The sequence below is a fragment of the Cervus elaphus genome, chromosome 23, assembly GCF_910594005.1.
Source record: "Cervus elaphus chromosome 23, mCerEla1.1, whole genome shotgun sequence".
Lineage (NCBI taxonomy): Eukaryota > Metazoa > Chordata > Mammalia > Artiodactyla > Cervidae > Cervus > Cervus elaphus.
This window is the reverse complement of record NC_057837.1, coordinates 80,402,465-80,690,008: the sequence shown is the minus strand read 5'-3', so window position 1 is coordinate 80,690,008 and position 287,544 is coordinate 80,402,465. Positions and strand designations below refer to the sequence as shown.

At 47.4% G+C, this 287,544-nt stretch overlaps 3 protein-coding genes, 6 long non-coding RNA genes and 1 other non-coding gene across 17 annotated transcripts in view; 5 read left to right on the top strand and 5 right to left on the bottom strand.

The window, feature by feature from the left end:
- Positions 1–8,509, bottom strand: part of PFDN4 (prefoldin subunit 4) — a 12,320-nt gene extending 3,811 nt beyond the window's left edge. The window contains exon 1 of the mRNA XM_043884242.1: positions 8,222–8,509. Coding sequence (XP_043740177.1) covers positions 8,222–8,245 — 24 coding nt within the window. The 5' untranslated portion in view covers positions 8,246–8,509. The remainder of the gene's footprint in view (positions 1–8,221) is intronic.
- A 22,954-nt stretch (positions 8,510–31,463) lies between these two features.
- Positions 31,464–31,627, top strand: LOC122682345. The gene has a single exon (XR_006337358.1). It is a non-coding gene; the product is annotated as a U1 spliceosomal RNA (small nuclear RNA).
- An 850-nt stretch (positions 31,628–32,477) lies between these two features.
- Positions 32,478–52,225, top strand: LOC122681540 (1,25-dihydroxyvitamin D(3) 24-hydroxylase, mitochondrial). Of its 2 annotated transcripts, none has more exons than XM_043883742.1 (12): positions 32,478–33,121; positions 33,329–33,519; positions 34,309–34,402; positions 37,523–37,619; positions 39,975–40,066; positions 41,047–41,158; positions 43,055–43,200; positions 47,255–47,421; positions 48,188–48,266; positions 48,746–48,943; positions 49,042–49,162; positions 50,974–52,225. In XM_043883742.1, the coding sequence occupies exons 1-11, from the start codon at positions 32,864–32,866 to the stop codon at positions 49,150–49,152; spliced, it is 1,545 nt and encodes a 514-aa protein (XP_043739677.1). In that variant the 5' UTR covers positions 32,478–32,863; the 3' UTR covers positions 49,153–49,162; positions 50,974–52,225. The 2 variants fall into 2 exon arrangements, with proteins under 2 accessions (XP_043739677.1, XP_043739676.1); XM_043883741.1 differs by having other exon boundaries at positions 50,801–52,225.
- Positions 52,226–69,927: 17,702 nt separating this feature from the next.
- LOC122682191 lies at positions 69,928–82,053 on the bottom strand. The gene is made up of 3 exons (XR_006337255.1): positions 81,646–82,053; positions 70,197–70,286; positions 69,928–70,067 (listed from the first exon to the last, which is right to left on the bottom strand). It is a non-coding gene; the product is annotated as an uncharacterized LOC122682191 (long non-coding RNA).
- Positions 73,400–77,293, top strand: LOC122682192. The gene is made up of 3 exons (XR_006337256.1): positions 73,400–74,663; positions 76,294–76,416; positions 76,795–77,293. It is a non-coding gene; the product is annotated as an uncharacterized LOC122682192 (long non-coding RNA).
- A 35,444-nt stretch (positions 82,054–117,497) lies between the features above and the next one.
- BCAS1 (brain enriched myelin associated protein 1) lies at positions 117,498–216,097 on the top strand. Of its 7 annotated transcripts, XM_043883407.1 has the most exons (13): positions 117,498–117,649; positions 130,722–130,798; positions 132,049–132,127; positions 149,262–149,833; positions 170,709–170,849; positions 172,098–172,142; positions 174,463–174,597; positions 181,675–181,851; positions 193,146–193,187; positions 200,095–200,268; positions 206,860–206,925; positions 213,242–213,505; positions 214,932–216,097. In XM_043883407.1, exons 2-13 carry the CDS (start codon positions 130,727–130,729, stop codon positions 215,004–215,006), a joined length of 1,842 nt encoding a protein of 613 aa, XP_043739342.1. In that variant the 5' UTR covers positions 117,498–117,649; positions 130,722–130,726; the 3' UTR covers positions 215,007–216,097. The 7 variants fall into 7 exon arrangements, with proteins under 7 accessions (XP_043739342.1, XP_043739344.1, XP_043739343.1 ...); XM_043883409.1 differs by lacking the exon at positions 174,463–174,597; XM_043883408.1 differs by lacking the exon at positions 206,860–206,925.
- On the bottom strand, positions 167,955–170,721 carry LOC122681390. Its single transcript, XR_006336956.1, has 3 exons — positions 170,654–170,721; positions 170,452–170,520; positions 167,955–167,999 (listed from the first exon to the last, which is right to left on the bottom strand). It is a non-coding gene; the product is annotated as an uncharacterized LOC122681390 (long non-coding RNA).
- Positions 216,098–217,167: 1,070 nt separating the features above from the next.
- On the bottom strand, positions 217,168–239,438 carry LOC122681388. The gene is made up of 3 exons (XR_006336954.1): positions 238,932–239,438; positions 223,719–224,079; positions 217,168–219,066 (listed from the first exon to the last, which is right to left on the bottom strand). It is a non-coding gene; the product is annotated as an uncharacterized LOC122681388 (long non-coding RNA).
- Positions 239,439–272,282: 32,844 nt separating this feature from the next.
- On the top strand, positions 272,283–276,673 carry LOC122681385. The gene is made up of 4 exons (XR_006336952.1): positions 272,283–272,949; positions 275,053–275,240; positions 276,079–276,172; positions 276,539–276,673. It is a non-coding gene; the product is annotated as an uncharacterized LOC122681385 (long non-coding RNA).
- On the bottom strand, positions 274,478–286,645 carry LOC122681384. Its single transcript, XR_006336951.1, has 3 exons — positions 286,428–286,645; positions 283,152–283,308; positions 274,478–275,121 (listed from the first exon to the last, which is right to left on the bottom strand). It is a non-coding gene; the product is annotated as an uncharacterized LOC122681384 (long non-coding RNA).
- Between the last annotated feature and the right edge of the window lie 899 nt (positions 286,646–287,544).

Sequence of the window (287,544 nt, the reverse complement as noted above, 5' to 3'; positions counted from 1 at the left end):
CTGAATCAGCCCCAAGCACAGACGTCCCCTCCCCGTGAGCCTCCCCCCCGCCTCCCCACCCCACCCACCCTCCAGGCTGGCCAGGAGCACCAGGGTGAGCGCCCTCATTTCTGTAATTTTTAATCTGACTGATACACTGGCATGAGGTCACTATACATTTCAGTGACTTATATTCCACACACACAGTAAAAGTTTACGTTTGCTCTAATGTAGAACTTACGTGTCTTTACTATGAATAAGGTGTAATTCACTGTAAAATGAAAAATATTGAATGCAGAGTTCCCAAGAAGCAAGGCGAGATAAGAAAGCCTTCCTCAGTGATCAATGCAAAGAAACAGAGGAAAACAATAGAATGAGAAAGACTAGAGATCTCCTAAAGAAAACCAGAGATACCAAGGGAACATTTCATGCAAAGATAGGTTCGATAAAGGACAGAAATGGTAGGGACCTAACAGAAGCAGAAGATATTCAGAAGAGGTGGCAATACACAAAAGAACTGCACAAAAAAGATCCTCACGACCCAGATAACCACGATGGTGTGATCACTCATCTAGAGCCAGACATCCTGGAATGCGAAGTCAAGTGGGCCTCAGGAAGCATCACTAAGAACAAAGCTAGTGGAGGTGATGGAATTCCAGCTGAGCTATTTCAAATCCTGAAAGATGATGCTGTGAAATGCTGCACTCAACATGACAGCAACTTTGGAAAACTCAGCAGTGGCCACAGGACTGGAAAAGGTCAGTTTTCATTCCAATCCCAAAGAAAGGCAATGCCAAAGAATATTCAAACTACTGCACAATTGCACTCATCTCACATGCTAGCAAAGTAATGCTCAAAATTCTCCAAGCCAGGCTTCAGCAATATGTGAACCGTAAACTACAGATGTTCACGCTGGATTTAGAAAAGGCAGAGGAACCAGATCAATCTGCTAACATCCACTGAATCATCGAAAAAGTGAGAGAATTCCAGAAAAACATCTACTTCTGCATTCTTGACTATGCCAAAGCCTTTGACTGTGTGGATCACAATAAACTGTGGAAAATTCTTCAAGAGATGGGAATACCAGACCACCTGACCTGCCTCTTGAGAAATCTGTATGCAGGTCAGGAAGCAACAGTTAGAACTGAACATGGAACAACAGACTGGTTCCAAATCAGGAAAGGAGTATGTCAAGGCTGTATACTGTCACCCTGCTTATTTAACTTATATGCAGAGTACATCATGAGAAACACTGGGCTGGATGAAGCACAAGCCGGAATCAAGATTGCCACAGAAATATCAATAACCTCAGATATGCAGATGACACCACACTTATGGCAGAAAAGCAAAGAAGAACTAAAGAGCCTCTTGAAAGTGAAAGAGGAGAGTGAAAAAGTTGGCTTAAAGCTCAACATTCAGAAAACAAAGATCATGGCATCTGGTCCCATCACTTCATGGCAAATAGATGGGGAAACAGTGGAAACAGTGACTGACTTTATTTTGGGGGGCTCCAAAATCACTGCAGATGACTGCAGCCACAAAATTAAGACACTTGCTCCTTGGAAGAAAAGTTATGACCCACCCAAACAGCATATTAAAAAGCAGAGATATTGCTTTGCCAACAAGGTCCGTCTAGTCAAGGCTATGGTTTTTCCAGTAGTCACGTATGGATGAGTTGAACTATAAAGAAAACTGAGCATTGAAGAATTGATGCTTTTGAACTGTGGTGTTGGAGAAGACTCTTGAGAGTCCCTTGGACTGCAAGGAGACCCAACCAGTCCATCCTATAGGAAATCAGTCCTGAATATTCACTGGAAGGACTGATGTTGAAGCTGAAACTCCAATACTTGTGGCCACCTGACGCAAAGAGCTGACTCGTTTGAAAAGACCCTGATGCTGGGAAAGATTGAAGGCGGGAGAAGGGGACGACAGAGGATGAGATGGTTGGGTGGCATCACCGACTCAATGGACCCGAGTATGGGTAAACTCCAGGAGTTGGTGATGAACAGGGAGGCCTGGCGTGCTGCAGTCCATGGGGTCGCAAAGAGTCACAACTGAGCGACTGAACTGAACTGATGTGATTAATGTGGTTAAATCAGTAAATAAAATTAGACAGCTTACATGACAAAGTATGGAGTCATATCAGTAATAGCTAACGTTTACTGGAAAAAGGAATGGCAACCCACTCCATTATTCTTGCCTGGGAAATCCCACGGACAGAGGAGCCTGGGGAGTCCATGGGGAGGCAGAGGGTCAGACCTGACTGAGTGACCAAACGGCAGCATTCACTGAGCACTTACTGCGTGCCCAGGGCTTTCTAAGTACTTATTACTGCTGCTGATCCCCCACGGAGCAGGCACCCAGTGCTCTCGCCTGGAAAATCCCATGGACAGAGGAGCCTGGTGGGCTGCAGTCCATGGGGTCGCTAAGAGTCAGACACAACGGAGCGACTTCACTTTCACTTTTCACTTTCCTGCATTGGAGAAGGAAATGGCAGCCCACTGCAGTGTTCTTGCCTGGAGAATCCCAGGGACGGGGAGCCTAGTGGGCTGCCGTCTACAGGGTCGCGCAGGGTCGGACAGGACTGATGACTGACGCGACTTAGCAGCAGCAGCTAATCCCCCAATCAGCCTTAGTAAGCAGGATCATTAGCACCGCTATTCTACAGAAAGCCTGGCAGAGAGAGGTTGAGGAATTTGCCCAAAGCCACACAGACAGCCAGGGGCAGAGCCTGGGGTCCGGCTCCAGAGCCAGAGAGACCCACGAGCATGCGGAAATTAAAGGCAAAGTGTGTGTGTCTGCAAGTGCGTGTTTTACACATGCAGTCACACGTGTCTAGAAGGAGCAGGAAGTCCTTGGCTTCAGATTTTCAAAGGGGAACCATCTTTTTTGTTGTTGTTTCCTTCCCCTTTTCACTTTCCTGTTTCTAATTTTAATTTTATTAAATAAAAAATTGTTTTAATTTTCTTTTATATTGGAGGATAGTCAAGTGATTAATGAGGGACCACATATTTTTACAAAATCTTTTAAATAACAGACTTCCTTAGTTTCCCCTCACTTAAAAGACAGGAACAAGGGCACATGGTTACAATTTAAAGGAGGAAAGAGACAGCTTCAACAAGGACCACTGTAGGCTCCATTACCAATAACAGTAATGGTTCAGAATAACCACCCCACACCCTATCTTTTCACCTGCTCTCTCATGACCAGTGACTTTTATTGCTTTCATTTGACAGGCAACCTGTTGTCTCAAGCAGTAGGGAGCTTAGTGGTCAGAACATACATGCAGACACCTAGAACTCAGCCCTCCCTGACCCAGGCTCCCATCACCCAATAAACATGCATCAGCCTCATCAGAGACCCAGTAGCTATCTTGGGAAAAAAGCCCTTTACAATGGGATATACATATAGCTTTGAATGTTCAACCTGGTGTGTAACTTCTATGAGCATGAAGTTGGGACGCACCGTGCTATACGATGCAGACGCTAAAGCGAAGGCCACACACAGACGCGTCCGCATTCGCGTCATCTCCCCACACAGGAGTCTCAGCTCCCTGCCGTATGTACCGTTAGATAACCAGAGGGAATTTCTGTATGACGCAGGGAGCTCACACCCGGGGCTCTGTGACAACCTAGAGGGACGGGACGGGATGGGATGGGAGCGGGGAGGGAGGTTTCAAGCAGGAGGGGACATGTGTACACCTGTGGCTGATCTATGTTGATGTATGGCAGAAACCATCACAATATTGTAAAGCAATTATCTTCCAATTAAAAATAAATAAATTTACATTAAAAAGAAGTTTCAACTCTCTAAGCCAACAGGGAACAGAGAATTCTAGGCTCCCCACTCCTGCTGAATTGAAATACTGAGTCTTTAGAAGCCTGCACGCATTCACAGATCACCTGTCACGGGAAGGCTTCGGAGGCTGATCCCCGGGAAGCCCAGCACAGGGCTCACCGGGAACACAGCTGGGGCTCCGTGCAGTTTCTGAGCCTGCATCTGAAGCGTGTTCAGTCAGACTCACCGACGAGGGCTTTCTGAAAAGCTGCGGAGTCTGGCCACCTGCCTTCTATCTTTCCAAAGCAGGTGGTTCCCGCTGCAGCCTCGCCGAGCAGCAGCCCCCAGCACACGGGACCCTGTGGTTCATTTCTGTGACTGTGGTTCTCTCCCTGGGGTTAAGGGCTGAAGCCGGGGTGTGAGGCCAACACCCACTGCCTAACCCGCGGTGGAAAGAGACAAGTAAGTCAGCACCGTCCCTGACTGCGGCTTCCGTTTTCATCTCGCTGACCTAGAACACTCCTCCGCTGCTGGAGGCTCCATTTTGGCAGGGAGGGCGTAATTCTAAACTGGGAGTGCAGACTGTGAGAGGTCCACCTACTCCCTGACACCGTGTGCGGCGTGCTGCGTTATGTGTGCATCCTTCTAGAAGGCTCTTCATGGCTTTCACCCGTTCTTAAAGGGACCCATGTCCCGAAAGGTCAGGAGAAAAGGCAGATGTAGTTACTTCTGTTCACGAAGCCAAAATAACCCAAGGAAGAAGGAGACTTTCATAGTACTGGAGGCGTCACAGAGTGGAGGAAACAGCAAGAGTGGCTTCAAATCCAAGCAAACAGGAACCACGGGCAACTCATCCAGTTCTCTGGAGACACCTCGGCTTTGTCATCTGTAAGGCGGGGAAGCTATTCCTACCTTCCAGAAGAGATAAAAATGAGCACCCAGCAACGGGCCTGGGGATGGAGTCACCTTTCAGTAAACGACAGCTAAGTGCTTTATTTTCTGAATAAAGTTTGCCAAAAATCATTACAAAGAACAGACCCAGGTCTGGAAGAAAATTCTGCTAGGCTTAAGAGAAATGTGACTGCTCAAGATTTCAGGTGAAAATTAAAATCCCCTGCACTACAACTGCACCCTTCCCGGGAGCATCAGCCTCTCCTGGGACCCTGGGAGGAAGGGACTCACCCTCAGTCATGCTCACACTGAGTCTGGGACCACATCACCAGTAGGCTGGACCCACAGCTGGGCCCCTAGGATTCTAAACATCCTATAGCAAACTCTGGCTAATTTTAATCTGCTTTAATTTTTGTTTATTAAAGGTTGTCTACCCAGTTTTTACAATACAAGTTTTTTTTTTCATCTTTCATATGAACAGTCATTCATTAATTTAGCATTTCCTAAGCACAGGAGGGCTTTCCTGGAGCCTCAGTGGTAAAGAATCCACCTGCCAATGCAGGAGACCTGGGTTCCATTCCTGGGTCAGGAAGGTTCCCTGGAGTAGGAAATGGTAGCCCACTCCGGTATTCTTGCCTGGGAAATCCCATGGACAGAGGAGCCTGGCGGGCTACAGCCCATGGGGTCTCCAAGAGACGGACATGACTTAGCAACAGGGCAATGTGCGTTCCCCCTCATGAGTCCTGGCACGCTTACATTCTAGTGTAAGAGCTAGGTAAAAAGTAAGAGTTTTTGCTAGTTAGTGATACATGTGACAGTGAAAGCAAAATAGTTTAATAAGACATGGAAGTGTTGGAGGGCTTCTTTGAAATGTCAAAGGTGGCTTCTCTGAGGAAGAGACATTTGCCCTCAGGATGTATAAACAAAAATCAGACTGTAGTCCCCACCCAGGCCAAGAACCAGGTCTGAGAAAGGAGAACTTTGGAGATGTTAAGACTGAATCGTCATCTCATCTTAACTTCTCACCATAAAAAGTCATGACCCAGTGGATGTTACAAATACCCAGTGTAAAGCACTCCAGATTGCAAAGAGCTCTTCTTAAACTCCCAGGGCTGTCCTATGATATTTTGTTCTCACCCTTTTGGTATGCCTCTGTCTTCTCTGAGAGTCAGCAGAGAGGAAGACGCACATGTCGCTAACCTATTAGAAACTGTCCCCAGTGCCAGAAACACCTACAGGAAGATGTTGTGCCTATGAGAGCCTTCCTAAGATAAAGAAGAGAGCCTTGTGTTTGGGCCGTCACCTTCCCCTCCAAAAGTCCTTTGCCTTATGGTTCAGCCTGCTCCCGCCCCAATCCCTTCCTCCTGGCCAGCTTTTCACTGAATGCGCCCAGGCCTCTGCAGGAGGCAGTCCCAACCTTCTCTTGCCCTCCTTGTGGAATCCAGTAAACCACATCTTCTCAGCAAAGCTTTCTCTGACCTCAAGAAAGACCTATTCCAGCCCTCATTTCACAAGCCCCTTTCTTTCATAGTTCTTCTCAGAGTTGCAAGTTTAACACCTTTCTGTGTGACAGCTGATTAACACCTGCCTTTCCCCAAGGGTGTCAGTTCTACAAAGCTACGAGGAAAAGGAGATAAAAAGTTCATTACTAGGCCTTCCCAGGCGGCTCATTGGTAAAGAATCCACCTGCCAATGCAGGAGACACAGGCTCGACCCCTGGTCCAGGAAGATCCCACGTGCCTCGAAGCAACTCAGCCCTTTTGCCACAACTACTGAGCCTGTGCTCTGGAGCCCAGGAGCCACAGCTTCTGAGCCCGCGTGTCGAAACTACTGAAGCCCCAACATTCTAGAGCGGATGTCCCACAGCACGAAAAAAGCCACGGCAATGAGAAACCCAGGCGCTGCCAGAGAGAGTAGCCCCTGTCTCTGCAGCTAGAGAAAAGCCCACTCAGTGAGGAAGATCCCGCACAGCCAATGGGAAAAAGAAACTTCATTACTGCCCATCAGCCTCATCTCCGTCACCTGAAACAGAAAACATGCCACTGACCACGCTCAGAGAGTCTGTTAAATGAATGAAAGGAAAATGCTGTTCATCAGAACTTCTGAGATCAAGCCCAGGGTTCAAATCATTCTTCGACCATTTCCTCGATGTTTATTTTTTTTTTGTACCTCAGTTTCTACATCTGTCAAAAGAGGGTGAACAACTACTATCTTCCATGGAGTTAAAGGTCATACGTGACAGCGGGCTCAATATAAACAGAAAACAGAGGCCAAATGAATCTCGCTCATTTCTCAATCACCAAGGCCCTAAACTCAACTCTGGAACCCCACAAGAATTTGTGGATGACAGACCAGTAGAAGGAGTGACTCGCCTTGGTTTGCCTGGAGCTGTCCCAGTTTCAGCAACCCCTCCGGCTCCGGCAAACCTGAATGGTCATCCCACAGCAAGAGCAGGTGGCTAAAGGCTGTGAGGTAGTGTGGAGCCGAACGCAATGGAAGCACATTACCACGCGGTCTCGGAAGAGGACTGAAGGAAAAAGACAAAACCTACGGAGCCAATGCCTTCAGCCAGCGGACTCTCATCAGACACCATGGAAGTTACACACAGGCTCTGGAGGCAGAGCTTCCATCTTTATTTATTTCAACCCTAACTCTGCCTCTGTGGTTCAGGTTCTTCATTTGTAAAATAAAAATAAACGCAGCATGACCCTAAAAGGAGTCGAGGATTAAAATACCGTACGGAATGCGCTTGGATCGGCGCCTAGTACAGCCTCATAAGCATCAGACGCTCTGATCGCCTTGCCCCTCTGCACGTTAATTTCTTTCTATGCAGGTATCAAGCACCGGTAGCCTCACCAAGCGATAAGCCCTGAAGAGGCGCTTTACTTGCTCAGTAGGATAAAATGTGGGCTTTGGGGAAAGACAAAATTAAACCTGGGTGTGCACTCGGGTTCTGCTTATTAGCTGAGTCACCGGGAAACCGCTCACAGCTCTGCTTCTCCGTCCGTCCCCGGCTAGACTGGAGGTAGCAGAGGGAACAAGCAGGCGGCTCCGGGCACCGCGCGCCCTCGGTGCGGGCGGCCGGGCCTGCAGGGCGCGGGCGGGCGCGGGGCGCGGGTTGCGAGCTCCGGCCCTGGGCCTCGGCTCCCGGGCGACGGCGGGTGCCGGCGGCCCCCGTGAAGCTGCGAGGGTTGGCCGCATGCCGGCAGCAGTCGGCCCCTCCGGCCACAGCCCGAGGCGGGGCCCCGGCCTCTCCAGGGCCCTCGGCGCCGCCGGGCGGACCCTGCTCCTCCAGGGCGGCTGGGTGGGCCTGGGGACCCCGCGGCACCGGGAGCCGCCCCGGTCGCCGAGCCCCCATCCCGGCCGCCCGCCCCGGCCCGCCGACCCCGGCCCGCCCAGCTCCCCGGCCCGCCGCCCCGCGGTCCCCCGGCCCCGGCCGCCCGCCCGCCCCCCGGCCCGCCCAGACCCCCGGCCCGCCGCCCCCCTGTCCCCCGACCCCCGGCCGCCCGCCCGCCCAGCTCCCAGTCCCGCCGCCCCCCGGTCCCCGGGCCGCCCGCCCGCCGAGCCCCCTCACCGCCTTCTTCATGGTGGCCGCCATCTTGGGACTGCGCTACGGCGCGAGGCGGGGAGGGCGGCCGAGCGGCCCCGCGCCCGCCCTCGCTCGCCCTCGGCCCGGACTCGCTCGCCCTCGGCCCGGACCCGCGGCGGACGCAGCGCCGGCTCCACATCCCCCCGACCGGGCCTCCGGCCGGCGGCTCCTCGCGCCCGGGCTCGGGGGGACCTGCAACCGGGAAGGACTTGGTATGCGCCAATTAAAGGGGCAGGCACGCCTGTGGGCCGACAGAAACCGCGGGCGGCGCGGCTGCGGCGCGGGCGGCGGGCGGCAGGGGGCGCCGAGCGCTGGTGCCGGGCCCCCGCCTCCCTGACGAGCGCGCGGCGACGCGGGGAGGGGCCTGCCCTGCCGGGCTTCATTCATTCTGCGCTTACTGTATACGCGCACGCGCGTGCCTCCCGAGTCTCCATTGTCCTTTTTTTGTCTTTACACTCTTAAAAGTCACTGAGGACCCCAGAGAACTTCTGTTCTATATTCATCGATGTTTACCACACCAGAAATGAAAACAATTTTTGAATGTACTTATTAATTTAAAATAGTAAAACATCCCTTCCCTATGTATTATAAGCAACACTTTAAAATAACTCTATTTTCCAAGACCAAAAAAAAAAAAAAAAAGAAAAGAAATATTGAGAATAATGGCATAGTTACACATTCTTGCAAATCTCTTTAACGGCCGGCAATGGAAGTTTAGGTTCCCACACCTGCCTCTTTATTCACTTCCTGGCAATATGTTGTTCAATTGACACAGATGAAGATCTCACATAGGTATGAAGTTAAAAAAAGGAGGCCCTCCGGAGATCCCCTGAAAAAATCTCAGGGACAAGTTTGAGAATTGCTCTGGACAAGTGTCATTTCTCGAAGCCCCAGTTTCCTCTTTGGGAAATGGGGATTTGGGCTAAGTCGCTTCAGTCGTGTCCGACTCTTCGGGACGCCATGGACTGTGGCCGCCAGGCGCCCCTGTCCGCGGGATTCTCCAGGAAGGACGCCGGAGCGGGCTGCCCTGCCCTCCTCCGGGGGAGAAGGGGACAAGGATGCCCTGTGGCACAGCCCGCTTCCCCACCACGGCACTCGGCCCCGCGTGGCGCCGCCCCTCCGCCGCGGTCCGGCCCCAGATCCAAGCCCTTTGCACTGGGTGTTCCGTGTGCATAGCTCATGTGCGCTCAATATATATTTGCTGAATGAAGTTTTTGTTTTTTCAGGGTTAAATCGCTTCACAGGATCTGTCCTGTATTGGACTCTCCATCAATGACACGCATTCATTTAAAAGTTCGTTAACTAGCAACATTTAAAGGTGTTGCAGAAACAGACAGTGGAGGGGGAGATAAAACATATAAGTGTAATATCAGGACTTCTCTGGTGGCCCAATGGCTAAGACTTTGCCTTCCAATGCGGAGAGGTTCAGGGTTTGATCCCTGTGGGGCAGCTAAAATCCCACATGCCTCAAACCAAAACATAAAACAGAAGCGATATTGTAACAAATTCAATAAAGACTTTAAAAATGGTTCACATCAAAATAGAAAGCAAAGTCATTACAAATGGTGCCAAGTGCACAAGGGAGAAACGAGTGAAGGGCTGAGACAGAGAAGAACAGAAGCAAATGATCAGAAAGGGCTCTCTGGAGGTAGCCATTGAGAATGAGGAAAAGATGGAAACTGACTTTATTTTCTTGGGCTCCAAAATCATTGCGGACAGTGACTGCAGCCAGGAAATTAAAAGACACCTGCTCCTTGGAAGAAAAGTTATGACAAACCTAAAGAGCATATTAAAAAGCAGAGACATCACTTTGCCAACAAAGGTCCATATAGTCAAAGCTATAGTTTTTCCAGTGGTCATATATGGATATGAGAGTTGGACCATAAATAAGGCTGAGCGCCAAGGAATTGATGCTTTTGAACTGTGATGTTAGAGAAGACTCTTGAGAGTTCCGTTGGACAGCAAGGAGACCAAACCAGTCAATCTTAAAAGAAATCAACTCTGAATATTCATTGGAAGGACTGATGCTGAAGCTCCAATACTTTGGCCACCTGATGCTAAGAACTGACTCGTTGGAAGAGACTGTGATGGTGAGACAGATTGAAGGTGGAAGGAGAAGGGGAGGACAGAGGATGAGATGGTTGGATGGCATCACCGACTCAATGGGCATGAGTTTGAGCAAGCTCCAGGAGATAATGAAGGACAGGGAAGCCTGGCGTGCTGCAGTCCATGGGGTTGCAAGGAGTCAGACGTGACTGAGTGATTTTCACTACACCCACTTCAATCACTGGCCAAAAGCAACAGGATTAATGATTACCTTAAACAATGATGACTAATTCCTCGAGGCTGGAAATGTGGCTTCCTGAAAATAAAACTAGCCCGGGCTTCTGACCACTACGAAGAGAAAGAAGGGAGCATTGTTGGGCCAGCAGCCCACAGTCCTTTGCTGTTGGGTCATCAGGCATCAGCTGGGGCCGTTCAGAGAGCTCAGGGCAGACCAGGGCTGGACAGGGTCTCAAGGCTTGGGAGAGCGTCATTTAACCTGGACGGGCGGCAGGCAGGCCCCCAGCCTTGGTGCTGAACTGGCCCCCTCTTGTTCGAGGTCTTTCTTCCCCTTCCATGTCTCACCACCCCTTTCCCCCTCGGCTCCCCATTATCCTCCTTGATATTGAGTATTTCCTACCTATGCTTCTGTTTGTTTTTTTCCCTCCAGCTTAAGACTGCCCCTATCTAGTTGGACCCACAGAAGAAGGCAACCTAGGGTCCAAATGGGGACAATCAGAGACTCCAGGTCAGGAAGGAAAATTCCAATAAGCTCTTGAAAATACTGTCCCCAGTGGATGAAGGAACACATTCCCTTATACTGGACAGAAAACTGGCCGCCCAGCGACCGCATGCAAGATATGCTTTGTTTGGGGTTCTTTTTTGACCCATACAGTATTTTTTTTAATTGAACCAATATTTGAAACAGGAGATTTCACTCAACAATATATGAGTTTTTACAGAAACAGACTCACAGACTTAGAGTAAATTATGGTTAGTGGGGGAAGAATGAGAAGAAGAGACAGTTAGAGTTTGGGATGGACAGGGACACAAGGCTAGATTTAAGATGGATAACCAGCAAGGCCCTGCTGAGGCAGGAGGAGATGGGCCCCCAGGGTGAAGCAGTTGGAACTTCCCTCCCTGTGGTCTGAACCACCGAGGTAAGAATAGCAGGACATGAAGGGAGGGGGTCTGCTGAGACCAGCGACTTCTCCTCCAGGTCAGGAGACCTGGCCCACCACACATGTGCAGAGAAGCTCCTCGGAGGCCAAGGGGAGTCAGTCAAGGGATGTTCTCTACCCACATGCTGTTCAGTAAAATCCATCTTGGCTAAGAGATGCGTGCGCACCGATGGGAGGATCCCCAGATATACCAAACACGAGCTGTGATCCAGGCAAACCAAGGTGACTGGCCGAAGGAAACCCAGAGAAGTGTCCCGTGAAAGGGATTCAAACCGCCCCGAGAGCGTGACTCGGGGGCTGTCCCCTGCATCTGTCCACACGGCCTGTACTCTCTTCCCTCCTAAAAAATACTTCACTTGCTTCACTGCTTTCCGTCTTTGTGGAGATTCTTCTCTGCAAAGCCGGAGGACCAGGGCCCTCGTCACTGGCCACTGGTCTAGGAACTGGTGCTTCACCACCTCCACCAGCCTCCATCTGTGGCTGGGAACCCAAATCCCGGTCCAAGCCGCTGCAGGTGGAGGCCACCGGATCACTGCTGCAGGGCAGAGAACTCCTCTCGATACTATGTAACAACCTGAGCGGGAAAGAATGTGAAAAGGAAGAGATGAGTGTATATATATATCAAACTGAATCACTTTGCTGTACGCCTAAAACGATCACAATATTGTTAGCCTGCTATATTCTATATAAAATAAAAAGTTAAAATAACAATAATCATAGAGTTTTCATTTTGCTCTTGCTGGTAAAAGCAGTCCTGGTGAGCTGGCCTGCATTCCTGCGTGCCAGCCACTGCTGGCAGTGGTCCGACGCGGAACCTTCTCGGGGCGCCCACAGGCCCCCGCCCGCCTCGTCTGGGTGCCTACCCGTCAGGCCCTCATGTAGATGGCCTTCACCACCCCCAGGCTTCCGTTCTAGCAGACGTGAATGAGGGGTCTGTGTGTGCCTTTGTTGGCGATCTGACCCACGCTAGATGCCATCGCAACAAGAAAGGTGAATCGGAGCAGGCGCCCTGCGTCGGGGAGCCTGCCGTGGGCACACAGAGATCGCCCATCCAGGGCGCCCACAGCTCAGCCCTGAGACCCCGCGAGGGGTCCTGGCGAGGAAGAGGCTGTGTCTGGCTGGAGTCACCAGTGAAGCCTCTAGAACTGATCAAGACAGGCAGGTGGTAGGCAGGGGGGCTACAGACGTGAGAAAATTAACAAAATTCCTCGTCCTTATGCAGCTTGAGGTGAAAAGTGAAAGTGTTAGTCTCTCGGTGGCGTCCGACTCTTTGTGACCCCGCGGACTGTAGGCCTCCAGGCGCCTCTGTCCACGGGATTCTCCAGGCAAGGACACTGGAGTGGGTTGCCATGCTCTTCTCCAGGGGACCTTCCTGACCCAGGGATCAAACCCAGGTCTCAGCTAGTAATGGGAGACAGACCTTGTTCAAAATACATAAATACATTTTACAGTATGTTAGAAGGTGTTATTAAATATGTGGCTTTAATAGCTATAACAAGAACGCATAAAATAATCATAAATGACTACCTAACTACCAGTATGAGAAGAGCATGAGGATGACACAAGGACAGAATGTTGAGTATGTTGAGGTGGGTGGGGAAATTCTATTTGAGTTGACATGTAAGCTACAAAATTGTCCAGACATGTCCCAGCTTAATTTAGATTCTCTCACAAAGCAATAACGAGCTCATTTCATAGCTGTCTGTGCATGAGTGCCCTCCAAAACCTGCGACATCCGTGCCAAGCTCCCAGTTCCAAAACTTAAAAGGAAAATTTGGGGATCTCCCTTGGGGACAAGAAGAGTGGGGGGTAAAGAGGAGTCCAACTCCCCTGGTGGCTCAGCTGGTAACGAATCTGCCCGAGATGCGGGAGACCTGGGTTCAATCCCTGAGTTGGGAAGATCCCCTGGAGAAGGGAAAGGCTACCCACTCCAGTTTTCTGGCCTGGAGAATTCCATGGACTGTATAGACCACGGGCTCACGAAGAGTCAGACACGACTGAGCGACTTTCACTTGCACTTTTCAACCTCTGTGATCATGTGGTGATTCACTCATGGCCAGCAAGGCTCGCCCAAAGATCATGGTAGCGGTCCCCAGAGTCATTCAAGTCCACCTTGATGATTTTATGCCAAAAATAAATCACCACCACCACCAACAGAAGTAATTTTTTTTTTTTTTGTAATTACAAAAAAGCAACCTGTCTTTAAATTTTAGAATAGATATCTTTTAAGAGGGCATTTAAACATCTCTGATTGAAGTGAACACCAGTTTCACCTTTTGAAGGAGCAGATGTTAAGTGAGCCTCTCTGGGAGGTGCTAAAGAAACTGTTTCAGCTGAGATCTGATCAAAGGGTGGAGACTTACGGCCAGTGCTGCCTTGGGAGTGCCCAGCTCTAGGCCTCTGCGTTGCTTGGCCCTGATCCCTTGGGGATGAGATGCCCCCTCCTCCCTGCCCCACTGTGGCGGGGTGGCAGCAGCTCAGATGCCCCCGGGGACCGGGCAGGAAGCACAGACTGAGCCCCTGCGGAGGCCTGCTCCACCCTGGGGAAGCCCCTTGGGGGCTCAAGCCTCGGGAAGTCACCCCCCCCCTTTTCTTTTACCAGAAATTCAGATTTTTTCCTAAAATGTGAAGTCTCCTGATGTTGAAATCTCCACTCAGATTTACTTTCAAACACATTAAACCTCCATATGTCCCAACCAGAGGGGCGCTCAGGCTTCCCACCCATTTGTGACCTATGGTAAGCCTCCCCTTATGCACAACTTCTGGAATGTTCTTAGGACCAAATTTTGTGTCCCTAAATGGATTTTCATGGATCAGGGACTCCATCTCTTATTGGAAAATGTCCTCCTTAGACTATTATGACTCTTGACACCCAGAGTGTCTTTAAATATATGTGCTACAAGCTAAGTCAGTTCAGTCGTGTCCAACTCTTTGTGATCCAAGGAAAATAGCTCGCCAGGCCTCTCTATCCATGGGACTCTCCAGGCAAGAATACTGGAGTGGGTTGCCGTTTCCTCCTCCAGGGGATCTTCCCACACCAGGGATCGAACCTGTGTCTTCTTCACTGGCAGGTGGATTCTTTACACCAGGGACACCCCTGATAACTATTAGCTAATGAATTAATAAACATGTGTATGAGTGAGTGGGCTTCCCCTGTGGCTCAATGGTAAAGAATCCGCCTGCAATGCAGGAGACTCGGGTTCAATCCCTGGGTCAGGAAGATCCCCTGGAGGAGGAAATGGCAACCACTCCAGTATTCTTGCCTGGAAAATCCCATGGACAGAGGACCCTCGTGGGCTACAGTCCATGGGGTCACAAAGAGTCAGACCTGAGTGAGTAACTAAGCGCGCGCACACACACACACAGGAATGAGTGTGTATTTAGGAATCATGCAGTAACATATAACACAATGCATCTGTTCATGAATTCATTCAGTAACAATGTGCGAGAGTCCCCAGAGTATTTCCATTCACTTGTTTTTTGCCAGCAGATCTGTTACTACGTGCCTCACAAATTGCTATCATGTGGACTCACTGACTGAATAGCTTTTCTTTCCCACCAGGTGGCGCTGTGACCTCAGAATCTGACATTTTATTTCCTATTTGCAAACCCTCAGGAGGGCTTCCCTGATAGCTTGGTAAATGGGTAAAAGGGCGCCTGCAATGCAGGGGTCCTCGGTTCGATCCCTGGGTTGGGAAGATCCCCGGGACAAGGGAAAACCTACCCAGTCCAGTATTCTGGCCTGGATGATTCCATGGACTGCACCATGGGGTCGCAAAGAGTCAGACACGACTGAGCCAGTTTCACTTTCAAACCCTCAGAACAGTCCGAGTTCTTGTAGTCACTCCACAAAGCAAGATTGCACAAAAGCAAGGAAACCTCTCTGTTTTCTGGCCGAAATGTAATCCTCTCTCTTCGGTTTGAATTCTCAACTTAGTTTTTACTTGGGGAAAAAAGCGTTAGCATTTCTCCAAAGCCCTCCAGAATGAACACTGGTTGAGGGTTTCTGTAAATAGACCACGAAAGAAACTGTTTCCAGGTTTTGTGCTTAGAGCAATGTACTGAGAAGAGTCAGAACTCGTTATCAGGAGCAGTCACAGCATACCTTCAAATTAACATATAAACTCCTGAGTGTGATTCATTCCATAAGAATTCACCAGACCTGGGTTGCGCTTCATATTGAATCAGGCAGCCTCTTCACACAGATGCTGCTCGTGAAAGGATCTGTTCTGTGATGGAGAGGGGGCACGTTACATATCTGTGACCACCTAATGTCTCCTGAATACTTTTCTCTATATTTGGAGGAATTTCCAGGTCATGGGTGTCAGCTCTCAATTTCAAAGCATCCCTTAAGCTAGGATGCAGATCTCTGGATTTAGGTCCAGCCAATCAGATTCACGGGGCTTCTCTCCTAGCTCAGTCAGTAAAGAATCTGCCTGCAATGCAGGAATCCACCGGCAGTGCAGGAGACCGGGTTCAATTCCTGGGTCTGGAACATCCCCTGGAGAAGGAAATGGCAACCCACTCCAGTATTCTTGCCTGGAAAATGCCGTGAACAGAGGAGCCTGGTGGGCTACAGTCCATGGAATTGCAAGAGTCGGACATGACTTAACAACTAAACCACCAATCAAATTCACCAGTGGGAGACTCTGCTCTAAGAGGACAAGGAAAAGAGGTGTCTGGTGCCTCGAGGGCCCACTCCTGGTGATGCAGGCAGCCTAGCAGAGGAAGCGGGGACCCTCGGAAGCAGCAGGGAGACAGCCCTCCTGGAAGCCGCGGCCTTGCTGACTCAGGCTCGGAGGCGCTGAGATTTCAGGAGCCAGCAGTCCTGCAAGGTGACTTCAACGTCCTCCCTAGATGTCCGCCTCCACTGTGGACTCCTCGGCCCTGACGAAGCGTCTGTGTGCATTCTGACCCCTTTTGCAAATTCTCTGTCTGCTGAATCTAATACGGGGGTTGTTGTTTGCCACAAAGATCCTAAAGAGATGTTATTTTTAGAGAAAAGCAATTCCTTTGTTATTGTAAGTTCCGTCAAGCCCATCAGGAAGGGATGGACAGACAAAAGGCTGTCATGCTCTTCAGGCTGATGTGAGGTGGTGCTGGTAGACAGCTGCAGGGGCGAAATTCTACCTGGAAATAAAAACACCCTTCCGACATGGCACAGCACACGCCAGCTAAGGTCAGGGAACTCGTGCTGACGTTCAAGGCTTTTTATTGTACAGAGCACACACTCACGTAACCTGGAGTTTTGCATTTGTGTTGCTCTGACCCAGACCTCAACGGAGAGCCAAGGGCTGAGGGGAGAGCAAAACCATCCAAGCCAGCCCCCAAGCCCGCCCAGCACGGCCACCCACCACCCCTGCGTCATAGTGAGCTGCAAGGGTTACAGGTATGAATGCAAAGAACAGTCGAGAGAGAAGCGATAGCTCAGCCCTGCTTAATGGTTGTAAAGCCTCCAGAGGCATCATGACTAATCTCTGGAGAAACACAGGGTGATTAGCAAAGGATGAGACGGAAGACGGCACGGCAACCATCGCTGTGAGTCGGTGACAGCGCTTCAGTCTTTCTTGGAGCGAAACACTTCACAGACCCTGAGACTGAAGAGAGGAATAAGAGGAACTCCCCGAGGGTTCGGCCTATGAAACTTTGGTTTGGTCTTCCATGACTTCTAATCAGGAGTGGCCAGTGATACATTCTGGTGACATGGGTGTCCTAACAGCTCCTGGGGCAAGGGCTTGCTGCAGGGAGTCGATCTGGGGAAGTGGTCCCGGGGAAGGAAGGGCGGGGTTCAGAAAATTTAAAAAGGCGAGGATGGGAGGCGGTTCCGAGGGCTCGCCCTGAGCTGGTTACCCCGAGCGACCAGCGACCGGAGACGGTTTCTCCAGGAACTCTTTGGAGAAACTGCACCACGTGTCTCAGAATGTTCTCACCGCAGAGATGGCATTTCTCCGCTCATCCTTGTCTGGTCAAGGTTGCCCTGCGGTGTCCACTCCCTTGCCCTTTCGGGATTGTTCTTGCCTCCTCCTGCCTGCAGGAGCGCCCTGTACAGTCTGCGTGAGCGCTCAGTCACTTCCACTGTGGCCAGCTCTTTGTGACCCCGTGGACTGTACCCACCAGGCTCCTCTGTCCGCGGGACCTCCCAGGCAGGAAGACTGGAGTGGGTTGTCATTTCCTTCTCCAGGGGCTCTTCTCGACCCAGGGATCAAACCCGCGTCTCCTACATGTCCTGTGTTGGCAGGCGGGTTATTTACCACTAGTACCACCTGGGAAGCCATCAAACAGCATGAATCCTTATGTGGACTTGAAGCCCCATGAGGGCAGACACGATATGTTCTTTTTTTTCTTTTTATTGCTAATCATGCCTGAAGATTAGCACAGGGTTTGACCCCACAGATGACATTCCCGGGTCACGTGTGACCCATTTCACACCGGGCCTCTTGTTCAAAAGGTCCCCATGCTTGGTTCAATGCTCTACCCTTGCCATATTGAGATTCTTAATAATGATTTTTTAAAAACTTTTCATTTTTTATTGAAGTGTAACTAATTAATGGGCTTCCCTGGTGGCTCAGACCGCAAAGAGCCTGCCTGCAGTGCAGGAGACACAGGCTCGATCCCTGGGTCACAAAGACCTGGAGAAGGGAATGGCAACCCACTCCAGCATGCTTGCCTGGAGAATCCCATGGACGGAAGAGATTGGCAGGCCGCCGTCCACGGGGCTGCAGAGTCGGGCACGGCTGAGTGACTGACACTTGTGACGCTCGCAGCCGATTAACAATGCTGTGATGGTTTCCGCTGAGCGGCAGAGGGACTCCGCCACACACACGCGTACCGTTCTCCCCGTGAAGAGAGCTGAGCGCCGAAGAACTGATGCTTCTGAACTGTGGTGTGGAGAAGACTCTTGAGAGTCCCTTGGCCTGCAAGGAGATCCAACCAGTCCATCCTAAAGAGATCAGTCCTGGGTGCTCATTGGAAGGACTGATGCTGAAGCTGAAACTCCAATACTTTGGCCACCTCATGCGAAGAGCTGACTCATTGGAAAAGACCCTGATGCTGGGAGGGATTGGGGGCAGGAGGAGAAGGGGACGACAGAGGATGAGATGGCTGGATGGCATGACCGAGTCGATGGACATGGGTTTGGGTAAACTCCGGGAGTTGGTGATGGACAGGGAGGCCTGGCGTGCTGTGGTTCATGGGGTCACAAAGAGTCAGGTACAACTGAGGGACTGAACTGAACTGAATTGATTCTCCCCCAAACTGCCCTCCCATCCAGGCTACCATATAACACTGGGCAGAGTTATATGCTATGCAGTAGGTCCTTGTTGATTAACTGTAACAAATGAACTTACAAAAGGGAAAGAGACTCACAGGCTTATTAGAGAATGAACTTATGGTTGCCAGGAGGGGCAGAATGAGGGGAAGGGGCAGTGAGGGCGTTTAGGGTGGACATGGACACACCGCTACATTTAGCATGGATAACCAACAAGGACCCAGTGCAGAACATAGGTAACTCTGCTCAGAGTTACGTGTCAGCCTGGATGGGAGGGGGTTTGGGGCAGGATGGATACATGTCCATGTACGGCAGAGTCCTTTTGCTAACCACCTGAAACTATCACAACATCATTAATCGGCGGTACCCCAATGCAAAATAAAAAGTTAAAAACACATTATTAAAAGTCTTAGCATGGCAACAGCAGAGCACTGCAGCAAGTGTGGGGACCTTCTGAACGAGGCAGCCCAGAGCACGTGTGGCCCTGGGCGTCATCCACAGGGTCAAACCCAGGCGAAGTTTCAGGCATATGTCAGCTAAAAAACACATATGGCACCTGTCCTCATGGGGCTTCAAGTCCAGGCAAGGATTCATCCTGTTTATTTCATCAGTATCCTTTCCTGGGTACCTCTCACAGTCTGAGCGCCTCCTATGGTGAGTTTGATTCTAGTAATGACTTTTTTTTCATGCAGAAAAATCACTAGAACTTCCGGAGCCCAAATGAAGAAATGCGGATCCGTTCCAGGGGAGGAGTGGGAGGGGCGGGCAGGCCGATGGCTGCGGCGAGGCGGGGGAGGGGGGCAGCTTGGAGGAGGGGGGTGCGTCTGTCTCCAGGAAGCGGCTTCGAAGGGCCCGTCAGTATCATCTTAGCATCAGCAGTCAACAACCGTCGATTTATACTCTGGTTTAATCCTAAATGCCGCGTGTTCTGAGGCTCCAAGGAGGCCCTAGCTCGTTGCACAGGACGCTCCCACCCCTGTTTATGGCCTCAGACCCGAGCGCCTGGACACAGCCACCGCGTCTGCGCAGGACTGCTGAAATCCTTCATGGAGTTGTTGTTGTTTAGTCGCTAAGTCACGTCTGACTCTGCGACCCCCTGCGCTGTATGTAGCCCGCCAGGCTCCTCTGTCAGTGGGATTTCCCAGGTAAGAATACTGGGGTGAGTTGCCATTTCCTTCTCCAGGGGAACTTCCCCACCAAGGGATGGGACCCACGTCTCCTGCATTGGCAGGCGGATTCTTTACCGCTGCGCCACCAGGGAAGCCCCAAATCCTTGATCCTCACGTGCTAATAGTTACAACATTCCTCAAGTTTTTCAGAGACGCCTCTCTACTGCTTCAGAGGCTTGTGGAGCTCCAGAATCTGCACAGGGATCCTGAGCGGCCAGAACCGCAGCCCTGGCTAGCTCCCTTGAATTGGGAACAAAGGGCAGCCGCTGCCTCGGGCGTTGGAAGGGGCTGGGGGCAGGAAGTACCCGCGGGGGTTCAGGTGTTGTTAGGCGGGGACTTCCTGCTCCCGCCCCTACGAGGACGACGCTGTTTGCACAACGGGAAGGTGTATTTCCCGTCACTGGGTTGGCTGAATCGCCCATATAATGTTCTTACCTGTGGACGTTTTCACTTTTGCCTGTGTTGTAATGGGTTCAGTGAGTTAATGACTAAAATCGTAAGACTCCTCTGAAGATCTTAATTCTAAAGGAGTATCTTTATCTCCAGGAAATGCTAGAGCAATTCTATTTAAAATGTAACAAAGGAAGAGAGGGTACATTTGTACACTTAAGGTGCTAGCTCATGCAGGAGACTTAATAGACAAAGGTTTGATCCCTGGGTCGGGAAGATCCCCGGGAGGAGGGCATGGAAACCCACTCCAGTGTTCTTGCCTGCAGGATCCCATGGACAGAGGAATCTGGTGGGCTGCAGTCCAGAGCGTTGCCAACCAAGAGTCAGACACAACTGAAGCGACTTAGCACACGTACATCCGATGCCCGGGTCTATTTTCCAAACGATTATATTTCTCCTCTAAGATGAAGACAAGGATTTTGACAGTCAAATGATGCACACATTTTCATTTTAGAGGAAAGCTGTTTTATTAAACTACTCATTTCATGCTTTAGACTGCAGACAAGATTTCAGAAAATGTCAGTAGCCCTGTGGCCTAATCATGTTGCTGAATAGCAAAATGTCTGAGTCACTTATGTGGAAGACGCACCTGAGCACCTCTCTTTGTGACTCAAGTGGTTTTGAAATCAAGTCACAAGCTCGGGCATGAGAATAATATATTTATTTATGTTGGCAAGATGAACTGATTGTGAATGTTGTATATTATAAGTAAAAGTGAATGGACAGACACTCCCAGCCCGTCAGGGGGACACTGTTAATGATGAAACACTCATTGATCACAAGTCTCAGAGCAGGGTGTGTGTGTGTGTTGGGGGGGTTGGTCATGGTGGTGGGAGGGATGGGTCGTCTTGTCCACTCCATAAAGTGCCTATGTATTTCAATAAAAAGTATTTTCCCTCCACTCCCATACCTTCAGATAGCTTTCCAAGTGTGAATTTAATGTTTCTGCATTCTGGTGCTGCCTTGACCTTATGGAGGTGGAATTCTCATTGAATTCTATGAGTAGAGATTCTTCTGCCTCTGAAAACACCCTGTGACCTTCTAGGAATGCCTCAACTTGCCTTTGCTGAGGCTGCATAATTACAGAAGGGGCTTCCTTTGAGAAGACACTTGAGGGCGAAACCAATGCAGAATGAAATCAATAAGCCCTACCAGATTCCTTTCTGAGAGCTGATTTTGATAAAAGAAAGGGTCAGACAGCGAGTGTGCATTACATGTGATGAAACAAACGAAAACAGTGGAATCTGAAGCTGAGGAGCCTTTACTGCAGGTCCCTGCAAGGAGACAAGAGCCTCAAGCCCTAAAAAGCCTCAAGCTCCCCCAAGGGTTTTGGCAAAGCCTTTTTAAAAGCCAGTTGATGGGGGGTGGGGGAGGGGGTCACAGGACACATGATCAGCTTGTGCACGGTTGGTTCTCCGACTGGTGATGGGAGGGAACAGGCGGCATCACAGGGGTTAACTTTATCAGTCCTTCGGCTCCAGGAGGCCTGGGGCTTTGTGCTCCTCAAGTAGTTAACATCTTCCACTGGGGCGTGGGAGGTTTCACATCTGCAAAACAACTCAGAAAGTGTGCACCAGATACTGCTATCTTGGTACTTCCCAGTACTTCCCGGAGGAGCTGAAGCAGAGGACGCAGGGGAGACCTGTCCCCCGACCCAGGGCGGCCCCGTGGGGCTCTGCTTGGCTAGTCTGATCACACATACCCGCTTTATCTCGGGTTTCTAGTAGGGAAGAGCTTCCCTGCTGATGACTTCTTTTCTAGTAGATTAGGGAACTGGACTTTCAGAAAGTCTCACACAGTTGAAAAGTGGCAGAACAAAGACCCAATCGGGCCCAATCCCGAGCCCACGTTTGTAACGACCTCTCAGCGGTGAAGAATCCGCCTGCCAGTTCGGGAGACGCTGGTTCCATCCCCGAGTCATTGAGAAGATCCCCTGGAGAAGGAAATGGAAACCTGCTCCAATATTCTTGCCTGGGAAGTCCCACGGACAGAGGAGTCTGGCAGGCTACAGTCCACAGGGTTGAAAAGAGTCGGACACGACTGAGCACCCACACACTCCGTCCATTCATGACTGTGTTTCCCTGAACTGCTCCAGGCCAGAAAGATTAATTCCTTTCCTAGTTCTGGATGATTTTTCTTGTTATTAACATTAGGAACATCTGATAGCAACATGATGTGTTGTGTAAGTGCACTAGTCAGTACTTCCTAAGACGCAAGAGGAGAAACCCTGGTCAGAATGGAATCAGCAAACATGAGGGGTGTGTGGTCAGGGGTGGGTGGTCCCAGGTGATGCCACCAAGACTTGACGGTCTTTCTCACACCTCCACTTAGCTCTGCTTTCCTGAGTTGGCTTTGCCCTTAAGGCACCTTCTCTATCTACATGGGGGGTGTGTGTTCCTGATCAGCCATGCGTGACACTTTGTGAGCCCATTGATTGTAGCCCGCTAGACTTCTCTGTCCACGGCATTTTCCAGGCAAGTATACTGGAATGGGTTGCCAAGTCCTTCTCCAGGGGATCTTCCCCACCCGGGGATTGAACCTGCATCTCCTGCACTGCAGCCAAATTCTTTCCACTGAGCCACCTGGGAAGCCCCACCTACAAGGTTCAGTTCAGTTCGGTTCAGTCGCTCAGTCGTGTCCAACTCTTTGCGACCCCATGGACTGCAGCACTCCAGGCCTCCCTGTCCATCACCAACGCCCGGAGCTTGCTCAAATTCACGTCTGTCTAGTTGGTGATGCCATCCAACCATCTCATCCTCTGTCATCCCCTTCTCCTCCCACCTTCAATCTTTCCCAGCATCAGGGTCTTTTCCAATGAGTCAGTTCCTTTTATCAGGTGGCCAAAGTATTGGAGTTTCAGCTTCAGCATCAGTCCTTCCAGTGAATATTCAGAGTTGATTTCCTTTAGGATGGACTGGTTGGGTCTCCTTGCAGTCCAAGGGACTCTCAAGAGTCTTCTCCAACAACACAGTTTAAAAGCATCAATTCTTTGGCACTCAGTTTTCTTTACAGTCCAACTCTCACATCCATACATGACCACTGGGAAAACCATAGCTTTGTCCATAGGGACCTTTCCTGGCAAAGTAATGTCTCTGGCTTTTAGTAATGGCTTTACATGGTGGTGCTCAGCAAATCTGGGCTCTCAGTTACCTCTTCCATTGGATTCATCTCTTTCCCAGTTACTTCAGCAAAAGTCCCAGGGTTCACTAATTTGACTGACTTGAATCCTGGATGCACCCCTGATTGGTCATAAACCATACCGCCCCCCCAAGGGGATGAGATGAGCCCGTATAACCAGGAGACTGCTGGAGGAGAGACAGCCCTTCCGATGGAAGTCAGAAGACAGTCCGGATACTGGATTCCAAGCCCACAAATGCTCATCACGTTGATCCCATCTGTTTTGTTTTATTTTAAACACGCATCCTCAGAACAATTATACTTCTCAGGGCCTGGAGGACAGGCAGCCACATGTCTCTAAACTTATCAGTGCTCAAGAACATTTTGTGCAGTGTTTGGTTGATCAAATGACTCACAGATAACTTCCACATGCAACATTTGGGACCCTGAAAAAGTGACCAAAGTTCACCCCTTCCCAGTGATTACCTTACAGAAGCTGTTTCCACCTGTGAACTGGCGAAAGTATGGAAGTTAGCTCTAATACCATTATTCAGCTTAATTCTTATTGTAAGCAACTCTTGTATATTTACAGAATTTTAACTCTCACATCTGTGTCACCAAACAAACACCCTTGAAATAATAACACGCCTCTGTAATATCAGAGCATGGCAACCAGGAAGCATTGGATAATTGGGTTTGGAGAGGACAGTAGAAAATACTGTCCCTTTGTCTTTGGGGTGAATAAAAGATATGTGCGCTTCTGATCAGGATTCCTTCTGTGATTCTCTGCGTGGGTCTCCTTAAGCTGTTAGCTGTCAAGGGCCTGTCCCTGATACCCCAGATCTCAATGAGTCCAACTGCTTCTCATAATTTAAGTCTAGGCTCAAATGCTAGTTCCTTAGGAAGGCCTTTGCAGATAACTGAAGTATAATAACCATTTGTCGTTCTTGTTTAGTCACTAACTCTTGTCTGACTCTTTTGCAATCTCATGGAGGATATCCTGCTAGGCTCCTCTGTCCCTGGGATTTCCCAGGCAAGAATACTGGAGCGGGTTGCCATTTCCTCCTCCAGCGGTTCTTTCCGACTCAGGGATGGAACCTGCATCTCGTTGGCAGGTGGATTCTTTACCACTAGCACCACCTGGGAAGCCCATAATTACCATTTCACCTCCGTCCCATCTCCCTGCTTTATGCCTCTTTGAAATTGTTCTATTTCTTTGATTACACATGTGTTGTCTGTCATGTGAGCTCCAAGAAGTCAGAGGACTTGTCTGCGTTACGTGCCATCGTATCTCCAGTTCCAAGATTGGAGGTGCTCAGTAACCATTTACAGAATGACTCCACTTCCAGTGAATTCCATTCTATCTGAATTGAATAGGAAATCAAGAGATCAGTGGAAACATATACTAAATTATCTTTTCATGGAAAAGCCCATTATTTGGGAGGAACCTCAGTGATCATGTGCACATACAAGATCCGAGGCCCTTCTATCTGGGTCCCAGTGGGATTGGACCTTAGCTGACTTTCGCCTCCCATGCTATGAACAGAGTCGTTTGATAGCAGCAGGAACCAGAATAAAAGAGTTGCTTAGCCACCCTCTGTCAGTGGGAGAACCAGGATGTGAGATCTAAATGGCGACAGCTATTTGGCATTTACTGCTACCCAAAGGCTACCTGAGTCCTCTGTTAGCTAGACTGCCCCCCACCCCAAAGATAAAAGGACACTTCTCGAGTTCCCTTGTTTTGGGATTGCTCGCCTGGCCCAATTCACAAACACTGACAAACAGTTGAATATCTCCTTCCATTCTTCCCAGAGTTGCCTCACCCGGACAGCACAGGTACTTTCCATCGTTCCATTTAAGGTGTGAGTGTCAAGTGGAAGTACACGTGTGGAGGTTCACATTAAAGCTTTGACAAACACAATCAGAGCAGGATAATCCTTCACCCGAATCAACAGCCACAGTGAAATGTGTCAAGGCAGGCTCCTGACAAACAGGAGTGAGACAGAGTGGATTCTGGGTCCAAAATAATTAGCAATAATCATCCTGCCACGGAATTTCCCCAATTTTCACTCTGATGGAATTAGCCAAATTATATCATTCAAGAAAGCATAGAATGGGGAGCTATGTGATGATGTAATTTTAAAAGTTAATTACAAAACATACATGGTACTAATGGAATTTTTCAAAATCAGTGGGTTTTTTTTCATTAGCCAGCTTAATTTGACTCTAGAGCAGACAGATAAATCTAGATCTTCCTTCCAAAATTAGTAAGATTGTAATATTAATAATAATACCCTGGATATGTTCCAGTGTCTCCTAGTTTATAGTCTATGGGAACTTGAATAGAATTTGTATCCTACTGTTGTGTGAAAATTGTATACATTTTAATTGTGCTGAATTGGTTCATACTGTTTTTCAGTTCTACTGTATCCTATTTTTCTGTATATTTATTCTATTAATTTTTGAGAGTTTGATATTGAAACTCCAACTAAAAATCTTAATTTATCTACTTAAAAAATAATTGTAATATATAGCAGAACTATATGTAACTTTGTTCTGTTTTTTCCAAGTCTCCTGTAAATGTGTTGTCATACTTTCATAATTTAAAAAATAAAAAAAGAGAAAAATCATAATAATAATAGCTAATACTATTTACCAAGTAAAAAGTACTGTTCAAAATATTAACTCATTTAATTGGTGTTCTCCATTTTTAAGTGGAGATGCTCTAAAGAGGACACATCTTCTACATACAGATCTCAATTTCCTCAAACATTATTGAAAAAAAGAAAAAATGAAATAAAATATCTCTTTATATATAAGGTTTGTGATTAAACACAGGAACTGTTTCACCAGGATCACAGAATCAACCAAATTGAACACGAACAGCTGTAATACGACAAGGCATTTACTTGTTGTTATTTTGCAATACATTATTTGACAATTATTTATTGCGCACCATGACTAATTCAAGCATAGTTATGGCTTAAAGCTCAACATTCAGAAAACTAAGATCCTGGCATCGGGTCCCATCACTTCATGGCAAGTAGATGGGGAAACAGTGTCAGACTTTATATTTTTGGGCTCCAAAATCACTGCAGATGGTGATTGCAACCATGAAATTAAAAGACGCTTACTCCTTGGAAGGAAAGTTATGACCAACCTAGACAGCATATTAAAAAGCAGAGACATTACTTTATCAACAAAGGTCTGTCTAGTCAAGGCTATGGTTTTTCCAGTGGTCATGTATGGATGTGAGAGTTGGACTGTGAAGAAAGGTGAGCCCTGAAGAATTGATGCTTTTAAACTGTGGTGTCGGAGAAGACTCTTGAGAGTCCCTTGGACTGCAAGGAGATCCAGCCAGTCCATCCTAAATGAGATCAGTCCTGGGTGTTCATTGGAGGGACTGATGCTGAAGCTGAAACTCCAATACTTTGGCCACCTGATGGGAAGAGCTGACTCATTGGAAAAGACCCTGATGCTGGGAAAGATTGAGTGCAGGAGGAGAAGGGGACGACAGAGGATGAGATGGTTAGATGGCATCACCGACTCAATGGACATGGGTTTGGGTGGACTCCGGGAGTTTGTGATGGACAGGGGGGCCTGGCGTGCTGCAATTCATGGGGTCGCAAAGAGTCGGACACAACTGAGCGACTGAACTGATCTGAGCTGACGGCTACTAAGGATACAGTGGAGAACAAGACAGACGTCTTCCTGCCCTCAAGGACTCCCTGGAACAAGCTGGAACCCAAGTTACAAGACAAAACTACAATGTGACAATAACATATAAGAGCCACTATTATTATTCCCATTTTGCAGGTGAGGACAAGGTGAACTACCTCGGTAACATGTAGCAAAGTAGATTTGAACTCACGTCTGGCTTAACCACTGTAAGAAACAAGTTTACTTACACAAAATGGGAAATAATACTTACCTTACAAATGGTGTGGGTAGAGACACAAAAAATCTGGCAGACACATGTTAGCTCTTCAATAAATTATACTTTGTCATAATAGTAAAAATGACTAATAAACTTGAACACAAACCCTGTGTTTTTCATATCCTTAAAAATGGAGCTGCTCTTTTAATGAACTTTTACTAAAGTTCTCCCCATGTAACTGCATTTTTGGAGGCTTTAAGATACATTTTTCATAGTATAACTTTAACTTAGCAACAGGGCTGAATTCTACTCAGAAATCATCAAGCATATACAGGAGTCAAATGGATGTCTGTGAAGACACTGGTTGATGGTGCTTCACCTGGTATTTCAAATATTCATCTTAACTTTCCTGAGACATAAGTAAAGTAACCCCCAGTTTGATGAATGAGGAAACTAGGCTCAGAGAGGTTGAGTAATTTGCCTAAGGCCACACAGGTAGTGAGCGGTAGAGCCTTGGCTTCAACCCAAGCTGTTGCGAGCCAAGCTATTCTTTCTGCCATATAGAACTGCTTCCTATGTGACACCCAAATAAAACCCTCTGTATCAGAAAACAAAGAATGTATTGACACAAATCCTTCTCATTTGGCAATGAGGAAATCATCAATAATCAATTGCCTATTATGTGCATAATGGATGCTGGCCAAAATAAACAACAGTGTGTCATTTGCTCTAGCAGAGACAAAAACAAGGAAACTGATGTCTGTAATTTCAACGACATTTTTCTGCCTTATTAGACAGAAAACCCAAGACCAATGCAACAGAGATTATGACCATGATTTGAGAGCCCAAACCTTGTTCATTCTTAATATTAACAACAAACATTTCAGAGCCTTTACTGTATGCTGGGGATTTTCGGAGCTTTGTCACCCTCAGAAGAACTCTTTACTAGGTAGGTACTCTCCATTATGAGCACTTTGAGATGAGGCATCTGAGCCCCGTGGCTCAGACGGCAAAGAACCGTCTACAGTGCGGGAGACCAGGGTTTGATCCCTGGGTCAGGAAGATCCCCTGGAGGAGGGCATGGCTACCTGCTCCAGTATTCCTGCCTGGGGAATCCCGTGGACGGAGGAGCTGTTGGGCTACAGGCCATGGGGTCGCCAAGCACTGGACACGACTGAGCGGCTCACACACACCCCTGAGCCTTAACTAAGATAAAAGTAAACAGTCTCCAGCGGATCTGGCTCCTAAGTGACTGAGCGGGGTTTTGCACTCACCAGCATTTCTCTGCTAGTCCCCCTCAATTATACAGCTCCCTGAGTCAAAATTCCACTGTTAAGCTGAACACTAGGAATAAGGCCTGGGACATCTATGTTGCCTCTCTAGTGTGAGGTCTGCAAAAAGCAAAAGCAAGGCACACCACGGTGATATTGTAGGTAATGTTTACTGAGCATCGGTCTAAGAACTGTAGGTGTCTCATTCTCACAGTAACCCCACTGGATTGGCCCTTTTTATTACTGCTCTTTCCAGGAGGCTTGAGCTTTGCTGTGTGGTTGGTTCTCACACCGGCCGTTCGACAGATGTGGAAATTCAGTCCTTCCAGATTCCACAATCAGAAAGGAGATCTCGGAGCTGAGCCAGAGCTTTGAAGCACAGAACTGCGTATTAGCGTGTGATACAGTTGAGAGTTCTGTGATTCTCAGCACAGAGGACGCAGCCATCGCCTCACCCTCATCACACAACAAAGTCACACGCATGCACACACACATACACACAGACTTTGTCATCTGCGGTCGCTTGGTGTGAGGGCTGGAGTATAATTATCCGTTCAGGACTCGGTAAGAGTTCCCAGAACAAAACAGAGGGCCCGGGCCTGTCTCGGTAATGATGGTGGGCATTTATGAGGCGCTCCAAGATCTCTCATTAGTGATTCCCAGCAGCATCCCTGCCGGGGTGACTCACCGGGGCCAAGCCAAGTGAGAGCGCGCCGCTGGGACCGGCTCAAAGGACTCGTTTTGCCCTGAGCTGCATCTCATCAAGGATGGGTAAGTGTGGATGTCAACAAAGGTTCAAAGAACCAGAACTGTTTCCTCTGCAATCCAGACTTTTTCCAATGGACAGGAGAAAACAATTTCCCCGAAATAGAAATTTTTTTGCGGCTATTATGAGATCAAGGATTGCCTGCCCTTCTAAGCATCTACTCGGCACTTATAAAGCAAAATGATGCTAAACTCATGTGAAAACCCTAGCAAATCTGAAATGCTTTTCCTCCCTGCTTAAGCATACACGCAGAGAGAGAAAGAAAAGAAAAAACGGGGGGGGGGATGGGTAAGGCAATTTAGCTGACAAAACAACAGGATTCAGCATTTCCTGACCACTTACTATGTGCAAGCATTGCGCCAGAAGCCAGGCACACAGTGGAGAACCAAATGGTTCTTCTTTTGGGGGCTATTTGTTTTATTTTACCACCACTGGCATATGAAGCAACATTTGCATCACACAGCCCTACATATACTGATCCCAACCACCTCTCTTTTGGAGATATTTGCATATAAGAAATATTTCCAATATTCTGAGAGATTACTGGTTCAAGAAAAGGTGATATAATATAGCATGTTGTATATGAATGTTCATAGTAAAGGCTACAATCAGAAAATTTTGACCTGACTCCTACAGGAGCCTAAGGTAAGGTCTGTGTCACAGGACAAATTATATAACTCTCTAAATTTCAAATTTCTTTATTCATTTAATTTTTGTCATTGGGCTGAAATAGGAAATTCTATGTAAAATGTTTAGCTTAGTGCCTGGCTAAGTCATATTAAAAAGCAGAGACATTACGTTGTCAACAAAAGTCCATCTAGTCAAAGCTATGGTTTTTCCAGTGGTCATGTATGGATGTGAGAGTTGGACTATAAAGAAAGCTGAGTGCCAAAGAATTGATGCTTTTGAACTGTGGTGTTGGAGAAGACTCTTGGGAGTCCCTTGGACTGCAAGGAGATCCAACCAGTCCTTCCTAAAGGAAACCAGTCCTGAATATTCATTGGAAGGACTGATGCTAAAGCTGAAACTCTAGTACTTCGGCCACCTGATGCAAAGAGCTGACTCATTTGAAAAGACCCTGATGCTGGGAAAGATTGAAGGGAGGAGGTGAAGGGGACGACAGAGGATGAGATGGTTGGATGGCATCACTGACTCAATGGACATGAGTTTGAGTAAACTCTGGGAGTTGGTGATGGACAGGGAGGCCTGGCGTGCTGCGATTCATGGGGTCACAAAGAGTCGGACACGACTGAGCGACTGAACTGAACTGAACTGAAGTCATAAACCCTTTGTTGTTGTTTAGTTGCTCAGTCGTGTCTGACTCTTTTCAACCCCATGGGCTGTGGCCCGCCAGGCTCCTCTGTCCTTGGGATTCTCCAGGCAAGAGTACTGGAGTGGGTTACCATTTCCTTCTCCAGGGGATCTTCCCCATCCAGGGATCAAACCCAGGTCTCCTGCATTTGCAGGTGGATTCTGTACCACTAAGCCTCCTGGGAAGCACATCATAAACCCTAGAAAGTACACTATGTAACATATGGTATACAAGATATACTATATTACATATAGTATATAATCTATAGCATGTGCTATATAATATGTGCTATATAGTATATATATATAGATAGCTATGTAGCTACATTATATATAAATTATATTCAGATATCATATTACTTATATTAACATGAGCAGTCACTAAACTGTAACCAAGACAAATCTGAAATGACGGAGTTCAAGTTCTAGTCCGACTGTAAAAGATTTCTGGAAACCAGCTAAAAGGTTACAATAAGCTTTAAACTTGCCAGGGAAGTTTAACACTAGGGATTTAAAAAAAAAAAAAATGCAGTCACGTAACTGAAAAGCCCTGAGAGGTAACAAAACTTCCCTCACTTCTTCCTTGGCGGTAGTTTTTGTACTGGATCAAAAGGGGGCAATACGAACCACTTTAAAGCAGTTCAGCAAACTTCTCTTCCTCGGTTAGTACAGAGTTCAACCCCTGCCGGCCACGAGGACTCTAGAAGTGGGCGTGTGTGTGTGCGCGCGCGCGCACGCGTGTGTGTCCCCGCGCTCGCTTAAGATCGACTTTGCAATACTTACCTGGCAGGGGAGATACCATGATCACGAAGGTGGTTTTCCCAGGGCGAGGCTTATCCATTGCACTCCGGATGTGCTGACCCCTGCGATTTCCCCAAATGTGGGAAACTCGACTGCATAATTTGTGGTAGTGGGGGACTGCGTTCGCGCTTTCCCCTGAAAAAAAAAAAAAAAAAAGATCGACTTTGCAGGGATGGGTGAGGAAGGTGGGAACCGCGGCTCGAAGGTGCACAGGGAGGTCGGGGTCCAAAGAGTCGGAGGGGGAGACGGAGCCCCGCCTCAAGGGCAGGCCGCGCTTCTGCCGCCATCCCAAAACCTCCCGAAGAGGCGACGTCGGGTGGAGCGCCCCGCGGACTATGTTGCAGGCGCTTCACTTGCCTTCATCCATTTCGTCTGCGTAACAAAACGGAGCAGTGGGGAGGAAATTTGCGAAACTCTGCGCCGAAGTTAAGACCCGAAAGTGAAATTACTTCCTCGGGTGCCTTTCACTAAGTCTCAAACCCTCCCCACCTCGGGAGGTGCAGAAACCCAAGCTTCCTCCAGAGGTCTGCCCGGGCTGGCAAAAACTGCTTTGAGGGGGCGCGCGGGCTCGCGGGTCCCGGCAGGCGCCCGGAGTCGCCCTGGCCGCACTCGGAGACCTCGGCCGCCCGGCCGCGCGGTTGTGCAAGCGCCGGGCGGCAGCCGCCGGGCGAGGGCGGGGAGGCGCGCAAGGCGCAGCCCCGGTGAACTCCAGTGAGCCAGCCTTCCCCGGGACTTATCTCCGGGGTGGAGTCTGCGGCGTTCCCGCCCGGAGAGCCGCGCACCGGTCACCCGAGGCCCGGACGCCCTCGCTCACCTCGCTGACTGCATCCTCTTCCCACCCCCAGCCACCCCGCCCATGGCCCCGCGCCGCTCCCGGCCCGGCCAGCCGCAACCCGGTCCGCCCCACCGAGCGCGCTCATTGGCCAGCCGGGGCGGCCGGCCTCCATAAATACATGGTCCCCGGGGATGGAGCGGGACCCGGGGAAAGCGCAGCGCCCGCAGCATCTCTTCCATCCTCCTGGACACCTCCATTTCGGCTCCAGAGCTGGAAGTAAGACTTAAAACCAACAGGCGAACTCACGTCCGTCTTCCTTCTTGCAAGAGACAGCCATCTCCCCACTGCGCTCCTCCAGCCCCGGTGGCCAGCGCTCGGTGGGCATCCGCTCCCTGAAACTGCAGCGCGGTGCCGCGTGGAGCATCCTCGCCCCGGGTCCTGACGGCTCCCTGTCCCTCTTCTGCCCTTCCCGCCGCACCTGCGGCTCCGCCTTGCCCCTCTTTCTCCGTATATCAAGCCCTTGCAGCTCCCGGCGCCTCTTGAACAACCTCGCCCTGCCGAGTGTCCACCTTCCCGGGTGCCCGGTGTCCCCCGCAGCCATGAGCTCACCCATTAGCAACAGCCGCTCCCTTGCCGCCTTCCTGCAGCAGCTTCGCAGCCTGGGGCAGCCACCCAGACCCGTGACATCGACGGCGTGCTCGCCCCGTCGGCCGAGGGAGGTGCCCCTCTGCCCTGTGATGGAACCGGGCGAGGCGCAGGACCCGGCCACCCTGCCCGGTCCCACCAAGTGGCCACTGCTGGGCAGCCTGCTGGAGATCCTCTGGAAAGGAGGCCTCAAGAAGCAGCACCGCACGCTGGTAAGTGCCCCGTCGCGCCACCGGCTCCCCGGTGCCCTCTCTCCTCCGCGCCTCGCTCTCCAAACCCTCGCCGAGGCGCGCGGCGCGGTGCGCGCGGCTGTCCCGGCTGCAGCGGTCCGCGGTCGCGGAGAGGAGGGAGGCGGGAGGAGGGGCAGCGCTCCAGGGGATTTTTGCGCGCTGACCTCGCGCCCCGCCCGGCGCCTGCAGGTGGAGTACCACAAGAAGTACGGCAGGATTTTCCGCATGAAGTTGGGGTCCTTCGACTCGGTGCACCTGGGTTCCCCGTGCCTGCTGGAAGCGCTGTATCGCAGCGAGAGCGCGCACCCTCAGAGGCTGGAGATCAAACCTTGGAAGGCCTATCGCGACTATCGCGAGGAGGGCTACGGGCTGCTGATCCTGTAAGTCCAAGAGGCAGGATGGGGGCTGGCGGCTGGAAGTGGGGAGGGCGCGGGAGTTAGGGTTCCCTGGGGCTGGACCCGCCTGATGGAGCGAGAGCACGGAAGCCCCTACCTGCTGCGGTCGCGGGCTCTGGCGTGGACTCGAATGGGTTGATGGACCGCCGTGCTGCGCACGGGACGCTCGTGTTCTTTCTGACAAGTGGGCGCGCCAGCCCTTTCCCTCCAAGAAACGCCAGAAAGTTATGAAGACTGTGATGTCCGGACCCCTGGGCAAGATGAGACTGTCAAGTCAGCCTGCCAGGCAATCATGTTACACAAACAAAATTACCCCTTGAAATTCCGTGACCCTCTTTTGGTAGCTCAAAGCCAGACCTTGGTTTGTAAATTTGAGGCGTTTTGTGCATGTACCTTTCAACCCAATTCAACGGGTTGAAAGAAGACAGAATTTTCCCTCACACAGTTCTGCGTTGCTGGTGAGGTGAGTAAGTGCCCACTCTTACTGATGGGAACTGAGGCCACTGGCCTTCCAGTTTAAGCCCCGCAAGGGCACCCCAGAAGCCCTGACTTCATTTTTCTGGCACAATCTTTGGCTCAGAGGAAAGGAGCTTATTCATCGTATTGTCAGACCAGCCCCCAATATTCCAATGCTAATATCCTCTGGCTATTTCTTGGCACATTTCTGTGTTCATTTGATTATATAGTTAATGCACTTACAGAGCTGGAGGGATCTCCGCTTCTTCATTCTTTTCCTTTCAATTTGCTCTAAATGTAATTCTGCTTCTCTTCCAGGGAAGGAGAAGACTGGCAGAGGGTCAGGAGTGCCTTTCAAAAGAAACTAATGAAACCAGTGGAAATTATGAAGCTGGATGACAAAATCAATGAGGTTTGCAGACTGGGGTTCACTTTCCTGGTTTTCCTGGGGATGGGGGGATGTTAGTGGAGCTTCAAGCCACAGCCGCAAAGTGCAGAGGAAAAAGCAGACAATCTGGATGAATCAGGACTCTTCTTTCTTCCTCATTCCTCGTCACTTCCTCCGCCTCCAGAACTTTAATTCTTCTTGCCTGTCTTTTAAAGTAGTGTCTCGGTGGCGGAGCAGTTAGGAGCATTGACTTCGACACTCTACAGTCTTGGATTTGAGAGCCAGTCCTGCACCCCCACCCCAGCTATGCAGCCTAACTGTACCATTTAACTTCCTCAGTCTCCCAGTCTATAAACTGGGAGCTCACAATTCCCACTCCATAGATTTCTGTGCATGCGTGCTAAACCACTTCCGTCATGTCCAGCTCTGCACGACCTATGGCCTGTGGCCTGCCAGGAGCCTCTGTCCATGGGGTTTTCTGGCAGGAGTACTGGAGCGCATTGCCGTAGCCTCGTCCAGGGGATCCTCCTGACCCGGGGATTAAATCTGTGTCTCTTAGGTTTCCTGCATTGGCAGTCTCTTGCACTTACCGCTAGCACCACCTGGGAAACCCCCATAACTTTCTGTGAGAATTAAATGAGATGATGCTATAAAATTCCTAGGTAGTGACATTTGAGCTGGGTTTTGCAGGATGAGTAAGAGTCTGCAAGCCAGAAAAGGTGGAGAAGGGCATTCAGGCAGATAGAATAGCCTGCTGGCAATATGGAGGCATGAGATGGTATGTTCAGAGAATAATACATTTAGGGCAACTGAAGTGAAGCTTTCTCTGAAGTGATGCTGGGCAGAGGGCAGGTCTTAACAATATTTTTGTGCCATGCTAAGGTATTTAGGCATTATCTTTTAGCCAATAGAGGGCCAAAGCGGGAAGGATTTAAGCAGATAGAGAACTCTTTTTACTCCTGTCCACTCTGGGTATTTATTTTGAACTGAACCCACACAGGATCATGTAGGTGAAAGATGACAAATTTAAACGCTTCCAGGAACCAAGTGATTAATATCAATGTGTAAGGCAGGCCCGGTAGGGATTTTAGCAAATGGAATAGTACACTCCCTTTCTAGAGGGGACAGCTGCCCCAGCTCTGGCAAATGCCTGCCACATGGAAATGTAGACCCAGTGTCACCAGATTCATTCATTATTATTCTTTGATGACTCAAGTGAGGTGAAAGTTGCTCAGTCGTGTCCAACTCTTTGCTATCCCAGGGACTGTACAGTCCATGGAATTCTCCAGGCCAGAATACTGGAGTAGGTAGCCTTTCCCTTCTCCAGGAGTTCTGCCCAACCCAGGGATCGAACCCAGGTCTCCTGCATTGCAGGCGGATTCTTTACCAGCTGAGCCACCAGGGAAACCCAAGAATACTGGAGTGAGCAGCCTATCCCTTCTCCAGGGGATCTTCCTGATTCAGGAATCAAACCAGGGTCTCCTGCATTGCAAGTGGATTCTTTACCAGCTGAGCTACCAGGGAAGCCCCTTTGATGACTAGTGGAAATTAATATGTTCACATGAAATCTCTGGATTTTTTGATGGGAGCAAATTCAAAGTACTTTTTAATGTGCTGTGTGGGATACCACAACATGCCTATTAGTTTCATCTGTGGGTTTTCTAGTCACTTGTACCCTATTTCAGGGCTTCCCCGATGACTCAGTGATAAATCCACCTGCCAATACAGGAAGTGTGGATGCAATCCCTGGGTTGGGAAGGTGCCTGCAGAAGGAAATAGCAAAACCCACTGCAATATTCTTTACTGTCTGAGGCACCAGGGAAACCCCGTAGCCCACTCCAGTACTCTTGCCTGGAAAATCCCATGGACGGAGGAGCCTGGTAGGCTGCAGTCCATGGGGTGGCTAAGAGTCAGGCACGACTGAGCGACTTCACTTTCACTTTTCACTTTCATGCACTGGAGAAGGAAGTGGCAATCCACTCCAGTGCTCTTGCCTGGAAAATCCCATGGATGGAGGAGCCTGCAGTCCATGGGGTCGCTAAGAGTCAGACACGACTGAGCGACTTCACTTTCACTTTTCACTTTCATGCATTGGAGGAGGAAATGGCAACCCACTCCAGTGTTCTTGCCTGGAGAATCCCAGGGACGGCGGAGCCTGGTGGGCTGCCGTCTGTGGGGTCGCACAGAGTCGGACACGACTGAAGCGACTTAGCAGCAGCAGCAGCAGCAATATTCTTCACAGTCTGAGCCACCAGGGAAACCCCGTAACCCACTCCAGTATTCTTACCTGGAAATCCCATGGACAGAAGAGTCTGGCAGCCTACAGTCCATGGGGTCTCAAGAGTCAGACAAAACTTAGTGACTAACCAACAACAACAGCTTACCCTGTTCCAGACCCCAACGTGGCCACTTGTACGTGTCCAGGGGAGAGCGCCTCAGTCACTCTCCAAGCCTCAGTCTCCTCTGTTACTAGGAGATGGGAGTGTTGAGAGTACTTTCTGCATCATGACGTTGTTTGAGGATCAGCTAAGATAATACCCTTTGGACAGTGCTTGGGTCCATACGAGCCTCCTTAAATGCAAAGCATTAGTCATCTAAAATCCCGATTGTGGAAACTGGCATTTAGGAACCTTCCACGACTTGCCCAAGGTGACAGAGCTGTTTAGTGATGGCACTGTATCCAGAATTTACGGATTTCCTGGCTCTAAGCTTGAAGTGCTTAATACAACACCAACCAGTAAGGAGACGTCTGTGTGCCCAGCTCTGGAAGTGGAAACCTCAGGGCAGCCAGAATCCTTGACATGCTGCGCCCACAGAGACACTTGGCCAGTTAGTTCCTCCTTCGCGGTTTATTTTCCATTCTGATTAGAAGAAATGTTTTCCTTTTCTTAAATTTAGATCAAAAGCTGAAACTTAAGCTCCAGGAAGGCTTCAGGGAAAGCTCAAGAAATAACCCTGTACCAGGGTGTCGGGGCAGGACGTGAACACTCAAGGAGAATATATAATTAGTGATGATTCAGAATGAATAACATTATGGGCAGTGAATACACAAGGTCGCAAAACCCGGAGCTAGCTTACTGAACCTGAAACTTGTGTTTCCCTTCAGTGACTGAGATGTGTCTTTACTGATTTCTTTCTTTTAAGGTCTTGGCTGATTTTATGGGTAGAATAGATGAACTCTGTGATGAGAGAGGCCGCATTGAAGACTTATACACGGAGCTGAACAAATGGTCTTTTGAAAGTAAGTTGTCTTCAGATCTTGTCCGTTTGGTTTTGCAAGTGACTTTGAGGACCAGGTAGCTCTGCTGACCACCCTTCTGTAATCACACCCTGTTGCCGACTAGGAAAGGCCGTAGCAGCCCTCTAGCCTTCAGGCCCTTCACGCTGCTGTGCCCTCTGGATGGTTTATGGGGACGTTCAACAAACACTTGGTCAATACCTGCTAATGTGCCAGGCACTGTCCTGGGGATGTGGCAGTAAACGGGGAACTCAGATTTTAAAAGAGGTGACAACCAACCAGTACACATACTTTAATGTATCCTCTGCCAAGGAATAAGGGTGTCAGACAGAATGCGGCTTCCTGGTCAGGCAGGTCTGCTTGGTAAGGAGACGTTTGAGGTGAGGCCTGAAGGAGGATGAGGAGCACGCCACCAGCGTGTCTGTGGGGAGACTGTTCCGACCGTGGAGACAGCAGGTGCAAAGGCCCTGGGGTGGAAGCGTGAGCAGTGGCTCTGAGGAGCTCCTGAGGATGCTGGCTGGAGTGGGTTATGGGGGGGGCGGGGGGCGTGCAGGGAGAGGAGCTGAGAGAGATTAAGCCTGAAAGCCCCCAAAGAACTTCTACTTTAGGACTTCCCTGGCGGTCCAGTGGCTAGGACCCCACACTCCCAACGCAGGGGACCCGGGCTCGGCCCCTGGTCAGGGACTGGAGCCCACATGCTGTGACTGAAGGGAAAAAAAGGTGATACGTGGCAACTAGGACCCAGGGGAGCCAAAGAAACAAAATACATTTAAAAAAAAGAACTGCTTCCAGTCAGAGGTGGAGCCATGGTTCATTCTGAACAGAAGGGAGCTGGGTCACTGGCTTTGAGGACCACGCTGGGAATAAAAGCAAAGCCCTCCCTTGATGTGCTCGCCTCCCGGTGGGGACAAAGCAGGGGAACAAGGCGCCTTCAGTGGAACGGGGAGCACCTGACTGAAGGGGCTCAGGGCTGGCGGAGGGTCCCAGAGGCTGTCCGCAGCTGAGTGTGGTCAGGGCTGCTGCACGGAAGTGGGGCCGTCTCAGCCAAGGCCGGGGATGAGCAGGAATGCCCCAGGTGAACGTGTAGGAGGGGGGAGTGTTCCAGGTGGCAGGAGAAAGGAGGGGAAAGAAGGGAGTTCCGAGCGACCGAAGCGTGTCCTGCAAGGGACGCGGGCGGCACAGCAGGGGATGGGAGGAAGGCAGGGGCCCGCTCACAGCTGTCTGTGTAAACCGGGGGTGGGCTGTGGTTTTGAGCCCAGAGTCCCTGGGAGCGATCGTAGAGCGCTTTCAGCAGGAAGGTGCCACGGTCCGACTTACTGGAAGGAAGCCTCGCCCTTGGCTGTCAGGGTGAGTGACTGGAGGGGATCCCTCGTTCAGAGGCTTTTGTCCTGACCTGTCTCCCTGATCAGATCGACCTCGCCTTAAAGTCACGGGCAGTCATCTTAGCACACAAGAAAGCTCCATGCCAATAAGAAATCCACAGGAGGTGTTCAGGGAAAGAAAAGTCAAGAGAGGGGATGATTACAGAGGAGAGAAGCGTATGTTTTGGAAATTGTCCGCTGGAAATACTGAAATTAAGGAGTATCGGATGCACTTCTTTGCAAGTCAAGGAAAACCTGACCATGGTGGTTTACAAATCATTGTCCAGCGTTACGAGAAACCCTGAGGAGGCCAGTCCACGGCTGGCACTCAGCGGTGTCACTGGGGTCCAAGTCTGTTCTGTCTTCCTTCTCATTCATTCGGAGCGGGTTTGCAAAACGGCTCCTGCCTCTCCTGGTCTCACCTCTGCGTTCTGGGCGAAGGCAGGAAGGAAAGAGGGAAGAGCGAAGCTGGCTGCACCCGTCCCCTCTGCCAGGAACGCAGAAGTGCCTCCGGGAGGCCCAGTGGCTGCCTCGGGAAGCCTGGGAAGTCGGGGAGCGGAATTGTCTGAGATCAATGCTGCTTACTGCCTGGGGATGCATACACTGACAAGCGAAGTAAACCAGGGTTCTCTTAGGGAAGAAACAGGGAAGAGTGACCATGGGGCAGTCCTTAGCAGTGTCTGCTGCACATGGTGTCAAGGGTAAAGTGAGAAAAGCGAGGCATTACAGGAGAGGTTCACTCAGGTATAAAAATGGTTGTGTCTTCACAGTGGTTTTTCTGATCAGGAGGTTCTGCAGAGGACAAGTTTTTGGACCTGGAGATAATTTCTAGAAAGAGAAGAAAGTCATCAAGCCCCTTGGCCTGAGACTCTTTGCTTCTCTGTTCTTCGAAAAGACCTCACTTTTATGGGAGACAGGCTGAGCCTTTGGTAGCCTCTAATCATAGACTCCAGTGTCTCTGTGAGGGGGTAACAGTGTTGATTACTTTAAATAACAGGCATCTGCCTTGTGCTGTATGAGAAGAGATTCGGGCTCCTTCAGGAGAACGCAGGAGAGGAAGCTTTGAACTTCATCACGGCCATCAAAACAGTACGTGTCCCCTGGGGAGAGCATTTTCCTTATTAATTGTTTACAGAGCCCAACAAGCGTGCATCCCAATGTTTCCCACATATATTTCATTATAGTAGTTAAGTGTTCATCTTAAGGTATGTTGTGTATATTCATGAATGTATGTGCATATATTGTTGTTGTTGAGTTGCTAAGTTGTGTCTGACTCTTTTGCGACCCCATGGAGCCCACCAGGCTCCTCTGCCCATGGGATTTTCCAGGCAAGAATACTGGAGCGGGTTGCCATTTCCTTCTCCAGGGGATCTTCCCCACCCAGGAATCGAACCGCTGTCTCCTGCAGTGGAGGCAGATTCTTTACTGCTGAGCCACCTAGGAAGCACGCGTGCATCTATGCACATGTAATAAAGAAGCATGTTAAATCATTGGCAGGCAAAGTGAAAGTAGAAGTTTCAATTAAAGGTCAGTTGATGAAAATAGTGTCTTAAAGAATCTGAAGATTTTCAGATTAAAAATTTTTGGATTGTTTAGGTTGTGTATGGAGGTCGTAGAGACTGTGAAACCGGTTTCAAGAATGACTAAAGTTTGGAAATTATTGGAAGTGGAAGTGGATATGAGGTCTATAGTTTTGTTTTTTTTTTTCACATGTAGGTCATAAAATCAATTTTTTTCTACTTGCTATGTGGTTTGTGGAATCTTAGTTCCCTGCCCAGGGACCAAACCTGGGCCACCACACTGTAAGCTCAAAGTGCTAACCACTCGACCACCAGGGACTTCCCGCAAGATCAAACTTTTTGTGAACCACATCCAGTGGGAAAGTGTCCCAAAGCCGATTTCCACGTGTCTTTAGCAGGTGGGGACTGGTGCCAGGAGCCCGGGGGCATCCCTGGGAGTCCAGCCTTCGGGGAGCAGAGGATGTGCTTGCGTAGGACACGTCGCTCGTGGGCTGCAGGCTGTCTGTGAGACAGAGAGCAGGGGGCTGAAAGGCACTTGTGTCCCCACAGATGATGAGCATGTTTGGAAAGATGATGGTCACCCCAGTCGAGCTGCACAGGGGCCTCAACACCAGGGTCTGGCAGGCGCACACGCAGGCCTGGGACACCATCTTCAGATCAGGTAAGGCGGCCGCGGGGGCCCAGCCGCCCTGGCTCCGGGGATGCTGCCGGGGGTCTGGGTGATGGTCCTGGTCTCAGCGCCCCGCCGTGGCTGGAGCCGCTCCTGGTGGTTCTTTCAAACTTTGCAAACGCTTGACTCTGGGGATTGCCTTGGTGCAGATACATTCTAAGAGAAAGGCGGGAGGTAGTTTTCTGTAGTGTTTTTTGAGAAATCGGAGTGATTAAAAGCAAGAGCTTCGGAGTCAAAGATTCCTGAACTCAAGTTCCAGCTCAATCATTGGGCATAGTGGCTTTGCCAAATACACTCTTTTTCTTTAAAAAATTATTTTTAATATTTATTGATTTTTATTTATTTATTTGGATGCACTGGGTCTTAGTTGTGACATGTGGCATCTAGTTCCCTGATCAGGGATGGAACCCAAACCCCCTACATTGGGAGCCTGGAATCTTAGCCACTGGACCAGCAGGAAGTCCTCACTCTTTTTCATTCTCAGTTATCTTGTGTTTAAAATGGGCTAATAATAATAGTAGCATTAATAGTATCTGTAGTTAGTAGTATGGATCTCAGTGCAACTGTTTTTAAGTCTAATAAGGATAATGTGAAACCTAGCGTAGCACAATGTCTCAATGGATCAGAGCTACTTCTGGTATGGTGTGGAGGGAATATTTGGTGCTAAGAATTAATGTAGGATGACACACACACACACACATTCACACACACATACACAGATACACACATACACACGCACATTCACACACACATTCACACATACACACATGCACACACATGCACACATATATACACACACATTCACCCACATACATGCACACATGCATTCACACACATATTCACACATACACATTCACACAGACACACACATGCACACATGCACAGAGACACACACACATTCACAGATACACACATACACACACATGCACGCATAACACATACACACACATACATGCACACATGCATTCACACACATACATATACACATACACACATATTCACACAAACACATTCACACAGACATATACACACTTCACACATACACACACACATACACACACATTCATTTAATTCTCACAAAAATCCTATAAGATGGGTCCTCTTATCAGACCCTCTTATCAGAAATGAGACACAAGGAAATTAATACCTTTATCAAGACTGCCTGCCAGGTGATGCCAGAGACAGGCTTTGAAGTCGGACAGAAGGACTCTGGAAGACTCGACCCTCACTGCTGTGCCATTCACTAATTCTACCATTTCTGCCGTCATCACTGTGATTATTACTGTGATGGTGGCTTCCATAGTGGGTCGAAGGGAAGGAGATGTACGTCTAGAATGGACTTTGCGAACAGCAGAGACGTCCGCCGTTACTGCCGACAGGCGTGGGCTCCGCCCTGGGCCTGCAGGTGTGCGCGGCTGTTTGCTGCCAGGGGAGGGGGTTCTCCTCTCTGCTTTGGGAGCCAGGGCCCGCTGCCTCTGCCAGTGACTGTGAGTCCCGGTTCTGATCCCGAGAACGGACCCAAACCCCACCCCTGTCTCACGATGGCCTCTCCTGAACTCTCGGCGCCCCCTACTCGAAACACAACCACAGACCCAGCGTCGGCACCACAGGAGGCCTGCTGGAAACAGGCTTCCAGGCCCACCCTGGACCCCTGAATCAGAGTTTGCATTTTAAGAGGATTCCCAGGGGACCCTTGTGCTCACGTAGGCATTGGTCAGTCCTTGGTGACTTAGCAACAAGGCAATATTAGCTTATCTAACAAATGGTCAGATTGCCCGCAAAGAGCCTTTGGACGTTGCAGGGAGAATTGGATCCTGGGTTCTGCTTCGTTCTTTTCCTCGTCCTGACTTTCAGCTGATTTCCTCCCCCCTTTTCTCTCCTCCACAGTCAAAGCTTGTGTGGACAACCGGTTAGAGAAATACTCTGAGCAGCCCAGCATGGATTTGCTTTGTGACATTTATCACCACAATCAGCTTTCAAAGAAAGAGCTGTACGCGGCCGTGACGGAGCTCCAGCTGGCTGCGGTGGAGACGGTAAGGGTGGGCCTGGCTTGGGTTTACTAAATCAATGGGCTGTAAAATCTTTTTCACGACAAATCGTACATGGTCATTCAATTCACCCATTCCATAAGGATGCGCTGAGCGTTAAAAGCTTCGCAGAAATAAAACGTTTACTCGAATGTGTGGGAGACCCCGTGCACAGCCTGTGTGCGTAAACATGTGATAGAAAAATTCATGCGCTTTAGAGACAAAAAGGGCTTCCCAGGTGGTGCTAGTGACAGTGCAGGAGATGTAAGTCGTGGGTTCGATCCCCGGGCCGGGAAGACCCCCTGGAGGAGGGCATGGCAACCCACTCCAGTATTCTTGCCTGGAGAGTCCCATGGACAGAGGGGCCGGGAGGGCTACAGTCCATGGGGTCGCAAAGAGTCGGACACGAGGGAAGCAACTTATCACACATGCAGGGAAAAAAATCCAGAGCAGAATATCAGTGTCATGAAAAATATGAAAGCTACTACAGGAATTCGGAAGCAGCAAAATTCTACACTGTAGCAAGGTGGATGATCTAGGTTTTTAAAAACTGGATATATTTTAGGTAGTTTTGCCTCTTACCAAAGTGCCTCACTGTGGTTGATATTTAGTCTAAAAATGCTGAAATAGTCTCTGCTAGTCCGATATTTGTTTTCCACTTAAAATTGTCAACAGAGGGAGCTTGAGAAAACTTGATCTCAATTTCAACGAAGCAGCTAATTTTATTTTATTTATTTATTAGGTTTTTTAAATACTCGTGTATTTTATTGTTGGCCGTGCTGGGCCTTGGCTGCTGCGCGGCTTTGCTCTGGTTGGAGCGGGGGCTCCTCACTTCGTCTCTAGTGGGGAACGCCGGCTCTTGTGCGTGGGATTTGGTGGTTGTAGCAGATGGGCATAGCTGCTCCTCGGCACGTGGAATCTGCCCAGACCAGCAGTCAAACCCGTGTCTCCCGCACTAGCAGATAGATTCTTAACCACTGGACCACAAGGGAATTCTGAAACAGCTAATGTTAAAAGCCAAAATTCTGTCCTTGCTATGGTTGATATTCTTGGTAGGTACACAGTACAGCCAAGCTCCAAACACAAATACTGACGGTATTCAGGTGAGTTTCAGTATCTCTGACTCATCTTCTGAGCCATCTTTGGAGGCGTAATATTAATATTCCTCAGTGGCCCAGCACCTCTCACACAACTGTCATCTCGGAGAAAAATGTATACCAGGTCATTTCTGTTCCATGTTCCATGGTGTCTCTGATCTGAACAAAAAGTAGGATTTTCTACATCAGGGAATAGCAAGGTTCTCATTTCTCCGCATGCTCCAGAAGACTGAAAAGTGGGAACGTCAGCTCATTTTCCCATTAGCTCTCTTACTCTGAGAGGCTCCTGAAAGTGATAACAGTGAAGCTTCCCCCTTATTCTTTTTTTCCATCTGGAATGTGAGTTCCATAGCAGCCATGACTTCGGTTTTTCCCCTGCTGTATTTCTAGGATGTGGAATAGAAGTTGGCACATAGTAGGTGTTCAGTAAATACTTGTTCAATAAATGAAAGCATTTAGGAACTATTGAGTATCTGCTATGTGTCAGCACTGTTCCGGGTACCTGAGAGACCACAAAGAACCAGTTCCCCTCATGGAACTTCAATGCTGTGGGGAACCGACAATGGACATGTAAATGACCAGTGAGATAGCATCACTTCAGATAGTGGTCCAGGCCCTGGGGGAAGCCATCAGGGTGACGTCATTGAGAGGCAGGGGAGGTGGTCCCTCTCTGAGGATGTCATAATGGAGCTGACGCTGGAATAATGAGGAAACAACCAAGGGAAGAACTGGTGGAGGAACACTCCAAGTGGAGTAAACAGCACATGCAAAGGGCCTGGGGCAGAAAGAGGGTGGCCTGAAGAACTAGCGCATGGAGTCAGAGCTGACTTAGGAAAAGGCCATGGGCTCTGTTAGCCAGGAGCCTTAGTAAGATGGGGCGTCTCTGGCGGCTCAGATGTAAAGAATCTGCCTACAATGCGAGAGACCCAGATTCAATCCCTGGGTCTGGAAGAGCCCCTGGAGAAGGAAATGACAACCCATTCCAGTATTCTTGCCTGGAGAATTCCATGGTCAAAGTAGCCTGGTGGGCTACAGTCCATGGGGTAGCAAAGAGTCAGACACCACTTAGCAACTAATACTTTTCACTTAGTAAGATGTTTGGATTATTACTCCTATGATGAAAAGCTCTTGGAGCATTTTAAACAGGGGAGTAACTTGATCAAATTGACATTTGGTAAAGTGGTCTTCCCTGGTCGCTCAGTGGTAAAGAACTCACCTGCCAATTCAGAAGATGCAGGTTCAATCCCTGGGGCGGGAAGATCCCCTGAAGGAGGAAATGGCAACCCAGTCCAGTATTTTTGCCTGGAGAATCCCATGGACAGAGGAGCCTGTGAGGGCTACAGTCCCTGGGGTCGCAGAGAGTCAGACATGACTTAGCAAAACAACCAAGAGTGGGCTCTGGCTGGTGGATGGAGAGTGGACCCCACCGAGAGAGAGCGGAAGGGGGAAGGCCAGCGAGGAGACGGGTCTCCTCCGCGGAGGTCAGGCCGGGACACTTTGCGCCCCTGAGGTTTCTGAGGCCGCTTGCCCTGCGTCCAGCCCCTGCAGTTAGCCCCACAGGCCAGGGCTGTCCTTCAGGGCTCTGGTGAAAGCTGCAGTTATCCGCCTTTTGGGAACTCTGCTTGGTGCTTGCGGTAAGGGACCCGCTGATACGGGCCAATCTGTCTCTTTTTTCGTCCTGGCTATTCTGAACGTCGCATTTGGAAAATCAGAGAAATCTGAAAGTGTATCTAATTTGGTGGCTACGCCCTCTTCCTGTTTTGAAAATCGGCCTCTTGTAATAATGACATCCACGGTTTATTTGCAGCCGAGGCTGCCAGTCCTCTGACATGAAGAAGGCTTCTTGGAGGCATCTTCTTCCAAAAATAATAAATACCATCGGCTCCAAGTTGTCCTGCACTTTGCTCATTTGTGTGAGTGACACATAGCACTTAGCTAAAGCGTCCTTGTGTCTGCTGAGAGAGGACACAATGACCATTTTTATGGGGATATTTGGCTTAAATTAGCCAAGAATAGGCCTAAAAACAAATATATAAGACTACCAGTGGTGAGTATTGTGAAGCTAAAAGCTGCACTGGCTGTTTCTGCCAACAGTATTTTTTCTCTTCTCCTTGCCTTTGGAAAGAAAATAAAGGATGCCACTTAAAAGGCCATGAATGTCTTTGTCAGAATTGTGGCTGCTTCCTTGAAATACTCAACTTGATGCTAGAATTTCTTATTTTGGTGTTGGCTGCCTTCTACCAGGGCTCTTTGCTTGAGGCTGAAACTCTGAGTACATATAATGCCTTTTTATTTTATGGGAGCTTTTGAGGGTATGGCAAAAAAGGGGGGGGGGCTTTCTTTTAAATTCCAGAAATGCAGTTTCTTGTGCATTTGCAGTGAAACATTTTTTAAAAACCCATTTTTATTAGTAACACTCCTAGGATCTCCATCTGTCTCTCCCCACTCAATTTTGATATTATTTTTTAGATTAAACAATTAGCAAATTTTATTTTGAGATATTGTAGATTCACTTGCAGTCCTAAGCAACACTAGAGAGGATTCCTTCATCCTTCATCCAGCTCCCCCAATGGTGACATCTCATGTAAGACAAACTTACAACAACCTGAAGGTTGATATTTTACAATCACCTGGCTGACTTCTCATCTCCCGGTTGTACATGTCCTCATCTGTGTTCCATTTTTATACCGAGCTATATTTTGTGTCTTAATGCAGCTGTCTATTCAAAGAATTCTACTCTGATTCCCTCAGGAAATAAGCTGTTATTCATGGAAGTGTTTTATAAACTGAATCTGACTTTTCATATATGGTATTTGTTTGAGACACAGCCAAGAAGGATGTGTGAAAAAGCATCCCTCATGTTTTCACGACAAGGTGCTAGGCACCGCCTTTGGTTCAGCTGATACAAGTTTTAAGCCAGTTTATTTACAGAAAACTCAAGTTTATGTCCATTTGGCTTTCAGACAGCAAACAGCTTAATGTGGCTTCTCTACAATTTATCCCGTAATCCCCACGTGCAGCAAAAGCTTCTTAAGGAAATTCAGAGTGTGTTGCCTGAGAAGCAGTTGCCACGGGCAGAGGATTTGAGGAACATGCCATATTTAAAAGCCTGTCTGAAAGAATCTATGAGGTAAGAACACATGCCTAAGCTAATATGAATGTCAGAGGGCTGTTCTCGCCAACACACAATAAGGGACCCCCCTCCCGTAGTTGATTCATAAGCATTTAGCAAGCTACAAAAAAAAAAAAAAAAACCTCCAGGACCACACTCCTTTCCTATGACTCATTCCTTAAATCATTTGGGCAAATTCTATTAAATCTTGGAAACCCAGAGTCTGCCCCCTTTAAATCAGTAATAATAATACTTGAATGGATACTATAAGCAATAATTAAGATTAGGGGCACCAATGAAGAAGCGAGATGAAAGCTCAGCGAGGAGCCGTATTATTATACAAGACACAGAGACGCGCTGGTTTCTGAGCCTCTGTGTAAAATGGTCTTTGAAGATTCTTTTTCTGGAAAACAAAACTCATAACATCTTAGGATTAGAAGGAAATATCTTTAACTTTACGAAGGGTGGATAGAAGAAACCCAGGACAGACAGCAAGCTTGTGGGTGAGGCGTGTAAACATACACATTTGAAGTCTAGAGTGAAACGGGAAAATCACTGTTAACAGCTATGAAGTAAGCTTACACTTGGGGGTTTAACCAACACAATAAGGAATAAAAGCAAGAGGTAAATATTGGGAAGACAGAGAACTTCTTTGTAAAGAGTTGGAAGCATGTCCCCTTTATGAGAACTTAGGCAGTGATTGTTTATTTAGCCAGACTCTGAATTTCCTTGAGCTAAGACTTGGTCTGTGCCCACCTTGACATCTCTGATTTTGTATTTTCAGGCTTAACCCGAGTGTCCCCTTTACAACTCGGACTCTTGACAAGGCAATGGTTCTGGGGGAATATGCTTTACCCAAAGGAGTAAGTAAAATGTGTACAATCTATACCTTACAGAGCTTTGAGAGAAACCCTCTTCAAATATCCAGCAGATCTCCTGAAACATTTCTACTGGGAGAGCACTGATTTTGGAAAAATGTAGACTGCAGTAAACAGTTGATGTGTTATGTAGTCTAGTATTAGGAATAAGGGTTATGAAGACAGAGAGACCTGGATGCAAGTAGAGCCTTGAGTGAGTTACATAACTTGTCTGAGCCTCAGCTTTCTCATCTGTAAAATGGGAATATTAATAGAACTTACCACATGGGGTTGTTGTGAAAATGAGATGCAAAATTTTAAGGTTCTTGAAGTATTTATCGCCTGGCACTTTTCAAGCACTCAATATATGCTGGCACTCATTGTTGTTATGTATTTGTGGGTTACTTTCACATTTGTAAGGTGATGGCTTTTGTAAATTTTGCTATTCAAATGTTTAAGTGCTTTATGTTTCTGTATGATTTTAGACTGTGTTGGTTCTAAATACCCATGTGTTGGGATCCAATGAAGAAAACTTTGAGGAATCAAGTCAGTTTAGGCCTGAACGGTGGCTTCAGGACAAGAAAAAGATCAACCCTTTTGCCCATCTTCCATTTGGCGTTGGGAAAAGAATGTGCGTTGGTCGCCGGTTAGCTGAACTCCAGCTCCACCTGGCACTCTGCTGGGTAAGACCCTGGCAGCGTTTCCGCAGCTGGGCGCTGGGCTGCTCCTCAAGGCGGGGGCGGAGGGGCTAACTCCCCTTTCCTGTGTTCCTGTGTTTCAGATCGTCCGCAAATACGACATCGTGGCCACAGACCTCGAGCCTGTGGAGATGCTGCACTTGGGCATTCTGGTGCCCAGCCGGCAGCTCCCCATCGCTTTCTGCCAGCGATAAGAAGCCTCAGGTGGGCATCTGGGGTGCAGAGTGGCCAAGGGGTGAGCCGAGCTGGGGAGTCAGCCAGACGTGGGTTGGAGTCCCTGCTTGCCGGTGGTTCACCCGGTGACCTGAACAGTTACTGAACCTTTCTGCCTGAATTATTTTTTTCATTTGTTACATGGGGACCAAAATAGTATCCATCCAGAAAGTTGATATGAGTACAAAACACATAACCAGAGCCTAGCATCAAATGAGTACTCCAGAACGCAAGCCGCTTGTCGTGGGGTTTGCATGTGAATATCAGGGCGTGGGACTTCCCAGGTGGCACTCGTGGTGAAGAGCCCACCTGCCAATGCAGGAGACGTAAGGGGCACAAGTCCGATCCCTGGGTGGGAAGACCCCCTGGAGGAGGGCACGGCAGCCCACTCCAGTGTTCTGGCCTGGAGAGTCCCACGGACAGAGGGGCCTGGTGGGCTGCAGTCCATGGGGTTGCAGAGTCGGACAGGACTGAAGTGACTCACACACATGCACACGTCGGGGTTGGAGACAAACTTTTTCGGTAAAGGACCAGTTGGCAAGATTTTAGGCTTTGCAGGACACAGATGTCTTTCTCATAGCCACTTAACTCACCTTGGTACAGCCTTAGACAATTGGTCACTGAGTAGGGTTGGCTGGTTGTATTGGTTTTCTACTGCTGCTAGAAAATTACTAAAAAGAATTACTTACAAATTACTAAAACTTGTGTTACGTAGCATTTATGATTTTATCCTTCTGTAGGCCAGAAATCCAACACAGCTCTTGCCAGCCTTATTGCAAAGCGATCATTTCCTTCATGAATTAGTGTTTTCTGGTCTACTTATTTCCCCCTAATCCACAGTAAAATGAATTTTTAACTATTAAAATGATAAATAGTTAACCTGAGAAATCTCCAATATCAGCTTATGTGGAAATACGACATCTCTGACACACAGCTTTATAGAATTAGATGTCAGTGGTGAAACTCAACTCAATCACTCAGCCCTTTTAACGGCGTCACCTAGAACTTGCCTCAAGCTAGTTGCTATTTGCTAAGAGCAAGTTGAGGGGGACTTGCGGATAGGAGGATTATTTGGGAAACATGCGATTTCAGATGAATCTCTGAATGAGGCCCCGTGAATGCCTCCCTTAGTGTCTGATGCTGCTGCCGACAAGCGCTCAGTCGTGTCTGGCTTTGCGACCCCATGGACTATAGCCCACCAGGCTCTTCTGTCTGTGGGATTTTTCTAGGCAAGAATACTGAAACGGGTTGCCATTTCCTACTCCAGGGGATCTTCCCCACCCAGGGATCGAACCCATGTCTCTTACATCTCCTGCATTGGCAGACAGGTTTGTTTTTTTATAAACCACAAGTGCCACCTGGGCTGCCCCAGGTGCCTGATACCCTTAGGCAATTTGTCAGATTCTGAACATGGCAACAAGCAGAGCTGAGTCGCATAGGACCACAGAGGAATTCTAGCTTCATTGTGAAGCTCCCAGTCTTCAGCTTGGACACCATGCACGGTTACTCTGGTAAAACACAAGAGCCTAGGCCACTATTGGTGTTAGCCAATAGTTTATTTTTGCTAATCAGCCCTTTTGTTTAATTATACTGCTCTGATGTATAACTGGAGTATACTTTATATTTCAGATTTTTTTTTTTTTAACCAAGAGCAAAAGCAGCAATTTTGACCCTCCTGTAAGAAGGAAGTTTTGGGCTTCTCACGACTGGAAAGCAAAGGTGGAAAACCAGAGCATGAAACGACACGTAAAGAACATTTGGGCTCAGACGTTTACACTCCGTCTTCTGTACCGTTGTCCCAGAAACTGTGCTGCCTGGGTCGCTGATGGTTCTAAGATTTTGCACCGGGCTCGGGGAAAGCAGACGGAGTGCTGGAAGGCCTGGCCCTCCGCAGGGAACGCACGCCGCACACACGGGACTCACGCAACGATGTCCGCACCACCCTGGCGGCGCAGGCTTGCCCATCTTGCTCTTTAGTCTTGCATCTTCCGCGACACGATGGAGCAGCTGGGTGCTTCTCTGATAGTCAGGCGAAAGTCATTACATGTTTCTAGCTCTGCCGTGTCAGACTCGCCGCTGGAATCCTCACTTCTCAAAGTTCACACTTCATAGTGAAAGATCTCCTATAGACGGATTGTCTGCGGCTCAGGGTAATATTGGCAATCCATTTATTGTAACTCTGCTTAATATAATGTTTGGGGAAATACTGCGTAATAATGGAAGCAAAACTAAATGTTGGTTCATGTTATCTGGTCCCTATAAAACTTGTTTTTTTCTTATTTTGAAATAGAAACATTATTGAAAAATTAGAGAAAATCTCTATGCTAAGAACAACTTTAATGAAGTCAAACTCCTGTTCAAGGATCTGTTAATGGTTTACCATGCATCCTTGTGTTAAAGGATCATGAAATTATTTAATTATGACATTGCATCTATGTAATCTGTGATATTAAGGTGTGGATCAACAGTTTTTAAATTGTGTGTGTATTCTAATGACAATTTGCTTACATCATTTAAAAAATGTATATATATTATTTTATTTAGGATCTGAAGTTTATTTAGGGCAATGTTCTAAAGTTTAGTTATAGCTTAAAAATATTCAGTGATGTCCCCTGCCTTAATTTTCCCAGCTGTAGAATGGGTCAGTAGTAAAGTGTGCAGGCATTATAGATTATGTAACTCGTGTTATGTGATTTGAACTCCTTGGGAAATTGTGATTTCATATATGGAAAATACATACAGATTTAAGCAATACTTATAAAACTTCCTTAAAAATTACATTTACATACAGTTTATTTGCATGTTTTTACTACTACTTTTCCTAAAAGCATACTATATATTTCTGTATATTTGATAAATATTTCCCTTTTTAGGTTGTATCTTTAGACTATTTCAGAAGTGTACATTTATATCTTCATATATGAATGAATATGTAAATATCACTAAAATGGGTATAAGCTTCCTGTTGTGAAAGTTTTTAGAATTATAAATCCACATGTGTTGTCAGATTTCATCTGTATATCTTCTTTGAATTCTCTGAAAGTAAGAATAAAATCTTTAAAATACGGGAGAGATGTTTTCTCCTTCATTGCATGTCTTACAACCAAAGTTAAACATTCAAACTTTGTCTCACTAGAAAATTGTGTACAATATAACATTACAATAATATAGCAGTTTTACCAAAAGATGCTCATTTGAATGGCAAAGCAATTTTCGTATTTCTTGCTGCTTAAATTTTTTTTTTTTTGCTTAAATATTTTTTCAAGTCTGTTTCCTTCTGCTGCCTCCTTCGTGGTGGGCCGCTGCAGAAACCGCCAGCCTGTCTGCACGCTCCTCCCTTCCAGGCTGTTCGTGTCTGTTGGCCGTGTGCTGGTCTTTCCAAAACCCAGGCCCGACTGTGTCCCGCCCTACTTCAGTGGCATTCCATCGCTCTTCCATGAAGACCCGAGTCCTTAAGCTGGACTCCAGTGTCTTGTGAAGCGCAGCCCACTGACCCCCAGGCCCCGAGCTGCACGGGCCCTCCCGGCCGCGCCCCCGACTCAGGGACGCGGGCTTCGGCCAGGTCCTTCTGTTCTTCGCACGCTCTCTGCTGCCGGGGTTTGCACCTGCTGTCCTTCCGCCTTCCTCCCCTCTGGCACACTCATCATCCAAGCCCAGCCCAAGCTTCCTGGAGGAATTCTTCCTGGACAATTGATAACCCCAGGGCTACACTCACTGCTGTTTAGTCGCTCAGTCGTGTCTGACTCTTGTGACCCTGTGGACTGTAGCCCGCCAGGCTCCTCTGTCCACGGGATTCTCCAGGTAAGAATACTGGAGCGGGTTGCTGTTTCTTTCTCCAGGGGACCTTCCTGACCCAGAGATCACACCTGCGTCTCCTGCTTGACAGGCGGATTCTTTACCACTGAGCCACCTGGGAAGCCAATACATTCACTCTTAAGAATGTGCTAATATTACCTCTACTTTACAGATGTGGAGGAAACTGAGGCTCAGAGTTTAAAGAACTTTTGTCTTTTTACTGATTATATTAATGACACTCCTGAACTTCATGGGGACCAATACGTGTAGGCACATTTCCCCAGAGGCATCCTGCTGACATCCTCAACCAAGCCACACGGCCTCCTCTCCGAGGCCCGGCGGACGGGGGCGAGGCACCGCGCTCAGCCGGGTGAACGCAGCTCGGACCTGTGACGCCTGGCGTCACTCACCGTGCCGCTCAGCGCCTGTGGCCGAGTCGTGTGTCTCCTCCCGTCACTGTTCTGTCTCCCCCAAGTCTGCCTCAATTTTTAGCTTGAACAAAAATCTAATGGACGCTTAAGGGAAAGATTGAAGGCAGAAGGAGAAGAGGGCGGCAGAAGATGAGATGGTTGGGTAGCATCAGTGACTCAGTGGACACGAACTTGCGCAAACTCTGGAAGACGGTGAGAGACAGGGAGGCCTGGCGTGCTGCAGACCCTCGCAAAGAGCTGGACACAACTTAGTGACTGAACGGGATTCCCTGGTGGCTCAGACGGTAAAGCGTCTGCCTGACACGTGGGAGACCTGGGTTCAATCCCTGGGTCAGGAAGATCGCCTGGAGAAGCAAACGGCAACCCACTCCAGGATTCTTGCCTGGGAAATCCCATGGACAGAGGAGCCTGGCGGGCTGCAGTCCATGGGGTCACTAAGAGTCAGACATGACTGAGCGATTTCACTTTAGTGACTGAACAACGGCAAATGGGAAATCAGTTCATGATGATACACTGGGAATGCAATCCACTTGGCTTTTGTGATGGCCAGGTAATAGAGAGGGGCGGGGGGAGGGAAGAAGAGGGAAGGGAAAAAAGGGGAAGGAAGGGGACTTCTTTGTGGTCCAGTGGCTAAGACTCCATGCTCCCAGTGCAGCGGGTCCCAGGTTTGATCCCTCTTCAGGGAACTAGGTTCCACATGCTGCAAGTAAAGATTTCAAATGCCACAACTAAAAAAAGATCCCACATGCTAAAGCTAACACCCGGAACAGTTCAGTTCAGTCGCTCAGTCATGTCCAACTCTTTGTGACCCCATGGGCAGCCGCACGCCAGGCCTCCCTGTCCATCACCAACTCCCGGATTTTACTCCAACTCATGCCCATCGAGTCGGTGATGCCATCCAACCATCTCATCCTCTGTCGTCCCCTTCTCCTTCCACCTTCAATCTTTCCCAGCATCAGGGTCTTTTCAAATGAGTCAGCTCTTTGCATCAGGTGGCCAAATTATTGGAGTTTCATCTTCAGCATCAGTCCTTCCAGTGAATATTCAGGACTGATTTCCTTTAGGATGGACTGGTTGGATCTCCTTGCAGTCCAAGGGACTCTCAAGAGTCTTCTCCGACACCACAGTTCAAAAGCATCAATTCTTCGGTGCTCAGCTTTCTTTATAGCCCAACTCTCACATCCATACATGACCACTGGAAAAGTCATAGCCTTGACTAGACAGACCTTTGTTGGCAAAGTAATGTCTCTGCTTTTTAATATGCTGTCTAGGTTGGTCATAACTTTCCTTCCAAGGAGCAATCATCTTTTAATTTAATTGAAGCATCAATTAAATTGAAATTGAAATAAAATTTAAAAAGACCTGGCACAGCCAAATAAACCAAGTAAATATTTTAAAAAGGGGGAGAGGAAGGAGAGAATTGAGAGATCAAGGGGTTTCCTTGACATTTGTAGCCAAGATTCTGCACATAAGATTGGCACTGCTCCTCTGAATAACAGAAAATCATTTATTTTATTTATCGTTATTTAGGTCAACTATTACTTATAAGCAGGGCTTCTCAGGTGGCTCAGTGGAAAGAACCTGGCTGGGAATGCAGGCGATGAGAGTTCAGGCCCTGGGCTGGGACGATCCCCTGGAGGAGGAAACGGCAACCCTCTGCGGTATTCATGGAAAGCCCATGGACGGAGGAACCTGATGGGCTACAGTCCCTGGGGTCACAGAAGAGTCAGACATGACCGAGTGACTAAAGAGTAACAACTACTTGTAAGCAGGTGGTGGGGTGGAGCTGCATTATGCGCACCTTTAACCCCGAGACTCAACCACCCTGGCTCAGAGCAGAGGGCTGATGAGGACAGAAGGGAAAACGAGTGATTGTGGTAGCCTCACTAGTGAGGGGACCCGGGGAGTGAGATCCAGCCCTTGTCTCACTCGCCCTGCACATCTCAAAGCGTGAGCACCTTGCTGCTCTCTGCACGGTTCCAGGTGTGGAGGGTGTGCATTTTTCACAGGCCTGTGAGCCTAGTCTCTAAGCCGTGTCTGATTCTCTGCGACTGCATGGACTGTAGCCCGCCAGGCCCTTCTGTCCGTGGGACACTCTCCAGGCAAGAATACTGGAGTGGGTTGCCATTTCCTCCTCCAGGGGATCTTCCCGGCCCAGGGATCAAACTCGAGACTCCTGTGGCTCCTGCACTGCGGGCGGATTCTTAGCCACGGAGCCCCTGGAAAGCCCTTTTTCATAGGACGTAGCCCCGAGACACAAGCTAACCACTTCATGTTGCTTTCACCCTCTTCCAGCCCTGGAGGGAATGCTAACTGGGTGGATTGATGAGAGATGACTTTACGATGCACCTTGGAGAAGGAAATGGCAACCCACTCCAGTATTCCAGCCTGGAGAATCCCACAGATGGAGGAGACTGGAGGGCTACAGTCCATGGGGTTCCAACGAGTTAGACATGACTGAGCGACTTCACTTTCCCTTGTGGATGGTTTAAGGGATGTGAAAGGCATCATAACTCTAAGCAATGCTTGCTTGCACTTCTTGGCTGACCTGAGAACTTGATTCACCAACATGCCTCTCCTCTAAAGAAACACAGTTCCCCGCCTTGTAAACCCCACCTTGCTAGCGGGAAAGACACAAATTTGCAGGGATTAACTTCAGCTGCACTTTCATCCTCTAGGCATCATCTCCTAGCTGTGTGACTTGACTAGACTCAGCTTCTCTGGGCCTCGGCTATTAAATAGAGACTGAAATACCTCATGTGTACATGTTCTTCTGGGAATAAGAAAAGTCGGCATATGCCTAGCTCAGTACTTGGCGCAGAGCAGGGGCAGTGTCAGAACTCATATTTCTGAATCAAAAGGCAAAAATGAAAAACAGCTCCCTTCATAAGGATTGCTGTTGTTTAGTCACTGAGTCACGTCTGACTCTCTGCAACCCCAGGGACTGTAACCCGCCAGGCTCCTCTGTCCATGGGATTTTCCAGGCAAGAATACTGGAGTGGGTTGCCATTCCCTTCTCTAGGGGATCTTCCCAACCCAGGGATCAAACCTACACCCCTGCATTGGCAGATGAATTCTTTACCCACTAAGCCCTCAGAGAAACCCTTACACCTCATTTTGAAAGTCCTTTTTGGAACTCCTAGGAACTGACTACACATTCCCTTTGGCCTTCCTGGAATCTCACTGGATTTCAGTAACAAACTAAAATGCACAAATATTTAATTAGGGCGATTAACATTTATTGTGTTCGAGGCCCTTTCCTGTACCTTGTCTCAACTAATCCTCAGATAGCCTTGCCAGGGAGCTAGGAATCTTCCCACGTTTTAATAAGCTTGGAGAATTCAAATATTTCACCCAGGGAAACACTGTAAGCAGAAAACTTAGACCCAAATCCCAACCTCTTTGACTCCACAGGCCTTACTCATTTCCCTACACTTTGTGGCATTCAGAGAACGTGGAAATGGGTGGGTCAAATTAATCTATCAGCATGTATTTGGCAAAGCCTATTGAACAACTTTGGTCGAAAGCCAAGGCTCCGTTTGTGGTTCAGCCTAATTTGTTGAACTTTCTCTAATCGCCTGAATCGGACATTGACTCAAATGACATCATCACTTATGCTGTCCGTGATTGTTCCGTCCTGCAGAGCCTCCCTTTATCAGCAAAAAAATATTTGCAGAACGCTTAATCATCTGGATGCCTCGCACCTGGGCTTTCCAAGTAGCATCAACTCCCAAGTACCGATGCTGTAAAATTAAATAAAAGATTTGCACACTAGCTGTTTTTTCCTCCCAAATACATTTGCTTTAGTGCAAAAGGGCATCAGGTACTTTTTGCACTTTGAGCAGAAAGGTGAGATGAGGAGGAGGAAAGAAGTCTGGAAGTCAAAGTTAATATTAAGAACCAGCTGCACATACTTGAATGAGAAATGTTCTGCATTTTTTATGTGCACTTGTTTTCCTTTTAATCAGGTGATCTCTTCCTTTGGTTTGGATGCTTCTTTAGTCGTAATTTGCTCTGGTCTCTTCACAGCAGGTGACAGCTACCCGGGGCCAGTCCGTGTCCCCTGCTGCGTGCAGGCGCTGACTGGTGGGTGACGGTTGCCGGCAACACAGCAAGGAGAAGGGTTGGAAAGCCAAGTCCAGACACATAATTGTTAAGCATTAGTTGTTAAGCTTATATTATCAAATTATGTTATATTATCAAAGCTATGGTTTTCCAATAGTCATGTATGGATGTGAGAGTTCGCCAAAGAAATTATGTTGGAGAAGATTCTTGAGAGTCCCTTGGACTGCAAGGAGATCCAACCAGTCCATCCTAAAGGAGATCAGTCCTGGGTGTTCATTGGAGGGACTGATGTTGAAGCTGAATCTCCAGTACTTTGGCCACCTGATGTGAAGAGCTGACTCATTAGAAAAGACTCTGATGCTGGGAAAGATAGAAGGCAGGAGGAGAGGGGGACGACAGAGGATGAGATGGTTGGATGGCATCACTGACTCAATGGACATGAGTTTGAGCAAGCTCCAGGAGTTGGTGATGGACAGGGAGGCCTGGTGTGCTGCGGTCCATGGGGTCGCAGAGTCGGACACGGCTGAGCGGCTGAGCTGGACTGAGTCTGTATTTATTAAGCACCAACTATGTGCCTGGCGCCATATTCCCTAGTAGCTCAGCAGTAAATAACCTGCCTGCAATGCAGGAGACTTGCGTTCAATCCCTGGGTTGTGAAGATCCCCTGGAGGAGGAAATGGCAAGCCACATCAGTATTCCTGCCTGGGAATTCCATGAACAGAGGGGCATGGTGGGCTACAGTCCATGGGGTCTCAAAGAGTCAGACAGGACTTAGCAGCAACAATGTTGATTTTATTTTCACTGTTTATTAAGGGTGCTTATTTACCCCTTTTTCTTTTTTGTGTGTATTTCTATTATGGATCTTGGCTTGTGGATACCATGAGTTTAAAAAAAAATTTTTTTATTTGTCTGTGCCAGGTGTTATTTGCAGCCTGTGGGGTCTACTTCCCTGACCAGGGATTGAACTTGGTCCCATGCGTTGGGAGTGTGGCGTCTTAGTCACTGGACCACCAGGGAAGTCCCTACCATCAGGTTTTATATGGCAGCATATATGTGTACATGATTGTGTTATGTGGCTGGTCTCTTAATTTTAAGTACCTTTTTAACAACCCTGGATTTATCCTCTCCTCACCATTACTACTTTTAATACCATATTTAACAACTAATTGTTCTGTGTGCCCCTTAACTGCTTCTTGTGGAAATGATTTTGTCTGCTCTTGTCTTTTAACCTTCCTGCAAGCCTTGTGTGTGGTGGGTCTTCTCCCTTTCCTGTATGTTTTCCTATCTTTACCTGGGAGCTTTTTCATTTCATCTTTTCTTGTCTCTAGTTGTGACCTTCTCTCCTTCTCTTAGAGAATTTCCTTTTTTCTTTCAATCTTACTTATTTATCAGCAGTGCCAGGTCTTGGCTGAGGCACACAGGACCCAGGCTGCAGCCTGAGCCCCCTGTATTGGGAGCACGGCGCCTTGGCCGCTGGACCACCGGGGACAGCCCCCTTTAACATTTCTCCTAAAGACAGTGTGCTGGTGCTGAACTCTTTTAGCTTTTGCTTGTCTGTAAAATTTTTGATTTCTCCATCAAATCTGATCAAGAGCCTTGGCGAGGGGAGTATTCTTGTGGGGTAAGTTATTCCCTTTCATCTCCTTAAATAGCCCTTTTCATTCCCTTTAAATATATCATGCCATTCCTTTCTGGCCTGAAAAGTTTCTGCTGACAAATCCACTGTAGCCCCATGGAGTCTCTCGTCTGGTATTTGCTGCTTTTCCCTTGTTGTTTCAGTATTCACTCTTTTCTTTAACTGTCGTCTCCACGACAATGAGCCTCAGTGTCTCCAGCCTTGGAGAGGTGGCTTTTTGCAGGAGGCATCCTAGTATATAGCAGTGCCCACCCCTCTGTCGCCCCAGCTCTGTGCCCCAGCGGTTCCCCAGTGAGGGCTGCATGGAGGGCTGACTGTGCGGGTGGTCTGGGAGGCGTGGTTGACCCCCAGTCTGCAGGTTGCTGCTTGGTGGGCCCGGATCACAGAGCAGCTGCCTGCAGAATCCCAGGGACCCCTGGGCTTACACTGTCTCCCTGGCAGGCAGAGTGTCCAGGAAACTCTGGAGCTGCTGCCCACCCACTGGCGGGTGAAGGCAGGACTTGGGGTAAGTTCCAGACTGCCGGCAGGCAGAGCCGGGTCCTGGAGTCTGGTTGTGTGGCTCAGAGACCCCAGAGCTGGTGTCAGCTCACTGGCGGAGGGGCTAGTTCCTGACACGGTGGAGTATCGGGTCCGGGATATCCCCAAGCTTGTGTTTACCTACAAGGGGTCAGTGCCAGGGTTCAGCTCGACCCCCTAGCTGGGGGATAGTGGGTTCTTTCTTTTTTTTTCTTTTTTGAGCTTATGTGCACTAACGAATTTCACCTATTTGATTTTTTTTAATGTTTATTTATTTATTAGACCTCTGTGGCAGTGCAGTGGATAAGAATCTGCCTGACAATGCAGGGGACACGGGTTTGATCCCTGGTCTGGGAAGATCCCTCATGCCGCAGGGCAACTAGGCCCGTTCACTACTACTACTGAGCCTGCGCTCTAGAGCCGGGAGCCCCGAGGCCGCAGCCCGCGCGCTAGAGCCTGCGCTCCGCCCCAGGAGAAGCCGCTGCAGGAAGAGGCCTGCGCGCTGCGACTCGAGAGCAGCCCCCTCGCTGAAACCAGAGAAGCCCGTGCAAAAAAAAACACAAAAAACAAAAGTCAGTGCAGCCAAAAAAGAAATGTATTGACGTACTGATCTCTCTGGCTGTCTGGGGCCTTGGTTGCTTCACGCGGGACCTTCAGCAGCGTGCACAGACCCTCTGCCCGTGGCCCGTGGGCTCCGAGCTCGGGGCTGCAGGAGTTGTGGCTCGCGGTGCTCTTTGGCGTGTGGGACCTTCGTTCCTCAACATGGCAAGACAGATTCTGCTGGTTTTTTTTAATTAGTTAGGCCTGAGATCATAGTGTTTCTTGCGTCTGGCACCTGCCCCCTGGTGGCCGAGGCCGGCCCGGCACAAACAGCCAGCTCTCTGGAGGGCAGGGCCAGACGCGCGAGAGGGTTCTGGAACCGATGCCTGCACTCCGGGGGGGCGCAGCTGGCGCGAGGCCTTCGGGGGGCAGGGCTGTGGGCTCGGGGTCTCTAGGCAGCCCCCCTGCTGGGGGGAAGGGGGGGCGGGTCCCTGGCCAGTTACCACGCGGCCTGAGGCGTCCACGCTGTGCCCACGGGCGGTCCGGTGGACCCGGCCTTCCCCCGAGCAGGAGGGAGGACCCCGGCGCGGCGGCCAGCAAGCGGCACAGTCCACGGTCCCCAGGGTGCCCCCGCCGGTGTCTGTCCGCAGCTTCGGCCCACGGCCAGGGGCACGTGAGGGGCTGTGGGCCCTTTTATTGTTGCAAAACGTTTGAATCATATGCACCTGTTTTGTGTTTTTTTTAAGATATGTATTTAGTCAGTTTTGGCTGCGTTAGTTCTTAGCTGCATGAAGCTTGTGGGGTCTTCCGTTGCAGGGGGAGGGCTCCGTGGTCCTGGCGGCTCGGGGGTCCCCTGCGTGGGCAGGCAGAGTCTTCACCGCAGGACCACCAGGGAAGCCTCTGTTTCCCCCAGTCCTGGGGCGCTCCCAAAGTGAGGCCCTGCCTGCCTTCAAAGCTTAATGCTCCGAGGGCTCCTCTCCCCAGGGCAGGACCCTGGGCTGGAGGGCCCTGTGGGCTCCGAGCTCTGGCTCCCACGGGAGAACCCCCGCGGTGGAACCGCGCCCGCTTCGGGGGTCGTGCACCGACTTTAGTGCGGGTCTGCCCTCCTCGTCTGGCCGTGGCTGCTTCTTTATGTCTTTAGTTGTGGAAGATCTGTGCTGGCTCTGGCCTTTTTCTCTGATGACTGTTCTGCAGATGGGTGTGATTCTGGTGTGTCCGTGAGCGGAGCTGAGCTCAGGCTCTTTGCACGCCGCCCTCTCGGCCCCAGCCACTCAAGGGCGCAAACACAGCCTTCACAGATGGTGTGCAGGATGAATTTTGGAGGTCTGCACACAAGTAATCTTTATTACTGGTAATGTGTGCTTACAGTTCTCCTCCATAATACTACTACTTAAAAATTTCTAGGAGTACTATTAAATTTGCTTTTTAAGTAAGTTGATTTACATTTTATTTTTTAAAAAATCTTTTGGGTGCGACAGGAGGCAGGTGGGATCTTAGTTCCCCGAGCAGGGGTTTACATTTTAAAGGGGGCGGTGATAGGGAGTGATGTCAGGCAGCCAGCATGAAGATGTCCTGAGAGCGTGTGGAAATGAGGAACTGCTAGAATTTAATAACCCTGGAGGAAGGGGCGAGTGGATGCTCCATTTCACAGATGAGGAAACAGGCTTGGGGATTCGTAAATGCTTATGGTTCTTGGAACCCATGCAGTGGGGCCGGGGTTTGACCCGGAGAGGTTTGGCCGTGGAGCCCAGACACGGAGGTGGCCTCTGTGTTTCCCACCTCCTGAGTCACATCTTTAAATAGCCCCCCGGAAGTACGGGCCAGACCTGTGACTGGCTTCTGACAGACTGTGTCCAGGGTGCTGGGGTGTCACCCCGATTATGTCTTAAAGGACTGTCGCATCAGCCCTACCCACAGACTCCCCTCTGTTGGTTTTATGAGTGAGTGTCTGTGTTGGGGAGTCCACGGGGCAGAAAATGAGGGTCGCCTCCTGTTAAAAAGGAAAGTCCGAAAAGAAGTCTGCGTGCGTGCCGAGTCACTTCAGTCGTGCCTGGCTCTTTGTGACCCCAGGAACTACAGCCCACCAGGCTCCTCTGTCCGTGCGATTCTCCAGGCAAGAATGCTGAAGGGGGTTGCCGTGCCCTCCTCCAGGGGATCTTCCCGACCCAGGGATGGAATCCACTTCTCTTTTTGCATTGGCAGGTGGGTTCTTTAACATTAGCACCACCTGGGAAGCCCCCCTCAAGAAAAGAGCCTAGTAAGTCCCAAATTAACCATCAGAACAGTGTCATGCACTGATTTACCCAACAAATACCTATTGCATCCTATTAAACTGTATGCCTCTTAAGGATAAAGCAATTCTATTCTCACATTGCAAGAGTTGCTCCTTATTCCCTTCTGGAAGTTCTCTGCTCTTCATAGCATCATTCACTGCAGAGACAAGCTCATCCCACCTTGCAAGCTTGGATTGATTAGTTCTTTAACACCTAAATGGTAGGAAATTATCTGTCATCAGTGTTCTCCGAAACGTTCTGAGATTTTTAATTTCAGGTACCTTTCGGCTGTCGGAAAACCCCACATATGAGTTATCGTCTCATTGAAAATGAATAAATGAAAATAAGGCAGGAAACACGAACGTGAGTAAGAATGGAGGCACTGATGTTTTTGATTCATCAGCAAAGTGGATTCTGGTTTGCAGTAAAAAACAGAAGCAGATGATTAACTAAAATGAGCAACTAAAATCATAAGGCCACAAAGACTAGCTCAGAACTGCCTTCTAAAGACACGGTGTTGATTAGATCAGAACCATAGACCCAGCAGAATATGCTGCCGTTGTGGTCTTCATGAAATTCCTGAGACAAACTTCAGCTTTTTTTTTTTTTCCTCAGAGTTTCTGGATAAAGGTGCTGAATCTGACTTTGGACAAACATCCGTTCAATCTGCCAATTTTTTCCATGGTTCACTAGCAAGTGACCTGCAAAAAAATTCACATTAAGGCTTTAAAAGTCTACAAGTACCGGAAGAGCTTAAAATAGTTAACTCATCAACTAGCATGGAATGAACTTAGGATAAGTTTGTCCAACATGTTCCTTGTTAGGACCAGAAAAATAAAAAAAATCAGAAAACTTCATTGGAGGAAAGGACAGTTCATATGTGGAGGTCAATATCAAACTTCCTTGGTAATGAATGACTCTGGTAGTTACTCATGTTCTGGCCGATCTGATGAAATCACATTTTATCCCTACACGTCTAAATGACTTTGTTCTAGAGATCCTGGAAGCTTGAAAATTACGCTTTTCTTCTAAAATAAACTGGGTAACTTGCTTTCTTTTCCTGTTTCCTAGAAGGCTTTAGATTATCAATACTTTAAAAGTTATAAAACCTATAAAACTACACAGGCGTGGGCAGGACTGGCTACATAATTTGCAGGATCCAGTGTCAACTAAAAATGAGGAACTTCTTGTTTAAAAAGATTTAAGAATTTCAAGATAGTGGCACAAGGCATTAGACCAAGTGCCCATCTAAGCTTGGGGTCCCATGTGCCTGCCCAGGGGAGGTCCCACACTTGTGGAGCCAGCCCTGACATGGGCAGGGAGGTGTTTGACCACTGCACCAATTGCTCTATTGATTATTGGTTTATTCAGATTTTCTTTCTCTTCTTGGGTCAGTTTAGGTCATTTACATTTCCCCCCACCCAAAGCTCGACTGAGGCTGGAGGAACCCTCCCAGGATGGCTCCCTCGTGGGGCAGCAAGTTGCTGGCCGTTTGGAGGGAGCCTTAGTCTTCACTAGGTGGACATCGCTACAGAGTTTCTCACATGGACTTAGAGCCCAGCTGACCCCTCCCAGCGAGAGCAAGGCAGAAGTCACACTTTTAGGACGAAAGCTTGGAAGTCCCACAAGTCGTTTCTGCAAAAGCCTGTTGGTTGTGGAGGTCTGCCCTGCTCAGTGAGGAGACCACATGAGAGGTGGACGCCGCTGGTGGGCACCTCGGAGGCTGGTATCACTGTCCTCTGCGTAGAGAAGCCAATGCCAATAACAGTGAGGGTCATGGACCGGAGGCTTACTGCGCGCCAGCAGCATAGTCCGCACTCTGTGTATATCACTAACTTATTTGGCTCTGCCACCCAGCTTATGGGACCTTGAGTTCCCTGACCAGGGAGAGAAGCCAGGCCCTCGGCAGTGAAAGCAGAGTCCTGACCACTGCACCACCAGGGAACTGCCACACGTCTTAAACGCATGGCAACAACAAGAAGTCGTTATGGTTACCAGCCACAGGGCACACATCAGCAAACAGGTTTGGATAAATTAAGTAACTTGTCTTCTCTTTTGTATAAAATACAGTATTTGTTTTTAAACAATTATCTAGACGCCCCCCCCCCCAAGTGAATCGGACTTCCCTGATGGCTCAGATAGTGAAGCATCCACCTGCAATATGGGAGTTCGAGCCATGGGTTGGGAAGATCCCCTGGAGAAGGAAATGGCAACCCACTCCAGTGTTCTTGTCTGGAGAATCCCATGGACAGAGGAGCCTGGTGGGCTATAGCCCAAAGGGTCACAAAGAGTCGGGCACGACTGAGCGCCTAACACACACCCCGGTGAATCAGCGTTTCTCAGCAGCAGCGTTAGTGACATTAGGGCTAAATAACTGTTGCAGGGGTGCTGTCCTGCGCGCTGCAGAATGTTGAGTAGCGTCCTGGGTTCTCTACCTGCTAGATGCCAATGGCAACCTCTCTCAGTGGTGACCGCCAAAGATGTCACCAGACACTGCCCGATGTCCCCTGGGAGGTGAAATCACCCCAGCTGAGAACTATTGCTCATGCTAGAATTTTTCTCTGTTGAGATGTCATTTCAGTATGGTGCAAAATTTCAAGTGTTGGGTGCAAATTCCAGTCATTGAATTGAAAATGAAGAGAAGCATGCATTCATTTCACAAACATGTATTGTCTCCCTAGAGACCTGAACACACAGCTGTAAAAATGCCCGTACTGGCAGTCATGAACTATCCAAGATATGTAGGGGTAAGTTATTAATTGTTAGAGATTAAAATCTGCACTATGGATTTGCAATTGAGCAAAGAATTGGCTTGTCAGGTCAGATGGGACTGACCAAATTAGGAACCACAGGAGCTACTGAGCTAATTGTAACAAAAGGGGCAGTTTACAGAATGCATTCCATTTACCCAATTCAGAAGGAATTCCACCTGTCTTTGAAGCAAACAGAGCTTAGGGAATGTGTAGATTTCCACACCAGTGTTGGAAATTGCCTTGGGAATCTATTCATTATCAATGTGTTTATCTTGCAATACAAACAGTTCCCAGGGATCTCGTATTAGCCCTCAGAAAGACAACTGAGAAAAATGATTTGTGATCATGACATTATTGCTCAAAATATGTTGATAATTTAGTTCTAAACATTGGCTTCAGGAGACACATTTGTCTCAACAAGTTAATACATTTTTATCTGCTATTGAATAATTAGGCAGCTGATTAATTGGGTACAAATGTTATACCTGCCACTAAGGCTATTATTCATTGAACATATGGATGGAAATCCCTCAAGTTTCTAGCAGTTTCTAGCAACTTGTAGAAAGTTAAGCCATCAAACAGAATAAAAAGGGCTTCGCGTGCTCTAGCTGCTGACTTAAATTTTGCACACCGTGAGAGTTGGGGTTCAGGCAGACTTGTTCTTAGCTACTTTGTCAGAACCTGGCCTAGTGTCTGGTACATAGTAAGCGCTCAAAAACCTTCAGTTCAGTTCAGTTGCTCAGTTGTGTCTGACTCTTTGTGACCCCATGGACTGCAGCATGCCAGGCTCCCCTGTCCATCACCAACTCCCGGAGCTTGCTCAAACTCATGTCCATTGAAACCTTAGTTGAAACTCATGTCCAGCAAAACCTTAGTTGAAAAAAAATGAATGATCTTCAAAAGTTCGTTAACTTCATTTCCTAGAAGACTGTCAAGAAATGTCATTCTGGAATGGATTTGAAATCCCGTTTCTTATCCTCCACCATGTTCCAAATAATCTTTTAACACCTTCTGGTATAAATACCTGAACCACCAACTCATCCTTTGACTCGGAGCTCTGATTAGATTTCGCACTGGGGTTGAACTTAGATGTTCCTACTGAGCTGGCCCAGTGCTTGACTCATGGCTCATCTGAGGACAAACACCAAGCCTGCCAAATTTTACCGTGTTGAAGGAGAAATTTTTATGACAGGTCTGAATGTCTGGCATCCTGAATATGCATTACAGGGGGTCATCCAGACCACCAAGTCCACTGTCTCTTCCATCTAAACTGACTGCAGGCTGAACTTTGTGAAATATGTCAAAGAATAACTGCATTCTGCGGTAATAAAAAAGGAGTTAAGAGCAAGGACAGTGGCTGATAACATACACTGAAAATTTGTGTGACAATTATCATGGCTAAGTCTGTTTTTCTTTTCTGTTTGGAAGCCTTTCATTTATTTTTTCATCAGAACTTAGCTTATTTCCTTTATTTGAGCAGACGTGAATGTGTAATAAAATACAGTTTCTCAAATTAATAGTCACTGAATGCAGAGCGTTGCTTGTGTATGTGTGATAGGCGCAGACATGTGCCACAGAGATTGCTTACTTTTCACTCATCATGGGAGGCCACTTGCTTTAATGTTGGGCCGTGCCAGTTCCTACTGCACAACAGTGAGTCAGCTCTACTACAGGGCTCCCCACCCTCTAGAGCCTGCCTCCCACCCATCCCGCCCCCATGTCAGTCATCACAGCACCGAGTTGAGTTCCCTGTGCCATACGGCAGTTTCCCACTAGCTGTCTATTTCTAAGTTTGTTTTAAAGCATCATCTCACTTTAGTTTTCATGTTGACCGTGAGCTGTGAGGTGGAATGGCCTCCAGTGTTCGGATGAGGACACAGAAGCTTGGCAAGGTTAAGAAATGTGCCGCAGGTCACAGGGCCAAGGAGTGGTCAACCCGATCTTTGAGCCCAGCGTTCCTTGTGACCCCAGAGCACGGGTTCTCAATTTCTATGATTTATGTCTTCAAATGAGTATCTGAGAAAAAAAAACATCAAAACAGCAGACACCACATCAGTTTGCACTCATCCTTAGCAGGTACAGAGAGACAAGCTGCCCGTGTGGGGCCCCTGCTGCCCCACGTGAATCAGGATGGCCTGTGTGACTGGTCGGTGAAGTGGTGTGTGATTGCCACGGCTGGGTCAGAAAGGCATTGTGACCTTCACCTTGCACTCTCCTGGATCCCCCTCTCTGGGGGCAGCCAGCCACCACCTCACGAGGACCCTCAAGAAGTCCTGCGGAGCGGCCCACGGGACACAGAGCGGAAGCCTGCTGCCAACAGCCAGGACTGCCCACCGGGCCTGCGAGCAAGTCAGCTTGGAAGCGAGGCCCCCGCCCAATACGCCTCGGACAGCTTACAGTCATCTTGACTGCAGTCTTGCGAGACAGAACTGTCCAAGAACCCCTGCATTTGTTACACAGAAACAGCTAACTAACATAAAAGGGGAAGATGTTCTCAAGGGAGAGATTGTAACAGTGAACCGTGATACCTAAGATGGATAAGGAAGGAAGTGAAGAATCGTAGGCTGTGCAGTTGGATGGATATAACTGAACAAAGTCAAAACACCCTGTCACGGTGTACACCCAGGCCCTTACGCGCTCTGACATAATCTCTCGCTCACTAAGCATGTTCCACCCTGGTTCCACTGATGCCGGTGTTCCTTCAACAACCCAAACTCACTCCAGCCTGGGGACTTCTTGCAATTGCAGTTCTGTACCTGGTACCTTCTTCCTCCAGATCATAGCATGGCTGGTTCTTTCTCATTCTGAGTCTCAGCGTTAAAATAGCTTATTCAGAGAAAACCGACTCCTGTAATGACCCCCCTGCTCCCACTAAGCTATCCTGCAACATCACCCTATTTTATTTCCTTCATATCCCGTCGCCCTGTCTGAAATGATTCTATGTATTTGCTTGTCTGGTTACATGTCTCCTCAACAAGCGTGTGAGAGGGCGGGGGGCTGGAACTTTCCCGGCCGTCCAGGGGTGAAGGCCTCACCTTCTAATGCCGGGGTGCCGGCTGACCCTTTGGCCACGGAGGGGTCACAAGACAAAACTGCTGGGTGGGTGAAAAGCAGCAGATGCGGAGGACAGCTTGCATTCTAACACAAACAGTGCCCGTTCCGACGACAGGGAGATGCTCGTCAGACGGGAACTGGGGACACTGGGCAAGCAGACAGGCGGGGCCCAGACAGCTTCCGCCGCGGAGGCATGCCTGACTCCCCTCCGGGAAGGACGCCAGGCTCTGCGGGAGCAGATCGCAGCTTCCGCCTGGAAACGGCGCTGCCGGCACCTTAACGAGGGTCCGCACGTGTCGGGGAGAAGGCGGGAAGGGGTCTCCCCCTTGACAAGCCCTCCGTCTGATCCGATCTGGAGAAACTTCGGGGGGACCTGCACTTGGTTCATCGTGACCTCTGTGGCCCCTGAATATGGGCACACAGCGAAGCCAGGGTTATCTGGGAAGCCGTTCCTCCAATTTCACAGAACACAGTGCAGCTTAAAAGACAATTCCACCAGAATGTGAGTGATCTCCTGTTCATTCGCTGCCACATATCATTTCACCTTCCAGCCTAACTGGACCCTCTGAACCTGATACTAACACGCTGTGGGCAGCTAGAGCCTCAGTAGCCTCCCCCAATTATGGATTTACAAGCTGTTGGCACAGCACATTCAGGCACTTTTTCACCGTTAAAGACAAACCCAGGGATGGAGTGGATTCTGCGCCCAGCTGTGTGTTGCTCAGCGTCCACAGTGGGGCGGCTCAGGCTTCAGAGGCTCTGCAGCCCAGTGCCACGTCTGCATGAATCACTGTCCTCTCAGAGCGGAGCTCAGCGCACTGTAGGACCTTAAATTCATGGGCGATGTCCTCACCAAAGAAGTTAATTTCTGTCCTGAAAGGGAAACATTACCCTCTTTCAGATGGAAGGCATTAGTGTATGTTTTGAAAGCTGTTAGCACAGCAATAAGGAATTCATCTTCATAGTCAGGGACTGGGGTGATTAATAACCAATAATTCTTAATAAGAGTCTGATTTATTGATATGTGACAGCTGTCAGCCCACAGGCATTGTGTGTAGCAACTGGAATGTCTTCATTTCATTCCACCTGAAACACGACTCTCAGAATGGGCCCATGAGTCACTTGAGTGGTGTAACCAGCCTTAGAAATTGAAAACAGCAGACCCAAAAAGGAAATGAGAAGATATATCGACGATCCTTTTCTGACAAAAGATATACAGTATTTATGGGGCTTTCTTTATCCTTTCAAAAAAAATTTTGGTCTTTTTTTTTCTTACTACACAATGTAAGTAGTACATCATGATTCTTTTTGATCATCAAGACCAATAGGCATAGCCTGAAGAGATCATCTTATGCAAGTCTCTCCATTTAAAAATCAGAACTGTCCTCCTGAATCCATCTCCTTTCACTAGAAAAAAAAGTTCATGAAAGAGCTCTTTGGGATTTTCAGTGGAGGTTTAGGCCTTTTGTTAGGCTGAGGCAGGCTCCAAGGACAGGAGAGGAAGAGGGGGAGAGAAGTTCAAGAACAAAAAACTGGAAGAGAAGGCAGAGAACAGGAGAGGTGCCGAGCGGAAGCGAAAGCCAAAGAAGTCCGCGTGCCGAGCAGCGTGGGTCCCCCGGTGGGGAGAAGCCGTGTGGCGATGGCTGGGAAGGGGCTTGAGAAAGGGCGCCCCGCGTGGAGGCTTCGCTGGGGTCGCTCACACCGCCCTTTCCACTTCTTTGCTTCCCCAGCCGCATCCATTTCTGCCCTCCTCTCTCCCTGGGAGGCTGAGCTCCGTGGTCCTCCAGATCCTTTGCCAGTGGCCGCATTTGGATGCGGCCAGCGGGAGCAAGTCTAAGCAGGAAATCAGAGGATGGGAAGTGAGACAGGCCAGAATGTCGCTTCTGTCACCCCTCAGGTCACGTGTCCGCCACCAGCTTCACCCCACAAGATGACATCTCCCTCTAGGGGGCCCAGCCTCACCATCAGCCTTCACTGGGCACCCGCAGGAAGCATCTCCTCTTCTTGCGCTCTCAGGCCAAGTCCTCAGCAGGGGCAGTGTTTCAGAAAGGTCTTTCAAGTCAACGAAAGAAATGAAAGAAACAAATGTTTGTAACCAGCGGTTACCAGGTGCTCCCAACACGAACTCATTTCCCCCTTAAAAAAAGAAAAGGACTAATTCCCCTTTTCCTACAGATAAAAGACATCATCATTACATACTAAGCACCAAGCTAACTTTTTTAAGTAAAGACAAAGCATTCCACCAGACAGAAGAACTTTAAGCCCTGACGAGATGACCTCTAAGAAGAAAGAAGTGATTGTTTTTTCTTTTTTAAAAAAACTTTTTATTTTGTATTGGGGGATAGATGATTAGGAAAGAATGTTGTGATTGCTTCAGGGGGCCAGCAGAGGAACTCACCCATACAAATACAGGTGTCCACTCTCCCCCAAACCCCCCACCCAGCTGCCGCGTAACACAGCAGAGTCCCTGAGGCCCGCAGCAGGGCCTTGTTGGTTATCCATTAAATACAGCCTCGTGTCCCTGTCCATCCCGGACCCCCTAACTACCCCTCCCCCATCCTTCCTCTCCAGCACCCATAAGTTCATTTTCTAAGTCCGTGACTTTCTGTTTTGTAAGTTCATTTGTATCATTTTTTTTTTAAGATTCCACATATAAGGGATGTCTTATTTCACCTTTTCTGTCTGACTTCACTCAGGTCCATCCATGTTGGTGCAAATGACACCATTTTCCTTTTTTATGATTGACTAACATTCCATTGTACATATGTACTGCATCTTCAGAAAGAACTAATTTTTTATTAGAAAATAAAAACATTTAGAAATAAGCCAAAGGAGTGTGAACTAGAGCCTCAGACGTAAAGGTGGCAACTAGATTCACTCTTCCACGAAGCTTAACTGGAATCTGAGGACAGTTCTCTGAACCACATGCCCAGACCAACGTGTGAACTCATTGCTTAAGCCAAGGAAGGAAGCAACCAAGAAACAGAACTCAAAAAATCGTGTTGAATTCCTCTGCCGAGCCTTGGATTGCCAAAATATTTAAACCAAGGATCTTTAGGCATCCTGGTGAGACATTTTTTCCCCCATATATTTTGACCCATAGCTCAATTGTAAACCCCCTGAGTTAAATTATGTCCCAGGAATGATTACGCCCAAGAGCAGTTGTGATAAAATTACTGGGTGAACTGATCAGGAAGTTTGTGTGCAGCAAATTAATAAAGTCAGAATGAGGAAAAGTGTCCACTGTGAATGGGGCCAAAATCCCTTCTTGGGAGCAGTTTATCATGAGCTATCTGACCTACTTTTCCCATCAGCCATGCCTTCCACTAAAATTGTATTTGAACTCTGGGGTTCACATCACAGACTTAGGACTAGTTTATTATCTCATAACTTTGAAGAAGACTAATAAAAATAACCAATTAAAAAAGTGGTCAATTGGCCAACAATAAGTGATGGAGAAAATGGAAGAGGAATTTGAAGAGAAATAAAATAACTAGTTTGGAAAACAATTTTATAAAGACTTAACATGCTTCTTAAGGGCTTTCCTGGTGGCTCAGTGGTAAAGAATTCACCTGCCAATGCAGGAGACACAAGAGATGTGGGTTCGATCCCTGGGTTGGGAAAATCCCCCGGAGAAGGAAATGGCAGCCTGCTCCAGTATTCTTGCCTGGAGAATCCCACGGACAGAGGGGCCTGGCAGGCACAGAGGCAACATGCTTCTCAGGGTTGAAGACCTTTATGTGTCAGACCCAGTAAGCATCACAAAGCTTTAAAAGATTCTGATTTGACAGTAACACTCTTTCTCTTGAAGAAAAGGCTAATGATAGCCCCCGACACACAAGAATCTCTGAGGCCTCTTTCCCAAATCCAGTCATCATCTGCAGCAAACCGAGCCTGTGCTATTTCTCACCATGTCTTGTGCTGTTTCTTGAACCCTGACTGGGATAATTACAGACTGTTATGGGAATGTCCTGAAACACCTCAAGGAAGGAATGTGTTGCATGTAAACTGGCTCCTCCGTGGAAATCCATATAAGTACATGGTGTCTGGTCCACGGAACATCAAGATTCCTTTGCTGTCTCCATCTCTCTTCTTCTGCACGTCTGGGCCAACTCTGCAATATTCGTGTGGGGACAGGAGTTCATTCTTAACCTAAGGATGATCAGTTCACAAGGTCAAAAGGGTGAGTGAGCCTCCCTCCCCTTCCCCTCAGCTACCAGCCTGTCAACAACTCAGGAGAGGCCGCCTCTTTGAAAGGCACCCCAGAGCACTCACCTCTGCCCCTGCCGAGCTGCTTCCTGTTGGAGACCCTGCCGAAGATGTGTTTCCTCCGCTCTCTCCTCTGAGTCTTGGACTTTTAAAGAAACAATTGTGTGTGCTCAAACGCTCAGTCGCGTCCAACTCTTTGCGACCCCCTGGACTATAGCCTGCCAGGCCTTGGAATTCTCCAGGCAAGAATACTGGGCCAGGTTGCCATTTCCTTCTCCAGGGGATCTTCCCGACCCAGGGATGGAACCCAGGTCTCCTGCCTGGGTAGGCGGATTCTTTACCACTGTGCCAGCTGGGAAATCCTAGTGGCAACAATTAAAAGAATTCAATGTTTTCTGGGTCATGGAAATGAAAAGGCGCTAGTTTGAATTCTTTTTTCTCCTCTCTTCTTCAAATGTCATAATTCTTCCCAAATTCCATGCCGCTCAAAACATGACCAAGATACATTTTTCACATAAAGTGCGACATTGTTTCCTGATATGCCCAGCACAGACAGTTAACGCTTGGCTTGACGCACCTTACCACCAACTGCAACACACACAGACACCCACACACATCACACGTACATGTGTGTTTAGCCTCAGAAGAACGTCAAGGATGTGTTCACTTATTGATGAGATCATAAAACATATATTCCCCTAAAGGTTTTCATCTCAGCTACTTTAAGGCTGATGGGACTAGGATCTGATTTTTTTTTTTTCCACAACAACCTAAAAAAATAGTTGAGACCTGGAAAAAAATCGCGTCCTACCTATGAGAAAGAAATATCAAAATGACATGTAACAGACGTTTAATAAGTATCTAGAAAATATAAAACTATGTCAGTAACCAGCTGTTACTCAAGTTAGTACTGATACATATACATATGTGTGATAGTATATGCTTGTATGAGCATGCATCAGTGCTAACTTGATACATATATATATATCTGTATAGTATGCACTTATATGACTATTTATGTGTATATAAAAATATGATTTAGTGTGGCATGTGCTGAAGTTGAATCTGTTATGGTATGTGGTAGAAAATTCCAGCTATAAGAAGACCCTCTCTTATTTTTCTAAATTTTTATTGAAGTATAGTTGATCTGCAGAGTTGTGTTGGTTTCAAGCATACAGCAAAGTCATTCGATTATACATATGTATGTCTCTGTTCTTTTTCAGGCTCTTTGCCCTTATAGTTTATTACAAAATACCGAGTACAGTGCTGTATGCTACACGGTTGGTCCCTGTTGGCCGTCTATTTCGTATATGATTGTGTGGATCCGTTAATCCCAAACTCTTCATTTACCCCCGCCCCACCTTTCTACTGTGGTAACTATAAACTTGTTTTCTATGTCTATGGAAGACCCTGACTTTGAAGAAAATAAATTTATGGGAGAAAAAAATGGGGTGGTGGGCAGACTCAAAGATTTACCTGCATTTTGGACCAGGCATCTAAAGAACAACCCAGAGCAATCATTTTCTGCTTCCTGTTCACACGTTTTTCGCATATTTCTTTTAATTAGCTGCCTGCCTGGCCTGTTTTTCGCAGCAATAGGCCCCCTGAACTCGTGCCCCGGGTATTTCGTGAGCTCTGAGTGACGGTCCCATTCTTCTCTAAACCCAAGTCTGATGCGCGTCTTCTAAGCCCTGCTGGGCTCCGCTCTGGCACCAGTGGAGGCGGAGACAGACCAACAGTGTCTCCTCGCCCAGCTCCCTGGCAAGAGGCAGCCTGGCTCCCCCGGTGAGGGTGAGGATCAGTGCCCGGGGAACCCGGTGACCTCCACTCCCCGACCTGGTCTGAGTGAGTCACACCCAGACCTGCCGTTGCTTCTCCTAGCTGGGTCTGGCGAGCCCGACAAACAGGCAGTTTGCCTTTTGATGTGTCCAGGCACAGGAGTGACTCAGCCCGGCCCTCTCCAGAGGGAGCGCGGAGAAGCTCTGGAGGGCAGGCAGCCTTTGTGAGGTCTCTGCTCCAGCCGGGATGAGGGCTCTTCAGTCACTCTCCCCCTCTTTCCCTGAAAGAACCGGAGGATGAATCACCAGCTTGAAGGAGCCTGTTCCTTCCTTCCTAATAAACAAAATTCAAACCTCCAAGCCCCATTAAACATTCCCTCTGACACGGCCTGAATCCCCACAGACGGAAGGCATCAGATGGCGAGGAGCGTGGTTTGCCCAGGTAAACACACCTTCCTTGTGGACTGCAGGTTGTTTTCCACACGGGGTTCTAAACCTGGGAGGTGGTGGAGGCAAGATCTGTGAACTCTGGGAAGACAGTCGCCATCTGGGTGGACGTGTGTGTGCGCGGATTTTTTGGGACGAGATTCACAGTGTTTCTTAAGTTTGTGCTCAGAACCAGGCACTGTCCTCAGCACTCATTTAACCCTCCCAACTCACTCAGGAGTTGCTGCTGCAATTTTCCTTATCCCCATCTTACGAATCTTAAATTAACCAACCAATAAAACCAACCAACAACCAGGAGTCAGACCCGGCACACCAGTTTCAGCACTGCAGCGCCTCCTGCAGTGAAACAGAGGTAAAGCAGCTGATGGGTCCTCTGGTTCCGGCTTCCCTGGGGCTCAGATGGTAAAGAATCCGCCTGCAGTGCGGGGACCCGGTGTTCAGTCCCCGGGTTGGGAAGATCCCCTGGAGAAGGGAAAGGCAGCCCCCTCCAGTATTCTGGCCTGGAGAGTCCCGTGGACAGAGGAGTCTGGTGGCTATAGTGCATGGGGTCGCACACTTTCACTTAACTGAACCTAGTCTGAGTGGGAAACTGTGAAGAGAATTTAGACCCAACAAAGGAGAAATGGAAAGTGATCTGGGGGCTGTCTGTTGCTTAGGCTCCCAGGTTATTTAGCATACTTTCCTGGGCTTAGTAGGCAAAGCTTATGTAAAAATCTTACGAGCAACAGCTGCCTGCAAAATTCATCTAATATCCCCAGAAACCGGCTTTCCTTCCTTGGATCTTTGATGTCCCCAGACAAGATACTCTGTTTCCCCACTGTCATTTCACAGAGAATATATTCTCTAGGGACACACACAACTAGGGAGGTGGGTCTTCACAGGCACAACAAGTTCACATTGAATGAGATAAGCATTGTCCACAGTCCACTGTTTCTCTCTCCCAATGTAATGTGGGATACAAATTTATTCTTGGTTCCCAGGTAGTTCAATCAGTAAAGAATATGCCTACAATGCAGGAGAAAGTGAAAGTGAAAGTTGCTTTGTCGTGTCCAACTCTTTGCGACCCGCTACAGTCTATGGAATTCTCCAGGAATTCTCCATACTGGAGTGGATAGCCTTTCCCTTCTCCAGCGGATCTTCCCAACCCAGGGATCAAACCCAGGTCTCCCGCATTGCGGGCAGATTCTTTACCAGCTGAGCTATAAGGGAAGCCCACAATTGCAAGAGACCTGGGTTTAATCCCTGGGTCAGGCAGATTCCCTGGAGAATGAAATGGCACCCACTCCAGTATTCTTGCCTGGGAAATCCCATGGACAGAGGATCCTGGCGGGCTACAGTCCATGCGGTTGCAGAGTCAGATACCACTTAGAGAACAAACCACCACCATCTTGGTCACAGGCTCTGGTGGAAGGAGTCAGAGTCCTGTCTGTTATTTAATGGTTGGAGCAAGATGCCTGTAAAAAACATTAGCCATGGAAGTGTTAGTGGTCCTAGTACTATTTATACTACTTATGGACTTTGTTTATGGGCCAGATACTGTGCTAGAAGTGTGACATATTTTACATCATTTAATCTCCACAACTTTCCATGGGAGGTTCTCTTATCACCTATGTTTTGCTGATTAGAAACAGAAGTGGCCAGAAGTCAAGTAAGAAGCTGACTAGAGTCACACACGACAGAAATTCTGACTGTGAACTAAACCAACGTGACCAGTCACACGAGGCATCTGCGCACCACTGGGTCTGGAAGTGAGTGTCTGTATATGAGTGTTTATCTGTGTGTATGAGTGAGCATCTGTGTGTATGAGTGTGAATCTGTGTGTATGAGTGTGTATGTGTCTAACTGGTCACCCACATTTTCTTCGGTGAAAACTCACATTTCTATCTCCCATTCTTCAATTATAATGTATCTTTCCGAAATGGTTTGAAGCATAGAAACTAGTTTAGCATTTCTTTGATAGACCACGTCTGCTGAATGATTTTATTGATGAGTGTTTTAGAGTAAACACATTTGTTCACCAAAGGGGAAATATGATAATCTGGGGAAACTGCCTTGCCTTTAATGAAAGACTTAACCTGAAACTGAAATTCATGGGCTTATGACTCATCTCTGACTCACTCTCCGAGTCTGCTTGGAAATCCAGGAGAAACACTTACAGCCCAGCTGGGTGTCCCACGGCTGTTTTTCTGGTTGTTGCCTTAAAGATGCAAGGACGGAACCAAGAGACAGAATCAACAGTGCGTGAAAAATGCAACCAGCCTCGCAGGCCGTGTCTTGTTCCAAGTTCAGAGGTGGAGATGGTTCCAGTGGCTGCTTTCATGGAGGAAAGAGTAGTATTTGGATATTAATGGTTTACCAAGTTGTATTTTTTGTTCTATTTTTGAACTTTGCTAAGCAAAAACCCTGCACCTTCTGAACCTGGACTCTGAACATCCTCTCTCTAGTTTACTATAAAAAGAAGATTCTTTAATAAAAACTAGGGGTGGGATGAGAGTTTAAAACATTCTTTAATCTTAATAGCTTTCCTTGTGGTTCCTGAATTTATGGCTGAACAAGCACAAAGGGGTGAATGGTAGGCAGGAAACACAAGTAAAACATTGTCTTCACTTGAGGTCCTGATTCAGGATGAAGAATTAAGGAAATTATCACACCAAGGGTGCCTGACCTGAGTAAACAGGGCAGCCTTGGAAGAAAAACAACACTTGACAGGAAGTGAGGTGGGAGCTCTGCTGTCAGGAAATGTGTGGACTGCTGGAAGATTCTGCGGCCCAGGTCACCAACAGGCAGGCTCTTAGCCAACTGCGGGCCTCAGGAAGGTTCTGCTTGGCTTGTAGGGTGTGTCTTAAACTTTTGAATTCACCAACGATTTTTTAAAATCGGGAGGTTCCATTCTCCAAACCGGGACCTTCACTTCCGTTGGAAAGTAGTTCCCGCGCATCGCCGGCCGGCCTGGTAACTGAATCCCTGAGGAGGTCGGGTCCTCGCTGGTTCGCCCTGCGCTCCACCGTCTCCCCTGACCTCCCGCCGCCCGTTTCACGCACTGACACTCCCGCCCCACCTTCCACGCCCTGGGCGTTGGCATGTGTTAAAGGACCAGGCACAAGCCCTTCTCTTCACTCCAGTCCCCACTCATGTGCCTCCAAAACGGAAAAGAAACAGTTGAAGAGGTAAAACTCTGCCTATAGATTTCTTCAGCTGTGAAATCCGGTGAGAGCAGAGCCCCACACCCAGCGCATCTCATGTCCTGAAGCGTGGCTCGGCGCCCCGAGCGTCTGCTCCTCCCTCTCCAGCAGTCCCCAGAGGAGAAAGATGCCTCCTCCTCTAGAATCAGCCTCATTTCCCTAGCTATTAGCAACAAGCATCCTCACGGATGTGTGTCTCAACGGAAACCTCTGAAAAAGCGCCCTAGCTCTTGTGATGTTCTTCTCCATTGTTAAAAAGCAGGACTGCTTACAGCGTTGCTTCAGAGTCATAAAGCTTGGGGTTGTGTTTCCCTTTGAGCAGCTCCTCAGCACTCCCACTGTGGATGCAGGAACCTTCGGGCAACAAGGAGATGAGGCAGCGCCCCCAAAGGCCCTGCACCCCGACACAGAGAGTCTGCCCTCTCTTTCACGACTTTACAGACGTGTCCTAGGAGACAACCCGCAGCCTCCACGGTAGGCACTCCGACCCCAGGACGCTCAGCCTTTATCAAGCACTCGACGAGAGAAACAGGGGTTGCAGAGGCAGTGAGCTGCCCTTCTCATCTATTCCTCCAGATACAGGCTTCCTAGAAACGGAACTGAAAGCAGGAGGCAGCACAGTGGTGAGGGGCTCGGCTCCGCAGCCCAGAGACGAGCAGACAGACGGCGAGCACTGACCCCCGATCCACCTTTCAGTGGCTTCCCCGTCAGGGGGCAGGAGTATAAAATGACGCCCACCCAGCAGGAGGGCGGCGGGAGTTAAAAACAAGGAAGCATACCACGCGCTGCGCTCAGACCCTGGAATACGTCGATGATGACAACCATATTTACTGGAAACGGAGCGCCAGGCTCTGTTGCCCACTTTACCCCCTCACAGCGCACCACGGGGCTTGCAGGATCTTAGTTCCAGCCGGGGCTTGAACCTGCGCCCTCAGCAGTGAAAGCACAGAGTCCTGACCACCAGACGACCAGGGAACTGCATCATGCTTCTTCTTTAAATGAGAACCAATAATGGGCTCAGAGATGTTAAGTAACTTTCACAAGGTCACACAGCAGTGAAATGTTGGAGCCAGAATCTGAATCTAATGTGTGCCGTCCTAACCACACTACTGCCTACTTATTTAATGTTCGTGAAAATATTGGAAGCTGGTGCTATCGATGGCTCCATTTTACAGATGGGCAAACTGAGGCACTGAACAGCTGAATAACTTGTCTCAGGTCACCTGGGTCAGGAGTCTCTTATCCGCTGTCCTGCACGCCAGGCACTACACAGAGCCCTCCACATATGGCTCTATTTGATCTCTGCAAACCATTTAAGAAAGGGATTATCACTCCGTGTTATAAATCAGGACACGGAGACTTGACGACATGGTGTAAGTTGCTTCTGGTTGTTATTGTTTGGTCTCTAAGTCGTGTCCAACTCTTTCGTGACTCCATGGACTGTAGCCCGCCAAGCTCCTCTGCCCACGGGATTCTCCAGGTAATAATAGCATTTCCTCCTCCAGGGTATGTTGCTGACCCGGGATCGAACCCCCGTCCCTTGCATCGCCTGCCCCGGCAGGCGGATTATCACTGAGCCACCTGGGAAGCCCTGTTTCCAGGCACACAGCAGTAAGACAGCATTCCTGCGATCCAGCTCTGGCTGCAGCTGGCCACAGAGCCCTCAGCGGCCACAAACCCAGTGGCTGCCTCCCCCGTCCCCCAGGCCCACATCACAAGTGGCCTCTTCTCTCCCTCCCCCAGGTCTCTCTTCCTCTTCAGTCTAAAAAGCTAGGGTTCTTTAGAGCTGGCCTCACGCTGGGACGAAACTTTAACCTCAGAAACTCATTTAAAGGTCACAGGTCCCGAACAGAGACCTGGAGGTCTGCCAGTGATTGCCAGCTGAACCTCGTCACCTCTAACTCATTGCAGTCACTGGGTTCACGCGTTACAAAACCCAGTGACATCTTCTGCTGACCTAGGAGGCAAGCAAAAACTGCTCTCTCACCAAACAAGTAGAAAACTCAGAGAAAAAAGTTCACCCCTTTGAAAAGTCTTCATGTAAATGTAATTGGTCCCAGCTAAGGGACTGATCAGTTAGCTTTATAAACTTACCTAAAAGTAACAGTTTTCTCCCTAAAACTTGGAAAACCTCAGGAAGCTCCAAGGTAGATAGATACTCAGATTCTGTCTGTTTGCTTAGGGTTTGTTCAGGGAAGCAGAACCAGGGTGAGAGATCCAGAGGAGGGATTGCTTACAGGGTGGACCTTGTCCAGCAGTGGAAGCACAGTCAGGACTCTTCACTTCAGAGTCAGGGTTTCTTCACTTCCCTCTTCTAAAGCCTGTGCAGATTTCTCTTGCAGGCAACCCTGATTGTGTAATTGTATGAAAGAAACCTCTTGTTCACGGGCGATACTTGTTGAGGGTTTTAAAAATAAAATGGTGAGATGTCTGCAACGTGCTCTCAAATAAATAATTTTGCAGAAAAATAATGTTTGTATATACTATATTGTGCTTCCCAGGTGGTGCTAGTGGTAAAGAACCCGCCTGCCAATGCAGGAGATGTAGGAGAAGCGGGCTCGATCCCTGGGTTGGGAAGATCCCCTGGAGAAGGGTATGGCAACTTACTCCAGTATTCTTGGTTGGAGTATCCCGTGGACAGAAGAGCCTGGTGAGCTACAGTCCAAATTGCCGCAAAGAGTGGGACATGACTGAGCGACTTAGCACACATGCATATACTATATTACGGGCTTCCCAGGTGGCGCAGTGCTAAAGAATCTGCCTGCCAATGCAGGAGGTGCAAGAGACGTGGGTTCATTCCTCGGGTCAGGAAGATCCCCTGGAGAAGGAAATGGCAACCTGCTCCAGTATTCTTGCCAGGGTAATCCCATGGACAGGGGAGCCTGGCGGGCTACAGTCCGTGGAGTCGCAAAGAGTCGGACACGACTGAGCACAAACACACACACATTATATTAATGTACCCAGTACATGCGACATAATACACAGTGTATCTCAGAGACAGAAACAGTAAATGTGGCAAAATGTTAATCTGAAGAACGTGGGTGAAAGGTAAAAATGACATTCCTGGTGTTCATGAAACATCCTTTTCCAACATGTTTGCAGTTTGAGATTTTCAAAATAGAAAGTTGAAATTTTTTTCCAAAGTGCCTGAATGAATGCATGGACCAAGAAAATGCCACATCTACACACAGCGGAATATTATTTGGCCTTTAAAAAGAAGGAAATCCTGTGAAGTGCAAAAACACGGGTGAACCTTGAGCATACTGTGCTAAGTGAGAGAAGCCGCGACAGAAGGACAAATATCCACCTACATGATCCTCATGGGCAGGATCCAGCTGCATGACAGCTTTACCATAGCTCAGCTCACAGAGCGAAGGATAGAATCCTGCTGGTCAGCTGCTGAGAAGGGGCAGATACGGAGTCGCTGAAGGGTGTGTCCATTAAGATGAGTAACTTCTGTGAATGTGCCTACACCATGGGGTCTGGAGATAACAGAGGGAAGCGCTCACGTGACATGTTCTTATCGCAGTAAAATGCAAAAACAATTTTTTAACCCAACCCACCACAAAACCATCCACAAGAGTGGACTGTTTCTGAGTTGCCACCTGGCTTCCTGGGAGGATAAGCCCTTTGAGGAATACACTGGCCCTCCCTGTCTTTGCTGAGTCAGTTCAGGGTCAGACATGTCACCTTTCGCAGGGTGTGCTGAGCCCGTAACTTACGAGATAATGTGTACAACGTTATCGGCTTTGGATTTAATCCACGTTATTGTAATGCACCGCTTTACTTACTCACACACACGTCCGTGGTCACCCGTGGGGTTTGTCCCCGTTGACACTGATCTCATCCATGAACTTGATGCCTCACTTGCCCCTGTTGTCAAGTCACACTTTAACCGGAAGGTCGCACACCTCCTTGGCCTCCCTGACCTCCCGCAGGAGGTCAGGAGTAACTGCCAGGCCTGAGTCTCTCTGTGCGTCTCGTCCTCCTGCGGACTGGCTACAGCGAATGGCGGAAACACTGCTGGCCCAGGGAGGCAGCGACGCTGTGGACCCGACCTGGGGGCTCGGCCATCCGGCCAGCCTGCGGCCCATCTCCCGGCGCGGTCCCGGGGCGGCAGGACACCCGCCGCCCACCCGAAGGCTCGCGCAGGGGACGCAGCCCCGGGACAGCCACAGTCAATGATTAACTCAACCCCGACCACAGCGCGCACTGCATGACCTCTCCTGCGAACCCAGCGGAAAACAAGTTCTAGCACTCGGAACTGAAATCCATCCACCCAAAACCTTTTACAGGGCCTTCAGAGCAGGAGGAAACGGCTGCTCTGAAAAACGCACATCTAAGCATAAGTGATAAACGCGTTTTACAGTCCCAACACTTTTATCACGAGGAGAGAGAACAGACAAAACAAGTAATGAAACATGATTTTTAAAATTCTGAAACATCTCAAGCATACAGAAAAGCATTCACCACCCAGCTTTGTCAGATCTTAATGTTAGAGTCGTTTAGACCCTAAGACTTTTCTGAGAAATAAAATAATACAGATAGAGTTGAATTGTTTCCCCTTTCGGGCTCCGCCAGTGGCTCAGCGGTCGAGTCCGCTCGCAATGCAGAAGATGTGGGTTCTATCCTGGGTCGGGAAGATCCCCTGGAGGAGGAAATGGCACCCCGCTCCGGTATTCTTGCCTGGAGAGTCCCGTGGACAGAGGAGCCTGGAGGGCTACAGTCCACCAGGCCACAAAGAGCTGGGCATGACTTAACGACTAAACAGTGACAAGTCCCTCCTTTCTCTTTTCTTGGAAACAATGTCTCTCCTGAATTTGGTATCCATTATTCCCAAACATGTTTTATGATTACCACCTGTGAACATATTCATAATGTACGGTTCTGTTTTTAGGTTTCAGGCTTCACGTGTCTTTCTGTGATTTGCTCTTTATTCAACAGTTAGCTCTTGCGATCCTGCCTTGCTGATGCGGTTCATCTGGGCTCCAGCTCAGCTACTTTAGCTTTGGTGTGAGGCTCCCTTGAATGACTTTGTCCCGATCTGTTTCCCGATCCTCTGGCTGCTGGGCCTTCGGTTTGTTTCCAGTTCTCACGCTCTCACGTTGCCCTGCTGTCAAGGTCCGCGTGCTCTGCTCGAGGGCTCCTCCGGGACGTCCCTGAGCTGCTGGGACACGGGGCTGCACTTGCGCTTTCTGATTCAGTTCAGTTCAGTCGCTCAGTCGTGTCCGACTCTTTGCGACCCCATGCACGCCAGGCCTCCCTGTCCATCACCAACTCCCGGAGTTTATTCAAACTCATGTCCATCAAGTCGGTGATGCCATCCAGTCATCTCATCCTCTGTCGTCCCCTTCTCCTCCTGCCCACAATCCCTCCCAGCATCAGGGTCTTTTCCAATGAGTCAGCGCTTTGCATCAGGTGGCCAAAGTACTGGAGTTTCAGCTTCAGCATCAGTCCCTCCAATGAACACCCAGGACTGATCTCCTTTAAGATGGACTGGTTGGATCTCCTTGCAGTCCAAGGGACTCTCAAGAATCTTAAGCAACTTGGCCAGAGCCATACGGCAAGGAATTGGTGAACACAGGATTTGGATCATCCCCCTAAGCTGCATAGCCTCAGAAAATTTATTTCCTTTGTTTCCATTTCCTCACCTGTAAAAAGCAGGAAAATCATCACACTGGTCTAGTAAGGATGGATCTGATGATACAGTACAGGTAACGCAGAACAGTCTCAAGCACATGGAAAGCCCTTCAACAATGATTAGCTATCATTATTTTTCTGTTTTGTAACTCTGCTGTTTAAGAATGTTATAAATAATCTTAATGTTAAAATGAAAAGCTAAAATTGGGGGCCTCTGCTGTCACAAGTGACTCATTCTAAGGGCTTCAAATAATTCTGGCCGCCACTGTCTCAACTCAGCGTGTCTTTATCGGTGCAAGATAGTGCTAACTTTGGGTCTGGCTATAGCCAGCCTCACCAGTTATCCTGAGCACCACTATTGTTAAAATCCACAGGAACAAGCGATGCAATTGAATGTGTACCCCCAGTTCAGAAGAAGGAGAAATGACTGAATAATTGCCTAGGCCTCCAGAGAGGAATGGTAAAAAGGTTTTGCTTCATCAACAACTTTACATTATAATTAGAAAAATGTTGCTGGCCTCTGAAGAACTAGCCAGTATACAAGATATTCAAATATATTCGAATCATAGGATTTCAGGTCTAGAACAGCTTCAGAGATGACAGAGTAAAATAGTTTCAAAGCATCTTTTAAGTGAGTTTGGGAAACACCCCATCTTGGAGATTTAGACCATACACTGGCACATGAAAGGCTCTGGGAAATCCATAATGATCTTTAACTCAGTTTCATTTTCTTGGCTCTCACGTCCCTCACTAACTGGATCTCAACATCCTTCCATTGTCAAGACCCCCTGCCCATCCTTGGGGGCCAGCATCCCACAGACCTCGTTCCCTTTAGGGCTCATTGAGCTAAAGAAACTATTTTGCATACGAGGAGACAGACCCAGAGGCAAGAGGGCAGCTGAAGGATGGGGCTCGCCAGTGCAAGGTGCAGCCTTTCCACGTCACCCCATGCATTTCCCTTTCGGGAAGATAAGAGCTCCTTACCTAACCCTGACACCATCCCACTGGCGGGAAAAAGCAAGTCACATTCTTACAGATCTCAGCATCTGTGCTTATAGTCAAATGCTTTCCCCTGCTCTCCTACACCAATGGTGGTGGTGGTGTTTAGAGGCTAAGTTGTGTCCAGCGCTTTTGCAACCCCATGGACCATACAGTCTGCCAGTCTCCTCTGTTCATGGGATTTCCCAGGCAGGAAGACTGGAGAGGGTCTCCTTCTCCAGGGGATCTTCCCGACCCAGGGATTGAACCCACGGCTCTTACATCTCCTCTACTGCCTGCGGATTCTTTACCACTAGCGCCACCTGGGACGCCCAATGATATTGGCACCGATTAAGTGCTGAGTTAAACAGCTTAAATTATTACTGTAATTCTTACAGCCTGTGGTTATTACCCCCATTTTATAGATGAACTAACAGAGGTTTAATAAGAAAACCAGCAGAGCGGGCACTTGCCTCTTTGAAAGCCCTGGTCCTTCTATATATGGCAGTAAACTAACTTAGCCTGTTTATTGGTGATGAGTAAGAAGTCTTCCCAAGGAAGCCTCTAGAGGAGACAAAACTTTCCAATTTTTATTAATGATTATTCATTATCCTGCCAAACAAAAAGAATGCCATCTCAATTTACACTTGCTGGAAAGACTCCGAGATAGAGTAAGCCAGTCTCAAGGTCTCACAAGAGTTACAGGCACAGCCGGGACCTTGCTCTGAAGTTCTACTTCTCCAGCACAGCAGGGGCTGTCTGAGCCATCTGCCGGCACCTTCCAGGCCGGTTTGTAGCATCCCAAGGGGGAAGCGACTCGGTTTTGGTGGCAGAGACAGGCTCGCACCCCGGGGCCACCCCGTCCTGGTGATGTGCCCTCAGGCACGTTAGTGATCCTCTTTGAGACGCTGTGTCCTCGTCTGCAAAAGGCACAGCTTGTATACTGTATTGGTCTTTATCTTTCTGGCTTACTTCACTCTGTATGATGGGCTCCAGTTTCATCCATCTCATTAGAACTGATTCAAACGAATACTTTTTAATGGCTGAGTAATATTCCATAGTGTATATGTACCACAGCATATATATGGAATTTAGAAAGATGGTAACGATAACCCTATATGCAAAACAGAAAAGGAGACACAGATGTACAGAACAGAATTTTGGACTCTGTGGGAGAAGGCGAGAGTGGGATGTTTCGAGAGAACAGCATCGAAACATGTATATTATCTAGGGTGAAACAGATCACCAGCCCAGGTTGGGTGCATGAGACAAGTGCTCGGGCCTGGTGCACTGGGAAGACCCAGAGGGATGGGATGGGGAGGGAGGTGGGAGGGGGGATCGGGATGGGGAATACATGTAAATCCATGGCTGATTCATGTCAATGTATGACAAAAACCACTACAATATTGTAAAGTAATTAGCCTCCAACTAATAAAAATAAATGGAAAAAAAAAAAAAAAAAGGCATGTGCGATGCTTGGCACACGACTGACCTTCAGTGAACCCCTTACCCCTTACCCGTGGGCGCCGCGGACGCGGGCGCCTCTTCGGTGCCTCGGTCTCGACCAGTTGCGGCCCGGGCGCCCCGCCACCTGTGCCCTCGGAAGGCGTGTCTCGGCCCTCCCCAGCGAACCCCCAGGCGGAGCGCGCTCAGCCCGAGCGCCCCGCCGCGGCCTCCCGCCTGCGGAGCGGGGCTGTCCGGGAGCATCCGAGGTTCGAGGCGAAGCTCAGCGTCCGGCGGGCACCGATCCCGGGTCTCCGGGCGCCGCCGGCCTGGGGTGTTCACAAAGTCCGCTCAGTCTCACGGTTTAACCTTGTCCACCCGATTCACGCCACCGTGTGAGACCGGTCCCCTGTGGTCTCATCACTCAGCGTGGAGCTTGGGACAGAGCATCACGTTCATCACGTCTGCATCTTTGGGTGAGACTTCACTCAGCTTTTCGGCTATTAATTTTTTACAATCTGTATTTTTTTTAAATTGGAGGATGATTGCTTTACAATGTTGTGTTGATTTCTGCCATACAACAGTGCCAATCCGCAGTAACTCTATATAAATAGAGCCATAACCACACACACACACACATTCATCCCCTCCCTCTTGAGCCTCCCTTCCACCCCTGTTCCATCCCATCCCTCTAGGTCGACACACAGCACCAGGCTGGGCTCCCTGTGTTATCTGACAGCATTTCACTAGCTAGCTATTTCACACATGGCAGGGTATACATGGGCTTCCCAGGCGACGCTAGTGGTAAGGAATCCAGCTGCCAGTGCAGGAGACCTAAGAGATACGGTCCGATCCCTGGGTCAGGGAGACCCCCTGGGGGAAGGCATGGCAACAACTCCAGTATTCTTCTCTGGAGAATCCCACGGACAGAGGAGGCTGGGGGGCTACAGTCCATGGGGTCACAAAGAGTCGGATACGACTGAAGAGACTTGGCACACACACGGTGTATATATGTCAACGCCACCTCTCAACTTTTCCAGCCCTCTCCTTCCCCAATGGTTTCCACAGGCCCATTCTCTGTATCTTTGCTCCTGTTGGGCTGTTAATTTTATTAGTTATGTAAGCTCCAGGGTTTGTCTTGGAGCTTTGCTGTTCCTTTAATGAGAAGGGAAAGGGAGGTAGAGAAAAGGGAAATATTTGTGGAGGGATGTCAATGGGCTTTTGTGCTGTGATGTATGAAACACCGGCTTCCCAGGAGGCTCCGTGAGTAAAGAACCCACCTGCCAGTGCAGACAGTTGTGGAGATTGTCTCCATCACTTGGAGACACAAGTGATGTGGCTTCAATCCCTGGGTCCAGAAGATCCCCTGGAGGAGGGCATGGCAATGTGCTCCAGTATTTTTGCCTGAAGAATCCCATGGAGAGGGGAGCCTGGTGGGCTACAGTCCATGGGGTCACAAAGAGCTGGACACAACTGAAGTGACTCAGCATGCACGCACGCACGCACGTACTAAAGGCAGTGAATCCTCATATTCACTTATCAGGGTTTTTGCTCAGAGAAGTCAGGTAAGGTACCTAAGGAGACAGCTAGCCAGCAAGGCTCCTAAGGTTTGGATCCCGGTCCACGTTGTGCAGAGCTCGAGGTCTGGGATCACATGGCCCAGCCAGCAGCACCTCAGTGAGTCAACCACGGACTGGGCTCTTACGGTCTGTGCTGGTGAACCAGTACAGTGAAACCCCATTAAATCATGCCCCACGAGGTTTAGTCCCAGAAAGCAGTACAAGAAACACAATCTACTGTTAAAAATGAATTTCAGATTTTTACATAAATTTCTCTACTGTAATTAGGGAGTTCAGTCAAGCAGGGAAGACAGATGTGAAGTTGAGTTTGGCCGCATAGATGCTGCAGTGTGGAGCAGACGGGAACTGGCCAGGCAGAAAGGAGGAAGAGATAAATCCCGTGTGCCAGAGGCAGCAGACATTCCAGCAAGACCCTCCCCATCTGCCCACTCCTTCTCTATCTTGCTGACCTCACCCCCGGCTTGCTTTCAAATCTCTTTACATCCCCCTCCTAGATACAAGTTGGCTGCAGAACACACACCCTCTCAACAGCATCCCAAGCAGGGAGCTTCTTCCTATAAAAATCAGGGAAGAAGACCATTCCCCAGAAGCACTCAGCAGACATTCCCAACCATATGCCCCACTGGTCAGGCTGGGTCACCTCCCCACCCCCAGACCCCTGAGCTAGAAGCCTTCCATTTCCCCCGGCTCTTCACCCTTTCTTCAACATTCTGTGTCGACCAGTGAGGACTGCCTATAAGGACGTCGGGTCCTCCGCACCCGCTGACCAGTTTCAGTCAATGGGGGACCACTGCAGAAGGTCCTTGTGAGAAAAGACAGTGATGAAACAGGGGGGGGGAATCCCCCAGAGGATGTCTTCCCAGGGCGTGCCCTCAGGCTGACTGTGAACTCCTCTCCTCTGGAGAAGGTCCTCCCTACTTGCATACCAAGTTGCTTCCGTCACATCCGACTCATTGCAATGCTAGGGACTGCAGCCCGCCGGGCTCCTCTGTCCATGGAATTCTCCAGGCAAGAACACTGGAATGGGTTGCATTTCCTTCCCCAGAGGGTCTTCCTGACCCAGGGTCGAACCTGTGTCTCTTGCATCTCCTGCGTTGGCAGGTGGCTTCTTTACCACTAGTGTCATCAGGGAACCGCCTCCCCCCCCCCCCCCACCCCGCATTTGACTCTCCTAAATTCTGTGATGACTCTCCTGTGCCTTTGGTCTAGGGAAGGTACAGCTCTGTTGCTGCTAGCCTATAATTGCTTCACTATCCCTTGGAGTCACATATGTTCACACCCCTATAAATATTCTATTTTAAATAACCCCTCCTAAATAACTTTGTAACCATCTGTTGCTTCTTGGGGTCCTGATTTGCTACAACTTGTCATTGCCAAAAAAGAACCATGATTTAGATCAATCCTATTTTGTTACTGAATCCAAGTTCGACCTGCTCACCACAGGACAGGCCCATAATCAGGAGATGAGGTGCTGAGGCATGGAATAGCGACTTTATTTGGAAGACCAGGCATCTGAGAAGACGGTGGACGAGTGTCCTAGACTACCACGTTATGGGGGTCTGGATGCTATAGGATCTGTTATAGAACAGAGACAGGGAGGAGGTGAGGAAGTAAAGTAAAAGGCCCGTAAGTCTTGCGGAATCTCTCCTGGCTTGGCCAGCATCAGGAGGGGATGTGTTCATTTTTTTCTTCTCTGCCTCTGTTCACAGGTGGGAGGGTCAGAAGGTCTCCCCGGAGCTGAATAAAGGCACTTCAGTTTAACGTTTCGGCAGACAGGCCATGGTGTGTGCTCACAGCTACAGACAGCGTCCACTCAGAAATTATAACAACAAAGGCTACGGAGAGCTAAGGTTATAGTAACAGCGGCAGATGGACGGCGTCCGCCAGCACCCGCTCCCGTTCCAGCCTCGCCCCGGCTCGTCTGCTCGTCGCTTTTGGCCGCGGGGTCTTCAGCCGCGCAGGCGCGCTCTCGCGGCGGCACGTGGCTGACGCTTGCGGGGCGGTGGGCGGGCTTCTCACTGGTGGTCTCCGTCAGCGTGTTTCCCCGAACAGAAGCGGCAAGGGCTCTTTCCTCTGTTCTTCATATTTCCCTTTCCTGACAGCCAGCACGCCGGGGTGGGGTCTGGGGTTATGGCCTCACGGTCAGAACTGCTGCAGAAAAAGGTAAGAAGTGGGACCGGCCAAGGCAGAGGCGGGGGCGGCGAGGGGAAAGGCAAGAGACGGCGGAGACGGCGGCTGTGCCGGCTGGGGCCGGGGTCTCTGGGGCCGGGTAACGTGCAGACCCCGGTCCCCGTGTCTGCCTGGGTCCTGAGACCGCACGGCCAACAGCTGCCACATTGCGGTCCAAACTGCTGGTTCCTGGGCTCAGCAAATGTCCCGTCTTGACCTACTCAGCTTCGGAGTCAGAACCAAGACCTGGCCGGCCTGGCCATCGTCCTGGCAGGGAGAGTCTCCTACCCAAGTTCATGCAAATCACAGATCACTGGATCCAAACACCCCCACACCCAGCTTTCCAGCCCCGCTGGAGAACTTGCCTTTCTAACAAGGCCCCCAGGTGCTACAAATGACGCCTGATATTTTGAGAACCAGAGCTCTTAATTAGAACTTTTTCTTCGCTACTTTATAGCATTAGGTGGGGGCTTCCCAGGTGACGCTAGTGGTAAAGAACCTGCCTGTCAATGCAGGAGACGTAAGAGATGCAGGTTTGATCCCTGGAGGAGGGCATGGCAACCCACTCCAGTGTTCTTGCCTGGAGAATCCCATGGACAGAGGAGCCTGGTGGGCTACAGTCCACGGGGTCACAAAGAGTCGGAGACGACTGAGCGACTTAGCAGCAGTATCAGAGCATTAACACCAGGACAGATGTTGTTTATTCTAGATGCTAATGACTCAAGGTGTTGATTTAAAAAGGACAAATATCATTTCACAAAGCCCCCAGCTGAAGGAGCCCTAGGCCCTGACCATCTAAAATACAATCTAAGTCTACCACCTGCTGGTGATCTTAGGAAGTGCAAAAGATGTCGTCCTACTTGAAAATGGCTCACTGCAAATGAACCTTGGCAAGCACGTTAGTATGGGAGACAGTAACCACCACCCTCCTCGCCTTTATTTAGGACATAAACATGATTTATGTAGTTTAGAAGTCGGCCCTTAGTTGACACCTAAATGGTGCCAGGCACATAAAAATCAAAGAAGCGAAAGCTAAGTAACACTTGTACGGTGCAAAGCATCCGAGCTTTAGCAGTGCTTGTTTATGACCTGTATTGTTCCCGAGCTTCCTATAGGAGCCAGGTGCAGGGAATTTAAGGAACTTGCTTAAAGTCACTCAGCAAAAAGTGGTGGAGACAGAATTCAAACCAACTAATGTGCCCCCCAGTTGCCTGCCCTAAATCTCCATTCTATGCTCCCTCCAAAAAACAGCCGGAGGAAGTAAGGGAAAGTCGCTTACTCTTTGAGGCCCCATGGACCATACAGTTCACGGAATTCTCCAGGCCAGAATACTGGAGTGGGAATAAAGTACCCAACAAATATGTTTAGGCTATTTACTCACCCCTCCCAGTAAAGTCGCCCTGGAATATGCTTCAGGCACAGACTTTTCCATCCCTTTCATTTTATAAACAGAAAACAGCCACCATGGGCACAGAGGTGAGGCGACTTGCCTGAGGCCACAGAGCTACTTGGTGACGGGTCAGCAAGGCCACTTGAGCTTCTTTAGCCGTCCACCCTTGAGGGGACACTGCCGCATCTCATGCACAAGGTGGCGTCCCGCAGGAAAAGCAGGATCGTGACTAGACCCCCGGTTTGGGGCAATTAGGGGCTCTGATTATATACAATTCTGGGAATAACAACTCATTAAAAATATGATCTAGGGACCACCACATTCTCCTCTACCTTTTAAAGCATTATTTTGTAGCCATTCAAGCTATTAAAATTTTTGACATGCACTAGCTGGATGATTATTCAGGTAGTGATTTTCCTGTAACCCATTTTCATTTGTCCTTGTCCAAAGTAATATCTGTCAAAGCATGTGTGTGGCGTTACTTGATAAAGCTATTGTTTTAGTCGTTTAGAATACCCAGAATTCATTTCTGTAAAGCTGAGAAGCATCTTTCTCTCCGTCCCATCATACCTGGGGGACATATGCCTGAGTCCTCAGGAGCCCTGGGACGGGATTCTTCTCCTGGCGGTGACACCTGCGTTCGTGTGATGGGGGCCGGTGACTAACATTACTGAACCTGTTTCATCATCTGAAATGCGGGATTATCGTTTCTCATCTCATAGTCATTGGGATTAAATGAGATAATCCAGAATTTGACAAGATGCCCCATTCATAGGGGACTTCCCAGGTGGCGCTAGTGGTAAAGAACCTACCTGCCAGTTCAGGCAGACGTAAGAGACGCAGGTTCGATCCCTGGGTGGGGAAGATCCCCTGGAGGAGGAGGGCGCGGCAACCCACTCCAGGGCTCTTGCCTGCAGAACCCCATGGACAGAGGAGCCTGGTGGGCTGCAGTCCACGGGGTCCCACGGAGGTGGACATGACTGAAGCGACCAGCAGGCACCCATTCACAGCAAGTACCAGTCAGTGCCGACGATCACCAAGAGCTGTCAGCGCTGCTCCCAGGAGGCATCACACTGCAGCTTTTCAAAATCGAAGAGCCGTGAATCTCAAGGCTAGTCATAAATGCGGCATTTCATCGTTTTCTTTGAGAATATAGACCTTTCTTTGGAAGAGGGACTTGTTACAGATGGACACGCCGAGGCTTATGAAAAAGTCATTCTCATGAATTCCCCACAGTCTTTACAGGACTCAGTAGGCAGAAGGGCCTTTCCAATTCTTGAAATTAGTAGGAGATTTTTCATTTTTATTTTCTAAATATGTAGCTTGGGAGTTTCTGCTGTTGAAAAGGTGCATCCTTTTTCCATATCAGGAAATAAACAAGCCATGAATTCTTTTTTTAAATTAATTAATTTATTTATTTTTTCAGTGGGTTTTGTCATACATTAACACGAACCAGCAATAGATTTACACGTATTCCCCATCCCGATCCCCCCTCCCACCTCCCTCTCCACCCGACTCCTCTGGGTCTTCCCAGTGCACCAGGCCCGAGCACTTGTCTCATGCATCCCACCTGGGCTGGTGATCTGTTTCACCATAGATAATGTACATGCTGTTCTTTCGCAACATCCCACCCTCACCTTCTCCCACAGAGTTCAAAAGTCTGTTCTGTACTTCTGTGTCTCTTTTTCTGTTTTGCATATAGGGTTGTCGTTACCATCTTTCTAAATTCCACATATATGTGTTAGTATGCTGTAATGTTCTTTATCTTTCTGGCTTACTTCACTCTGTATAATGGGCTCCAGTTTCATCCATCTCATTAGAACTGGTTCAAATGAATTCTTTTTAACGGCTGAGTAATATTCCATGGTGTATATGTACCACAGCTTCCTTATCCGTTCATCTGCTGATGGGCATCTAGGTTGCTTCCATGTCCTGGCTATTACAAACAGTGCTGCGATGAACATTGGGGTGCACGTGTCTCTTTCAGATCTGGTTTCCTCAGTGTGTATGCCCAGAAGTGGGATTGCTGGGTCATATGGCAGTTCTATTTCCAGTTTTTTAAGAAATCTCCACACTGTTCTCCATAGCGGCTGTACTAGTTTGCATTCCCACCAACAGTGTAAGAGGGTTCCCTTTTCTCCACACCCTCTCCAGCATTTATTGCTTGTAGACTTTGGGATAGCAGCCATCCTGACTGGCGAGTAATGGTACCTCACTGTGGTTTTGATTTGCATTTCTCTGATAATGAGTGATGTTGAGCATCTTTTCATGTGTTTGTTAGCCATCTGTATGTCTTCTTTGGAGAAATGTCTGTTTAGTTCTTTGGCCCATTTTTTGATTGGGTCATTTATTTTTCTGGAATTGAGCTTCAAGAGTTGCTTGTATATTTTTGAGATTAATCCTTTGTCTGTTTCTTCATTTACTATCATTTTCTCCCAATCTGAGGGCTGTCTTTTCACCTTACTTATAGTTTCCTTTGTTGTGCAAAAGCTTTTAAGTTTCATTAGGTCCCATTTGTTTAGTTTTGCTTTTATTTCTAATATTCTGGGAGGTGGGTCATAGAGGATCTTGCTGTGGTTTATGTCGGAGAGTGTTTTGCCAATGTTCTCCTCTAGGAGTTTTATAGTTTCTGGTCTTACATTTAAATCTTTAATCCATTTTGAGTTTATTTTTGTGTATGGTGTTAGAAAGTGTTCTAGTTTCATTCTTTTACAAGTGGTTGACCAGCTTTCCCAGCACCACTTGTTAAAGAGGTTGTCTTTTTTCCATTGTATATCCTTGCCTCCTTTGTCAAAGATAAGGTGTCCATCAGTTCGTGGATTTATCTCTGGGCTTTCTATTCTGTTCCATTGATCTGTATTTCTGTCTTTGTGCCAGTACCATACTGTCTTGATGACTGTGGCTTTGTAGTATAGTCTGAAGTCAGGCAGGTTGATTCCTCCAGTTCCATTCTTCTTTCTCAAGATTACTTTGGCTATTCGAGGTTTTTTGTATTTCCATACAAATTGTGAAATTATTTGTTCTAGTTCTGTGAAAAATACCGTTGGTAGCTTAATAGGGATTGCATTGAATCTATAGATTGCTTTGGTTAGAATAGCCATTTTGACAATATTGATTCTTCCAATCCATGAGCATGGTATGTTTCTCCATCTGTTTGTGTCCTCTTTGATTTCTTTCATCAGTGTTTTATAGTTTTCTATGTATAGGCCTTTTGTTTCTTTAGGTAGATATACTCCTAAGTATCTTATTCTTTTTGTTGCAATGGTGAATGGTATTGTTTCCTTAATTTCTCTTTCTGTTTTTTCATTGTTAGCATATAGGAATGCAAGGGATTTCTGTGTGTTACTTTTATATCCTGCAACTTTACTACATTCATTGATTAGCTCTAGTAATTTTCTGGAAGAGTCTTTAGGGTTTTCTATGTAGAGGATCATGTCATCTGCAAACAGCGAGAGTTTCACTTCTTCTTTTCCTATCTGGATTCCTTTTACTTCTTTTTCTGCTCTGATTGCTGTGGCCAAAACTTCCAACCCTATGTTGAATAGTAGTGGTGAGAGTGGGCACCCTTGTCTTGTTCCTGATTTCAGGGGAAATGCTTTCAATTTTTCACCATTGAGGGTGATACTTGCTGTGGGTTTGTCATATATAGCTTTTATTATGTTGAGGTATGTTCCTTCTATTCCTGCTTTCTGGAGAGTTTTAATCATGAATGGGTGTTGAATTTTGTCAAAGGCTTTCTCTGCATCTATTGAGATAATCATATGGTTTTTATCTTTCAATTTGTTAATGTGGTGTATTACATTGATTGATTTGCGGATATTAAAGAATCCTTGCATTCCTGGGATAAAGCCCACTTGGTCGTGGTGTATGATTTTTTTAATATGTTGTTGGATTCTGTTTGCTAGAATTTTGTTAAGGATTTTTGCATCTATGTTCATCAGTGATATTGGCCTGTAGTTTTCTTTTTTTGTGGCATCCTTGTCTGGTTTTGGAATTAGGGTGATGGTGGCCTCATAGAATGAGTTTGGAAGTTTACCTTCCTCTGCAATTTTCTGGAAGAGTTTGAGTAAGATAGGCGTTAGCTCTTCTCTAAATTTTTGGTAGAATTCAGCTGTGAAGCCATCTGGTCCTGGGCTTTTGTTTGCTGGAAGATTTTTGATTACAGTTTCGATTTCCTTGCTTGTGATGGGTCTGTTAAGATCTTCTATTTCTTCCTGGTTCAGTTTTGGAAGGTTATACTTTTCTAAGAATTTGTCCATTTCATCCAAGTTGTCCATTTTATTGGCATAGAGCTGCTGGTAGTAGTCTCTGATGATCCTTTGTATTTCAGTGTTGTCTGTTGTGATCTCTCCATTTTCATTTCTAATTTTGTTAATTTGGTTCTTCTCTCTTTGTTTCTTAATGAGTCTTGCTAATGGTTTGTCAATTTTGTTTTTTTTTTTTTTTTCAAAAAACCAGCTTTTTGCTTTGTTGATTTTTGCTATGGTCTCTTTAGTTTCTTTTGCATTTATTTCTGCCCTGATTTTTAAGATTTCTTTCCTTCTGCTAACCCTGGGGTTCTTCATTTCTTCCTTCTCTAGTTGCTTTAGGTGTAGAGTTAGGTTATTTATTTGGCTTTTTTCTTGTTTCTTGATGTAAGCCTGTAATGCTATGAACCTTCCCCTTAGCACTGCTTTTACAGTGTCCCATAGGTTTTGGGTTGTTGTGTTTTCATTGTCATTCATTTCTATACATATTTTGATTTCTTTTTTGATTTCTTCTATGATTTGTTGGTTATTCAGAAGCGTGTTATTTAGCCTCCATATGTTTGAATTTTTAACAATTTTTTTCCTGTAATTGAGATCTAATCTTACTGCACTGTGGTCAGAAAAGATGACTGGAATGATTTCAATTTTTTTGAATTTTCCAAGACCAGATTTATGGCCCAGGATGTGATCTATTCTGGAGAATGTTCCGTGTGCACTTGAGAAAAAGGTGAAGTTGATTGTTTTGGGGTGAAATGTCCTATAGATATCAATTAGGTCTAGCTGGTCCATTGTGTCATTCAAGGTTTGTGTTTCCTTGTTAATTTTCTGTTTAGTTGATCTATCCATAGTTGTGAGTGGGGTATTAAAGTCTCCCACTATTATTGTGTTAGTATTAATTTCCTCTTTCATACTCGTTAGCGTTTGCCGTACATATTGCGGTGCTCCTATGTTGGGTGCATATATATTTATAATTGTTATATCTTCTTCTTGCATTAATCCTTTGATCATTATGAAGCCATGAATTCTTAATGCTGCGTCCTGAAAAGGAAATGGACTGTTATCTGACTGAGGATGGTCTCCTCTGTGATTCATGGAGGACAGTCATGACTTCAAGAATAAATTGTTTGCACAGAGAACCCACTTAGAATTCATAAATTCATCCATCTTTTCAGGAGAAGGAAATTCAATCTGACCGTGTTCTTTGAGCTGCTATGCTGCAGATGTAAAAATAAAGCAGCTTTCCAATTTAGAGAGGGCCTCATGACCCGGAGTGTTTAAGTAATTTACACAAACTGAAAGCTGGAATTAGTAAAGCAGACTCAGATTCCCGCTCCAGACCCCGTTCAGTGGGGGGCCTTGGTCTCTGGTTGAGGGAAGGTTGGGTGAAGCGGGTGGTCCCGGTCGAAACCAGGAGAGCACAGTCCACTTCTTTCCTGCCCACAGCCGCTTATGCAGGGGAATTCCAGACTTGCGAGCCCGCCGGAGGAAGAGGGAGACGATAGTGCAATTGAAAGAACACTGTTTTGCACACACGTCTGATTTAACACCATGCTCCGTGCCTCTGCTTGTCCGCATTGTTTGGTCTTCTCTGGTTAGAAATGCCCCGGCGACTGAACACAGCTGCAGTCCCGCTGGTGGTGGTGGGTCGCTGAGCCGCGTCAGCCTCCGCGCCTCGGGGAAGGCAGCTCGCCAGGCTCCCTCACATTGCAGCTGCCCAGGCGCTCTCAACCCCAGCAAAACAGGACAAGCCAGAGCCTCCCAGGGGCCCCGACTCCAGGCTTACCCCGGATACAGGTTGAATTACTTCAGTAGTCTGAGAATAATACAAAGTTCCTCCTCGCAGCCTCACCCCGGGACTTACCCCAGCTTGGTTGCTGGGGAACCGCGGAGCCTGCAGGCGTGGTGGGGGATGCTCCCAGACCTCGGAGAAGCCATTGGTGTATTTCTGGTTTCACTCTGATTGCCTGCGTTTCTTAGGCCTTTTCTGTAACCTGCCCGAACTTCCCTGAACATACATTCTGTCAACTGAGGAAAAGAACTCATTCTACTAATGATTCCTAAAATTAATGTTGTGGCTCACCAGAAACATTTTTTTAAGTGGACCATGATAAAATGCAGTCGAATATAATTGAAGTAGAATGTGGCACATAGAGTAGGGAGGAGTGTGTGTGTGTTTGTTTTTCCCAGATGTGTGTGTGTCTCAATGTTTGAGGTGTGCCATGGAAACACATCACTTTCACAGACCCCATTGGTTCCCCACCTCTTTGCAAACAGAAACCTGTTTATTTTTCCAGACAGCAGCGCCTCCAGCCCTAGGGAGGGAACCATGCTTGCCTCAAGCCAGTCACCATACGTGGCAACACATTACAATTTGCCAGTGATTTGTCTGCACGTGAGGGGCTCTTGGAAGTAGTTTTCTCCCTGAGTCTGAATATTCATTGGAAGGACTGATGTTGAAGCTGAAACTCCAATACTTTGGCCACCTGATGCCAACTGACTCATTGGAAAAGACCCTGATGCTGGGAGAGATTGAAGGCGGGAGGAGAAGGGGACAACAGAGGATGAGATGGCTGGATGGCATCACTGACTTGATAGACATGAGTTTGAGTAAACTCCGGGAGTTGGTGATGGACCGGGAGGCCTGGTGTGCTGCAGTCCATGGGATTGCAGAGAGTCGGACACGACTGAGCGACTGAACTGAACTGAGTCTGAAAAAGCCACACAAAGATGATGCCCTGTCCTACCTAGGAAGCTTCCACGCAGGTGATGTTCAGATCAGTGTAACCGTAAGATAGCCCCGGGGGTGAAAGTCAGCATTTCAAGGACAGTTCAATGGAAAGTCAAACGTCCCTTGATGACTTTATTCAAGCAGTATCATTCCTGTAGCTGCAAATTTGTGTACTTAAGTCATAAACACGTGTACTTAGGGTCTAAACCACTGTTTATTGGACGTTCTGCTACTTGTGGATAAAACTGTTTCCTACAGAAACATGCATCATTCAGGCAAAAGGGAGAAATAAGTCATTAGAAAAATCTGAACAAACTTTACAGTACCTCCTTGACTTAACAGTGCTTTAATCTTTTCTGCCTTTGCTGAGTTTTTCAGACTAGATCTTCCAGAAGCTTGGTCCCCAAAGCTCCTTTAGGTTTGAAGAGTTGGGGGTCCTATGTTGTTACCTAGAAATGCAAGGTCTTTGGGCCCCTTTGTGCCTCTGATAACACTCTTCACAAACTTTTAAGATTATTCCACAAGCATTTGTATTCCTGAGGATCCTGGGAGATGGGGGGTGGGGTGTCAGGATGCCTGAGACACAGTCCCAACCCTCACGGGGCTCGGGGCTCACGGTCTAGTGGAGAGATGGGTGTGGGAAGAAAAAGTCTCAAATATAGCCTGGCAAGTGCAGAAGGTTGCAGCTGAGCAGAGAGACGGGCTGCTCTGAGTTCAGCTGCCTCAAGAATTTTGGTAAAAAGCAGAAACGGTCAGAAGTGAAGGGCTTGTGACCTTTCAAGCCCCATTATCAAGTCCCATCCTTGATGTTAAGAGGAATGAAGGAATTTCTCCAGGTGACTCTGAGGTTCAAAAGGGAGAGAGGAATAAGAAAAGTCTTTGGATGAAAGGAAAGGGCTGTTGGAGATTCCAGGAAATTATCAAGGCTTTAGCAAGTGACTTCACAGCAGAAGCTTCTGCTCTAAAAAAAAAACCCTCAAGGCAAGAATATCTAAAGTCTAGCTGTTAGCTTGAATTGAGGACCACGGGGAAATCTGAGATTGACAACCATAAATTACAAATAGATCCTTCCAGATTCTTGTTTTGTCCTTATCATTCACAAGGTTTTGCCTTATCATTCACTTGGTCATGCCCTTATCATGAACACGTTGCCTTGTTCACAACTAATTTGACAAGCAGTCTTTTTTTTTAAGCTGTCTTTTGCTAAGGCTTTTTTTTCCCCTGAAGAAATTTAACTAAATTTTCACTGAAGCAACAACTCCCTTTATTTTGATCCTGACGTGCGGGCTAAGTCGCTTCAGTCCTGTTCGGCCCTTTGAGACTTTGTGGACTGTAGCCCCCGGGCTCCCCTGTCCATGGGGCTCTCCAGGCAGGAACACTGGAGTGGGCTGCCGTGCCCTCCTCCACGGGTCTTCCAGACCCAGGGATGAAGCCACATCCCGTTCATCTCCTGCACTGACAGGTTGATTCTCTACCACTGGAGGCCCTTGATCTGATAGTTTACTGAATTATTTATCATTTATGTCAGTGATCACTAACAGGTACCACTAGTGTCAGCAGGTATGGGGACAAACATAATCGAGTCCTATAAATGTAAACTCCAACAGGAAGAAATAAAGGAAGCCCCCAGACCGTGAAATAACCGACTCCCATGAGCCCTTGGATGCGGAGGGCATCTGCGAGTGTTTTCCAGGCTCTGTGTGTGCAATAAAAGAACCATTTATTTACAGAGGCAATGGAGGAAAAGTTAATCCAGAGGTGAATGACAAGATCCATTTTGCTTTAGTCAATCATTCTGTTATCTGGGCTTTGAAATATACTACCCTGAAACAGATATGGTGGTTTGTGGACTGGAATGCAGCTTGATATTCTTGTTTTAAAAGAGCTGCCCGGCTTTAATTGGTACCTTCCATCGCTAGCCCAATAGCTGATCCGTGATACCGTTGGTCTTTAGGACTAGCTTCTCCAGAAACGTCTCATCCAGGCAACTCAGGAGCCTTACCTCTCCAGGGGCATTTCCTCCATTTCCACCCCCTCGCCCGCACGCTGCCTCCAAGGCCAGCCTGTGTGGGTGATGTCCACACACGGTGGACGCAGTGCTGCGTATGCCTTGGTGCCCTGCTGTTTCGCCAGTGGGATTCACGCATGTGTGCTCACTCACGTCCGACTCTGTGATCCTGCGGACTGTAGCCCACCAGGCTCCTCCGTCCTTGGGATTTTCCTGGAAAGAATACTGGAGTGGATTGTCACTTCCTCCTCCAGGGGATCTTCCAGACCCAGGGATGGAACCCAGATCTCTAGTGTCTCCTGCATTGGCAGGCGGATTCTTTACCGCTGAGCCACCTGGGAAGCCCTCAACGGGATACCAGACAGGAAACTAGAGACGGGACAGAGGAGGGGACCTCAGGTTGGCCGTGTCCCTCAAGAGGAAGTCACTGTTCTTAGAGCCACCAACTTTCTCCCGCCATCTCTTTCTTTCTGGGTCCAGGGCTGCTACCCCTTGGGTTTCCAGGCTGAGACCCACCCACACCTTGGGGATGAATCTCTCGGGAGATAAAGTTCCCCTGAATCGTCCTCATTTGAGCGTGCCACCTGGTGCCTTCTGACCCTGACTGATGCGCCCCTGGAGGGCTCGTGGATTCTGGCCTTGGCCGTAAGGTTCCAAAGACACAGGAGAAGACAGTCGGTGGAGGGGAAGATCCAGTGACCGACACACTTGCCTTTTAGGAGGAGCAATTGCCAGGGCTGGCAAGTTGCTCTTCCCAACAGCAACTTGGTGGCAAGGGTGTGTGATTGTTTGAGAAACTCCAGACAACACATGCTCTGCAACCAGCTGTTCATGGCTTTTAAACAAGGCAGTGTCCTTTTATGAGAGTTTGCACACCGTAACTTAGGGAAAAACAGAATTCCCAGGAAATCGACAGCAATAAATGATAACATGAGAGGGCGGGGAAAACTATAGGTTCTGGTTTTCAAAAATTCTCTCCTCTATCTTCTTTTGGAAACTTGGATGGAGTGTTTCCAGCTGAATCATGAGAGCAGCACCAATGGCAGCACGTTAACCACGGCAAACCCCCGTTCAGGGCCTCCTGTGTCCCAGGCAGGAGCGCCAAGCTCCCTGGGATCTGGTTCATTTAATCTTCACCAACTGCCCCGAGCGTGTCTGTGACTGTTCTTCGTTGTTTACAGATGAGGAATTTGCAGGCAATAGGAGAGCAGTGAGACACAGTCGGTCACACGGCTGGCAAAAGGCAAAGTGGATTCAAACCCAGGTCTGTCTGATCCCAGCGCTGCCCAGGGCTGGCCAAGGACTGGTGGGGAGGCAAACAGGGGCTCAAATGCTGTCCTTGGCAGTGAGAGCTTCGGTCGCCTGGGGAAGCCACCAAGACTCGGGATCCACATTTATACAATAAAGCCAATGTCATCTGCACCCCAGGACTGCTGTCCAGATGGACCCAAGTTCTTTCTGCCCCTCAGGGACCCCCGTCACACAGTGGATGCTCTAGAACCTGCAGGAGAAGGGCAAGGGGTTGGAATTGCAAGGTCGTCTCTGCAAATCTGCTTTTGTGAGTTTTCATTTGGCCAACTCACCTAGGGCTCCAGTTGGGGAATAGTAATGCAGGTGGCACCAGTGGTGAAGAGTCTGCCTGCCAATGCAGGAGACACAAGTTTGATCCCTGGGTCAGGAAGATCCCCGGAGGAGGAAATGACAACTACTCCAGTGTTCTTGCCTGGAAAATCCCATGGACAGAGGAGCCTGGCGGGCTGCAGTCCATGGGGTCACAAAGACTCAGACATGACTGAGCATGCACACACGCACGTGAACATTTATTTTGGAGGTCTGTGCCAAGAATGCTGTGTGCACGATCTCATTTCAACCCCACCTAGTCCTAAGAGGGAGGAACGATTATTACCCGCACTTGAGCAGTGAATAAACTGGGCACCAGAGACGGGAAGTAACTGCCCAAAGCCACACAGCGAGCAGGTGGCAGAACCCACCCTGGCTCCCCATGTCCGCCTGCCTCAGACACCTCAGCTCTAACGCCCTGTCCTAAGCCGCATTCCTTTCTTTATTGCGTTTAACAAACACTTCTCTGTTCACTCTGTGGCAGGAACTGTTCTGAACACTTCAAATATTAACTTGTTTCATCCTCATAAAAACTGCGTGAGGTAGGCGCTAGTATCATCTCATTTTCACAGGTGGACAAAACCAAAGCCAAAGCAGTTAAATCACTTGCCCAAGATCATAGAGCCTTTCTAAGTCCAAAGCCACTTTTCCTCAAGTTTGCAAATGAAACCAACGTCAGGCCCGTAGTATTCTGGAACTGACAAGTGTGAGTTGCCCATAGACTTAGCGATATGCACTCCTAGGTCATAAACTTGTGTTCTTTGCAAAGGGGTGAAGGAAACAGACACTGGTTTTCAACCCTCAGCCTCACTATAGAACAGCTTGGTGTGGGTACGGGGCCGGGGGAATCATGGCCTCAGAGGGGATGCTAAAACTGCAAGCCCTGTACCGGCTTAACCTCCAAGATCAGACAGAACTTCTAAGCCATTTGTCTGCAGACAAAATAATTCTGCATCAAATGCTTCCAACAGGCAGCCCTGAGCCAGGAGAAATGAACTGGGGAAACGCCCATTCTCTTGTTGGACAGACATCCGGTGGATACGCTGGGCTGAACACTAAAGGTTAATTGTTCTGAGTAATATTGTAGCATTTAATCCTGGTGCCAAAGAACTGAGACAATATTGACCATGATTCAGCCAACATCAGAATGCAAACACGAATGGAAACCCGAATCCTTAGCAGAGAGAGTCCAGGCAGGAATCTGAGTGTCCAGGGAGAGCAGCAGGGGCTGGGGGGACCCCTTGAACTGAAATGGGGGGGCCTTTCAGGTGCCACCTCTGAACTGAAATGGGGGGCCTTTCAGGTGCCACCTCTGTGCCAGGAGCGACCTCCCGCGCCCTCTGGAGCCCTGGCCGCCTCCTGACCGTGCCGCTTTGCTGGGCCACACTCAACGTACATGCTGCTTCCTGCAGGAGCCGTTCTCCCCGCCTGAGGCTGAGCCGGGGCGTCTCCTCCTCAGTCTCACTTTTCTGACTGCTGTGTGAACACTATTTTTACTTTATGTACGCACATAATATATGTGTTTCTCCCTGTTCGTCTGTGGCTCAGATAAAACTGTACTTTTTGTATCTTTGTATCCTCTTGTAATCTTAGCACTTGGTACAAAGCCTGGCACGTGACAAGTGCTTAATAAATGTTGAAAGGGAAAGAAGGATGGATGAATGGATGGATGCGTGGACAGGTGTTTAGATGCTTCTAGGAGGCAGCTGATGAAGGAATGTTGATCTGAAGGGTTAGCAATGCCAAGTTACTACAGGTAGTATCAGATCCAGGTTTGAATTTCAACTCTGTCACTTCCAGTTGTGAGAAAACTTAGCTAAATTTAACTTCTCTAAGCCTCCCTTTTCTCATCTGTAAAACAGGCAGTATGAATGATTGAAACACAGCGTGAAAGGCTATCTCAAAGAGTTTTGCCAGGGTTTGACAAAAACTAGCACGGTGTAGTAATCGTTCATCCAGTAACAGGTTGACATGGTAGCTGTAAGGTGGAAGTAAACCAAATGGTAAAACAAATATTTTCAATTCAATTAATAAATGATTAATAGTACACTAGGATAGAGTTTCACAAATTATGGCATACCTACCAGTGGTGATGGAGAAAAAAAAAAAATTCCCTTGTAAATAAAATGAGCTTTAAATAACATGAACTCACCAAGTAAGGAAGTGGGAAAGTTATTCTCCATGCAACTTTATCTCAGGTGTGAATTACTGCTTCTAATTGTGTCAAGGAGGAAATCTTCATTTGATGCTGGGACTTTCTTAAGGAGCTGGTATGGATCTTAGGCAGGCAACAGCATCTAGCTATTGATCAAATGTAAAACCTGCATTTTCTTTGTCTCACGTTTATTCGAACGTTACCTTTTCCCAAGGTTCTTTATTCATATGTGTATTTCCTTGTGGCCTGCGCTGGGCCTTCACCGCGGCGGGCTTGTCTGCAGCCGCGGAGGGCGGGCGGCTCCCCGCGGCGGCTCCTCTCGTCGTGGAGCGTGGACTCTGCGGCCGAGGTCCTCAGTGGCTGCAGCTCGTGGCTCAGTAGTTGTGGCCCCCAGACTGCAGAGCACGGGCCCACCAGTTTTGGCACTCAGCCTTAGGTGCTGCGCGGCATGTGTGATCTTCCTGGACCAGGGACCGAACCCGCGCCTCCTGCATTGGCAGGCAGATTCTTTACTGCTGAGCCAGTGGGGAAGCTCTTCATGTTACCTTTTAATTGTGGGAGGTAATATCGGTTTTCCTTTTGCGGTAGTCACATCTAATGAATCAATTTTAAAGAAATAGGTAAGTGAGTGTTTAGGTGGCAGGGGAGGCCTGGCACAAACCGAAAGTGAGCCACTGAAGTTTGGAAACCCTGTCGTAGGAGGGAGAAAATATAAATATGGCCATATGGATAATGTTAAGTCCACCATGAAAAATTTGCCATCTCTTTGCCTATGGTGTCTGTTTTAAGCTGTCAGAGCAGTGTCCGTTATAGGTCCTTAGAGATAGCTTTTCTCAATTTCTCAGCTCTGACTCTTTAGAGAGGCTAAGATAACCCAGATGTCTAAACACTGCATAGGGTGAATTGGGAAATATCCTTCTCCTAAGGGAAAGAAAAGCATTCACAAAGCTTGACTTAAAGCTTCTACCTAAATGCAAGAGAAAGATGGATGGCCATCATTTGAGAGTCTTGTTGAGACTCAAAAACTGAAGTGTCTACAGGTTCAGAGATACCAGGGTATGTGATACACATGTTGGTATAAACTCTCCATCTAAGAAAAGCTGGATGCCCAGGCGTTGTTTTCAGTGCTGTCTCTTTTTTTAATGGTAGTTATGTATTGGATGAAAAAAAAATCACACCTGTTGCTTTAAACACATACACTTTGCATACTAAATATATGCAACTAAATATTTATATACATTTAATATATATTATGGGCTTTCCTGGTGACTCAGCATAAAGAGCCCGCCTGCCAATGCATGAGACACAGGTTTGACCCCTGGGGTGGGAAGATCCCTGGAGAAGGAAATGGCAACACACTCCAGTTATTCTTGCCTGGGAAATCCCACGGACAGAGGAGCCTGGTGGGCCACAGTGCATGGGGTCCCAAAAGAGTCAGACATGACTTAGTGACCTTACAACAACAAATATGTATTGTACATCACATTAAATGCATTGCATTAAAATGTAGTATATCAAGTCACATTAAACATGTGTCCTATGAAATGTGTGTAATTTCATTTTCACGATGGATACATACACATTTTCATGGAGACAATGCAGTCTCCTACTCTTCTTTTTGGTATTCGTGATAGAAACTTGCCCCAAAGAAGCAGTTTGTGGTTCTTTTAAATTTACCCTCAGAAAAATGGCAGCATGAGGTGAGGACAGATGGCAAATGATGTGGGGACTCGGGCCAGAGGAAGAGAGGAAGAGAGAGAGGCTGGGTGAGCGGGGGCAAGGTGGATCAGAAACTGAACAAGGAACATGGCTCTTTATTTCTTTCTCTTTCCTTTTTATTGTTCAAATTATGAAAGTATGGTAACACATTTACAGGAGACTTGGAAAATACAGAACAAAGTTACATACAGTTCCACTGTATATTACATTTATTTTTTAAGTAGATAAATTAAGATTCTTAGTTGGAATTTCACTATCAAACTCTCAAAAATTAATAGAATGAATATACAGGGTCGGACACGACTGAGCGACTTCACTTTCACTTTTCACTTTCATGCACTGGAGAAGGAACTGGCAGCCCACTCCAGTGTTCTTGCCTGGAGAATCCCAGGGACGGGGGAGCCTGGTGGGCTGCCGTCTATGGGGTCGCACAGAGTCGGACACAACTGACGCGACTTAGCAGCAGCAGCAGCAGCAGCGGGATATAATAGACCTGAAAAGCCCCAGGAGCCAATTCAGCATAATTAAGATTTATTCAGTTTTCACACAGCAGAGGGATACAAATTCTATTCAAGTTCCCATAGACTATAAACTAGGAGACACTGGAACATACCCAGGGACATAAAACAAGGTGCAGAAATTCATGGTCTAAAGGTATTGAACTCATACAGTCTGTTCTGTTCACTGTGGAATTCTGTTAAAAATCAATATCAAAACATGTTTGAGAATAACCCGCATATCTTTAAGTGTGATGTGACATTGACCAAGAGAGATCTTTGACTGAGCCATTGAAAGCCTCATTAAAGTTAGAAGGCTTAGGAAACACAGAGGGTGACTGCTGAGAAGAAAGAATTTAAATGAGAAATTAATATCCAAGGTACTTTTAAAAAACCCATGTATCTGGAAACTAAATGTACACTTTTAAATGATGGGTGTATCTAAGAAGCCATAACAAGGGAAATTTGAAAATGTTTGTAACAGTAAAAATGAAAAGAGAATTTACCAGAATTTGTTGCTGCTGCTAAAGTGCTCAGTAAAACTAAATACAATGTGGAACTTTGAATAAGTTATGAAAACAAATAATGGCCACTAGCATAGCATTTTGTGAAATTTGATCATGATCTATGCTTTAGTTAGTGATACTAGAACATGGCTCTTTAAAAAGGCACAGCCAATGTCCAGTCCATTCCAACAGTGATGAGAGGCTACTTTCAAACCCTTTCCCAATTGGAACTGTGAATTCTCATATGAGGTTCCCTGATTATTAATTCCTGCTTTTAAAAAGCTCTCTTCCCTTTAGCCATTCCTCTGTCGATGGACATTTAGTCTGCTTCCATGTCCTGGCTATTGTAAATAGTGCTGCTATGATCATTGGGGTGCATGTATCTTTTCAAATTACGGGTTTCTCTGAATATATGTCCAGGAGTGAGACTGCTGGATCACATGGATAAAGATATGGCTTCCCAGGTGGTTCAATGGGTAAAGAATCTACATACAGTGCAGGAAACAACAGACACAGGTTTGATCCCTGGGTCGGGAAGATCCCCTGGAGAAGGAAATGGCAACCCACTCCAGTATTCTTGCCTGGGAAAATCCAATGGACAGAGGAGCCTGGAAGGCTACAGTTCATAGGGTTGAAAAGAGTCGGACACAACCAAAGTGACTAAGCATGCATACATGCACGCATGGATAGAGATGAGACACACACGTGTGATGGAATACTACTCAGCCATGAAAGAGAATGAAATAATTCCACTTGCAGCACATGGCTGGACCGAGAGATTGTCGTACTGAAGTCAGATAGAGAAAGACAGGTATCATATGATATTGCTTATATGTGGAGTCTCACGTAAGTAAACATGAGCTTATCGACAAAACAGAAATAGAGATACAGGCATAGAAAGCAAACTCATGGTCACCTAGCGGGTAAGAGGGAGAGGGATAAATTGGGAGGTTGGGATTGACATGTATACACTACATATATATATAGATAAGACGGATGCTAATAAGGACCTACCGTACAACACAGGGAACGCTACTCAATATTCTGAAATAGCCCATATGGGAAAAGAATCGAGAAAAGAGTGGACACATGTATGTGTATCATTGAGTCACTTGCATGTTGCTGTATGCCTGAAACTAACACAACGTTGTAAATCAACTATATTCCAAAAACCAATTTTTTTTTAAAAAGCACTCTTCTCTCTAACAACAGCAGGGAGATGAATGACTAAGATCATGGCCCTCCCATCACTTATCTCCACCTCTGCCTTGGTTGTGTGACGAAAGCTGATCAGGAAGGAAGACAAGTCCTAGAGAATAAAAGGAACAGGTATTAAGAGTCGATTGTTTCGGCAGTTGGCAAAGAATAAAGACACATGTCCAATAAGCATGTGACAACATTTTCACCCTCATGTTCACTAAAGAGGAAAAAATTACGAGGTGGAGTACTGACGTGAGGTCATCCTTTTTCACTAAGCAAATGTAAAATAATTTTTAACTATGAATGTCCAAATTTAACCTGGACACACAGAATCTGTCCCTCTCACACACTGGTCCATTCATCCCTTCATCTGTAGAAATACAGAATATAATCATGAGTGATGGAGAACCAGTCTCTGGCCTCGCGGAAACCCGTGCAGTGGAGAGGAATTTGACCGTGTGTATCAGATGCCTTTAAAGCATGACTACACTTTGATCCCACACTTCAACATCTGTGAAATGCTTCTCAGAGGGAAATCTAGGAAGTGACTTCAGTAATGTTGCTGGAAGGATGTCCATCTCTGTCATGTTTACGAGAGTGGCAAATGTCAAACACTTACATGTACAACACAGCTGGGACTTTCCGTCTTTCTTTGCAGGACACAACCACACAGAGAAGCTCCCACACTCTTTTAAACAACATATTTGGCAGGGTGTACAGTGATTTAAAAAAAAAAAAAAGATGTCTTAGCTTCTTCAAAACAGTATTTCAGAATCAGTAATATTTGTGATTGGAGAAGGAAATGGCCACCCAACTCCAACATTCTTGCCTGAAAAACCTCCATGGACGGAGGAGCCTGGCAGGTTACAGTCCCTGGGGTCACAAAGAATTAAACACAGCCTAGTGACTGAACAGTATTTGTGAATTGACCTGGAGTGAGACAAACTCTAAAAGAGAGAACTCCTCAGTGATAAGATTATGGGTTGTGATTTTATGTCTCCTCTCTGTGTATTTTATTTTATTTTATTTTTTTCTGTGATTTTATAACGAACATCTATTCCTTCTGTAACGGGAGGGACACAGAGCAGTTTTGGAAGCTTTGTTTTCTCTTTTAAACTGTTAAAAACTGTTGAGGAATCCCAGAGTGCTTTCATTGATGCATATTAGAGCTACAGAAATTTGCCGTATTAGAAATTAAAAGTGAGGCTTTTAAGAACATTTATTTATAAATTCATTTTTTAAAAAAAACAATAAACCCACACCATGTTAACAAAAATCACATTTTATGAAAAATAGCTCTGTGTCTAATAGCTTCCAACAAAACGATTTGGTTTGTGCCAAAACTGAAATAAAAGGCAAAAGGAATGGTATGTTTTTTCATGTTTGCCAATCTTTTAAATTGCTGCCTTCAGAGGAGACAGCTGGATTCTCAAATATGCTCTGCGTCCAATGTGTTTCCATATGTTGCTTTGGTTAAAATATAGGAAGAAAATCCAGCCCCACACATATCATAGTTGGAAAAGGAAAACGCATTTTAACACCCTCTTCAGATAGAGGTGGTGTGCTGTGAAGCCACACCAAAACTCGACAAGGGGTAGCTTCTTAAGGTCAGTTGTAGTGTGAGATCTGAAACCACATAACGAACTTTTTCTTCTCTCTATACCTGTGGGAGGGTGAGTGAGAAAAAGGCACGTGGCATCTGAGTGATAACACGAACCCCGTGTGACCGCTTGGAGCACCTGAAAGGCTCGGAGACAGCCACAGAGGCCGGGACCACGCCTTTGAGGACCACCATCCTAAATGACCCACGAGAAAGCGCGCAGCTCCGGGGCGTCTGCCCGGAGAGCTGCGTGATAGCTCCACTTTCCTGTTTACTTTTGTCTGAATAACCTTTTGAATTATTTATTTCACTTCCCCCCAGGTGCATTTCAATTAAAAAAATCAACTTTCCTAAGGTCATTAGCATAGATCTGTTCCTGGGAGGCAGACTCTGGGATGGAGGTTTGCCTTTGGGGAGTTTGCTGGGCTGCACGCTCCTCCGCCATTCCCAGGGCGGTGGGGGCGCGAAAGGGCAAGGCTGGGCAGAAGGAGGAGGGCGCTCCTGCCCGTCGACGGGAGCTGAGTCGGCCCTTCAGGGCGGCCCCACTGGGGCCGGGGACCCGGCCTGTGTATCTGTGCGCCCTGCATGTGACGCGGCCTGCCCAAGGAGCCTGCTGGTGCGTGTGGGCAAGTTCCAGAGAGAGACAGAGCGAGCCAGCACAGCCAAGCCCCCAGAAGCCGGGATGAAGCCCTGAGTCCTGGAGGGGTGGTCTGAGCGGGCACTGCGGCAGCCGCTTGTTCAGCTCAGAGCTGGGGTTGAACCCCGCCCCCCCAGGTGACTCTGGAGCCTCTATAATGAGACTCCGAACACTGCCTTCCCGCGATCCAGACTAGTCCACCCATCCCTGTGGGTGGTGACCGTCGCAGCTCACCCCTAAGTTCCTGGCGCAAGATGCAGGGCGGGCTCTGTCCCCCAGCCTGTCCCGCGAGGCCGCTGGCTCCCTGATCCCTGCTCCTCTCGCGGTGGACTCGCCCCGCTCCCCAATCACAAACACGACAAGCAGGGCAACCTGCCGTTCGCTCTGGGCTCTCACGGACTGGGTTCTGCGAAAGTGGAGGCCTTTTCCTGCAGGTTCACACACTTCCCCTTGGTGATGGGGATAAGCTAACAGACCAGCAAGGGGAAAGGAAACTTAGAAATTATGCCTTGAAAGACTCACCTGTGTCCAAAGCGCTCATGTTGATACAGAGAAATAATCGACGCAGAAATATCCGTGTGTGTGTGTGTGTGTGTGTGTGTGTGTGAGCGCGCACGCTCAGTCGTGTCTGACTGTTTTGTGACCCCCATGGACTGCAGCCCACCAGGCCCTTCTGTCCATGGCGATTCTCCAGGCCAGAATACTGGAGTGAGTTGCCCTCTCCTTCTCCAGGGGATCTTCCGGACCCAGGGGTCAAGCCCGCATCTCCTGCATCGGCAGGCGGATTCTTTACCGTGGTGGCACCTGGGGAGCCCAGAAATATCCGTGTCCGTCTGTGTAAGACCGCAGGTGGTGTCCCCAGCTGCAGGGGCCACAAACGCCTCTTACACCCACGTGGCCATGAGGAATACCGTGACCGCCTGTGCCTGTTGTTTCTCTGTTCTGGAAGCCCCCACAGAAGGAAATCTGGGGTGGGCCTCTGAGTCGTGGCTCACGTTCGCTGTCATGCAGACAGAGAGCTGCGGTGGTTTTCTGACACTCCTACTCAGGAAACCCCATCCACCTTCCTGAAAGCGGGAAAAGAAAACAAAGGAAACCCCTGCCTGCCCTGGCGTCTATATTTTCTGCCTCTTATTTCATTCACTGTGAGCGGGAAAACCCCGTGAGAATTCACACGAGGAGGGAGAATTATTAGCACCTCATAATACCATATTTCCAGCTCGATTTACAAAGTATTTACAGATGCTTCTAATGTGAAACAGCTTTCTGACCGAAATCTCTTATGCAGATACATTGACAACCGTGCGATATCTAGACAGCTTTAGCCGTGTTCGCAGTAACAAGGTCTTGGAACCAGCGAGAAAGATGGGAGAAAGTCTCATCCTATCTTCTTGCCATCCCCAAGAACAGGGGCTAACCGGGAAGCCATTCATTGCGACGACGAGAAGGAGGAGCCGGATGACCAAAGCTGGGATCTAGCGAGGCGTGAGGTGTCCAGGGCTGTCCGCGTGGATCTGCGCGCCTTCTCGGCCGCCTCCCCGCAGCCGTGAGGTTCCTCCTGTGGCCTGTGTGTCCCGGTAGATTCTGAACAAGCAGGTGGAGACCACTGTGAACCTGGTGCTGGAGACTGGTGTGCAAACCCAGGTGGGCTAGATTGTGGGGCCCCCTTACCCCATCTACGCTCAAAATCGAGTCCCCAGATCCGGGGTAGGATCCATGAGGTCATGATTTCACTTCTCATCAGCGCTGTCACGTAGAAGCTAATATCATCCCTTTCTCAGTTGTGTCCAACTCTTTGCGACCCCAGGGACTGTAGCCCGCCAGGATCCTCTGTCCATGGAATTTCCCAGGCAAGAATACTGGAGTGGGTTGCCATTTCCTCCTCCAGGGGATCTTCCCAGCCTCCAGACCAAGACCCATACTTTGTGCCAGGCACTGGGATGAAGTGTTTTCTGTGAACGATCTCATCTGACTCCCACGACAAGTCTATGACATGGGTGCTGCCAATACCCCCATTTCACAGATGGTAAAACTGAAGCACAGAAACAGCAAGCCACCTCCTCAGGGTCACTCAGCTACTCAGCTACTCACGCCAGGATTCTTCTCCAGACTGCATGCTCTAGAGCCCGGGTTTCTCTGCAAGGCTGGGCCCTGGGTTTAGCCTTCTACTATCTCCAGAATCAGTCCATGGTTTAATTTGGAGCAAGACTTGTGTCTTCTCTGAAACTTTGTTTCCTCCTTACCCAAGTGGGTACTTCTCATGTTATGGGATTTTACTAAGGAGCATAGCAGGTAACCTGGGCTTCCCAGGTGAAACTAGTGGTAAAGAACTTGTCCTGCAGAAGACGTTAAGAGACACGGGTTTGATCCCTGGTCGGGAAGATCCCCTGGAGGAGGGCGTGGCAACCCACTCCAGTATTCTTGCCTGGAGAATCCCATGGACAGAGGAGCCTGGCCAGCTACAGTCCAAAGGGTCGCAAAAATTTGGACACGACTGAAGCGACTTAGCACACACGCACATATATCAGGTAACGTAGAAGAAAGTGACCTGGAAAATGCCAAGTGAAGGTGGCCACAGGAAGGCAGGGTGTATCTTAGATTTTCTGTAGCACGCATGACTACACTCTAATGTCCGGGTGGGTCCCCTCTCCGGGGCAGTGATCAAAAGCAGGGCTGAAGTTGACTCAGAGTGAGTCGGGAGAGCCCTGCGTGTAGAAAGAAGCAGTGTCTGCCACTCTGGCCGGGGGAGGCCTGGAAAAGGTGTCAAAGAGGCTGCAGATTTCCAGTGAATCTTCAACACAGGGGCCACCTCCATCCACATTCCAGGGACGCAGTCTGATAAGAGGAGCCGACAGCTTCATGACTGCGTCAATATTTGAGGAGGGGTGGAGAGCGTAAAGAAAGGAGATTAGGAGGAGAAACGGGTCATGAGACGTGGTGATGAGCACCAGCTGAAGCACGCGTGCCTGGGAGCGGCTCCTGCCGGGTGGACACTCAGAAGTAGATTCTTCCCCCCAGAAGTTTGTGGACGCGCCGCTGCCCCCAGCCGGGGCCCTGAGCCTGGATTAAGGCTCTGCAGTCGCCATCTCGAGCTGACAGTTTCATCGTTGAACTTGCGTTGTGGACGCAGGACTGGATGGGACCACCTGTCAGAAAAGCCAGGGCAGAGCATCGAGCCGTCAAATGCTGGGGAGGGTGTGAGCGACAGGCGCGCTCACAGATGGTCGCGGGGATGGGAGACGCTATGGCCGCTTTGGAAGACGGTTTGGCAGTTTCTTATAAAATTAAAGATGCTCATGCCATGTGATGCAACAGCCACACTCCTTGGCATTTACCCAAAGGATTGCAAATCTTACGTTCACACAAATACCTGAATGTGGATGTGTATAATGGCCAAAACTTGAAAGTCACTAAGATGTCCTTCAGAAGGTGAATGGATAAATAAACTGGCATATCCAGACAATGGAATATTATCCAGAGCCAGAAAGAAATGAGCTAGCAAGCCACGAAAAGACATGGAGGAAACTTACATGCATATTTCAAAGTGAAGGAAGCCCATCTGAAAAAGGCTGCAAACTGTATTTCCAACTATGTGACGTCCTGGGAAAAGGAAAACTATGGAGATATTAAAAAGATGAACAGTTTCCCAAGGTTTAGGGGAAGGAGGGATGAATAGGCAGAACACAGAAGGTCTTTAGGACAGTGACATTATCCTGTATGACACTTCAGTGGCAGACATATGTCACTGTACATTTGCCCAAACCCGTAGAAGATATAACATCAAGAGTGAACTGTAACATAGAGAAAGGGCCTGTGGACACAGCGGGGGAAGGAGAGGGTGGGAGGAATAAATTTTTTAGCTGTGAAGCTAAAAAATAAGAGTCTTTTAAAAAGCCTGATGGCAAAGGGGCAGTGCGTGAGGGCAGGAAGGACATGCCGTGCCCACGCCCACTGCTGGTTGCTGCCCGTTCACAGGTCTCCATGGCGCCCACGGGCCGGAGGTCCCCGTGGACCCTGGCGGGGGGCGTCTAGCAGCCTCAGGGTGAGTAGAAGTGAAGTGTGTCACGGCTGCAACCGAGCTTGCAGGGGCCCTGGCAGCCTGAGCAGCCTCGGTGTCCATTCATAATCGGAAACGATCTCAGAGCAGAAAGAAGGCCGTGAGTTCTAAGAAGCGCAAACAGCAGAACCCACGGTACCCCTTCTCCCTCATGCCCCCTCCCTGCAGGGACGGCTAAGAGGAGGAAAGATGAAGCAGCCAGTGGCTTCTTTTCCCCCCAACCTGCCCTGACTCCTCAGCCAGCTGAGAGCAGACGGTGCAGGTACAGTGCGTGAGTGCCTCGAAGCAACGTCTACGATCGAGTCCGCCTGTGTGGCATTTACTCTGTTTTAGTAAAAAAGGAATATGAGTTGTGTGAATTGGGGTATTCTGAGAAGGAGTTCATTGCATTTAAAACCAATATTGCATGGTAGAAAATTGAATGGTAAAACTCAGGCTAATAACTGAAAATCTCCATTTTGCTTTACCTAGAATGGCTTAGAATAGTAAGTAAAATACATAACACATAGTGAGAGGCTGTGGGAGAAAGGAAAATGCTTTCTGTTTTATTTATTTTATTTTTTTTTTTTTTGCTTTCTGTTTTAGAACCTCTGCATGCGTGCTCAGCCATGTCCAACTCTGCGACTCCATGGACTGTAGCCCGCCAGGCTCCTCCGTCCATGGGATTCCCCAGGCAAGAAGACTGGAGTGGGTTGCCATTTCCTCCTCCAGCAGATCTCCCTGACCCAGGGATGAAACCCTAGTCTCCTGTGTCTCCTGCATTGGCAGGCAGATACTTTACCACTGCACCATGGGGAAGCCCTATAGCACCCCTCCCAGCACTATTTCATGCTTTTAGAACAAGGGTCTCTGGATTTTCCTCTTGCATGAGGTCCTGCCCATCACTGAGCCAGCCTTGCCCATGGGACCACTCCTCAGTAACACTCGGGGAGGGTCTATGATAGACCAGACACGCTCCCTGCCTAGATGATGCTTCTTCGTGGTAAGACGCCATCCACAGGGCACTGCCTGTCACAAATAACGATGGGGGAGCCGGTCCATTCAGAGACGGCTTGCTGAGCTCCTCCTCTGCGGCAGGGAGCGGGAACCCTGCTCTGCAGGGAGCTGGGCGTCAGAGACACAAAACCCAGCACACGATAAACACAAAAGCACCCATAGCCAGGAGGGGCGGAAGAGACCGAGGGCTGGGGGAGAGCGAGCCGCTGGCTCCCACTCAGCAGCTGGTCAGGCATGGGGTGAGCCTAGGGTCCACTGTGAGCTTAGGGTCCGCCGTGAGCCTGGGGTCCACCGTGGGCCTGGGGTCCGCCGTGGGCCTGGGGTCAGGTGTGAGCCTGGGGTCAGGTGTGAGCCTGGGGCCCTCTGGTGGGCCTGGGGTCCGCCGTGGGCCTGGGGTGCCTGGGGTCCACCGTGAGCCTGGGGTCAGGTGTGAGCCTGGGGTCAGGTGTGAGCCTGGGGCCCTCTGGTGGGCCTGGGGTCCACTGTGGGCCTGGGGTGCCTGGGGTCCACCGTGGGCCTGGGGTCCGCCGTGGGCCTGGGGTCAGGTGTGAGCCTGGGGTCAGGTGTGAGCCTGGGGCCCTCTGGTGGGCCTGGGGTCCACTGTGGGCCTGGGGTGCCTGGGGTCCACCGTGAGCCTGGGGTCAGGTGTGAGCCTGGGGTCAGGTGTGAGCCTGGGGCCCTCTGTGGGCCTGGGGTCCACTGTGGGCCTGGGGTGCCTGGGGTCCACCGTGAGCCTGGGGTCCGCCGTGAGCCTGGGGTCCACCGTGAGCCTGGGGCCCTCTGTGGGCCTGGGGTCCGCCGTGGGCCTGGGGTCCGGGAGCCCAGGCCCTCGCCCCACAGGCCGCCTGACTCTGTGCTTTTGTCTGTGTGGGCATGCTGTGCACGCCTGGTGACTACTTGGCAATCGGGCTTATTACCTTCCAGATTTAAAGGTACAGTGCGGAGCTGGAATCCAGTTTATAGACCTAATTATGGCGCATCCAGTTGTGAATTCAGTATTTATTTCAACAGTGTTTCTGTTCCTTAAATGGGGCTTTCTGAAAGGCGCCTTCTCTAGCTCTCCCTGCTTCTGCCTCCTAGCAGCCTCAGCTTTTGTTTCGTGATGAGGATCCCACTCTGTGACTGTTTATTTGCAGTACTCTGTGCTTAATTACAATGGGCCTGGGCAGGTGGGGGCAGGGCCTCCAAGCATAGGCCTGTATATAGCTGGTGCTTGACAAGCATTCATGATGGTTGCTGGGATGTATATATTAATGAGTAAAGCCACAATAATTACTGGTTTTATTTCTCTGGAATGTTTTCTCAAGAACACTGACTAACATAACTCATCATGTTTCCCATTTTGCACAGGCTGTTAGGAAGCTCAAACCCACATCTGAGCAAGTTTATAAACCCACACACACACTTACCAATGGTCTTAGCCCCGTTTATAAACCCACACACACACTGGCCGGTGGTCTGAGTCCCGTTCAGTACACCCACTCTCATGTCTCTATTTTCTTTTGTTCAGTTCCGTTCAGTTCAGTCGCTCAGTCGTGTCTGATTTTTTGCGACCCCATGGACTGCAGCACGCCAGGCTTCCCTGTCCATTACCAACTCCCGGAGCTTGCTCAAACTCACGTCCATTGAGTCGGTGATGCCTTCGTTTGTTATCCTTTTTAAAAATTTAAAAATTGAGTTATAATTTACACACCATACCATTCACTTGCTTTACTTGCACAATGCAGTGATTTTTGGTATAGTTGCAGAGCTGCATAACCAGCATGGCCAACGATTTTGCTTTTGTTTTGACTGTGTGGCCTATGGGACCTTACTTCCTGGACCAGGGATCAAACCTGTGCCCCTTACCTTGGAAGTGTGGAGTCTTAGCCGCTGGACCGCCAAGAAGTCCCTCGTTATCTTTGTATTCAGGCTCTCCTACTGTCCTGCATGTGTCTTTCTAAGATGCCGGAGTAAGCATCCTTGCTGGAACTAAATACATTAGATGGCCTGTCTTGAATTTCTAGCTTGCAGAGAAGAACAGTGCCCTTTCCAGTGCCAGGCTCTGTCTCCAGAGCAGCACACCACCTTCGGTTGCCTGCTTTCCGGCACCCGCGGGCCTCAGGGAGGGATGTTTGCCTGACCGGAGGCTGTGGGGGGTGAGATGCTGTTCCTCCCCCTTCGGTGGTGTTCCAGAAAGAATGAAGGTGAAAGGCAGGCAGAACTGCACGACCTCACAGAACGTGTTTTCCCGGCTTTCCCCAGGCCCCGTGGTCACTGGGGAAGGGAGCGAGCTGCCCGGTCAGCCCGAGTGGACGCAGCCGGTGAGGGCAGGACGCTCGTGGTGCCAGGGAGGCGTCCGCACAAGAGCAATCGGGAGCTCGGGTTCCCCTGGAGAGGCGAGGCCAGCCCGGATCCAGGAAGAGAACCTGCTCCTCCAGGGCGGTCCAGGAGGGGCGGCTCCACCCAGGCTTGTGTTTGCCTGCTCTGTGTATTCAGCCAGCGGGCTCCGGACGAGGAAGCAAAGGGCAAGGGGCCCGGCTCAGCTGGCAGCCTGGCCCTGGGCAGCGGCAGCTGGACTCACGGCGCTCCACACGGACGCAGCTCCAGGAGGCACCGAGGACAGCAGGCGTTCCCACGGGGCTGGCAGGTAACTGCGTCCAGAGCTCTTCAGCGTGGCCGGAGGGCTTGTTCTTCGTTATTTGTTATTTGCAGATGATGAACTGTAGAAGCCAGAGGCCAGAGAGGGTTGAGCTTGACCCTGCTCTGCCAGTGAGTCACGGAGTGGCGTTGGGTCTGTGAGGGCCTCAGTTTCACCATCTGTGAAATGGACCCAAAGACAGCCCTACCTAAAAGGATACAAGGATTCAGTGATAATGTGGGCAGTGTTGAGTTCACAACAGCAGAAATAACTCCTGTTTGCATGGACCTGTTATGTGTCATTTCAAGTGTAAACTTGGGGGGAAAGTCAGCGGATGGAGGGGTATGGGGGGAAGTCAGCGGATGGAGGTGAATGGGGGGGAAGTCAGCAGATGGAGGGGTATGCTGCATGCTTGGGGGACCACCGTCAGAACTCAGAGCCAGCTTGGAGTCTGTGTCCAGGGGCAGTGCCTAAGGAGGTGAGGGAGACAGGGAGAAGGACTCCCCCAGGGACTTTGGTGAATCTGGCTCTTGACATAAATTCTTATTTAACATTCAAGACCTCCCCTGGAGGCACCTGCAGGGTTCAGATCCCAGCAGCAGACTCCAGAATCTGCACTGCCCTCAGAAATTCCACTTACTGCTGTGAACAGCCCTGGTGATGAGAGACCAGCTGGTCTGGAGCCCTTCTGATGCCCGAGCCAGTCTCAGCCCCGCCACTGACCAGCTGGGCGCCCTGGGGTGGGTGACTTCACTTTCTGAGCTTTAGTGTCTTCATCTGTGAAACAGGCAAGTTAATAGTCTCAAGATCAAAGTGACATCCACGAGAGCTGAGGGGACCCAGGCAGGGGACACCTACTGACGTGCTCAATGAGTATTAGCTCTTATTTTTCTTGTTGTTGTCATCTCCGTGTGACATTAGGAAATGAGGTTGGGGAGGGGTGGGGAGGGACTCCTGGATCCATGGAAGGGAACTGGGCTCCCATCAGAGCCGACTTCAGTGAGATGAGTGAGGCTCTATCCTCTCCTTGGGGGCAGAATTTCAGAGACACCAAAAAAAACTCCATCTTTGAGATAAATTATTTTTTAAAGCAATATTTTTAAAATTTTCAATGAATGCAAAAACATCCACAATGAACCAAGTAACCACATATTTTGTGAAGAATCAGTCCCAGCATTAATTCTGGTGTTTTTAAGATAATATATTATTGAAATATATATATGTGTGTGTGTGTATATATATATATATATAAAATTTATCTTGATGGCTGAGTTTTCTGGTGCCCCCTTAAATTTTGCACCAGGAGGCGTCTGACCCCACTCTCATCATGCCCTGCTAGAGTTGAGCTGCCTTGGAGGCCTGGAGGGAATGGATCCTGGTGTGAGTGTGTGTGCGCGCTCCATCACTCAGTTATGTCCAACTCTTTGCGACCCCATGGACTGTACCCCGCCAGGCTCTTCTGTCCATGGGATTTCCCAGGGAAGAATCCTGGAGAGGGTTGCCATTTCCTTCTCCAGGGGAATCTCTCAGACCCAGGGATTGAACCTGCATCTCCTGCATTGGTAAGCAGATTCTTTACCAATGAGCCACCTGGGAATTCATATAGATCCTTGCTCTGCCCCTAAATAAAAACCAAGGGAGGGCCCTGTGAATATGGTTTTCAGTTGAAGGAGTCCCAAATCAGGGTTGCTGTTTTTTCCCAGAGGGTTCTGAAACTCAGGAAGGGTTGTCTTTGTAGGGAAAGGCATGTGCTTCAGGCTTCTGATGACGATGGGGACGCACAAAGAGGTTTGGGAACGGCCCGGGAGGGCGGCGGGGGCTGCTGCTGCAGGCCCGCCCGAGCCGCTGGCGGCTTAAACATCCGTGGAGGGTCACCGTGTCAGCAGCTTCTCCTGCCGCCCAGAGCTGGGCTGGGCAGCCTGAAGGGTCTGAGTGCCTGAGTCCCATGGAACCAGGTTCAACCTGAGCTCTGCCTCACTAGAACTTTCTGTCTGATCAGGGTTACCTTACACTCCTTCATCCATTAAATCAGGGCACACTCTGTGCAAGCAGGATAGGTGGGGTACCTACCCCCAAGGGGTTTACATTCTTGGGGTGAAGGGCTTGCATCGTCAAGCCGCAGTCTCCTTATCTGCATGATGGGGGAATGACAGGCCGCTGTGAGAGAAAACGGGGAGAGCGTGAGTCGAGTGCCCAGCCCTGGGCAGCTTGCAGGGGCAATGCCGGCAGGCACTCACTCTGAGGCGCCCACCGTACCTGCCCAACCTTGAAGGGGACGCCTCCTTGCATTTTGCGCCCGGACGCCTCTCCTGCCCCGCCCCACTCCTGACCCTGCCGAGCTCATAGTGAGGCTGCGGCTAATGTTGCCTGTTATCACTACCAGCCTAAAGATGTTTGGGGCAACACTCGGGACAAGACACTGAGCTCCGAGCCTTCCAGGAACAGCGATGGTGAAGGATTCCAATAGCAGCACCTCAGTTCCCAGACTGCCTCACACACTCAGTAGCACCCTGATGAGGAGCCCCTCCCCCTGACCCCCACACCGGGGCTCGGGGCGCAGGGCTGGGGGTGCAGAGGACCGGCCTTCAGCCTCTGCACACAGCAGCCCGAGCTCCAGCACGGAGCCGGGGGCCACGGGTGGTGCAGGGCCGTGGGGCCTGGCACATCTGTTCTCTTCACTCACCTCGACCCTGTCTTTGGAGCTGTGGGCAGAGGGCTTGTTCTGCTGGGCATGCCAGCCTGCTCCTGTGGGCACCACCCTCAGGGGTGGTGAGAAGGGCCTCCAGTTTACCTACATTCCACTGCATTGATCAAAGGTGTTTCCGTTTACCCAGTGACTAATTCTGTCATCACTGCGCCCTTTGAGGACCTCCTCCTCCATCTGACAGTCATTTAACTGCCGGCAAGGCTGCTGCAGAAATGCTCTTTCTCTAAGGCAGCTGGTACCACCTTTGGTGTTTGATCTGTTTGGAGAAGGAGGACATTGTTAACTTTTAACTAAATGAAGAGTCAGTGGTGGAAGGGTGGGCGGGGATAAGAGTGTTTAAGGGAAGGAACTTGTAAGGAGTAGTAGCTTAGAGATTGAGGCCACAGGAAATGAATACAGACATTTAACTGCATCATGTGGTAAATATCATTGTATTGGCAACCATATTACAATATATAAATGTATCAAAGTAAAACATGTTGCACCTTAAACTTATAAATGTGACATGTCAAAGTCATTCAGTTAAAACGCTCTAAAATTGATTAATTGATTAATTACATTAAATGAGGCCGCCTGAACACCAGTCACCGGAGTAAAAAAGGAGAAATCCAAAGGAAACTTTCCAGAATGGCGAATTCACTTGTGGGTCAAAACAGAGCTGATGTGATTACAACACTAAGAAGAGAAATAAACAGTAAGAACTAACATTTTTCTCATCTGACTGCTGCCAAGCCCTTGGGCTAAATCTTTACAAAGATTATTGATGACTTTTCAATTTTTTATTCACTTTAGATCTGGCCGTATTCCTTGACTAGTTATGATTTTGATTTCTCATTGCAAAAATAGAAATGCAATAAGTATTTTATAGTGTATGTTGTATTACATTATATGCAAATACTTAATAAAATTTAGCATAACTTATATGGCAGAGGAGACAGTAAGAGTAAGGAAAAGTTTAGAGCTTGAACTGTGGAGCCAGGCTGCTAAGGGTTAAGCCCTGATGCTCCCTCTTACTAGCTGATGATCTGTATTAGTCAGCTCAAGCTGTGTAACAAAACAAACAAACAAACAACCCATAGACTGGGTGACTTGAACAACAGATATTTGTTTTCCCACAACCCAAGAGGCTAATAAATCCAAGATGAAGATCCTAACTAATTCTGGCTTTGGTGGAAGTGCTTTTCCTCGCTTGCAGCCCTCACACCTCTGCCCTCTTGTGGGGTCCTCACATAATAGAGAGAGGAAGCAAGTTCTTGGGTGTCTTCTCTTATAAGGCTGCTAATCCTTAGGATTAGAGCTCCACCCCTATAACTTCCTCTAATCTATCTCTAAATACAGTCATGCTGGGTTAGGGTTTTGACATGTCACTTTGGAGGAGGACATAGTTCAGCTCACAGTATGATCTTAGACCAGGAGTTCAGGCTCTCTGGACTCAGGTGATGCATCTGTAAAATGGGGACAATAAGAATGCCCCCCTCAGGAGTTCCTTACTGGCCTAGTAGTTAGGACTTGTCACCATCACTACCATGCCCTGGGTTCGATCCTGGGTCAGGAAACAAATCCTGCATGCCACATGGACAGTTTGGCCCCCCCAAAAAAGAGTGCTTTGAAAGGGTTGCAAACATTTTCAGGTTCCCTGAGCTGGCTGTGATTTGTGGACCTTTAAAGCCAAAGCCCTTCCTCTCTCTGAGAATCCGGACCCTGGTTCCACGTACCAGGGGAGTCAGCATCTGGGGGAGTCCCTGGCCCAAGTGAACCTTACTCCCCCAAAATGTCCAGGATGGCACCTCTTAGCCCTTGCCGTCGTGGAAGTCACCTGGAGATCTCGAAAATATTCTGATGCCCAGGCCCCAGCCAGGGGTTCTGATGGAATGGGTCTGGCGGGGGCCTGGACACGGGGACTAAAATCTCCCATGGGGATTGGAATGTGTAACAGTTTGAAGACTGGCCTCAGTAACAGAGGTGGGAAAAGGAGAAGTAAGGAGACTTTCTCATCTGAATGACCCCCAGCCAAAGACTTGGCCCACGTTCTCCGAATACTAGGCCCTTGAGTCTAATTTCAAAAACAAACCTCTCTGCCATATGGAGACTTGTGTTTAATGTCAGATTTAAGGACATTCATAAGAACAAAACAATGCACACCATCAGGTCACGAAAGGGCATTTTGATGTCACCTTCATTTTTTTTTTTTCCAAAATAAAAACCTAGCTCTTTCAAAGAATGTTTTTCTTGATGGAAAAAAATGCATCACCTGATTTATTCTTCTCCTCTGTTGGAGACTGGAGGAAACTTCATCACAGACAGGAATGGTCCAGTCTGGACCACTTGCAGCCTCAGTTTTGCCATCTGCTAAATGGGGATAAAAAGGGTTCCTGCCTCACAGAGTCCCTGACATGGCTTTCATGGTGACCAACTCATCCTGGTTTGCCTGGGCTTTCCTGGCTAAAACAGGATGGCTCTGCCTCCCCAGAATGTCCTCATCCCCAGGACAACCTGGGTGCTGCTCTCCAACCCAGTCCCCCATACCTGTGTGCATTTGCTAAAAATACAGATCCAGGATCCCTAGCTGACTGTGTGAGATGATCACGGAAATCAGCAGTGCTGCCAAGTTCTTTAGCCGATTGTATCAGACGACTCTGAAAGTATCAGTGGGGATCATGGTGACACTTCTAACCATGAAGATCAGCTTCAGGGTACACCTTCACTGCGTGCCACACCCTGTTCGGGGCAGCTTCTGTCTACTGGTGCCTTGACCTCTCACAGCAGCCTCTTGAGTGTGTGCCCTTATTATCCCCATTTTACAGAAGGGGAAACTGAGGCCCCGTGAGGCTGGGTAACTTGCCCGCTGTCACTCATTCAGTGGGCGGCTGGGTGGGGACTCCCGCCTGGGTGTTTAGTCCCCAGAGCCCGCGCCCTTATTTGACTGCACTGCTCTCCACCTAGAGGTCTCAGCGCTGGCACGTCCCCACTCGGGTGTGATCAACGTTACCGCCTCATTGGCTGTACCGTCTTTGGGGCGGGCGTCCCTGGTGGCCTCAGCTGGTAAAGAATCTGCCTGCAGTGTGGGAGACGCAGGTTCGATCCCTGGATCAGGAGGATCCCCTGGAGGAGGGCATGGCAGCCCACTCCAGTGTCTTGCCTGGAGGATCCCATGGACAGAGGAGCCTGGCGGGCTGCAGTCCATGGGGTCGCGCAGAGTCGGAAGACGACTGAGCGACTAAAAACAGCAGCATCTTTGGGGCACAAAAGGACGTGCCATGGTCTTGCGGACCTTTAACGGAAGGCTTAACCGCTAAACGTGAAAGCATTTCCTTTGATGTCCCCGGACATTTTGACCTCACTGGGGGGCTGCCGTCCGTGGGGTCGCGGGGTCGGACAGGACCGAGCACACGCGCTGCAGGCCCAGTGTGTTTGTTTCGGCCAATACTGACATTGACCGATAGGTGGCAGTAACCCTTTGTTTTCGGCTCATGGAAATCTGGCCTCTCGCAAAATTTGAAAGGCGGAAGCAATTTCACAACAAGTATGTTGTAACTGCTGGCGGAAACCAATGTTATCTGAGTCCAGGTTGTCCCCGCAAAAGACGTGCAAGTGGGTTTTCCTTCTTTCAGGCCATTTGGCCTTGACACTGCCTGAGAGGCACCTTAAAACCTGCAATGGTCAGGATACGGAACCCAAACTCTTGCGGGTTGAAAGTTTCTCTCCTATCTGCACACCTGACACCTCTCTCAGGGCAAAGATGTTTTTATAACCTCAAACATTTTTATTGAAGTTAGCTCCCAAATTGAATTAAATGTAAATTGAATAATAGGAGCTTTGAAAGTTTGTAAGCCCAATGGTAAGTTATTTTTAATTTTGTAAAAAGCTAGATTTAGATGGAGACATCATCTACTGTGTATACATTTTTTGCAAGTGCCCTTGGTCGAGGCGTTTAACCTATGAATTTCCGTTTTCTCATCTGTAAAATTAGAATGATGATACTTCTGCCTTGTTCCTCTCCGCTGCTGCCCCTGACCTCGGGCGTGGGGTAGCTCCTCTCAGCCAGCGCCTCTGAGAGGATAACCTCAGATATGCAGATGACACCACCCTTATGGCAGAAAGTGAAGAGGAACTGAAAAGCCTCTTGATGAAAGTGAAAGAGGAGAGTGAAAAAGTTGGCTTAAAGCTCAACATTCAGAAAACTAAGATCATGGCATCTGGTCCCATCACTTCATGGGAAATAGATGGGGAAACAGTGGAAACAGTGGCTGACTTTATTTTGGGGGGTTCCAAAATCATGGCAGATGATGATTGCAGCCATGAAATTAAAAGACACTTACTCCTTGGAAGGAAAGTTATGACCAACCTAGACAGCATATGAAAAAGCAGAGACATCACTTTGCCAACAAAGGTCCATCTAGTCAAGGCTATGGTTTAGTCAGTGGTCATGTATGGATGTGAGGGTTGGACTATAACGAAAGCTGAGCACCGAAGAACTGATGCTTTTGAACTGTGGTGTTGGAGAAGACTCTTGAGAGCCCCTTGGACTGCAAGGAGATCCAACCAGTCCATCCTAAAGCAGATCAGTCCTGGGTGTTCATTGGAAGGACTGATGCTGAAGCTGAAACTCCAATACTTTGGCCACCTCATGTGAAGAATTGACTCATTGGAAAAGTCCCTGATGCTGGGAGGGATTGGGGGCAGGAGGAGAAGGGGACGACTGAGGATGAGATGGTTAGATGGCATCACCGACTCAATGGACATGGGTTTGGGTAAATTCCAGGAGCTGGTGATGGACAAGGAGGCCTGGCGTGCTGCGGTTCATGGGGTCGCAAAGAGTCGGACACGACTGAGCAACTGAACTGAACTGACATGCCTTGTTGGTTTGCTGTGAGGAGTGAACTCATTTATGGCACATGGAGCTCTCAGGACAGTTTCCCAGCAGGTGATGAGCACTCACCAAATTTGTTATTATTATTATATTGGGGCATCCCTGGTGGCTCAGCAGTAAATGATCCGCCTGCCAAAGCAGAAGACACAGGTTGATGCCTGAGTCAGGAAGATCCCCTGGAGGAGGTCATGGCAACCCACTCCCGTGTCCTTGCCTGGAGAATCCCATGGACAGAGGAGCCTGGTGGGCTACAGTCCATAGGTTCACAAAGAGTCAGACATGACTGAGTGACTAACACATGACTTAGCAACTAAACCGTAATATTATTATTATTAATATTCAGTTCAGTTCAGTCGCTCAGTCATGTCTGACTCTTTGCAACCCCATGCATCGCAGCACGCCAGGCCTCCCTGTCCATCACCAACTCCCGGAGTTTACTCAAACTCATGACCATCGAGTCGGTGATGCCATCCAGCCATCTCATCCTCTGTCATCCCCTTCTCCTCCTGCCCTCAATCCCTCCCAGCATCAGGGTGTTTTCAGATGAGTCAGCTCTTCTCATCAGGTGGCCAAAGTATTGGAGTTTCAGCTTCAGCATCAGTCCTTCCAATGAACACCCAGGACTGATCTCCTTTAGGATGGACTGGTTGGATCTCCTTGCAGTCCAAGGGACTCTCAAGAGTCTTCTCTAACACCACAGTTCAAAAGCATCAATTCAATACACAGGAGAACTGTACAAAAAAGATCTTCATGACCCAGATAATCATGATGGTGTGATCACTCACCTAGTGCCAGACATCCTGGAATGTGAAGTCAAGTGGGCCTTAGGAAGCATCACTACGAACAAAGCTAGTGGAGGTGATGGAATTCCAGTTGAGCTATTTCAAATCCTAAAAGATGATGCTGTGAAAGTGCTGCACTCAATATGCCAGCAAATTTGGAAAACTCAGCAGTGGCCACAGAACTGGAAAAGGTCAGTTTTCACTTCAATCCCTAAGAAAGGCAATCCCAAAGAATGCTCAAACTACCGCACAATTGCACTCATCTCACACGCTAGTAAAGTAATGTTCAAAATTCTCCAAGCCAGGCTTCAGCAATACATGAACCATGAACTTCCATATGTTCAAGCTGGCTTTAGAAAAGGCAGAGGAGCCAGAGATCAAATTGCCAACATTCACTGGATCATCAAAAAAGCAAGAGCGTTCCAGAAAAACATCTATTTCTGCTTTATTGACTATCCCAAAGCCTTTGAGTGTGTGGATCACAATAAACTGTGGAAAATTCTGAAAGAGATGGGAATACCAGACCACCTGACTTGCATCTTGAGAAACCTATATGCAGGTCAGGAAGCAAGTTAGAATTGGACATGGAATAACAGACTGATTCCAAATAGGAAAAGGAGTACGTCTAGGCTGTATATTGTCACTCTGCTTATTTAACTTATATGCAGAGTACATCATGAGAAATGCTGAGCTGGAAGAAGCACAAGCTGGAATCAAGATTGCCAGGAGAAATATCAATAACCTCAGATATGCAGATGACACCACCCTTATGGCAGAAAGTGAAGAGGAACTAAAGAGCCTGTTGATGAAAGTGAAAGAGGAGAGTGAAAAAGTTGGCTTAAAGCTCAACATTCAGAAAACAAAGATCATGGCATCTGGTCCCATCACTTCATGGGAAATAGATGGGGAAACAGTGGAAACAGCGTCAGACTTTATTTTTTGGGGCTCCAAAATCACTGCAGATGGTGACTGCAGCCATGAAACTAAAAGACGCTTTCTCCTTGGAAGGAAAGTTATGACCAACCTAGACAGCATATGAAAAAGCAGAGACATCACTTTGCCAGCAAAGATCCGTCTGGTCAAGGCCATTATTAATATCACCGTCTTTCAAACATGATGTTATTTACTGAAGCTGCGCTGGGTGCCTCTGTAGCTGTGTGAAGCATTTCTCAGGTTCCCCGGAGGGGCCTGCTCTCCAGGTGGGGCGCACGCACTTCTCACTGCAGTGGCTCCTCGTGATGCAGAGCTTGGGCTCTCGGGGGTGAGGGCTCCAGGAGCTGCAGCCCGTGAGCTCGGGAGTTGATGCTCCCCGGCCCTAAAGCCTAGGCTGCAGCAGCTGTGGGGCTCGGGCTTAGCTGCTCCGTGGCACGTGGGACCTTCCTGGCCCAGGGATCAGATCTGTGTCTCCTGCACCGGCAGGCGGGTTCTCTACCACTGAGCCGCCAGAGAAGCTCCTACTATTACTGTCTCATCATTACTATGGTTGCTAGAGTTGTCATTATTTTTATACACAGTGGGTTCAGTTCCTGGTCAGTCTTAATTTGGGCAACACTTAATCTCTCAGCTGCTTCAATCTCATTGTTTGCAAAATGAGTATATGTTACCGAGGCTGATGTTAAGCAAAACCTATAAACTTTCTAGAAAAGGCCAGACAATAAATATCTTAGGCTTTGCAGGCCATATGGTCTCTATTGAAACTCCTCAACTCTGCCTCAGTCCATGAAAGCAGCTGTAGGTAGACTATAGATAAATGAATGGGCATGGCTGTCTTCCAAAAGAATTTTATTTATGGATACCACAATTTGAATTTCATATAATTCTCATGTGTCACAATCTATGATTCTTCTGATTTTTTTCCCCAACCCTTTATAAGTGTAAAACCCATTCTTAGCACATAGGCCAGCCTAAAACAGGCGGCGGACTGGATTTGTTCCCCAGCTGTCATTTGCTGACCCTGGCCTTGAATATGCAGTATTATTTTCATAGTATCCCATTTATAGATGAAGTGATGGCCTATTGGGAGTGTGGATATCTTGGATTTTATAAATAAAAAATATTGCAACATAACAGGGGTCCTGTATGTTTTAGCACTGCTCAGCTTTATTACCTGTTGTAATGCCCTGTTGTTATTTTATATATAAAATCCCAATTCTGATATCTACCAGGTTCCCCCAAGAAAGCCCTTTTATGGCCTCCCAAATTTCTGATTACTCAAGCCTCCTCCCATGGAAATCCTTGGAGATGCATTGACTGCGTTTGGCCAGGAATTAAAACCCCTGGCTATTATTCCAAGAGTCAGGAGCCAGGTCTTTGGAGAAGGGCTACATTGGAATCACTTATGTGCGTGAAAAAAGCAGCTTTTAACTAGTAAGGCAGCTTAGAGGGACTGAAAGAGCCGCACCTCTGGAAGCAGACATCCTCTGGGTCAAGACCTCACGCGGCCTTTCTCCGGATGTGTGCGTTCGGGAGGCTCGATCCCCTCCTTTCCACGGGGAAGGGAATTCTGTGGGGACGTTCAGAGGCTGGGGCACAGGCAGCCCGTGCAGGCGTCTCCCTCTGCCGTCTCTAGCCAGCTGACCTTTGGAAAGTGACTTTACCTCCTTGTGACTCAGCTTCCTCTCGGCTAGAGTGACATGATGGTGACCCCCGTTTCACGCGGGCGTGCAGGGCCACACGAGACGGCCCAGGACGCACTCTTGGAAAACAGTGTTTGGAGCTGAGGACGTGTGGACAGCTGTGAACTATCGTCATCAGTGCTGTCACGAGGCTCTAGAAGGGTTTAGGGCCTAGTTCAGTGCTGCGGGGTGAGGGATTGTTACTAATAATTATTCCCTCCACTCAACTAATAAGTAATCATTTGACACCTGATCAGTGCAGACGCAGTGCTGAGATATAATGGTGGGTAAAGAGAGACAGTCCCTGCCCTCATGGTGCTTACAGCTAATGGGGAGGGGAGATGGAAGATAAATGTTCTGCATTGCCCTCAGAGTTAAGTCTGGATCAGTTGTACTTCATCCCAGAACCATCCTATCCAGCGCTGCCGCTTCCTGCCCTCTTGTGTGCCCCCTTTAATGTTCATATATAATAATAGACATATTACATATTACGTTTTTGTTCATAGCCTTGAACCCTATGTGTTTGGATTAACAAACACTTCTATACTGCTCATGAAGAGTCATGCATCGTTCTAACCACTTCACAAGCATTAACTCATTGTGTACTTGTAGCGGCCCTCTGAGGCACAGAGAGGCTAATTAACTCATCCAAGGACACACAGCAGTGAGGGGCAGGGAGAGCCTTCAAGCCCAGGTTGTCCCGTTCCGGGTCTATGCTCAACACCACTGCACGTGCTGCCTTGAGCTATGGGACGTGGCTTGATTTGTGTATTTACTGTCTCTTTGTTATTCTCCGTCCACCCAACAGATTTCAACTCCATGAAGTCAAAGGGGCTCATCTGTTTAATTCATGTCTGCTTCAGCATATGGCGCAGGGCTGGTGTTCAGTGTACATTTGTTGAATCAATAAATGAATGAAATATAGCCAAATAGAGATATAATTACACATAGTGCTAAGTGCTATGAAAAAATGCCTGTGCTACAAGAGGTTTTAACATAGGATTTAATTTAGTTTGAGGATCAGAGACTATTGAAAATTATATGTGTCATTTTAACTGTCCCTATTCTAAAATCTCCTTGATCTAATAGCTGCGACTGGCCAAGAAGGAAGAAAATTATATCTACGTGGAATATGCTTTTCATATGATAACATTCCCCCAGAAATGAAAAGCAGTTGAAAATTGGGACTGCATTTTAAAGAAATTTTAGGGGTCTTCCCTAGCAGCTCAGCGGTAAAGAACCCGCCTGCCAATGCAGGGAACGCAAGTTCCATCCCTGGTCCAGGAAGATCCCGCACGCCCCAGAGCAGCTGCGCCTGTGTGCCGCAACTACGGAGCCTGCCCAGAGACAGGGGGCTGAACGTACCCGGCCCACGAGCTGCTGACGCCTGCGTGCCCCAGAGCCCACGCTTCCCACACGAGAAGTCACTGCAGGGAGGAGCCGGGGCATCACAGCTGGAGGACAGCCCGTGCAGCAACAGAGACCCAGCAGAGCCTAAAACAAATAATGAAATTGTGAGAAAGTTGATGGGCGTGTAGCTGCTCTACAATGTCGTGTTCCCTCCTGCTGTGCAGGAGGGAATCAGTCACACACACACATGTATCTACTCTTTTTCAGGTCCCCAAACTCTATTCTGGAGAAGGAAACTGCAACCCACTCCAGTATTCTTGCCTGGAGAATCCCATGGACAGAGGAGCCTGGCGGGCTATAGTCCATGAGGTTGCAAGAGTTGGACACGACTTAGCGACTAAACTACCCAAATCTTTATTACACTTTTTTTTTTTCCCCCACACCACACAGCTTGTGGGATCTTAGCTCCCCAACCAGGGATGGAATCTGTGCCCCCTGCACCTCAAGTGTGGAGTTCTAACCACTGGACCACCAGTGAAGCTCCTGCGTTTGACTTTAGTTCTGTTGAATTCATGAGCCCCAAATCTTCCCTCATTCCTCAAAACAGACATGAGCAATTGGTCTCCCTGGTGCTTGTGATAATACTCCCACAGTGACTGGGCAGGTCTCTGCATCTTAGTTTTATAGGCAGAAGTGAGACTCCCATTTCTCTTGGGTTTTAATTTTCCCTGTGTCTCTCTCTTCTTCTCTGTTGCAGGAACAATGGGTAACCAAATGAGTGTTCCCCAAAGAGTTGAAGACCAAGAGAATGACCCGGAAGCAGACACTCACAAGGTGGTGTCCTTACAGTCCCTGCGTCATTAGCTATTGGTCGGGAGGGTCGGGATGACGGCAGAAGGAGGAGCCTGCCCAGGGCTCCTCAGGGCAAGCTATGCGGCCGCTGCTGCTCTGGGGGGTTGCTCAGTGGGACGCAAACCTTCAGACCCCACCGAGGAGCTGTTAAAAATGGAGGCTCTTAGGGCCCCACTCAAGGCCCAGGGAACAAGAAATCGCAGGGATGGGGGCCCATGGAACCTGAGTCTCCATGGTGATGATTCCCATCCATCCGATGTACAGGTGCAGGTGGGTCTGGACCGGTGGTTCTCAACCGTGGGTGGTTCTGCCTCGCCACCGGCAATATCTGGAGATGTTTCTTGGTCATCACAACTCTGGTATCCAGGGAACTTCCAAACACAAGCTTCTTTTAAACAAAACCGTTACAAAAATATAAAGTAAAGAAAAGTCTTCCAAAAGATGGGTATTTAGTCTCTTAGCTTTTTTTTCTCTCTCTGCACTTATTAACATATATTACACTACTAATAGTGTTAGCAAAATAAGGTGAGATACGCAGAGTACTTAGCGTATAATCAATATTAAGTTAACGCCAACTACGAGCGGTATCATTTATTACGAAAATGACATCGGGTAACACATTCTTTTTTGCAATCTTTTTTCTTTCCATGTGAGTATATCTGTATGTGTATATATATGTACATATATGCCTACATATATGTGTGTAGTCTTTTTAAATGTCAGCAATAAATAACAGAAGAGAAAATAATCCAGCAGTGACCTAAAATTGGAAAGGGGTCTCAACAGCTCGATGGAGGGGGTGGGCGTGGAACAGAAAAATAGCAAAGGGCAACTTCCTGAATCTGAGGAGAGTGTGGCCTGGAGGCTGTGCCCGCGTGCGGGACCCTGGGGTGTGGTTAACCGCCCAGCCCGACACGCTCTTGTCCCCTCACCAGTCGCACCAGCGCCCCCGTTTGCCCGGGAGTCCCACCTGTGCGGAGGGGTCTGTCCTGCCCGGGCTCGCGGGGCTGGCTGAACGCAGGCATAGACCATGCAGAGCTCTCGTCAGCCCGGGAATCCAGTGCTTTAGATCAGGGTTTTCGTTTCACTGAGGCGTGATAGAAAGCGGGGTGGTTTCTAGAAGTGGAGACTTTATTTTGTGAGGTGCCCCTGTGGCCTTGAGTTTCTTTCCTGAGTTTTTCTGATTTTTCTCATCCAAGACTTGTCTAATATTGCCACACGTTCTGTTCCAGGCCGCGTCTGGGGACGCGTGTGGTCAAAACGGCCTGCCGGTCATGATATCCGCCCGCCCGGTGCAACCCTACGAGGAAGGTGAGTGTCCCGGCGGACTACTCGTCCTGGGGGTGGAGACGCGGGCGGGGAAGGGCTGCTGGCCCTGCTGATGGCGAAACAGATGCCGGCGCTGAAGCCGCGTGGAAGGCACGCGTGTCGTTCCTGGGCCTGCAAACGCAGCTCCGCAGGGCGGACGGCTTACGCAACGGGAATGTACCGTCTCACCGTGTTGGGGCTGGAAGTTGGAACTCAGGGTGTAGGCAAGGTCGGGATCGTCTGAGAGATCTGTGTGTGAAAAAATCCGTTCCCTGGGGCCTTCCCTGGTGGTCCAGTAGTTAAGACTTCACCTTCCAACACAGAGGTGGCAGGTTCATCCCTGGTCGGGGAGCTAAGACTCCCCCATGCCTCATGACCAAAAAACCAAAACAAAAAACAGAAGCAATATTGTAACAAATTCAATAAAGACTTAAAAAATTGGTCCACATCAAACAAAAAAGTCTTTTTAAATAAAAAGGACTGTCCCCTGCCTCTGCTCTGACTCCTGGTGGCCTCAGACACTCTTTGGCTTTGACGCAGCACTCCTCCTTGGTTTCCCAGCATCTTCCTTCTATGAGCATCTGTCTCTGGGTCCAAGCCTCTCCCTTTTGTACGGACACAGGGACGTGGGGTTGGGCACAGCCCCAGCCTCGTCTTAACTTGGTCCTCTGCAGAGACCCTGTTTCCAAGTGAGGTCGTAGGAACTCCATCGTCTCAGCAATTCAGCTCTTAACAGTACTCGTCTCTCTTGGGTGTGTGTGATGTCTGGAAGAGTCTGAGGATTTACGGCAATAAGTGAAAAGCAACAGAATAGAAACACTGGGAGCCAGGTCTCTTTGGAGTCCAGCAGACCAAAGTTAAAACCCCTGCCCTGCAACTTACTGGCTGTGGGACCTGGAGCAAGTCATGTGGCTTTCTAAGCCTCAGTTTTCCCATCTGTAAAGTGGGGATAATGATACCTATCTCATGGAATTGCTGAGAGGACTCAAGGTGATCCTTCACCAAGTATTTTACTTATTACCGAGCACTTTGGAATTCCAAAGAAACAAGTGAAATATAGAAGACAGCAGAGGGCAGTGTTGAAACTGGAAAATGTACTTATCTATTTGATTTTATTCTGGAGTATAAGGCTATTAGGGCTTCCCTGGTGGCTCAGTGGTAAAGAATCTGCCAGTGCAGGAGAGGCAGGAGATGCGGGTTTGATCCCTGGGTCAGGAAGATCCCTGGAGAAGGAAATGGCAATCCACTCCAATATTCTTGCCTGGGAAATTCCATAGACAGGAGTCTGGTGGGCTACAGTCCACGGGGTCACACAGAATCGGACACGACTGAGCGACTAAACAACAACAAGGCTATAAATTCCAAGCATCAGAAGTGACTGAGTTCTACTGTGTAAAAATACCAATAAATTCTATAAGAGTCAGGGTATCCCAGTGGTTGAGGGTAAGAACTCTGGAATCAAACTGCTGGTTTTGCCACCTACCAGCTGTGTGACCTTGAGCCAGTTACTTAGCCTCTCTGAACCTCGGCTTCCTTGTCCCAGAAGTGGGATAAAAACAGTGACTACAAGCTAAGTCTCAGATATGATAAAAGCACACATTTCCGTGGCCCGTGGTGAGTGCTCCGTACGTGTTAGCTTTATGACTCCACGACGGTTGTGGCTGCTGTCATTTGCATGAGCTCTGGGCTTCACTGAACAGTGAGATGAATCACAGCCCTGCTTCCAGAAGCTTTAGAATTTCCTCATGTGAGAGAAGAAACTGCTCTGTCTCCCCTGTCCACGCTCTGCTGCTCACACCACATCTGACGGCAGTTGTGTGGGTTTTCCATACCAAGGGGTTCTGTGACACCAGCTGGGTGTCCCACAGTTCGGTTCAGTTCTGACACCGTTTACCAAGAGTTAGCATCGGCTCCCACCGGTTATGGGCTCAGTATCATAAGACTACCTCCCACTAAAGTTGCCGATGGCAAGTGGGGAGTCCCCAGGTTACCCACAACGTCTGTCCTGCTCGGCCACAGACCAGAGGTTCCCACGACTGCCCCCTCAGGTGCAATCATTTGCCAGAACGGCTCACAGGGCACCGGAGAGCGATGTGCTTGCTAGACGGTCGCTGCTCAGTCCTGTCCAATCCTCTGCGGCCCCCTGGACTGAGGTCCCCCAGGCTCCTGTCTATGGCACTTCCCAGGCCAGAATACTGGACTGGGTTGCCGTTCCCTTCTCCAGGGGATCTTGCCGACCCAGGGATTGCACCCATGTCTCCTGCATTGGCAGGCAGATTCTTTACGCTCAGCCACCAGGGAAGCCCCTTACTAGGTCACCAGTTTATTCTAAGAGGATACAACTCAGCGACGACGGCAGATGGAGGAGGTGATGGGGAGGCGGGGGAGGGGACCCTGGGGGCAGGGGAGCGTCCGTGCTTTCTCTGGACAAGCCACGGTCCAGAACCTCCCCCTGCTCATCAACCCGGAAGCAGTCTGAACCCTGTTCTTCAGAGACGTTTGCGAAGGCTTCATTACGGAGGCGCGCTTGATTAAATCGCTGGCTATTGATGCTGGAGCTCAGTTTTCAGCCACTCTCCCCTCCTGCAAGACTGGCCGGGGTGGTGAAGCTGAAATCCTAGCCCTCTGATCGCATGTCTTATTTCTCTGGCAACCGGGGCCCCATCCTTAGAGGGGCTTTTCCAAAGTCACCTCATTAACATAAACTCAGATGTGGTTAAAAGGGGCTGGCTTGTCATCAATAACAAAAGTCATCTTCTTGGCTCAAATATAAGTTTGAGGAGCTCTGTGCCAGGAACAGGGATGAAGACCAAATATATATTTCTTATTATATGATGTCCCAGTATCTTACCTAGGTTGCTTATTAAAAGCGTAGGTGCCCAGGTCCCATCTTTCCAGAATACCCTCTGCTTGAGCCCTGGGGGTCTGAACTGCTGAACTTTTTCTAGAGGGTTCAGAGGCACAGGCAGGATTGGCAACCACAGGATGAGATAAAGTCACAAGTCTCTTCCTGCCTTTCAACCTGTGAGTCAGATGTCTGCTTTGATGTGCGTGGAATGGACTGAACCCACAGCAGCAGCTTCGGTGAGAGGGGTGTGAAGCTGGCTGCTGAGATGCACACACTTGGAAAGCAGAGTCGTATCGTTTTTATAACGTGCAAACTGTCGACGTTCTCGACGGATCCAGAGGCCCTGACAATGTAATGTGTCCTACGGAAACGGTTTTCTTTGTTGTCATTCAGTCACTGTTGTTGTTGAGGTTGTGCCTCTATTTTTTTGGACCCTATTTTTAATATGGGGCACAAGGGTGAGGAGAGTGTCAGACGGAAGAACATGGGAACAAAACGTTGGAAATCGAGACAGTCCCCTCTCTTGTTCTCTCCCTCTCCTTTTATCTCCCCCCTTCCTTAGTTTCCTCTCCGCTCCTTTATATATATATAAAATAATATATATTATAATATGTTATATTTAATGTATAATATATATATACACAATGTGTATATATATATATACTTTATAATATATAATATACATATAATTGGCAGGTCTTCCTGGGAAGAGGAAAATGGGTAATAGAAATATAGGGAACAATCTGGGACAGTGTGTTGCAGTGGATACCTGCATACACAGGAAAAAAAATCTCGTTTGAGTGACCCGTGGGATGGTTGCACCAGCTTTCGCGTGATGCAGCCTTGCATCGGCACCCACTGAAGAATCTGTAGCAAGTTTAAGTTAATCCTCTGAAGCCAAAACCTCCGCCTGCCTCCACTGACAATGCGCCCTCTGGAACTCACTTTGGAGTGATTATCCGTTTTAGCTGGGAAGGCAGCTTATCATCCTTGTGCTGTTTTCTCCGGGTTATTATCACTTTCAGTGCAGTTTTTAAAGGGCTACAAAAGTGGGTGATTTTCTTTTTGTCCTTTGGACAAAATTCTCTGGCCATGCCTTTCGATGCATGTTTGTGTCCGTCTGGTGCATGCGTGTATGTATGCACATAGAGAAACTCAGGCTTCCCTGGTGAGTCCGTGGTAAGAGTCTGCCTGCCAAAGCAGGAGACCCAGCTTCAATCCCTGGGTTGGGAATTCCCCTGGAGGAGGACATGGCAACCCACTCCAGTGTTCTTGCCTGAAAAATCCCATGGACAGAGAGCCTGGTGAGCTACAGTCCGTGGAGTCACAAAGAGTTGGGCATGACTGAGCGACTGAACAACAGAGAAAAGTGACCGGAAGAATAGATAAATGGGACCCTGAGTGACCGTTTTCCTTCTTTTCACCTATACCTTTCCTTCCCGTTTTCTCCTGTTAAAGACGTTCACTGCCACTCGGGGACATCTCCCATGAAGACCTATTGAGAAGCAGTGCCTGAGCACACAGCCTAGGCGTTAGGGAGCGGCATCCTGAATGCAAGTCGTGGCTTTGCTCTGTGACCTTAGGCGAGTTGCTGAGCCTCTCTGGTCTCACATCTGTAAAACAGGAATCGTAATAACGGTAGGACAAAGCTTTGAAGATCGTTGGAAAGCTTAAATGAGTTGATATACCTACAGTACTTGGAAGAGTGTCTGACATGTGGTCAACATGTGAGGAAAGTTTATTTTTCTGTTTTGGATTTAATGTTAATAAAGGCCGTCATTCGGGTATGAAGTTAACTGTATTAGCTCCATCTAGATAGCTCTTGCAAGTTTAAAATATAACCTTGAAACTTTTTTTCCCTGCATCCCTTGTACTTTTTCAGTGTTTTACTTATTTGTCTTCCAGACACACTGTGGGAGAGATCAATCAGGCACAACCCTTCTTTAAAACTGATTCATGAAATTGCCTTCTGTTGCCTTGTAGAGGTAAATTTATCTTGCACAGTATTTTTTCTTGGTGAGGGTAAGAGACTAGGGATCTTGATATCAAACCAGCATCAAGGAGTACAAGTCACGTAGATGAGGGACTTCTCGCCAAAGTTTAGCATCATACTTCATCTTCGATAGCAATATCTCAGAAAATCAAAATGCCTGATTTTTATATCTGTATTATATTTCCAGCTTCAGCTGCCAATTTCAGATTCCATTTGAACGTCTTCTTTCGGGGAAAGCTGGTGACGACGCCAGAGCCACGTGCGCCGTGACTTGCTGCTTGCACCGTTTCTTGCACTTTTGGGGCAGAGGCTATGTGTTTGCTCTACCAAAACGTGGTTGTTTAAATTTGTTTCTTCAGTTCTTCCCTCTCTTTTTCCAATACATGTTGATTAGAATTCCAAAGTCGCTAAGGAAGTACTTCCCAAAGAGCTGCGTGTCCTTCAGTAGAGTGGCTGTGTCAATTAGGGCAGATTCACACGATGGTACATCCCTGTGCAGAAGTAGGAATGAACCACATCAAGTACAAAACTATCATGCCAGAACAGGAGGCCAGACGTCCACATCCGAATCTCCAGGGCCTGTGAATATGTCACTTTGCATGTCAAAAGCAGGTTTTGTGATGTGATTAAATTAAGGATCTTGAGGTGGGGAGCTGAGCCTGGATTATTCAGGTAGACCCAGTATAACCACAGGGTCCTTTTAAGAGGGGTATTACCAAAAAAAGAAAAGGGGGGAGGGGTATTACCAAATTGGTTGTAGGCAAAGAGATGTATAGTCATCATTTTGCGGACAAAGGTCGGTCTAGTCAAAGCTATAGTTTTTCCAGTAGTCATGTATGGATGTGAGAGTTGGACTATAAAGAAAGCTGAGTGCCAAAGAATGGATGCTTTTGAACTGTGGTGTTGGAGAAGACTCTTGAGAGTCCCTGGGACTGCAAGGAGATCCAACCAGCCCATCCTAAAGGAGATCAGTCCTGGGTGTTCATTGGAAGGACTGATGCTGAAGCTGACACTCCAGTACTTTGGCCACCTGATGCGAAGAGCTGACTCATTTGAAAAGACCCTGATGCTGGGAGGGATTGAAGGCAAAAGGAGAAGGGGACGACAGAGGATGAGATGTTTGGATGCCATCACCGACTCGATGGACGTGAATTGGAGCAAACTCTGGAAGATGCTGAGGGACAGAGGAGCCTGGTGTGCTGCGGTTCTTGGGGTTAAAAAGTCAGACACGACTTGGCAGCTGCACAGCAGAATCCCCACTTAGGTCCTAGCCAGACGGAGGCCCTCTTCCTCAGTGGGGAAGGTCCTTGTTTCATTCAGATTCACACAATCAGAAAAGAAACTGATGCTGAGCCTGAAACAGCGCAAGTTTTACCCCATGGCCAGAGAATGGAAAAGCAGGGACTTATTTCAAAAATCAACTTCTCAACCTGACTTGGATTGGGACACCATGTATATATGGAAGGTCAAGGCAAAAGGGAGGGAGCTGAGTGAAGAGAGGGGGGAATATTCATGACTCACCCGAGAACAGGGGTGTGACACGCCCAGGACTGGGCTGCAGGCCTTTTCAGGCCTTGTAGACAGTCTTTCAGCTGTTGCCAGGCAACCGTCCACTGTCAGGGTGCTGGTGGTTGTGATGTAAGATACCTGTGTTGTTTTAAGGCACAAAAACTGGTGGTAGTTTGTTACCGCAGCAACGAGAAACTAATAGGAGCGCACGGAGGCTCCCGGGCCGCCGGCCGGCTCTGTCACGCTTCGCGCTAAGCCGCTTCAGTCGCGTCTGACTGTGTGTGACCTCGTGGACCACAGCCTGCCAGGCTCCTCTGCGCCTGGGATGCTCCAGGCAAGGATACTGGAGTGGGCTGCTGTGCCCTCCTCCAGGGCATCTTCCCGACCCAGGGATCGAACCTGCGTCTCTCACGTCTCCTGCATTTGCAGGCCGGTCCTTTATCACCAGTGCCTCCTGGGAAGCCCGGCTCTGTCACTGCAGCTGTGTAACCTTGGCAAGGAACGTGTACCCTCAGAGACTCTCCTGGAAAATGGGAATGAATGATAACATGACCTCTATAGAGTGGCTGGCACAGGATAAGTGTGAGGAAATAAACAAGACAGGGAAAAACCACAGCCAGAGTCCACAGTCATGAGTGTCCTTGCTCACTGGCCTCTCCCCTGCTGTATCGCCTGACCAAACTTTTCATCTGCGTATTTACACCTAAAACCTCACCAGTTTTAGGGAAATAGAAGTACCTCATTTACCTCCTTCTTTGATTTCTTTCTATCACATTTATCACAACAGTTCACCCTTTTAAGAAAGCTGTTCTCACTCCTAACGAATGGCAGAGACTAAGGCATGATTTATCTGTCATAAACTGTCATTTATCACAAATAGAAGACCGTCTCTGTTTCACCTGGATAAGAAGTTTCTAAAAACATTAGTCTTTCATTTTTGTTTGTAGTCAGTTTTATCCTAAAAAGAAAAATTGCCTAATTTTGCTTTTTTAAAAAGAAGTAAATGGAATACTTTCTGGATTGAAAATCCTGATTTGCGTAAATGATCTGCCTACCAATGCTGTGCCATAAGGAGGGAGAAGAGGAGCCAGTCAGGATGGCTGGGCAAAGTGTGCTGGGAGACCCAACGCCAAAACTCAGACACCTGGTGGAGGGACAGACCTGGGACCAGCATCTCTGGTTGGGAAGGGAGCAAACAGGTGTGACTTGGCACTCATGGCCTTCCCCCGACTGGCTGGCTTTTCAAATCCGGTTCCCCCACTTGGATACAAGTTCCTGAGAACAGGACATTGCATTTGTTGTTGCAGTGACCCTAGAGTTTGGCCCAGGCTCTGAGAGGCACAGAAAGCTTGCAGACGCTGACAGATTAATGAACCGCGACACAGCAGACCCGCCAGGAGACGAGCAGGAGAAGCAGCTGAAGGGCGAGTCCTCGCTCCTCGTGGATCCTCTGCAGGCGCTAGAGCCCCGAGCAGACAGCACGTCTCGTTGTGAAAAGGAGGCTGGGGGTCCCTAGTGCGGCGCGGCAGCTCGCCAGCCTTATCAGACACCAGGCACGTGTGCTAAATGTGCACGGCGGCTCCAGGCTGCCCCCACCCACACGTCCCGTCCTGGGGCCATGCGACCCAGAAGCAGGAAAGGCCACCGCGCGCCGCTGGCTTTTCTCCCTTTATTGGGAATGAAAGGAGGGTCCTCGCCCGAAGCCCATGCCCCAAGCAGGCGTCCACTTAAACCTCACCGGCCAGCAGGACGGCACGAGACCATGCTAGTTGCGGGGGTTCTGGGAGGTCGGGGCCACTCTGGGCGAAGAGGAGGAGGCGCGGGCTGGCCCCTGGCCCGGCCTGGTGTCTGCCAGCACTGACTCCCAAGGACGCAGCTGAACCACAGAGATTGCAGGCATTTACCTGGGCTCCAGCGCGTTTCCTGGGCGCCCGCCCTCTCTGCCCTTCCACTATCTCTCTGGATACATCTCCCTCAGCAGACAGTCTCCTTACCCTCAGCTCTGCCCCCCGCAGCCCCGCTGGACACGCCACCCAGACAGACCCTGCGGCATCAGGCCGCTGCTTCAAGCGGTTACAGACAGTTCTGCAAACGGCCCGCCAGATGCCCCACCTCCGCGCCCCTCCTTGCAGCAGGCACATTCTCTGAGAAATCTCATACTTCTCAGCCTCTTAGCGCTTCTTCTCATCAGAAGTTCTCCTGGAGAATTTCTGTTTGGTAGATGTATCCCATCCGTTTCTTCTCATTGGCTTGAAAGTCACCTGCCTTGACTGTGAATTCTCTGTTCAAGTTCGGTGTTTACCGCCCACCCCAGAGCTGGTGTTCCTTCCTACAGGGTCTGCATTTTCAAAATTGAGATATAACTCACATACCAGATAATTCACCCTTTTCACGTGTATTATACGACGTGGTTTTTTCTACTGTATCCATGAGGTAGTACAGCCGTCTCCACTGTCTGACTCCACGTTTCATCACAGAAATTCCATCAAACAAGGAAATGCCTCGAGCAGTAAATCCCTAGCTCTCCTCCCCCACCCCGGCAACCGCGAATGCACTTCCTGCCTCAGGATTTGCCTACCCCTGACGGTTTAGATACAGAGAACCACACCATAGGTGGCATTTTGTATTCGGATCCTTTCACTGATCGTAACGTTTTCCAGGTTCACCTGGGTTGTAGTGTCTTTCTGATCACGGGTACCTTGGTGGGTGTGGGGTGGTTTTGATTGCCTTTCCCTGATGACTGAGGGTATTGAGCATCTTCTGTGTGCTCATTGATCATTTGCATCTCCCACTCTGGAGAATATGTCTCCTTTTTTAAAGAATTTATCTATTTATTTGGCTGCGTTGGATCTTAACTGTGGCACAAGGGACCTTTGTTGCGTCACGTGGGACCTTGCCAAGCAGCCCACGGATCCTCTAGTTGGGGCGCTGGGGCTCCATGGCTCCGCGGTATGTGGGATCTTAGTTCCCCAACCAGGGATCGGACCCACGGCCTCTGCCTTGCCAGGTGGATTCTTCACCACTGGGCCACCGGAGAAGTCCCTGTAAAGTCTTCCTGATTTGGCTCTTTTCCCCATCCTTTTCCTCTGGGCCGCTTGTTTCATATTACTTTCTGGCTAGCTATTCTCAGTGTTCCAACTAGTAATTGCCTCTGTCTAGCAGTGTTCTGTGTGGGCTGAATTCAACCTGCTCCCACCTCCCATCTCCAGAGTTTAGCGTTCGTGTCCTGATAGCTGAGAGCATTAAGACAGTGCTGTATGATTTTCCCTGGTAAGCTTTGGTTTTTCTTCAATTTTACCATTTAAAAGGCGTTTAATATGGTATACATGATCAGCGTTCCTGCTGTTTTTCTTCCCTGCCACCCTTGGGGGTGAGAGACATGTATCATATTGCTGTCAAAAATGTGAATCTCTGGAGCCTCTTTTCGGGAATTAATCTGGCAGTGTCTATTTTTAAAAATTAAATGCATGTTAATTCGAGTGCAGTGATTCTACATCTGTAACTCTATTCTATACAGATAAAGCACTAGCTTAGGACTTTTGATCATAGAAGTTTTCCCCAGCATTGTTTGTAATGAACATGGAAAAAAAGTTATTTGGAAACTATCAAAATGTTCACTGATCAGCCAATGACATAAACGTCCTTTGGTATATTCATATTAAGGAACATTTTGCAGCTATTTTGAAAAGATAAGGTAGATTTGGGATATATTGACTGAGGAAGGGGAGAACTGAGGTTATCTCAGTCCATTTGGGCTGCTTAGACTTGGAGGCTTAAAAAATAACCGTTTACTTCTCATGGTCCTAGAGGCTGAGAAGTCCCAGCTCACGGTGCCAGCAGATTCCCTGCCTGGGGAGGGCAAGGTCCTGGGTCACAGTCACCTCTTCACTGTATCCTCACACGGTGGAGGCGGGGAGAGAGCTCTTCGGGACCTCCTTTACAAGGGCACTAATTCCACTGATGCGGGCTCCATCCTCATAACCTAATCGCCTCCCAAAAGCTCCACCTCCTAATACCATCACAGTGGAAGTTAGGATTTCAGCATATGAACTTTGTGGGACACAAACATTCAATCCATAACAATGATGCATAAAAGCAATCAAAAATCATATCTAATATAATTCTGTATTTATAAAAACCAACAAGGACAAATACAGCCTCCAAATACTTGTATCTGGAATGCTTGTATGTATTTGTCTGAGCGTGAACAAAGTCTGATAAGCTACACCAGGCTGCAAAGATTCGTTATACTGCAATGAAGGTGAGGGACAGAGACAGGGAAAGGGAAGCATTGAGAAATTAATCACATGGGAGGTAAGCACATGTTAAATGTGTGTTACTAGCAAATTGAGAAAAAAATAAAACATCTGTCTTTGAGTGACAGTATTTGCTCATGTTGGAGCAAAGACTGGTTTTGCTTTTAGGTAATCTTTGCATGTTCCAGACTTTTATAAGCGTATGACTGACAGGAGCTGCATGCAAGTGGGGGAGGGGGCTTCCCTGGCGGCACGTGGTGACGAATCCGCCTGCCGGTGCAGGAGACAGGAGTTTGGTCCGTGATCCAGGAATATCCCACATGCCTCGGGACAACGAAGCCTGTGCACCGCAACTGCTGAGCCTGGGCTCTGGGGCCTGGGCTCTGCAACAAGAGAAGCTCGTGGGCTGCAACTAGGGAGTCGTCCCCGCTCAGCACAACTGCAGAGAAGCCTGCAGAGCAACGGAGACCCAACACAGCCAGAAATAAATAAAAATAAACAAAAGAAGAGAGGGAGGGAAAATGCTGAGAGTCTCTGGTGCAGTCTGGCCCCCACAGTCACTAACAGTGATGGCTGACTTCAGAGGATGCTTTCAAGAGAGCGTGTAGGGTAAGTCACCTTTTGCCCACATAATGTTTGAGTCCAGCATTTTCAGCACCAAATGTTCAGACATGTCGTATCCAACTGACAGTTGAGAATTCTCCCCGCCTGCCCCCCAAACCCATTCCTTTCTTTTACTTTTGCTAGACTCTCTTGGAGAGGACATCCTGCCCTGTTAATATGGAGATGGAGAGCATGAAATCTGATCATTCGGTGAAGGTTTCAAATCTAACATCTTCCTTCAAGCCACAAGCAGCTGACCCGTGAATCCTTATTTCAAGATCTTTAAAACAACAAACGCATTTACACAACACATAAAGCCACGGTTGTTTGAAGTGTCATTTGACTCCCGCAGCCTGACCGCAAGGGGGTCATTTTTGCAAAACGGAGGTCTTCACCGTCTGCCCCAGGGCCTGTGGTAATCCTTTGATATTCAACTGGAGTTCTCTTTTGAAGAACTTACTGTGTCATCATCTACATTTCCTTCTCCTTTGTGAGCTATTTTAACTCCCTCGGGTCCTCAGCCGACAGTAACCCTGTGTGTGATCCTTACACTGCCCTGTGAAGTCCGCAATCGTTTGCAGTTTCCCTCTGCGATTAGCATGCGCTGTGGTCCCTCTCGGCTTCTATCCTGACTGGTCACTGTGGAGACGCATATGACGGTGTGTGAGCGGGAGGCCTAAGTGGACACTCCGTTCATGAATAAAATTATGACGACAGTTTCCAGTTTGCTCTTTAACCTTCAGCACTGGAAATGTTTGGATACTGAGTTCTTAAGAGAAAAGAATTCTAGGGACTTCTCTGGTGGCCCAGTGGTGAAGAATTCCGGCTCCCAATGCAGGGGCCCTGGGGTTCAACCCCTGGTCAGGGAACTAGACCCCACATGCCCCAAATAAGACCTGGTGCAGCCAAATTTTTTTTTAAAGTGACTTTATTCTCAGAGCTACAGTTTCTACGCCTGTAAAATGGGAGGGACCATGATACCTGGCATGCGTTTGCTGTAATACAGAAACAAAACATTTCTTGTTACATTCAGCATTCACTTTACCACCTGACATGCAGGAAGCATTCAATGAATATCAGCTATTGTGTTCACAGTTGTATCAAGTGAAGATTGTAGCTTTGGCTCATGAAAAAAGCAAATAAAAGGTAGCCCTTACTCAGAAATTCTGAATAGCGTCATGTGAACTGTGTATGTGTGTGTGTTTTAAATAGGTAACAGATCGCTGATGAAGCAGTTTGTCTTGACTAAGAATACTTGGGGCTTGGAAAAAGCATCCTTGAACCTTCCACGGCCCAGGTTCTCAGATTTCTGAAGATCAGTGAATTCGTATCATTGCCCTTTAAATTGCATTTACTTGTTTTTGGCAGTGTGGGGTCTTCGCTGCCGTCCAGCTGGGGGCGTGCATTTCTCAGCGCAGCGGCTCCTCGTGCTGCGCAGCCGGGGCCGGGGGGGCGTTCGGCTCGGGCTTCAGGAGCCGAGGGCCTCGGGCTCTGGACCGCAGGCTCAGCAGTCGTGACGCACTTCGCTGCCGCTCAGCATGTGGGGTCTTCCTGGATCAGGGACCGAACTCAGCTTCCTGCACCGACAGGCGGATTCCTCACCGCTGAGCCAACAGGGAAGCGCATATCGTTACTATTTCAAAGTCTGTCCAGACCCCCCAAGTGTATAGGTTAACTCATTGGAATGACTCCTTTCCTTAGGCTTCTGTTTAGGAAATGCATAGTAATTATACCATATAAATGTAACCAAAAAAATAGTATTTATTAAATATCCACCTATGTTAAGTACCTTGTAGGAAGCATTTTGCTTAGTCCTCCCAATTACCTTTTGAAGAAGACAATTATTTTCCTGTCCATTTTTTTTTTTAAAGAAAATTGAGGAAACATGATATAAAGAAACTTGTCCAGGCCACATATTTCATTTTTAGAGTTAAACCCACGTTCCTCTGATCCACAATCTAAGTACTTTTCAGCGACACCAGGGTGTCATGGGAAGTAAGTTCTCCATCATGTGTTTAGATAAAATGACTTTCTTAAGTAAGACACACACAGACACATACACACACACACACACACACACACACACACACACTACAAAATGTCTTTTCTGCACTAAGGAGATCAAAATTTTCAACTCTCCTAAATAGTTGGGAGCTTCCATTTGCATTCTTACTTGATTTCTTTTTATTTTCCTTAAACTCTTACACATTTTTTACAGGGGAAGTAAAATCTCTTTGGTATGTCATCTGTCTGCTTTGTGAGAAAACCTTTTATTGAAACCAGATTCCAGATGGACTTCTCCCAAGGTTTTCGTAGGAATGAAAAGCTTAGTTCTGGTCACCCAGAAGGAACTTTTTATCCTTCCCATAATAATGTGAGGAAGGCATGGAGGTTATCCCCATCTTTGCAAGACTATAAAACCTGGAACTCCAGTGGGTTTTCTTCCCAGTCATTCACAAAGACTGTGCATGTGTAAGTTAATGTTTCGTAATATAATTCATTTGCTTTTTATGCTTATCCAAGGTCTCAAGTGACTGTAATATCTTTCCCCACGTGGATTTTTTTCCTTCATTTTTACTGAGAAAGCAAAGTGTTGGTGAGGTTTTTTGTTTGTTTCTATACAGCTCCTTACAAACCACTTTCCTGCATTTCATTTCCTTTCCTCCCCTTCATCCCACATTAAATGCCTCCTGGATATATTTGAAGAGCCTGGAGACAACGTCTCAAGGAGAAGATTGATTGCTGTTAATTAACAAGTGAAACAGGTACTGACTAAGTCGCTGAAATTCTCTCCAAGTCACAGAGTATGTACTTAATTTAAAACTGGAACGAGTGGAAAAACAAAAAAACAAAGATGTACTGGCTGTGGAATGGTAAACCAGCTTCAGGGACAGCTGGATCCAGCTGTCCAAACGCACCCATGAACCTCTTGGGGCTTTCATCTGTGTTGATTCTCAGGCAAGCACTCTCGAATGTGATAGCCAAGGCCACCAGTTCCAGACCTACCCCCTTACTGGCTTGCCTACTCAAGCACAAAGATCACCACTCTGTTCTAGTAGGTTCAGCAAAAATCACAAGATTTATTTTTATTAGTCTAGCTTAGGTCATGTGCCCTCCTGAGAGGTGAGCATTTTAGCAAGAGAAGTAGAAACTCCAAGTGATGGAACTGGATATGTGCTCACCCACGTTTGGGGAGCGGGCAGAGCTCCGTAGTTATGCGTTGTCCTATCTAAGAAGTCCTAAGTCTCACAAGTTATCAAAACACTTAACCCATCTTCTGATACAGTGCTTATGGCTGGCATCTGCTGTAACTCTTGGTGCACTGAAGTTTACTCTAGGTACTTTGTGTAAGGAATGGATCCTTTATCAAAGCAATGCATTGGCACTTTTTTAAAGTCTGTCTATGCGAAGATTTTTTTTCAAACTTTTTTTCAAACTTTTCAACTTTCTCTGACCAAAATGCTCTTACTTATCACTAGCTAAGAGAGCAAGGAAGAGAGGCAGAAAGCTCAAGAGAGCTCAGCTATGATCTTGGCATTTGAAAAGCCCTCCCTTGTTTTGAGTCTTCGGCTCCCCTTTCTCGTGAGCTGGTTCCTTTTCTCCCTGCGTGGGGCGGCCCCACAAGTCATTCACATTCACTCTGACACTTCGACTGCTTGATGTGCGTACTTGGCATCCTGACACGTCCATCCGTCACGTCCTCATTCCCCCGTTCTCCCTCCCTCTTCTCTTCTGAGTATAATATTTACCACAATTAGGAATTCCAGGGCCATAGAGAAATGATAACCATGGGCTAGAAGATACACCCAGTGCTCACGCAGGGTGATTTCCCTGAGGTCTGAGTTTATGATGGGCCCCTGGTGCTTGTCAATGGTCTTCTGTGCCGTCTCTTCTCTGCGCCTCAAAGCTTGACGAGGAGGCCGCCATCGGCCCAGGAGTGCGGGGTGCAGGCTGTCTGTGTCTCTCCGTCTGCGTTACTGTTTGTTCTTGACTTCAGACGCAGTGAGATACTAGAGCTTGGCAAAAATAATTGCTAATGGATGTGTGTATCTCTCACTACTTACGAGCGATCTATGACCTAAAGAAACCTCAGTTCTCTTCTTTTAAGACAATAATTTACTTATTTGGCTGCTCCGGGTCTTAATTGCAATATGTGGGATCTTCAATCTTTGTTGGGGCATTGTGTAGTTATGACGCATGAGAATCCTTTCACTGTGGTGTCTGGTTCCCTGACCAGGGATGGAGCCCGCCCCCCTGCAGTGGGAACATGCAGTCTTAGCCACTGGACCACCGTGGAAGGCCCTAGCGTCTCTTCTTTCCCTTTCTATTTTCCTACAGATATTAAGACGCAGTTGACTCCAAACTACACAGTCACAGTTATCTGTCAATTATTAATCAGCTACTATGGAAAGGCAGGGTTCCTGATTCTTTATATGTTTTATTCTTGAAACATCACAACTCTACCAGGGAGCTTCTGTTTCCCCATTTTACGTATAAAGAAATTCAGAGATTTGCAGTGACTTGCCCAAGGTCACACAGCTTGTGGGTAGAGGATCTTGATCTTTTAGAAGAGATTGATTGATTTTGGCTGCCCTGGGTCTTTGCCACTGCACACTCATGCTTTCTTTGGTTGTGGCGGGCGGGGGCCGCTCCCTTGGAGTGGGGCTCAGACTCGCTGCCGTGGCCCTTCTTGTTGCAGAACACGGGCTCTAGGGCGCACGGGCCTCAGTGGCTGCAGCCTGGGGGTTGCCTTGCGGCCTGTGGGATCTTCCCAGGTCAGGGGTCGAACCTGCATCCCCTGCACTGGTCAACCACTGGACCGCCAGGGCAGCCCGAGAGTCTTGACCTTCACCTGTGATATCCAGTTTGTAGTGTATCTTCCTCCTGAATAGCACACTGCTTTAAAAAAGCGACCCAGAATGTGAGGTGGTTCCATTTGGTCTATGCAGAGTTCAGAGCAGAAGCGGGTGGATTCTGGAAGCAGAGCCCCTCCCCGGAGGAGGCAGAACCCATATCCAGTCTTGTGGCCGGGGTATAGCCCACCTGCTTGTGCAGACGGCTGCACCTCCAGAGGTCAGAACGGAAGCGTCTGAGCAGTCCTTTTTAAAATCTGCTGTGTTCTCGGCAGCCACGCTAACGCGGGTGAGATGCAGAGAGCGTGACCTCTGCAGTCAGACCTCGGCCTGTAAGCAGCCTGCTCGCTGGGCGGCCGGGAGAGGACGCCCAGGTCCTTGGCCGTCACTTTTCTCCCTCAGCAGTAACGATGGTAACTGACGTTGGTGACGTTTATTGAGCACTTGCTATATTCCAGGCACCACTTGACGTGCTTTGAGAATATTAACCCACGGAATCTCCGTAACAAAATGATGGGGGTAGGTTCTACTGTTTTCCTCATTTTACCAGAAAACGGAGGCACGGAAAAGCTCAGTAACTCAGAGTTAAATGGACAGTCCAGCTTTGCGCTTCTCAAATGTGCGTTTGGCAACACCCAGAGACATTTCCGGTGTCCCTACTCGGGGTGCTCCGGGCATCTCGAGGGGTGCTGCGGGGCACGAGGTGGACCCAGCAAAGAGTTCTCCCGACCCAGACAGGAGGCAGAGGCCGCAGATTTTTCTCCTAAGCCTGTGACGGCCGGCCTGCCTCCCAGGTGACATCGTGATGACCTGCCTCTCCCAGGATCCCGTGGAGGTAAAAGCAGACGGTCAGCGTCCCCCACACGGCCCCTGGTGGGTCCTTTCCTCCTGGCTTCCTCCCCTCGCCTGGGTCGGAAGATGCCGGGACAGCTGACCTCTGCCCCGCGGAGGGGCCAGGGCCTGGCGGGGCCCCGGCCTGTCTCCCCGCCTCTGTGTGTGAAAGGCCGGGAGTCTGTCCGCGCCCCTCGCTGTCCTCGCTGGGGTGAATGACCGCTGTTCATGTTTGCTTTCACAGTCGATCTGGGAGCCGGCGTCCGGGAGGATACTGTGGCCGCTTCTTCCCCCGAGACAATGGAGACCGGCGCGGCTGCAGAGGCCAACGGCGAGAGTCTTGGGAAGGAGGCCAAACCCCGGGCACCAGCTGCTAAATCTCGTTTTTTCTTGACACTCTCTCGGCCTGTACCAGGGCGTACCGGAGACCAAGCCACGGATTCATCCAGCGGGTCCGTGCGGCTTGATGTCAGCTCCGATAAAGCTCCGGGAAACAAAGGCCCGAGTGAGCCCATGGCGCTTCCGTTGGCAGCTGCACCCAGGCCCGGCCCGGATAAAACCCCGGGGCAGACCCCGGCCCAGGCGGAGGGCCTCCCTGCCAGCCCTGGGCCGGAGCAGCCTCCGTCTGCGGCCGGGGCAGCAGCCCCCGCCAAGCCCAAGGACGCCGGCTTCTTGGACAAACTCTTCAAGCTGGACAAGGGACGGGACAAAGCCCCCGTGGACCTCCCCCCGGAGGCTGAGAGCACGGAGCGCCCTCGCCCCGCCGCCGAGGTCCCTGGGTTACCCACGCAGGCCGAGGATGGCCCTGCAGAGACGGTGAGACATCCGCCTTGCTCTTGTGCACGCTCGGGGGGTGGGGTGCCGGGGGGCGCTTGCCGGCCGGGATGATCGCGCGCGTCTTGCTCTGCCATCACTGAGGGGTCCTGACAAGGTGACAGGCCGTAGGTCCCTCTCGAACAAGCGGCACATTGTGGCCAGTGCCTGCCCGTGCTTCTGTGGCAGAAACATCTGTTGCAAGAACAATAACAGCTCTGGCATCTGTTTTATGTAACAGAAAAGAAGAGGTGACTAACATGCGGATGGATCCGTCCCTCCATTTATCAAAGGCAGAGCTGGACAGGTTGCATTTATGATCCATGGAGTCTGGAGGAAAGGCATTAGCAGAATAAAGACGGTTCCTAACAGACTGTAATACCCGCCCGTCTCAGTAGCTGGTTTCATATACAGTGTGTTTATGGGCTTTTTTGGGAATGCATTGCATTTCTTACTTTTAATAGCCTGGGCTAATCTTTAACTATCTTCTGCACTAAAGCGTGCGTAAAGGGCTTTTACAACTCTGGGCCAACTCTTTTGTGTACAAATTATTTTCCAACACACTGGGGTAGTCCCTTTGTAAAAACAAGAATTTTTTTTTCTTTTAAGAGGCATCCGAATTAGTCCTTTTCTTTCCTGTGCAAAGAAAGGCAAGTTCTTTTGATCTTAAAAAAAGAACATTTACTTTTAACTTTGAGAGTTTGTTTGTATTGGGGACCCAGAGAAGAACTCTTTGAGTGAAGAAGGAAATAAAAGTAGATACATTGTATTTTAAGACCCTTATTCCTCTAGCTAATGGATTTTTAAACAACAGTATTTTTCAAAATTTGGGAGTCAAGAATCTCTAGTTGAGATTAGAGCCAGGAAAAAATTAGGTGGGCTGATTATTATTACGTGGTTGTCAATATAATTGTCTTAATGACAGCTAGCATCCCTGCCAGGTTGCTAACAGTAACGCTGACTGTCATTTATTTAGCATTTACAATGTGCCAGGCGCTGTCCAGATGTTATTTTTCTTCAGAAAAATAAGTATCGCATTAATCTGACACCACCAGGTGGTGTCAAGAATTATATTGTAAATACTAGACAATAGCTGAAAATCCTGGACAGAGCTGGGGAAAGAAAATAAGGTTCGTATGTTAGGCTCATGCTATCAGCATCCGTGTCCTTTCTGTAAATTTTTATTCCAAGAGCTGCTTTTTCAATTTTCTTCCAAAAGTTAGAAAAATTGCCCTTTAAATGCCCCCTTCCCCAAATGCAACAGTTCAGGAGCCTACTGAATAAACTTTCTGTTTAATTCAAAGTGAGTCTTCAGATGTATGCTGGCATCAAATCTTTGCCCTTTCCTGATGGCTCAGACGGTAGAAGAATCTGCCTGCGGTGCAGGAGACTCAGGTTCAGTCCCTGGGTGGGGAAGGTCCCCTGGAGAAGGGCATGGCACCCCACTCCAGTATTCCTGCCTGGAGAAGCCCGTGGACAGAGGAGGCTGGCGGGCTACAGTCCAAAGGGTAGACAGAGTCGGATATGACAGAAGCAACTTAGCGTGCACGCCCACATCAGATCTTTACCGAGTGCGACGCTGCCAGACACAGGCGAGGCGCGACCACAGCGGTGGGCAGGAGAAGGTCGCTGGCCTCGGGGGGTTTGCCGTCCAGTGAGAGAAGAGGTACAAAAAACTCACCGTTATGATGCAAGCACCCAGGGCTCCAGCGGGGGCCCGGGAGGGGCCACGTGTGGGAGAAGTTGTCCAGACTCCAGGAGAATCAGTCTAATTGGTCCAGGGAGGCGTCTGTCAAATGTTTGCACCTGGAGCCCAGAGTCCTTGTCTTGGATCAAGGACATCAGTATTCATGAATATTTGAAAAACTACCTACTGTTTTACTTGGAGCAGGGGTCTCTTGTGGCTGTCCCGTTAATGGTCATGGGCTCCCAAGGCCGCTCTGAGTTTTGCGTGGTCATGTTTCATTTCCATGGGCATCCAAAGCCAGCCCTTTGCCCAACGTGGGAAAAGACTGCGTCATCTATGGAAAGAGAATGAAGGACTGAGTATTCCATCTCTGAATAGAAAAATCCCCAAAGTAGTCAAGTAAACCAGTTCCGTCTCTGATAACCGACCCTTGAACATATTTAACCATAAAAACTTAAGGCAGTCAATCCATTCCTATCCTAAAAAATGGGCAGCAAAGTTTAAGAATTGTGCTTTATCAACTCTATTTTTTTTTAATTGCACGCTCTTTGGGACAGCACCTCAGTTGGAATGAAATGAGTTCCAAAATCAAATTTGATTCAGGAGATGGGGTCTGTGTTGGCCACATGGCAGGTATTTAATATACCAAGGCCCGTGGGTGATATTTTGAAGTTACAGTAACCTCTCAGAAGATCTAAAAATGGTCACTTATCGTTCTTTTGGAATTAAGTGCATTGGTTTCCTTAGACTCACCCACGAAATTTGCATCTGTGTTTGTTACACAGCAAATTTCCATTTTTGGTTAGTTGTGTCATTGGAATTTGAAATATGGAGGGCTCACTCTGCCTGTCTGCCTGCGTGCATGCTCAGTCATGTCCAACTTTGCGACCCCATGGGCTGTAGCCCCCAGGCTGCTCTGTCCATGGGATTTCCCAGGCAAGAGTACTGGAGTGTGTTGCCATTCCCTCCTCCAGGAGATCTTCCCAACTCAGGGATCAAACCTTCACTGGCCTATGGAAAAGTTATGAAATAGACGCTGATGTCTCTGCTAGTCTGTAAACTTGTGGATATTCAGATACATATATTTGCAAAGATTTTAAACAACAACAGAACAGCCTTCTGATTGTTAAAAGTTCTGACCTGCTCCCTGGCCATACAGCCTGTATTTAGTAGGAAAAATCAATTGTCTTGGAAGTGGAATGAAAGAGGACGGCCCACAGAAAGTAACAGGAATAAAACTTCTCAATCAATGGCTTTCTTGGTGGGAAGAGCGCATTATGCATCCTTGGCCATCAATGTATTGATTCAGAATTCTGAGGGTAAATTATGCCCTGGGCTCAGCTGTCCCTCCCCACCCACCACACAAACCCTTACCCCCAGTTTCACTGCTGTGTTCCTTGCTGGATTGGAATTCCAACCGCAAACCCACAGAGCTGTGAACTGGGAAAAAGATACCACCATTTCATTCTAGGGGAAACACACAAATCTTCTGTGTTTTCAGAATGACAATCTTATTTTTGTGCCTCATAACACTACATTCAGAGCATAGCATAATTAAAACAAGGCCAGAATTCATGAACAAATGAAGCATTTACTACATAGGCCAAAGAAAAGATAAATTATATGCCTGAAAGGTTTCACTGAGCTGTGATTCACACAAACCAACGTGTTGGCAGGGAGGCTTTTTTTTTTTTCTCCATTCCCCAACAATTGAACCAGAACTTCAAGATAAGCATTTATTTAGGAGCTTCATTCCCCTCAAAACTGATCACATCATGAAAACTTGACCTTTTTTGGTTAAAAAAAGAAAAACATTAAATTTCTGTTGTCACTGGCAATTCCAGAGGTGTCTTTGTGTTGGGGGTAGAGGAGATGTTTTAAGTGTTGCCAACAGATTCAGGAGATTTAAACAAGGATATTCTTTTTCTTTTAAAGTTGAAGTAAATTTTGCAGTTGTTATTTAAACACCAAATTTGTGCAAGGCATCTAAATGAAAAATTATGGTCCTGGACCTTCAAGGATTGTATAATGTAGTAGGAGACACACATTTTCAAGGGAGGTTGTGATTAAAGGCATTGATGCACAAATTCGTCCAGGCTACAGATGTTAAGAGAGCATCAGATATTAAGCTGCAGATATTAAGAGATGTGCTGATCAATCTCAATATGTCCCAAATGGAGCTCTTCATCCACACCCCACAACGATGACAACAAAACACCTACTCATTTAATCCATAGGCTTCTCATCTCAGTTAATGGCAACTCCGTCTTATAGCCCTGCTTTTTAGCGGTGGAATTGGAATGGAAGAACCAGGGTCTCCAGAGGCCTTCCCTAGGTGGTATAAGGTAGAGAACCAACACATAAGCATCGCCGTCAGGTTACATGGGTTTCCAGTCTGCCTCTGTCACCTACTGGCTGTGCGACCTTGGCAAGTTACACAGCTACTCTGAGCCTCAGTTTCTTCATCTGTACAATGGGGGCAATAATCATATCAAGCACATTTTTACAGTATTCACACCTGTGAAAGCTAAGTCTTTGAAGTACTTAACACAGAGATATTGAATTCTGAGAAAAATAAAATTTAACTACTGCCATAGTTTTTCTTCCTATTACTTCACAATTTTAGTCTTTTTACTCTTCCCTTCCATAGTCTTCAACTAAAACTTGCAGAGATAGCACAATTGAATCTAACTTTAAAACCGCATAAGCTAAGGCCTAAGTCCTAATCTGGGTTGTAAAAAAAAGATGCAGAAATAGTGAAATTATTTTAGAAAGAATAGAACGTCAGTGCTTATACACACGAGCCTCAGTTTCTTAGTGTGACATTCAAGGTCTCTATTAGCTCTCTTCTGTCTGTCTTCCTAACTGTATTTTCTCCTATTCCCGTAAATTCATCTGGTCAAAATTGCCAACAGGTCACATGTGCAGACACCATCTGCTCCCCAGGCCTCTCTCTGCCTTCATCTCCTTCTCTCTCTGTTTATCAGAAATTTACTTTACCTTCAAGGGCCAAATTCTCCATGAAGCTGATCAGATGTTCCCCATCCTGGGTGGTTTCTGAGGACATGAATTCCTCTAGTATTTTGGGGGTATTCTATATATTCTGTGAATTTCTGTGATAAAATCTCTTTGAAGGAATCATCTCATTGAAACATCAAAATGTCCAACGGAATTTTAATATCTTTATCATTTTACAGATTAAGAAATCAAAACTTTAGTGAAACCAAGCCACTTACCCCAATTACGCAGCAAAAGACAATTGTCCATCTCTAAAACCCATGCTTCTCATCCTCAATGTTATATTTTTACCAATTATTTGAAACTGCAGTAACACTGTGACTATGGAAAACTGAATGATAATGAGAGGAAGTGCTATTCAAAAATGTTAGTATATGCAAGTGTGGAAATACCAAGTTAACCTCAAATCAAAAACAAGCAAACAAAAAATCCCACCTACCTCCAACATTTGAAAGACCAGGTAAAAATTACAAGGTATGTTTTTATTTCATGTTGTTTACCTCTGGTGATAAGGTCATAACTTAGAGAAGTATCCACCCAAAAGACTTTGTCAAAACAGAGGGAAACCTCACCTTTAATTATCAAGTTATGAAGTAAGCGAGGCTTTTAGCTATGGTTGTTCAGTCGCTAAGTCATGTCCGACTCTGTGGCTCCATGGACTGCAGCACGCCAGGCTTCCCTGTCCTTCACTATCTCACGGAGTTTTCTCAGACTCATGTCCATGGGGTCAGTGACGCCATCCGACCATCTCATCCTCTGTTGCCCCCTTTTTGTCCTGTCCTCAGTCTTTCCCAGCATCAGGGTCTTTTCCAATGAGTGGGCTCTTTTGCATCAGGTGGCCAGAGTATTGGAGCTTCAGTTTCAGCTTCAGCATCAGTCCTTCCAATGAATAGTCAGGGTTGATTTCCTTTAGGAGTCACTGGTTTAATCCTTGCTGTCCAAGGACTCTCAAGAGTCTTTCACAGCACCACAATTCAAATTTTAGCTATAGCACTGTAATTTTATGAACTTTATAAATTAGCACTAAGAAACCTTTGATATAAAACATTTACGGTAGCAGACATGATGTGAAGTGATAGCAGCCTGAATGGATATGGAAATGAGTTCAGATTCTACCACTTTGGCAAAGTTTGCTAAAGTTAAATAATAGCAGTTGCCCCAGTTTTTAATAGCTTGTTATTCCTAGGCCAGGCAGTAAGCATTTGGCACACCTTATGTGCTTTGATTCTTGTAACCACACAAGGTAGACTTTTTTATTGCCCTTTAACAAATGAGGAAACTGAGGCTCAGAGAAGTTAACTTCCTGGTTCAAGGCCACACAAGTGAATTGCAGGCAGAGCTGGAATTAAGACCTGGCAGCGAGCAAAGCCTCTGCCACTCCGTCGTTCAGAACCTTGTGTTTCATCCACAAGAGGAAGATACTGCCTGCCCTGAGGCTGCCGAAGGGACAGAAGGAGACATAAGCAGTCAGTAGTCAGGAGGCTAAATAAAAGGGTGGTATTTGCTAAACTGTCAGAAACTTAGAAATAAAGAATTATGAAATAGAGCAAGTGGTCTTCCAGCATGATGGAGTTTGAGTAGTAGATCATCTAGGGTACCTTTGGCTGCAATTTTAAAAAAATAGCAGAACTGCTGACTCAACAGTGGATTAGTTAATGTGGAAAATGTACATTTCTTGTACATAATAAATAAGAATTTGAGAAGTGATGGGTTCTGTCCCGTTCAGCATCTTCACAGCCCCAGGATGCATCTGTCTCCAACACCCTCTGAGTATCGACTTGGTTCACAGGCTTGTGGGTGTTCGCTTTCCTTTTTTGTGGTGTGGTTAATGTACAACATTCTATAACTTTTAGGCATACAACATAGTGATTCACAATTTTTAAAGGTTATACTCCATTTACAGTTGCTATAAAATATTGGTTTTGTGGTTTTAAGAAGGCTGCCACAGTTCTGAGCAGTGTGTAGAGTCATAACGTCCTACCAGATGAAATATGAGTTTCCTAAAATTTGCTTATTGGAGGAACTGAGTCACATGTTTGGTTGGAGGTGCAAGGTCGGGGAAGGGTGGAAAGTTTCTTCAACAGAAAGCAGGCTCTGCCAGCAAAGGTGATATGCCGCAGGTAGAAACCAGATACATTATTTTCTGTCCAACTTCATGTCAGAAAATCACTAAGTGGATGGAGCTGGTAGACGCTACTGCAGCATCTCCCTATGATCATGTATTTAAATACACTCGTTGCACTAGCTCTTTAACTTGACCACGACCCGTAGAGATAGATGAGAATTCACAAAATAGTGCCATTCTTACAGCAAGTAACATGGGCTGATATTTTCTACTCTTTCTAATCTATTTCATTTGATAGCTTTTAATGCTAATTTTGGAATTCCCTGGTGTCTCAGGAGTAAAGAATCCACCTGCCAATGCAGGAGACGCAGGCTCCATCCCTGGGTCAGGAGGATTCCCTGGAGGAGGGCAAGGCAACCCACTCCAGTTTTCTTGCCTGGGAAATCCGTGGACAGAGGAGCCCTGTGGGCTATAGTCCCTGGGGTTGCAAAGACTCAGACACAATTTAGTAATTACACAATAGCAACAACAATGCTGGTTTTGACCCACTAAATTATGTTCCATTCCACTCATAGTCACAATCTGAAGTTTGAAAGACTCTTTTCCACCACCATCATCCTTTTCATATAGGGAGACAGTGATCTTGAAGGAAGTGACTGTTTCTTATGCAACTGGGTGTGTCCAGGAGATCCTGCCTGGCACACCTTGGCAAGCAGTAAAGTTCTTTAGATGACTCTGACAAGGATAAAAACGGTGCCCATCATGTTCCAATTTTTCAAAGCGTGTTAGAGGATGTTGTTGTAGTCTCATGCTTAGCTCCGCCAAACACACTTTCAAGAAAAATGGTTTCAAAATGTCTGTATGCTGTGCTGTGGTTGTTGCTGTTTAGTTGCTGAGTCATGTCTGACTCTTTCGTGACGGCAGTCCGCCAGGCTCTTCTGTCCTTGGGATTTCCCAGGCAGGAATACTGGAGTGGGCCGCCATTTTCTTCTCCAACCCAGGGACTAAATCAATATCTCCTGCATTGGCAGGCAGATTCTTTACCACTGAGCCCTTGGACTGCAAGGAGATCCAACCAGTCCATCCTAAAGGACATCAGTCCTGAATATTCGTTGGAAGGACTGATGCTGAAGCTGAAGCTCCAATACTTTGTCCACCTGATATGAAGAACTGACTCATTGGAAAAGTCCCTGATGCTGGGAAAGATTGAAGGTGGGAAGAGAAAGGGATGACAGAAGATGAGATGGTTGGATGGCCTCACCAACTCAATGGACATGAATTCGAGCATGCTCCGAGGGTTGGTGATGGACAGGGAGGCCTGGCGTGCTGCAGTCCATGGGGTCGCAAAGAGTTGGACACGACTGAGCGACTGAACTGAACTGAACTGAGTCACTAGGGGAGCAAAACGTATGCTATAGAAGCTTTAATAAACTGTGCAGAGTCATATATCTCTCCTATTTACTTGATATTTTCATTCAGTCTTCAGTATGTTATGGTGCAAATCCTCATGGTTGAATATTAAGTGAATTGTGTTTTGCAGTGAACTGGCAAACTATATTTTGAGTTTGCTTACCCTTTGGAGAAGGAAATGGCAACCCACTCCAGTACTCTTGCCTGGAAAATTCCATGGACAGAGGAGCCTGGTAGGCTACAGTCCATGGGGTCGCAAAGAGTCGGACACGACTGAGCGACTTTAGTTACTTACTTACTTACCCTTTGGCATTATCCAGTCTAATTCTCTTCTTCAAGGTTATCATAGCAGCCCTGATTTGTTGAGCATTTACTGACTCAGATGGGCCAGAGATGACTGAGTGACTAACACGACACAATAATAGCCCACAGAGGGGTGGAGTAACGTGGCTAAGATCACGTGGCTAGAAAGTGGCAGATCCCAGTTTGTCACCTTCATGGTTGACCACTGTGAGCTCAAACAGAGGGAACGCTTTGAACTTTTGGAAACATCTTATATCTTGTTTAAATTCCTGGAGCTAGTATTTCCCAAACTGATATTCTGTAGACTCATCAGCTCAGTGAGATCAGCCTGGAAATGCGGCACCGTCCCCGAGTAGTTTCGGGAAACAGCACTTGCTGTGCCGTCTCCCGAAGACCCCCGGTGGACACCCGCCTACTGACGGCTCTGAGAAGTCCTGCAGCCGCCGCGGCTCTGCTTTGTTTAACTGAGTGTTTCTCAGGCTTCCATCTGCAAAGAACTATCAGTTGTCTAACCAGTTGGGTATACCTCCTAAGGAATAGTTCTTCTAGAAAATGCTGAGCTAGGCACATAGACCAAAGTTGAAAAATGGGCTCCTGTGGGATGTATGAAGCTGCACATAGGTTTCATTTGACCTCTGTCCGCGGAATTCTCCAGGCGAGAATACTAGAGTGGGTAGCCCTTCTCTTCTCCAGCGGATCTTCGCAACCCAGGGACCAAACCCAGATCTCCTGCATTGCAGGGGGATTCTTTACTGTCTGAGATAGCAGGGAAGCCCATTTGGTCTACACAGTGTTTTAAACAATATGTTAGTCCGTTGATAGCATTTTGGAATTGACAAAGTTGACAGCAGTTTTGAATTATGAGATTTCTGTAGAATCCCTATTTCGTACATTTCTGGCAGTAGGAGCTTCCATCCCCGGTGGGCTGTGAGTTGTGCCTACCCCCAAACGGGTTGTTCCTCCACAGTTTGCCCACGTGCCCAGCCTCCCCAGGCGGCTCCGCAAAGTCAGCACGTGAGCTGCTCTGTTCTTGTGGCAGAGTTGGGAGTACAGTAAAATATCTCCAACACAGACCACTTTTCATCCTTCATAGCGTGTAAGACAATTTGTAGCAACTTAGGCTAATAAGCTGTAAATCCTGCCTGACGTTCAGTTCGTAAGCAGGTGTTGAACAGTGGATCGGAAGGATCAGTACTTTTCGTTTATTCATTCAACAAACATCTGAGTGCTTTCTTTGTGCCAGGAATGATTTTAGGATGAACAGAATGTTATACCCCATGCGAGCTTTCATTATAGCGTAAAGATCAACAGTTTTGTCCTTGTTCAGTCGCTAAGTCCTGTCCGACTCTTTACAACCCCATGAACTGCAGCATGACAGGCCTCCCTGTCCGTCACCATCTCCCGGAGTTTACTCAAAGTCATGTCCATTAAGTTAATGATGCCTTCCAAGCATCTCACCGTCTGCCACCCTCTTCTCCTTTTGCCTCCAATCTTTCCCAGCCTCAGGGTCTTTTCCAGTGAGTCTCCTCTTCGCATCAGGTGGCCAAAGAATTGGAACTTCAGCTGCAGCATCAATCCTTCCAATGAATATTCAGGGTTGATTTCCTTTAGGATAGACTGGTTTTATCTCCTTGCAGTCCAACGGACTCTCAAGAATCTTCTCCAGCACCAAATTAGAAAGCATCAATTCTTTGGCGCACAGCCTTCTTTATGGTCCAGCTCTCACATCTGTACACGACTACTGGAAAAACCAGAGCTTTGACTGTACGGACCTTTGTTGGCAAAGTGATGTCTCTGCTTTTTATGCTGTCAAGGCTATGATCCATGAAGGAGAAGACAAATAACCAGAAAATAATCAGTTCCAGTGAATAAAAAGGGTTACAAGTGAAATAAACAGAGTTTTGAAATATAAAGTAGAGGAGAGAGGAACCTGATAATTAGGATTGGATACAGGGTAGGGTCAGGAAGGATTCAGTCTAATGCAAAAATTCAGGGAAAAGGTTGTGACTTTTATTTTCCTGAATAAGTCCAAACAATTCTTAGAAAATATGCAACCTAATTTTGCAGCATTCAAAACAGTTTTCTCACTTTCGGGAAGTGTTTGTTAAACAGATGACGAACTTGTTCTAGGCTATGGGTTATTTGCTTTTATATTTTAAAGTTTTTTTTTTAATGTTGGATTCTTTCTCTCTAATAAATGTAAAATGTCATTATCAGTCTGGGGGTTGTCCGTGTTGGAACTAATCACAGAACCGAAGCATCTTCCACAGATTCTTTTTTGCCCGACATGACCTGGGAATTACTCTGCGCCCACTCTTTACCTGCTGTGAATGCATTTTTCAATTTTGTATCATACATGGTGGACTTTATTTAAGGATATGCCAGCTCGTGTGTCCTTAGGAATATCCCCAAAGTAATTACTGCTGCCTAAAAAAGAAGCGAGGAAAGAACATTTTATTGCTTAATTCTCTACCCACATTTCACTTGCCATCAGAAATCAAGTTGAAAAATTCACTTACCCCTCAAGTGGAGGAGTTACTGAGAGAGAAAATGGAAAACCCTTATTTATAGGAAGAAAGTGTGAGTTGCTTTCTCTGATAGATTTCTTTCCACCTTCCACCTATGACTAAAATGGACAGCTGGTTTGTTTAATCTCATAAATATCACATCTCTGCCTCAGTCAATACCACGGGCTAATGAGGCTCCACCATGTCGAGGCGCTGTGTTACACTTCTGCTGCCAAAGGTGTAAGATGAGCTATTAATAACCCGAGGTCATGTCTACAGAGTATTAAAACAGGTGGTGAGCTTGTGATTTATAATAAAGCATATCATACGGGATAATTGGTCCACCCTGGCTTGATTCAACCAGGATAAGCAGCTAAAATGAACAGGGTTCCCTCTCTCCTTCCAAAAAGAGGAGGGGAAAACAGGTCAGTGGAGCATTTTTTAGATCTGGGTTGTGAAGATTCTCTCACCTAGGAAACACGCCAGAAGATGGTGAAAAGTCTAGATTTCAGGATCTTCCCTGGTGGTCCAGTGGTTAAGAACCTGCCTTCCATCCCTGGGCGGGGAACTAAGGTCTCACATCCGGATGCCGCGGAGCGGCTCAGCCCGCGAGCCGCCCTGGAGGCCTGAGCTGGAGGCAACAGAGACCCTACAAGACACAGCGAAGGCCACGTGTGCTGCAGCTGAGTCCTAAACGAAGTTTAAGAGTAAATACAGTTTTTAAAGTTGCCACTGTGAATTTTTAAAAAAAATCCAGACTTTACACTTCCATATTTTTTATGTTATTTTTATTGCCCTCTGAAGTGTCTGGTAATTTCTCAATCAACTCCTTGGCTCACTAGGAAGTTTACTTCAACTGTGGCACTCTGGCAGTACACAATTTTTAAGTCTTAAGAAATTTGGAAGGAAAATATGACATCTAGGAATTTATTGAGAAAATGCGTAACGTTTTATCCATAAGGTTTTGTGTTTTTTGAAGTCCCACATTATTTGTAAGAGAAAAGTTCAGTCTCTCAGTCGTGTCCAGCTCTTTGCAACCTCGTGGACCGCAGCACGCCAGGCCTCCCTGTCCATCACCATCTCCCAGAGTTTACTCAAACCCATGTCCATTGAGTCAGTGATGCCATCCAACTATCTCATCCTCTGTTGTCCCCTTCTCCTCCTGCCCTCAATCTTTCCCAGCATCAGGGTCTTTTCAAATGAGTCAGTATTTGGCCAATACTTACCATGTGGCCAAAGTATTGGAGTTTCAGCTTCAGCATCAGTCCTTCCAGTGAACACCCAGGACTGATCTCCTTTAGGATGAACTGGTTGGATCTCCTTGCAGTCCAAGGGACTCTCAAGAGTCTTCTCCGACACCACAGTTTAAAAGCATCAAAGCTCAGCTTTCTTTATAGTCCAACTCTCACATCCATACATGACCACTGGAAAAACTATAGCTTTGACTAGATGGACCTTTGTTGGCAAAGTAATGCCTCTGCTTTTTAATACGCTGTCTAGGTTGGTCATAGTTTTTCAAGTTGGGAAGATCTAAAAGATCTAGTTAGAGAGACTTTGCACTGATTCTGGTATACCCTTACACTGGAGATCATGAACAGGATGACATAGAAATAGAATTATTGATTGTGAAGATAGCTATAACATAATGTTAAATAAGAAAATCAAGTTTCAAAGTAGTATATACAGAAATATTCCTTTAGGATAAATATCATGTTTGCCTTGCCTGTCAACATGTACATTCATCCTTCTACCCAAAGAGGGACTTGAAATGCAAAACTGCAAATTGTTGTTAGTAGTTATTTGCTGTAATGGGATAATGGGTGCACTTAATACTTTTATTCTTTGCTTATGTAAATTTTCTTTTTTTTATAAATGAAGCAAGCACAGAGAACTGCCTAAGTAAAAGGAAAATATTGCAATCTAGGTAGTTTCCCAGTTCCTCCACTAGACGGCGCTATGAAGCTTGCACCGTCCTGAGCTGTGTTAGAAACTGCCGCAGTAACCAGAGGTTGAACAGGGGTTATTTTCACGTACAGTCATTCTGGGACTGTGCAATCCGGAGGTTGCGTGGCAATTTCTTGTTCAGAAATAACACTGGCTTTTAAAACGCACAGCTAATGTGTGTTTTGGAAAGAGAAAAAACTGCGGATGGGCAGTTTTCAAAGTTCTTTCATAACTGTATTTTACGGCTGTGTTATTTGAGTTCTTTCCTTATTTTTGCCATGAGCTTAAAAGATGTGAATGCATTTCTATCTGCTGATGTGAATTGGGCAAGAATAGTGGAAAAGGGCTTCCCTGGTAGTCCAGTGGTTGAGAATCCAGAATACAGGGGACACAGGTTCGATCCCTGGTCGGGGAAGATCCCACATGCCTCAGCGCGACTAAGGCTGGGGGCCAGAACTACTGAAGGCTGACTCCCTGGAGCCTGTCCTCCAACAAGAGAAGCCACTGCAAAGCCCATGCACAAACAGGGTCGGCCCGCTCCACGGAACTGGAGAAAGCTTGCACAGAGCAGAGAAGACCCAGAGCGGCCGAAAAATACATGTATACATAAATCCTAGGAAAGAATAAAGGGAAAAAAGTAAAAATGCAAAATAAACTCCCGGGATAGATCCTCCTTCGGTGGTTTTGAGCTTTGTAGTAAAACGAGGTGTTTAAAAAAACTCCCAAATTACTTCAGAAACGTTAAATTTCCACTAAAATTTTTAGTAGACTTTGGTCTTGGAATCCCTTCCTGCTTATTTGCTTAGTTTCTTTCCCTTTTAGGAAAATTGAAGGATGAGTGTTTAGCTTTGAGCGTGAACGGAACCCCATTTTTCATCCTCAGTGTGACAGTGGGTGTGTGCAGGCGGTGTGCTCTCGGAGGGAAGAAAGCGAAGCCTGGATATTTGTCTGGAGACCGTTGTTGCTGAGCCAGTGATGGCCTTCGTGCCTCTGGGGCAACCAAGTGGGAGAGGAAGTGTAGCTCTCCGTTTTATCCCAGACGGCATGTGGCTCGAATTTCTAACAGATGGAAGCAAGTGGGGTAATGGGTTTCTGTACCAGTCGACATTGCTTAGACAGATTTTCCCTGTTAAGCTGCGTGTTGACCCGTGATTCTTGGTACAAAAGTTCAGAATGAACCCAGTGCTGCCTGATCGGTGGGGACCTCTAGGTGAGGTAGACATTCATCACAAGTAGTTCCAGGCGAGGCTTTTTCAGCCTTGATCATCCTGCCTTCACTTATATTCTCACTCGGACAGTGCAGACCTTGCTTCAAGGGAGAGGGAACCCTGCTAACAATTTACAGTGGAAGGAAGGTCCCAGAAGCTCCATGTGGGTTTGATCACAGACAATCAAATTATGATAAGGCAGCACAATTTTTCAACGTGACAAATTGTGATCCGTTAACTAGTGTTTCGATCTGTTTGCCCTTTGAAGCCAATTGAAAGGGAAAGAAATGTATGTAGGTCTCTTCCGCACAGATGAAGGACTAGCTGATACCACGGATGCCTGTTTGCTTAAAAAGAAGTTCCAGATATTCCCTGGAGAAGCCTGCCTCGTTCCTGGAGAATGTTTCTGTCTAAAATTTCCACTTGCTCAAAATGGTCCAGAGGCCTGATGAAAGTAGCAAAGATATATCTGTAGCTAAGGACAAAGATCCTACAAATAACCCAGTGGTTCAGGCGTCAGCCACAAACTGGTGGCCGTGGGCCAGCTCGCGCTCCCCGCGGTGCGGTTTGGCTCTCTGGATGTCTTCTCTAAGTCTGGATCAGTCGTCCGCACTCTGCTGTATTTATTATTTATTTTTGTCCGTGCTGAGTCTTCGTTGCTCTGCAGATGTTTCTGTAGCTGCGGTGCCTTTTGCCGTGGAGCAGGCTCCAGGACGCGCCGGCCCAGGCCTTGTGGTTCCCCAGCTCCAGCACTGGCTCGGTAGTCGGGGCCCACGGGCTTAGAGGCTTCTCGGCGTGTGGGGTCTCCCCAGACAGGGGATCGAAACTGCGTCCCCCAGACTGGCAGGCGGACTCTTCACCACTGAGCCACCAGGGAAGCTACCCATTTTGCTTTGATTTTAATTTCTAATACATATCGCATTCACATGGCTCAAAATAAGAAATTATTAAATGGCATACTTGTCTAGCAATGCCGCTCCCGACAGATAATCCCTGTTTGTATTTTTAAATGAATCTTTCCTGAGCACATACAAGCAAAAGACAAGCACAAATTCACGTTCCTTCTTGTTTAAGCAAATGGTAATATAATATGCACTGTGTTCTAGCCCATGTTTTTTTTTTCTCCAGCTAACACAACTGTCTGTATCTGTACAGCTTCCAAATCTGGAACACATAGTTTTCCAATGAATGGATGTACCATGAGTTATTTACCCAGGACTTTATTAATGGCAGTTGGCAGGTTTCCAAGCATTTGCTATGACCTCATTGTAGTAAATAAGCTTGTGTATTTGTTATTTCATACTTACGTGAATTGAGTTTTCAACTCGACTCTTAGGAGTGGAATCGCTGGGTAAAGGATTGTATGCTCTTTACAGTACCCTTCACCCGTCATCCATCTGGCTGCAGCTCGCGGCCTCGCCGGGCGCGGCCTCGCTGGTTTCCGCTCAAGGGGTTTAGTTGCCCCTGAGTGTTTAGTATCTCAAGTTCCCCGATCAGGGATCGACCCACGTCCCCTGCATTGCAAGACAGATTCTTAACCACTGGACCACCAGGGAAGTCCTTAAAAGAATATGTAATGTTTTTAATTTTAGGGGATAGTGCCAAAATTTCAACCCTCCCTCCATCAGGACTGAAGTTACTTACACGTCACTCGGTGACATACGAGGGTGCCTGCTTCTGACCCCAGCCTCCTTACAGAATGTCTTCAAACATTCGGACTTTCTGACTTTCGACCATTCCTTTCACGACTTTTGGATTTTGAGTCAAAGTTACAAAAGCTCTCTCAACCCAAAATTGTGAAAGTTTTTCCCAAGTGCTCTTCTAGTGTGTTTATCCATTTAGATTTTACCCTGGTGTAGGATTACGGCGCTGTGTTAACTTTTTTAGATGGCCATCTTCAATATAAAAAGTCCTTTAGTATAAAAAATCTTTAACACACACTAAACTCGAACATGTCTTTGGTTCAAATGTGTTACCCGTTGTCGCTGTTGGCTCAGTCATGGCTCAGTCATGTCTGACTCTCTGCGACCCCGTGGACTGTAGCCCGCCAGGCTCCTCTGACCATGGAATTTTCCAGGCAAGAACACTGGAGTGGGTTGCCATTTCCTACTCCAGGGCATCTTCCCCGACCCAGGGATTGAACCTGTGTTATATGTGAATGATGACAAATGTGGGGAAAACAGCAGGGAAGAGGAATAGAGACAAGGGCAATTAAAATAGGAGAACTCTTGGTACGAAGTTGATATTTGGGTAAACCCCTGAAGGAAGGGAGGTGTGATGCCGTGTAGATGGTACTTAAAAGCTTTTTGCTTCTGAAATCATTTGGACCTAGGGTCTAATCCTAGCTTCAGTCTAAGAGCAAAGGCACGTTATTTATTCTTTTCATGAATCAATTTATTCATCAGTAAAAATGGAGTTGCAAATCATTGTAAGAACTAAATGAGATCTTTTTAACTAGCTTAGCATTGGGCCTGACATATAAAGGTTGATCGTTATCACTATAATGATATTACCATGGACATTTGTCCTCATTCCACATTCCTCAAAGAATGTATGGCTGCAAAATATCCCATCACGTGGTCCATGGGTAAATCCCACACGTCACTATCACGCGCTGCTTTATTTACTTGTTCTAGGGTCGTGGAGAAGTTTGAGTGGTTCTTCATTCCTACTGTTTCAGCCCACTCCTGTAATGCTTGTATAAACGTTTTAATCTTTTTAAACTTTTTGTTTATTTACTTTATTCCTGCCGCTCGGGGTCTTCCCCGCTGCACGTGGGCTTTAGCTGTGGCGAGCGGGCGCTGCTCTAGTTGCGGTTCCCGGGCTTCTCACTGCAGCGGCTTCTCTGGTCGTGAGGCGCGGGCTCTAGCGCACAGGCTTGGTGTGTGTGGCTCGGGGGATCTTCCCGGACCAGCCGAGCCCGTACCTTCTGTTCAGCGGGTGGATTCTTAACCACTGGACCACCCGTGAAAAAAAGGAAGTGAAAGTGAAAGGCGCTCAGTCGTGTCCCACTCTTTGCGACCCCATGGACTGTATAGAGCCCATGGAATTCACCAGGCCAGGATACTGGAGTGGGTAGCTGCTCCCTTCTCCAGGGGATCTTCCCAACCCAGGGATTGAACCCAGGTCTCCCGCATTGCAGGGGGATTCTTTCCCAGCTGAGCCCCCAGGGAAGCCCCAGAATACTGGAGTGGGTAGCCTGTCCCTTCTCCAGCGGATCTTCCCAGCCCAGGAATCAAACTGTGGTCTTCTGCATTGCAGGCAGGTTCTTTACCATTGAGCTGCCTGGGAAGCCTGTCTTCCCCCTGGATCTCAGTCGAACTGAATAACCTGCCCCTTAAGCCCTTCCCACCCGCGTCCCCTCCTCCTCCTTTCCTTTCCTCGTGGCCTTCCCGCGTCTAAGCTCCTCTCCACCCCAGCCCTCCCCACCCCACGTGTCCACCCGCAGCCCAGGCTCCAGGGCCGAGGGCAGATGCTGCTCCATCTTCAACCCTTCCTCATCCCTCCAGCCCAGCTGTTCTCAACCTTGATGCACGTTGGAATCACCCAGAGGCTCTAAAAATGATAGTGCCTGAGCCTCACCTCCAGACAGTCTGATCAGATTGGTTCAAGGAGTGTCTGGGTGTTAACACGGGTTTAAACTGCTGCCCGGCTGATTCTGAATGGCAGCTAAGTGGGCTCGTGGGATTCACGTAACCTTTTACCCAAGTTCTTCTCCTTCTCTGCCGGCCTTTATCCACTGTGAGACTGTTAGCACTTCTAGAGAGGCTCAGGATGAGGCTCAGTAACTCAACAGGGATGATGCCAGTAACAGCACTTACTGAGTATTTACTGTGAGCTTGACGCTTCCGAACTGTGGTGTTGGAGAAGACCCTTGAGAGTCCCCTGGATGCAAGGAGATCCAGCCAGTCCATCCTAAAGGAGATCAGTCCTGGGTGTTCATTTGGAAGGACTGATGCTGAAGCTGAAACTGCAATACTTTGACCACTTCATGCGAAGAACTGACTCCTTAGAAAAGACCCTGATCCTGGGAAAGATGGAGGCAGGAGGAGAAGGGGACGACAGAGGATGAGATGGCTGGATGGCATCACTAAGTGGACATGAGTTTGAGCAATAGTGGGGGACAAGGGAGCCTGGCGTGCTGCGGTCCGTGGGGTCACAAAGAGTCAGACACGACTTAGCGACTAGACAGCAAAACGACACTGTGTGCTACGCATGCGCAAAACCCTCTAGACGGATCATCCCACCGACACCCCGACGACCCGCAGAGGCAGCTGCTGCTCTTTTGGCCCAGGAGCACGTCCAGGCACGGACGTCAGGGAACACGCCCGAGAAGGCAGGGGTGTGAACTGTGGAGCAGAGGGCGGAGTCTGGGGCAGAGTCCGGGGCGGAGTCCGGGGCGGAGTCCGGGGCGGAGTCCGGGGCGGAGTCTGGGGCGGAGTCTGGGCGGAGTCCGGGGCGGAGTCTGGGGCGGAGTCCGGGGCGGAGTCCGGGGCGGAGTCTGGGGCAGAGAGTCCGGGGCGGAGTCTGGGCGGAGTCTGGGGCGGAGTCTGGGCGGGCTGGCTCCAGGCGGCACTCACCCCGCGGGGCCTTTCCATAGCTTGCAGGTGGTCAGGATTCCCCTCCTCCCACCGAGTTACTGAGTGAAGGTGAATGAATGAGTGGGTGGAAATACGTAACTCTCTCAGAGCATCAGCTCCAGCAGGCCTGGTGGGGCACTTCCTTAGATTTAGTCCTGGTGTCACATCCATGCTGGCTCATCTTAAACACACCTGTTTGATGATTTATGTAATTTTTTTTGATTTAGTATTTCAGTTAAAGTTTTTCTACTCAACTCTATCCAAGCAAAACTGTTCATGTACCAGAGAAGTATGTTCCCAAACAAACACTCCTAAAGAATAACTTCGTGCATCTGTGTGTGTCCTGTATGTGCACCACCTGAAATCAAAGCATCACCCGCACAGGCGCCCCACTTTCCAGGTGCTAGGTTGATTCAGTCATGTCCGACTCTGCAGCCCCATGGACTGTAGTCCGCCAGGCGCCTCTGTCCATGGGTTTTCCCAGGCAAGGATACTGGAGTGGGTTGCCATTACCTTTTCCAGGGGATCTTCCCAACCCAGGGATTGAGGCCATGTCTCTTTCATCTCTTGCATTGGCGGGGGGTTCTTTACCACTGGCGTGCACCTGGGAAGCCACTCATCTGCTAGACACAAAATTTCCAGCCAGCCTTCTTATCAACCTACTTAAGAACCTGGATCTGAATTATACCTTGGAATTATCAAAAGTTCAACTCATTTTAGAGCTCTAATATGAACAGGAAAGGGCTTCCCAGGGGGCACTAGTGGTAAAGAACCCCCCTGCCAGTGCAGGGGACATAAGAGACACATGTTCAATCCCTGGGTCAGGAAGATCCCCTGGAGAAGGGCATGGCAACCCACTCCAGTATTCTTACCTGGAGAATTCCATGGACAGAGGAGCCTGACGGGCTACAGTCCACGGGTTCTGAAAGAGTCAGACACGACTGAGCACAGCCCACAGCATAAACAAGAAGTTATATTAGAACCTGTTTAAAAGGGCATCTCTTCCCAGGTGAAACTCATTTTGCCTGGAATGAACTAGAAAAGCTGAGAACTTAGAGCTGCGGCTCTGATCGGCATTGGGTTTTATGAAGTTCCAGCTCTTTCAGAGGCATTTCACAGGAAGCACTGCTCCATTTAGAGAGAGCTCTGGAACTGAGGAAAACTCTGTGTGGAATACACACATTATTATTACCTTTTAAAATATTCACCAAAATGTGTTTATATATTTTTTAAGCTGTTCAAAGAAAAAAAAAAAGCAGCCCCATTCTTTATTTGGCCACACCGTGCAGCATGTGGGATCTTAGTTCCCAACCAGGAATCAAACCCACATCCCCTGTGTTGGAAGTGCTGAGTCTTAACCACTGGACCATCAGGGGAGTCCCCAAGAAAGCCCCATTTCTGATGCAGACTCTTCTGGCTTGGTCCTTGGCGTTAGGCTAACCTATATGCCAAGTGATTCTGCCCCGGGAAGTGATCTAGAAACCCAGAGAAGGGAACAGGTCCTGTGCATGCTTGACCAAGAAAGACTTCAGTGAAGAAAGTAGACTTGAGCCCAAGCCTGCAGAATGGATGGGTTTGAGGTAACCTGGCTTGGCCCAAGGTCGTGGGAGTGAAGAAAACAATAGAGGCCATTTTGGCAAGCCTCCTGCCATCCTGGATGGGTTAGAAAAGGAAGTCCGCCCCTGTATCCCAGCCTTTCACCAATAAACTCTCAGATCCTGAAGACGGGATTGTTATTCTAAAACATCAGTGCGTTCCTTAGTTGATACAGTCCACTGGGGATGGTGGGAAACCAGATAGAAGCATCTTCCATGATCAGACTGGAGGACCACAGAGTGCTGGCTTCACGCACAACCTTTCTGCAGAGCTGGGAGAAAAGGGTTTTTGTTTGGGACTCACCGCGCCCTGCTGTGTTTGCTCGCCTCTGGCTCCGAACAATGTCCCTCCGACGGACTGCAGATGCTGATTCTGTTAGAGAGAGGGGGCGGGGAAGGAAGAGTGACTCTCATAAGCCCCTGATTGTTCCGCACCCCCGTGGGCAGAAAAAGTATGGCTGGAATTAGCGGGTAAGGGAGAAAGAGGCGGGAAGCAAAAATATTACTTTGAGAGTCCACATTCAACAAGTTGCAACCGCGAAAACTGTGTCTCGATCCTAGGACTTAGTTGACGGCGAGGGAAAGGGAGGACAGGAAGTCCCAGCTGTGAGTCGCTCCGTCCCCGGGGACCCTGAGCAGCTGGAGGTTGCAAAGGACGCCCAGGCAGAGGACAGCTCCATCATGAGCTTCTTTAAAACCCTGGTGAGTAACTGCCTCTCCTTTTCTATTCTATTCCTATGTTCTATTGCAAGAAAGTTTTGCTAGCTCTAAGAATGACACAGACATGAAGGGCATGGTTCTAAATGGGGTGTCATCTTGATGTAGCCAGACCCTGGAGAACAGGGACAAGGTGTTTCAGAAGGGAATTGACTTTGCGTGAAGGAGTCTTCACTGCTGGCAACTGTGAGATGCACGGCAGGCGTCTATACGCCAAGTATACAACAAACTATACGACATGCTGTTGTTCAGTCGCGAAGTCGTGTCCGACTCTGCGACCCCATGGACTGCAGCACGCCAGGCTCCCCGTCCTTCACCATCTCCTGGAGTTTGCTCAGATTCGTGTCTGTTGGGGCAGTGACGCTATTTAGCCATCTCATCCTCTGCCGCCCCCTCTCCTCTTGCTTTCAATACAACGTGAGCCATGCGGTCATGGAACTCTGCCGCAGCTGGTGTCTTATGCTCATTGATCATAGAAATAATTGGAAAAAACTTCCTTGAGTTGCTGACCTGTCACAGCGTTTTTGCCCCTCAAATGGCAAATCGAACTGTAGAGGTCACTTTCTATCTTGTCACGTCTAAAGCTCTCCCTGGGTCGAGGCAGGGAGCCCCGCCTTGCATTGATTGCTCATCTCTGACTCTTCAGAGCCCGCGGCTTGGCGCGTGCCAGACACTCAGAAAAGGGCTGAGTGAGTGCGTAATCAAACAGGCAGCGCCACGCGTTTGGGCTGTTTCCAAAGACCGAGACCACCTTCAAAAGATAAAACAGAAGAAAATCAACAGAATGTGCGACAAACACCAAAGGGCTGTATGTTTGCTTGGATTAGTGGGAGACTTGTTGGAAAGTCTGTGGTGTTCTAGGAGACAGTCTTGAATGTGATCAAGCTCTGGGTGAATGTATAAGATCTGATGCATTTCACTATAAAATATTAACTTTATTAACTTTTCTATACCTAGGCATTACCAGGATTTCTTCTTATATTCCTTACCTGTAGAGTAAACTGGATCATGTTAAATAAAAATATGAAATAAGGACTTCCCTGGGGTCCCAGTGTTTAGGACTTGATGCTTTCACTGTGGGCCCCTGGGTTCAATACCTGGTCAGGGAACTATGATTCTGCACCATGGCCAAAAAAAAAAAAAAAAGAAAGGAAAGAGAGAGAAAAGAAAGAAAGAAAATCACCCTAAAGAGCTATGGTTTGTAACATTTGTTTTTTTTTTTAAACTTTTAAGGTTTCACCTAACAAAGCTGAAACAAAAAAAGATCTGGAAGACACGGTAGGTAGCCTGAAGTATGTTTATGTTTGTGTTTGTGTGTGGAACTGGATTTGGGTTTATGTCACCTTTGTTTTTTGAATTTTATGTGTGTGTGTAGATACATATATACATATTTAGCAGTTTAATGCCACCATTAGGTTGTCTTTAAAATGTTTCATTTATGTTAATGGTATTTTAATGAAAATTTTGGTGGAAAACTTGAAATATGTGCCGATTGTAGCTAAATAATGTCACAAAAACCAATTTCTTACACAGAATCAGAACAGACTACTAATAATTATATATCACCTTAGTCTTTTTCATTGTGTGTGGAGAGACCCAGGGAATAGAGTCAACGCCACTGGAAGTGAGGAAGCGGTGGGACTCAGTTTAAAGCAGATGGAAGCCTCCAGGCTTTTGGTTTTTAAAAACGATGTCCTGCTTTGGTTTTCATGTCATTTGAAAAAAAAAAAATCAGTCTCTACTGTGATGGCAATTGCTTGGTGGCATGAAGCAGTCACGAGTTGACCCTGGCAAATGGAGGGGTTAGGACGCCCTGGAGAGCATGCACTTTTTCGCTGTCATCCTAGAAATTCAGCCGGCCCCCCTCAAAATACATTTTGTCTGGAGCGACGACTTTCTAGAGATGTTTTCCCTTCACACCCAACAGAGCCGGTTTTCTTTAGCAGGACACGTGGTGTGAATTTCCCGGGAATCATGAGGAAACTTACCTTGGTGACAGAGCGGTGTCTCGTGTCCTCCTTTTTGTGACTGAAAGTGCTTTGAAAGACCCTGGGACCCCCAAACGGCTCGGCCAGCTTGGTCCTTCTGCTTCCCGTATTTGAAGGGGCTGAGCTATGCAAAGGATCCTAGAATTTGTCTTCTCAGAAGCCACAGTCCTGCTACTTGAAGGCTATGTGACCCTAAGCCATGTGAGCCCAAATTTCCACATCTGTAAAACTGAGGCAATAAAACTCCTGTCTCCCCACCCCCAGAATGAAGGTGTGACCATGCCTGGTAAGCCCAGGGAGCTCTATTCAAATGTAGGTGATTCCTATTTCCCTAATCCCTGCAGGACAGATTGAACACCAGGATTACATTTGCCTTGTGTTGATTGGTTCCTTTAGAATTTTCTTCTTCCATTGAAAAAAAAAAAGATATATCTGAGGCATCTACATGCATTTCCCTATAAAGTTATTTATTTGCTACAAGGCCGCTAGGGTCAAGTTCAGTGAATGGTTGGGTCCACGAGTTTCTCTTTGGGTCTGCGTCTTGCGTTGTTTGAAAACAGTGGGTGTGTGGGTGTGATGTGTGGCTTTCCGAGTGACCTGGTGCCCTCCCTCTCATCCGCTGCTCCTGCCTCACCTAGAATGTGGTCCCAGCAGAAAGTACCTAAGTGATAAAATCTCATGGTTCTGCCCAGAGAGGGGTGGGTTCATTACTGAGGCAGCTGGATCTCAAAAGAGGGTTTTGTGAATGTAGGGTGCCTGTGACACCCACAAACAGACCTTCCAACCTGGTTCTCAGGCTTGCCCCCTGGACATGTTTTCTACTGAAGTTCTTAGATTCATGCCTTTGAAACTTTTGTCCATCTTCTCATTTGGCCCTGGGCAATTTTTAGCACACTCAAAATCTCCCGGCACTTGTGACTTGAGTCAGCAGTTCTGAATGATTGTAACTGGGCTATTTTAGTCCCAATTTCATCTCATTTTGGCTCGGAGGACTGGCTCATTCTAGAAACATCTTTTGCCCAGGGGATCTGCCCATCTTGAAATCAGTTGAATCTTTTGTGGGTACTGCTGCTCCCCTGAGGTTTCTAATACCAAAAAAGGGGAGATCAGTTTGAGAACGAAAGCCACTCAGTGACAGGATTTGCCTTGAGTCCAGGATGCAAAAATAAGTTGTTTATCTTCAGGTATATATTTTTTTTCTTTTTCACATGACAATAGCATTTAGATATTTAAAGCCATCAGTAGGGACTGCATTCTGTTCTTCATTTAAAAAATTTTTTTCACCTGGTTATTTCATGACCTATAGACAAAGCTTAAATATCTTGTCATTGTCTTTAGCAGATGGAGTTGCCTTAATCTGGGTCATTTAAATAGGTTACTATGTTGAAAATCACCGTGTAACAAAAATAGATGGTGACAATGCTCTTTAACAAATCATCTCTGAGAGTTTGACAAAGATAAGCGTTCAGATGATGTCTTGTGATTAGGAGATGGGGGTGATGTATCAAGTAGATTATTGGCAACCAGGATTACCGCACTGAAAATCAAAAGAGAAAAATGGATTTTGTTTAAAAACAAAGTTCTGAGCTGTGACTGCTGTTGCCCGAAAGGCATCTAAGGGAGAAAGTGTCTCTGATGGACAAGCCGGGCAGAAGACCTCCGAGGTCCAGGCTAAAGGCGCCAAGAAAAAGCACCTGCACAGCCCCAGGCTGGGACTCGCCTTTAGAAAATTCTTTAGGAATAAGGTCTGTATCTCGTTAAACTAGGAGGGGCGAAAAAGAACCCTGGTCCTCATTCCGTGGCTTACCTGCACATCGTGTGTCCACCCAGCTCCTCTTCAGTGAAGACAGAGCCTTGGGTGGTGGGGCTTATTAGAGGGAAATTAAATATTATGTGAGACAATTTTCAGTGATTTTTTTAAGTCCTCATATTTATAAACATCTCAAATTACTAGTGTGGACCAGGGTTCTAAGATTATTTCTTCTAACCCAATGTTTCCCAAATGTTGAATGCTTGCATATCTCCCTCATCATTTTTGAGATATACCCCTGTTTACTTGGGGCTTCCCTGGTGGCTCAGCTGGGAAAGAATCTGCCTGCAGTGTGGGAGACCTGGGTTCAATGGCTGGGTTGGGAAGATCCCCTGAAGAAGGGAACAGCAACCCACTCCAGTATTCTGGCCTGGAGAATTCCATGAACTGTATAGTCCATGGGGTTGCAAAGAGTCGGACATGACTGAATGACTTTCATATTTATTTGATATTTTTATATTGAAATTGACTTACTCCTTATTTAAAGTTATCTTGAAAAGAAACTTGACATTATATCATACTTGGAAAAGCAGAATCATTTTTCATAAGAAGAAGGTACCATTATATAAGCAGTAAAGAATATATTACCTTCTAGCTACCTGGCTCATGTTAAGCGCTGAATCTTTTGCCTTTCTAACTTCATGAAAAGGCACTTAGCCAATGGTAGGGAAATGTTAAAGATTTCTCTACCAGAACCAGACTGAGATTTCCTCCTGAATTGTCTTACAAAGATGAGAATTGAAAAAGGATAAGTATTTTCACGGTTTTAATATTATTTAATATCACATCTTGGCTCAACCCAAAGCCATCTCTCATCCCACCAATGGTCTGCTTTCTACACTTTGGGAAACATTTTTCTAACCTCAGGATTTTTTCTTCTCGTGCTCTGTGCCATCTCTTCCCGCATTAACTAAACTTATGCTGAACCCAAGTGGAATCCCAGGCACAGCAAACAATGAATGAAGGCAGAACCAACTCTGTCTCCACGTTCTTGAGAAGTGAAGACGACAGAGAAGTCGGTTTTGGAGATTTCATTCTTCTCGTGTCTAAGAAAATGCCAGTATTTGTCTAAAACCGTCAATTAAAAGGACCCCTGACTTGGGTCAGCATGCTTCTAAAGTTGTTCGAAATGTCCACCATTCTCCACGAAGTTGAATGAGCTTGTTTTAAAAACGTCCCCAGCTGGATATTAGAGTCCCTGGACTGTGTATGCAAATAAGAGCTCCACAGAAAGCTCTCCTGGCTGAATCTATATTTGCATAAACAAGCTATGTTATGAAGCCACCCTACGATTTCCCGACAGGGTTATTTTGTTCTGTAAAAAGAGAAGGGGGCAGATGAGAGATACTGCAGTGGGGGAGGGGAGATTAAAAAGCGGTACTACTGTACGCGGTAGACAATTTGGTAACTGCTCGCGGAACGGGTCAGAGACTGGGGCAAAGGAATCTGGCTGAATTCCCAAACAGGGAGCTTCTGTGAGGAGGGAGCCTTGGAAGTTTAAGACACATATGACTGCCCACCACCCCCTGGCAGATCGCCGTCTCATGACATTCATTTCATGCCCTGCTAAGTTCTGGAGTCTCCTCCCCTCCCACACATGGACCACCCAAGTATTCAGTATTCAGTATTCCCAGGGCTTCCGCAAACCCTGGATCTCACTTCCTGCCCTCGTTGCCTGTGGGGAAAGGAGAGGACTCCAGGACTCCTGGGTGAGGCAGAAGTGGTGATCCTTGCTGGGGTTCTGTAGCGCAGACGGAAGGTTTTGCCTCAAGTCTCGTTCTGTCTGTTGTTTTACGTCATTTAAAGGGACAAGTCCCAGACATTCTTTACTCTCATTAACGGCAGTTTGGTGGGCCTCATTGGGTTTTACCTTCCTGCCTCAGAAAGTGTTTGACTTTTCCTCAGTGGATTGTTCAGTCACCCAAAAAGATAGGAAAATAGTGCCATTAAAACAGGAGACTAGCCAGAGTCTATCAGTGAACCTTGGTGCCTGATTCGGGGAGGTGTAATACTCCTCCTCCTCAAGTTCATTCTGAGCCAGGACCAAAAAGAAGACCTCATACAAGCAAACTCAGCATAAAACATTACCTTCTAGTTTTGCTGTAAAAGAATATAAGGACTACCAATCCTGGTTAACTCCTAGGTTCGTTTCTTTATAGATCAATTTTCCTTCTTATAAAAAGGATTTTCTTAGTTTAAAAGAATGGAGAAGCCTGGAGTTAATCAGTGGAACAAGTTTGTTGCTATAAATAATAAGGAGGTCAGCATTTCTTTGCTGAATCTGAATCTTTTTTCTCTTGGCTTAATCACACATGATGCTTCAGCATAAAACTGTTACACGTCCTGCAGACGCTGAACATGACCGTGCGCACGAAGGACGTGGATTTAGAGTCTTTGCTGCGCCCAGAAACATTCCCTTCCCGGCTCTGGTGTGGTCAGTGCTTACTCTGTTGGTTAGACAGTAGAACGTCAGCAGCCACCTCACAGGATTCATACGCTTCTGCCACACATTCGTTGTTTTCTGGTTCTTGGTTCAGTGTTTACCTCTTACTAACACTTCCCCTCTTCCACACCCAAATGTGGAAGGAAGATGAAAACGTACTGCAGAGGAAGGTAAGGTGGTCTGATACGCAACCTCCGATTCTAATACGTCAGAATTTCGCAGGTAGGTTGTCAGACAAATAACAGGTACCCAGTTCAACTCAGTTTCATGTCAATGGCAACTAATTTTTTACTATAAAAATAAGTATGTCCCAGGCAATATTTGGGACATCCTCAGGCAAAAAAATTATCCTTTGTTGGTCTGAAATTCAGATTTAACAGGACATCCCAGGGTCTCACTGTTATTTTCTAAATCTGGCAACCCTACTCAGGAGATTTTCTCCAAAAAACATGGATAGAACTTGCGTAGTCTCCACCGTAACACAAACAAAGAGTGTGAATTTGGTTGATGCTGGCAGAACACCATTTGGGACACTTCTCTGCGAAGCGAGGAGGTGTGTGGGCGGGGAGAGGGTGACTCATGGCAGCTGTGACTCCGCAGCGCGGTACGAGGGGGCGGATGGGCGGAAACGTGGCGTGGCATGATGCTGCGCCGGTCTCTCCCTGTGACCCCCGTCATCAGTTAATTTGGTATTTATTCAATACCCGTTTTGAGTCACACACATGATCTATGGGATATAGGGATGTAACGGTGACTAAGACATAACAGCTCGTACCTTCTCAGAGCGCACAGTCTGGCCAGAGACATGCACAGCCAACAGTTACGTTAGTACGTTAGTTACATCGCTGCACATCCAGTGTGAGCTTCCTGGTGGCTCAGTGGTGAGGAATCCGCCTCCATGCAGGAGGCGTGGGACTGAAGGCCCAGGTTTGAGGGTCACCCGCCCTGGATTCAGAGGGCAGCTCTGTCCCCTTAGCAGTGCAATCACAGGCGACTTATTTATCCACCTGGGGCCAAAACTCCCCTGACTATAATGCATGCGTGCATGCTCTGTTGCTTAGTCACGTCCAACTCTTGCAACCCTATGGACTGTGGCCCACCAGACTCCTCTGTCCATGGGATTTCCCAGGCAAGAACACTGGAGTGGGTTGCCATTTCCTTCTCCAGGGGATCTTCCCGACTCAGGGGTCGAACCTGCGTCTCCTGTGTCTCCCACATCAGCAGGCGGTTTCTTCACCACTAGTGTGGACACACTCATTCCTGCCTTCCTCACCAGCCTGTCGTTACAACACTCAGTGGCTTAGAATGGTGCTGGGCACCGGTACCGTCTGTCGCTGTTACATCAGAGTTAAAAGTTGGACATCTCTTTGCCCAGGTCCCTAGGACCATAGTCCCCTCTTCAAGGGGCTGAGGGAGACAGGAGGCTGAGGGAAGGATGCAAAACCAGCCAAATCAGAGGTGTCTTGTGGGCTTAGCAACTGGACCTGCCCTGGTAGAATTCTGGAACTCCAGAAACAAGCTTTTTCTTGTAGCTCCCATGCGGCTTTGACTGAGCAGGCTGAGCAGCTGTGAAGGGCAGGTAACACGGCCTCTCAGTAGAGGAAGCAAGGCAGCGGCATTTAAATCAAAACAGTGTGGGACCCACTGAGTGATGGAGCATGTCCTGTAGTGACGTGAGCAGGACTGATGAGTTACTTAAGCCAACAACAGTGCTTGCAAAGAGATGGAGGTGAGGTCAGCCCCGCCTCACCCCAGATTCTTGGTCTAAAACGGACCCCTCGAGCAAATGGGGATTTTCCTGGGAGAGGGAAGTGGAGTTGATGGTGGGGACCGTGCCTGGCCGCTCCTGCTGCTCCTGCTTCTGTCCTGGCCTCTGGTGCTGGCTGAGGGCTCTGGGCATACGCCGTTCCCTGTGCCAGGGGCCTCCTCCCCTCTCCCCCAGTTAATTTCTAGTCGCCCTTCAGATCACAGCACAGCATCCTTTCCTCGGTCAAGCTTTCCTGACTGTCGTGGTAGATCTAGTCTACGGCCACACCACCCTGAACGCGCCCGATCTCGTCTGTCATGGTAGATCTAGTTTAGCAACCCCCTCCTTTTTTTTTTTTTTTTTTTTTTAGCACCAAATCCTTCCCTCTACCCTGTAGCACTTATCATAGTTGAAATTTTATGTTCACCTGTGGAATTACTTGTTTGGTGTCTCTCTCTTCATGACAACACATCACCCCAGGACTCAGTATCTGTCACAGGTCAGAGAAGGCGGGTTGATCACATTTTTCACAAGTAAATGCATACATCATAATACCTCCCTCCTATTTTCTGAAAAAGACAGCAAGCTAGTTGGTGGAGGGCACTTCCCCTTCAACCAGTCCTCGTTAATTTAATTACCACTTAGATCTAAAACAGCACCAGGTGTCCCAGACTGTTTGGAACATACATAAATGCAGAACTGCCTGAGCCCAGCCAGTTTGATCGCATTGTTGATACAAGGCAGAGGTTATTTTAAACCCTAGCTTTATGCGGTTTTATGCACTCTTAAATGGAACTGGGATTATCCCAGGATCACCTGTCACAAAAGTCATTTCTATACATTGGCCCTTTAGCTCCTGATTCAAATGTAGAATCGGCTCCGTAAATGACTCCCTTTTAGTATCAAAAAAAGTCAGTACAGAAGATATTGGGTCTTGCGTCTGACAGTGAAGTTCAGTGATTTGTGAACTTTCTTCGGAGAGGTACTGTGCCGTGTGGGGAGAGCGCCAGGTCAGAGAGGAAAGTCCGATCTAAGGCCAGACTGTGCCCCTGGCTAGTCAGGCGGGTCACAGGCCTCGGTTTCCCGCTTCATGAAAATTCAGGCATGGGGCTGGATGGTCTCTAAGACTCTTTCCAACATCAGAAATACTCTGAAAGCTTTGAATGTTTCCACACTGTGTTTTTACTCTCAGACTTATTTTTCCTTTTAATCAGAAAATGTAATCATAGATCTGACATCCCTGGGGATTTAAAGGGTTGTGTCATGAGCCCCTGGACCAAGGAGCGTTAAAATGAAGACGCGTACGATGACGAGGTTAGGCCAGGCGAGCCCAGCGTTAGAATTTTTCACCCGGTGCTCACTTGTGTCGAGATACAGAGACTGTAAGCCTCCCAGCTCTTCCCCTGCCCCGTGAGAGCATGGAAGTAACAGCCCAGTCGCCGAGGAGGGCAGATGGCCCCACGCTGCACGGCGGTCTGGCTGCTCAGAGAGGGGAGAGAAGGAGGAGGGGTGGGGAGACTGTGGGGAGGGGGGAGGCCCAGGCCCTGAACGAGTGGCGTTTGCGGTTCCCTGTCAGTTACCGTCCACCCACTGGCATCTACTTTAGAGGAGGAGGCTGCGTCTACAAGTGGAGAAATGGGGCTTGTGATGGCTCCTCAGACCCAAACCTTTGTCCCGAGTGCCTTACACAAACCCTACAGATGTCAGATCTTTAGATGTCTGTAGACTACAGATGACTGTAGTCAGGGGTCCCTAGCCGCCAGGCCGAGGGCCGGGACCCGGCCATGGCCTGCTAAGAACCAGGCCACACAGCAGGAGGTGAGCGGCGGTAGGCAAGTGAAGCTTCATCTGTACTTACAGCGACTCCCGGCGCCCGCACGGCTGCCTGAGCTCTGCCTCTTACCGGGTCAGCAGCGGCACCAGACTCTCATGGAAGCTAGAGCCCTGCTGCGAACTGAGCCCGCGAGGGTCTGGGTGGGGTGCTCCTTATGAGAGAGAGCCTCATGCCCGACGGCCTGAGCAGGGGCTGAGCCCGGGAGCTGAGCCAGCGGAGCCGCTGCAGACACCCGTGACCCTCAGCAGGGAGGTCCGACCGCACAGCGACCCAACAGATCAGTTGCTCGCAGACATGTCAAAACCCATGAGTGAGTAGCAAGCGAGTTGCGAAATTATTTCATGGCATATCACAATATAATAACAATAGAAATGAAGCGCAGAGTAAACGTAATGCACCTGAACCATCCCGAAACCTTGCCCCCAACCCCGGTCTGCGGGAAAATTGTCTTCCGCGAACCAGTCCTTGGGGCCAGCGAGGTTGGGGCCGCTGCCTGCAGTGACCTCTCAAGCAGAGCGAGAGCCGAACGTGAGCACTTCTCTTCAAAAGCAGATGTATTAGAACCCATCTTTCATTTCAGATTTTGGATCAGTAAGACAATACATCTTTATCTCATAAACAAACACGAGTGTGTTGCAGATGCACTTTCAGAACTTTTTTTTTGCGGAGACCACAGTCCAAAGAAGACCCATGGACTCAGCTCAGACTAACATTCTAACAGCCAAGCGCTCCTTTCCGTCACCTTGAGCCCTAATGTGTTACTTACATAAATATGATACATAATGGTTCTATATTTTTTGCAAAAGAGAAATATCTGGACTTTTCCCAAGATTTTAACACAAATCCACAACCACGTAGAATATTTGGAAAATACAGAAAGTTGTGAAAGGGGAAACTTAACATGCATAGCCTCAGCCCACGTTTGTAAAAAAGAGCTCTTTCGCTTTTGAAATCCTGCGATGATTAACATTTTTTGTAACTTTTATAGGGCGAGGAAAAGTCACCCGCCCCTTCAGCCAACCTCAAGTCAGACAAAGCCAACGTTCCGCTCCAGGAGCCCCAGGGGGCCGCCAAGAATTCTGCATCCGCTGAAACAGCGAAGGAGGGTGCGAAGGAAAAAGGGGGCCCCAGCTCTCTGCCTCTGGGCAAACTGTTCTGGAAAAAGGTAAGTCCTAGTCTCCAGATTAGGGGAGTCCCTGGGGCCGGGATGACTGGAGAAATGGCTTCTGGTTGGCTAGCCACGGTATTCAATGATGCATGGAGTTTCTTGTTCAAACTGACTCAACTCACCACTGAGCTGAAGACTTGTAACTCACTCCATGAGAAAAATGCAATGTCGTGTTGCAAGCATGTGTTTTGTGGGAAAGAAAAGGAAATGAACACATAGAATTTTCCTTCTTGGAATTACTCCGGTTCGGGACAGAGGGCCGTGGTCTTCCGTGAGTCGCCTTCTTTCTAGCGCGGGGGGTCCTCGGGTTTCTTCCCGCCCTGGCACCGTGGACCGCCTCGCGACGCTCCGTTCTTCCTCCCCGAGCCACAGAGGCTCGGCCGGCAGCAGCCCGAGACCTCGCTCTCCCGTTGGAGAACACAGCCGTCAACCAGTTCCCCACCAGGGCCGGCACACAGCGTGCCCGGCGAGGGGAACTCGCAAACTGCTGTCTGCGTTCTCCCTGTAGAGTGGAGGTGCCGAGCGAGGAAGCGAGGTGGGCGCGCTGACTGGCGCTGAGAGCTATTCCGTGATCCTCCTGCTGAGCAAACCTCAGCTGCCACACGTGTCCAGAGCTCTTGCCTGCTTTAAATGTGGCCGAAGATGAGCAAGAGGTCAGGGGAGGGGGACTGTGAAATAGAGATGGAATCGCCCATTGAGCAAGTCCAATGGCACATCCCTGCGTCTTGGGGCACGGTGCCAGGAAGGCGGTGAGTACGGATGCCGCTGGGTGTTCGGTTTCTTCTCTTGTCCAGAATCCCGCGGGATTTCTGAAACCTTTTGCTGTTTGTTTTCCATTGTACCCAGAAATCTCTCTTCTGGGTTCTTCCCAGAACACAAGCACTGATACTTAACAAAAACTTTGAGCGATGTCACTTGGCAGATCCGTCCTAATTCTCCTTTCTCATTGATTTCTCTCTCTCTTTTTTCTTTAACAAAATATTTTATCAGCACTATAATGAAGGGAACAGTTTCCAAGCAAGTTACATCCATATACTGGTGGCAAGGGATAGATTTAAGTGGCTCATATTCAAACATTTTTACTTCAATAATTGTATGTATTATTCAAAATATATTAAGAAAAATAAAACTAGCACATTAAATAAGCTCAACACTTAACATATATTTTGCTCAAGGTGAAGTTATATGTATTTAGTTTAAAAAAGTGATCCAAGGAGGGGGACCTCCCTGGCGTCCGGTGGTTAAGACTCTGTACTTCCAAAGCAGGGGGTGAGGGGTTAATCCCTGCTCAGGGAACAAGGATCCCTCATGCCACGGGCTGCAGCTGGAAAAAAAAGTTATCCAGGGAAAGAGTTATATAGTTAATGGTACTAATGCTAATAAGGAAATCAGTCCTGAATATTCGTTGGAAGGACTGATGCTGAAGCTCCAATACTTTGGCCACCTGATGGGAAGAGCCAACTCTTTGGAAAGAAAAACCCTGATACTGGGAAAGATTGAGGGCAGGAGAAGGGGACGACAGAGGATGAGACGGTTGGATGGCATCACTGACTTGATGGACATGAGTCTGAGCAAACTCCGGGAGATGGTGAAGGACAGGGAAGCCTGGCGTGCTGCAGTCCGTGGGGTTGCAGGAGTTGGACGTGACTTAGCGACTGAGCAGTAACAATGCTGAGTAAACAGTGGTAGATTGGGGTCCCCCCAGGAGGCTGACGTGAAGACAGAGCTGATGTGTAGAATGTCTGTTGGAGGAAAACCGCTGTGGAGGAGAAAGGGCGTGGGGAGGAATGGGAGGGCAGAGGCTGCAGGGCCCGGGAGGAGCGCGCCGAAAGGCCTCGGGATGAGGGCGCTGCTGAGCGGGGCCCAAGCAGAGCTCACTCGGGGCGTCCTGTGTCGGGATCGCCAGAACTCTGCGCTCAGTCACTGCCGAGGAGCAGCCGGGGGAGCGCAGAGGTCGTGGGCGCTGAAGTCGGGACCCTCAGAAGCTGCCCTGCCCGCAGGGAGATGGGAGCCTCTCGGCCACGGCTGCCGCAGACGGTGCATTGTCGTTCAGTCGCTCAGTCGTGTCCGACTCTGAGACCCCAGAGGACCCCAGGCTCCTCTGACCACGGGGTTCTCCAGGCAAGAATACTGGGGTGGGTTGCCATTTCCTTCCCCAGGGGGCCTTCCCGGCCCTAGGATCGGACCTGCGTCTCTGGCACTGGCAGGCAGCTTCTTTACCGCTGAGCCACAAGGGAAGCCCCACGGAGGGTGTGTACAATGGGGCCGAGACCACGCAGGAGGCTGGCGAACAGTGGAAGTTTGAGGAGCACCGACGTACGGGTTAAAATCTGCAGTCACATCAGACTCCGAGCCCCGGCCCACCTCCATGAGCCTCGGTTTCCTCGCCTGTGAAATGCAAGAGTCCCACGACATGGAAGTGAGTGAGGACTAAGGGACGTGGGTGAAACCCTGACCCTGCGGCTCACAGGGCAGCAGCCGAGGAGCCCGCGTCTCGCCCACGTGCTCGGAGGGTTGCGGCGTGGGTCAGGCCCACTCTGGCATCTCTGTGCCAGCCAGTCTGGGCAAGCTTCTAAACGTGAAAACCTCCCATGCTCTATCTTTCCTGATCTTTGGCATCTATGAGAGATGTGGTCGGTTCCTCTTTGAAATTGCGGCTCTTCCCATTGAAAATAAGTCAGGACCCCTTGGCACTCATGTGCTCATTATTTCAGTCTCACTGGTTTTTCCCCGGCAGCTGCTTTCTTTCTTTAGTAGGTCATACAAACAGTGAAGTTAAGAGAAACTAAAAACCAAATCACCTCTAATCTTGTCTTTCCTTCTTGCATGCAGAGAAAACAGATCTGTATGGAAGTGATGGGGGTGTTCACTCATCCAACAGCCGTTTTAATCACTCTCTTTGTGCTAAGTTGTTTTTAATGTGTGTTTGTGTGCGTGTGTGTGTGTGTGTGTGTGCGTGTGTGTGTGCAGGTCCTAGGCATTGAAAAAATATCAGCGAACAGCTTGCTGCCCTCTAGTAGCTTCCATTCTCTTGGAGGAGCTTATTTCTTGTAGGAAACAAAATGGCAGTCTTTGTCTGTTTAAAATTAGAATAAGATTTGGTTATAAAACCATTCTTGTAAAATTTTCGAGAACAAAGAGAAACACTAGAAAATTCTGATATTTCCAGTAACTCTAAGCTTGCTTTCTTTTAATTGAGAAGCTTTTAAATAAACAAATTTCGAAGTCTCTAAGTCTGCAATTAGGAACATCAGAAATGAAATTTTCCCCTACAGGCTGTCAGTATGAAATTATACATTATTTTGATTTATAGTCTTGATTGCTAAAGTAGTTCTTATTATAAACAAAAATAACCTTTGAGGAAATTAATTGCACATTTTGTTGTGCTTGCCAAAAAGATGTTTAAGTCCAGTTATGTGGACTAACTGCACCCTTTCAGAGTAGTTGGGATACTGTTTGCTCTGTGACTTTTTGTGCTCGCAAAAGTTATTTACTCTGGGTTTCTTTTTCCTCATTTGTTGAGTGAAAAGATTGCAGTAGCTGATATTAAAAAACCTTGGGGATGGCAAGTTGGCATAACAGCCAGAATCAGAAAGATGGGGTTCTGTAACTTTAGGCAAATTATTTGACCCCTCGGAGCGTTTATTGTCTGTACTGTAGGGACTGTGTCTGTCTCACGGCGTTGTGCTGAGAATCGTCACTTACATGGAGAGCGTCTGAGACAGAGTGAGTGCTCCGGGAACAGTGCTCCTCTCATTTCTCCCGGTACAACATCGCTGGTTACCGTCTAAACATCCAAGTGCGGCTTCTGGAGCCCCCAGCTCGCGAGGTGCAAAGGGAAGGTCAGGCTCATCTGCTGCCATCGAAAGACTTGAAATCCACTCGGAGGGACAGCCTATGTGTTAATACACACACGCCTGTGTGTGCGCGGGCCTGCACGCGGTTGGTAAAGGATGCATTTATTTGGAGTATCTTCAAAATGGCTCTTTTCCTACTTTCCTTTGGGGGAGACAAATGATGAAGTAGAAAAACAGTGTGAGCTCTGAAGCCAAAGAGACACAATCAAATCTCAGCTCTGACAGGGACTGTCTATTTGAATGTGAGCAAAGAATATAAACCCTCTAAGCCTCCCTTTCCTCAGCTCTGAAAATAGGAAGTGATACCTACCTTTCATGATCTGGGGGAGGAGTTGGAAAATGGATACAAAGTGACTGGCATTTGATGAGTGATAGCTTCATTCCCAAATAGGCAAGTGTGGAATCTAATATTAACCTGTGGAGTGCAGGTTACAAATGCTGCCGGTGTTTAGACAAGGGGGCAGCCAGGGTGGGTCCAAGTAGACTAAGAGAACTTAAACATTCCTCTGACTCACATGGGTTATTTGTTTCAAAACCAGAGTCCCAGAATCCACTGGGATCTGGTTCAGAAAGCCCAGCCTAGGGGCTTCCTCGGTGGTCCAGTGGCTAAGACTCCACACTCCCAGTGCCGGGGGCAGGGGTTTGATCCCTGGTCCGGGAACTAAGATCCCGCCTGCTGCACGGTGCAGCCAAAAAATACATAAATAAACCAAGAAAAGGCTGGCCTAGGTCTGGATAACTATGGAAGCACTTGAAAGACGGGCCTTAAGCATTCAGACCTGATAGAAAAGGTCTTCCTTAAGATCCACCGTGAAGTCAGTGAACGCAGGACATCCGCCACGTGATCCAGGTGGTGCTTCTGGAAGACCCGGTAGCAACAGGCTGTCTGCTGGCTTAAGTGCTGCCGCGTGACAGCATTTTAAGGGAATGTTCCTTTAAGGACCGCGGGGCTCTTTAAAGGAGAGGTGCTCTTGTAAATCAAGCTTATATGATAAGTACATGTGCTGTTTAGATCCTTATGCTCAGCAATATAAATGTCCAAACCAGATCCTTTAGATTTAAAACCGGGTTTTTGTCGTTGTTAACGAAGCTGGACAACATTTAAACTCACTAGATAACAGCCGGATGTCCAGTTGGTTGAAAAGGAGGGAAGTGTTTCTGGTTTTGAGGTTTGGATGAGAGTCCCACGCTTGGGGTGTTTGCTCACCAGCCCCACGCCTGATCGTGTTCCTCCGACTGAGGGACTTGACAGCTCTGGTGTGCTGAGACGGACCTTGCATTCTGGAGTCATTCTGTCTTCACTCACCTTGAAGTGAGTTGCGGTGCCCTCCGATTCTCCTTCCTGTCTGAACCCCCTTCCCGCACATATTCCCAACGTGGAAGAGTTAGTCGTCTCTCCTCTTCCTCCACCAGAGCATACTCCCTGGCAGTGGAAATCATGAACTGGAATCTGGTCCTGCTGGGTCCTCAGCCCGTAGGCTTTTGCCATGTGGAAAAGAGGAGGAGAAAAAGCAGAAGTTGTTGGATGACTTTGTCTGTCATTGTGTATTGAACATGGAAACCATGCTGGTTACAGATATACATTAAATGTGAGCTCCAGGATGTCAGCTTTGAAGGAAAATTAGAGACACACCTCAAACTTCAAAGGGAGGCATGGTTTTAGAATAAAAGCTAAAGTTTAATAGGTATTGGAACAGAGGCCTAGAAGTTACAGGGGGTCTGCTTCCATTTTGCAAACTGACATGGAATACTAATGCAAAAATATATATATTAGCCTGCTGCCTGACACATAGCCCAATAATGTGGGGTTTTATTATTATCTTTGTTAGTATTACTGTTTTTCTTCAGTTCTGTAGAGTTGCATCTGAGGCATGTTCACAAGATGGGGAGAAGCAGGCCAACAAAGAATGTTTACTAGAGGATCAAAACCACATGCAAGAAGCTGTCTTTCGATCGGTGTCTGGAATCTGGCCTCAGGCCTGTTTATTCAGAGTTTTTATTTGTAACTTGGTCAATAAACTGTGAAGCACATTGATCAAGTTTATGATCTGGGTGGGCTCATTAATGCAATCCAAAATATAAGCAATAAGGATCTCAAAATACTGGCACAATGGGCTGAGGTTAGGATGTCCTGGACTTTTTGTTTAATGAAGTTCAATGTGCCACTGTTCTGATGGAAGCAAGTCGTCACATATTTTAAGAGTCACGCCATCCTGTTACCCATTCCAATGCTGGAACCTAATATAACCCAAGAGCAGTGTTAGAAATGTCTCTCCCAAGGATTCAGGAGCAACCATGTGTCTGGGCCAGATATAAGGGAATTTTAAAAGCAACATGATATTAATCAAGAAAAGTTTTTTACAATGTATTTTATTGAAGCTAATTTCTGCTAAACAGCAAAGTGGCTCAATTAGACATGTGTCCTTGGTGGCTGAGATGGTAAAGAGTCTGCCTACAATGTGGAAGACCCAGGTTCAATCCCTGGGTCAGAAAGATCCCCTGGAGAAGGGAATGGCTACCCACCTTCGTGTTCTTGCCTGGCGAATTCCATGGACAGAGGAGCCTGGTGGGCTACAGTCGACGGGGTTGCAAGGGGTTGGAGGCAGCTGAGCGACCAACATTTTCACTTTCATGTTATACATTCTTTATCATATTCTTTTCCATTACAGTGTATCACAGGATCTAGAATATAGTCCCCTGAGCTATTGAGTAGGACCTCATTGTTTCTCTGTTCTCTGTGTAATAGTGTCCATCTGCCAGTCCCAAACTTCTTATCCGTCCCGCCCACCCCTGCTCCCTCTTGGCCACCACAGGTCTCTCTCTGTGTCTGTGAGGCTGTTTCTGTTTCATTGATAAGTTCGTTTGTGTCATATTTTAGATCCCACAATAAGTGATATCACATGATGTTTATCTCTGTCTGACTTATTTCACTTAGTGTGATAATCCCTAGGTCCGTCTCTTGTTGCAGACGGCAGTGTTTCATTCTTTTTATGACTGAGTAGCATTTCAGTGTGTGTGTACTACATCGTCTTTATCCGTTCATCTGTTGATGGACATTTAGATCTCTTCCCTGTCTTGACTATTGTGAATAGTGCTTCTGTGAATATAGGGTGCATGTATCTTTTTGAATTAGAATTTTGTCTGCATATATGCCCGGAAGCGAGATTCCTGGGTCATATAACAACCTTGTTTTTAGTTTTTGAGGAAGCTCCACACTGTTTCCATAGGGGCTGCACCAGGGTACATTCCCATCAACAGCAGGGGGATTCCCTAAGAAAAGCCTTTAAGTAGCTCAAATAGGCCTAGATGAAGCCGCTTCCCAGCATCCGCAAAAAGCCCGTCCATTCATGAGCACATACTCTGTGCAAGCGCTGTGCTTCACACATCTCACCGTAACACCAGCCGTTCCACCACTGAAGCAGGTGAATCCACACGCCTACTCACCCCGTTCAGATACTTCTGGGACTCTAAGAAAGAGATCATGGCTCCGCTGAGGCCTCTCTGTGTTCCTCCTGGTGATCACTCACAAACCACCCCCACTGCCCCCAGAGCCACCAAGGAGAAGGTCCACGCTACTCACCCACGCCTTGCTGATGTCCTCGGAGCCTGCCGCCTCTCCCCTGCCCCTCGAGAGGCGGTGGAGAAAACTGTGTGAAGCTCAGCTCCGGGAGCAGCTGCTCGGGGCAGCCCATTTCTCCCCAGGGCACGCCCAGCTCTCGGGCAGCTGAGCTGGGTTGGCTAAGGGGCTCTCCAACCCCCGGCATCCTCCCCAATACTTCCCCTGCAGGACACTGGCTCTCCCGGAGTCCTGACTTTCATGGATGAGTTCTCTTCCCATTTCTTAAAATTTTTATTTCTGCTCCTCCCGTACCCCCTCACTTCTGGAAAAGACTGTAGACACCTGAAGCCTCATTGCAGCATAGTTCAAGTTGTTCTTCCCGTCAGAGACCTTGCAGCGTCTCTGACGCCCGTGGAAAGGAAGGTCCTGGCGTCTGCGCTGGGAGGAGCTGCCCTGTGGCCGGACCCCAGCCCCCAGACTAGATAAGACTTAGCTCTGCCTCGGGCGTGCCTCTCCCTTCACAGGTGGTATTGTGAGTGTCCCTTAGAACAACCGTCCAGTCGTCCACGTTTGCTTTGTGAACGGAGGCTCAGAGAGACGGGGTTGACTCGCCCGAGGCTGCAAGGCACAGCAGTGAGTTTGAACCTGACTCCACGGTCCGAGATGCTCGGGACTTGGGCTCTGAGCAGGCTGTCGTATGCGTGTCGAACCCTAACGGGAAACGAACCTGGTGTCTCTCTACCCATTTGGGGTCCTTCTGCTAACCGGTTGTGTCAACTTACCCCAACTTTAAGGTTGTGCCATAAGCAGTGTGCAAACGTACAGCAAAGTGCAGGATGGTTTTGAATGGCTCCGGGAGACAACTCGAAACATTTAATCCCTCACGTAACACAAAGTTACCTTCTTTCCACTCTGTTCCATTTCCTCTGGTGACATTAATTATAAGATCTCTTCTTGGTATTAAGAAGCTTTTTGTTGTTGTTGTTGTGTTAACACTTGCTGATCTCTCTTTTTAACAAAGAGTTAAAAATAATTAGAATTTGATGAGCACCGTTACACATTGCGGTTGGTTTTAGTACATTCTTCTGGTTACGGGGAGGACGTTGATAGACATTCATGTTAAGCTGTTTTCTTTTTTTTTTTTTTTAAGCTGTTTTCTTTTAAAATACATTTATTTAAGTGAAAAGATAGTCAACATAAAGAAAACTATCAAGTAAATACAGATGGTACACGGACAGGTCAAGAATTGTGAAAACAGTGTGCAAGTTACTTTGAGAAATGGTCCACTGGACTAATTCTCAACTTAAGGAGTGTTTTGCTGGGTAGTATACCTTTATAGCTTTAAAGGGGCTTCCCTGGTGGCTCAGAGGTTAAAGCGTCTGCCTGCAATGCAGGAGACCTGGGTTCGATCCCTGGGTCGGGAAGATCCCCTGGAGAAGGGAATGGCAACCCACTCCAGTATACTTGCCTGGAGAATCCCATGGACGGAGGAGCCTGGTGGGCCACAGTCCACGGGGTCGCAAAGAGTCGGACACGACTGAGCGACTTCGCTCACTCACGCACTCATAGCTTTAAAGTAAGAGACAGCAGTTTCTTTCAGAACAGACAGTATTTATAACACCAGCTCCCGAAACATTAGAAGGATCAGGATGCGCGGAGCCGTAATGAAGATGCCAGAAACCTCGCTGTCCGGAGGCGTCCCTTCCGCATCTCAGCCTCACCTGCCCTCAGTTCTCAGCTTCCTCTGGAAAACAATGAGCCGTCAAAGGCCAAGAACTTTCCCAACACAGGAAACCAAGGCACGGACTAGTCTCCTTCCAACCCCCTGGGACAGCAGAGATAGCCTGGAAAGCCAGAAGTGCTGTTCTTACATGGTGGGAGGGTTTTTTTCAGCTCAATGTAGGCAGTATATTGACTCTTGAAACTTTTGTGGGTCAGGTTTGAGGGAATCTGCTTAAAATATCATTTAATTCTTTGCCTTTCCATAGGATTAAATAGTACCCGAGAGGTCTCGGGAGGAAGGGGTGTGGTTGCGAGACAGCTACACTACTGGCAATCGCTTCTGAATGGTCTATGATTTTCCAACAATCAGAAGCTTCCAGAAAACCCACAATCCATTCTAGGGACATTTTTCTGTGCTCAGGTAAGCTTTAGTGTGAGAAGAAGATAAGTAGAAATTAGTGGTCCAATCTGAAGGTCTCATCTAGAGAGAAAACTCTGGTAGAAGAGAAAGAAGCTCACACAGTTACCAAAAACTGTCTTTGATCCTTCAGGTCATCACGGCAGGGGGAACTGGCTCTTGGAACCGTTTCCATCATTTCCTAGTCGTATCACCCTAATCAAGTGGCTCCAGCTGTCTGTACTTTTGTTTCTTGCTGTGTCAGTGAAGACGGGCGTACTGTCCGCTTGGGACCACTTTAAGTCAGATGATGTTCACAAAGCGCCAAATGAAGAGGATGTGTTTGTGAATGTCAGCTTCCCTTCTCTCTCACACTGCATGTTTTCAAGGTAAAAATAAAGGCAGAGCTTGGGACAAAATCGACATCAATGGGGCTTCCTTGATGGCTCAGTGGTGAAGAATCCGCCTGCCAGTGCAGGAGACACAGGTTCAATCCCTGAAGATCTCACAGGCCTCAGAGCAACTACTGAGCCTGTGCTCTAGAGCCCAGGAGCCAAGCCTCTGAGCCCACGTCCCACAGCTGCTGAAGCTCACGATCCGCCACAAGCGAAGCCACTGCAGGGAGAAGTCCTGGCCCCTGCTCGCAGCGAGTGAAGAGAAGCCGGAGCGCAGCAGCAGAGAGCCAGCACAGGCAAAAAGAAAGAAACAAACACCGACAGAGACAGAGCTCTTGCCCTGGAGGCCAAGAGAGGAAATGCAAGGGTCTGTGGACACTGGCAGCCCGCTCCAGTGTTCTTGCCTGGAGAATCCCAGGGACAGAGGAGCCTGGTGGCTACAGTCCACAGGGTCGCCAAGAGTCGGAGACGACTGAGCGATGACACTTACTTATGAACACCCCGGAGTTATTTGTAAAATATTTTGTTCAAGCTTACTTTTCTGGGAAGAGAGTCCAGCTCTGACAAGTGAGTCTCTCAATGGCCCGTAAACATCAACCACCCACCCCAAAATGCGTCAGAACAACTGCAAGAAATGGAGCTCGGCAAACCGATAGGACGATTGTGACATTGACCTTTGATAGAATTTGGTAATACCTCTATCTAGGACAGGACCAAGATGCTAGAATTACTGCAGGGATTAACAGGGTTTGAAGCTGGCTATGCTGGACCCCAGCCCCCGTGCCCTCCACGGAAGTACTTTAACCAGACTGCTCTTTGGCACAATGACCTTGGCCCACATCGAAGGCTGGTAAGAAGCAGCTTCAGATGCTGGCCACCGCCCGACGATCAGGATAAGGCTGAGGACCCTGCTTATCACTTCAGTGCCCGCTTCCTCTCAGAGGATCACGGGATGGATTGCTCTGGACATATTACCAGAATTTTCCTGAGCAGCTTGTGCGTCTTACCCAACAGTGACTATCTCGTGTGACATATCGTAGGTCCCTCTTTTCAACAGCTACCAGGAACTGTCAAGGCAAAGGTGTTATTACTACTTGCCCACAGCCAAGAGCGTCGTTGTGTTTCTGTAACATCCCCTCATCACTCCATTTGTATTCAGGCTGAATCTGTATGTTTATTGTTCCTTCGTTGCATTTTAAAATACATAATTTAATTTACACTGTTTATGTTTGTATAAACCTCGTTTGAGTTCTTCTTGGAACAAGGTGGCATAAGCAATGTCCAAGAATGGCACCAGAAAGCCGTTAGCCCTGGTTTTGGTAACATACTAACTCTTGCTTTTGTTTTTATCTTCCCTTCAGTCAGTTAAAGAGGATTCAGTCCCCACAGGTGCAGAGGAGAATGTAAGTTACACATGAAATGACAGAATCATTCCATAGTCATCTCTGGTGTGATGAACCCCTGGGCATGTCAGCTCTGGGGTTATGGGTTCTTGCATGCTCCAAGTGTGATTCACCCACTGTAGACTCTTTCACCCTTTCACGTGATTAGTGACCATGGGGAAATAACTCTGGAACAATAGTTGTAACACCCATTGAATCAATGCAGATAAAATGCAGAATCAGAGCACACATTTTTAGCATTTGTTACCGTTTAGGGGCTGAAAGAGTCTACTCAACCTAAGAACATCTTGCCACTTCCTTAAGGGACATGATGCTGCACTCTCTGCTTCATTTTACTTTGATTGCTCTTTTGCCTTTATTTCCATGGCAACCTAGATTCTCTACTAACCGTGGGTGGTACTCAGGGCAGGTAGTTGCACCAGGCATCAGAGCATATTGCTGCAATAGATGCTGTGAGACATTCTCTCGGGCAGGAGAGCTGACTCCTCGGGTCTACACTTGACAGACACAAGTTGAACCTCACTCTCTTTGGGGCCTTTAATTTTCCAAGAGTGATGGTCAAGACTTTCAAGACAGTGCATTCGTGTCTAAGAAGATGGCTCCGTGTAAGCCATCACACAGATGTATCATTACAAAACATCTTCCAGGGAGATGAACAAATTGGCTTTGTGAGTGTCAGACCCAAAGCAGCAGCTGTCTGCTCTAAAAGAAGTGCAGTCTTTGGAAAAAATGTTATAAGTGGGCTATGTAAGTTCACAGCTCCTTAAGATAGAAACTGATCGCTATTATTTGGCCAAAGCAAAATATGTTTGGCTCTTCCGCGGTGTCTCTTGTTTGCTTGCCATGGACGGGGCTTGTGTTTTCACTTTTATTTAATTGCTGGAACTGAGCAGAAGTTGAAAATCCAAATATGTCCAGAAATGTTGTCTGTGATGAGTAAAAATTGGAATGGCTATGTCGTGATTCTCGTTGGGAGAGAGCGCTTTGGAATCTGCGTTGTTGCTGCCGTTGCTTCTTTCTCTCTCCTCCCTCCCTCCTTCCTGTCTCCCTCTTTTCCTTCTTCCTTACTTCTCTCTCTCCCCTCCTTCTCCCTCCCCCTTTCTGGAGCCAAATTTACTAGCTCGTAAACCTCAGGACTCTTGTAATTCCAGAAAATTCTCATGAGTTTACTGGTTATTTTCTAGAAAACCTAACTCTCTATTGCAGCACCCTACAAGGGGGAACTCCATGAGTCTTCTTCCCAGGAACTTTAAATTTAAAAGCTGCAGGTTAAATCCAAAGCATCTGTTAGCTTCCAAGTTCCGTGTTTTTTGAAGTGAAACGTCTTCTCGTATGTCTGTGTGTAGTTGCCTATCCGAGGAATCCCGTGTGTCTTGCAGCTTGCATATGCAAATGCAGAGTAGATCTCTAACAGGCAAATAGACAGGGCCTCACTTTCTACTGTGAAATTTAGAACAGAAAAATAACATGAATTAGAGTTAAATGACTGATACCAAAAGATAACACAAAATCAGATAGAGATGCAAGTGAACGCAAAATATTTTTTCAAGAAAATAAAGAAGCATTTTTAAATGCTTTAAATTGCTTAGCCCTACCAATAATGTTCTCATTTTAAGATTCCACATTTCATCTCTAATTGACTACTAGTTGAAAAGAATAAGGTAAATACGTTGTGATCTTGGCCCCATCGCCCCAGGCTGTGCTGCCTTTTGGACCTCAGTTTCCTCATCTCTTAAATGGCCATAATATGACCCACCCCTTGTAAGGGTTCTTGTGAGAATTACATGATTAATGCCTGAAGCACAAAAGAACTCAGTAATTCAGGGGTTGGCAAACTCTAGTTCACGGGCCAAATCTAGCCCATCACCTGTGTTTATATGACCCACGAGCTGAATAAGAATGGTTCTTACAGTTTGAATGGTTGGGGAAAAAAAGAAGAAGATTTTGTGATATATGAAAATTATACTAAATTCAAATTTCGGCGTTTATAGATACAGTTTTATTAGAACACAGACACCTTCCTTCCTGTGCCGAGTTCGTGCTGCAAGGGCAGAGTGGAGTCACCCCAGGGCCTTGCAGGAACGTCAGTGCACATGTGGCGTGACGTCAGGAGGCGGGCGCCTCCCAGCCATCAGGGTTTCTATTTCCTTGTGAAATTACACAGCTCACAGCTGACTCCGTGTCCACAGGGAGTGAAGAGGCATGGAAAACAATCAATTAGTTTAGTTTCCTTCTCCTGAGTAAAAGAGGTGGTGTCAGAGCACTGGACTGTACTGTAAACTTTCAGAATGGGACAAATAGGTGTCATTTAACCATATTACAAGAGCCTTTTCACTCGCGACTTCTTACGGCTAAAATGTGGTTGAGTTTACTTTTAAAAAGTATCTCTACCACGAGTTCCCAAAATTGATCTATCAACCAGCGCAAATGAGAGGGATTTCAAATTTTTTCATGAAAAGAAAAATAAGGTTTTTGAAACCAATTAACTCTTTTCATAGAATGAACCTCTGGTTCTATCAGGGGAAAGTTTGTATTTATCCCGATTACAGAGAATATTGAATCTGAAAAAGTCTGGAACACTGGTTAACCTGAGGTAGTGTTCTAACTCATGATGGGGGAAAAGCCTCCCTTCCCTATGAGCTCCAAGGTCAGGGGAACAGGTAGGTCTGCTGTTTTTCTCTTAGTGACGAACTTATCAGCTGCCAGTGACAGCACACCTAGCCCTCCCTGGAGAAAAAGAAAGTGAGGTTTGCTGGCCCTCACGCTCTCCCTCGGCTCCACCTTCCAGGCCTGGCTCCTTCCTCAGGTTTTCAGCATCAGGTCAGCCAGGGCAGAACAAAGGAAAGACTCAGCCAGCAGCAACCATACATGTCCTGGAATTTGTTCTTTTTCCTTGACTCCAATGGGTTCACATGCTTTATCAGTCAGCATCTGCCAGATTGTGTTGCAGTAACAACCAAGCCCCAATGCCAGTGGTTTTCAATAGCAAAAGACCTTTCTTCCCCCCCATTTATGCTGTGTATCAGCTGTGACTTGGGTATAAAAATAAAATCTCTAGAATGTCTTTGCAATCAAATAATCAGGTTATAAATCAAATCAGAAAGGATCTAAAAAAAATCTAAAATAAAAATTGTCAATATTATCATGGCATAGGTGAAGCTTAAGTGCAGGAAACCTATTTTGCTATAAATCAGTTTCTGACACTCGTAGCTCTAGTAAAAACTATATAAACCAAATTTCAAGAGTAAATATGGTATAATATTAGAGGCAAAAGTGAAACCTTTTGCTGAATGTGTATTTCCTGTGTTAGTCATACTGGCCATCTTCATCCGACATATAACATATCCCCTACTGAAGTCAAGGGCTTCCCTGGTAGCACAGTGGTAAAGAATCCACCTGCCAATGCAGAAGATGTGGGTTCAATCCCTGGTCTGAGAAGATCCCGTGCAGAAGGAAATGGCAACCCACACCAGTATGCCTGCCTGGACATGACCCTATGGACAGAGAAGCCTGGTAAGCTATAGTCCATGGGGTCCCAAGGCACTGGGCTTAGCAACTGAACAACAGCTGAAATCAAGCAAAGGAAATTTAATTCTAAAATATAGTGCAAATCTGGTTTTCACTGTGCCCATTACACCCAAAGTTAAAATGTACAAATGCAGTCGTATATTCTGAATAAGGAATAGCATTTTTTCCAAAGCTCTGGCCTGGAAAGAAATTAGAAAACTATCCAAAGAAAAATCAAATTCTCATGTCTGTATATGTAAATAAGATCCTCACTTAGCTCAAATCCTTCTAGATTTCCACATTGGATGTTAATGGATCTTTTTTTCCCCCTTGGCTGCTGAAAGCCAACTTCTTGGCCTGACTTCAAAGCTAATGAGAGTCTCTGGAAGTCTCTTTTTTTTCCCTACTGAAATAGTTGTGTTTTGAAGAATGGACTGTGGGCTAGAATTTATAAGTTGACACCTCTTGACATTTGGGAAGGCCCAGAAAGAAGCCATTGGCACTCAAATAAAGTTGATTTACAAAGTTATTGCCATATAGTCGTTTTATCATATGAGTAATTGTCCCTCTCATCCCTACACACACACACAGATAACTTGCTTCTTCAACGACACAAAAATTCTAAACCCAGAGTCAGTGAGTCAGACTCTGTTCATTAACTACCTAAGGGCCATTTCTCATTCCTGCACCCTTTCCCCTTGATCTTAGGTAAGATTGGTCACTACCACAGCCCCAAGTATTTGGTTGCGATTTGCCTAAACCAAATCCCATTTTCTTCAGCAATAATTAATCTAGGGATAAGGATGTAACCTACGTTTGGCCAATGAGATGTACTCTGCATTAAAGGATCAAAATACAGAAATTCACTTGGAGAAAATTTTTTGTTGTGACCTTCCTCCCTTCTTAGGACATTGGGTTGAGGATGTGATGCCTGAGAGTGTGGCAACTACTTTATATCAATGAGGTAGCAAATAAAAGGATGAAAACCCAAGGATGGCAGAGTCAGAGGACAGCAAGAAGCCAGGATCTTAGCAACTTTGTGGAGCCACCAAACCAGCCCCATAACGTCCTGTTCCATCCTGTTCTTTGTTAAGACACTGTTAGATGTTTGGTTACATATATCTAACAGCTCCACCCTCATTGAAATGGGTAATTGGTATGATACTGACTGTATCATTCACTCATTCAGACGCTTCATCTGTAAACGAGACTGAGCTGTCCCCAGTAACTCAGTAACCCTTTACTGAGGTAACATATTAAACACCTTGTACATCTGACATAATAGGAGATAGTTGTTGATATCTTTTCTAAATAATGGATACGTGCATGGTGGGCGGTTTCAGATAATCCATGCCCATGCTCTCAAAGTGACAACCACTGATATTCACTGAGTGCTTACTTGTGTCAGGCGCAGTTCTAAGAACTTTAAATACGTTGCCTGATTTAATTCTCAAGACAACTTTCTGATGTGGGTACTACCGCCATCAAGAAATGAGAAAACGATGGTGCAGGAACCTTGGACTAGAGCCCCTGGAGGGGAGAGTCTAGACTTAGGCCCAGGCCGGCTGGCGCTGGACGCCGCCCTCACAGTCACCGTAGCAGACTGCCAGCTCTTCGGCTGAACTTACTTTACAGAAATGAAATTGGGTTAAATCAGTCCCGGATGTGGAAATCCAGGACCACACGTGACCGCCAACCCAGGCTCTTATTTTGCCCTAGTCAATGCGTGGTTTCCTAAAGGTAGGCCTGGGTCAAAGTTCAGCACCCCAGCAGCAGAAACCTCATTACAGACAGGCTTTGTTGGCCAACGCAGCCCTTTTAGTCTCTTAACATCTTCTGATGGGACAACTTAACTTTCGTTTGCCAGAGCGCCCACCACTCCTTTTGTCTTACCCCTGGTCAGTCCATGCTGACGTCACCTACCGTGCATTCTGGGACTTTAGACTTTATAATTCCCCGACTAGATCTTAGATTACAAAAGGGAAATGCTGAAACTCATCAATACCTTAAGAAATGGAAGGTGGGGAGAGAGTGCTGTGATTTAATTGCCATGTTTTACGATGTGCCTGTATGTTGATTTGTTGATGGATGCCTTCTTGCTTCAACTGACAATATCGAAGGAAGGGTCCTTCTCAATTCAGATCATTTGGGTTATTTACAAACCAGTGATATTTTCTGCACGAAGAAAGGAAAATGTTTTCTCCACAATCATGCTGTGTTTCTGGAAATGACTCTGTTCCCCTCCCCTCAACCCTACCAGCAAGAAAAGGATTTGGAGGAAGCTGGGGGTCTGGTACCAGCCAAAACAAAGGCAGAGATGCCACTGGCTCTGGAGACTTCTCTCTGAGGCAGAGATGGCAAGTGTTTGTGGAAAGGGCCAGATAGTAAATGTTTCAGATTTTGCCGGCTACATAGAGTTTCTGTTGCCAATTTTTTCATCTTTTTAAACAATTTTTCCAACCCTTTAAAAATGTAGAATCTATTCTTAGCTCAAGGGCCATCCCCAAGCAGACTCTGGGAAGAATTTGGTAGAAGTTTGCCAACCCCTGCCTGCGGAAACAAAAAGGAAGCTATAAAACTCTCTCCAGGCCAGTTAACTCTGTCCTGTTCCAGGACAAATGCAGACACAAAAGCCGCCCCAGGTGCAAGGAGCACAGCGCAGAGGGGGTGAGGCCGTGCAGGCAGGCAGGTTTGGAGTCGGGGCTCAGGTGAGTCGTCTGAGGGCAGGGCTTCTGTCTCGGCCCCGCTGCGGGCCAGCGGCTCAGACAGCTCGCTGAGGACCCTAGGAGCTTAGAGTTCCTTCGTCGAGTTCATCCTGCTTCTGAGAGCAGGAACTTCAGTTAAGCAACAGGAACCAATGGCTTGTCTGAGGAGGAGTGGGAAATGGTGATGAGGCAGTCAAGGCCATGAATGAGAGGTCTTCCCGCCGTCCTTTCCGCAAAGAGGGTGGTTTCTCTCCAGCGCTGGGGAGCTGGGCTGTGCAGTGGGACCCATCCCTGCTACCATCCTCAAGGTAGGACCCTTAAGGAAAGGATGACGCCCGGTTTTCACGTAAGCCAGGTGTGACTCACCTCGACGGGAGACCAAATGAGCCTAACAGGGTCTAATAGAGTGAAAAAGATACTGCATGCACCCTGAAGGGCCTTTCCTAAAAGGGAGTCCTTAGCCAAAGCCTGTGGCTTCACCGGGCAGGAAGTTTGCCTCTTCTGAATCCCTGTCTTTGGAGAGCACCTGGTGTGACGGGTTACTTTCTAACGACGTGCCCGTGTAGAAACGGCCCTTGGCTCCGATCTGCGGCAACCCTGTGGGTGAGGGGACAACCAGGACCCCACTTTATAAAACATGTCTGGGGATGTTTTCTTCTCCCCCCACTGCCTCATCACCTGGCCAAACAATCCAGGTGGTGTGTGAATCACCAGTAGAGGCTGTAGAGTCTGAGGAAGTAGAAGCAGCCTTACAAACAGTGGATCTCAGCGAAGAAGGAGAGCGTACACCTCAGCCTGCAGAAGAGACGCCCAGAAGAGGAGACCGCAAAGCCTCGAGGCCCTCCCTGCTGGAGCTCCTCAGACAGATGGTAAGCTCTGCCTCCGGTCCAGGGAAACGGAAATGCCCGCGCCAGCTTCTGAGATCCAGGAGCCCAAGGCAGGAGGTCAGCCAGGGCTCTAGGTAGTACGGAGGGAATATCAACTAAATACCAACCATGCAGAGAAAATTCCCTTTCGTCCTGCTGATTCAATCACAGAGAATGTCTCTTCGTTGCTCATTTTCCTTAACCCTCAACCCCTGCTAACTTCCTTCTTAACAAAGGAAGAGCTCGCCTAGGCTCCTGAGCCGGGGCAGCCAACAGTAACCGCCTGGAAATTATGTTATTTACTTCTAATTTTATTTATTTTTAAAAGTTTCCTTCTGTGTTTGGCAAGCAATTCCACTTTCCTCGTTATGGTAATAATATGCAGTTTCCTTTGAAAATATGTCTTTTACTTCCGTAAAGCACATAAGGCGTTTTTAAAGGATTGCATAATAAATAGTTCAATTTATATTTTGATGTTGGAAAACTTTTGAAGGGGATGTGTGAGTGACACAAATTTGGCAAAGCCAGTGTATAGACAATTCCAGACAGGATATGATATGAAAGGAAATGACAGTTTCCTAATAGCATGTGTAATTTAGTTGGTGAATTTGCCGTTCTTAACTTCTATAGCATAGAAAGAATGTGGGCAGACATCTTTGGGCATCTATGAAGAGTTATGTATATTAAATATCTAAACATTCAGGAACTTAAATAATATAATGCAGTCAAACCCCAATTGTTTGGAATACACACACACAAAAAAAAAAACATGTAAAAGGTCATTGGTTTAATTCCGTTTTAATGAAAAGCAAGAATTTCATTATAGTGTGCCTTTATTTCCAGGAGTATTTGGGAATTTAATCCTTTAAGAAAGCAACTCTCTAATTTCACAACTCAACCTGTTAAGGAATTCTTTCTAGTCCACAAAACAAAACAGAACAAAACCCTTGCCAGTGGGAGATGAGGCATATTAAAAATCACTGTCAGAAATTGCTGATGGGACTCATTTTCTTTTATTGCCGAATTCTCATGGAGTAAGAAGTAGTGGGCAATCTGCACGACTGGAACCCCATCTATATTCCTGGCCAGTTAGTCTGCGATTTGGCACTGAAAACAGGCATCGAGATTTGAGATTTTTAAATCAATTTGTACATGACATCAGGAAGGAAAAGAACATTTGGCCCCTTTTTGGCAGCCCGTCTGAGCTACAAATGGGATCCCCAGATAACTCATCATAACACCGAGGGTGATCCAGCTTTCTCATTTCTGGGTGGAGCTGAAAGATACAAAAAAGAAAAAAGAAAAGGAAAACAGAATGGCCCTGTCTTCCAAATAATTGACATGAGACTTCTTCCTTTAAAAGAGAGAAAGATATGAGGGACTCCAGATAAAGCATGAAAGACCTCTCAACCACCCACTGCATCCATTCCAAACACATCCTTGAATTCAAGTGAGGTCCCCTGTTTAAACTCATCCTCCAGAGTCGTCCACTAGGTGATGTTTGGGGATGTTTTATAGCAGTAGAAACTGTAAGTCTGAACTGTTAGGGGAACAAATTGGAAATAAAAGTCCCTTGGAATCAATTTTCTGCAGGATAGGGATGAGGTAGACAAGGACACAATTTCCCCTAAGTAACCCTCAGTCAATTTACAGCATCAGGTCTCATAGTGTCCATTATTCTTATTTCCTGTTTCGCATTAAAAAGGTTAGACCTCGGAATTTGAATATTAGTGCCTCCTTTCAGTGTTCAAACCCCTAAGCTTCCATGATGGTTGGGGTTTCCCCTAAAATTCCAGATATCCTAATTGTTCATTGACATTACTGAATTATCATGATTATACTGAATATATATAAATATACTGAATCATCATTACATATAAATATACATATAGAAATATACTGAATTATCATTACATTATCATGTTCTGATGAGCCTTTGCTCTATTGATGGACTTTGCTTTCTTGCCAACTTTCTGCATTTCATTTATTCACTTACTCAACGAACATCATTAAGCTCCCACGATATTACAGGCAACAGAAATGCAACAGTGAGCATAAACAGATGTGGTCCCCGTCCTCACGGAGAACAAAACCTAGTAAAGAAAACAGATTTATTTTGACGTCTATGCCACATTCAGTGAGCACGTAGCATGTATCTTCTGCTCACAATCTCAGCTGCTTCACCAAACTGCATGAACATCGTTATAGCCTTTTTTCTGCAGGTGTTAATATCCCCATGGAGTACACGCCTGCAAGGTGGCTTTAGCAGTTAGTTTCAGGAAACACTTCCAGTTAACATTTCATGGCTTCCAAACAAAAGTCTTTGGATTTTTGTAAGAAAAATTAAAATCTTCTCTCAGGGCTTGGAGATAGACAGCATCTGGCCCATCACTATGGGATTTTTCTTTTTTGTGTGTGTATGTGTATGTACCTAAGTATTATAATTTAATAAGTAAATATTTTAAACTGACTTCAGATATTTTTAGCAGAATATAGTTTTTAATATTAATTGACTTTAGTAATGAGCCAGTATTGTAAAGCAATCATCCTTTAATTAAAAATAAATAAATTTTTTAAAATAATTGACTTTAATAGAAGAAAAAACTCAGTTGCAAATACATCACCCTCATTTTGTAATCAGGGTTTCAATTCATCTGACCATTGATTTTCTACTTTCTAGTCTTCACGTCCCTTAAATTTCTTTCAGATAGCATATTTTACTATCTCATGGCAAAGTACCTCTTGGTTGAATTTTTTTTTAATAATTGCATTGTCCAGTTGATTTCTAAAGAGATCTTTTTTCCCAGAAATTATTCTTTCATAAAAATCATTTTTCAAATAATTATATTTCAAGGAAAAGAAAATAGAGTCATCTAAGTCTTAAAATTGCATTGAGCACATGTAGATGTAGCACTTCACAAAAATCCTATGGGCTCCTACAGACTTCTGAAATAATTGCGAGGAATAGCTAAGACATCTGTCACACCCTAAATAGAAGGCAATTCTTATGTGTATTAATTCAACGGTGTGTCAAGAAATTGGCTATTTGAAGCACTAGGGTATTTTTACAAAGTGAGTGGGTAGAGAACTGTATTCAGGTACCCACAAACCAGGTGGGCAGATGAAACCAGAAAGGTGGTGGATGGAAGTATAAAGATGTAGATTTTCACTTTGTCAATATTAATAACACCTTATACTTGAAAAGTGCAAACTATTGTCAGTGTTTCCTTTAATCCTCCTCCTGTCTCTTTCTTTAGACCATTGATTTTGTAAGAAACTCTTTGTTGGAATAACCGTTTCAGGCTTAGATAAGAAAGACTCTTAAACTTTAATATTGGGAAAATTAAATGTCCAAATGAGACAGTCGTGAAATCAGAGGGGTTTTGTTAATTGCATCAATCTAGGAAGTCTAAGAAAACCTGCTGACATGGACTGTCTCATGGAAAAAAAGAGACTTGTTTGTAAGGATAACTCTAAAACAAAACACAGGAGTCTTTTAGCCAAAGGTTTTTTTTTTTTTTTTTTTAGCCAAAGTTTTTAATCTTGGATTCCTCCCGAGTATTAAAATATGAATACCAAGTTGTTCTTTAAGGAAAGGCTTTTTAAAGTAGCATTTGTTTGGGGCAATTCCCGTCTTCACCAGAGACTTGGCATCCCTTCCTACCTTGAAAGGGGACTCTGTAGTCATTTGGCGGGTCTCAGCTATTAATAGTAATAATAATAGCTGCCGTTTGTTTATTGCAGGCAAATTATGTGGGCAGTCCTGTGCCAAGCACATGCATGCATTAACTCATTTGTAACACAAAGACCCTGCCAGCAAACCTCTTACTGCCCCACTGTGCAAATGGGGGTACCTAGGGCTCTGCCCGAGGTCGCGGAGCTGTGACCGGCAGAGGCAGAACGCACACTTGGCTTTCGTTGCTTCCAAAGCTCACCCTGGTACTCCCTGCTTCTGGGAGCTGTTTTCTTTAACATCAGACAGAACAGCCAAAGGCCCACTTTTGTGATTTTCTTATTAATGTTCTCTGTGGAAACACCGTTTTTAAGTGTTGGGCTTACCTGAAAATACGACAAAGCAAAAGATAAGAGAATTAATCCATGACTTTCGTAAAGCTTGGACACAAGTTTTCTGAATGTGTCACTTGCCACTAAAATGAGATTTACGTTGGCTGTGCCATTTTGCCTGAATTGTCCAATTCCATTCCAAGTGAGCCTCTTGGTAAAACACAAAGGTTGGACTCAAAACCTTTGTTTATCCTGGAGCTTTCTAGCAGGTCCACTTCCTCGAATCCGAATCCGTTGTAATGAGGCTGATTTAGTCAACAATCAGGCTATTGTACTCACTAAAATAAAATGTCATCCCAATTCTTCTTTTAAATATCAACTTCAGTTGAAGTAGATCTCTATCAAAATACATTTGCATTCCTTTCAAAGAGATGGGAACTGACCACCAAACGTTTCCACTAGGATTTTGAATAAGTGATATATATCAGAGACGCTTCAAACGTTCTTCAGAGAATGAAGCTATAGTCATGCATGGCACAATGAAAGACATTTAAAAAGTGATTTTATTAACATGCAAGTCTTGGTTGTGAATCCAAGCCCTGAGATACTTCTCTTTGATTCCCATGAATAAAAATAAACTTTGTAAAGAAAGTTGCTCAATAATATCACACTGGGAAACCTCCGAAATTACTTAATAGTCTTCAGACTGTTCTTTAAAGTACTAAATAGTCTCTGAAAAGATTTTTTCATCTCTTTAAACAGCAAGTCTGTTATTTTTGACAGCTGGGGGAAAAATAAGCTGCTGTGGTTATGGTCCTTTGAGTACAAAGCCCAACAGGAACTATTTTATCGCTGAAAGAGGGCTCTGCAGAGAGCAAAGAGGGGGAGGGGTGGAAAGAATGCAAGAGAGAGAGGGGGAGAGAGAGAGAGGAAGAAGGAAGAGAAGAGAGAGAAGAGGAAGAAAGAAGAGAGAGAGCAGGGAAGTAATTGTCAGTACCTGCTGATGTTGAAGAGACCGCAGACAGACTTAACAAGACTCTTCATCTAAACTCACCATACAGTTACCTTTTCATAAACGCAGCTTGGTAGCTCAGTTGATAAAGGAGGCCCGGGTTTGATCCTTGGGTTGGGAAGACCCTCTGGAGAAGGAAATGGCAACCCACTCCAGTATTCTTGCCTGGGAAATCCCATGGACAGAAGAGCCTGGAGGGCAATAGACCATGGGGTCGCAAGGGTCCAACACGACTGAGCAACTAAACTATTAAACTATGCCTCAAAATGAAGAACCGAGAACAATCATAAAAAAGCTCCAGACAGTCTCCTTTACTTTTTTTTTTAAAGACTTTGAATGTCTTCGCAGTGATTTCCCTGGCATCATGAGGGTCTGTTTTCAGGATGGTAGCCTAGATCCACTACTGCCAAGGGAACCCGCAGACTCAATCCAAGGCCCCCTCCCCCAGCTCCCACCAAAGGCTAGCAGCAAAGGGGAGAGGAAGGCAGATCTAAGTCTTAAAGTGGCAGGCACCTAGCACTAGCAAATTGAAACAATTAAATTTAGGGAAGTTAAAAATCTCTGCCCTAGGGGGATGTAACATGACTCCTAATGTCCATTCAGGTTTTCCTTAAAAAAATCACTTTGGTTGGCTTTTGCCTTTCAGCATTCCCTAATGGCCAGCTCACGACGGCAGGGCCCTGTGTTCTAAAGGATACTATAGAGCGTGTTTGAGCAGGAGGGTCAGTGACAGCACAGCCTGAGTTCTAGAGGCCCCGGGAGCCCCCAGAGTGGTCACACTTTCAGGTGAGACCTGAAGGAGCTGGTTGGAGGGAGCAAAATAATAACCAGGAACGCTTTTCCCTGCTAACTATTCTCAAGAAGATGGGCCTTGCAGAACCATGCGGGAAACCTAGAGGGAGAAGCAAGCCAGCTTCCAGCTGAACGGGTCTAACCTGTGCGCAGAGAACAGATCCTCATTTGCCTTTGGGCTGGACAGCTCTCAGGAGACGCTGAAGCGGCTGGCGCCATATCACACTGGTAGAACCTCTGGTTTAGATTGTCGGTTTAAGGAGCCAAAGCTCTGACTTCAACCCCATTCTGCACGTCCCTGATGCCACTGGCCACGGCGGGGGTGCTAAACGTTGGAAAAGAGAATGTTCAACATAACCCATCTCTCTCCAAGGGGCAGAAAGTAACTGCGCCAAAACACCCAGCACCTAAATGTCACCAACGGATAGCTGCCAACGGTTTAACGCCTCATGTATTCATTCATACTTTCTGTATGTCCGATGTTCTGCTTCCAACATCAGTAGTTTCATCATCACTTATTTATCCCAGAATAACATAATCTCAGGATTTAAGCTTTTTATTGTTGTTTTTGGAGACCAACACTTGAATTTAATCAGACTTTGGTTACCGACTACATGGAAAGTGTACATCTCGTGAGTGATGCGTTTCTCGTTGGTCTTCCATTTATCTTGACCTTGCATCTCAGCGATGAAAGACTAAGGTCATCCGTTTCAGAACCTCCCTTGCATTTTCCCTGTTGCTGTGTTTGTGGTCGCTGAAAGGCCATTGTCTGTTTGTTATTTTAGTCAGTGAAAGGGGATGGAGGGATCACCCACTCTGAAGAAATAAATGGGAAAGACTCCGGCTACCAAGTAAGTGATCTGTAAGCTCGGTTCGGTGGTGGGTTTAGCTGCTATGTTCTTGGTTCTTTCGAGCTTCATGTCCAATGAGTTCTCAACCACAGCCAACACGTCTGACATCTCCAGGTCGGGCACCTACTATATACCAGGCACCATCTTAGACTTTGAAGACGTAATAAATGTTCATTACTGTGTTTATCAGCATGAGCTACCATACGGTACCAGAGAGAGGAGAGAAAGTGAGTGTGTTGATTTCTCTTCTTACAAAGACACTAATTCTGTTAGTTGAGGGCCCCATCTTTATGACATTAATTAGCCTTAATTCTTTACTCCAAATACTTTCACGGACAAGCTGGCTTTCCTCAGCTACTTCTTACTGTAAAGCCTCACACATGCTTTTCCGTCTCTACACATGGATAATTCCTCCTCGTTCTTCACATCTTGGCTTAAACGTCACCTCCTCAAAAGCCTGTTCCCTTTCCACCCATCATCACTGCACCTCGTGCCTTTACTTCATGGCACTTACCACACTGCAGTCAGTCATTTGTCCGTTAGTCATCTGTCTCCCCTTCCCCCTCCCACCGCTGTCTGGAGCGCTTGGGGAGCAAAGCAGGGACCAGGGATCTGTCCTGTTTTTTTCACACGGCATGGTGCCTGGTACATAGTAGCAGCTGTTTCTGGAACAGACCAGTGAAAGACATAGGGTCGTGGGGGTGGTGTCTGTCATTTTCTCTATCCTGAAGAAATAGCTCTGTTTGTATAACTATACATATCTTTTTTGTTCTCCCAGTGGGAATCATTGCATGCTCAACATCCCATTTTATAATCTGCACTCTTTCTTAACTTAGAAATATACCTCCAAAAAAATGTCATCAAATATTCTTCTAATTTTGGCAATACGGAGACATGGTTAAGAGTATGGGCTGCAGGCTTCAAACTGTCTGGGTGTGAATCCTGGCTCAGCTATTTTTTGGTTGTGTGACTAAAGGCAAATTACCAATCCCTCCAGGCCTCAGTTTCCTCATCTGTATAATGGGGCTAGGAAACATACTGCTTTATAGGACTGTCATATTTAGATGAATCTATACGTGTGAACGGAGAAGGCAACGGCACCCCACTCCAGTCCTCTTGCCTGGAAAATCCCATGGACGGAGGAGCCTGGTAGGCTGCAGTCCATGGGGTCGAGAAGAGTCAGACATGACTGAGCACTTTTCACTTTCATGCGTTGGAGAAGGAAATGGCAACCCACTCCAGTGTTCTTGCCTGGAGAATCCCAGGGACGGGGTCGCACAGAGTCGGACACGACTGAAGTGACTTAGCAGCATACGTGTGAAGCACTTGGAACATTCCTGGTAGAGAGGAGTCCGTGAATTTCAGCTGCTGTCTAACAGCATGAGTTCCCATAACAGAATACCATGGAGAGGAGAGAGAACGAGCCTTTTGGTGTCTCTTCTCACAAAGACACCAACCCTGTTGAATCAGGGCCCCATTCGTATTACCTCCATTACCCTTAATTATTGGGCTGGCCAAAAAGTTCATTCAGACAAACATTCAAACGAATGTCTGGCCAACCGGATTCTTCCTTACTCCACACACTTTCACTCTGGGGATTAGGACTTCAACATATAAAGCCGTAGCTTTTGCTGCCGTCTCATGACTATTACGGCTTCTGACGGTAATTTACTGCCCTGTAATGTGGTTCATATCACACACACACATTCTAGAAATTACTAAATAATTTATTATTTCTACTTCTATAATAGTTGGTTTCTCTTACACATTTCAACATGGAATATATTGCCTTTTACAGCACTCAGATTATTTTCATCTTTTTTTTTTAAACTGACTACTATGCCCACCCCTCCTCCAAACCTATGTTCTAGACCCCTTTGGAACTAAAAATCCCAAAGGTTACTGTCTTGGAAACATGATAAACTTCTGTTATTCACTATGGAATATTTAAATATGTTTGTACATTTTGTCTGGAATCTGACAGTGAAACAGTTATGCCCATCATTTTGATTCTAAAATCTGACTGTAGTCATTGGAAATCTGAATGAGCTGGAAATGTCTTTCTATTTACACTCATCTAGGAATGTTTTGAGAATTCTGTTTTCCAGGGTCTTGGATACAGACGTGAGAAGATTTGTGTGTAGTATTGGGAGATGACAAATGCTTAGTTTAATTTTAGAAGGAGGGGTAGACATTCTCTGCTCCTTTTAGATTTTCCCTCTCTGTGTTATAAAAGCCTTAACGATGCTTCCACAGACAGAAAGCACAAGGAATTCCCAGCCTGGGTGGCTTCCAGTGTCTGCATCAAATGGGACCTTCCAATGATCTTGTCCTCCAGCTTCTGCCAACATCCCTGGGTTCTAGGAGGGGACACACTCAAATGATTCAGATGTGAATAATTTTTGTTATAAATTTTCAGAGTGTATAGGGTCAAACACCAAGCAAAGGTTCTAAATCTTCTGCATTTCATGACAAAGCAATCATACACTGTTCGGATTCTTAGCTCATCTTGAAAGAAAGGCCTCAGCCATGTATTGCTTCCAGAATTTAGCTTCTAAGCTATTTTTTTTAAATTAAGCTAATAGGGATGGCATAACCATGTGGTAAATAGACAGGGCCCACTGAAAGCTCCCTTCTTGAAAAAAAATCAGTGTCAAAGGAGAGCTGTTTGTGGGAACTCCCCACTTCACACCTGAGTGACGTGCTAAGGGAAATGTTTTGGGAACACTGGGAAGGCCGGTTGCTGGCCATTCATTCCAGACTTACCATGTGTCAGGTGAGGTGCTGGAGATAAAGCGATGGAAGGAACACAGAGCAGTCTTATCCTTCTAGAGCTTCCCTTCCATCAGAGGGAGTCAGAACACTTCCACATGAGCAAAGAAACCCCACATATAAAGAAAACTCAGCAGTGTTCCCCAAGAAGGGGTCAGGCTTCCTCAGACTCTGCTGGGACTGCGTCTCCAAGGAGCACAGCTGGGCTGAGACCTGATGGGAACGATGCGGCCCCTGAAGCCCTGAGACAGCCGGAGCAGCAGCGCAGCCAGGAGGAGGCTCTGCTTTCAGAGTCTGTGCAAGGGAGAAAAGCCCCCGGTGGCTGCAGCAGGATGGACAGGGCTAGGACGAGGCCGGTGAGACACAGGGGCACCGGATCCAGCAAACATTTCCTGAGCACCTCCTCTGTACCTGGCACTGGGACCCACCGTCCCACAAAGTCATCGCTGAGTGTTAAGCCAGGAGGACCAGTTCATCCCAGTTTGCAGGACTTTCCTGATTTGGGGGCTTCCCAGGTGGCGCTAGCGGTAAAGAATCCACCTGCAATGTAAGAGACACAAGAGACGTGGGTTCAATCCCTGGGTCGGGAAGACCCCCTGGAGGAGGAAATGGCAACCCACTCCAGTAGTCTTGCCTGGAGAATCCCATGGACGGAGGAGCCTGGCGGGCTGCAGTCCACGGGGTCGCAGAGAGTCAGACATGACCGAGCACACTGTAACTTCTGGTTTAAAGCTGTTAAGGCCCACGTCCTGGGGCGCCCGCACTCCGACAGACCAGGGCAGTGGCTCCCTTTATGTCCGGCATCCAGACGCCCTGTCCTCCGGGGGCTTTCCGTCACCAGCTGTTGTGGTCCTGGCAGTGCCGGGAGGTACGATTGTGTTGTTACTGTTACCCCACCCAGGAGAGGAAGCTCAGTGGTCACACCATTTATTCCCGGTCACACAGCAAGGAGGCGTGAAACCAGAGCCACGCCATGCTCTCCTGACCCCAGACACTGAGCGCTCACCTACTCGCCGTGTCTTGAAATCCTCTGTGGGGCAAAGCCAGCTGACGGGGTGTGGGAACAGGGGTGGCAGGGTCACTGGTCTCTGCCCTTCGGCAGAGCAGCGTGCTGGGGGTGTCTGTCTCCTTCTGAGGTGAGTGTCTGCTCTGGGTGCCTGTTATACTTGACCTCTTAGCATCCGCCACGACTTAGGCAGCTGGGACCCGACAAAAGCACTCAGGAGGTGTGCTTGTATAGCAGCTTCTCGGGGAGCCCTGGATGCCTGAGGCTTTGCTCCGAGGAATCCCTTCCTCCAGGGTGCTGCAGTCTGGGGGAGCCTTCAGGACCGCGCAGTTTTTCTCTGTCTTCTTGCTCATGTCTAAGGGGTGTGTTTGATCCACTGATGTGAAATGATTACTTTCTGGCTTCTGAATCAAAACTGCCACTTTGCTGTAGAACTCTGTGACGCAAGTTTTATGGATCATAAGCTGTGTCTGTGTATCCAGCGGGCCAGATGAAGCCACAGGAATAATTGCGTTGTGGCTGTTTGCTGTCAACAGGGCTTTAAAGCTTCTGCTGTCTGTTTTTAAATGAACATATTTTGCATTTACCATAATTCGATGTCAAGTTTCCACTGAAAAACAATAGATCTGACAGTGCCAGGCTGTAATCTAATCATCTCTTTGGTGGATCTGAGCAGCTGTTGCCCTTTTAAACAAGGCATGTGACATTCAGCTCACCACAGTCCCCCCTACTCCAATCTGTCTCCCCAACATTTAGGCCAGCATTGCTTGAACTGTTCTTCTTATACTAGAGAAATATTTCTTTGGCCTTAGGTTGCTTTTCAGTTCAGTTCAGTTCAGTCGCTCAGTCATGTCTGACTCTTTGCAACCCCATGAACCGCAGCACGCCAGGCCTCCCTGTCCATCACCATCTCCCGGAGTTTACTCAAACTCATGCCTATCGAGTCGGTGATGCCATCCAACCATCTCATCCTCTGTCGTCCCCTTCTCCTCCTGCCCCCAATCCCTCCCAACATTAGGGTCTTTTCCAATGAGTCAGCTCTTCTCAAGAGGTGGCCAAAGTATTGGAGTTTCAGCTTCAAAATCAGTCCTTCCAATGAACACCCAGGACGGATCTCCTTTAGGATGGACTGGTTGGATCTCCTTGCAATCCAAGGGGCTCTCAAGAGTCTTCTCCAACACCACAGTTGAAAAGCATCAATTCTTCTGCGCTCAGCTTTCTTTATAGTCCAACTCTCACATCCATACATAACTACTGGAAAAACCATAGCCTTGACTAGATAGACCTTTGTTGGCAAAGTAATGTCTACTTTTTAATATGCTATCTAGGTTGGTCGTAGCTTTCCTTCCAAGGAGTAAGCGTCTTTTAATTTCATGGCTGCAGTCACCATCTGCAGTGATTTTGGAGCCCCCAAAAAATAAAGTCAGCCTTTTACAAGTGGGGAAATAAGGTCACCATTTGATTACCCTAACCCTTAGCCTCTTTCACGTTTCTATTTCATCTGTATGGCCCCCAGCGTCATTTCAGTTCAAGTAAACTATGGGGAAAAGGCTTTTACTTGCTAACAGATTTTTGGTCATCTGTAATTTACCTAGAATTTTGGATTTTACAGCCTCATTCCTTCAAACCATAGGAACCAAGTAGGATTGCAAACATGGCACTTTACCATGAAAAGATGTCCGTTCAAAACCACAAATAAAACAATTACCTTCTTTTACTGCTGTTTTATGAAATGGCCGTGTCACACCAGAGATTAAGGGAGACAGTCACGCAGAGAAGAGCAGGCATACCCAGGAAAAGTCACATGTGGTGCAAGTGGGAGAAACCCCCTCACAGCCGGCTCATGAGAAAAGGGGCTTCAGGAACAGCTAGATCCAGGGGCAGTGTGATGGCAGCGATACATGGGGTCTTTCTCCCTTTCTGTCTCTTCAGCTCTCATCTCTGCGTTGCCTCTGTGTCCACGGGTTTCTTTTTCAAGCAGATTTTTTCCTAGAAATGGTGAGGGTTCTTGATGCTCCAGGCTTTTATCTTCATAGCTTCCAGCTCAAAGGAAAGGGAACAGACCTCTCTCTTGGTTCTTTTGGCATATCTTTGAGATCAGCTCAGGTTTAGCTGTCTTTGGCCAGTCTGAACCAATCCCAGCAGCCCAGTCATACACAATGCTCTGGTTGGCCAGGTCTGGGTCATGTGTCCTTGTCAAGGATGAAATTAGTGTGTGAAAACCACAGGGAATAAACCAGAGAGAAGGGTGGTTCTCCAAGGAACAGCTTCTAGTTCTAGAAGGAGTAAAAAATGCTTGCTGGGGAAGCATTCATCAATGAATGAATGATCAGATTGGTAAATAAATGTCCCTGCTCTGACTTCATACCATGAAAAGTATGACACATCTTTTCTTATTTTCTTCCGTCTCACCCAGGACTCACAAGCACATAGACACCATCCAGCCTTTGACCATCTCTGTCTTAACGTATTCATTCACCTGCTCCTGAGCGTTGTCTTGCCGCCACTAAAAATACACTTTGTTTGAACTTGCTCTAGACCTCGGACCCCACGGAGAAGGTGGTCGCTCCGCCACAGCCGGAAGCGGCAGCTACGGGCCAGAAGGGCAAAGAGGGCCCGTCCAAGGACAAGAAGGCAGCCGCGGAGACCAACAAGCAGAAGGGCATCAAGCAGGAAGCCAAAGAGCCGGCCCCGGGCGTGGAGCCAGCCGCCGTGGAGGCGAACTCGCTGCCGAACGGGGACAAGTCCCAGAAGAGACCCGAGAAGCGGCGGCAGTCCCTCGGGGGATTCTTCAAGGGCCTGGTGCGTAGACGGGGCGCCTCCCCTCTCGGGGCTTTTGGGCCCCGGCTGTGGGTCCCGCCTCCAAAGGCGAGCGGCTGGCTGGCCACCAGGTGGCCGGGCCTGTGCCAGACAAGCCCGGAGCGCATGCCGGGTGCCAGGGGCAGAAAGCCCGGCGCCTGCAGGCGGGTGAGATGCTGACGCGGGGCGGAGGGGAGGAGCTCCGTTTCCGGCAGGGGGCAGCTCAGGCCGGCTGTGCAGGGTCCTGGCCCACTCCCACGTGAAGACGAAGCTCTTAAAACTGCCCGGCGAGGAAATGCTGGCCCCTTGCTTATCGCCTTCAGGGGCTGTTTTGCTGCTACAGAGCAGAAATGGCCATACAGGGGCCACAGCAGGAAAGTCAGGCAGCACACTTCTCAGACGGCCTTGGGGCGCTGATGGCGCTGTGGCACCGTGATGCCTGCCGAGACGGTGAGCGGTGGGTGGACACTAAGTCTAGTTCACGTCACTGGCGCTTTCTCTGAGGCCATGCTTCCTTGCATTCATCACCTCTTTAATGATGGCAGCATCCATTTGGGGTAGAAATGCTTCTTCCTCAATTCCTCCATCTTCCTGTTGTCCCGAAAGTCCAACAGTGGTGGAGAAGAAGGGAGGGCTTTCCTGCCACTTTGCAAGGATCCAGTCAAGGCCCGAGGGCTTCCAGGCCAGGCACATTTCCCCGGGGGTTGCCTGACCCCTCTCCTGAGAGGGAAATGCTAGTAGCAGGCTTGTCACCAACCAGGGAACCATTGCCGCCTCGACGCCTCCGGAAAATGAGTTTCTAACTGCCCTCAGCCCCGCCCAGCCCAGTCTCGTCCCCGCCAGCCACTCCCCATGTGACCTTTGCCCTCCCGGTGACATCCTTCCTTCTGGCCCCTTTCTCCTCCTCCTATATCTGCTGCTTGGATTTAGGTAGAAAGCAGCCCACTTGGTGTTAACATGAAAACTTTGCAGAGATACGTTTTGTAAGGAAGGTAAACAGCCAATATGGTTAGAAAGTGAATAGAGGGTTGATGGAAATTAGCTCTAACTGTGGACGGTTTTCTGCACAGCGCCCCGACCGCCGCCCACCCCCCCCCGCCCCCCCCCCCCCGCGGTCTGTTCTTAGTGCATCATAAGCCAGGCCTCACTTTGTCTTGGAACAACCCTCTGAGATAAATGTCATCACCTTATTCTAAAGATGAGGAAACTGAAGCACAGAGGGTTCAGTCATCTGTCCAGGATTTCACAAAGCTAGGAAGGAATATACACACGCATGGAACTTGGGCGGCTCACCGGAGACCGTTCTCTTACCCGCCACCCACGAATCCGGCGTATTTATTTAGGACGGCACCTGGCATAAAGTGCTACATAACTGGCGAGCGTTGTTGTTGATATTACGGATCTTCACCTTCTTTTGTATTTCCTCCAGGGACCGAAGCGGATGTTGGACGCTCAAGTGCAAACAGACCCCGTGTCCATCGGACCAGTGGGCAAATCCAAGTAAACAAATCTTCACGGCTCCCATCAGGTTCCGCGACCGAGATGTCTTCTCCCGACTCATCTCCCCCCAAACCCTCTCCATGTGTATATTTTTTCTTCTGATGGCCATCCAATGAAAGTCTGCCTCCGAGCTAAGCCTGAGCTGCTGTATATTGAGGTGTATTATTTGCGTCTCTGGTCCAGTCTTCCCCGGTAAATAACTGTAACGATGGCTGAGCAGGTTAACCGGCCGGGTCCGAAGATGCGCACCCCGCCGGGTGGGGCAGGGGCAGAGGACTGCATTCTGGTTAAGTTAGAAAAAAGGCCAGGGGCAAGTAAGTTGCAAAAGGGAAGAGACTGCTGGAAGGAATTAGGCTTTGTCGTCTAGGCGTGCTCATCCTCTCGGCTTGAAGAGGAGAGGCGAAAATCCATTTGTTTAAGTTCACGTTTCAAGGAGGGAGAACGTGGGCTGTGGGTTGTTGGGAGGTGGCCAATTTTCTGGAATGGAATGTGTGGGGAATGACAAAGGAATGGATAAGAGTTGTTTTTCAAATAGGGTCCTTGAACGTTATTGACGAGAGCGAAAAGACTGACTGGAGAGGCCTTGACATGATTTGGAAAAACAATTGCTTTTTGAGGCTCAGTGACAAGGGCGAGGATTACAACTTCAAAAAAAAAAAAAAAACCCAAACCAAACCAAATAAAAGACGTTGCTAGTTTATTTTTGAAACACTAGGGGGCGCCAAGTTCTCCTTTTCGTCCCGCATCCTGTATCCCTAACAAAGATTTGGTCTCTGCAATCTTACATTATTAATGTTTCTCAGATGGCTGAGGGGCTTGCTTCATCTGTTCTGTCTGACACTTATCTCAAGTCTGTCTGTAATTTCCTAATGTTCTCAGGATGTGCTCTGATAAAACCCTCCCATAACCCTAGTTAATAATAAAAATTTACAGATTATTCAAATACCTGAGTTTTTTTTTAATACTCGTACAGAGGAGTACATAGGACCATGGTGTATTAAAATGTAGTTCAAAACCCAGCCATATGATCGACTGATATCGTGTATACTGTATCTTTTTCTGATTTAATAAAAAAATACATTGACATCTAAACGATCTTTTAATGTTCAGCTTTTAAAGCAGGTCTTGTGCTGTGTCTGAGCTGCCTTTATCTTCCATGTCAGAAAATCGATGCTCCCCCTGCATCTTATTTCCTCTCCCAGATCTTCCTCGATTTCCTCATACGCAGGCGGCGTGTGCGTGTACAGATGTGTGCACGTGTATATTTGCACATATGCACGGGCACACACATGTATGATATACACACACTGCCTCTGGCCACACTGACAGAGATTCAGTGCACGTTCAAACCCGAAGGCGGGCTCCCAGAGGAAAGCCAGGAAGAGCAGGACCGGGCAGGGTCTGGTCTCAGCTGGAGCGGAGTTCGGTTCTGTCTCCCAGGGGGCCCTGGAGCAGGAATCGCACCACAAAGTTGGTTCTGCCTACAGGCAAGGAGGCTGGCCTTTGTCCCCTTGTTGGTGAGTCATGGACCACCGTGGGAGTTGTTGGGCTAGGCAAACTTCTACAGCTGAGCTGAGAAGCTTCGATCCCTTGGGCTGGAGGTTAAGAGTCAGTCAAAGTGTCCTCAAGTGACACATACATCCAGGTGTGTATTTATACCCACAGATGCACACACACATACTCAGGAACATGCGTTTCCATACAGGAGTAGATAGACGCATGCACACGTTCACAGTCTTACACAGGCAAACGGACATGTGTAACTGACCCAGAACCACGGGCACCGGCGGCTCCTCCAAACCCACTGCGTGTACACCCCACCACGTGGTTAGAAACAGCACTGAACACCTGCTCCTCAGAAGGCAATACCTTAGGCAAATAAAACTTTGGCTTGGGCAAAAGGGCCTTTGGAAAATGTGTTCAGGACAAAAATATTTCCCAAAAAGAAATGTTTGGGAGGCCCTTGGCTCCTAGGACCCGCTGGCTCCCAGCTTGGACCATCTGTACCTGAGAGCTCAGCTTCCGAAAAAGACCAGAGGCTTTTTCCTTGGGGTGGGTTTGGCTTCTTCAGCCCTCTTGCCCGAACCTGGAGATTCCTCACTGTTTGTGACTCACCCCACTGAGAATGACCTCATGCTGCTTCATGTCTCTATGCTTAACTTGGCCCAGATCAGGGGAAAAACCCTCTGGGGAAGACCTCCGTGGGGGATGACGTTCCCTCCATCATCCCCATCCCAGCACACGGGATGACTCAAGGCAAACAGGCAGCCAGTCACGGCTTTGTCTCTGAACACCGCGGGGGTTGCCTGGTGTGACCTTTTGCTCCGGCCATGCCAGTCTTTTGAGAAAGGTGACAAGTTTCACCTCACTGGACACAGGGGCTTTTCGCCCTGATGAGAAATGTCTCCAGGGCGAGGCTGACTCACTAATGCCGAAGGAGCCCCCCCACCCTGGAAAAAATTTTTCAAACTTTTAAAAAGAAGTTCTCTGCTGAGAATCTTGCTGCAGAGCATGCCAACGGTTTCCATAACTGGTTTCCCATCCTCCTGGCCAAAAAAGGAAAGCCATCTTTGAATGAAATTGCTTGTTCTGTTTTTAAGAAAACTTAAGCCAGAGAGGACTCTAAAAATTATTGGGGAGATTCTAAAGCCAGTTGTAGCCTGCGAAGCAAGTTAAAATTCTGTTTTTTTAGTTTGGTGGGGTTTGTTTGGTTTTGATTGGAGAGCCCATTCCTGACGCATTTGCAATAAATACTAATTTCCATGCTTCCTGTTGGATTAGGGGTGAAAAGAGTAGCCACTCCCCAAGTGAGGGCAGGAAAGCTCTGGGGACACAGATTCACAGAGGGGCTAAAGTTCTTTAAACTACAGGGCCCAGGAATGCCCTTTGGATAGCAAAACCACACACAGTAAAATGTTAAGAACACCGCAAAACAGAAAGAGAAATTAACACCTGGGGGAGGGGCAAAGGTGTCTTTTTGAAGCTGACATACTCATTAACTTATTATTTATTTTTAGGTGCACATGGAAGTGTCTTCTCCTGTGTCAAGACGTGGCCTTTCCAAGAATTGGGCTGTTGAGCTGAATTGGCCACCATCAGGGAAAACAAACAACAACAACAACAGAAAAACGCTGCTTGCCAGCTCCAGCCAACGGCAACGTCTGATATCCGTAAAAGAATTCATTCAAATTGCAGTTGTTCTCAGCAGCCCCTGAGGTCTCTCATGAATTCATCCTGGGGAGAGGGCCACGTGCCATCCAAGGAAAATGCCAAAGAGGGAAGGAAAAGAGAAAGAGAGCGAAGTCCTTGTGGTTTCGTTGTGCCCCCTGCCCTTTAAACAAATTATCAGGGATTTGCACACACACACACACACACACACACAGACTCTCTAGCTGCATTGTTGTTGTTTGTGTGCAAACAGATGCACTGGGGACCCGTCTAATGAGACTCCAAGAGGTTCGAATCTGCGCCTTGCTGGCTCCCTCTCAAAGTGCCGGGAAGGGAGCAGGCCTGCCGAGCAGCATCTCTTTTGTCAAAGAATCCCAAAATGATCTTAAGCTTTACAAACTAGAATCAGCTCACCACCCTACCTGAAAGAGGAGGAAAGGAAGATGATTGCCAGGGTTAACTCACCCAAGTTGCAAATGCAGGGAATGCGCTTTGCAGAAATCTAAAATATTCTTATCAGCTTTTAGCTATCCTCCCAAGCCCTTTCTCGGCCTTTTATTCATAAAAAGGCAGTTCGCACGGTGAGTAGAATTAAACTCCTCTCTGGTCTAGATCCTGTTCATTCTATCAGTAGAAATCAAGTGACACTAGCCACCCACCCCACCCCACCCCCGGAAATTACGGGCTCCATTAGGAAGAAAAGTAATTACTTACAGAGCAGCAAATTCTGTAAATTTGTAATTCAGATCTTTAGCACTGGCCTGAATGCCAGTCGGAATCCGGTCCTTGGCATAAATTGGTTTTCAGGGGAGCTTAACTCTTTCATTTCCCTCTCTTGGAAAGCCACTCACTGGAGACTCTTCACCTGCTGGCGCTTTACTGAGCCACAGTCGTGCCTGGATAGCAAATCAGGGCAATTTTATCAAAGTAAGGCTGACAGTAAGGCTTCCCTGGTGGCTCAGATGGCAAAGAATCAGCCTGCAATGCAGGAGACCTGAGTTCCATCCCTGGGTTGAGAAGATCCACTGGAGAAGGGAAATGGCAACCCACTCCAGCATTCTTGCCTGGAGAAGTCCATGGACAGAAGAGCCTGGCGGGCCACGGTCCATGAGAACACAACTGAGCAGCTAACACTTTCACTTTTATCAAGGGTAATGATAACAACCAGAGAAGGCACTGGTGCCCCACTCCAGTGTTCTTGCCTAGAGAATCCCAGGGACGGGGGAGCCTGGTGGGTTGCCGTCTATGGGGTCGCACAGAGTCGGACACGACTGAAGCGACTTAGCAGCAGCAGCAGCAGCAGCAGGGTACGAGGGCCAAGCTGGGGAGTCCATTGCTCCCTGTGATTCTCGGTCCCCCGAACAAAGGTTGGTTATTGGTTGGTTTTTCCATTTTTATCAGCTCGGACTGAGAAGAAGCTTGAGAAGTGTAGTGTGATTGTAAACAGTTGAGTGGGTGTCACTGCCAAGCGTGGAAGTCACCCTCACACCCAACGAGAGGAGAGGGCGAGTGACTTACCCTGTCAATTTCCTCCCTAAACAGGAGAGTAATAATAATGCACAATTCGCGGAGCTGCTGTGAGCGTGGATTGAGACGGAGCAAGGCAAACCCTTTGTGCAATGGCTGGTACATAAAAAAAAAAAAAACAGTGCAGGAGGGCTGTCAGAGCACCGGGAATGTTAGCACCGAGTACCTGAAAACTCCTGCTCAAGTCGGCTAGTTAATAGAGACAACAACAGTGGGGATATTTATCATCTTATGCAACAGCTGTTTTTTTACAACCTGGCTCTGATCCTCTGGGACTCAGCTCTGCCATGTCCCAAATGAGTTGACTTCATCAGTGCCAGACAAGGGAATTACAGGATCACTGTCATCAGTTTTGATTTATCATTTCCGTGAAACTGATGTTGAGAAGGTAACTATGATGATGCAGTAAGCAATAAAGCAACTGTGCGTATCAGTATTTTTAAAGTCTGCCATTCCCCAAGCCAGCCAGGTCCCTTCAAGTTCCTGACGGGACTTGAGCAATTATGATGCCTGCCCTGCAGGCCAGGGTTGCTAGACTGTGAGCCCATCAACATCAGGGACGTTGTCTCATTCACTGCTCTATCATCAACGCACAGTGCCTGGGCATGGTAGATAATAAATAGCCTCTGGATGGTTAAGTTGATAGATAAGGTTTTTAAGGCCAGATCCATTGGAAAGAGGGTTGCCTTACGCTCTAGCCTGACTTTAACTCCAAGTGTTTGATCACTTTAATCAGTCTTCCCTCCTCAGGTGCCCAGCTGAGTGGCCCTCAAAGTGTGGTTCCATAACAACAGCGTCACCTGAGAACCAATTAGAAATGCAAATTGTCAAGCCCCACTCCAAACCCAGGGGGAGCCAAGCAATGTGTGTGTTCACAAGCCCTCCAGGTGGTTCTGATGCAGGAAAAATTAAAAACCACTGGTCAAGGTTGAGCTCTGACTTCACTGAGTGTCAACCAAAAAAAGACCAGTTCTGAATGTGTAAAGATACTCACAGCTAACCTTGGATTTACTATCCCGGTCAGGTCTTGTGCTTCACAGGAATTCCCGTTTACCACCCAGTTTACAGGTGAGGAAACCAAGGTGAAGACAGGAGAAGCGACTCAGCCTGCGGACACACAGGTCAGAGCCAAGGTTGCAACCCAACTAAGCTCTTCTTAAAGGCATGTTTTTGTGTCTGTGAGAGATACACAGACACAAAGACGACTGTAATATAAATAAACACAGGGCATGGTGGCGCGTAAAGAAAGGCACTGCCTCGAGACTAACAGGGATGGAGCTTGGCCGTTTCGGACGGCTGAACTAACACATAAACAGTGGCCGAAGGGGATTCCAGCAGAACGGAAGTGCAAAAGGCCAGCGTTTACAGAGGGAATGGCAAGTAGGTCAGCATGGCTGGAGTGAGGCTGTGGGGAGACAGATAAGATGGTGAAGGCTGGAGAGGAGGAAGGACCAGGTCAACAGGGACATGCAGTTCTCCTGTGGGCAGTAGGGAGCCAGGGAAGAGATCTGAGCTGAAGGGTTACAGAATCAGATTTGTACTTTGCTGCAGGTAGATCTAATGCAAACTCAATTCAACTAATATTCACTGGATCCCTTGAGTGACCTGAACTACCAGACACCACAAAGTGTCATCATTTTACTTTTAAGCCTCCTCACAGAGTATAAGAAATACTCAGATAAAACCTCTAAATGGCTTTGGTCCTTGGAAGGATGCTTGAATGCTTATTTTCCAAGTGTCAGAAATGTGAGTTTGGAATTTAGCCCCATCGTCCATCTGATTACCCACATCTATGGCCCAAGGCTGTGAGATCTTTAGTTACTTTACCTTAGTTTGCTTCTCTGTAGAATGGAAATAATCAGAGAACTTAGACTTGATGAGAAGAGTAATGAGACAATGCATTTATAGCTTGTTAGTATCGTGTGTTAGTTGCTCAGTTTTGTCCGACTCTTTGAGGCTCCATTGACTGTCGCTCACCAAGTTCCTTTGTCCTTGGGATTATCCAGGCAAGAATACTGGAGTGGGTTGCCATTTCCTTCTCCAGGGGATCTTCCTGACCCAGGGATGGAGCCCAGATCTCCTGCATTGCAGACAGATTCTTTACTGTCTGAGCCACCAGGGGGATGAGATAACGCATTTATAGCTCGTTAGTAGACTGCCTGGCAAATGAGTGCTCAGAAAGCATACTGATGAGGATGCCCAGAACATCTGCCCAAGGTAGAATTTGTATGTCTTCTCTTTCAAGGGCTCAAAGTCCACCCAGTCCTTGGGACACCCTTAAGCTGCATCCCTGTCTCTCCCTGTCCTGGTAACCTGACTGTCTGGCTCATCCAAGGAAAGAGAAAGAAAGGAGGGAAAACATGTTGATTTTCCCTGGTGTCTGTCCCATTTGAAAGTAAAGTAGAATTGAGTAGAGGGGACTCAGGTCTCCCTTTAATTTTCCTTGGTTATCTGCTGATTAGCCATGTTGCCATAGTAGCAGATGCTGTGGACGCCTCATTGGTCCTCAGTCCAACTCTGAGTTCACCCACAGCCCTGATAACGTCCCACTTCAACGGTCCCTCCATTATTTGCTTTCCTTCTTGATGACTTCCTCCAAGGACTGTGGGAACTTGTTCAGTCCACATGCAGGATTCCTAGAAATGCCTGAAAGTTCACGTTTCCAGAAACCCCCTCAACCAAGCAGAGATGGAAGATGACAGATAAATAGCTCCACTTCTCCATATTTTGGGGGGTCTTCTACACATTTCCACAGGCGTCCCCAGCAAGAGCCCACAGTAGTAACACACTCACAAATACACCCTCCCTCGTTTGTGCTCCCTGGGACCCCTTCCCAAATAAACGACCTGCACGCAACCTCTTGTCTCAGGGTCTGTATCTAAAGCACAAACACCTGTGTCTCCCTTAGGCTCTCGTCAGGGGACCAAGTTTGTGCATGGTGGTTTAACAGAAGGGGGGTTAATACGGCACTGGTTTCAGAGGTGCTGGAAGAGCTGACAAGGCAGCCATGCGACAAGGAGGCCTTGCAGAGATGAGACACAGAAGGAAGCCGCAACTACTCTTCGGGCCAGACAGACAGCAGCTGGGGGTCTGCTCACCAGACCAGGGAACCTGTGGTCCTGTGGGAAACGGGGTGCCCTGTGGGGGGCGGCTGGGGTGGGGGTGGGAGAGGGGGTGAGGCCTGGGAGGGTGCAGCAGAGGAGAGGTTCGGCTGCTCTCCAGAAGCGCTTCTTTTGTGCTGACGGGAGGAAAAATTATTTTGGTGCAAGTGCCTCCCACTGGCTGACCTGAAGAAGAAGCCACTTGGCTTCTATGGATCTCGGGAAAGGTAGTTTGAAGGCAAGCCTGGAAAGAGGAAGTCAGAGCGAACAGGCAGAAGCCCAGCACAACCTGAGGTCCTGCTTTGAGAGAGAGAGGAAAAAAAAAAAAAACCAACCAGGGCTCAGCTTTGGTTAGGGCTCCTCCCTCTCCCTGGATCTACATATGTGAACATGTATGTTGCGGTCCCCTTTGTTACCTTCAGGACAGAGTAGACGTTAAGGATGCAGGCTCTGGGTCCAAAGGACAGGTTGGAATTCCAAGTCACTTCCCTCCCCACCTCGCTTCCCTGCGCTTAAAGCGCAGCCGATGGTGGAGGCCCCCCTCGCAGGTTGCATGGGCTTTAGGGAGACACCCTCCCTGCCAAGCCCTTGGCGCCACGCCTGGCGCATCGTAAGGACCTAATAAAGGTTCACACTTATCAGGACACTGAGTTTCAACCGTCGTTGGACTATCTGGACACCCATTAAAATTCCTGCTGAAACTTGTTTCTTCTCTTTACCACTCCATCCCCCAACTTCAAGTCTAGAATCTGAGACTGCCTCCAGTCTCGACTGCGCCGCCATTAAACGACAAAAATAAAACACTGAAAAACGTTTCCACTTTCACAGAAGTCCTGCCAGGACCGAGGAAGGAGCAGCCCTTCCCAACCCCTCTTGGCTCACAACCCTCCCTCGCAGCCCCCGCCCCCTCCCTCTCTTACCCAGTTGTTCACAAGTAGCTTAGCAGTTTTGAGGATACAAAAACAGGAAATTGTGCACCAGTCCTGACTAAAGCTAAAAACGCATGAGCAAACCCTTCATCGCACAGATTTCTTCAGCTCTCAGAAACGAGGGCCTTGAAAAAAATCAGGTCCCCTGGCCCAGATCTCTGGATTTGCTTAATCATTTCCTTTGCAAATGTGTAACTTCTTTAGCCATGAAGAAGAGATGGTGAGAAAGAGGGAGGCGGGAGGTGAAATGTTTGAAGTCAACCACAAGACAGGACAGGAAATTCTGGAATGGGGGTGGTGGTGGTGATGTTTCTTTCATTCCTCGGTGCCACAGTAGTCTCCGAGAGCAACTCTGGAAAAATGACCAGAATAGGAGATTTTTATTTTTTTGCTGTTGACTCTGACTCAGAGGGAAATGCAGACATCTTCATTCAGGGGATAAATAGAGATGATCAGAGCCAAGAAGACTCTGGGTTGTCCCCATCTGACCCTTTATTTGGGGTTTCCCAGGTAGCTTGATTGTAAAGAATTTGCCTGCCCATGCAGGAGACTCAAGAGATGTGGGTTCGATCTCTGGGTCAGGAAGATCCCCTGGAGGAGGAAGTGGCAACCCACTCCAGTATTCTTGCCCGGGAAATCTCATGGACAGAGGAGCCTGGTGGCCTACAGTCCACAGGGTCACAAAGAGGAGGACATGACTGAGCACACATGCACGACCCTTTATGTGATGCAAGCAGCAAACATTTCGTGAGAGCCTATTCCATCCTTGTCATTTACAGATATGAGGAGGAAGAACAATTTTAAATCTACAAACTCTTGCTAATATAGCTGTGATGGATATAAAGCAGAAACCCCCAGATCTAGAAGGAGAAATAAATTCACAATCGTAGTTGTAAGCTTCACCTTTCCTCTATCAGTAACTAAAAAACAAACCAACAAAGTTAGTAACAATTAAAAAGGTTGAATCAATATTTATAGAACAAGGCAACAAATAACTGCAAAATACATATTCTTTTTAAAGTACACATGGAATATTTACCAAAATTGACATGTGCTGGCCTACTGAGTAGGTCTCAGATTTAGAAGATGGGGTGGGCAGGGTGTGCTGTTGGATTGGATGTGAATATCAGAGAAAGGCTGGAGTCAAGGCTGACACTGAAGGACTCAGTGCTCTGAAGTCAGGAATGACTGGTTCACACATAATCAGCATTTTGGAAAGAGGAGTGTGTATATGTGTAGCAGTCATAAGATAGGCATATTTCTATGTGTGAATCAAGGTGGGAATGAACCTGTGTCCAACTGAACATGAAGCAATTGTTCAAACTTGGTTTCCGGAATATTCCCAGAGTGAAACAAGCCCCTGGTTTTATCACTGTCTTCTCAGTTTAAGTATTTGCTTGTCTTGTAAACTGAGTACGCATTATCTGTTTCAGTCTGGAATGGTGGACACACAGAAATAACTCTTTAAAAGTTCCATGTTGTTGACAAACACTTCTGAAAAAAATGAAGTGGATTACCCAATTCCTGGCCTCCTTTATTCATTGACCGATTGAGTATAAATTGTGATTCTGGGTCTGGGAGAGTGATAAGAAAAGCAGAGAACACCCCAGGATGGCTGAGGAGGCAACCACTTGCAAGGCCAAATATCAAAGAAACCTCACGTGCAGAGTTGTGTTCCATACCCTTGTGTGATAGGTTTGAAGTAGTAATCAAGAACACTCTGGGACTCGGTTCTCCTATGAACCATCTCTAAGACATTGGGCTTATATAAAACATCACTGTAAAATGGCAGTGATGTTATTGATAATAGCATCACTATAGAAGTAAACCAGATCAAATTCCCAGCCTGCTCAGGGCAGTGCTGAGATTAAGTTAGCACAAAATTAGCATTTGCAACTCTTATTGTTATGCTGCTTCAAATATTTTTATCCTTTAAAAAAAAAATACTGAAATTAAATTATTCTTTAAAGATTTCCCTGTGTTGTACAATATATCCTTATAGTCGCTCTGTACATAGCGGCTTGTGCCTCTTACTCCCCACCCCAGACTGTTCCTCTCTCCTCCCCCTACTGGCAATCATCGCTTTCTTCTCTATTTCTCTGGGTCTGTTTCTTTTTTGCTATATTCACTAGTTTATTTTTAGATCCTATAGATAGGTGGTGGTGTGCATATATGTATATATATACAAATATACCACGTATACCATATATATTTGTCCTTCTCTGTCTGGGTTATTTCACTTAGCATATACTCTCTAATCCCATCTTTGTTGTAGCAAATGACAAAATTTCATGCTTTATTATGGCTGAGTAGTATTTCACTGTATATATTTATACACTGCAGCTTCTTGATCCATCTGTGTTGGACACTTAGGTTGCTTCCATGTCTTGGCATTTGTAAATAATGCTTGTAATTATAAATCTTGTACTAGAGTTCATCTATCTTTTCAAACTAGTGTGTTTGTTATTTTTCAGATATATGCCCAGGAGTGGGATTGCTGGTAACTCTATTTTTAATTTTTTAAGAAACTTCCATGCTGTTTTCCATAGTGGCTACACCAATTTACATTTACATTCCCACCAACAGTATATGAGGGTTCCCTTTTCTCCACATCCTTGCCAACGTTTGTTATTTCTGTTCTTTTTGATAACAGCCATTTTGACGGGTATGAGGTGATCTTTCATTGTGGGTTTGATTTGCATTTCTCTGATGATTAGGAGCATCTTTTCAAGTGCCTCTTAGCCATTTGCATGTCTTCTTTAGAAAAATGTCTATTCAGTCCTTCTGCCCATTTTTAATATGGTTGTTTTTTTATGTTGAGTCATATGAGCTATTTATATATATTTTGGATATTAACCCCTTATCAATCATATCATTTGCAAATATTTTTTCCCATTCAGTTAGTTGTCTTTTTGTTTTCTTGATGGTTTCCCTTGCTGTGCAAAACTTCTAAGTTTAATAAGGTCCATTTGAAATCATATATGTTTCAATATTAAGGGAAAATAAAGACAAAGAATCCATGATAATCCCATCTTCCTGACTCAGCCTTATTTTTACATCCTCCCTTCAGATTTTTTTATATAGATTATTTCATAGTTATGAAAGTACCTTGCAAACAGCAGGTGATTAATAAAATGCCTAGTGACTGCCTGACTACCCAGTTCAATGCAAACCATTTTGTATTATGCTTTGTTCGTGTGACCAAGTCACTTCAGTTGTGTCCAACTCTTTGTGACCCTGTGGACTGTAGCCCATGAGGCTCCTCTGTCCATGGGATTTATCCAGGCAAGAATACTGGAGTGGGTTGTCATTCCCTTCTCTAGGGGGTCTTCCCAACCCAGGTGTTGAACTCACCTCTCTTACATCTCCTGCATTGGCAGGCAGCTTCTTTAACACTAGCGCCACTGGGGAAGCCCATGCTTTCTACACTTAAGTTATATGATATGATGTTATAGTTATAACATGTACACTCCACTTATGTTTTTTCATAAGATGCATGGTTATAATCTCTATGGCTGTAGGATTTCTCATATCAGTGTGTGGGCTTGGCTAAGCTATTTTTCTTTGCTATACTGTCGTGTGCAGAATTACTACAGATCACTCTGCTTTGAACTCCACCACAATGAATCATTCTATATATTCTGTGTTGCCATCTTTGTAAATTTCCTAAAATGATCACAGACTATAGAATTAAACATCCAAAGCTAAACTTTCAAGTTAGCTGAGCAGGGAGCCCCAAAAGATTAAACCAAAACGGGATCCCTTCCGTAAGATCAGGTTGTAATTAAATGAACTGCACAAGACGATAAAACCATGTGTGATCCTATTTTCATTTTGAGGTATTTGCTTTTCACTCTTTCAAAAAACGTTGCATGAAAACCCACAACTCCCTCAGCACAGATCAATAAAAGATATGAGTATTTTGATGTATTTATAAACAAAAACAATGGTACTTTCACTTTTAGTAGACTTTTTTTTTTTTAATGCTCATCAGACATCTGGTTAATCCAAAGATTGGCTTTAAAAAGCTGCAGAGAAAGATTCTCAGCTATGTACTACATTTCCTGAAGCAGAAGCCTTCTCAAATCTTAGGGTGTGTTGGGTGGGTAAATTTCTCTCTCACTGTGCTGGTGGAGCAGAGAGGAAGGGGCAATGAGGGCAGTGTACTTAAGTGAGAGGCACTCCCCTAGCGATCAGAGACAGTCTCAGCAGGGATGCGTGATGGCAAGTCTGGCGTCCTTGGAGCTAGGCAACCAGGGGCGTGGGAAGCACCTTTGCCAGTCACTTCCTTGTGACTGAAGGTATGTTAGCAGCTAACTGAGCAAGGCAGGATTCGGTCCCTGAACCAGAGTCCCTGGGCTTCCCTACGTAACATTACTCTCTCTCCAGATTGGTTGTTCTCCCGTTCTGGTTGACTCCAAAGTTCACTGGAAATGGAAAGAATGCAAGAGCGGAGGCCAAGGAGAAGGCTACTGCTGTGACTTCTTGGGAGAAGAGGGTAGCTGAGACTAGCGTCGAGGTGGTGAGAAGTGGCTGTTATCAGGACTTATTTGAATAAAACATAACGGGATAATACAACCTATGTGGACGCTGGTCATATACCTATAAGAGGGCTTAAACACACTGCCTAGCAGGTGTTAGTCACTTAGTCCTGTCCGACTGTTTGCGACCCCATGGACCGTAGCCCTCCAGACTACTCTGTCCATGGAATTTTCCAGACAAGAATACTGGAGTGGGTTGCCATTCCCTCCTCCAGGAGTTCTTCCCAGACCAGGGATCAAACCCAGGCCTCCCACACTGCAGGAGGATTCTTTACTGCCTGAGCCATCAGGGAAGCCGTCCTAGCAAGAAATAGTGCTCAATAAATTGGTTCAATGGCTGGAGCCAACCCAGTTACCAACAACAGACGCCAGCCTGGAACTGAGAGATTGCACTTTTCACAAGAAAATCTGCAGGTTACCAAGAGTATCTTTCTCCCCAAACCATCCTTTCTTATTTCATCCCATGAATGATGGCCCTAAAGTAGGGTGAGAAGAAAACAGGTAATCCAAGAACAAAAATCTACAGTCCACAGGGTTGCACATGTCCACTCTCTGTACTTTATCCTATTTAATCTTCATAGGAACCCAACATGGTGGTGATCTTTATCCCCATTTTGCACATGAGTAAACAAAAGTACAAAGAAGTTACAGAATTTGCTGGAAGCCACAGAACTGTTAGGTTTAAAAAAAAAAAAAAGTAAAGATTGCACATGGGTTTGTTTGATTCCAAAGTTTACAGGCTTAATCCTGAGGTCGTTTTGCTTGCTGCCAGGTTGGTGGGAAGAAGTGGGATTCTGCAGGAGGGAGAGAACTGCGCTCTGCTCCGTAATGTTCATACACATCCTGTGTGTTCCAGACGAATTCCAGGGTCCGTCCAAAGAGACAAGGACCAGACCTCTGCTGCCAGCCGGTGAGCTCCAGCCCATTCAAGTTCGGTGTTTTCTCTGATAAATAAGCACTCACAACAGCTCCTGGGATGGGAGGGGCGGAGGGCCTGATGCCTGTCATCCAGCGTTGGGGAGGCTGCTCCATTCAGGCCCTTTTTAACCGTGTGAATGCCGACACTTGATATTTAGGCAAAAAGGGGAAAGTCCCCCAAGGCTGCTTGGGACCCGCCTGTCGGCTTCTTCGCCAAACAGGAATCCTCCCTTGGCTGTTGTCCTCAGAGATGATTTTCCAATGACGGTTTTTAAAAACAGTTCTTTTGGGGAATTAAAAAAAGCAATCCTGTTTTCGATAGAAAATTGTAGTGTCAACAGAAATGCATGAAAAATAAAATCACCAATTTCCCCATCACCCAGGGAAAAGCACTGTTACCAAATGAATGCTTCCTTCTTTTTTCCCCTCACACAGATAGACTTATTTTGTAAACTACAAATGGACTCAACTGCACATAAAGTTTTGTGGCAAGCATTTTTTTGTTTGTTTGTTTGTTTTCTTTTTTTTTTTGGCAAGCATTTTTAAAATCAAACATTGGATTATCAGCATTTCTGCATGTTTTCCAATTTTAAAACTTGGAAATGTGATTTTTAATAACCACATAAAAGCCTACCCAGCTGATTTTTATACTAACATACTTAACCATCTCTCCGTTGGCAGACCTTCCTCTGTATCCTATTTCAAGCAACATTTTCTCCCCAGGAGTGTGTTCCCTTTATACAGATATCCTGGTCCTATCCCACCAATCAATTTTAATTTCCTGTCAAAATCTTTCTAGACTTTCCTACATCAGAAGAGTTGGGATGCAGGTCATAGGAGTGATCTTGAATCAGAAGCAAACCCCATGTGAAAGAGAAATCAAAATGCCATTTTATTGAGATTTGTAGAATCTACTATTGTAGAAGCAATGCCCTGTGAAAGGGAATCAAAATACCATTTTATTGAGATTTTCAGTCACCCCTGTTAAAAGCCAACCAACAAAGAACTTTCTCTCGTCTCCCCCCACCCCGCCCCCGCCAGGCCTTTCGGCAGCCTTAACAAGGCTCTTTCCCTTGGAGCTTCAGCATCAGTCCTTCCAATGAATGCTCAGGGTTAATTTCGCTTGGGTTTCTGCCTCTTAAACTCCCATTTACCCCTCAAGGTGCTGTCATCTCTTCGCCACTCCCTGCTACAACGGTCCTTGCAAAATGCCAGATGCATCATCCTCCACTTTCATTTAATTTCTCACTACATAAGAGATCCAGAAAGGCATTTTCCCAGTTACAATAATTAACAACTTAAACAGAGGTTCCCTGGTGACCACTTATCCCTCATCTTGGAAACTTTCTCCTTCGGCCCAGGTATCCAGTGTTGCGAACGCTGAGGGAAGGATTGGGGCAGCTTCGGGTCCTGTACCTGAGCCTGCAGACTGAGAGAATGCGTGAGCGGGAGAGAGAGAAGAGGCCGGTGTGGCTTTGTGCGGGGGTGTTTTGGTGTGTCTTACCCTTCCGAGTGCTTCTTGTGTCTCCACAGCTCAGATACACCACGGGCTGGAGTTTACTTACCTGTAACTTTACTGATGGACAGTATTAGCTGGCTTCTGGTTCCTTATTATCACAAACAAGGAAGCAGCAGAGAATATTCTTGATTCTATCCGTCTGGGCACTTGAGTGGGACTTGACTCCTCTTGGGAAAATCCTGAGAACTGACTCTCCAGGCCACTCTGCTGTGGTGGTGGTTCAGTTGCTGAGAGGTGCCCAAGTCTTTGCGACCCCATGAACGCAGCACGCCAGGCTCCTCTGTCCTCCACTGACTCCCGGAGTTTGCTCGGATTCATGTCCATTGAGTCGGTGATGCCACCCAACCATCTCATCCTCTGTCGCCCCCTTCTCCTTTTTCCTTCAGTCTTTCCTACTATCAGGGTCTTTTCCAATGAGTCAGCAGCACGCATCAGGTGGCCAAACATTGGAGCTTCAGCATCAGTCCTTCCAATGAATGTTCACGGTTAATTTCCTTTAGGATGGCCGCCGGGTGAGTCCTTTTCCCTGCTTATGTTCTCACACGTTGACTAGCGCCTGTCCCAGGGCGGCAGCAGCAGCCGACAGGAGCAGTCTACCCCAGTCCTACGCTGAGCTCTCCGGTCACGGCGTGCAGCAATACCACCCCCTCTTCTGCTTCTTCAAAAACTGGAATATACTTGATTTACAGTATTGTGTTAGTTCCAGGTATATGGCAAAGTGATTCAGTTATGTTTTTTCAGATGATTTTCTAATGTAAGTTATTGCCAGATACTAAATATTGTTCCCTGAGCTATACAGTAAACCCTTATCTATTTTTACTTCCTTAGTTAAATAGTTAAATAAAAACAACTAGTTAAGTAAATAGTCACTTATCTATCTTATGTACAGTACTTTCTATCTGTTAATCCCATACTCCTAATTTACCCCTCCACCCACCCCTGCCTTTCCCCTCTGGTAACCATAAGTTATTTTCTATGTCTGTGAGTCTGCTTTGAATGCAGATTCATTTGTATTACGTTTTAGATTCCACATATGAGTGATGTCATATAGTGCCTTTCTCTGACTTACTTCACTTGGTATGACACTCTTTAGTCCACCCAATGTTGCTGCAAATGGCAATGTTTCCATTTTTTTAATGGTTGAGTAATATTCCAGTGTGTGTCTATACATACATATATATATATATGGCACTTGGATTGTTTCTATATTTTGGCTATTGTAAACAGTGCTGCTATGAACACTGGGGTACATGCATCTTTTGAATTAGAGTTCTCATCTTTTCTGGATATTTGCCCAAGACTGAGATGGTTAGATCAGATAGTAGCTCTATTCTTAGTTTTTTGAGGAAACTGCATACTGTTCTCCATAGTGGCCGTACCAACGTACACTCCCACCAACAGTGCAGGAGGGCCCGCTTTCCCACACCTGTCAGCATCTATTATCTGTGGACTTTAAAGCTGGCCCTTCAGACCGGTGTGAGGCGGTGCCGCGCGGTGTTAGTGCTGCGACGAGCGCATGCCCGCGGCCTTCCTGCCGTCGGCGAGGGCCTGGCTGGCCCCGCCTTCGTGCTCCCGCTCTGCCATCTCAGACCATCCTCGGTGCCCCGCACCCCTTCTCAGAGTCTCACGAGCACCACGCTGCTCACCAAGGCGCCAGATGCAGCCACGTTTGATCAGAGCTTTGCCCAGCTTCATAAAATCTGACTCCACATAACCAAATCCGATTTCATGTAAACGTTCAGATACTGGGCTTCTCCTGAACCATCCGCCTCACCGGCAGAACTGGGTCTGCAGTTTCACGTGGAACTAACTGGTTGGGCCCAGCAGTGACTGTCACCATGGGGAGCTGGGGGCTCTGCCTCTGCCCCTCTTTTGCCGACCTGACCAGCCTCATGGCCCCACGTTCCTGCCTGGCCCTGAAGAGTCTCTAAGCCCAGAGCCACAGGCTGAAGCTCAACCTGTTAACGTGCTCGTCAGACCCTGCCCCATGTGGCCCCTCGTCCCCTAGCCCCGATTCCCAGCCTCTCCCTTCAACTTCTTTTTTTCCTTCTGACTCACAGAGAAATTGTTTCAGACCGGAACCTAAAAACCACTCAAACACCGTGACTGTCTTAGTTACTTAACCAACGTAGACACACTCTATTCACAGACCTCTTCCCTCTGGCTCAATAAATCTCTCCTCAAATCACTAATGAAGTTGAACTTGCTCTAGACGGTGTGTTTCAGGCTTAAGACACTCCTACAGAAGTTAGTTCTCAGGAGGATCCCATTCAGCTCAGGTCCTAATGGAAGAAGACAGAGGGGCTGACAGAAGAAGTCACACCTACGTCCTGTAGAACCCCAGGAGGCACGTGCCGAAGCCAATCACACAGCAAGAATGCATCCACCTCCAGGGAGACACACACACTCGTCTTAACTAACTGGTTTTCTGCCTTGATATATGTATTTAATAGTAGGCATGAGCTGTGTCTTTCTATGTGGGACTCATAAATGTCATTCATAAAGAAATCAATATTACTTTTGCAAAAGTAGATAAAAATTTTGTTTTAATTTGTTTTAAGATGCTTTGAATGGTCAAGCCTACTCAATGCCTAGGCATATTATTCTGTTAATAATATTCTTATTAACAGAATATCAACTTTAATGGGAGGGGAGGCTTTAAAAACTTCAGCTTTAAAAACTACATTTCCCAGCTTCCTTATCAAGTAGACCTGGCCTTTGAACACTTCATTGATGCTGGCCAATGAAAGCTCAGCTGGTAAAGAATCCTCCTGCAATGTGGGAAACCCAGGTTCGATCCCTGGTTTGGGAAGATTCCCTGGAGAAAGGGAAGGCTACCCACTGCAGTATTCTGGCCTGGAGAATTCCTCCTTGGGGTCACAAAGAGTCGGCCACGACTGAGCCACTTTCACTTACACTTTTCACTTGCAATGAAATGTCGGAAGTCATTGGGTGTGCTTCCCAAAAAGTTCCTTAAAGTTGGGGGATGGGATAGGGAGGAGTGGTCAAATCTCGGGTAATCTCTTTTTCCATTCTCCTTTTCTGCCAACTGAAAAACTATGTGACTAGGAAAATAAGACCCAAAATTTTGGTCTTAAAATCTATACTACACCCATGCTTCTGAATTTCTTACTAAATGGAAAAAATAAATCTTATTTAAGCTGTTGATATTTGGGTTTTCTTCGATAGGTAGGTAAACTATATTTTGAGGCTTCCCTAGTGGCTTAGACAGTAAAGAATGTGGGATACCTGGCTGCAGTCCCTGGGTTGGGAAGATCCCCTGGAGAAGGGAATGGCTACCCACTCCAATATACTTGCCTGGAGAATCCCATGGAGAGAGGAGCCTGGTGGGCTACAGTCCATTGGGGGGGTCTCAAAATGTCAGACACAACTGAGTGACATGCAAAGCTACTTTGAAGGGAGGAAATAAAGGGGGGAGTAAAACATTTCCCCCTCTTTCCAGCCACCAATAGTCATCAGAAGGGGCTAATTAAGGAAGAGCTGAAATAATATTACTTTATTCATAGTATTTCAAAAATTTAGAAAAGACAGAGGAACGAGAAATCAAACTGCCAACATTCATTGGATCACAGAAAATGCAAGAGAATTCCAGAAAAACATCTTCTGATTTATTGACCACGCTAAAGCCTTGACTATGTGGATCACAACAAACTGGAAAATTCATAGAGATGGCAATGCCAGACCACCTTACCTATATCCTGAGAAACCTGTATGCAGGTCAAGAAGCAAGAGATAGAACCGGACATGGAAAAAGGGACTGGTTCAAAATTGGGAAAGGAGGACATCGAGGCTATATATTGTCACTCTGCTTTGTTGTTCAGGCGCTAAGTTGGGTCTGACTCTTTGTGACCCCATGGACTACAGCACGCCAGGCTTCCCATTAACTTATATGCAGAGTACATCATGAGAAATACCTGGCTGGATGAATCACAAGCTGGAATCAAGATTGCTGGGAGATATATCAACAACCTCAGACGTGCAGATGATACCATCCTAAATGGCAGAAAGCAAAGAGAAACTAGAGAGCTTCTTGATGAGGGTGAAAGAGGAGAGTAAAAAAGTTGGCTTAAAACATTAAAAACTTAAGATCATGGCATCTGGTCCCATCATGCATGCATGAGTGTTAAGTCACTTCAGTCGTGTCTGACCCTTTGCAACCCTATGGACTGTAGCCCACCAGGCTCCTCTATCCAAGGAATTCTCCACGCAAGAATACTGGAGTGGGGTGCCATGCTCTCCTCCTGAGGAATCTTTCCAATCCAAGGACTGAAATCCCATCTCTCTTGTCTCCTGCATTGGCATGAGGGTTCTTTACCACTAGCACCACCTGGGAAGCCCCAGATCCCATCACTTTATGGCAAATATATGGGGAAGAAGTGGAAACAGTGACAGATTTTATTTTCTTAGGCTCCAAAATCACTGCAGACGGTGACTGCAGCCATGAAATTATAAGATGCTTGCTCCTTGGAAGGAAAGCTATGACAAAACTAGACAGCGAATTAAAAACCTGAGACATCCTTTTGCTGACAAAGGTCAGTATAGATAGTCAAAACTATGATTTTTCCAGTAGTCACGTATGGATGTGAGAGTTGGACCATAAAGAAAGCTGAGAGCTGAACAATTGATGCCTTCGAACTATGGTGCTGGAGAAGACTCTTGAGAGTCCCTTGGACAGCTGGGAGATCAAACCAGCCAATCTTAATGGAAATCAACCCTGAATATTCATAGGAAGGACTGAGGCTGAAGCTGAAGCTTCAATACTTTGGCTACCTGATGTGAAGAACAGACTCATTGGAAAAGACCCTGAAACTGGGAAAGATTGAGGGCAGGAGGAGAAGGGGATGACAGACGATGAGATGGTTGGATGGCATCACTAACTCAAAGAACAGGAGTTTGAGCAAACTCTGGGAGACAGTGAAGGACAGAGAAGCCTGGCTTGCTGCAGTCCATGGGGTCGCAAAGAGCTGGACATGACTTAGTGATTAAACAACTGAACAATGTCCTGTTTCAACATTTTCTGTCTTTTTGGCCACAAATGCAATCCGATGTGAAATTTAGCAACCACGCATATAATAAAGGGTGACGTGAAGAAATGACCATCTGAAATATCTAAACCCAAATCTTTATTTCCATTTTGGCCAAAAGCAAGATGTTCCTTTCAGTGGCAAGAGGCCCTCAACCTCCCACTTCACTGACGGTGTGACTCAGTCTTACTGCACTCCCAACGACATTATGGATTTTTCTGTATTCTCCTTTACTTAATAAATTCAAGATAGACCCACACATTGCAAACAGCTTATAATAGTCTTACTGTTTCTGGGCTAAATCGGGGATGCAGCCCTGGCCAGTAGCTATGTCCATGGATAACTGAATAATTGCTTCAATTCCCTGCTTGTTTCTGAGAGAGTGTCGGCCTGGCCTCTGGGCATGGCTGATCATTACTCATTGTCAAACTGAGAGTTTCAACGCTCAATGTGACCGTGTGTGCTATATCTGCTTTCTCCCTGGCAGATTATTCAAATACCATCGAGTTGAAGTCAAGTTGTCCCAGAGCGCACTGAATCTTGGCCCCAGAGGTCCCCATAGGAGCCCTTCCCTGAAGAGCTTCTTTTGCTATATTGTAATCTGTTTCTCAGTGAATATGTGATGATCAGATGCTTTCAGCCTGATTCTTTTTTCCTGCCTCATGTCCCCTGGAGATTCCGCTGCCTCCTTATAAAAGCCATGTGTATCTTATCTCTTCCAGTGCAGTTGCTAAAACCAGAAAGCAGCCTGGAAAACATTTCCCCAAACTGTACTGTTTTTTCTCATTTCTTTCTGACACCTCCAGATAACTTGTTAGCATACTGTCTTTCTCTATTGAGCCTTGCCCCAGTGGGTGTTTGGGGACTGAATGACATCACCTAGGAATTTATAATTAGAAACAAAAATGCTGCTTTCCAAATCTGTAACACCAAGAGACAACTGGAGAGATTTTAAAAGTTGTTGGTGAAACCTCAAAGGCAAAAGGCCTTTTCTGATCACGTGGACACTCTGACAGCTTTTAGGACGCTCCCAGGAAAGTGTTGGAACAAGCAGCCGCTGACCTTTCCAAGTGCTGCAGGCAGTGCCATATGCCGAGGCGGGCTCTCAAGACCTGGGGTTAGCCCCGGACACTGGACAGGAAGTGTCCCTGGGATCTCTGCTCTCCCAGGCGAAGCTCTGTTTCTCCAGGTTCCTGGAAGTCTCTGAGAAGTGTTCTGAGTTTATGCCACTGCAGACATGGAGCACAGTGACTTGATTATTAAGCTTTTATTTGTTCAACCAATTCTTATTGTGCTCAGTCACTTCAGTCGTGTCCGACTCTTTGTGATTCCATGAACTGTAGGCCACCAGTCTCCTCTGTCCATGGGATTCTCCAGGCAAGAATACTGGAGTGGGTTGCCATGCTCTCCTCCAGGGGATCTTCCCAACCCAGGGATCAAACCCGCATCTCTAATGCCTCCTGCATTGGGGGGCAGGTTCTTTACCACTAGCGCCACCTATTCATTCAACCAGTTCTTACAGAGAGCCTGTCTTACAAGTCTTGTGCCCGAGGACTTAGCTGCTGTCACCAGGGTTCTGGTCTTCGGCTACGAGTAGTATGACCAGGGCTCTGCTGTCTAGTATGTTAGCCACTGGTGGTGGTGGTTTAGTTGCTAAGTCATGTCTGACTCTTGCGACCCCATGGACTGTAGCTGGCCAGGCTCCTCTGTCCATGGGATTTCCCAGGCAAGAGTACTGGAGTGGATTGCCATTTCCTTCTCCAGGGGATCTTAATGACCCAGGGATGGAACCTGGGCCTCCTGCATTGGCAGGTGGATTCTTTACCGGCTGAGCTACCAGGAAAACCATTAGTCACTGTGAGTGTGTGCTAAGTCACTTCAGTCGTGTCCAACTCTTTGTGACCCTGTGGACTGTAGCCTGCCAGCTTCCTCTGTCCAAGAGATTCTCCAGGCAAGAATATTGGAGTGGGCTGCTATGCCCTCCTCCAGGAGATCTTCCCAACCTAGGGACCGAACCCGTGTCTCTCATGTCTCCTGCATTGGGAGGTGGGTTCTTTACCACTAGCACCACCACTAGACACATGCAACCTTGTTTAAATTTAAATAACTTTCCCTGGCAGTCCAGTGGTTAAGACTCCACCCTTCTACTACAGGGGGCCCCTGATAGGACCCCTGGTGAGAGAACTAAAGTCCTGCAGGCCCTGAAGTGGGGCTAAAAAATAAATAAATAAATTTAAATTAACAAAAATTAAAGGACAAAGTAATCTGCTAGGTTGTATTTGCCACACTTCAAATAGTCAGTAGCCATGTAGGGCTGGTGTTACCCTATTGGACAGCACAGATCTAGAACGTTTTTATCATCGTGTTAAGTTCTTTTTGGACAATGCTGAGCTAAAGAGTCTGCCTTGCCTGGCATACTCCAGAATTATTCGTATTGACATGTTGTAATCATTAATAACACCTCTTTTATTCTCAAAGTGTCAATAATAATTTATGAATGGACAGGAATTTCGCCACCATCTCCTCGAAGCCCCCGCCGGCCTGGTGCAGCTACAGTCTTTGCCAGGACCTCCCTGAGACCCCAAACCCTTCGCTTTGATGAACAAGTTGGCAGTGTCCCGCAAGACCCCTGCCTTTTCCCTGCTTCTCTGGCACCTGTGAAATTCAACATTTATCGACAGGGGAAAAAAAAAAATCCCAGTGAAGAAATTTTCAGTTCTCTCAAAGTGAATGATTTACTTGTAAAGCAGTTTCAGTTTTGGTTTTTAGTTCCCCTTTCGGGAAAAAACTCAGCTTGACCCCATTTGCCCTGTAGGGTGGGAGCGGGTCACACAAGAAGGTGAGGGGTGGGGAGGCCCCGCCCATCGAGCACAGGCCCCGCCTCTATCTCGGGGACCGGCGCTCAGGCTCCGCCCCCAGCCTCCTCCACTCCCCGCCCATCGCGCCCAGGCCCCGCCTCTATATCGGGGACCTCGGCTCTCGGCTCCGCCTCTATTTCGGGGAGCGGCGCTAAGGCCCCGCCCATCGCGCCCAGGCCCCGCCTTTAACTCAGGGACTGACACCAAGGCCCCGCCCACCGTGCCCAGGCCCCGCCTCCGTCTCGGGCCCGGCGCCCAGGCCCCGCCCTCAGCCCCCTGCACTCCCCGCCTCGGCCCCGCCTGTCCCGCCCAGCAGAGGGCACCTGCGTTTCCTCTTCTCGGTAAAGACGACACCAGCGTGAGGGACACTCTCCCTTTCAGTGTGACTTCTTTGTGAGCAGCAGTCCGAGGCCCCAGATAGCACAGGTCACTCTGGGGACACGGCGTCCGGGCGTGGAGACGAGAGCCGCGGGGCGCGGGCGGCGTGCAGGGAGCCGCACGTCCGCGGCGCCCAGTGCCTCAGCAGCGCGGACACCATTTTGCAGAACTGAGGAGGGCGGCCCGAGCCGCGCTCCCTGCGTCCGCGCCGCCGCGCGAGCGGGCCTGGGGCCAGCGGGCCGCCCCCGGGAGCTCCTCGCCCGACGCGGGGTCCGCTCTTTGGAGGCGCCCTGAACCCAGCCTTGGTCTCACACCCCTGCCGGGGAACAAGATGGTGGGGACGGCAGGGGCGGCTGTAGGAACCAGGGCCGGGCCGTGCTTAGCTGCCCTCCCGGACCGCATACCCACAGCGCAGCATCTACCTGTCCATCCAGCATCTCTCTCTTTCAGTCTTTCTCTGCCCACCACCTCTCCCCCATCTCTCCCCTCCCCCCATCTCTCTCTCTCTCTTTCTCCCTCCGCCCGCTCCCTCCACAATCTTTGTTTCATTCTCTCCTTTGCCCCTCCTGCCCCCCCATCTCTCTCCTCCTCATTCTTCTGGCACATTCTCTGCAGGCGTCTTCCCCTCCCCCCACGGGCGGGACCTGAAATCCCAGCTGATTCAAGGTCTGCTCTGGGGCCCCTTAAGGCTACCAGTTCATTACTGAGCATAGTTTATGATTTGTTTTTCTGTATCTAAGGGGAAGATGCTGAGGAAAGTTTGCGTTTGGCTTATTTTTGCCTCTTCTGGTGCCTTGAACATATTTATGAGGTTAAAAAACTCCTATCCAAATGGATGTCCAGAGCTGCTGCTAAGTCACTTCAGTCGTGTCTGACTCTGTGCGACCCCGTAGACGGCAGCCCACCAGGCTCCCACGTCCCTGGGATTCTCCAGGCAAGAATACTGGAGTGGGTTGTCATTTCCTTCTCCAGTGCACGAAAGTGAAAAGGGAAAGTGAAGTCGCTCAGTCGTGTCCGACTCTTAGCGACCCCATGGACTGTAGCCTACCAGGCTCCTCTGTCCATGGGATTTCCCAGGCAAGAGTACTGGAGTGGGGTGCCAGGAATTTTACAAAGAGCAGGATGTCCACTGCTCTTTGTAAAATTCCCAGAAACCTTTTGGAAGGGGTTTCTTGGCGGCAAACCCCCAGGACTAGTTGGTTGCACCGTTTGGGAAGAAGACGAGCCCGCGGCTGGACTCCTGGGCCCTTGTAACAGCCAGTGGTTGGTCGGCTGTGTCCCGTTTCCTTCTCTGTAATATCTGCCCTTTCGGTAAGGAATAAGCGACAGTGCAGGCAAAGGCTTCAGAAGGCATGTGGCATGGATTCAGTGAATACCAGCGAGTACTAGTTTATCATTTCTTTGCCACGAGCTCCCTCCACACTGGAGCTTGGCTTCTGAGCACACACGCTTGATGGAGGAAGCTTTGTATTATCTGAACCAAGCAGTTTGGCTCCACCAACTCCACAAATGCATTCTTGAATTTTATTAGCCCACCCCTGCTACACTGGGGAGGAAGCTGGAGTCCAGGGAGGCTGGGTGATTGTAACATCCCACAGCCACAGGCCGGAGGACCAGTGTTTGAACGTCCCTCCTTCTCTAAGGCCTTTCTATCTCTGATTACTTTTCACCTTAGGTCAAGTTATTAGGTCCTTATGGCTGAGATTTGTCTTGCCTGCTTATTGAACCTGAACTCAAACTGGCTTAAGCAAAATAGGAATTTATTGGCTCATATGGTTTAAAAATCTAGGAGTTCAGACATGGCTGGTTCCAGGACAGGGGCTCAAACCACTATCCACCAAGTTCATCTCTTTTTCTGCTTTACTTCATGTAGGCTTCACTCTTGGATAGGTTCCCTTTCTGTAGTAGTCCCTGGTAACCTCACATTAACATTCTCTTAGTTTTAAGCCCAGGTGGAATTAAAGCACCTTTTTGCCAATAATTCCAACAGAAGTTTTAACTCAGGTCTTATCTGACAAACTTAGACCATTCATGAACAGATCAAGTGGCCAAACCTAGGAAATAATGTCCATCCCTGAAGTCAAGATTCAGGGTCAGCCCCCCAAAACAATAGAATGGGAAAGACTAGAGATCTCTTCAAGAAAATTAGAGATACCAAGGGAATATTTCATGCAAGGATGAGCTCAATAAAGAACAGAAATGATATGGACCTCACAGATGCAGAAGATTATTAAGAAGAGATGGCAAGAATACACAGAAGAACTATGCAAAAAAGATCTCCATGACCCAGATAACCACGATGATGTGATCGCTCACCTAGAGCCAGACATCCTGGAATGTGAAATGAAGTGGGCCTTAGGAAGTATCACTATGAACAAAACTGGAGGTGATGAAATCCAACTGAGCTATTTCAAGTCCTAAAATATAATGCTGTGAAAGTGCTGCACTTAATATGCCAGCAAATTTGGAAAACTCAGCAGTGGCCACACGACTGGAAAAGGTCAGATTTTACTCCAATCCCAAAGAAGGGCAGGGCTAAATAATGTTCAAATTACTGCACAATTGCACTCATCTCACACGCTAGCAAAGTAATGCTCGAGATTCTCCAAGCCAGGTTTCAACAGTACGTGAACCGAGAACTTCCAGATGTTCAAGCTAAGTTTAGAAAAAGCAGAGGAACCAGAGCTCAAGTTGCCAACATCCGTTGGATCATTGAAAAAGCAAGAGAGTTCCAGAAAAACATCTACTTCTGCTTTATTGACTATGCCAAAGCCTTTGACTGTATGGATCACAACAAACTGGAAGATTCTTCAAGAGACAGGAATACCAGATCACCTGACTTGCCTCCTGAGAAATCTGTATGCAGGTCAAGAAGCAACAGTTAGAACCGGACATGGAACAATGGACTGGTTCCAAATTGGGAAAGGAGTACATCAGGACTGTGTATTGTCACCCTGCTTATTTAATTTCTGTGCAGAGTACATCATGTGATATGCCGGGCTGGATGAAGCACAAGCTAGAATCAAGATTGCCAGGAGAAATATCCATAATCTCAGATGTGCAGATGATACCAACGTTATGGCAGAAAGTGAAGAGGGATTAAAGAGCCCCTTGATGAAAGTGAAAGAGCAGAGTGAAAAAGTGGGCTTAAAATTCATTCAAAAAACAAAGATCATGGCATCTGGTCCCATCACTTCATGGCAAATAGATGGGGAGACAATGGAAACAGTGAAACACTTTATTTTTGGGGACTCCAAGATCACTGTGGACAGTGACTGCAGCCATGAAATTAAAAGATGCTTGTTCCTTGGAAAAAAAGCAATAACAAACCTAGACAGTGTATTAAAAAGCAGAGACATTATTTTGCTTATAAAGGTCCATCTAGTCAAAGCTATGGTTTTTCCAGTTGTCATGTATGGATGTGACAGTTGGACTATAAAGAAAGCTGAGTGCCGAAGAATTGATGCTTTTGAACTGTGGTGTTCGAGAAGACTCTTGAGAGTCCCTTGGGCTGCTAGGCGATCCAACCAGTCCATCCTAAAGGAAATCAGTCCTGAATGTTCATTGGAAGGACTGATGCTGAAGCTGAACCTCCAACACTTTGGCCACCTGATGTGAAAAACTGACTCATCTGAAAAGACCCTGATGCTGGGAAAGATTGAGGGCAGGAGGAAAAGGGGATGACAGAGGATGAGATGGTTGGATAGCATCACCGACTCTATGGACATGAGTTTGCGTAAGCTCCGTGGTTGGTGATGGACAGGGAAGCCTGGTGTGCTGCAGTCCATGGAATCTCAAAGAGTTAGACATGACTGAGCAACTGAACTGAATTGAATTCATTGGAAAGACTGATGCTGAAGCTGAAGCTCCAATACTTTGGCCACCTGATGTGTAGAAGTGACTCATTGGAAAAGACCCTGATGCTGGGAAAGATTGAAGGCAGGAGGAAAAGGGGATGACAGAGGATGAGATGGTTGGATGACATCACCAACTCAACAGACATGAGTTTGAGCAAACTCTGGGAGATGGTGAAAGACAGGGAAGGAAGGCTGGCATGCTGCAGTCCGTGGAGTCTCACAGAGTCAGACATGACTGAGCAGCTAAACAATAACCCCAAAACCACATGAGCTGCAAGTGGGGGTGGTATTGGCCAAAGGAAAACCAGGGAGCTTTTTCCCATAGAAGGGAAAGTGGATGCTCTGTAAACAAAATCTGTGGTTGTCTGTGACACACAGTAGGTGCTCAATATACTTCAGCTATTAAAGGGAGCACTTGACCAAAAGTTAAAGACCTATGGGGATTATTGAAGCTCCAGAATCATACCGTTAAGCTGGTGGCTCTTTACTTTAGAATTCTTCCATCCGTGAACCCCACTTTTAGAACTTCTGATTCAGTTGATCGGAGTGGGGGTGTGCCCAGCACTGGGTGTTAAACGCACCCAGGAGAACTTAAGGTATGGGGCTGAAAACCACTGCTTGAAGCTAATCCACATGCTTGGCTGGTACCCACAAAGCTCATAACCATGGCACCACTTCCTTGGTTTAAGACCCAAGGAATTGTTATATAATTATATATATAAGTAATTATTATATGTGACTCTTCAATGCAGAATTTGAAAATACCTTCACATTATTTCTTTCAATGCTCCATGTGCTGAAACAGGACTTTGGTGGCAGCTAAAAAAATGCAAAGTGGATCAGAACTTGGGTGTGTGAGTGTGTGTGTGTGTATGTGTGTGTGTCCTTTGTGATTATACAAAGCCTTGCTTTGGGTGGTTAAATCAGCAACACAGATGACTCGGGAACTTAACAAATGCTGAGTCATCCACCTCTTTGTTATTTCAATTTTCTTCCCCTCTCCCCTACCTCATGTCATCCGTAAACACCAGATGAAAAGTTGTGGGCATTTAACATCACCAAGACAGACAGGTGGACATCCTCTGTCTCCAGGGATGGCATCCTGAGAAGGATACAGCATCCTCTGTGTGCCTTACTGCAGCCAAGAAGGCATAGTGAAAGAAAGTGAAAGTGAAGTCGCTCCGTCGTGTCCGACTCTTTGTGACCCCATGGACTGTGGCCCACCAGGCTCCTCCGTCCGTGGGATTTTCCAGGCAAGAATACTGGAGTGAGTTGCCATTTCGTTCTCCACAAGAATGCATAACTTATACCTAATCAGACAATCACAATTAGAGGAACATTCTGTTACAGTGGGGCAGAGGGCAGGGGAAGGACTGCGGTCTTCAAAAATGCTAATCTCACAAAAGACAAAGAGAAGCTGTGGAAATGTTCCAGGTCCAAGGAGGCTAAAAAAAACAAAACAAAACATGACAATTAAATGCACACCCTGCCCCGAGACAGGAGCCTGTACTGGAAGGGAAATGTCAAAAGGAACAGTCTAAGGCTGACTGATAAAAACTGGAATCTGGATGGTAAATTAAACTGTTACATCAGGATAAATGTATTAAGTTTTAATATCTATTGTGGCTGTGTAAGAGAGAATCCCCATTCTTAGCAAATACATACTTGGAGTATTTGAGAATCAAGGATGATGAATGTAACAGTGATGGATGGTTTAGGAAGAAATTGTGTGTGTGTGCATGTGGAGAGAGACCAAACAAGCAAATAGAGTAAAATGTTAATAATGTTAATAGGTAAATATATAAAAGGAGAAAGGTAATCTACATTATTTCTCTATTTGCAACTTGGTGGATAAATTAAAATTATTTTCAAATTAAAGGTAGTTTAAAAGTTGGAGACAGAGAAAGACTATAAAAATAAACAGCATTCATTTAGTTGAAATGTGGAAATACACTTCATGACTCACGAAGATTAAGAATTCCAAACACACGCATACACGAACACATACATGCACACCCCATATATCAAAGCTCACACTTCATACTAATAAAATGAAGCATCCCTGTGTGCACTCAAGATAATTCGACAGTCAAAATGTGAGGTTCATTCCTAAATGTTTTCATAAACTCTCCCAGATTACGGGGTTTACCGGAAGCTGCCAGACAGTACAGCCACACCCCAACGGTTTCTCAGGACTTGAAGTTTCGGAAATACAAGCCACTAAGTTACACTGACATACAGAAACACTCCCTCTATTTAAAGCTCCCCGATGGTGTCACTGCCCTATAGAATAAAATCCAAACTCTTAACCTCTGGCTGATGAAGCCCTATGGGCTTCCTAAGTGGCACTAGAGGAAAGAATCCTGCCAACGCAGGAGACATGAGAGACGTGGATTCAATCCTGGGAGGAGGGCACGGCACGCCACCCCGGTCTTCTTGCCTGGAGAATCCCGTGGACAGAGGAGCCCGGTGGGCTACAGCCCACAGGGAAGCAAAAAGTCAGAGCTGAGTGAAGCAACTTAGTGCACACACTTGGGCACACACACGGGCACCTACACCTACACTATACTTATACCTACACCTATAGGTATTGTGTCTTTTCTTTTTTTTTTTTTTGGTGGTACCACTCAGCTTCCAGGATCTTAGTTCCCCAACCAGGGATCAAACATAGGCCCCCAGCAGTAGAAATGTGGAGTCTTAAGCACGGAATCACCAGGGAATTTCCTGGTCTCTTTTATTTGTCAGGCTTCATCTCACAGACTCCCCCATGTTAACCTGATTTCTAGAAGATGCTGAGGGCTTTCTGGCCTCAGGGCCACTGCACCTGCTGTTCCTGTTCCTAGAAAACTCTTATCCAGTTCTTCACATAACAGCATCCATCTTCTGAGATCGTTTCAGTCTCAACTCAGCTGTCGCCCAGCTCTATTTATCATGGAAATGACCACTAAGTGGATTTACTTTAAAAATCCTTACAAATACACTAGAGAAAACTTAGCTAAACACTTCCCACTCTGCTCCGTTTCTGGGCCCTTCTTTTCTCTTCTACCCTAAAGAGACCATGTTCATGACTCAACCCCTCACTTCTTTTGGGGTTCTCAGAGAGTTCTTCCATCAGAGCGTTCTTCCATCACTATTCTTTGCTGTGCTTTATGTTTTTCTCTATCTTAAATATTTATCATTTATTTAATTGGAGTATAATTGCTTTACAGTGTTGTGTTCATTTCTGCCATTCAACAGCATGAATCAGCTTTAAGCACACATATCCGCTCCCTCTGAAGCCTCCCTTCCATTCTCCCCCTCCCACCCCTCTGCGCCATCTCGGAGCACAGAACTGAGCCCCCCCGGGGTTAGAGAGCAGCTTCCCGCTGGCTTCTAGTTTACATGAACTGAAGCGAAACTGAAAGCTGCTCAGTCCTGTCCAACTCTCTGCGACCCCATACAGTCCATGGACTTCTCCAGGCCAGAATACTGACGTGGGTTGCCTTTCCCTTCTCCAGGGGATCTTCCCAAGCCAGGGATCGAACCTGGGTCTCCTGCACCGCAGGCGGATTATGATAGTGCTTATGTCAGGACTACTCCTTCAGTTCCTTCCACCCTCTTCTCCCCTCACCCACCATGTCCACAAGCTCCTCCTGCTTTAGTTTTCTTCATAGCATTTATTACTGTCTGACCACACACACCGCGTATATATCTGACAATACAATCTACATATTTTTCTGGTTACCAGTCCAACTCGCCAACCCCAAACCTCCAATGGATAGTAAACTCCATGAGGGCAGAAAGTTTGTGTGTTTTTTAATCACCACCAAATCCTAGCAGCTAAAGCAAGCATGGTATAATGGTCACTCTAAAATCTTTCTTGAATGAATCGGTGAACAAATGAGCAGGACTGGATACACAGTTGGCACTCCATAAGTGAGTGCAGAAAAGAAGAACAGAAGTGGAAGACTTCAAGCACCTGAATTCAAGACTTATATTAAAGCCACAGTAACCAAGACAAGACTTTTACTGATATAAGAAGAGACTTGTAGATTAATGGGACATCCAGAGAAATGCCCACATAAATATGGTCAGTTGATTTACAAAACGGCATCAACTTAATTTAATGGGAAAGTGGTAGTCTTTTTGACAAATGATGCTAGAACAATTGGATATCCATATGAAAATAATAATGAACCTTGACCCTTTCCTTATAGTATACATAAAAAATTAATTTAAAATGGACCAAATAGCTAATAGACCTAAACATGAGAGAGAAATTTATAAAACTTTTAGGAGAAAAGTCTTTACAACCTTGGGTTAGGCAAATATTCCTTGGGGCACAAAATCCTTCATATAAAAGAAAAAAAATTGATAAATTAATCCTCATAAAAATTAAAAACTTGATATTCAAAAGTCCCTATTAAGAAAATGAAAAAGCAAGTCACAAATGGGGAAAATATTTGCAAAACATATATCTGAGGAAAGACTTGAATCTAGAACACATAAAGAATGCCTGTATTCTAGATATCTAAGTAGTAAGAAGACATTTTTTTCCCCAATGGGAAAAATGTTTGAGTAGACACTTCACCAAAGAAGAAATAACAACATCAAATAAACAGATGTACAGATACTAAGCATCATTAGTCATTAGGAAATATACATTAAAACCACAATGATGTATTACCACACACCTGCTAAAATGGCTAAAATTTTAAAGATTGATAATCCAGTGGTCAGCAAAGATGCAGAGCAGTTGGACATTCCCTACAGGGCTGACAGGAATGCAAAATGGTGTGGCCACATTGTCTAATGGTTTGCTGATTCTTATAAAGTGAAACGTACACTTAGCTTACGACCCAGCAATCACACTCCAAGGTGTTACCAAGGAGAAATAAAATCATGCATCTATACAAAAACGTGTGCTCCGTCTTTCATAGCAGTTCTCTTTATAATAGCCCTGAACTGGAAATAACCCAAGTGTCCATTCACTGATGAGTGAATAAACAAATTGTAGTACCTCCCTATATTGGAATATTACACAGCAGAATAAGGGGAGGGATTACTAATACACTCAAGAACAAGGGTGAAGCTCAAAAACGTGTTCAGTGAAAGTATGTAATCGTTTATATGAAATTCTAGGAAAGGCAAAGCTTTAGCAACAGAAAGCAGGTCAGTGCTGGCTAAAGGCCGCCGTGACGGTTAGAGGGCTGTGTGTCTTGGTCAGAATGCAAATCAAGGATTAACACGGGCGCACTGCATTATGTGTATGATGCCCCAATAAAACATAAGCATGTTGGATGAAGAAAGAAACGTATTACTACCAAGGGTGATATTTCTTCATTTTCCACCTCCAGAAAGTGCCAGCCTCAGCAGCCGTTGCCTGTCTGCACCCACATTCTTGTGGAGCTGCTGGGTCGCCATAACCTTCTCTGCTGTCGCCAGAGGACAGACAATAACGATGACCAACGTCCGCGTGGTGACCGGGTGCTGAGCCTGGCCTCCTCATCTGTAAAGTGGGGTCATCGCAGTGCCTGCCCCATAGACTTGTTTGGGGGAAGGCGCGGGGAGGTCATCGTATTAAGTATGACTTGGTTGATGCTCAGCAAATATTAGCAAGCACTGTACTAATTATAGGCTGGGCACATATTAATATTAATGTGCCCAGTCCTGGGCCTAAGTTCTTCGGAGGCATGATTCCATTTCACCCTTACAGGGCAGGGTCTCCTCTTACAGATCAGACGGAAGATCAGAGCAGAGAGGGGATAAAAGGTTACACAGCTGATAAGTGATCAGAGTTGGGATTCAAATCCAGACCTGCCTGATGGCAGGCTCAGGAGTGCTGCAGAAATCCAGTTCTGATCATCGCTGCTCTCCTTTCTCTTCTTTGCCTTCTGTTCTTGACTCACCGAGGAGTCATTTCCTGAATCGTTAGGTCCTTCAGTGGCCCCTCTGCCCACCGAGTCCTCTGCCCACCTCTATGGCACGTCTGTTCTTAGTGTCTGGCTAAAAGAATATCAGATTAGCTGGGAAGCAGTGGTCGTTCAGAGAGCCTTCCCAGACCTCGCTCCACCTCCTTTCATTGCTGAGTTTTTCATCATTGCATTACCCTCTCAGTATAGTGTCAGTTTTGCAGATTATCTTTTTTTGCAGGCTGTCAACACACACACACACACACACTCCTCCTGATCCTTATCACCCACCCCACTGGCAAAGGCTGAATCTGTGTGGAATGTTGTCTTATTTTTTCTCCTGCCCCTAGTACTTAGACTCGTCGCAAGAAACTGGTGTAACCATAAAACTTTAGAGGGAACTTGTAAGGCCCTCATCCAGGACTTTTTCATAGATGGGGAAATCCAGAGAGGTTAAATGACTTCCCCAAGATCACACAGCTGGTTGGGACAAAGCCACAAAGCTTGCGTTGGATTCCTCTGGGTTCCCATCAAGTGACGGTCCTGCCACTTCTCCCCGCTCTCACTTCCAGGCCTAAGGAGGCAAGAGGCACAAGACACAACTGAAGCATTCGTAATCTTAATTTTAAAAATTATTTTTAATGTCATGTAGGAGAGCTGGAGTGAGGCATCTAAGGGACGTTTGAACACCACCTGTGTCCCATCCACAGACCATGCTGGCTGTAGTTCATTCTAAGATATGGTGTCTTTTAAATCCTATAATGCTCTACACAGCGCAATGTCATTGTGGTGGACAGTAATTAGTGTGTCTACTCAAGTTCTTATTTCATTCACTGTAGACCTTGAAAATATTCCCTAATTTTTGGTGGCCTTTGTCAGTTCTTCATCATTATTTCTTGAGATGCTCGAAGCCTCATCAAGTAGGCACAGGCTGGGCCTCTCCCAGACTCGCTGCGGTCCCAAGTCCCATACCTGTTTAGTGTCCACATTCTCCAAGTAGAGTCCTATCAGACTCGCTCCCAGGGGGCACACAGCTCTCTGGAAGGCTGAGAAGACAGTCTTCTCAGGCACAAGCTCTAACAGGAGGTGATGGTTATGCAACTGGCTTACACAATTTCCCTTTTGCATCTCTAGACATCTCAGCCTCGTCCCTGGTTGCACGCTGTGGATGACTTGGCGTGAAGCATTATCTTTACAAGAAAAACAAGTCGAAGACCTGTTCCCCTGGTGATGAAACCAGCACTCATTCAGTGGGCAGCTGTGGGAAGTGGGTGCCTGGTTATGCTCAGGCTTCAAGATTACAAGGCAACACCCCACGTGCCAGAGCGTTACGTAGAGGCCCACTGGGGGTAGGTATTTGGGAGTGTGTGTTTGTCATAAACTCAAAGTCTGAGTGAACAGCCAGCCCAAAGTGGCAGAAACAATGATTAGCCAACCCATGACTCAAAGGGTGAGTGTATATTTCTGGGATGAAAACTGATTGTGTAAGAAATTCTTTGTAGTCAACACAGATATCAACATTCGATAGCATTGACTGGTCCCAACTTACGCCAAAAATGACTATCAGTAGCAATCAGAATATCTTTCTGTTTCCCCTTGAACACACCGTGGTTGAAGCAGCCCGATTTCTTAGAATGAAAGTCTATCCCTAGCAGTTAATTCTTGGATTAGTGGATTTCCTCTGTTGCAGAACTTGGTTACTAACCAAGATAAGTACTCACCTATCCATTTAGAGCTCAGATCAGATGGAGGAGGTGTGATAGCAAGACTGCTGCAGCTGCAGGCAACAGCAGCATCTGCCAGTCTGCTTTGGGAATAAAAAGGAGTTCATCATTGTCATAACTGACACATCCAGATTTACTTCTGACTTCAGGCATAGCTGGACCCGGGCGTCAAATGTGGTTAGCAGGAGCGTGCCACTCTCCATTTCTTGGCTCTCTTTTCCTCTATGTTGTTGTCAGTTTCGGGTAGACTCTTTCCATATGACTGTACAGTGATCATCTCTAGCTTCAGGCCTAAATAATCCTCATGGCTGGTGAGTCCAAAGTAAACACATGTGCACACACACCTTTCCTAATACCTCTAACCAAAGTCCCAGGTAAGAATCCGACTGATCATATACTTGAGGCACATACACAATCCAGAATGCATTCTTTCTTAACTGGCCATTTCATGCGTATCCAGTTGTTTACCATTACAAACCAGTGGGGGAGAAATGTGAAAGTGTTAGCCGTTCAGTCGTGTCCAACTCTTTACGACTCCATGGAATGTAGCCCGCCAGGCTCCTCTGTCCCTGGGATTCTCCAGGCAAGAGTACTGGAGTGGGTAGCCATTCCCTCCTCCATGGGATCTTCCCCACCCAGAGAGTGAACCCAGGTCTCCTGCACTGCAGGCAGATTCTTTACGACTGAGTCACCAGGGAAGCCCTTTATAAACCAGACTGACAAGTCAGTTCTTTTTTAGGTCTCCTTAGACATTCATGTAAGGTTACTCTGGAGTAGAAAGGTGACTATGCCTTTGAACACCAGATGCACAATAGTTGGCTTAACTTTAGGAGCCACAGTCTAAGAGAACACTAACTCTGTAGACTGTGTTTATACTCCCAAGGAGCCAGGGGGCTCTCCCTTCCTCTGGGAAGAACAGGCATGTCACTGGCTAACATAACCAGCAATACCAGAATTTCTTGGAGCCCAAAAAAACTTTGATGTATGAATTCCCACTTTCATTCCTGCACCCCCTCCTCCTCTTAGCCTTTAATACATTTTTGTAAGTGATAATAAAATTTTTTTAAAAATAGAGAGTGAAGTCCTCCTAGAGATCCTGCCCAGTCTTTTTTTTTTTTTTTTAAGTTTACGGTAGTCAGAATCACAGTTGAGGGTTAGGATATTCATCCAAACCAAATCTCAGATCTTTTCACCCTGTGTCAGACCCGGGCTGAACCCCTGCCCTTGTTCTAATTATGAACTTTCTGACCCAGCTTCAGGCATGGGATTAAAGCTGCTTCGGAGTCTGAACTCTGCTCCACTCGACCAATCTGGGCATTTCCTTCTCTCATTTCCTCAGAATCTGCTTGGGAGTGTCCGGGAGAAGGTTGTCACGAACAAACTTGTCATAAAAATAATCAAATAAATGGAGAGCAGGTCTATTTCCGGAATTTGAATTTTTGTATGCTAGGAAGGAAACCCAAGGGGATAAGGGGCAGAGAGAGAGAGAGAGAGAGAGAGAGAGAGAGAGAAGTCAGATGAATCCAATATTACCAGGTCAACCTACTTCTAGTTCTCTCCTCTGGGACTCATTGCTCCTAACAATGGCCCTTTTAACTGCAAACACAGAAGGACTAACCTTTTTCTAGCCTGTCAGTGAGAACGATCAGCATATATTGGTAAGTATTTCCGTACCAAGTTCACTTGGAAAGGATACCGTTTCAAGCCTGGACAAAGCTCATATTGTCATGGTCCAGTTCCAGTTATTTTAGGCAAAGAAGGGGAATTTCCATTCCTCCCTCTAATCAGCCATGAGCACTCCACCGTGAGTAACCACTTCCTTGGAATCTGTCAGAGTCCCAGTTATCTAAAAGGAAGAGAAAATCCCCTGATATTACGCACAGAATTCCCAGCTCGGCCAGTCACTATAAGAACGTATCCGTGAGCTCACGCAGGAGCAAAGAAGTGACCTCATTCAGCAGAGGGAATGCAAGAGAGCTGGTTCTATAAGAAAGGTCTGAGATGGGGCAAAAGACGTCTTTTAATGTCAGTGTTGATGATGAGTGACTCCCGTTACAGCGGAGTCACTGCGAGCCGGGTGCTGGCCCACCTGTGCCGTTCTGTGCTGGCCTGGCCTGCAAGGTTACCGTGTTTAAGGCTTCTTTTTAAGAGTCAGTTAACAAATATTAGGTGGTAAGAGATATGGCAAAAATCCAAAGTAATGTGCAAATGGCCGTAGAGAAACAGTGAACTGGACAAAACCACTCCCCAAAATGCAAACAAAGCAAAACAAAACAAAATGTACCACCACCATGACGAAAGAAAAAAAATTCACCATATATTCAACTTTCCTCACCTGAGGCAAACACTTGACATTTGTAAAATATCTCACAAGCATTAACTCTAATACTCACAAAAACCCTATGAATTAAGAAACATTATTTGTCCCCAATTTACAGATGAGGAAACTGAGGCTTAGGAACACCAAGCCACCAGCTCAGGGTGACCTGGCCCAGTGACAGGGCTAAGGTGTGACCACACTCCCACGAGACCCCAGGACCCGGGCAGATGCCAACCGTGATGTCATCGCCGTGTGTGCCAAGCTCAGGGTTCGGTCGTCTGGGTGACGCCAGTCACTCCTCTTGGCAAAGGAGGTGCCCCGAGTCCCTGGGGAAGCAGCCGCTTCCTGTCCCTGCAGAATGAGAGCAGCCATCCCCGGGTCCGGGCTCTAAGCTACACGATTTGTCCTTGAGCTGACAGATGACAAGTCAGTCACCCCGGCTCTGTGCTTCTCCTGTTCCCGTAAGCAGCCTGGTGGCGTGGGAGGTTAGGGCCCAACTCAGAGCATCGCCAGCCACTGCTTGCAAGGCTGGCGCTGTCCCTTCCCAGCTCCCCGACGGGCAGAGCGCCTTCCCAGCTGCTGCGCGGCTCCTCCTTGGAGCTGCCCTCAGCACGGAAGGTGCCAGGCCACCTGGGGGGCCGTTCCTCCCCCTCGTGGGGCAGCTGACCGGCTCAGCGCGTGAAGGGCCGGCCCCTCTGCCTCCAGGTGGCACTGAGGTCCCGGCGGGATGGGGAGGAAGGGGGACCGCAGCTAGGACAACCTCGGCTTAGCCCCTCCCTGTCCTGTCCGGCTGGCCTGCCCCACCCTGCCCGGCTAAACCCCGGGCACCCAATTCCCCCTCCCTACTTCTGCTTCTAGAGACCCACTGTGTGCCAAAGAGCAGGTCCTTGAGCTTGAGGAGAAAGGCACTGACTGGACAAAACCGTTACGCAAACCCACATACAACGAGATAAGAATTGTAACAACACCTGTCCTCCTTTTATTACAGCACTTGGATGTGCCGAGTCCCACGCGGAACACTACTCAGGCATAGTTCTATTTGATTCAGAGAGCAAACTCACACGGTGGGGACTCCAGCTAGCCCTCTTTTAGAGTCAAGAAAAGTGATGCTCCGAAGGGTTCATTAACTGGTCTGGGGTCACACAGCCAATAAGTGGTAGAGATGAAATTTGAGCTCAGCTCTCTCAGAATCTCCCAGGCTTCCCGGGCTCTGTTTATACAAATAAAGCTTTATTGACACGCAGCCATGCACATTATTTACATATTGTCTGTGACTGCTTCCAACCTACCAAGGCCCAGTTCAGCCGTTGACACAGACCAACACGCCCCGAAACATTTACAACCGGTCTCTTTGTGGAACATTTGCCAACCCCTACTCTCAGGGATGTTGTTGTTGTTGGTTAGCCTCAGATACAATGTGAATTCTCTTCCCTTCACATCAAGGTCCCCCCTGCAGCCTGGTTTAGAGTTGACAGCTTCTCACCCCAGGGGAGGCGAAGCTTACCTATTCTATTAAGTTCTCATGCAACACTCACTGAAGAACAAAATCACATCATCTGTTTGGCCTGCATTTCTCTTACTGTTTCACCTACTAATTCTTGGGACGGAATTCCATCATTTCCTCCACAGATTAAGCCTACAGAGACCCACAAGGAAATTTCTTCTTGAGATCTCACTCTGGAATTCTCACTGTTCAAATATATTCCACTACCTTTTGAAGCAGTCCCAGCTCCCCGAGAAGGTCCTCTTCTAGCCTTTTAGTTACTGAGTTTCAATGCTTGGAAATGGTGATCACCTCCTTCCAGGGTTTTCTGCCACACAGCTCTCAGACTCTGAGCCCTTTTCTTTTCCCAGAAGTCAGTGGCTTCTTAATTATGTTTTGTTGCCCAGTCTTTGAACTGTAACCAATCGGCTTGCACGCTGGGATGATCAAAATACAATGAGGGCCCGGAACTGACCAAAAGGAAGCAAACCTAATTCACTCGGGTTCAAATGGCAAGTTGAACGTGAACCCAGCATACTGTTTCCCTCTCTGAAGGCCTTTCCCGGTCACCAGAATTTTCTAGTTTTGCTGCTGGGAGCTTGAGCTAGCTTTGTTTGTTATTTAACACCTAAGACTTCTAACATTTTTTCATTAAAAATTTTTCTTAAATTTAGAGTATAACTGCTTCCCAATGCTGTGTTGGTTTCTGGTATAAACAACGTGAATCCGCTCTGTGTACACGTGTATCCCCTCCTCCTGAGTCTCCCTCCCACCCCCCAGCCACCCCCCGGGTCAGCACAGAGCGCTGAGCCCCACAGCAGCCTTCTGCGGGCTGTCTGTCTCACACACGGTGGTGTACACGTCAGCGCGACCCTCTCAACTCGTGCCCCGGTCCCTGTGTCCACGAGTCCACTCCCTACGTCTGCATCGCTATTCCTGCCCTGCAAGCAGGTTCATTAGCACCATTTTTCTGGATTCCATAAGTACGCACTAATATACAATATTTGCTTTTCTCTTCCTGACTTGGTTCACTCTGTAAGCTGCTATGCTAAGTAAAACTTGGAACAACCTTTCTACAAAGCAGTTTCATCATGTACATCAAGGATATTTTAAGCTTATACCCTCCAACTCAATCACCTCCCTGTAGAACCATCCCAAGCCTCAGAATCTAATGAAATAATCAGAGATGACACCAATGATGTAGATGTAGAGATATTTATCATGGTGCTATTTTAAATAATAGGAAAAATGAAAACATCAATTTTAATGTAAAGGAATGGCCAAAAAAAATCAACTTCACATCTTTCTGAGGGAACATTTTATAGGCATGAGAATCACGTGTTTAAAGAATTTTTGATAATATTGTAACATGTTCCTGAAACGGTAAATTAAACACTACATACTGAGGACTTCCCCGGCAGTCCAGCCGTTAAGACTCTGCACGCGTACTACAGAGGATGCAGGTTTGATCCCTGGTCAGGGAACTAAGATCCTACAAGCTGATCAGAGAGGCAAAAAGAAACAAAAAAACCCCCTACATATTATAGAGGGGCTTCCCTGGTGGAGCAGTAAAGGATCCGCCTGCCTGCAGCAGACGCAGGTTCCATCCTTGGGCTGAGAAGATGCCCCGTAGAAGGGAACGCCTACCCACTCCAGCATTCTTGCCTGGAGATCCCATAGACAGAGGAGCCTGGCGGGCTGCAGTCCAGTGTCGCAAAGAGTCAGACCAACTTGTCAATTAAACAACAACAACATATACTGAAGAATGCCAAATCTGTAAAACACTTATACTTGTCTGTGTGTGTATATATATATATATATACTTTGTAAACACATAGTAAACAGATGAGTGTTTTTGCTGTTTTGTTTGTTGTGTAGGCCCAGAACCTAGACGGGGTTTCTCGGTCACGACACTTCTGACATGTGGGGCTGGATCGTCCTCTGTTGTGGGGCCATCCTGTGCATTGCAGGATGGTCAGTAGCGTCCTTGGCCTCTACCCACTAGAAGTCAGTGGTACCCCACCACCCACGCAGCCGCAATAACCAACATGTCCCCAAATGTTGTCGAATGTCCTTTGCAGACAAAAATCAGCCCTGGTAGAAAACCACTAGACGTATCAAATAACATTGTTTAGGACTTCCCTGATGGCACAGTGGATAAGAATCCGCCTGCCAATGCAGGGAACATGAGTTCAATCCCTGGTCCTGGAAGATTACTCACGCCACGGAGCAGCCAAGCCCGGGGGCCACAGTTACTGAGCTGAGCCCTGGGACTGGAGAGCCACAGCTGCTGAGCCCATGCGCCGCACCTGCTGAAGCTCACACACCCCGAGCCTCTGCTCCGCAACGAGAAGCCACACAGCGAGAAGCCCATGCAAGGAAACCAAGGATAGCCCCCGCTCGCCACAGCCAGAGAGTCTGAGCAAAGCAACGAAGACTTGGTACAGCCAAAAATAAATACATAAAATAATATAAAAATAATACTGGTATTGTTTAATAATTCGATGAATTAGAAAAGATACATGGAGATGTCAGTAGTGATCTCTTGTCAATATGATTATTTCATTTTTAATGCATCATTATGTTTTCCCAAATTTTCCACCATACCAGGTCCGTTTCATAACCCCTCAATCACAATTCCAAAATCCAAAATCCACAAAACTCGTTTGACAGCAAATCTGGACTCTTCTGAATTTACCCGAGGGCTTTCATGATCCCAGGTGGCGTGAATATTCATACATTTCTTCGAAGAAATATTCATGTGTTATCTGATATTCAGTGTAAGCAAAACATATCTAAAAATCTGGGAAAACCCAGCTTACACGGCACACCTGGCTCCTAGGTTTGGGGATGTGGGGCTGTGGGACTGTATTACTTTTACAATCAGCGAAACAAACAAATGAAAGCATTTGAAAAGCATCGTGATACTCGTCGACTCAACAGAATGGAGCAAATTAAGGAGGAGTTATTACATAAACACTCAGCCCAAAATTCTCTCCAAAAGAACTAGGAGGAAAAAAAAATTGTGGGGAGTTGTAGTCAGCCTCCTTTGCAGGAGAGGAGACACGCAGCTGGAAATGCTGGTGCAGGTGAGGCCGCGGTCTGTGTGACCGGCCCCTCTGCGAGCCCTTCTCCTGATCCTGAGACACAGCGCAGTGCCTGGCAGTCAGCCTCCAGACGGCGAGTGGGTGGATGGGCACCTTCCCGGGACCAGGTTAACCTCTTAGAAGACCAAAGTCATCTGAATTCTACCTTTAAAAGGACACCAAGCAAGGTGGGGCTCAGCAGCAGCTAGATAAGACCCGTGGCTGACTGATAGCTCTTCAGCCACCACGCGGAAACCGTCACAGGCGGTGACATAAACATCATGCCGTCTGCAGGATGCCTTGGTGAAATTGTGGGTTCATTGTGCGGTTCTGGAGAAAGACTGCTTGGGTTCCAACCCAGCTTCACCATCAACTACTAGCAAGTTCATCAAAGGTTCTGTGGCTCCACGTCCTCATTTGTAAGTGGGAACCACACGCGGACCTCCATCACAGGTCCGCTGTGAGGATGGGTGCGCTCACACAGGGAGTGTTGAGAAGGTGGTCCCGTGCTCAGGGCCCAGAGAATCTCCGTCCTCACCCCCCAGGACATCCTCCTCAGCACTGACTGATCTGATTGCTCTCTGCCCCGGTGAAGCAGTGCAGAGGCATGAGAATCCAGAGTCTGTACGCGGATGGGTTGGTGGCACGTTCCTGCACATCCAGCCTCGTGCTGTGTGACGGGGCAAAGCCACTTCCCTTCTCTGTGCCTAGGCTTCCTCACGGATCCCATCTCAGTAACAACCATCACTGTGGAGGCATTAAGAGACATGAACGGGCTGTCGGGTGTGCCCTGCTCAGCCCAGTCATTTCTTAGTAGTGGTGGCTATGTCTACTGACATCCTGTCCTAGTGACGAGAAACTGGGAAGCAGAAAGTTCAGGCAACAAACCCCAAAGCTGCAGAAGCCTCCTCAGTGCATCCCGTCAGCACGGGGCTTCCCCAGGGATGTTACACCCGCTGCTGTTGGGATACAGAGTGACGGGATGCACAAAGTTACTTATTGCATTTCATAGCCCTGCTGTTATTTTCATAGTTTCTGCCTGTGCAAGCGAATCAGTCTCCCATTTACTAAGGTGACAAAGTTTCCTTCTACTATGAATGCAACTTTTTGCTTTTGTTTGTTGTTGTTTAGTAGCTGTGTCCGACTCTTTGTGACCCCAAGGACTGTAGCCCACCAGGCTCCTCTGTCCATGGGATTTCCCAGGCAAGAATACTGGAGTGGGTGGCCATTTCATTCCCCAGTGGATCTTCCTGGACCAGGGATCGAACCTGCATCTCCTGCACTGGCAGGCGAATTCTTTACCACTGGGCCACCAGGGAAGCCCATAAATGCAGGTAAGTAGTAAGAAATACTATGTATTAATATCATTTTCTTGATATTAATATTAGCAATGTAATAGCAAGTAGTAGATTGATTTAAAGGAAAAGATTAAGTGAATATCAGACAAGGCAGAGACAGATATGGCGAAAAATCATGACGTTTGTGTGTGAATGGCTGTGTGTGAGAGGCTGTGGTTGACCACATCTGGTGATTAAAATAGCCCAGCAGGATGGTCAAAGAGCCTCTAGAGGGCTGCAGGCAATGACAGCCCATGTGATTCACCCCACATTCCACGTTCTTTCTCAGTGAATCCTTCCGTTCTCTGAGAACACATCGACCTTGAGAACACGACATCTGAGAACATGAAATCCTTGACAGATTTCCTAACCACAAATTAGAACCACATTATCAACTGTCTTGGTCTCCCATTTTAAGTCCTTCCTAATTTCCTATTTTATGTCACTAGCTGGTGTGTGTGTGTTAGAGGATCCATGTGAACATAGGTCATACTTAACTTCACTTACATTAGCTACTTCAGTAATAGACACTTGCGGGTGACTTAACCGTGATAGTTTACCATGAGTTATGTGAATGCATGGCTGTTTCTGATTCCCCCAATAACTTGATAAGGTAGAAATAATTACATGCCAATTTTTATAACTGGGGAAGAACCTGAGGCTTAAAGAGGTGCTGTGGGCCCAAGGTGAAGCAGCTAGAACCAGAAGTTGAACCCAAGTGGTCATCTGAGCTTGGAACCTAGATCCTAACTGTTACAGAACATTGAACACACTTTAAAAGATGCCTCAGATGGATGGATGAAAGGAAGGAACAGGAGAGGCATAAAGAGGCAACAGGACTATCGTGGAATAACCCTGAATCCACATCATGGGTTCTACTACATACTTGCTGAGCACCCAACAGACATTTCCTTTTATCCTCATATAAGATGTCTGCTCAGATAAAGGGTAACATGGAGATGTCATAGAGGTTTGCTATTAAGACATGCGCTGTTAAGACCAAAGACCATGAAGTCAGACAGACTAGGTGCCAATCCTGGATTGGCTCCTTCAAAGCTAAGCAAACTTGGGCTGGCCGGTTATACTGCCTGGGTCTCAGTTTCCCTCTGTGATGGGCTGATGATATCCACTCCAAGTGTTTAGTCGCTCAGTCGTGTCTGACTCTTCGCGACCCTGTGGACTGCAGCCCACCAGGCTCCTCTGTCCGTAGAATTCTCCAGGGCTGCCATGCCCTCCTCCAGGGGATCTTTTGAACCCAGGTCTCCCGCACTGCAGGCAGATTCTTTATGACTGAGCCCCCAGGGAAGCCCATTCACTCCACAAGGGTCCTAGAAGCATCACATGAGACCGTGTGTCCCCGGTGCTCGTTTTTACATCCTGTTCTCAATGTAGTTGTCATTGTTGCCATTGTTGTTGGAGTTACCATACTTGTAAATCTCAGAACTGAGCTATCAACCCAGATCCGCTTGAAGAGAGTGCGGAAGTTGGGCGTTGAAGTCGAACTTGAATTAAGGGAGTGTATTAACAGTTGGCAAATTGATGGCACCCCAGAAAGATGCGCATCCTAACCCCCCAGAACTTGGAGACACGCTACCTTCACTGGCAACAGGGAATGGAGTTTGCAGTTGGAACCACTCTTGCTCCTCTGTCGGCCTGCAGGGAAGGCAGGGAGGGAAGTCTGAACTTTCCGGGTGGCGCCGGTGTAATCACAGAGCCCGTGAAAGTGCTAAAAGTGGGAGAACACGGCCCTCAAGCAAGTCATGACGGGATCCATGTTGCCAGCTTTGAAGATGCCGGAAGGCTCCAGGGGCAAGGAACCAGGATGCCTGTAAACTGGAAGAGGAAGGACTCTGATGCTCCCCTGGGGCTTCCAGAAGGGACGCGCCCCACTCACACATTGATCACTAGCCCAAAGAGGCCTAGGTTGGACATCTGACCTCCAGAACTGTAAGAGAAGTGTATATATTTTAAAGTGTTTTCTTTTCCTTTTTCTTTTTTTTTTATGTGGACGTTTTTTAAAGTCTTAACGGAACTTGTTACAGTGTTGTTTCGCTTTGTTTTGTACGTTTTGGTTTCTCAGTCACAAGGCACGTGGGATCTTAGCTCGCCAACCAGGCACCGAACCCACAACCCCTGCGCTGGAAGGTGAAGCCCTAACCACAGGACCACCAGGAGGTCCCAAGTTGATATTGTTTTAAGGTTCACGTTGGAGGTGCTGCTGTTACAGCGGCCCTGGGAAGGGCATCCGGGAGAAAAGATCCCGACTCTGGCCTCAGCTTTGTAGGAATCAAGCGGTCTGCGCAGTCCGCCTCAGGGAGGCAGCTTGGTTTCATTCGCCCTCTAAAAATAAAAGCAGAAACAGCCACTGCTTCTGCGTCTCCCGCCGCCTGCATGCGGGAACCCCGGGGCTCACCGGGGGGCGACGCGGGGAGGCGGTCTGGGCAGACTAATGGGGGAGGTGGGCTTCCGGCCAGTCAGCCAGAGGAGGGGCGCCCCGGGACTTGTTGGGGGGGGGGGGGGCGGGCAGCCACCAGCAGTTTCCACCTAGGAGCAGGTGGAAGGCGTTTCTGGCTGAGCGAGGGAACTGTCTTTTTTGTTTTGGAGGGTTTTTTTTTGCAAGACCAGGAAATGGGCTTTCTAGTGTCGGAGCTCCAGGGCTCACCGAGGAGGAGTGATCACGTAACTTTCCTTCACCCCTGGAGCTTTGGTTAAAACAGGAAGTGAGTTGCCCGGCCATTGGCAGCTGGCAGACATCAGGGCACCGTGGTTTCTCCTGTTCGTTTGCAAACCTGACCTGCTTCACTGCGGGCAGGAGAGGCTGACCCTCAAAGACTGGCCCACCTATACAGGGAGATGGTCTGTTTCAAGTTCAGCTGTTCACTCTCAATATCTAAGTGCCTGTAAGATCTACATACAGAGCACAGATCTCAACTGTTTTGAGTTTTGACAATTATATACACCACTGTAATTAACATCCACCCAAAACAAGTCACAGAATGTATTCATTATCTCTGTCCTTTTTTGGGCAACACCAACTACCACCCCCCACTCCCCAGGAGGCAACTACTGACCAGCTTTGGTTGCTATAAATTAGTTTTTCTAGACTTTCATATAAACAGCATCATACATCATGTGCTCTGATGGGTCTGCTTTTCACTTTGCATAATTCTGAGATTCATCTGTGCCATTCCGGGTATCAGTAGTTCTTTTCATTTTATTACTGAGTAGGTACATCCAGTGAATGCAACTCAGTTTTAAAAATCTGTTCTGTTGTTAATGCCATTTGGGTTGTTTCCAGCTTGTGGCTGTTATGAATAAAAATGCTGTAAACTTCCATGTGTGACTCTGCTCTGTGGACATTTGCTTTCATTTCTCTTGAGTAACACCAAGGAGGAGAATTATAAGAAACTGCCATACAGTTCTCCAGGACGGTTGTACTTCTGTCGGGCATTAAATAACAGAACCACAGCCAACGTGTGAGGGGCCCCTCCCGTCGCCATCACTGACACAATGACCCCTTCTCACTACCATGTGCATGTGTGTTTGTCTTCTTCTTCTTCTTCTGCGCTTTCCTAATATGTGTGAATTGATTGTATCTCATTGTGGGTTTAAATTGCCATTTCCCTGACGACTAATGGTAAGTACTTTTTCAGGGGCTGATTAGTCATGCTTATATCTTTTTTTAAGATCTTCAAATAATTAAGTGTATTTGGATTTAGGCAAAAATAGGCATGAAAACTAGAGTTAAGTCTTATAGGAGGTTAAAGTTCATAAACATCAGTATGAATTTATTAATGAATATACTTTTGCACACCTACAGAGTGCTGAGCACATTACAAGCTAGACCATGAAGACACTAAATTCTGAAACATTTATTTCAACTTCAAAAATTACTAAATTCTTAAACATTTATTTCAACTTCAAAAACTGTCTCAACTGATTTTCCAGGGATAAAATTTATCTCATTCTTTAGTCTTTACATTTCCTCTAAGTGTTGTCAGTGTATCTTAGTATATGGAATTTTACATATTCACAAAAGTTATGGGGGATCATTACTTATTTTACAAAAAAATATGCTAACCAAGAAGCATGCCTAGACCTTTTGTGAAGTGTCTGAGGTTTTTTGCTCATTTAACATGTATGTTTCTCTTGTATTAGTTGTAGGAATTCTTTGTATATTCTAGATGAAAGTTCTTTATCCCATACAGGTATAAAAATTTTCTCCCCGTCTGTAGTTTGTCTATTTTCTTCCTAGTATTTTTGGACAAGCAGAAACTTTTTATTGTTCCATTTATTTTATGATTCTGTGTCCAAAGAAATCTTTCCCTAACCCAAGTTTACAAAGAAGTTTTTCTAATCTTCCAGAAGATTTCTAGTCCTAGCATTTACATTTAGTTCTGATTCATCTCAAATTTATTTTTGTGTCTGGAGCTAGCGTGAAAGATGGAATCAACAAATTCCATGGCCAGTGCCGTGGAGACATCAGGGTGACGGTTCTCAGTTCAGGGTCTAGGGCCAGATTCAGCAAATCCTTTTCTTTATATAGAAACAAGCCAGATAGTGAATATTTTTGGCTTCACAGGCCATATGGTCCCTGTTGCAATTTCTCAACTTTGCCTTTGTAGTGCAAAAGCAGCTATAAACGACATGTAAACACAAGGGCATAGCTATGTTCCAATAAAACTTTATGGGCAATTTATAATGAAATTTGAATATCATATAATTCTTATATTTCATGAAATATTATTTTATTTTTAACCAGTTAGAAAAATTTAAAAATCCTTTTTCGCTTATGGACTATACACAAACAGCAGCAGGATTTGCCCCGCAGCCTCGGGCAGCAGCCGGCCGGGCCCCGGACGGCCAGCAGGCAAACATTCAGCAGGACGCACCGTGAGGGCAGCGAGGAGCTGTGTGCTGAGGGCGAGTGCCTGATGGGCGACGGGTAGGCTACTGTGGACGAGATCAAAAGGAGTTACAACTAAACCACAGTGAGATACCACTTCACACCCATGAGGATGGCTATTACTTTTTTAAGTGTTGGTGAAGGTGTGGAAAAATTAGAACGTTGGTGCCTTGCTGGTGGGAATGTAAAATGGTGCAGCCCGTGTGGAAAGCCCGTAAAACTCAAACAGAATTGCCATGTGATTCAGCAATTCCACTCCCAGGTAAATACCCAAAGAATGGGAAGCAGGGACTGAGATCCGTGTACACCAGTGCTCATAGCAACGCCACTGACGATAACCGAAAGGTGGAAACAAGTCGTGCTCACTCACAGGTGAGTGAATAAAAGGTATAAACATGCAATGGAATATTATTCAGCTATAAAGACAGGGAAATTAAAAAAAAAAAAAAAGACAGGGAAATTCTACTACATGCTACAACGTGAATGAAACTCGAAAACATTAGGCTAAGTGAAATAAGCCAGACACAAAATAAACATTGTATGGTGCCACTAATCTGAAGTAACAGAGAATAGGCAGATTCAGAGAGAAGGAAATTATAATTGAGATCACCAGGAGCTGGGAGGAAGGGGGAGTTATTTATATAGGTACAGAATTCCTATTTGGGATGATAAAAGAGTTTTAAAAGTTGACAGTGGTGATGGTTGTGTAACACTGAAAATACACCGAATGCCACTGAATTGTACACGTAACATGTTAAATGGTAAATTTTGTCATTCTGTATTGTGGTAAAATACTCATAGGTTGAAAGGTTAAGGGAATGATAACTAAAAGTCTTACTACAGTGCCCTGTACTAAGTGTTCGGTTCAGCCCAGTCGCTCAGTCCTGTCTGACTCTTTTGCAACGGCACGGGCTATAGCCGACCTCTGTCCATAGATTTGCCAGGCAGGAATACTGGAGTGAGTTGCTATTTCCTTCTCCAGGGGATCTTCCTGACCCAGGGATCAAATCTAATAGAATCACATATGAATTCATCTGATCTCAACACCACGTGGTAGGTGCTGCTATTATTATTAAACCATTTTATAGGTGAGGAAACAGGCACTAGTCTTAACAAAAAGCCGCACCTCCAGTGACTCTCAGAACCGGGATTCAAACCCCAGCAGGCCGGCTCTAGGTCTGTGCTTTCAGCTACTGCCCTCCACTGCCTCTTAAAGCAGTAATTCTCTGGACTTTGGCTGAGAGCTTCCTGCTGCTGCTGCTAAGTTGCTTCAGTCGTGTCCGACTCTGTGCAACCCCATAGACGGCAGCCCATCAGGCTCCCCCGTCCCTGGGATTCTCCAGGCAAGAACACTGGAGTGGGTTGCCATTGCCTTCTCCAATGCGTGAAAGTGAAAAGTGAAAGTGAAGTCGCTCAGTCGTGTCCGACTCCTAGAGACCCCATGCACTGCAGCCCACCAGGTTCCTCCGTCCACGGGATTTTCCAGGCAAGCATACTGGAGTGGGGTGCCATTGCCTTCTCCGGAGAGTTTCCTGGGGTGCATTTAAAACTCCCCGTGGCCAGGGAGCAGCTGTTTGAATCAACCTCTGGAGGCTGGACCAGGCATCACGAGCCGTACAAGCACCGCGGGTGCTGCCAACGTGTAGCCCAGGTGAAAATAACTGAGATGACATCCCAGCCTTGACCTCAGAAATGAGCAGGGCTCAGCCAGGCGGGGCAGTGGTGAAGATTTCACTCCAGGCCATCCACTGTCTGAGTCATGGGTCTTTATCAAAACACTGTGGTCTTTTTCTTACGTGAGAATGATGACATGAGTCCTCAACAGGAATAATCATACCTAGTGTTTACTGAGCAACAATGCCCCAAGCATGACCCTACATGGTTCTCATACTTGATCTCCATTAACCCTCACAGTGATCTTAGCATGTAAATGCCATCATCCCCATTTCACAGATGAGGCAACCGAGGCCTAAAGAGGGTGAGTCGGTCAAGGGCGTCCCAGCAGGAACAGTGAGAAGGAACGTGGTTGGTTTTGTTTTATTTTGTTTTCTGTACGCGTCCACCTATGTCTAGGCGTCTTGATTGAGTCAGGACATTGGTGCTCAGCACTGCCCCGAGGAGGTTTGTTAGTCAATCTGAATAATCTCACTCTGGGGTGGAGAGCAGGCCTGATGCTGGGAGAACTTTCTTGAGGAAGTTCAATGCACAACATCATCAGCTGGACTCTGACAACTAGATTCACAAGGCCCCTGGTCCAGGGAGAAGGTGGCAGAGAGAATGTGTGTGTTCCTAGGTCTGGATCACACTGACTGTGTCCTAACATAGAGCCAGCCTGGCTAGGGAAATGGACTGACCCCAGGGGGATGCCACACGGAGAAGAGTCACTTGCCCTTTTCCTCTGATTCTGAAAGTCAGAGACCACATCTTGCTAATTCATCACTCTGCCTCGAGAACAGTGTCTGGCACTCAGGGTGTGCGTGCATGCTCAGTTAAGTCATGTCAGACTCTGCAATCCCATGGACTGTAGCCCACCAGGCTTCTCTGTCCACGGGATTTCCCAGACAAGAATACTGGAGTGGGTTGCCATTCCCTTCTCCGGGGGATCTTCGCAACTCAGGGATCAAACCCGCATCTCCTGCATTGCAGGAGGATTGTTTACCACTGAGCCACCAGGAAAGCCTGGCATGCAGGATGGCTGCTCATTAAAATCTGTGTATCTGGGAGGGGTGGGGTGGGGCTGCCCTGAAGACAGGAGGATGAGCTGAGATCCTGGCTGAACACTTGTTAAATAAAGGGATGAAGGAAAGCATGTCCCAAGGAAAGAAAAGTCCATGTTCCAAGTTCAAATTAGGCCTTTCGATTATGTCACCCATGACTGATGAGAAAACTAAGGCTCAAAGAGGTCTAGTGATTTTGCCAACAACCACATAGCTGGAAAGTACCGAAACCTGGACTTGAACTTGGGTCCCCGGATTTCTCTGCTGCTCAGACAACCACAGGACGATGCACGTGAACAGAAAGAAGGGCAACACTGGGACCCGAGCCATCATCACCAGTGACAAAAATCACAACAGGAGCATGAGCTAGGACTTATTAATGTTATGACGAGCTTATCCTGTGCCAGGAAGTGGTCTGTGAGTTTGAAATTCTTTATCTCTACAGAATCTTCACCAAAAAACCTATGGGATGGAAGTTGCAGAAATGAGGTCCAGAGACATCAACAAGCCTCAGCTCACACGGTTACATAAGGAGCAGAGCAGAAAATCAAACGCGGGGTCTCAGACCTCAAAGTTCAGCCACTGTTCTCCTGTCAGTGCATTCGGTGTCAGGCAGCCGGCTTTGATTGTCATCAGGTTGATGATCATTATACCTTTGTTTCTGGGCTTTTAACATTTCTATTTTAAGAGAATTTCCGCAGTCCTTTGACAAAAGTTTTCCACTCTTCAAAACCAGGTGTTTTGGTGTCATGTCCCGAGTGATGGCAATATTTCTAGTCGCAGCTGTGACAATGTAATCAGCAGATTGCTGCAAAGATGAAATCTTGTTTCCCTGACGGTGATCAGCCTGGGGTCTACACCCCCGGCGCACTTTCCCCCAGGCCCCCTGGTGCTGGTCAGGAAGGAAAAGGGGCTTCTCCGCTTTTACTGGGGCTTCCGTCCACGTGGACAGAGCCCATCTCCTAAAACTCCTGGCCTCTCCTGCCCTTCCCCGACTCCTCTCCTGGGGAAGAGGACTACCTAGTAGGTAAATTGGGGAGGAATCAAGCTGTCCTCTGCTCTGTCTCCTCGTGGACAGGGGAGTTGTTCTCTGCTCCTGTGTTGGAATTGGAAGATTCATTCCATTCTGGGGTCCACGTAGGGAAGCCCAGTGGCCCCCAGATCTCTAGATTTATCGGCCATAGAGGTGACGTTTTGGCTCCCATTTGCACTATAGATTGGATGTTTGTGTGTTCCTCCTCTTCTCAAATTTCTGTGTTGAAAACCAATCCCCAGTGTCATGGTATTAGGAGATGCAGGCCTTTGGGAAGTAATTAGGTCGTTAAGGAGGACTCCCACAAGTGGATTAGAGTTAGTCACTCACTCATGTCTGACTCTTTGCGACCCCAGGGACTGTAGCCCACCAGGCTCCTCTGTCCATGGAATTCTCCAGGCAAGAATACTGGAGTGGGTTGCCATTTCCTCCTCCAGGGGATCTTCCTGACCCAGGATTCAAACCGGGGTCTCCTGCACTGACGGCAGATTCTTTACCAACTGAGCTATCAGGGAAGCCCTAGCAAAAGCCTTAATCGAGACCAAACAGTTTTCACTTCCAATCTTTTGAGAAGTTAGAGGGGGGTCTGTTGTTTTGGAGGAGCCCAGCGACTCTTTCTCGTTGCCTGGGTTACAGTGCCCTGATTGTCCTTTGAGGAATTACCCAGCCCACCGTGAGCCACATCAGTGGGACTGTCAAGACACCCTGCCCTTTCCTAGCCGAGGGACGAATCCAAAGCCAAGACAGACACCGGGACGGTCAGTCTTCACCAGAGTGAGGCAGGGTGGAGAGCACACGGCAGCTCCCCCACTCTGGGAGAGTATTTCTGAGACGTCTACCTGCTCCCTGGATGCAGGGAACAGCTCTGGTCCTCGGTCTCTCTGGCTCCCTCCCTCTCCAGCTCCGCCTCCCTTTTTCTTTCTTTCTTCCTTAGCTCTCAGTTCCCCTCCTGTTTGTGACTCAATATCAGCCCATCAAACTCTGCTCAACACAAATCAGCCAGAGTTGGTTGCCTTTGCAAGAGAAAGTACCAACACCCCCAGTCTAAACGTGGACTGAAAGATTTAGAACCTTGGTTTCCACGCCTTCATCTAACAGCTGGAGAAATTAAAGTTAAGAGGAGACTTTCAAATCTGGGGTCAAGGAGGGCTTGTGACTTGATGATTAAAAGCACGAGTTCTCGAGACAGCTGGTCTGGACATAAAGCCTGCCTCTGCCATTTTGTAGTTATTCATTGAAATGGGACACACGGCTTTCCAGGCTTCGGGTCCTCACCTCTTAATGTAAGATAAGAACAGCACCTCACTGCCAGGGCTGGGAAAGCCACAAAGTGCATGATAACCTTTGGCTGTTATTTTAGTGATGATTCTTCTAGATTTCTTCTGAGAAGTCAAGCAAAACAGGAATGTAAATTGGAAAAAAAAAAAAAAAAAGATGCTGAGCAGGAAGGCACTAGAGAAAGCCTTTCTCCAAAGGGGATGTTTATTTCAGAGACAAGCAGGGGGAAGCTCAACCAGCTGTTTTCCAGGAAATCATCCACTTAACCCAGGGTGAGCTCTAAATTTTAATGACCAGCCAGTGTTGAAAGACTGCAAAAAGAAGAAAACAAAAAAGGATGAGGATGTAAAAACCCAACCACACACTGCATACACTCTGACGTCTCCAATATTTAATCAGATTCCTGAGTTTGGAGGTGGTTCCCATCTCCACTAGGAAAAGAATCACAATTATCACCAATACTGGCATCCAAAAACTGAGCTCCACCGTAAGTATCAGAAATCAAGTTCCAAGGTTCACTAGGATCTTGGAGCAGTAAGATGTAAATGATTAATCCGCACCCACTGGACTAGAAGTTTGGGGGTGGGGCTTTGCCTTGGAAGCTTCTCCTGCCACAGATGTTCTCCTAGTCTCCAAGCTCCCCCTTCCCTGTCCATCCAAACCTTCTCATCTCAGCGCAAATGCCAACTCCTCCGAGAAGGCTTCCTAGTTCTCTCTAAGGGAGCTACACTCTCAGAATGTTCCTTTTCTTCCTAGCAGTCCCAAGTTTGTAATGAGATGCTTTTTGTGATTGTTGGATCAGTTGCTTTTCCCAAGTAGACTGCAAGTTTCACATGACCAGAGATGGTATCTGTTATATATACTACCGTAGATCAGGTGAGATTGGTTTCAGACCCACAATAGTAACTCTGTATGTCTTTGTAGATTTAATGACTTTGGCAATGCTCTATTAATTATCATTCATTCACTCACCTGATGAGCACTTACGTCTTTAGCATGTACTCTTCATTCAATTAATTATTAATAACCTATAAGTGTTTACTATCTGCCAGGCACAAATGGGAGCGATGAGGACACAGCCATGACAAAGAGACAAAAATCTCCACCCTCGTGGAATTTAGGGGGAGGAGAGGATCAATGAATACACAAAAATGACATACCTTGGTGGAGTCTTAAGCTTCGGAGAAAAGTAGAGAAGAGAAATAGGGAGGGTCAGGATGGGGGCAACTTTGAAGAGAGATGCTGGAGAAGCAGAAACCCCAACAAGTGAGGGAACACAGTGTGAGGCATCGGGTGGGGGAGAGGTCCACAGGGAGCCGTAGTGAGGGGCGTGTCCTGGGTCATCGAGGCCTGAGCTAGATGGGAGGGGGCCGGGCGGGGGACGGGGCGCCCGGGAGCAGACGCAGGCAGGGCCTGAGATTGTGCTCTGAGATGCGGAGTTGCTGGGAAGGATACATCTGGAAAGAGAAGTGGGATTTCAAATTATTTTGGAGGGAGTTCCTTGACAATCCAGTGGTTAGGACTCTATGCTCTCACTGCTGAGGGCCTGGGTTCAACCCCTGGTCAGGAAACTAAAAATCCTACAGGCTGCATGGAGTGGCTAAGTAAATGTATATGTATGACTGTGTGAATATATATATATATTATTCACTTCCCTGGTGGCTCAGAGGGTAAAGCCTCTGCCTGCAATGCGGGAGACTCGTGCTCGATCCCTGGGTCTGGAAGATCCCCTGGAGAAGGAAATGGCAACCCACTCCAGAACTCTTGCCTGGAAAATCCCATGGACAGAGAAGCCTGGTAGGCTACAATCCATGGGGTCGTAAAGAGTCGGACACGACTGGGCGACTTCACTTCACTTCTATATTATTGACTACATATATATATTTGAATATCTGAATATATATGATATTTGAAATTGACAGATATTTGAATACATACATACATATATGCATAAAGTAGTCTGACTCTGGAGACTAGGTTGAAGGGGGGCCTGGGGGGCTGGGAGGCTCTGGGGACCCTTTTTCTCCCTGGCCGGGGGCTGCGGCAGGATGTGCTGGTAATCAGGCTCTGTGAAGGTAAGGGCTCCAGGAGGTGCTGAAGGGTTGACTGTGGGATGTGAAGGAATAAAGGGGTGCCAGGGCGACTCCAGTATGTCTGGCCTAAGCCACTGGATGACCGGGCGCCTTCTGTCGGACTCTGAGGAAAGCAGGTGGTGGGGAGGCGGTGATGGTGGGGAACGCAGGCTGGGGGCGCTGGGGTTCAGGCCTGTGCTGTTTCAGGCTATTTACAGCATCCGAGGGGAGACAGTTACAGGACAGACACCGTCCTCGCCTCTCCGGGAACCTGCATCTCAGTGAGGGAGACACCTGGTCAACAGCACAGCTGCGAGGCGATCCGCCACGTGAGCCGGCGCCGGGCGCCACGGCGGTGACGTGGCAGCGGCAGTCACGTGGTGTGACGCACGGGCGAGCGGGCGTCGCAGGGGCTCGGGGGCGGCGTTGGTGGGAAGGTGGCGGGAGAGCTGAGACCCGGGCAGGGCCCGCCAGGCCACGTGCCGGAGGAAGGAACGAGCTTGGCGCGCCTGAGAAGCAGGAAGAAGGCAGGTCCAGGAGGCTTCCCCACGGCTGGGTCCTACTTTAAACGTGATGGGAGGGGCTTCCCTGGTGGTCCGGCGGCTGAGACTGCACACTCCCAGTGCAGGGGGCCTGGGTTTGATCCCGAGCTGGAGAACTACATCCCGCAGGCCACAACTTACAGTTCATATGGTGCAACTGAGACCCTGTGCAACGAAGTGAGTTTTTTTTTTTTAACAAGACCCTAAAATCATGAAGATTATTATAAATAAATAAACACAATGGGAAGCTGTTGGGAGACTTATGGGAAGGATACGGTCACACCTGACTCCCATTTTAAAAATAACTTTGGAGGGCTTCCCTGGTGGCTCAGTGGTAAAGAATCCACCTGCTAATGCAGGAGACACGGGTTTGATCCCTGGTCCGGGAAGATCCCACATGCCGTGAGGCAGCAAAGCCCCGTGCGCAGTTAACTACTGAGCCTGTGCTCTGGAGCCCGGGAGCTGTAACTAGTGAGTCCATGTGCCTAGAGCCCGTGCTCCAAAGCAAGAGACGCCACAGCAGTGAGAAGCCAGGAAGCCGCGACTAGAGAAAAAAGCCTGCCCAGCCCAGCCCCAGATGAAAGCAAGCGTACCGCTGGAGACTGGATTCGCGTTAAGAGGGAGCAGGAAACCCCATTAGCATGCCATTAGGCATCACCCAGCCAAACAGGACGCTGACTCAGGTCAGTGGAGGCGGAGAGAACCGGACAGACGTGGGACCTGCCTTGGAGGGCGAGACGACAGGATGAGAGGAAGAGGGATCCGGGGTGCTGAGGTCTTGGGGTGCGCGGGTTGTTGGAGGGCCCCCGGAGCTCAGGGGGAAGCTCAGCAGGACGGCTCACCTCAAGTGGGACATGACCGAGGGAGGGGAAGCATACTGACACATGTTTTTAAAGTGAGTAAAGTCTACATACAGTGTAGCAGACACATGAGAAATACTCCATCCTGATGACTTTGCCCAAAGTAGCATATCCGGGAAATGAGGCCCCGAAAGCCCGTGTGTGCCCGCTCCATTCCCTCCTCACTATTCCTCCCCCAAGGCAACCACTGTCCTCGCCTGACACAAGTCTTACTGACAGCTTTAAACCTATGATTCACAGAAAATAATCCGAGGGAAGCGTGGGGCACTTGCTTATGTAATTCTCCGAAAAACAGGCTCACTCGGTCTTTCAAGCCGAGTACGCTTCTGTTTCTCGCTGGGAGGCGGGCCTGTCTTCCCTTCTGCCCCTAGGGGGCGCCGCGGAGCCGGCGCGGGCTGGTGGCCGGCGGCCTGTCCCCCGCGAGTCAGAGGGGCGGCAAACCCAACGCGAGGTCCAACTGCAAAGCCGTGCTCCCGGCGGGCCGGGGGCCTGCTCCGCCCAGCCTCCCTTCTGGGTTTCACTTCACTCGTCCAGTCCCCGCAGAGGCTCTGCTTAAGGCACCCTTGTCAGTTCCTAGTTCTTGCGGCGGCTAATACTTGAATACGTTACAGCCAGTTTTCCCGTCCTGGAAATTAATCTCTTCTGTTTCTTTCCCTCCCTCCCTCTCTCTCCTCCTCCTTCCTTCTCACTATTCCTGGGATTATTTCTTTTGGAAATAATTCCCTGTGCACTCTGCCTCCATAAATCTCTTGAATCCTGGCACATGGAACAAGCCTGTATTACAAGGGAACAGAATCAACAGGCAACTGGGAGGCAAACTTCTACCCTCTGCAGTTTCGCCCCAGTAGGAGGACCAGGTAACGCCTCCCGGACAAAAGGTTCATCTTTTCAACTGCTTTTACTTTTCGGGAGACCCCCATTCCCTGTCTTTTTATTAAAGGGCTGTTTTCGCGTCCTTGGCTCTGCACATGTTTTCTGCATAACATGAAACAGTAACCTTTAAGTCTTCCACATCCTGCTGTGCTCTGGACGCACAAACCACAGTTTTCAGACACACACACGACACATACACAAACACACACACATACACACCCTGAATCTGTACTAGCTGACTGCTGGCGAAAGAAAACAACTTTTCACTGTTACTCTGGCTCTTTCTGTTTAACACCTTAATTGAGATATAATTTACATGCCATAAAATTTACCTGTTTTAAGTGTGTAATTCAATCCCCCCCCCCCCCCCCCGTTTATTTACTGAGGTGTAGCTGGCTGCTTCTTTTTGAAAAAGGAGCCACTGGGTGAGCATTTTGACTCCACAGTCCCTCCTCACCTAGAGAGGTGACATCTAAAGATCAGAGAGCAGATTCTGTTTCACCCCCAAAATAGCTGTTTTATTCATTGTGCCATTTACAACTCACTTCCTGTGTTTTGACTCTGAGCTGCAGGCCTGCTGCTTAGAAGCCAGGTGGATTGGGTTTTTTGTTTTTTTTTTACAATGTCAAGAAGTTTCTCTTGTGGTAGAGGAATTTTCTGCTTGCTTTTTTGTTTTGTTAGTGTTTAGTGAGTCTTCAGATCTTTGCTTCATCTGCTGAGCTAATTAGAGAGACGTGAAATGTACCTTTGTGACAAGACAGAGTATTCAGACACAGTATTTAGAGCTGCATTCTAACTGTTGAGACTGGTGAAAAAAGGAAGATGCCTAGAAATATAAATAGGACATGGAGGCCTAGAACTTTCCCCTAATATTACAGTCTTCATCTGTCCTTGGGATTTGACATCTCTGAGTCATTATTATTTGAGAAATAAATGACAATAATCACTTTAGGAGATCTGCCTGAGGATCACGTGAGATAATTCACTTGAAAACACACAGAATGCTAACAATTTTTAAAAATCTATTACTGTTCACTGAACACGAATCTTAAAAAGCTTCAGTAACGGTGTAAGAATTCTGTTTTGGCGAATGTACATTAAAAAGTGCACAGTGCCCGCTGTTGGAGAGAATGTGCCAGTTTAACCAGTGGCGCAGCTGACAGGTTACGAGGCCTGCTGTGTGCCAGCCCCGGGGCCTGGATGGTGCAGGCAGAGCTGGGTGGAAGAAAGAGAGTCAACATGTACTTGAGCAAATAAATATCTAAGTACAAACTACGCAAGGGTTGCGGAAGAAGCCATTGTAGTGTGTTTATGTCTAAAGCAACTTAAGATAATGAATATTTTGCTAGTAAACGTATACCTATAGGCACAGAAAAATTTTCTGAAACAATTCATGTGAAATTGGTTATAAGGGTCTCTTTTTGTGATAGAAACCAGAAAAGTACAGAGGGGAATGTCTTCTACTTTTTACTCTGTAACTTTTCTATACAACTTCAAGTTTCTAATTAAAAGCACGTACTTTTATCATTTGTTTTGTTGTTATCCTAGAAAAGTATATATATATATCCTTATTAAGATATAAGTAGGCTTTATTAAGCCTATCAGTAGGCTTCTTTGGTCAATAGGCTGAGAGTCCATTTTTATTTTCTTCCTTAGACTTCTATCTAAAAACAACCTGTTATTTTAAATGAATAAATGATTAACTGCTTGAAATACTTAACTTGTCATGCCAAACTAATTAAAAATTAAATATTACACTTGAAAAGACAAAGGTCATTTACTAGAGTGCAAGAATTCATCAACCCATACCAAATCATTACCAGCCTGCTGTGCCCACAAGTTTGCCCAGATAACACTTTGCTTCAACAGATGTCTGAGCGCTGACTATGTACTCGGCATTGCTCTGAGCACTGACTACCAGACAGAACAAAACCCTCAGGGAGTCACAGATAGACTCTAGTTGGAGGAAACAGACAAGTAAACCAAATACGTATTTACATACAATAAGTGCTAGAAAAAAAAATGAGAGCAGGGCTGGCTGGCAAGTGTCCCGGGGAAACGGAGGGTGCTTTTCGCTGGTCATTCAGAATACATTCTGCAGCTGCATCGCTGCAGAGAAAGGTCAGGAGGCCTGTCAGAGGAGATGCCATTTCAGCCTGGATGGAGAGAAGGGAGACGTGAGCCATGCAGATAAATGATGGAAGAGTGTTCTCTGCCAGAAGAAAGGACCAGTAAAGGCTCTGAAATGGGAGAGCTGGAAACCAGTAAATCGACAGTAAGTACAGGACCCTCGTACTGTTTATTCTACACACTTGTCACAGTGCTCCGAACACTTCATAATTTAAAATTAAAAAAAAAAAACTAAAGGTGAACACTGACAGCTTTATTATTGTGTATACAGGACTCAGATTGTCTGGTTCTGGACATTGCTTCTCTTTTTTCAATAGTTAATAAAAAGTCAGTGTGGACTACACATCCTAGAAAAAAATAGATATATCTTTATTAAGACAGGGCTTAAGATTCTTTAGCCATATTCATGTCATTATGATGTATTTTTATTATTCTCACAGTATCCCATAAAATGTGTACTTTATTACTATAGTACATGAGATTTAAAAATCTTTTTTATTGTTAAAAAATATTTTTTATAGTACATGAGATTTTAAAACTCTTTTTTACTGTGGTAAAAAGCGCATAATGTAAACAAACACATTTTCACCAGGGGGCTTCCCTGGTGGCTCAGTGGTCAGGAATCCGCCTGCCAGCCGGTGATGCAGGTTCGATCCCTGGGTGAGGAAGATGCCCTGGAGGAGGCAATGGCGACCCCCTCCCGTGCTCTCACCTGAGAAAGCCCATGGACAGAGAGGCCTGGAGGCCCACAGTCCATGGGGCCGCAGAGTCGGACACGACCGAGTGACGGCACAGCGGCAGCGTCTCGGTCGCCTCTGACTGTGCAGCTCAGGCGCTAAGGAATTCTCACCGTTGCACCACGCTTACCGCCAGCCAGCTCTCGAATCTTCCACCTTTGTAAACTGAAACTCTGTCCCCATTCAGCACTAACTGCCCAGGCCCACCACCAGGGTACCTGCTGACTCTGGGAATCTCTGTTCTAGGCATCTCGTACACGTGGAGTCACAGAGTTCCTGTCGGCACCTGAAGCTCACTGGAATGGTACAAGCCCATTTTTAGCCACCGAAAATTAAACTAGTGAGTATTAATTACTCCATAAGGGAAAGGACCCTGAGACACACTGCCTTCTGTCTGCTGTGAGATGCTCAGCGGTCAGAGGGGCACAATGACAGTGAGTCCCTGAACTACTTAAAACAAGAAAAACAGCCAACCCTCAGGAGCCTTAGCACAGCATCTGACTGTACGCTGGCATGCACTTCCTGCTGAGGTCCCTCCCTTAGAGTGAAGGGCTGGCTGTGAAGTCACCTCTAAGGCCTTTGATTCCTTCTCCTGCCCCTTCTCTCACATTCTCAGTCCTAACTCCATGAATTCTATGAAAATCACGGAATTTTTCATGCTCCCTGGCTGAGCACTAGGTTAATCTTCTCTTCCTCTTTCAAACAGGATCTGTGGGCAGGCCGCTCTAGAACAGTGGTTCTCAACCAGAGGCCATCCAAACCCGCCCACCCTGCCCTTCGTGGGGGCGTGTGGCCGTTACAGGAGACGGGGGGCTGTCATGACTGTGGAGGCAGTGCTGCCAGCATCTAATGAGTCCAGACCTGGGGAGCTGGAAACACCCCCCAGTGCACAGGACAGCCCCACAGCACAGAAGGACCCAGTCCGAACATCAGCAGTGCCAAAGATGGGAGCCTTGGGTGCAGAGAGACTGGGGAGGAGGAGGACGGGAGAAAACGGGTGGCGGTCCCTGCCTGCTCACGCCCATCTGGTGTCTCCCACCGAGCGGACAGCCCAGCAACTTCTGTCTCTTTTGCTGTTGGCTCTCCACCCTTGACTGGGCTTCCCAGCTGGTGTTACTGGTCAAGAATCCGCCAGCCAATGCAGGAGACCCAAAGAGATGCCAGTTTGATCCCTGGAGCAGGAAATGGTCACCTACTCCAGTATTCTTACCTGGGAAATCCCATGGACACAGGAGCCTGGCAGGCTACAGTCCATGGGGTCACAAAGAGTCGGACACAACTGAACACACTTCCGTACTTACTAACTTATTCTCCTCCTGATTACTCTTTGTTATTCCTGAAGACTTGGGTGTGTGACTTCAATAACGCCATGTTAGACCCAAACACAGTGGAATTAATGAAAACTGAAGGGCAGATTCTAACATGTACCAGAGCTGTATGAGCATTCTTTCTAAGACCTGAAAAAATCTTCAGATCCTTGGTTTAATTTAATGGATGATACATTAATCTGCATATGGCATTGAGCAGCAAAGTAAAACTTTTTTCTGCATCTTTGTTTCCAAATCAATGGGGAACAAAGGATATCCCCGTTCCATTCAAGCCGTTTCAATGATTCCCAAATGAATGTGGGAGTAATAGTCAAGCCATTGAAATACAGTGATGAGAAAGCATACTTAGTGACCTTGTAAACCTTCTATGAAAGTACACGGGACCCTTTAAGAAGAACATCCAAGTGTCCTTTTTATATAATAGCCCTTTGTGCTTTGAAATGTTCAGGTGCCAATAAAACAGAATTGAACAGAACAGACTAGAAAGACTGCAACTTCCAAATTTTCTAGTAACAGTGCTGTTAAAACATGATTTTTGCTTCTTAACACTCAGAAACTTCAGTTTCCTCAGCCCTACTTACAGAAAGGACCTTGGACACACAGTTCACCAACCGCCAGAGGAATTCAAGAGGAAGCTAACTGTACCCTAAGGTCTTTGAAGCTCTCAAACGATGACCCAAGTTTTGTGTTTTTCTATTTTGAAAACAGCAGCAGCTTGGCGGGAAGCAGGAATTAGACAAGAGAACTGACTGAAACCCGCCCTCCAAATGGGAAGAAAAACTACCAATAACGAACTGTGAGGTTTGAAATCACTGTGCATTATACTATCCATTATTCAGACGGCTTCCAGCCTCGCTACCTGGCACCTTCTCCTGCTCCGCGCTGCCTGCAGAAACGCACTGCAGGAAGGCTGAGCCGGCCTTTCAGAGGAAAGGACGCTGCTTTATCTTCCCATTCTGCCTCTCCCTTCTATCTGTGTTCTGTCTCTCTGTTGCTATCTGCATGTGTTGCAATCCCCTCCGGTGTTCCAAAGGCCAACGAAATAGTCTCCCGTCAGGGTACTCAGCCAAGCACACTCACTGCTCAACTGTGTTTTCTCAGCCCTTTCACCCACTGATTTCAAATTTCTCTTTCAAGAGGCCAGCGATGGCAGACCTCAACTGAATCAGTTACAAAGAGGCGAGCTGGGAAACCACACCCGGGAGATTACTTGCAGAGGAGAGCAGCCTGGCGCTCTTCATCTAAATCCCTAGTCCTCACTCCAGCCTACAAGACGGCAGGAAACTCACAGCCATAAGCGAATGAGCTCAGCCGGCCTCGAACGGGTTCTTTTAAAAAGTGTGTGTGTGTGTGTGTGTGTGTGGAGGGGGAGGAACAGAGGCACTCTGCCAGGGAGAACCTGGAGAGAAAGAAATCCTCTCTCCTAACACTGTCTGAAGTTTGCTGCCAGGGATTCAGTACATACCTGACCAAAAAAAGAAAGTGCCCTACCTAACTGGTTTGACTGTTTCCCGGCTACTACCTGGAGAAGTAAACAGAACCTTATCATTCGCAGGGACATCTGACTTGGACATTTTTTCCCCCCCAAGTAAATATTTGTAATTTCAATGCTCTTCCACTGCTGCCAACTGCTGTCTTTGAACCGGGTCGACTGACAGTTCTGTCTCAGAGGAAGCGAGCTCCATAGCAACGAGCCAGGGAAGCCTGCGCCTTCCACCAGGCTGCCTCTGCGGCCACTGGGTGGGATTGGGGGGTGCGTGGTGACCCGGGACTCTGCCCTTATCTCGTCAGACTGGAGCTGAACCGAGAGGTTCTTCCTGTGCCCCCCGGGCCCCTCCAGTTGGGCAGGATTTCTGTTGATTGCTTTGCACTTCTCAATGAATCCAACACTCGGGGCATTTTTCTCTCTTGATTCAGGAAGTGGGGAGCTGAGCTCTGAGAGTCTTTATGCTCCGATGATATAAACAAATTGTAGAGGAAGTCAAGTCAAACTTTCCCTTGCTGCTTTTGTTCTCCCAACCAGCGATTCAGAAAACAGAGCCAACTTTTTTTTTTTTTTGGATGACTTTTAAAGATTGCTCTTAACTGGAAAGGCAGAAACTCTCTTTTAAAAAAAAAAAAAACAAGATACTCAACTTACTGTTTTCAAAAAAGAAATGCCCTAGAAGGTTTGGGTTTTCTTTTTTTTTTTTTTTAAATAGGCTGTTTGTGAGACTTTTCAAACCAAATGTCTCCCTTGACATTGCAGTTACCTAATGGTTGTTCTTTCCTTCAAACTTCAACCAAAAGACCATTAATGAGCTTTGTGTGAACAATGGCCAGACTTGATTAGAGGCCCTTGGTGCCATAATTCACAGCCAAGGAGAGCTAACAGTCATGATTCAATCAGGGTGCCCATACAAGGCATACAGCAGACAGAAACGAGACAACTTATTTGCAGCAGCAGCAGATACTGCTGGGAAAAAATCACACATAAAAAGCCCTTCTTGCCGTGGAAGCTACTTGAAGGCCTTATCACCAGCTTGTAAGATGTCATCTCTGGGTCTCACTCATGGTTCTGAGAAAGACCATTTCCAAACCAGAGACCCCTGACAACCCCAGGCGAACGCTTACCACCCCTGTCCTAGTCATCTAGTCAAAGAAGCTCCGCGCTGCGTAAGCGAAGGGAGGCAGGATGGTGGCGAGATGCACAAACATCTGCAGGGGGCCTCCCGCACTGGTGTTCTGGCATGTGAATCCTGGCGCAAGAAATAAGACGTGACGTCACGTGGGGATCTACACGCCACCCTTGCTCGTCCTTGGCTGGCGCGCCGTGTACACGGGCAGATAGTCAACTCTCAGAAACAGCCCGGTTTTCTAGTGAAGCGTGCTAAGCTCAAACACAGGCTCACACTCCTGGCTGCGTCTCTGCGTTCCCTCTGTACCGCGGGGACACGGCGTGACACGCAGTGCTGTCATGGGTTAAAAGTAGCACAGCGACATCTCACCCCAGCGCGCGGTGTGTGCTAGACTCGCAGTGAAAGGTCGGCATTGTTCGCCTGGGTCAGGAAAAACCAGCATCGGTAGAATCTAAATTTGGATTGTATTTACAAAGTTACTTCTATTAATATGTCAGAACATGTTTGTTTAACCATGATTGTCCCTGCCCTCCTTATCTACATTATATACTGTAGCTACTCACAGACCAATAGGTAGATAAAATCAGTTATGCAAGTTGTAATTGTGCAATTACTGAATAAAGAAAGGATGAAAGGAAAATGTAAAGTTCTGAAAGCTGGCTTGAGTTCACGTTTTATCTTATATTCATTAAACTGTTTATTTACTTGTCTACACTCTCGCTCTGTTGATCATTTTCCAGGCATGCATTTCCCCTGAGCCACATCAGATGAGAAAGCTATTTTATTTCCATTGCAGGGGAAGCAGACCCACAGCACACCCAGAGGCAGTGCCTTGCTTGGAGGCCGCCGAGGTATGCTCGGCAGTGTTAGAAGCTGTATGCACCTCCACACCCCACAACTACTTTGAGAGCTTTGATGTAGAAATATGCAATACCTACAGTGCTCCAGAATTTCTATAAAGCAAATAAAGCTATTATGCCATGATGCAATTGCCATACATTTACCAAATTCAACGAATGCGTGTACTGGGTGCTGGGGTACAAAAAGTGGTCATCAGCGCTGGCTGGTCCCAGATAAAGACTAGACACACACACACACCTGCAGGACCAGAAAAGCAGAGACACCGTTATGAGTCTTATGCGTGCAGTCCCTCTGTCGTGTCCAGCTCTTTGCGACCCCGAGGACTGCAGCCCACCAGGCTCCTCCATCCATGGGGATTCTCCAGGCAAGAATACTGGAGTGGGTTGCCATTTCCTCCTCCAGGGCATCTTCTGGACCCAGGGATCAACCTGCATCTCAAGTCTCCCGCACTGACAAGTGAATTCTGTACCACTAGCTCCACCTGAGAAGGAAGTAAACCCTCGTACCCAACCAATAGCACCTGTGGGTGTGAAGACACGCAGGAGGGTCACGTTTGGTGCATTTCCCACTTATCCGTTCACCTCTTATTGTACCTGATGCAACGTGACCCTGGAATTCTGGTGCGTGCTCTGTCCAAGTATAAGTGGGATACCAGGGAAAGCAAGAGAGAATTTTGAATAAAAGTATTCACTAGGCTATTGGGTTTTTTAATCATTCTATTAATCACGATTCTCTGGAAAAATAGAATCAATAGGATATGGATGTATAGGAAGAGATTTGTTACGAGGAAATTGACTCATGCAGTTATGGAGATTGAAAGGTTGCATAATTTTCTGTCTGGAAGCTGGCAGCCCAGGAGAGCCAGAAGTATAGTTCCAGGCTGAGTCCAAAGGCCTGAGAAACAGGAGGACTTATGGCAGGAAAATCAACGTCCCAGCTTAATCCAGGAGTCAGGAAGAGCCAAACTCTTCCTCCTCTGCTGATTTGTTCTGTTCAGTTGCTCAAGGGACTGGATGAGGCGCACCCAGACTGAGGAGGGCACACTGCTTCACTGAGTCTACCAATCCAAGGCCAATCTCATCTGGAAACACCTTCACAGCCATTCCCAGAAACAGCACAGAACCAATATCCGGGTAACCCGTGATCTTGCTGACACACAAAATTAATCATCACAACCCACTAAAGAGGAATAGACGATGTGATCAGCCAGGAAAAAGAAATACTGACACTGACAGAGATACCATAAAAGAAATGCTCCATCTCCACAAAAGGGATGGCAACCAAGACGCGTGCGTGCATGCTCAGCCAGGTCTGACTCTTTGCCACCCTGCTCCTCCACCCACGGGATGCTCCAGGCAAGAACACTGGGGTGGGATGCCATTTCCTCCTCCAGGGGATCTTCCCAACCCGGGGAGCGAACGCGCAGTCTTCTGCGTCTCCTTGAATTGGAAGGCAGATTCTTTACCATTGAGCCACTTGGGAAGATTCATCCCTGCCCTAGAAAACACACATTGCCTAAAATCTTAGAGATCATTTATAAAACACTTGACAGATATTTTCCCAAATTTGACACAAAAATCCTGAAGATTTGTATCACAGTAATGTGCTGTCATGTATGGATGTGAGAGTTGGACTGTGAAGAAAGCCGAGCGCCAAAAAATTGATGCTTTTGAACTGTGGTGTTGGAGAAGACTCTTGAGAGTCCCTTGGACTGCAAGGAGATCCAACCAGTCTATCCTAAAGGAGGTCAGTCCTGGGTGTTCATTGGAAGGACTGATGCTGAAGCTGAAACTCCAATACTTTGGCCACCTCATGCGAAGAGTTGACTCATTGGAAAAGACCCTGATGTTGGGAGGGGTTGGGGGCAGGAGGAGAAGGGGATGACAGAGGATGAGATGGCTGGATGGCATCACCGACTCGATGGACATGAGTCTGAGTAAACTCCAGGAGTTGGTGATGGACAGGGAGGCCTGGCGTGCTGTGATTCATGGGGTCGCAGAGTTAGACACGACTGAGCGACTGAACTGAACTGAATGTGTTGTGAAGCCAAAAGAAACTTCTCTAAATTGACAATAATTTATTTAAAAATAAACTTTAATTAATCCTGATGGCAGAAGGATTAAATCTTCTTCCAAGTAGTCTCCCTCTAAAAAATGATAATCCAAAATCGTTGTCATATTAACAGGTAGTCCAAGAGTATGCAGGGCTTCCTAGGTGTTGCTGGCAGTAAAGAATCTGCCTGCCAATGCAGGAGACCTAAGAAAAGCAGGCCAGGAAGATCCCCTGGAGGAGGAAATGGCAACCCACTTCAGTCTTCTTACCGGGGAAATTCCACAGACGGATGAGCCAGGCAGGCTGCAGTCCATGGGGTCACAAACAGGTGGACATGGTTGAGTGACTGAGCACACAGGAGTATGTAGACAAAATATATAGGAAGCATATATTGTAGGAAAAGTCAGGTAGTTAATTTAAAAAAACCCAGTTATATGCATTACCTAACTTAATTACCCACCTCCACTCTGGCCACGTGACGCAGTGCAGGCCAGTGAAGCAGTAACAGGAGGCTCTGGGAGAGTCCTGGACAGGTTTGCTGTGTTGAAAAGGAAAAGAGGTCCTTGGTTGTACTTGTCTTCCTTTTCCCTGACTTGAGAGGAAAGCAGTCAGGCATCCTGCAAGCACAAGGAAGAAAGAATCACAGAGCTCTGACATTCTAGAGCCTCTGAAACAATAACTTCCTGCCTCTGGGCTTCCTTTTACGTGAGAGGAAAAAAACCTGTCTCCGCAGGCTTTTTGCTGTGGTGGTTGCTACTTACAGCTGAAAGCATCCCGAACTGGTTTAATGCAGTCGAGGCGGGGCACAATCAGATAACCAAGCTCACAACAGCAGCGAATGGAGTGATCAGAAAGAAAACCAGATCTTTCTGACCTTAAAATCTGTGCCCTTAAGCGTGATGTTACACTGTCATTATGACTTCTGCAAGTAAGCAAAAACACACAGCAAGTGTATCTGCTCCAGATAGAGTAACAAGACCGTGTCATATTGCCTCAAATTCTAGGACACTAAGTCTACATTCCAATTTTAACTTAATTGTAAATTTCTGGGAGGATATGGAAAGTGCTAAAGAATCCCTTAATATTGATAATGTTGAAAATATGCTACAAATGTGCCTCCTAATTTTTTTAAAGATTTTTTTGGGGATGAGGGCCGCTTTTAAAGTCGTTATTGAATTTGTTACAATATTATTTCTGCTCTATGTTTTGGTTTTAGGCCACAAGGCTTGTGCGATCTCAGCTCCATCGCCAGGAATCAAACCCACACGCCCTGCATTTGAAGCAAAGTCTTAACCACTAGACCACCAGGGAAGTCCCAGTACCTCTTAATTTATTCCCATTATCTATTTCTCTGTCAATCAAGCTGAGCCCGAGCCCCCCACTAGAGATGAGAAGACTGTAGCTCAGAGAGTTCAGGTGGCCTGTGCAGGGTGGTCAGAACAGGATTAAACTCAGCTCTGCTACAGCCCAGAGCTGGCATCTTTGCAAGTTAGGGGGACAGTAGCAAAGTGTGTCCCGTGTGTGTTAGGACTGGGTTGGCCAAAAACTTCCTTTTGGTTTTTCCGTAAGATATTATAGAAAAACCTGAATGCACTTTTTGGCCAATCCAAATGAATAAATGATCTTCCATGTGGCAGCAACTCTGATAGTTCATCCATAAATGAATAAAGCTTGGGAAACAGTCTGGTGGCGGATACTGAAGTGAAATAAGCCAGTCAATTCCAGCTCAGCCCCATCTAGCTGTAACATTCGGTGAGTTTCACCATCTCTCTAAGGGTCCGTTTCTTCCTCTGTGAAAAGGAGAGGACATGAATACAACCTCACAGACTAGTCCTGAGAATTCAAGGCAGGCAAAGCTGCCTGGTTCCAGCCAGACTGTCCAACAGCCCTTGACAAGTGTTCACGGTTATTTATTTACTGTCCCATATGTCCTTCCTACATGCAAACAAGGCAGTTCTGTTCTGATCTGGGTATTTCTCTTTGACAAATTCTGAGCACTCTCAAAACTAGAAGGAATATGCAATAATCTGAGAGCAAATGGTCTCTGCAAAAGGAAAGACCTGAATTTTGCTGGAAACAATGTTTTCCATGCCCATGCATGCATGCTAAGTCGCTTCAGTTGAGTCGGACTCTGTGTGACACCATGGACTACAGCCCACCAGCCTCCTCTGTCCATGGGACTCACCAGGTAAGAACACTGGAGTGGGTGCCATGCCCTCCTCCAGGGATCTTCCCGACCCAGGGACTGAACGATGTCCCTTCCATCTCCTGCACTGAAAGGCAGGTTCTTTACCACTAGCGCCGCCTGGCAAGGAACAAAATGAAAACGGAGCCTGGTGACAGTGCCATGGGCGGGGGCAGTGTAGAAAAGAAGGTTTTTCTGCCCTTGCAAAATGTGGGCCAATCATATATCTGACAAAGGATTTGTATCCAGAATATGTGTTTGAAAGTTTTCAAACAAGAAGCAGAAAGCAAACCACTCAATATTTTAAAGCGGCAAAAGATTTGAATGGACACAATATTTTTAAAAAAAAAAATATATATATATATATATACTGATGACAAATAAGCAAATGAGAAAATGTTCAATGTCTTTAGTCACAGTGATGAGAGACCACTATGAACCTATTAGAAGAGCTAAATTTTAAAAACCCTGATATATCAAGCGCTAGCTTCACAGAACTTTGTGTGTTTGATCCTGGGCAAATAACGCATCCCTAATACATGCGGTATATGGGAAACTTCCAAAGAAAATTAAGAACCAGAGCTTTGGAAGAGGGGGCTAAGAAGACAAGAGAGGGACTAAAATATGAACGAAATGTTGATGGACAGGACTTCACCTCAAAGAAGTGATGTCTCTTCCTGAAAATTTCAATCACTACTGGGCCATCTGCCATTTTACAAGACAGGGAGAAAGACGTAAAAATGACATCACGTTTACTAAACCTCTGCTGTTCCTCAGGTACGTCACTCAGGACTCCCACAGCTGGTCCCAGATTATAGACACAGCCCAGAGAGGACAGTAGTTTGCCCAAGGCCACACAGCAGTTGAACAGCGGAACCAGAATTCCCAAGATGTTCCTTTTCTCCTCACACAACACAGCCTTCCCTACTGGGGAAGCAGCCTGGCAGCCAAGTGGGTGATGCTGCTCCCTCGGGGGAATTTCTCACTTTAATGAGCCTCCTGCAGACACAGAGTCCCTCCCCCACTCCCCACCACCTTCCTGCCTTCTGAGGTCCCTCCATTTTTCAGTTTTCTGTTGGATACCTGCCCCGTCCACGCCCCGCCTCCCCATTATATCAGTGTTAGCCAGTATTATTCAACTTGTTTCTCATTTGCATCCCCCCATAAGGAATGGGCTTCCCTGGTGGCTCAGCTGGTAAAGAATCCGCCTGCAACGTGGGAAACCTGAGTTCAATCCCTGGATTGGGAGGACACCCTGGAGAAGGGAACGCCTACCCACTCCAGTATTCTGGCCTGGAGAATTCCATGGACTGTATGGTCCATGAGGTCGCAAAGAGTTGGACACGACTGAGCGACTTTCACTTTCTTTCCATAAGGAATATTTTTTGGAGAAAGAAATGGCAACCCATTCCAGAATCCTCGCCTGGGAAATCCCATGGACAGAGGATCCTAGCAGGCTACAGTCCATGAGTTCGCAGAGAGTCGGACTCGACTGAGCAACAGAGCACACATGCATGAGGAATGTTTTTAGACTCTTTTTTTCCTACTTACCCCCAGGTTAATACCGCAGACATACTGCATCCTACTCACGTGCTGTGCGTCTCTGTGGGCTTCATCTAGAGAAAGATGAGCTTTGAGAAACATAAAGTGTGGCCCCCAGCAGGCAGCTCTGTGCCCCTCGGGGCCAGGGGTGGCGGCGAGCCAGCGGCACAGTACAGAGCCGGGCGGAGCTGGTGCCCGGGCACTGTGAGCACTTCCCGGGCATTGCCTCGTCCAGCCCTCTGCTCAGACGCTGCGCTCCCGGCTCCACCCAGAACTGGGAAGCTGCATTAACTCCAGTGGCCCCTTCTTGAAAACAGTGGTGTGGTGCGCTTGAGTCGTTCAGTCCCGTCTGACTATTGCAGCCCCATGGACTGTAATCTGCCTGGCTCCTCCGTCCATGCGATTCTCCAGGCAAGAGTACTGGAGTGGGTTGCCATTTACTTCTCCAGGGGATCTTCCCAACCCAGGGATGGAACCCAGGTCTCCTGCATTGCAAGTGGATTCTTTATACCTGCAATGAATCCTGCAAGAGACTGAGCTACCAGTAAAGCCCAATCTCCTGAAAATAGAACTCTTTACTTTCATTTTGCCCCTCCTCAGTCTCTCTCAATCTCTGTCCTTTCCAGGAGGGAAACAGAAGTGATTCTAGGAAAGAAAACCACGGAGGGATACTGGTGTCTCTTCCAGGTGGCAAGATTGCTCTTGATCACCCCCAATTCCATATTTTCCCAGCTTTTCAAACTTGTTGTGAATTATTCCTTTCATTTCAAAGGTCTGAGTCACTGTTTGCAGACAAGGATTTGGACTCTGAAAACGTCCTAAACTGGCCCTTTTCTGGAAATCACAATGCATAATCTTCACAAGCATGGAGCTAGGTTCTTTTCAGGGATTATCAAAATTTCATTTTTGCAACCACCACCATCTTACAGGTGGGGAATGGAGGCTCAGAGAAATCAGTGAATTCACCCCAGGTCACATGAGGACACGCAGTGGCCAGCCCAGCTACAAATCCAGGACAGACTGGCTCCAAGTGCAGGCTGCTAACCACGATGAGAAGCCAGCACTTAATTTTAGTGTATCGCTTCCCGCAAAGTGGGGAGGAAACAGAAGCTGGAGATTTTTCAAA

Coding starts and splice junctions, on each gene's coding strand:
- BCAS1 (XM_043883407.1), top strand. CDS start 130,727: ATGGGTAACCAAATGAGTGTTCCCCAAAGAGTTGAAGACCAAGAGAAT. Junction 200,269..206,859: donor TGGAGCTCCTCAGACAGATG/GTAAGCTCTGCC, acceptor TTGTTATTTTAG/TCAGTGAAAGGGGATGGAGG. Junction 213,506..214,931: donor GGGGATTCTTCAAGGGCCTG/GTGCGTAGACGG, acceptor TATTTCCTCCAG/GGACCGAAGCGGATGTTGGA.
- LOC122681540 (XM_043883742.1), top strand. CDS start 32,864: ATGAGCTCACCCATTAGCAACAGCCGCTCCCTTGCCGCCTTCCTGCAG. Junction 34,403..37,522: donor TGGATGACAAAATCAATGAG/GTTTGCAGACTG, acceptor CTTTCTTTTAAG/GTCTTGGCTGATTTTATGGG. Junction 48,944..49,041: donor TCCACCTGGCACTCTGCTGG/GTAAGACCCTGG, acceptor CCTGTGTTTCAG/ATCGTCCGCAAATACGACAT.